Consider the following 225,947-nt stretch of genomic DNA (forward strand, 5'->3'; position numbering starts at 1 on the left):
TTCTGGCCAAGGAGAAAAAGTTGCATTTAAGTCTCCAAATGCACTCTCAAGAAAGGTAATCTTCATGGCTTAACTCTTTTATGAAAGTGATCTAATAGTATGGGAATAAACAATCATGTAAATAAATACATAATTACGTCTAACATGAATACTCCTACTCTACTCTTCCTTCAGGATACCTCAAGAACCATGTGAGATGCATGACCTTCTGACATATAGACTGAGCAAGTGAGTCAGGGCACCAGTGAAAATCCATCCATTATTTAATTTATAATATAAATATAATTTTAACACTTTGGCCCCTCGTTGTGATGGATCATCTTGTGCTATCCCACCTTAGAGACCATTGGCTAAAAGATGTGTGATCCATTCTTTTGTGTTTATGTTCTAAGCATTAACTGTGTAGCAAATCAGATTACTAAAATACTGCTTACTGAACTGCATTATTCTTTCTGTCTCCTAATCCCACTTTCAGAAGTAAGTGCATTTAAGTACATGCCCTCAAATTTTATCCACGAATTCTTGCAACAGATATTTGAATATCTACTATGCACCAAGCCCTGTTCTAAACCTCAGGTGATTTAACAAGAAAAAAATCCCTGCCTTCACGGGGCTTTTAGTGGGGAAGTTAGAAAGGAGTAAAAAAAAAATAGAAGATACAGCATGACAGATAGTGAAGAGTGCTGAAGGGACAAATAAAAAAAGCAGGGAAGGGAGATACAAAATGTCTTATGTGATGTGTGGGGAATGTTTGCAGTATTCAGTAGGAAGGCAAGGGAAAGCCACACCTAGGAGAAGAGTACTTGGGCTGAGGAAGTAGCAATTGCAAGAGTCTTGAAGTAAAAGTGTGCTTGGAATATTTCTGTAATAGCAAAACACCAGTGTAGCTATGTAGTGTGAAAGGGAAGTGTAATAGGTAAGGCCAAAAGAGAAAAGTGATAGAGATAAGTGGGGTGTGGGGATGAAACTAGATCCTGGAGGGCCTCCTGAGGCTTGGCTTTTATTCTCAGTGAGATGGGGGCAATAGGAGGGTTTTGAGCAAGGAATTGACATGATCTGACCTCTGTTTTAATGGAGGAAATAGACCAAAGTGATAGTGTGGAGACCAGCTAGCCCATTGCAATACCCCTGGAAAAAAATGATGGTAGCAGTGGGGCTGGTTTGAAAAGTGGCCAGAATCTGGATATATTTTGAAGACAGAGCTGACAATATTTGTTGGCAGATCAAATATGGGTTGTAAAAGAAGAGGAGTCAATGACTCAGCTCAGTTAACCTGAGCAACTAGAAGAATAGAATTACTATTTGAAGTGGAGATTATGGAAATAAAAGTTTGGGGGGAAGGTGTGTTGCTTGTGGAATCAGGAACTTGGCCTTGGACATTAGATCAAGACTCCCTATTAGACAAGATATTTGCCAAAGGTAAACTGTCTCTGCTTTTTTTAGGCTTCTGTCAAAGTTCTTAACCATCATGATCAATGTTCTCCATATACACTGTACTACCTTAAAAACAAAAAGTATTTCCCCTGTTTAATGGCAAACTTCCTTTCACTGAAATAGAAAGGTGGGACACCCTTCATGTTTCTCTCTGTTTCGGCTGCCCTCTAAGGAAATGAAGTTCTGTTTTCAAATACAGTAACTACTTTTAGCCAATGTATTCTGATGTAATTTTTCTCCCTTCTCATTCATGTACATCTTTTTCCTTAGGTCTTTAAAGGAAAAAAAAAAAGTCTTCTTTTATTGAATCTTAATATTTTGCTGCTTCAAATTCTTTCTGGCCATGGTAAAGCACAAGTTGTGTTTTGTTTTTTAAAATCTTTTTATATTCAGGTGTTTATGGAAAACAAAAAACTCTTGACCTTCTAAGTCCAGCTTCAAAATCCCGCTTCCCTTAAAGAAATATGCCTGTATTTGATAATACTCTCAGCAGAAAATGGAGTAGGTAAGATTAGAATTTTCCTAGTAAGTGTTATAAAGCATCACGTCCAAATCCAGACGTTCCTTAGATGATATGCTGGGAATGCTGGCTTGTTTAGGCTGACATTAGATGTAAATTCAGCTATGTATGTTAAAGTAAAACCACGGCATAAAATAAATTCCTCACAGCTAACATTTGAGTATTATGTGTAAAGCTCTGTTCTAAATGCATAATTTTAATCATATTAATTAAAGCTCAAAACAGCCCTATGAGGTAGGAACTCTTGTCTCTGTTTCACAACAAAAACGAGGTACAGCATTATCTAGTAACTTGCCCAAGTTTCACATGCTCATGAATACAAGAGTTAGAATCTGAACCTTGGAAGTCTTGCTCCATACCTATATATGCAGCGACCATATTTGCTGCTTCCAACTTTTTCACTGAATAGGTTTCGAAGTCTATTTCTTGCACAGTTTTTAAAAAATGACTTAAGGTAGCTAACCAAAACTATAACCAAGAAGCTTAAACATCAGTAGCAAAATTTTTTAAAAGAGTAACAATAACAACAACAACAAAAGGTTTGTTATTATAACAAAATAAGACAGAACCAGAGTGACATGAATGGATTTAATGAAGACCTGTAAACTTGCTAAATGTGAGCCAGAAATCAATTTAGCACAAAGGTGTTTAGCAGGGTAAACATGTTTAGTTATAAGATCAGCTGCTACCTGGAAGGTAGCCACAAACTCTCTGATGCAGAAACTCATGGTCATTGCTAGTCTTGGAACCAGAGAAATTCACATCCAGGCTGTAGTAGCATTACTTCGTATAGGTGGATCTATGTAGTATTTGTCTTTCTGTGATGGGCTTATTCCACTTAATGTCCTCAAGGTTCATCCATACTGATACCTATTGCAAAATTTACTTTTTTAAGACTGAATTGTATTCCAGAGTATGTATGCACTGCTTTTTCTTTATCAATTCATCTGTTGGGCATTTGGCTTGTTTCCATGCCTCGGTTCTAGTGAATAGTGCCACAGTGAACACGAGAGTGCTAATTATCTCTTTAAAACCCTGATTTCAATTCTATTGGGTAAATCCCAGAAATGAATGGGATGGCTGGATCATATGGTAGTTATGTTTTTAATTTCTTGACGAATTAAAAAATTTTTTTGTTTTCCAAAGAGGCTGCACCGTTTTGCATTCCCACCAGTATTGTGCAAGGGTTCCAACTTCTCTACATCCTTGCCAAATTTTGTTGTCTTTTGTATTTTGAAAATAGTCAACCTGACAGATGTGAAATGACATCTCATTGTGGTTTTGACTTGCATTTCCCTGATGATTAGTGACATTGAGCATTTTTCATATACTTGTTGGCCATTTGTAGATCTTCAGAGAACTAGCTATTCAGGTCCTTAGCCCATTTTTTTAATTGAGTAATTAGGGGTTTTTACTATTGAGTTATAAGAGTTTCTTACATACTTTAGAAATGAAGTCCTTATCAGATATATTTTTTTTTAATGTTTATTTTTGAGAGAGAAAGAGAAAGGATGAGCAGGGGAGACGCAGAGAGAGAGAAACACACAGAATCCAAAGCAGGCTCCAGGCTCTGAGCTATCAGCACAGCCCGATGCAGGGCTCGAACTCATGATCTGCGAGTTCACGACCTGAACTGAAGTTGGACACTTAACCGACTGAGCTACCCAGGTGCTCCCTAGATATGGTTTGCAAATAAATTCTCCTATTCTACAGGTTATCTTTCCGTTCTGTTGTTCACTTTGCTGTGCAAAAGCTTTTGAGTCCCTCTTGTTTATTTTTGCTTTTGTTGCCTGTGCTTTTGCTGTCCTATCTGCTGGTTCCCTGCTTTAACACACTGAAGGAATTCTTTCCCAAGTGGATGAGCTATGATGGTACCCAGCACATGATAGATGCTCAAAAACTATTTCTTAGATAATTGTAGGAAACTGTTAGAACTTTGAACCATTAAGCTACCAAAACACTACTTAAGTAGGAACATTAACAAAAGCAGTGAAAAGAATGAAGATTGCAGAAGCTATTTGACCAGAAAATATGTCGTTAAAGATAAAAATGGAAAATATGGAGACACTATAAAAAGTGACAATAAGTAGGTGACTAGGCAACAAGAAGAAGCCCATGGATGGTGCCAGAAGAGAACATAAAGATTCTCCTGGAAAAAAGAGAAGGAATATCAACTATAGCCCCAAAGCGTGTCATCCAGATTTGAAAGCCTATCATTGGTCCAAAAGGCACAAAAAGCAATCCAAGATTGAAAGGGAAAATTAAGGTCTCTCTGCCTTGGAATTTCCTGAAGTTCTACTGTATCTTATTACTGTGTAACTATTAATAAAAATACAGAATTTGAAACTAGAAGGAATGTTGGCAATCAAGGTACAGCTGAGAAACCAAAGCCAAGTCAGGCAAAGTGGCTACCAACTGATAAATCTGGTACTAGAACTTTTCTGTTTTCTATGTCCGTCCTAACACAGGAACTTGAGTCACCAAAATTCAGTTAAATTCCCAAGTTTTGTTTGTTGAAGCAGAGATGACTATGTTGCGCTGTAATCATTTTTATTTTTAAAGGTGCCAATAGAGTCAAAGCATCAACTCTCGTTGCAGTATAGACAGTGATTCCCAATTGTACAGGATAGTCTGTTTCAGAAATCTTTAAAAGGCTGCCTAGTTTGGAAATGAAACCTGAGAACAGGACGTGAAAATCAAAACCTTGTGCTGTAGTTTCACTAATAGCCCTTTGGTACATGAATCATTCAGCCAACATGAGTGTTCACTCAAATGGCAAGGCTCCTATTTTACTTTTTCAGTTTATTATGAGGCTGGCGCAATTGTTTTGCATACCACCTCTGCAAGACACATTCAGATACTCCTTACTTTCAATTGGCTTCTTTGTCAAATGACAACGAAAAGGAGTTATTTGAAATGGCGATTGTAATGTTTCATTAAAATCTTAAAATTACTATATTGCCAGGCAACTCAAGATCTTTTTTTTTTTTTTAATCCATGATATAATTGAATAACAATAGCAACTGAAACCCTACGTGCCCCCATAAAGTTGTCCAAAGCCTGACTCAGGCGACCCAGATCCTAGACGGAGAGGCAGTAGTTGAATTGGGCTAGCTGTACAAGGACAAAAGAAGGACTTCCCACAAAATGGCTATCCAAGACCAATAGCAGGTATGAGCTCCCAAAGCTGGGCTGGGCTCAGGTGCAGGTGAGGAGGTATTATGGGAGGAATTTCCCTCTGTGGGTCTTGGTAACATGTTAGGATCCCTAAAGTAATTATTTACAAAGTTGGGTGTAAACAGGGATTGGGGGTAGGATAGGAAATGTCAGGAGCGCCTGGGTGCTCCAGTCAGTTAAACATCCAGCTCTTGGTCTCAGCTTAGGTCATGATTTTAGTTTGTAGGATCAAGCCCCACATAGGACTCTGCACTGTTAGCACAGAGCCCGCTTGGGATTCTCTGTCTCTGCCCCTACCCCACTTATTCTCCCAAAAAAGGGGGGGATAGGGGTTGACAGAATTCGTCGTGCCACCCCCAAAACCATAATAATTATTCACACGTCCAAGTGTGGAAATTAGGAAAGAATCATAACATCGAGAGATTGGCAGTTTCTTGGAGCTCTCTGTCCCTCTGCCTCATACACACACACACACACACACACACACACACACACAACACACTCCGAACAGCCACTTCCAAGTTTGGAATAAGTGTAGCTTCTCAGGAGACTTTTTGAAAGAACCAGTGTTCACTTGAGTGTGTAAATTCTAATATATTTGTTAGTATAATTTCTATATTAGTCACACTGCATGAAGGCAAATGTTAATTATATTTTTGATTGATTTTACTCTGAACTCAGCGACAGCAGGAATCCATGAATGAGGTGTACTATGCAAAGTTGGTATCTAGTCACAGAGGTAACAATTAGACCTATGAAGTGATGCCCGTGATGTGATGCTATGAAAGTCAAAGATACTGCCCTTGAGATGTGGCCTTCTGCAGAGAAGCACTAAAAAAACGTTTGCCACTTGGGCATATGCTATAGGAGTTTAATGGTTTGAAAGTTTACAACCCAGAGTTTGTTTAAAAGCACTTTTGCGGTTTCCTTATTACTACTGACTTCAAATATGGCCATATTTATTTACTAAAGTGTTTTAATTCCTTTGTAAATACAAAGGGGCCCTTGAAAATACCTGGGTGGAATTTCACAGACACAAGGAATTCTTCAGACAAGGCATGAGTCCAAGCCTTAATCCAGTCTGGCTTTAGATACCAGTCCTTAGATGTTCTTTTATCAGAGCAGGTAACAATGAGCAGCTATTCTCTGTAAATAAACTAGAGACTGAGTGAGGGGAGTTGGAAAATACTGAGATAAGCAGTCACCCTTTGGAGAGGATCCAGTTATACTGAAGCCAGCATTTCCTGTAATTTTGTAACATGCTTTTATGTTTAACTCCTTGGATCTATTGCAGTTAGGAATTGCATTACCTGCTACCCCATGGGAATAAGATAATCCAACTCTTTGACATCAGTGAATTAATACTCATTCTACCTCATCTTAGTTCTGTAGGACTTTGGTGCTGGTCCTTTGTGTGAAATTAGATTTGTCAGAGCAAATGGCCCCAGATTAGTAGATGTATGGCCTCTTCAGTTGGAGAGCTCAGAAGCCTCTTAGAATATAACAAAACCAAAGAATCTTAAAGAAGTTATAAAATTATTTTCAGTTTAAGTATTTTTTAATCATTCAATGGCTGATGAAAAGGATATTCTGAATTATTCATAGCTGAAACGCTGCTGAAAGGGTCTTGTTTGAGGGGCAGAGTTCAGGGCACTGATGCAATTTGAGAAATCCCCTAACAGGTTCCAAGAAGCCACCCTTATGAGCCTGGATCAGAATTTAGTTCTATGTTGATCTGTGACAACAGTGTGAACATGTTTTCAGTCTGCATGGGTTTATTGTGCTGGGAATTTGAATAGTCAATCTTAACCTTTTTATGTATTTCTTCATTATGACAGATTAAACCTGCTTACTCGTGAAATATACTACAAAATGGGAGAGACATGAATGAAAGAATTGATACAACATGTAGTAGTTTGAATTTTTATTCTGGGACTGTTACATTAACTTTATGATGATAATATGCCATTATCATTGCTCATAACAGCTGACACTTTGAGCTACCAAATAACCTTCTGGATTCCAGAATACCCTTGGTCTGATTCGCAAGTGTACCTGTAACCACAAGACCCAACATTCACTAGAGAAGATTTACATGCCAACAAGTGAGAATATTTCCAGGAAATCTAGTTTGTGACTTGGCTTTTTTACAGTTTCTCTTTATGCAGAAAGGTGATAGAAGTCTTTATTTGGAGAACTAGGTATGATGAAACAAAATGGAACCTTATGCACTGACATCAACTTCCTGGCTGGCAAAAACACAGTGACTTTTTAAGACCCTCCTTCATTTGCTTCTGTTTGCATGGTTTATTTCCAGCTAACACAGCATTTCTAAAATGCCAGCATTTACTTTTTGTTTTCTGGTGTGGTGTCTAAGCAAACTCAACTTATCTGGATGCCAAAGAGGTAATGAGTGCCATGTTTTGTGGAATTCCAGGCGATCAGTTCTCTACGTGAAGTTGGAGATAGCGGATTTGATTTACTAATAATTCTAAAATTTGATCCCCTCTCTGGAGCAAATATCTTCTCGTGGAGAAAAATTATTTTATGACCAGCAAACATGTATCAGGGGCTAATATATACATACAGATCTTCCCTTGACTTACAGTGGAGTTGCGTTCCAATAAACCCATCTTAGGTTGAAAATGCATTTAATACACCTAGACTGCTGAACATCATATATTAGTCTAGATTACCTTAAATGTGCTCAGAACACTTACATTAGCCTACAATTGGGCAGAATCATCTAACAAAGCCTATTTTAGAATAAAGTATCCAATATCTCATGTAATTTATTGAATACTGTACGGAAAGTGAAAAACAGATGGCTGTATGGGTACAGAGTGACTGTAAGTGTATCAGTGGTTTGTCCTACTGATCGTGTAGCTGGCTAGGAGCTGTGGCTTGATGCCACTACCCTGCATCACAAGAGAGGCTCGAACTGCCTATCACTAGCCCGGGAAAAGATCCAAACTTTAAAATTCAAAGTAGTTTCTACTGAATGTGTATTGCTTTCGAACTATCATAAAATCAAAAAATTGTTAAGTCAACCATTATAAGTCAGGGGCCGTCTGGAATAACTGAATCAGAGTATAAGTATTGCAATGCATCATGATCAATATGATTAGAAAAACAGCCCAGAGTGAAATTCTTTTTAGTGTCTTCAGTCTTTTTTTTTTTTTTTTTTACAAATAGTTTATTGTCAAATTAGTTTCCACATAACACCCAGTGCTCATCCCCACAAGTGTCCTCCTCCATGCCCATCCCCCCCTCCCCCCCACATCCATCAGTCCTCAGTTTTTGTCAGCATTCAAGAGTCTCTCATGGTTTGCCTCTCTCCCTTTCCCCCACCATTTCCGCCCTTCTTCTCCCCCTTGTTCCTCCGTCAAGTTCCTCCTAATCCTCCTATATGTGCAAACATATGATATTTGTCCTTCTCTGCCTGACTTATTTCACTCAGCATAACACCCTCAAGGTCCATCCATGTTGCTACACATGGCCAGATTTCATTGTTTCTCATTGCCATGTAGTATTCCATCGTATAGATAAACCACATCTTCTTGATCCATTCATCTGTTGATGGATAGTGTCTTCAGTCTTAATGTGATTTGGACTGAGACCAAAACTATCTCTCTGACTTCATTGTGCTTCTTGAAGGCTAGAGGGCCTTTGGTAATAGAATAAGGGGCCCCCTCTTGAAGGGGGAACAAAAGTTTGATCCCTAATAAAACCTGAGATTGTGACAAATAAGAGGATGTCTTGCATATAGGCAGCAGTTAAATATTCATTGAATATTTGAACAGAAGTGGACCCTTCATCCTTCATGAATGATGAAGAGCTATTTTTAATTTTCCAGCAAACTTGAGATCACAAGATAGGAGAGAGGAACTCCACTCCTGAGCAGAATAGGAAAGTAATAAGGGTCTTTGCTGACAGTTATGATACACCTTTTCTCTCTCCTCATCCTGTGGGACTCTTGGGGAAGCCTCAGAGAAGGAAGCCTGTTGACAGCTTAATTGGAAAGCAAGAGCAGATTTTAATTTGATCTTTTTCTGTGCATGAGCATCACAATTTACAGAGCTTTGTTAAACTTTAGTGATTAAGAAAAAAAGCATTAAATAATGTCTGAAAAGAGAGATTCTTTTCAGTCACCATGAAAGTAGTTTCATTGAATATCTCTTAATTGCCTGACTAGTCAGATGTGTTTAGCCACTGGGAAAGGGAAACATGTATTGAATACCAAATGCCTACTTTGGGTTCATTTTTCACTAAAAATATATTGAGCATCTAGTAAGTGAGAAACACTGGGGATTCAAAGATAAGTAAAATAGACATGGTCCTTACCCTCAGAATGCTAAAAATCTAGTAAAAGGAAGTGGGTAAAGAAGCAGTTACAATATGATGTGTAAGTTCTATGGCAGAAATAAAGATGTCAGTCTTTGTGATTGGCAGAGAGCACATGGGGGGGGGGGGGCACTGAACCAAACTTGGGAGATCAAAGAAGGCTCTCTAGATGAAAGGGATATTAATCAGGGACCTGAAAGGAGGGAAAGGTAGTTAAGGATGAGGGAGGGTAGCAGGTGAGGGCAGCAGGAATAGGATTCCCAGCAGAGGGAACAGCTCAATACCAGTACAGAGTAGCAGATGTTTTAAGGAGCTGAAGTTGAATGTGACTGAGTGGAGAATAAAAGGAGGGGAACAGCCAAGAGAAGAGGCCAAAGACACAGGCTGGAGACATATCAGACAGCTTTTGTAAGAAAAAACCAAGTTGTTGAACTTTATCCTAATAGCCATAGGGAAACAGGGAATGCCAAGATCAGATCTGCACTTTTGAAAGCTCACTCAGCTGTACCGTGGAGAATGGGTATGCAAGACTGGGGGCAGAGTGAAAGTTTTAGAATAGCTGATGTGAGAGATGATGGGGACCTGTGTGAGGGAAGTAGCAGTGAGAATGGAGAGAAGTGGATGGATCTGAAACCCATTTAATTTATGTAAGAGTAAACTTGGCAAGACTTTATGATTATTTAAAGAGGACCCATGAATCCTGGGCAACTAGATGGATGGCTGTTTATTTACCGTATTGGAATAACAGAAGAGTAGGTTTAGGGATGGGGGATGAATGTAGTTTGAGATCCCTATAAGATATCTATGATGCTGTCTTGTTGGTTGTTGAAAGTAGGACTCTGAAGTCCCAAAATGACATCTATCTTGGAGATAGTAATGAAGATTTGGGGATCACCAGCCTGAGTCCTGTAAGTGAATGAAACTTCCAGGAAGCCATGACCTGGACAGAAAAATGAACCTTTAAGGGGTAGGGTAAAAGTAAAGAAGCCCATAACAAAGACTGAAAAAGAAAGGTCAGAGGGGGAAAAAAAAAAAAAGAAAAGAAGAAGAAAAACAAGAAATGAATGATATGGAAGGCAAGAGAAGAGGCATCTACAGAGGGCTGTATACAGAGTCACATTATTAAGGAGCAAAGTAAGTAAGGGACTGTCTCCCCATTATAGGCTGAGGTACATCAAGCTGAGTTCTCTTCTTCACTAAAGATACAAACTTTACTAATGTAGCACTTTTGAAATGTATGCAGTAAAAATCAGATACACTAACAAAACAAAACACTTTATCATCCATAACGACTTCTTGGGGAAAAGCCCCCATTCCTGGTGTAGGTGGAAAGCGCTTGATGTTGCCAGTTAAAGATAATCTGTTTCTTTATGTTTAAAACAGTCCCCCCTGGAAAGCCACTCAGTCTTTCCGGGTTTGTGCTTCATCTGAGGGCTCTCATCTCCCCTTCCCAGGTAGAAGGGAAGCTGCAGGAAAGGTGCAGGGAGTCTATCTGCTAGCATCCAGGCCTTCTGGCTTCCTTCGGTGAGGAAAGTTTTCTCTCCGGGTTTTAGGCCTACACTGATTCCAGCTACTGACAGCCACAGTCCCCACCACAGGCCTCGGGTAAAGACATTGTACCTTCTTGGTTCCAAGCCAGGCCTCCTCCAGCCCATTCATACAATTAGCCTTCGTCATTCTTTCCTACAAAAAAACGTAACAGACCCCTAGGTCCTGGAAGCATTCTTTCAAGGCCTCTTGTTGCCTAACTGTAGCATTTCTACCTCTATGTAGTTGGCCAGGTTCCAAATGGAAAGGAGGGTATATATGTCTTCTGCTCGAGGACCCCCTGACCGCTCACCTGGGCAATACTATGCTTATACCCTCTGAATCATCCAACTTCCTGCCTGCTGCTGAAGCTTGATTTTTCTTTCTTCTCATGGGAAAATATCTCTGACGTCATATCCTGTGTTCTTCCTAGCACTATCTATGATCTGTTCAGAGGCAGTCCTCCAAGCTCTCATTGGTTATACAGTTGTATGTTTTCTTCTTTCAACACAGTCTGGATTGAAATCAACACTTGATTTCAAACTATTGTCTGGCTACGCATTTTTTTAAAATCCTACTTTGATACTCAAAGCTAAATGATGACTTATCCATTCTTGGCTGGGTTTTTTTTTTTTCTCCTGGTGACTCAATGCATGCCATTGACTCAATGGGTGGGGGAGCCACAGGGACAAGGGTTTATTGGGAAGCCAACATACATTGGTTGGATATCTCACAAATGCCGTTTCCATTACATCAGCACAAGGTTTCCAGTGCTAGTCAAAGGGAAGCCAACATCAATGTGGTAAATGCTACTAAGTTTGCATTTCATGAAATGGGTACACCCGCTTCATGGTCCTCCAAGTAAACATGACCGACACTGAACTACTGATTCCACCACTGTCCACCCAGTTTTGCAGGTGCAAACCTGAGTCATTTGGATTCCTCTCTCCTCTGCACCTCACCTTTAGCCCACCTGATATTCAGGGCCACTGAAGGGGAGGGGAGACTTTCTAATTTCCCCAAAAACACTGTACGGGCCTGTCCTCTTTGGTGAAACCCTAGGCCAACCCACCAACATTTGCCATTGTCTCCTCCCTGCCATTGTCTCCCCACTTCTATGTTTGACCTCCTACAATCCATACTACACAAAGCAGCAGACTTATCTTTTTAAAATATAAATTAGCTTATATCATGTCCCACCTTCCTTGCTTTAAATCCTCCAGTAGTTTCCCATCACTCTTTGACCTGGCTGTGCCTCCCTCTTCAGCCTCGTCTCTTCATACTCTTCCAAGCTGTCCCTCTTACTCTGCTCCAGCCATACTCCCCATTTTTCTGCCCTCAAACACACCAGGTTCATTTCTACACCAGATCCTTTGCACTTACTTTTTCTTTGCTAGCAGATCTTCTCCCTAGATGGCCACACTGCTGCCCCCTTCTCAGCCTTCAGGTATCAACTCAGATGTCACCACGTAACTACATCACACCTCAGTTCCCATCTGCAATATTACCCTATTTTATCTTCTTCACAGCACTTAGTGCCAGAAATTATATTTGTTTTTTACATGTTTATTACCTATCTCCCCCTCATTTGGGATGCAACCACCATGGACAGGGACTTGGTTTGCCTTCTTCAGCACTGCTGTTTTGTTCAGTATATAGTGCTTGGCACCTAGTAAACACTCAGTAAATATTTGTGAACTGAAACCAACTAATTTCAGTCAGAAGGGGAAAGAAGGAAGGCAATACATTTTAACTCCACAAGCACTAGTGGATTCCGTTTATTAGTTTACCACTTAGAAGAAATCATCCGGGGGCACCTGGGGCGCTCAGTCGGTTAAGTGTCCGACTTCAGCTCAGGTCATGATCTCACCGTTCAGAGGTTCAAGCCCCAGATCAGGCTCTGCACTATCAGTGCTTGGGATTTTCTCTCTCCCTCTCTCTCTGCCCCTGTCCTGCTCTGTCTATCTCTGTCTCTCAAAACAAATGAACTTAAAAGAAAAACAAAACTAGAAGAAATCATCCAATTCTACTAGTTTCTTTGCAAGGGAATCATAAGATTAATGTGGCTTTCTAGTGAGAAACTTGGCTGCAAGACAGAACTGGCATCTATATTTATGCCGTAGGAAAGCAGCTTTTTGAAATACTCAAGTCAGATCAAAGTATAAATTGTCAGCCTTATTTGCCAGGTACAAAATTTGAATGATTGCATGTGTGTTAGTGTGTGCTTAACCTGCTGTGGGCCACCTGCTATTTTTGGGTCCCCTGATTGCTAAAAGTTGTTTACTTGATTTCTCTCATTTTAAGTATGGCTGAAGAGGCAGGGCTGATCAGAGGCAAGATGTAGAAATAGAGGCTACATGAATGATTTTTCAGGCACACTATGAAACAATTATCAACAATCTTTAGGTATTTCTTGTACTTTCAGAACTGAAAACTAGGCTCTCCTTGATACATGCTGTGAATTTTGAAAAACTAATATACTGGAAAGTCTTGAACAGCTTCACAGAACCTAAAGCAGGGACTTTAAAATTCTGTTCTAGAACTAGAATTTTCCCACCCCAATGTTACAGAGTCTGAAATTTCTACCTATAGAGCTTCTGTTTTTATCCTGGACTTCTCTTTCAAAATGCATATATTCCTGGAAATATAGTAGACTGATTCATGAAGTTATTGACACTAATTAATTAGATCCATGTTCCATCCCCTGGGAAAGATTACCAGTAAGAGAGTCTGAAAAAGAAAGGAAGACAACCATTGGAGGAGACTTGAAACACCAAATATGGTTATTCTGAACATGGAAACATAGAATGGGCCCAATGCAGTACAGTAGTTGTTAAACTCCTCTGGATGATAATATTGTGGGGCAAATGATTTAAGAGTGAGTTTTATAATGTGAGTCAATCTGAGAAAATGTGTTTTTTAGACTTTAAGTGTTGCTATGCAATATGAATTTTGATGGATTTTTTCCAGTTAAGGTCCCAACAGGAAACAGATGGCACATTTAAATTAGGATAATTTGACAAGAGTTTCTTTTCAAAGAGACTATTTACATAGGGCTGCTGAAGTATAATGGAAATCTAAGGGATAGTCTAGGAAGTAGAAGTTAGAAGCCTCAGAGTGATTGACACCCATTGGCCCTAAGGGAGTGATTTTCAGAACTTGGAAAGGGAGAGTTATTTGGAACAGACCACAGTAAGAGGAACAATGACCTTGATGTAGCCAGCCAGAGGTAAACCCATTGGGAAAAAGCCACTGGATGAACACTTTGACCTTCCTCTCCTCCCTTCCTCTGGTCTTCAGTCAGGGCTCCTCATTGGCCAAACCCAACTGGAAGCTAAGGGGAAAAGGAACACATTCATAAAGGGCCAGCCTCCCTGGGCAGAGGGGAAGGTAGACAGTGGGTCTTGGGAGCAAATGGAAGATCTTCAGCATTATGATGCTTCCATTCATTTTTTTTTTTTTTACAAATAGATTATTGTCAAATTGGTTTCCATATAACACCCAGTGCTCATCCCCACAAGTGCCCCTCTCCGTGCCCATCCCCCCCTCCCCCCCACATCCATCAGTCCTCAGTTCGTTTCTCAGCATTCAAGAGTCTCTCAGGGTTTTCCTCTCTCCCTTTCCCCCCAACATTTCCCCCCTTCTTCTCCCCCATGGTCCTCCGTTAAGTTCCTCCTAATCCTCCTATACGTGCAAACATATGATATTTGTCCTTCTCTGCCTGACTTATTTCGCTCAGCATAACACCCTCAAGGTCCATCCATGTTGCTACACATGGCCAGATTTCATTGTTTCTCATTGCCATGTAGTATTCCATGGTATAGATAAACCACATCTTCTTGATCCATTCGTCCGTTGATGGACACTTAGGCTCTTTCCATGTTTTAGCTATTGTTGAGAGTGCTGCTATGAACATTGGGGTACATGTGCTCCTATGCATCATTGCTTCCATTCATTTGACAAGAAGTTCTGAAAAAGAACCATCCAACATCCCTCCCCTTTCCCACTGCAAGCTTTCAGAGTGAAGCTGCCATGTGCTGGAGGAGAGAAAAGGATGTGTCCTTAAAGTCAGTTTTGATTAATATCTTAGACTTAATCTAATTTATGCATGGAGACTATGTGTATAACTGAAGTTGACAGTCCATGACATCAGAGTGGCCAGAAAATCTAAGAGCCTACCAGAATTTTCATCCCAGAACAGTGAAAGATGACCTCACGCTACCTTTCAACAACAACCTGACTTGATATACATGTAAAGTAACAATGGGAACAAAAATAAATAAGGTTGCATTTTGGTTAGGTCAGAGATTTGTGCTTATTCAACATAGCATTCACATAATCTTTACCAACTTTTTCACTGTATAGGTCATGAAACTGCATTCCGGAGAGCTTGATTCCTGAAATGCCCCATTTCAGGAAGCCATTTCACACCAAAATTCAAACTAGACATATGACTTGAGACATCCAAACGATATGCAGCTATAGGTTTACACGGGCAGTTAGCACTGGGGCAAATTTCAAGCAAGGTAAAAAATGTTGATTAGCTATCTTTGCTATCTTTTGGCTGCAAGTAGGGACGTCTCACTGGCTAGGCCAGGCTTCCTTGTTACAGTGATTTGTACCTCTGCTCTTAAGTTTAGACCTTAGTTTTGTGATTCAGAAACTCGGGTTCATCTGTTCACCTAAGAATAATCTGATCCTGAATAACTGATGCATTTGCCAACCTCGCAACAGATTCAAATCAAAATGTCTATTGAATTACCCTAAGAAATATTATTGTCAGAAACACAAGACTGGTGTCAGCTGGTCAATATTCCATGGCTGAATTGTTCGGAGAAAGAATATAGACAAATCAGACACTCACTTTCATTCTGAAGAAAAGAACTCAAAGTGTAAATCTCACTGTGGGACAAAAGCATAAATCCACAGGGAAACGACAATGTATCATATTAATAAATTGCTTTACTGATGATACGCCCTGCATTTTTTACAAATTCCTGAATGCTTTTGATATGTATATACTTCCATGTAGTAAAACCCTGGTGTCATAAGACTTGGATTAGCTAGAATTTAATTAAAACCCTTAATCTAAAAGAACTTCTTTTGGGGGCACCTGGATGGCTCAGTTGATATAGTGTGCAACTCTTGATCTTGAGGTCATGAGTTTGAGCCCATGTCATGAGTTGTGGGGTAGAGATTACTTAATAAACAAAACATTTTTAAAATAGAATTTCTTTTGATACATGTTCTAGTTAACCATTTCTTCTTGGCTCCAAATCCATCTTTCTCTGCCCTACTCTGTGATGCTGCGGCAGAACCCTGTAAACATTTCTCCTTTGTAGCTGGCATAATACCGTGTCAGTAAAGAGCATGGAAGGGGAAAGTGCTTTTCTTCCTTGTGTTCTGGCATGGTTTTCCTTCCCCTGTGGTTCATGGCAGCCATGGATGCCAGAGTTCCAGCTGCATCCAGCCCCCCATCTCACAGGCACCCCAGTAGGTGATTTCTTGCTTCCCCATCCAACTTCCAACACCTAGGTGACCCTCTCTACCATCCAGTGGGTGAGGACTATACCTTCTCCAGTGAGGTCAGTGTCCCAGGCTGGTGGGAGAAAGGGTTCTGCCAAATGTGTTCCTCCCTTAGGTGTGCAGCCTTAACCCTGGAGCAGGCATCCTCTGTGGGAGGGGCATGAAAAGTGGCTCTGGGGGGTTGGTGTGAAATATTGTCTGGTATTATAATGGTGTGTGTGACCCTCCTAAGGACCACAGAACATAAGCAGATATACAGTGCATCTGCAGAGGTGAAATTTAATGGAAGGGAAGCACAAAGGGAAAAATGCTCTAAAAAGTCTCCTCAGGGGAGCAATAATGAAAAAAAAAAAAGTAACACTGCCATAGAAGTAGCAGCAGCTCCCCATTCCCACTATTCCTATATTTTTTAGAGTCTTCTTTACTCTATAGTAGTTAATCCCATTTTTACTTGATATAAGTTATATTAAACTGTCCCTGTTCAAATTATTGTATGATTTCTGTCATCTAACAGGACTGTGATACAGTACACTTGACTTCTATGAAAAAAGGGTGAATAATAACTGAAGATATGCTAAAATCAGAGTTAAAAATTTTTGAAGACATTTTCAAGAACCTGTAGAGATTAATCTGCAGCTGCTCATATCTTGTACGGTAGGAATATATGTTCAGGGCGATGATCTTGGGACAATATTAGATGCTAAATGACCAAAGAGAGGCTGTTAGTCTAAACTTAGTGAAGCAAAAGATTGGTAAAAACCAGGGCTGAAGCTAAATGTACTAGCATTTAACTAGTACAACATATACTATCGGTACTGAACACGTTTCTCACTTGTAACTATTTTATAAAGTGTCACACTCTGTGATGAAGATGAAGATGATGATGATGATGACGATAGCCAACATTCACTGGGTACTTACTACGTGACAACACTGTTCTAAGCTCTGCCATTGTGACAAGAGGTTTGAGAATGGGTAGGGAGAAGTCCAGAGAACAAGCAAGGAGGCCAGTTAGGAGGCTACTACAGAAGTCCAGGCATGAGGTGATGGTGGCTGGGACAAGGAAGACAGAGGGCATGTGGCTGACTCACTGATGTCAAGAGCAGAAAGGACTCCCTAGCCAGTTCAGCCACCAAACAGCCTGCACCAGAGCAATCAATCAGTTAACCACCAGAGAAGCAGGACTTGAGATGGAAAAAGAATCTTTCTTTCTTTCTTTGTTAAGCTCCTACTATGTGGCCAGCTCTGTGTTACCCAGTAGTAGGGTTACTCTATAATAATAACAAATTCTTCAGTACTTTGTGGCCCCATAGAAAACTGTAAAATGATAATGCTAATAGAAGAATATGCAGAACATACTTGAGACTTAGGGTTGGAGAAGGACTTTGTAAATCAGACCAAAAAAAAAAAAAAAGCACAAGCCATAACACAAAAGTTTGGCTGATTTGACCACACCAAAATTAAGGCTATTAGAGACAAACTTGGGCAGAGAGCAGTGGAAAGAAAATATTTAGAAGATATTTCAAACCAATAAAAAATTAAAACCTAGCATATATATGATATCACTCATACATAGAATTTAAGAAAACAAATGAGCAAAGGGGGGAGAGAGAGAGAGAGGCAAACTAAAAAATAGACTCTTATCTATAGAGAACAAATGGATGGTTAGCTCTAGAGGGTAGGTTGGTAGGGATAAATAAGTGATGAGGATTAAGGAGCACACTTATTATGATGAGCACAGGGTGATGATGTATGGAAGTGTTGAATCACTATATTGTACGGCTGAAGCTAATATAACCCTGCATGTTAACCAACTGGAATTTAAATGAAAACTAGCATCTATAAGGAGCTCCAGGAAATCAAATAAAGCACCCACTAGAAACTATTAAAGAGGTGCCTGGGTGGTTCAGTTGGTTGAGTTTCAGACTCTTGGTTTCGGCTCAGGTCATGATCTCACGGTTCATGGGTTCATGCCTCATGTCGGGCTCTGTGCTGACAGTATGGAGCTTGCCTGGGATTCTCTCTCTCTCTCTGTCTCTCTCTGCCCCTCCTCTGTCCATGCACTCTCTCTCTCAAAATAAATAAACTTTCAGATAAAAAAAGAAACTTAAAGAAAAAAAATATTCAGTGACACTTGTTAAAGAAGGTAAGGCAGACTTTAATTCAGAACCACCACAGTGGGGTTTTACAGTAGTGGGAATTGGGCTCAACTCAGAATACAGCATGGGCAAGTGGGAATTTATAGCAAGGGGTAGGGGTAGGGGTAGGGGAGCCAGTGAATGGAAAATTACTACAAGGAAGCATCAGGGCTAAGAGGGCATTTGGCTAAACCCACCTCACAGGATCCTTACTGAAGGCAGGCCAGGATGACCAGACATCACCTAGGGGCAGAGGAGGATGGGGAACCAGATCAGATATCAAGGATGACCAGATATTGAAGGTGGAGTATTCTTGCTAAAACTGGATTTTACAAGGAAGTGTACATATGGCCCTAGGAGAAGGTTCAGGAGATGGAGTACTTTAGTCAAGCAAAGAATTTTGTCAAAACATCAACAGAGCATACAAATAGCTAATTCTCAGAAGTGGAAAGCCAAATGACTAAGAAAGGTTGATGAGAAGTTCAATGTCACAAGTAAATAGAGAAATGTATATTAAGACTAATTACTGGGGCCTCCTGAGTGGTTCAGTCAGCTAAGCATCTGACTCTTGGTTTCGGCTCAGGTCATGATCTCATGGTTCAAGGGTTCATGCCTCTGTTGGGCTCTGTGCTGACAGCATAAAGTCTGCTTGGGATTCTCTCTCCCTTTCCCTCTGCTCTGCTTGCATGCTCTTTCTCTCTTTAAAAAAGAAAAAGACAAATTACTCACACCTGATAGATTGGTAAAATTAAAAGGTGGGCAATGAATTGGCAGTCTTGGCAAAGATGTGGGGAAGCAAGAATCCTCATAATTAGATATGAGGATTCTGTGTGTATGTGCACTCTCATACATGTACACATGCAATAGATGACTCAGGAATCCTTTACATGGGTTTGTAAGGAGACATATATGAAGGTGGCTATCACAGGTTGTTTGTGGTACTGGAGGTAGTCTGGGAATCTATCACTAGAGGAATGGATATGGTAAAAGTATTGGACACATACTATGGAACCTTAGGCAGCAAGTTCAAAGAAATTAGCTAGATGTGCATAAATGAACATGGAAAGAACTTAAAAACAGCATTGTGTGAAAAAGCAATAAATAGTAAGAGCCATTAAACATACAGATTGAAAACACATCCATTCATAAAGCATTATAAAATACAACCCAGGGATACATGCGTGTCCAGGCACATGTTAAATACATTAGCGAGGCTGCTGATGCTGGAGATGAAGTGGGGAAATAAAAAAATAAAATAAGAAAGGGGTGCCTGGGTGGCTCAGTCGGGTAAGCATTCGACTCTTGATTTTGGCTCAGGTCATGATTTCACGGTTCTTGGATTCAAGCCCCACATCAAGCTCTGCACTGACAGTGCAGACCTGCTTGGGATTCTCTCTCTCTGCCCCTCCCTCTCTCTCTCTCTCTCTCTAAAAATAAATGAATAAACTTTAAAAACTAAATAAAATAAAATAATAAAATAAAACAAGAAAAGGCCTCACGTGGATGGCTGTGTACCATGAGCTGCAAAGGGCGATCAACTCACAATTTTGCAGTCAAAGTCCAAAAGGAAAGTAAAGAAAGAAATCCTACATTTCTTGAAGTTTTTTCACTCACAAATGGGATGTGATGTTTCCTTTTTAGGTAATTCATGTAAAGAGCTATGTAAATAGCTCGTCCATTTATCCAGTCCTTCCAAGTCTCAGCGGACATTTGAGCAAAGCACACATCCATGAAAAACCAGTGGGTGAGACTAGTGTAGAGGATACACCTGTAAACTGAATTCTATAAACCAAAGCCTAAATGCAGCTTTATTTATGAAACTAAAGATGCAGTGTGAGGCCCATAAGAAACATGTTGTAGTATCAGATCAGTGACCCTATCTTGGTTATTTCCATTTGGCAAATTGAAAAATTATTTGAGATATTATTTAACTTTGAAAAACAGAATAGGGGAGACGAGTAGCTTCGAGATATCTGCAAAGACAATTCAGTTGGCAAAGGTAGATTATTTGGTGCCAGCAGGCACTATAAAACGCATATACAGACATGTATGTGTGTGTATATAAAAATGTTTTGAGTGAATTGGTCTCAGGATTCTGTTTGCCTCAAAATGCCTTCAGTCAAACAGGAAACACGAAGGAGCCTGGTTTGATTCCAGGGCTCTTCCTTTTTAAGCTGCCAGATCTGTCCTGAAGGGAATGAGAGTGAACAAGCAGAGTATTTCCTTGTTTCTGAGCAGGACTGCATACACCACCTGCAGAATGAATCTGTTGCCCTTTTGCAGTTTATTCTTTCTCATTTTCAACTGCTTGCCTTGACAGCGGATTGCTGGGAACTCATATGCCTTTTGGTTTTTGCTAGCTTTAAAACTGTAGCCACCTGTCTTTTTTCATTTGTTTATTTTTTCCTCATTCATTTCGGAGAGAGAGAGAGAGGCAGTGGCAGCAGGGGAGGGTCAGAGAGAGGGAGACACAGACTCTGAAACAGGTTCTAGGCTCTGAGCTGTCAGTACAAAGCCCAACGTGGGGCTCAAACCCACGAACCATGAGATCATGACCTGAGCCGAAGCCGGGCGCTCAACCGACTGAGCCACCCAGGTGCCTCTGTAGCCAGCTGTCTTAAATTACACTCTAAAGTTAGCTGGATCTGCTTGTTAACGGAGGCCTGAGAGGTGGGGAAGTGAGGGAAAGAGGGGTGAATTCTTTTTTTTTTTTTTTACATGTATTTATTTTTGAGAGGTAGAGAAAGACAGAGCACAAGTGGGGGATGGTTAGAGAGAGAGAGAGGCACAGAATCCGAAGCAGGCTTCAGGCTCTGAGCTGTCAGCACAGAGCTGTCTCACAAACTATGAGATCATGACCTGAGCTGAAGTCAGACACTTAACTGACCCAGCCACCCAGGCGCCCCAAGAGGGATGGATTCTTGATTCTTTGGTGCTACACTATCACTTTATCCTGCCTCTGAGTTATCATTTGTACTTTAAAATCCCTTTATTTGCCATTAGAGGGAATAGTTCTATAAAATATATTCAACCAGGACACATAGACACTTGAAAACATTTTTGCCTCCCATTTCATTTGGCTTTCATTACACAGAGGACTCACCTGCAGAGTATACCAAGATAGGCTTTAGCAGCACACTAAGTGTAATTAAAGAAAACTAACTTTAAAATGTATATACATGTGAAAGAATATAACTTTTTAAAAGAATATAACTTTTTAGTAGTATATAAAGATATACTACTAAAGTGAAACTATCACAGACAGAACTTTATAGGAGAAAAGAACCTTAGCAACTAAAGAACACTTCTCAGCCTCTTTAATTTTTTATTTCCTGCCTCCATTGCGACATACTCAGTAACAAAGGTTTGATGGAAGGAGTCTCACCTGGGAAGGACAAACATCTATACCATAGCTTAAAAAGATCCCCTTTCTCATTCTTTCTTCACACCAAGCGTATTCATTTTTAAAGACCATTTAGTACTAATGGATGATTAAAATGAGTGTAATTTATGGACTTCGTTTTGTTGTTTTAAGTGATTTGTTTCATTTTAGACAGAGAGAGCAAAGGAGAGGGATAGAGGGAAAGAGAAAATCTTAACCAGGCTCCACATTCAGTGTGGACCCCAGTGCAGGGCTTGATCCCACGACACTGGGATGGTGACCTGAGCTGAAATCAAGAATCAGACGTTCAACTGACTGAGCTGCCCAGAGGCCCCAAGACTTTTCTTGTTTTCTTGACCAGACTGCTGCTTCATCTTGATCTGAATGACATAAGGCAGCCGTCTACAGAGCCATGGAATACAAAACGATGTGTCCCCATCTGCAGAGAAGTTGTGAGTACCTGTACATTGTTTAGTATCCTTTTCAATCCTATAATTAAATCCCACACTTCCTCTATTATTATTTAGCATTCAATTAAAAGGTTTTTATTGGCTACTAGTATTAAAGTATTTGCGATATTATCGCAATAGACAGGGGCACCTGGCTAGCTCAGTCAGTAGAGCATGTGACACTTGATCTCGGGATTTTAATTAGAGCCCTACACTGAATGGAGAGATTACTTTTTTAAAAATCCTAAAATACTGTTAATCAATTAACAATTTTTACAATACTGTATCTGACTTTGATTTTTCAAAAGCTACAATTTGGGCTTTTGGATTTTTAATTTCTTTAAAAAAATTTTAATGTTTATTTATTTTTGAGAGAGAGAGAGAGAGCAGGGGAGGGGCAGAGAGAGGGAGACACAGAATCTGAAGCAAACTCCATGCTCTGAGCTGTCAGCACAGAGCCCAACATGGGGCTCAAACTCATGAACGGTGAGATCATGACCTGAGCTGATGTCAGGCACTTAACCTACTGAGCCACCCAAGCACCCTGTAATTTTTTGTGTGTTTATTTATTTATTTTGAGAAAGAAAGAGAGAGAGAGAGAGATCAAGCAGGGGAGGGGCAGAGAGAGAGAGAGAAGGAGACAGAGAATCCTAAGCAGGCTCTACACTCAGTTTGGAGCCCAACGAGGGGCTCAACATGGGGCTCAAACTCACAAACGGTAAGATCATGACCTGAGCTGAAATCAAGAGTTGTATACTTAACCAACTGAGCCACCCAGGTGCCCCTCTTTTTTGTTTGTTTTTTATCACACATATTCATGTAGAAAAGTTACAAAATACAGCTGAACAAAAAGACACAACAATTTTTCATAATCTTATCACCTATAGAAAATAGCATTTTCCCATATATACTTCTTGTATTCGTTTGTGTCTTAAACAAAAATATTTTAGTTTAAAATTTTTACCCAAATAGCCTTGTTTCTACAAAGGTGAGCTTCTGAGAAACCAACTTCCTTTGTGCAGACAGCAGATTCTGCTCTTAGAGGGAAGGAAGTGGCTCATATCCTGGCTAACAGGGGATCATTGTTTCTCTATCAGAACTGGCATAAAGCCTTCTTTAGCCAGAAAGGCAATTATGTGACAGAATCCAAGAGTTAGGCCTGCCTTAGGAGAAAATGGTTTAAAGGCAAATTTTACTCACATATGTAGTGTGTTTGGCACTTTCCATGCCTTCGCTCTAATTATTAAAACCCAGAAAAACTTGAGTTTAAATCCCAGCTATTCCTACAAGCCAGGTAATGGTAGATAAGTTACGAAGACCATTTGCCACAGTTTCTTCGTCTGTTAAATTGGGACAATAATAGTACCAACCTCACTGGGTTCTTATAAAGACCAATGAGCTTACAGAGGCCTTAGTGCCTGGCCTGCTGTAAGGTTTTAACAAATGTGGACAGCATTATTGTTGTGGTTGTAGATTGCCATGAGGATTATATGAAATACTGAAACTAATGCCACACTTAGGAATTATTATTACAATCCTTAGTATTGCAGGGAGGACTTGTTTTTAACCGCCCACATTTCCTTTGGCAGCACTCTAGTTTTTTACTACACTCTGGTGCTATTTGGTAGAACTTTCTGTGATCATAGAAATGCTCCCTCCATAATCTGTGCTGTCCAGTATCATAGCTATTAGCCAGACTAGCTCTTGGAAAGTGGCTAGTGCAGCTGAGGGGTTGAATTTTTAGTTTTAATTTTATTTAACTTGAATGTAAATAGTCACCCTAGTCTCATGATTTCTCTCTGTTTCCACTATTGTCTAATCACTTCAGCTGAAGCAAATTCATCTGTAGGGACTCTAGTGAATATCTCCTCAGTCACATTAAATTTTGAATAATGTCATTTTCTACATACTGCATTCTTGATAAATGATAAATTACACTCCCACCGTTAATAATGTAAAAACAAACTGGATATGTTCCCAATGTCAAGCTTCTCCACCAAGTCTGGCTTTCCACAGCATTTTGTAAACTTGCATGCGAAGAACTTAATAATCTTTTCAAAAACCATTTGGCAGCTTAGTTTAAAAGGCTGCTTTATCAAGCCCCATGTTGAGCATAGAGCTTACTTTAAAATGAATGAATGAATGAATGAATAAATGAATGAATGAATAGCTGCTTTACAGATCTGGAATGAAAAGGGGGTACTTCTCCCTCACAGTGCACAACCGGGTAATTCTTGATCTGCTCTGATTCTGTGTTGTGTCAATTCTGTACTTTCCTGTGGACTCTTGCTCATAGTTGCCTCTGAGCCTCAGGCTGACGCCCTTCACCCACCACACCTGTTGGTGTTGAGTCAAAACTTGACTAGACTCCCTGAGGGCAGCCACTGAGTAACTCAGAGCCAATGGCTCACCCAGAGGTGGGCCCATAACTCCTTTTCCAGGTTTCAGGGTCCCTGCTTCTCTTCCCTATTATAAAGCCAACCTTAACTTCAGGTTCTCGGTAAATCACCTGACTCTTTTATCAAAGGAAAGCTATAAAACCAAAACCAGTTCTGGTTAGGTAAGCCTGGCTCTTCCCTCTCCTGGGGAAAGGCTGCCACCTGCTGTAATACATCAGCATTGGGCTTTTCCAAGGTCACCAAACAACTACTTCCTCTATTCAAATGAATATATGCACAACCACACCTGCCTTCCGCTGGGGTGTGTCAAGAATGCAAAGAGGAGGGCAAACCATTAGGCATTCCAAAACTGAAGGGCAACAAAGCAAACTCATCCATATGAATGGGGCCCAGAAGGAATTGGCATCTCTCTCTGAATATGAGAGCATTCATTCTTCACCACTCAGCAACACTATTTTTTCAAGTTAGCTCATAGCAAACTTCATAAAGTCTCTGTTGTTAAGAGGCTTATTATTTCCTCAATCCTTCCAGTTCTATGTATCTTTATTCTTCACAGCCCTCGAAAGTCTTTGGTAGGAGAAAGGATGAGAAGAAAATAAAAATGGGTAGTTTATAGAGCAGCATCCCTGAGAGCAGCATCTTTCTTCAAAAACCCTAAAGCTCAACAAAATAGTCTGTAGTCATGAGAACTGCTACTGTTATACAGACATGGTTGAATTTTAGAAGCATAGTTTTGAGGGAAGTAAGCCAGATACCAAACAATATAGTATATACTTATTATATTTATATTATATATATATTTGTTTATATATGTATAAAGCTTGTAATATAATTTTTATGTATATAAAGTTGAAAAACAGGCAAAATTAAGTGAAGCTGATAGTGGCTAACTTTGGGGGTGGGGTAGTGGTGGGGTTTAGGATACCCCAAAGTGTGGCATCTTGGCATAATGAATATTTTAAGCTGAAAGAATTTGAGAAAAGCCAGAACAGGAAGGTCATTCTGACCTCCCCCTCATCACTCCCCCTTCTCCTCTGAAACAGATCATAAACCTCATGTGAGAGGTGCCCTCCCTATACCTGGAGGAAAGATTCATCCTTATCTGGGAAGACAAGGAGACACCAAGAAGAATTCTAACAAACAGGCCTTGCTAAGTTCCCCCCAGTTCACTGTAATTACCTCACACTTCTTAACCTATCACATTCCTCCATAACTGTCCACTCTTGAGCAAACCCAAAATAAAAATACACACCTGTTGCTTTGGGTTTTCACTTCCTTATGAAGGCTCCGATGTCATGTAAAACTTATATTAAATAAATGTGTATGTTTTTCTCCTGTTAATCTGTCTTTGTAAGTTAAAAATTTTTTAATGTTTATTCATTTTGAGAGACAGAATGTGAGCAAGAGAGGGGCAGAGAGAGAGGAAGACAGAATCTGAAGAAGGCTCCATGCCCTGAGCTGTCAGCACAGAACCCGACATGGGGCTCTAACTCACAAACCACAAGATCATGACCAGAGCCGAAGTCAGATGCTTGGCTGACAGCCACTCAGGTGCCCCGTCTTTGTTAAGTTTAATTTTCAGACCCAGTCAGGTACCCTAAAAGGGTAGAGGAAAACCTTTTCCTCACCTTCAGCAGTAACCTGGAAAGGACAAAAAGGGGCTTCTGGAGTATGGGTAATGTTCTATTTCTTGACACAAGATATAGTTATGTGTTTTCATTTTGTGAAAATTAGTTGAGCAATGAATTTCAAGGTATACAAGATACACATCAATAAAAAATCCTTACTTGTTAAAGAAACTAAAGTATTCATGACTAAAATAATATGATACCTGAGATTTTTTTCTTTGCAGAACTTCAGAAAAATAAGTGGGTATGGAATAGATGAAACTAAAATATAGAATTTAATAATTTGTTAGGCTGTAGGATAGATACGTGAAAATACATTATTCTATTTTCTCTACTTTAGTGTATTTGAATTTTTTATAACAAAAAGTTTTTAAAAATCATGGTTGAAATTTTAACCTTACCGTAGAGAACAACATAAAACCCAAAACTCATAAATGGAAAAAACAATGAGGCTTCCACATCCGTTCCAGCCCCTTCCTTCCATTGTAAAGACTGTAAAGTGTTGGCTTTGCTAGCCCCCTGGCACTGAGCCCCTACGTGACCTAAGGCTAGTACCTGAGGTGCAGGCAGAAATCATACATTATAGCTACATAAATAAATAACATAAATCAAAATAACAGTGAGGTATCTATTTTTCACCTATTGGATTGATAAAGATCAAAGAGATTGTTAATATAAAATGTTGACAGTTTGAGGACACAGTAGCTATTTTTCTCTATTGGTGGAAATCTAAGTTTATATAAAATATTATGAAAGGGGAATTTGGAAATATCTATCAAAATTCTCTTGAAAGCAAAAGCAACACTTAAGTGGTAAGAGTGGGCCCAGATTTGTCATGATGAGAACCGGGTGATATATGGAAGTGTTGAATCATATTGTACACCTGAAATTAAACTAACTGTATTTAACTAACTGGAATTAAAAACTGAAAATTAAAAAAAAATTTTATGTGGGCACAGAGGAGTGTGTGGGTGGCTCAGTTGGTTAAGCTTCTGACCTTTGATTTCAGCTCAGGTCAAGATCTCAAAGTTCAAGCTCCATGTTGTACTGATAGCATGAAGCCTGCTTGGGATTCTCTCTCTCTCTCTCTCTCTCTCTCTCTCTCTCTCTCTCTTTCTCTCTCTCTCTCTTTCTCTCTCTCTCTCTTTCTCTCTCTCTGTCTCTCTCTCAAAATAAATAAATAAACTTAAAAGGAGTAGACATGAAAAGGAAGCAACAGTTGTAAGAGTCCATGTAGAGTCAAAGTTGATTAATTATATAACTGACTAACTATAGACAAAAGGCTCCAAAATTACAAGGGACATTAACAGAAATAGGGAGTCAGGAGGAGACATTTGTTTGGTGGAGCAGATAGACTTTCTTTTTCTCCTACCCAACTGACAAAAAAATTTTTTTTTAATTTTTATGCTTATTTTTGAGAGAGAGAGAGAGAGAGAGCTTGGGGGGGGGGGGGAGACAAAGTGTTAGTGGGGGAGAGGCAGAGAGAGAGGGAGACACAGAATCCAAAGCAGGCTCCAGGCTCTGAGCTGTCAGCCCAGAGCCTAACATGGGGCTCGAACTCACAAACTGTGAGATCCTGACCTGAGCCAAAGTCGGATGCTTAACCAACTGAGCCACCCAGGTGCCCCCAAGATTTTTTTTAAATAACTTAGTTTGGAAAAGATGTAGAGAAATGGATACTTGTCATATATACTGTTGTCCATATAAGTGATTATGACTTTTGGAAGATAATTTTACAATATATAGCAAAAACTTGAAAAATGTTAGGCTTATTAAGCCATCAATTCCAATTCTACCTGAAGAATGTATGTAAACATTTTGTATTTAATTTTTTCCCATCAAAGCCCTATATGGACATGGTACCAAAAAACTTAACTATTCTAAAAGACATACAAGGATGCAGTGGGACCTCTGCTTCATCTCTTACCCATGCTGCTCTTGAGAGGCTACCACCTTCAACCTCTAGCTACTTTATCTATTATTTACCTCTTTGTGTTTAAATAATTTGTTAGTTCAGCTACTTATTCCTTCCTTCCTTCCTTTTTTTTGGGGGGGGGGGATAATTGCTGTACAATGTGATCCAACAAGTTTATGCATTATGCTATGCTCACCACAAGTGTAGCTACTATCTGTCACCATACAACACTATTACAGTATCATTGACTCTATTCCTTATGCCGTGCCTTTTATTCCCCTTACTTGTTCATTCCATACCTGGAACCCTGTATCTCCCACTCTCCTTCACCCATTTTGTCTGACCCCGTCCATCTCTCCCCTCTGGTAATCATCATTTGTTCTCTGTATTTATAGGCTTGATTCTGCTTTGTTAATGCATTTGTTTGGTTGTTTTAGGTTCCTCTTATGAGTGAAATCACATGGTATTTGCTTTTCTCATATGACCTATTTCACTTAACATAAAACCCTCTAGGTCCATCCATGTTATCTCAAATGGCACAATCTCATCCTTTTTTTAAGACTACATAATGTTCCATTGTGTGTGTGTGTGTGTGTGTGTGTGTGTGTGTATTTATCTCTTCTCCCTTATCTATTCATCTTTCCAATGGACACTTAGGTTGCTTCCATATCTTGGCTATTGTAAATACTGCTATAATAAATATTGTGGTCAATATATCTTCTTAAGTTAGTGTTTTTATTTCCTTTGGGTAAATGCCCAATCGTGGAATTATTGGATCAAATGGTATTTCTATTTTTAATATTTTGAGGAACCTTTATACTGTTTTCCACAGAGGCTGTACCAATTTGCATTCCTACCAATAGTACCTGAGGATTCCTTTTTCTCCACATTCTCACCAACACTTGTTGTTTCTTGTGTTTTCTATTTTAGCCATTCAAACAGGTGTGAGGTGATCTCTCATTGTGGTTTTGATTTGCATTTCCCTAATGACTAGTGATGTTGAACATCTTTTCATGTGTCTGTTGGTCATCTGTATATCTTCTTTGGAAAAATGTCTGTTCAAGACCTCCACCCACTTTTTAATTGGATTGCTTGTTTTTTGTTTTGTTTTCATTTTTGTTTTTGGTGTTGAGTTTATAAGTTCTTTATATATTTTGGATACTAATCCCTTACTGGATATATCCCTTGCCAATATCTTCTCCCATTCAGAAGTTTACCTTTTTGTTTTGTTGATGGTTTCCTTTGCTGTGCAAAAGCTTTTTATTTTGATGTAGTACCAATAGTTTATTTTTGCTTTTGTTTCCCTTGTGTTGGGAGACATGTCTTGTAAAATGTTGCTATGGCCAATGTCAGAGAAATTACTGCCACTGTTTTCTCCTATGATTTTTATGGTTTCATATCTCTCATTTAGGTCTTTGCTGTTCAGCTACTTTTTTGATTTATCAACTGAAAACATAGTCTATTGACATCCTGTTATGATAGTTGAGGATTTAGCTCTTCCCCACCTCCTCCCACTATGGTTTTATCATAATCTTTAAATGTCACATAGCAAGACTTTTTGGCAAAACCATCAAAAGGCAAAAATGTTTTGATTAATTCAGTAGTCAATATTTACATAATTATGAATATAAAGGGTTTCAAATGTCAAATGGCTAGCAATATATTTTTTCAAACCTACAAACACAAAACCAGGAAATCATTTATCAGTTCAATTTTTTTGTCTCAAAACAATACCTGTCCTCTTTTTCTTTCAATTGAAATATAGTTGATGCACAGTGTTACATCAGGTGTATAGCATAATGATTTGACAAGTCTGTATGTTATGCTATTCTCACCACAAGTGTAGCCACCATCTGTCCCTCTCTCCCCTTGATCAAATCAGTATTGGCTGTGTCCTTGGCTTTGAAGAATGGTTTTAGCTCCAGGACCTCCTCCTTACCCTCTAGCTCAGCTCTCCTATTTCCTGGACTCTTTGTCTTCTTTCTCAGCTGACTCTTATATCTCTGAATTAATAATTTCCTCAGAAAGGGTACATAAGATACACATTTTTAAGTCCTTGAATCTCTGAAAATGTCTTTATTCCTCCAGTCTGTATTAGTGGTTGGATATAAAATTCTTAGCAAAACACAATTCCACTTCAGAATGTTGTAGATAATATTCCATTGTGTTCTAGAACGGAATGATGCTATCAACAAGCCTAAAGTTATTGTTTCCCCTTCTTTTTTTTTTTTTTTTTTTTGTTTCCCCTTTATTTTGATGTGATCATTTCCCCCATCTTTGGAAGCTTTAACTATCCTTATTTTCAGTGCTCTGATATTTCATCATCATGTCCTTGTAATAGGCCTTTTAATTCTTTGGGCTAGATATTTCAACCTAGAGATTCATGTTCTTCAGATCAAATAAGTTTTCTTGGAATTTATCTATAATTTTTTCTCCTTCATTTCTGTTCTATACTCTCTGGAGCTCTAGATGGAAAATGGAATTTCTGTTTGATGTTTGTTAAGTTTCCTAACCTTTTTTCTCTTATTTTCCATCTCTTTGCCTTCTTGTTTGACTTTCTGAGAGGTATCTTCAGTGTTCTCCTAAACTTCTTTTGGCTTTTTTATTTCAGTGATCATATTTTTAATTTTCTTTTCTTCCTTTCTTTTCTTATTCTTTTTTTCTTTTTTTAGGTAATCTTTATGCCCAACACAGGGCTTGAACTCACAACCCTGAGATCAAGAGTCACACACTCTACCCACTGAGCTAGCCAGGTGCCCTTATATTTTTAATTTTCCTTTTTTAAATTTTTTAATGTTTTTATTTATTTTTAGGAGAGAGAGAGAGCGTGAGCAGGGGAGGGTCAGAGAGAGAGGGAGTCACAGACTCTGAAACAGCCTCCAGGCTCTGAGCTGGCAGTCAGCACAGAGCCTGACGCGGTGCTCGAACCCACGAACCGTGAGATCATGACCTAAGCGAAAGTCAGACGCTTAACCGACTAAGCCACCCAGGAGCCCCGCTTATATTTTTAATTTTCAAATGCTTTCTTTAAAAGGGTTTTTTCTTCTGCATCTCACATCATGTTTGTTTCCTCTGAATTCTTTTTTTGTTTGTTATTGTGAAGTTTTCTTAATTGTCTGGTGATTCTTGGGTCTCTATTCTTTTCATACATGAGAAAAATCAACTAAGAAAGTAAATTGAAAGCTCTTGCCAGGATGAGGGGGACAGGTCAATGGTGGGATTCTCTTGGGTGATCATCTGGTACACTAGCCTTTTTATTGGCTGATTACCAAATGCCAGTGTGTGAAAATGTTTTTTTCTGAGGGTATTTAGTTTCTCCATTAAAGAATTCTCCATTTTCCTGTCTCTTTTAAAAAGTTTTTTAGTGTTTTACTTATTTTTTTGTGAGAGAGAGAGACAGCATGAGTAGGGGAGGGTCAAATAGAGAGGGAGACACAGAATCTGAAGACAGGCTCCAGGCTCTGAGCTAGTTGTTAGCACAGAACCTGATGCGGAGCTCGAACCCATGAACTCTGAGATCATGACCTGAGCCAAAGCTGGACACTCAACAGACTGAGCCACCCAGGCGCCCCATCTATTCTCCTGTCTTAAACATCTTGTGGGAAGGGTATAGAAATAGACTTGAGTAACATTGGAGTTATTACTACATACTGAATTTGTATATTTAGGTGTTGCAACTAAGGAAATTCAGGTTACATGTGTGTAACATGTATACCCACATTTTTAAAAAATCATCTGGAAATACATATACCAAACTTTTGAAATCATTACCTCTTAGTGTGGATTCATGGGTGATTTTCACTTTCTTCTTTCTATAAAATTAATAGGTAATTTTTAAGATTATTTAAGTTAAAGCAAATCATAAGAAACAAATCAATTTTTTAAATGGACAAAAAATTTCAACAGATATTTTACCAAAGAAGATATATAGATAGCAAATAAGTACATGCAAAGATGCACAATATCTTTAGTTATTAGGGAAATACAAATTAAAAGTACAGTGAAATAATACTACACTCTCACTAGAATGGCTTTTGAAAACTAAGCTTATAGTAGGGGCACCTCGCTGGCTCAGTCAGTAGAGTAGGTAACTCTTGATCTCAGGGTCATGAGTTTGAGCCCCATGTTGGGTATCGAGTTTATTTAAAAAATAAATAGGGGTTCCTGAGTGGTTCAGTTGGTTAAGTAACCAACTTCTGATTTTGGCTCAGGTCATGATTTCACAGTTCATGAGTTCAAGCCCTACAGTGGGCTCTGTGCTGACAGTGTGGAGACTAGTTGGGATTCTCTCTCTCTCTCTCTCTCTCTGTCTCTCTCTCTGCCATTCCCTGACTCATGCTTTCTTTCTCCATCACTCTCAAAATAAATAAATAAACATAAATAAAAATAAAAACAAAGCTTATATCACCTAGTGCTGGTTAGGTTACTGGTTAGAGCATTCTTTTTTTTTTTTTTTTAATTTTTTAATGTTTATTTTTGAGAGAAAAAGAGACAGAGTATTAGTGGGGAGGGGCAGGGAGAGAGGGAGACACAGAATCTGAAGCAGGCTTCAGGCTCTGAGCTGTCAGCACAGAGACTGACACGGTGGTTGAACCCACGAACTGTGAGATCATGACCGGAGCCAAAGTCAGATGCTTAACCGATTGAGACACCCAGGTGCCCCTAGAGCAATTCTTATATATTATAAATGGGGATGCAAATGCAGCAACTTTGGAATATAGTTTGGCAGTTTTTATGAAGTTATACACTTACCATATGACCATGTAATCCCACTCCTAGATATTTATCCAAGATAAATGAAAGTATATGTTCACACAAAAATCTGTACATGAGTATTTATAACAGCTTTATTCATAATAGCCCCAACATGGAAACAACCCAAATCTCCTTCTATGGTATAATACTTCTATACCATGGAATACAACTCAGCGATCAAAAGAAGTGAACTATTGATACATCAATAGTTGTAATAATGAATCTCAAATGCATTATGGTAAGAGAAAGATGCCAGACTCAAAAGGCTTTATATTTTCTGATTCCAGTTATATGACATTCTGGAAAAGGCAAAATTATAGGAACAGAGAACAGAGTGGTGTTGCCAAGGATTTGGGGCGAGGGGATGGGATAACAAAGGGACAGGATGAGGGAATTTTCTTTTTTTTTTTACAAATAGTTTATTGTCAAATTAGTTTCCACATAACACCCAGTGCTCATCCCCACAAGTGCCCTCCTCCATGCCCATCCCCCCCTCCCCCCCACATCCATCAGTCCTCAGTTTTTGTCAGCATTCAAGAGTCTCTCATGGTTTGCCTCTCTCCCTTTCCCCCACCATTTCCGCCCTTCTTCTCCCCCTTGTTCCTCCGTCAAGTTCCTCCTAATCCTCCTATACGTGCAAACATATGATATTTGTCCTTCTCTGCCTGACTTATTTCGCTCAGCATAACACCCTCAAGGTCCATCCATGTTGCTACACATGGCCAGATTTCATTGTTTCTCATTGCCATGTAGTATTCCATGGTATAGATAAACCACATCTTCTTGATCCATTCATCTGTTGATGGACACTTAGGCTCTTTCCATGTTTTAGCTATTGTGGAGAGTGCTGCTATGAACATTGGGGTACATGTGCTCCTATGCCTCAGCATTTCTGTATCCCTTGGGTAAATTCCTAGCAGCGCTATTGCTGGGTCATAGGGGAGTTCTGTTGTTAGTTTCCTGAGGAACCTCCACACTGTTTTCCAGAGGGGCTGTAAGGATGAGGGAATTTTCTGAATGATGGTACTGCTCTGTCTCTTGATTATGTGACTCTATGCATTTGTCAAAATTTATAATGCTATGCATCAAGAGTGACTTTTATTGTGTGTAAATAAATATTTTTAAAATATTAAGCTACTCCTTTGTGTTAAAACCAAAACCAAATACTTAAATAAGGAGGAGCTAAGCATTTCAAAAGGAACCTATGCATGCTTCCTCTAAATAGCAAGACTCCTTTGGCATTAAAATATAATTAAAAGTATAGGGTCACCTAGGGGCTCGGTTGATTAAGTATCCAACTTTGGCTTAGGTCATGATCTGGCGAGTTGTGAGTTCAAGCCCCACATCTGGCTTGCTTCTTTCAGCTTGGAGCCCACTTCAGATCCTTTGCCCCTTCTGCCTGTCTCCTGCTCTAAATGCATACATACATATATACATACATTAAATATTAAATATAATTAAACTTATAAAATTAATTCATATGAAGATTTTGAAACATATCTCTAGTATGCTGTCTGAATACTGGCAATTCTTAGCCCATGAAGCCATAAGAATTGCATCTTTTGCCTTTGAAAAGTAAGAGATTGGTCAAAAAGAATCTGGATAAGACAAAGTTACCTCAGTGCAACTCTATCTGTAGAGATTATTCATTAAACACATGTTTATATGGCGCACCTGGGTGGCTCAGTCAGTTAAGTATTCTGGTTCAGCTCAGGTCATGATCTCACAGTTGATGAGCTCAAGGCCTGCGTCGTGTTCTGTACTTAGAGCTCAGAGTCTGGAGCCTGCTTTAGATTCTGTGTCTCCCTCCCTCTCTGCCCCTCCCCCACTCATGCTCTGTCTCTGTCTCTCTCTCTCTCTCTCTCTCAAAACTAAATAAACATTAAAAAATTAAAAACACATGTTTATAACTTTTTACAAATATTTGTTGATTGCTTCCTACATATAAGAAAGAAATGATAATGTGGAAAATACAGAAACAAATCATGACCCTTACTTAGCTTAAGGCCTAGTAGGGGAACAAACCACATAATGTATACCTATATTACAAAGCAGAAAATGACTAGTGTGACATAAGGTGTGGAAGAGGGAAAAAGAGTAGAGGCTTGTTTTTTCTTAGTAGTGAGGTCAGAGTTCACTTCTGGAGTTTGAATATGTAGAGCTGGGAGTAGGGAGTGTTGGAAAGGGCCCAGGGAAGGTACATCAAGAAACGGAGAAAAACAAAACAAAATAAAAAGAAACTCAGAGATTTTTTTTACAAGTATGAGAAATAGCTGTGAACACACCAGCTATCATCCTCATCATTGTCATCATCATCTAAACAGATTTGTCATATTGACCGTTTTGCTCACACACTAATTTGCTGCCACCCTTACTTATTGTAATAGCTATTATTGTGTTCTTCCAGCAGAATTTTCAGTGTCAGCTGTAAGTTCCTGTGTTTATCACTGGAAACTTAATTTTTGTTGAGTTTGTCATTAAACGCTAGTATGTGTGATTACTCAGTTTAAAATAATACATCTTATTTCAGCCTTTTTCTCCATGCCTGCCTTTGCCATTGCAAATGGTACCTCTTAAAAAATGCCACATGAAATCATTTATTTCTCTGGTATTTCCATTATTATTAAACTTCATTTTAAATTATCTTGTTCCTGTATCTTTCAAGCAGATTAAAAGGAGGAGATCAATTTTCACATGCCCTCTGTAATTGGAATTTTTAGTACTTCAATCATGCCCCTTTATATTCTTTTCACTTTTGCCGGCTAAGTAATCACATTGTGTCAGTTGCTGCAGTGAAACTTGAAACCTGATGGGTGAAGAAGCTTGCAATTTAACAGAAAACGTCGCACACCAGAACCTTCTGCTCCAGTGTACTTTGAGGATTTTGGTCTCTTTTTAAAAATGCCCTGACATTCCTAGTTAGTTTAGTTGTTACAATTCTTGCCCTAAACAAGTTTGTAAAGTTGTTGTTTTTTAAGGAATATTCTACTTAACAACTCCTAGGCAACTCACTATAGTCGTATAACACTGCTTAGCCATATATAATATGTGGAAAATGACACGTGCTGGGTAAATGACTTTTCTGGTTAAGCCCTTTTATCTTTCTCTTTGGATGTTTGAGAATTTTGAGTTGCTTCATTTCTGGAAATGATGCCTTTGTTGAGAGGAAGACACATGCTGCTAGTTGCTGTTTTTAACACACCCTTGACAACATTTTGGTATTGTTGTCATTTGTCTCTTTCCACTAAGGACAAATAAGGACAAATCCACGCCTCTCCCCCCCCCACCCCCGGGTGTGTGTGTGTGTGTGTGTGACTGGAAATAACAGTTAATTCCAGTTAAGAGGGTCTGGTTAATTTGAGGGTTTTTTTTTTTTTAATGTTTTATTTATTTCTAGGAGAGAGAGAGAGAGAGACAGCGTGAGCAGGGGAGGGTCAGAGAGAGAGGGAGTCACAGACTCTGAAACAGCCTCCAGGCTCTGAGCTGGCAGTCAGCACAGAGCCCGACGTGGGGCTCGAACCCACAAATCGCGAGATCATGACCTAAGCGAAAGTCGGACGCTTAACCGACTAAGCCACCCAGGCGCCCCTAATTTCAGGTTTAACTGTTAGCAGACCGTATTACCTCAGTCTAGAAACACCCAAAATTAATTCCCTTATTTTTCTTCTCATAGTCACTAGTCCTTGTAAACTAAATATTATTCACAAAGCTATATCTTTAAACTATTTGTGAAATTCATGTTGTTAACAGCTGTCAAAAGCCTCTTGTATACTTCAGTTTGCCAACATAATAGCTGGTGGTTATTAATGCATAAGGTCCCTTTGAGAATGAAGAGAGAACACAGGCTATGGGATATGAGGAGGATATAGGATATGAGGGCACATTTAATGGTGATTTGCACAGTCATAAGCCCTAGACAGCAAGGAAAATGGGTGGCATACCAAAAAGGCACCACTATCAGCATTAATTTCTCAAAACTCTTTTAAGTTTACCATGTGCAAGTCACTGTACTAGGGGCCACGGAGAAGACAAGCCTTCGTGTAGTAGTCTACTATGGTAACTAAGAGGTCCACTAATCAGGAGCCTGGCTGGCTCAGTCGGAAGAGCTGTGACTCCTGATCTTGGGGTCACGGGTTCAAGCCTCATGTTGAATGTAGAGATTACCTAAAAAACATTAAAAAAAAAAAAACAGGAAAGGCCCACTAATATTTCGAACAGGAGCTATTATGTCATAAATACCATGTTCATGGTTTAGGAAATAAACCATATGACAGTTGAGAGGAAGAGGAAGATGTCATTCTGACTAAAAGATAAGGGAACATTTCATAAAAGAGATGACATCTGAGCTGATTCTTGAAGAAGAATAAGATTTGAGTAGATGGAGGAAAACCCAAGTCTGTTGAGGGGTGGTAAGCAAAGATGCATGAGGTGAATAATGGCACAAAGGCTTTGACAGGCAGGTAGGATCAAATTGGGGGAAACTTTTGCAAGCTACCATTTGAACGTCATTCCAAATAAATGAGCATTTTCAACCAAGTCATTGGCCAAGAGCCCAGACTTTGGATTAGACAGATTGAAGCCCAAATCCTGATTCCACTTACTTTGTGTGATCTTGAGCAAGTCACTTACCCTACCTCTCCAAGCAGCAGGTTAATAATCTCTATCTCACAAGGCTGTTAACAGGATTAAGTGCAAATGAAATATGAAACAATCATTCATTCAGAAAACATTTATTGACCCTCCACCATGTGTGTCCCAGGCGATGAGCTTTGTACTCGTGATACAGAGATAATGGCCAAAGCCCTGTCCTGAAGGAACTCATGAGGCAATGGAAAAGACAGGTAAATAAACAGAAAATTACAATTCAGTGTAAATGAGCAAAATCAGAGGAACTAAGCAATTCAGATCAGAGAAGAGGATGGTAAAGAAAGCTTACAGGGGAAGCAGTCCATAAGGCGCCTGAAAGGAGGCTCTTAGAGGTGGATTGAAATACAACTCATTTTGCAAGGTCTGATTATTTTTTATTAATCTTAATATTACATTGTAGATGTAATCTACAGATTACAGATCAGAAACAAAACTCTAAATGGATTTTTGTTGTAATTTTTTTGTTTAGTTGATTGTTTTGGGCTTATTTCTTTTCTTCTTTTCATTATTTTATTTTAATCCCAGTATAATTAACATACAGTGTTATATTAATTTCACGTGTACAATATAGTGATTCAACAGTTCCATACATCACCCAGTGCTCATCACAAGTGTACTCCTTAATCCCCATCACCTATTCGATCCAGCCCCTCTTCACCTCCCCTTTGGTGACCATCAGTTTGTTCTCTATAGTTAAGGGTCTGTTTCTTGGTTTGTCTCCCTCCCTTTCTTTCCTTTGCTCATTTTGTTCGTTTCTTAAATTCCACATATGAGTAAAATCACATGGTATTTGTCTTTCTCTGACTGACTTATTTCACTTAACATTATACTCGGTGGTTCCATCCATGTTGTTGGAAATGGCAAGATTTCACTCTCTTTAATGGCTGAATAATAGTCCATTGTGTGTATATATATATATCTCCTTTATCCATTTATCTATTGGTGGATACTTGGGCTGCTTCTATAATTTGATTTTTGTAAATAATGTTGCTAATAACATAGGATATTTACCCCCCCAAAAATAAAACCAGTGATTTAAGGGATATTTGGGGGGCTTATTACCACAGAGATGTGGTAAGGGAGAGTGCCCTATTTCTCAGCAAACAAAAGGGAAGAACAGAGTCCTTTTGCAGTCACATTAGCAGTGCAAGAAACAATCCTGAAGTGTGTGTGGTAAAATTAAAGAGGTTAAAGGGAAGTTGACCTAACACAAAGTAGCAAATCTGGGTTTTCACTTTTAGGAGACCCACTGTGGAAATTTGCTGGGTTTTCAGCCTACATTTATTTCCTCTTCTGAAATGGTGCCCCAGTTTTGTTTTGTTTCTTTTTCTGAGGAACCACGTCTTTCCTCATTCTTATTTTATGTTTTCTGGTTAAATGGACTGCATTTCATTCTGGCTTCAGGATTGGCTATCATTCAGGTCCAGCCAATTAGAGCCTCACACTGGTCACAGTGATTGAATAGATGCATCATTACCCAATCAGAGCCAGAGAGAGGCTACCTGGGACTTTTGCTGAGCTAGTCAATATGCCTTGTCTTCTCCTGGTTTGAACGCGGGAAGCTGCAGACTAGGAGCTGCTGGGAGCCATCTTCCTTTCACTGCTCACCACCCAAAGCCTGAGACTGAAGCCAAACAACATAGAGGAGAGCAGGGATCCTCGCAGTAGAATATAAAGTCCACAGAGGGCAGGAAGCTTGGCTTTATTTTTAAATCTTTTTCATTGATACATCTCTCACATGGGGTCGGGGAGAAACAAAACAAATGTTTGAGTAAAAAATTATTGTCAAGTGGATACACATATTTATTCCTCCCAATCACTACCCCCTCTCTCTTCTTGACTATTAGCACCATAGATTTGAGTTTTTGAATTTTATATACAAATTGAGTGTGTCTGGCTTCTGTCACTCAACATTATTGTAAATGTCTTTGATGAACATATATATACACAAGGGTTGTTTTTTTTTTAACACTTGTATTTCTATTGGATATATTTCTAGGAGTAAAATTGTTGGTTAGAGTACACATATGTTTCACTTTAGAAGATATTGCCAAACTATGTTGCAAGGTAATTGCACCAGTTTACTCTTGTACCCTTACATGTACCTGTTGCTCAATGTCCTAGGCAAAGTTTGGTATTTTCAGTCTTTTAAATGTGAATGCGTAGTATATCATATTGCATTTTTCTAACTAATGAAGTAAGATATATTTTCTTATGGCTATTTGGATATCCTTTTCTGTGAAATGTCTGTTCATCTGGCTATTTTTCTATTGAGTTTAATGTCTTTTCTTTTTTAATTTGTAGGAAGTTAAATTTTTTTTATATTTAGTTACTACACCGATACCATATCATATTATACTGTAGTCTTATAATAAAACCTGGTAGCTGGTAGAGTATGTGCTCCTACCATGTTTTTTATAACAATGTTTGGCTATTTTTGGTCTTTTGCATTTCCATATATATTTAAACATTTAAAAATGTTTTTAACTTTTTTTAATGTTTATTTGTTTTTTGAGAAACAGAGAGAGAGAGAGAGAGAGAGAGCATGAGTGGAGGAGGGGCAGAGAGAGGGAGAGACAGAATCCAAAGCAGGCTCCAGGCTCTGAGCTGTCAGTGCAGTGCGTGATGAGGGGCTGGAACTCATAAACCGGAAGATCATGACCCGACCTGAAGTCAGACGCTTAACCATCTGAGCCACCCAGGAGTCCCTCCGTATACATTTTAGAATCAGTTTACTATTTTCTGCAAATACATTATTGAGATTTTCATTGGTATTGCATTTAATCTATAGGTTGATTTGGAGAGATTGACATATTTTACAACATTGAAGCTTCTAATCCATGAGTAATGTACATATTTCTATTTATTTATCTTCGATTTCTCTCAATAAAGTTCTCTACTTTTCTGTGTAGGGGTGGGTCTTGCATTTTTTCACTGGATTTTTCTTCCGTATTTGATATTTTTGGGCAATTGTAGGTGGTAATATTTCTTTTTTAATTTTCTGTTTGTTACTTATATATAGAAAAACTATTGAATTTTTGTATAATGACTATATATACATTGGTTTTCTATGGCTGCATAAGAAAGTATCATAAATTTCAAAGCATCTTAGAAAACAAATGTATTCTCTTACAGTTTCCATGAAGCAGTAGTCTAAATACTAGTTAGTTAGATCTTCTTCTCAGAATCTCATTAGGCTAAAATCAAGGTATCTGCAGGGCCTATGATCTCGTTTGAGGCTGAGGGTCCTCTTCCAAGCTCCCTGATTATTGTTGTGAGGTTCCTCTTTCATTCTCAATGTCATCTAACAGCCACTCTCACTCCGAGAGGCCACTGCAATTTCCTGTCATGAAGCCCTCTCTCTGAAAAAATGGCATTTTTGTTTCTTTAAAGCAGGAGACCATTTGTTTTGCTTCAAGTATCTCTGAATTATGACATCTTTGACCTCTAAACTCTTTTTAAAGTACTTACCTGATTATGTAGGGCCATTAGGATGATTTCCCTTTTAAAGAACTCAGGTTCTACTGATCTTAATTACATCTGCAAAATTCCTTCACCTTTGCCGTATGCCATAATGCAATCATGCAAGTGAAATCTCATCATATTCACAAGTCCACCTCCACTTAAAGGGAGGGGATTACATAGGGCATGTACATAGGGGGGCTGGAATCCTGGGGGACACTTTAGAATTCTACCTACCACATTTTGTATCCAGCAGGCTTACTGGTTAATTAATTCTACTAATTTATATCTGTTAGTACACATTTAAAAACAGTTTTATTTCTTCTCAATTTTTATATTTTAAAAATTTATTCTTAACTTATTATACTAGCTAGAACCTCCAGCACAATGCTAAAAAGTAGTCAAAGTGGGCTTGCTCATATGTTGTAGCATTATATTTCCAGTGCTGAAAATAGAGTATGAGGCATAGTAGCTTTTCAATAAATATTTTTTAAATGAATAAATGGATGACAGTAAAGGTGGTTTGTGGGATGGGGGGAGAATTGATTCTTGCTTGATCATTTGACCCTCTACATCTCATTATGTCCCAAGTCATCCTTAACCATAGATTTCTTAATGACATGATGGCAATAAATGGCAACGGATTACTCCTTACTCTTTTTAATTGTTGCCCACACCATATTTTTTGGTCAAGTTGGACCAAAATTTTAATTTATATTAGATCTCTTGGGGCGCCTGGGTGGCTCAGTTGGTTAAACGTCTGACTTCAGCTCAGGTCATGATATCAAGGTTTGTGAGTTTGAGCCCCACATTGAGCTCTGTGCTGACAGCTCAGAGCCTGGAGCCTGCTTCAGATTCTGTGTCTTCCTCTCTCTCTGCTCCTTCCCCATTTGTGCTCTGTCTCTCAAAAAGGAATAAACAGTAAAAAAATATTGTTTTATATTAGATCTCTTGATTCACAGAACAACATGAGCAAACAAATATTTGGGAGAAAAACAATGATCATGCTTGGAGGAGTTATTATTACTATTATTATTATTATTATTTTTGAAGAGCACTTATGGGAAGTCAAACATGTTTATGTATCTACCATGTTAAGAAAGTCCTCATGGGGGTCTGGGTGGCTTAGTCAGTTGAGCATCTGACTCTTGATTTTGGCTCAAGTCATGGGATCAAGCCCCATGTTGGGCTCCATGCTGAGCATGGAACCTGCTTGAGATTCTCTCTTTCTTTCTCTCTCTCTTTCTCTCTCTCTCTCCCCCTCCCCCACTCATGCTCTCTCTCTCTCTCTCTCTCTAAAACAAAATAAAAATTAGAAAATCCTTCCTCATATCCACTTCTACCTACCATTTCATCTCCCCCCCCCCTTTTTTTAGACAACTAAGCTTCTAGCAATGGTTTATTCATCTTTTATTTTTCTCCATATAACAGTCCTCAGCTCATCACAATCTGCTTCTAATTCTACCATCTACCACATTTGTCTTGCTAGGATCAGCAGTGACCTTCATGCTGCTAAATCTAATGGACAGCACACATCTTGTGTGCCATAGTTGACCACTCCTAGCTTTAAAAAAATACTTCTTTTCTTTTCTGTGACCCTATAGTCTCCTGGCTTTCTTCTTATTTCTCTGGCTCCTTTTTCTAGTTTCCCCTTTTCCTCCTCTCAGAATTGAATCTGTTAACCAGAGAAATATGATGACCACCTGGAATCAAAGCAGCACTCACTGACACACATTAGTGAGCTAGTTTAATTATAAAGACAAAGCCATTTACAGAAACACTCTGTTTGCTCACTGATTTGATATATGCTGATATATGCTTGTTGTATGGATTTGTGGCCAGTTGCAGGTCCATTTTCTTTCCCTTCTCTTCCCTTCCTTTCCTTTCTCTTTTCTTCTTTTCTCTCTATACTTTCAGGAATGTCATTTACGTCCATCCTTTCAATTATTAACTACATGTTGACAGCTTCTGAATTTATATCCTCAGGCCTCCTTTCTGAGGTCCCAGACACATCTATATGTCTCCTTGATATTTCCAGGTAGCTATTACATAGACATCCTAAGTTGGTCATGTCAATTACTGAGCCTATGGTGCCAAGTCTTTTTATCCTCCAGTGTTTCCTAACTCATTAAATGGTTCCACCATCCTCCCAGTTGCTAATGTCAGGAGCCAAGAATCATCCCTAACATCTACCTATTTCTTAGACCCTCTGTCCAACCAATCAGCAAGTATTTTCAATTATGTTTCCTGGGATATCTCTCAAATCTGCCTACTGTTCTTTGTCTTTAGCACTACCACCTTTGCCTACCTGGACCTGTTGGACACAGTCTTAGTCAGCTCAGCCTGCTATAACACAATCCATAGACTGGGTAGCTCAAAAAACAGACATTTATCTTGCAGTTATGGAATCTGAGAAGTCCAAGATAGAGCTGCCAGCAGATTTCATTCCTAATGAGTACCTTCTTCCTGATTTACAGACAGCTGTCTTCTTGCTGTGTCCTCACATGGTAGAGAAAGAGGGACCTCTTTCTTCCTCTTCTTATAAGAACACAAATCTCATCATGAGGGCTTCACCATCATGATCTCACCCAAACCTAATTACTGCCTAAAGGTTCCACCACCAAATGCCATCACACTTGGGATTAAGGCTTTAACATATGAATTAGGGGCAGAGGAGTACAAACATTCAGTCCATTAGAGATACATTCTAGCTGCTCATGCCACCTTCTCTTGGTTACCTCCAGAAACTCATCTCCACAGAATGATCAAACTGACCTTTTAAAACTATACTTGTGGCATCTCCTTTCTCAAAGCCCTATCATAGCTTGCAATAAAATTCAAACTCCAACATGACCTATACCTCCCTCTATGATCTGACTTTGTTCTACTTCTGTCTCATTGCATACCAGCCATATTGGCCTTTTCTCTGTTACCTAGCTCCTTCATGCTTACTTGCTGCTGGGCATTTCAACTACCTGGGACTCTTTATGACCACTATTCCTTTTCTCTGGCTAGTTCTTATTCATTTTTCAGTTTAAATCCTGATTCCTTGGGAAAGGATTCGCTGTTCACCTAATATTAAATTATACTCACCTTTACAAAGCTTTCATAGCTTCTTTTACCTTTCCATGACACATACTCCAACTCTTGTTGAACAAGTCCTATAATTATTTTCTTAATGTCTCTCTTCTGTACTCCCTCTCCACCCCAACCCAATTGCCAGTGCTATGAGAACATGAACTGAATCAGTTGTACTTAAGGCTAGCATTTAGGATCTGGAAACATCCTTGTATTCATTGAATGTGAATGGATGTCTGGATGTCTACTTGAGAATGAGGATGAGTGCCTAGGTTTAGGTAGCATTGGTGTAGGAACATTTTTCCTACCTTTTCATTATAATAAAAATTTTATTTTAAAAATTGTATTTTGAGGGGGAACGGAGGAAGGGGGTGGGAGCAGGGCAGGAGAGAGAGAATCTCAGGCAGGCTCCATGTTCAGCGTGAGGCTGGATCCACAACACTAGGATCATTATCTGAGCTGAAATCAAGAGTAGGACACTCAACAGACTGAGCCACCCAGGCACCCCTATAATAAGAAATTGAGAGTCAGAATCAGAATATTGGGTCCACCATTAAAAGAAATTATGATTTTGACAAAAATTAACCTCATTTTGGGGGCAAGTAATGAGTAACTGAGGTAGCCTGTAACTTACTGGGGCAAAACACAGGCAGCACAGACAGGCAGTAAGGAATCAACCAGAGAGGAGAGAATTTCTCTCTGGATGCCATTAACCAGAGAGATATGCTGACCACCTGGAATCAAACCAGCACTCACTGGCATGCATCGGTAAGCCAGTTTAATCATAAAGACAAAGACACTTATACCAGCTTTTTGTTTGCTCACTGATTTGATATATGCTTGTTGTAGGGTTCTGTGGAAAAAAAAAACTATCAGTAGTCTGACTTTCAATTTGTAATAGACACAAAAATACTTACGTTTTGTAAATGTGTCTTTTATGCTCACTTTACCATTTCTTTTGCTGTGTATACTGAACTGCAAAGTAAATATAAACTTAGAAGAATGGAAATAGGTGTTTGCATATTTATAAGGGAAGAAGACACAAAAATAAGCTACACATTGTCTAAAATACTGCATTCTTGCAAGTAAATATGAGAACTGTCTCCTGGAGTTAGGAACTAGTAATGAATACTTAAAATAATAAGTTAATCTACATCGATTACTTCCTAAGTTATTAAATACATATTACCAAGCAAAATATTTTATACAGGATGGGTTTTTTTTTTTTCTTACAAGTAATAAAATCCTTAACATTCCATCCTTCAGAGAAAAACTTAACTTTTCTTTGGAGGAGAGAGGGAATCTAATATGTTTTGGATTCAAATAATAAGTAATCCCACTTAACATAAATCTTCACTTTTATGGTAATTTGTTGCTGTGCCATTCCCATGAAACAGTGTGGGACAAAGAGTATGAGACTGGAAGTCTCTAAACCTGGCTTCTGATTAGAAATCAGTTGCTAGTACTATGCCATTATCTCTTTTAGTCCTTTGGATCTCCATTTCCTTGTCTGTCAAGTGAGAGGACTTTTCTATTCCAAAAATCTTTTATTTCACCTATATTTTCTTTCTTTGAATGTATAGAGTTTATTTTAAGTTTTATTTATTTTGAGAGAGAGAGTGGGCGTGTGTGTGCACGAGCCTGTGAGTGGATGAGGAGCAGAGAGAGAGAATCCCAAGCAGGCTCCTCACTGTCAGCGCTCAGAGCCAGATGTTGGGCTCAGACTGAGGAACCATGAGATCATGGCCTCAGCCGAAGTCAAACGCTTAACCACCTGAGCCACCCAGGTGCCCAAGGTTATTGCTTTTGTTTCTCTAGAAACTTAAAAGCATGGAAGGGAAAACTACTGTTCTAAGTTTAAAGTTAGATTTTTGGAAATCAGATTTCCAGATTGAAATCAGATTCTGATTGAGAACTTTTTATTAACATCCAGGAATTCATTGAAGAGAATAGGTGAGAAAACACATATATTTTATTTCCTGATAAAATGAAAACCAGAATGACCAGACAGTGTCATGGGAATGAAATGGCTATTCTAAGATATTGTGGTATTCAAGGAAGTCCATTATATAATTGCAATCCATTGTTATGTTAATCTTTTACTTTGGGATTTATTGTAAACCTGTCCTGGTTTCATGATACTCAGTCCCACCCCCCACCCCCCCACTCTTTTTATTTTGCTTGTAAAATATCTCCTCACTGTTTGTTTGTTCCCTTCTATTTAAAAATATTACACAGTGGTGTAATAATGGATATTGCTGTGGCTTAAGGGGTTCCTTCCGTGATGGCTGAAGTTGAGACACAAACCCACTTAATATAGAAGGTGGTTCTTGAGGAAACCCTTTGAGAGGCCAAGTATGGCTTCTGTTTCTCTGGAAATGTGTGGCTTTCTTTTTTAAATGTTTGTTTATCTTTGACAGAGAGGAAGAGTGTGAGTGGGGAAGGGGCAGAGAGAGAGACAGACAGAGGTTCCAAAGCAGGCTCCATGATGACAGTTGAGAGCCTGATGTGGGGTTCCAGCTCACAAACCATGAGATCATGACCTGAGCTCAAGTTGGACGCTTAACCTCCTGAGATATCCAGGCAACCCTGGAAATGTATAGCTTTTAAATGGCCCGTAATATTCCCAGAAAGTTTATGGATGGAATTTCTCCTTTTCCTACAGAAATTTTATTTATTTTTATTTTTTTTAAAGCCTGTGGGGATTTTTAAAAATGTTTTTTATTTACTTCTGAGAGAGAGAGAGAGAGAGAGAGAGACAGCATGAGCAGCGGAGGGTCAGAGAGAGAGAGGGAGACACAGAATCCGAAACAGCCTCCAGGCTCTGAGCTAGCTGTCAGCACAAAGGCGGACACGGGGCTCGAACCCACGAATGTGAGATTATGACCTGAGCTGAAGCCAGAGGCTTAACCAACTGAACCACCCACGCTCCCCTCCTACAGAAATTTTAAATAAATGTTTTTTCCCCTAATAAATGTTTAACCATCTGTCCTTATAGTTCTACTGCAGTATAGAATTGCATATTTTAAAAATAATTTCATATAGTAATTACTTAAAGTACTCCAATTATAAAATAAGCTAAGACTATTATCTTTATACATCTAACAAATTAATGTGGCTTATAAAAATCTTGAGTCCTATAACATATCAGTGGCAAGTTGTTTTCAAGACATCAGACTAATTGGTTACTGATTCTGCTTAGTGTATAGAAAAAGTGGTTTATGTGTATCAGTACTAGTCTGTCTTTATCTTTTATTCATTATGTCAACAAATGTTTATTGAGCTCTCAATTTGCACCAGGCACTGTACCAGGTGTTGGGGGGTAATGTGGTAAAAACAAAACAAAACAAAACAAAACAAGAAACAGACAAAACTCTCTGCCCTCATGGAGCTTACATTCCTGTGGAGGGAAGACAGACAATAAGTAAATAAAATGTGTGTGTGTTGGGGGGAGGGGGTGTTAGATGATAATAAAGACTAAGGAGAAGAATAAGGCAGAAAAGTATATTGGGTGTAGTGTTGCAGTGAGAAATATGGGTGTCATGGAATGTCTCCTTGAGAAGGTAAAATCTGAATAAAGACCTGAAGGAGGTGAGAGAGTTAGTTATTTGGACATTTGGGGGAGGAAAGCATTTCAGGCAGAGGAAAGAGCAAGTGCAAATGCTCTGAGGCAGGAGCATGCCTGGCATGTGCCAGAAGGAGCCCAATGTGATTAGAGGAGAATAAGAAATAGGGAGAGCAGGAGGAGATAAAATCAGAGAGGGAAGTCTGGGATAACATAATCTACGACCTTGTAAGGACTTTATCTTTTACTATGAATGAGAAAGAACCACTGGAGAGTTTTAAGCAGAAGAATGATATGATCTGACTTATGTTTTAGCAGGATCAAGCTGACTATTTTGTTGAGAATAGATTGGTAGGAGACAAAGGCTAGGAGACTTGGGGAATAATCCAGGCAGGTAGGATCATTGCACCAAACACTACAGAACTCTAAGAAACATCATTCACCCTGCAGTCTCTGAATGGTGCTTCCTGTAATAAGTGGTGTATAGTGTAGTTAGGGGCCCTGTACACAACATGGCTTGGACCAGGGTAGATGCAATGTGAGTGGAAAGAAATGTTCAGTCGAGATATATTTTGAAGGTAGCACTAATAGGATTTGCTGACATAGTAGATATGGGATATGAAAGACTCATGTATGATTTCAAGGTCATCCATTAATTTCATGAATTATTCATATTCATTATACCAAATACCATTTACTAAGGGACCCATTTCTTTTTTAATTCAAAAAGCATTTGTTGAAAGTCTACTATGTAGTGTATCATCCTAGAATCTGCAGAGATATTTTTTAAGGTACAAAAGCAGCAACAACAGAAAATCTTGCTCTGGAAATATTGTAACTTAGTTTGTTAGACAAGGCCTCTATAGTTAAAAGAACCAAACAAAACAATGGAGGAACAAATATTGTATACAGCAACATAAGGAAAAATATGACCATGGGAGTAATAAAATGGTATGTGTGTGTGTATCTATATATCTACATATAACTATATGTAACTACATATAACTGTAACTATGACTATAGCTATCTATCAATATATGCATATATATATATATATATATATATATATATATATACATATATACAATTCTCCTCTAGGAAAATAGTCCAACTTGAAAATAATTTTACATTTGCCAGGATATGCCCATATTTCTGACTGCTATACTCCTCCAATCTATTCAACAACTTACTCACTGTTTTCTGATAATATGACTCATGTGTTTCCTATTCAAAATGCTGGACTAGGTATGCTGTGTGATTGACTCCTGTTAGAGAAGAAAGTATATAAAAGACTTCATCTGTGAGATAGGAATCACCTGTTTCATGTGCTCTTCTCTTGCTGATGTCCAAAATTGCATTGCTCACAGTTGGATTGAAAATTCACAATCTTACCTTGGCCCCTGGTTTCTGTTTGTCCAATTTCTAACTTGCAAATTTTCATACCTTCTCACCACTCATCTTATATGTGGCCCTTCGGCTTATGAGGATTTTTGAGATCTTGTGGCTTCTTGTGCCTCACCTCCTCCACCTCATTCAAAGCCATGTCTTGCCATGTTTCCTGCTCTGTGGTTTTCATTAACACAATGTTCCTAAAAATAATGAGATAGTGAAAATTATAACAATGAGTATGATAGTTAACATCTTTAAGTATTGATTATGAGCTATGCACTAAGCTATACTATTCAAGCACTCTTTAAATATAATCCTTACAGCACATCTATAATGTGGGTACTATCATTATCCCCATAAGGAACTGAGCTTTAGAAAGCTTAACATGCCTAAGGTTACTCAGCCGGAAGTGGCAGAGCTAGGGTGCAAACCCAGAACCTATGAATACTACTGTGCTACAACATGTCCTTTTGTACCATAAGCATATTAAACATACAGAAGGAGAAAAAAGCTGATCCCAACAAAATTCTCTAAACTCTCAAAGACTCTATGTCTAATAATTATCTTTCTGATGTTATGGGTTTATCATTTAAAAATTTTGCCCAGTTCAAGTTAGAGAAAACATTTGCTATATAGTCCTATTTTTAAAGGCATTGATACTAGAGTTGGTTTTTCACGGCCCTAGACACAGGTATACATACACACACACACGCGCGCGTGTGAAGACACTGGACACAAGCCAAAAAAGTAGCAGTTGAAAGCAGAAATGCCAATAGGACTTCAAGTAGACCAGGTTCAAAATAAAAAAGAGAGGAGGGAAAAGGAAGAAAAGTAACAGTGCTTATTGAGCATTTCGTGTTATCAGTTATTGCATTAAAATGCTTATTTAATCCTTACAACGACTCTGCTATTATCCTCATTTTACATGGGAGAAAAACAAAATATGAAGAAGTTATTCCTCCTGTTTGGCAGATGAAGAAATAAAGGGCTAAAAACTGAGATCAAAATCATGTAGCTAAAGTGTCAAAGCTGAGCTTAAAACCCAGGATTAGCTAAAGTCCAAAGCCTATGGAATTCATCACTGTAGGTAGAAGATAGATTCTAGGGTAACCATCATGTTTTCCACCTCCTGGTGCTTACATCTTTGTGTAATCCCCTCTCCTTGAGTATGCGTAAACCTTGTGATTTGCTTCTAAACAATAGAATGTGGCAAAGATGATAGAATATCAATCTTTCTTGTTAGTGAACTCACTTTAGAGAGTATAGAGACTCTCTTCACTGCTTTGATGAAGTAAGCAGCTATATTGTGAAAATCTACATGACAATGAAATGCAGATGGAGCTGAAGGCAGCAACCAGCCAGCAAGATACTAGGGATCTCAGTCCTACAAATGCAAGAAAAGGAATTCTGCTAACAACCTGAAAGACCCTGGAGGCAGATTGTTCCCCAGTCAAGCTTCCAGATGAGAACACAGCCTGTCTCACGCTTTAAGTGAAGACTTATGAGACCCTGAGCAGACCAAGCTAAGCTGTACTCAAACTCCTGACTCAGAAAATGTAACATAAAAAATACGTGTTATGTTAAACTGCTAAGTTTTGCTAATTTTTACACAGCAATAGAAAAATAATATACTACACTACCTTGGTTTTTATTGTGCATGCAGCACAGTGAATTCTTAGTAAACGGTAGTTACTGTTATTATGATAATCAGAATGGAAATTTGGAGTATCAGAGTCAAAGATAAATGTAACAGGGAAATTTATCAAAGTTAAATAATTGTTTCAAGTGTAATTGTGCAACTGATTTAGGAGGTATAAATGATGGTATGTCAAAAACTTGTATATTAGTCCCAACAATTATTGAATGTATTCTTATCACGTGAAATATAAAATTTCTAGTGGTGCTTATATCCACATATAGTTTTAATGTCTTACAGCATACTTAAATTGGGAAGTTTCCTACATTTTGTCCTACATAGGTATGAAGACACAGTAAAATGTAGTTTCAGATTCTAGTAATATTGTTATAAATTGTTATAAATTTTTAAAATTTTATTCAGTTTTGAGAGAGAGAAGGAGCATAAGTGGGGAAGGGGCAGAGAGAGACACACACACAGAATGTGAAGCAGGCTCCAGTCTCTGAGCTGTACACAGGGCTCAAAACCACAAACTGTGAGATCATGACGTGAGCCAAAGTCAGTCTCTTAACCAACTGAGCCACCCAGATGCCCCTAAACATTGGAACATTTTAAAATAATTTAAATATGATATATAAAATAATTCAGGGCATTGGATCAAAAAACTAAACCATCATGAAACAAATCATCAGGAAAATACTTTCAGTTCATGAGTGCATGTGGATTTTGCTTACCAAGGATAATATATACTAAACAAATGACATACTTATACATATTTAATGATAGAGTATGTTAGAGGACTTGAATGGGTTTCTATTTGACAGATTTAAGGTTTGCCATTGTGAGTAAAGAGAGGCTAGTGCTCACATCTAACTAAAACGCAAAATGATTTTTCCTGATTGTTTCTTCTACCAATACCCTCTTTCCCTTCTGTATTTATATTGGCATGTAAATATAAAGTTTCTGTCAAACATGTCATTAAAAATGATGTTCACAGAGGGCGCCTGGGTGGCTTAGTTGGTTAAGCGTCCGACTTTCGCTTAGGTCATGATCTTGTGGTTCGTGGGTTCGAGCGCTGCGTCAGGCTCTGTGCTGACTGCCAGCTCAGAGCCTGGGGCCTATTTCAGAGTCTGTATCTCCCTCTCTCTCTGACCCTCCCCTGCTCACGCTCTCTCTCTCCTAGAAATAAATTTTAAAAAAATATTTAAAAATAAATGATGTTCAGATTGAATAGACATGTTAACCTCACTGCTGCTACACACACAAATATGCACTGAATATATAGTTAACATAAACATAGGCCTTTTATAGGTGTTTCAGCATTAGAAAAATTTCTCTTTCTCCCCCTAATGAGAATATATGACCATAATGAACATAATAAATTCACAATTCTTTTTAAGAAAATTTTTTAAAAGTTAAAATTTTATTTTAGAGAGAGAGAAAACTTGCAAGTGGGGGAGAGGGCAGAGGGAGAGAGGCAAAGGGAGAAAGAGAAAATCTTAAGCAGGCTCCACACTGAGTCTCCAATGTGGGACTCAATCCTGCAATCCTGGGATCATGACCTGAGCGGAAATGGAGAGTCTGCTCCTCAGCAGAATGAGCTACACAGGAGCTCCCATAACTCTTAATAGGTTTAATAAAGACTATGCTGAACATAGTCTTAATAATATGGTAGCAAAATATTTTCTTCATCTTTTGAGGGCAATCATGCCATTTCTATCAGTTATTCTTAGTTTTCTATCATCTGTGTTTTCTGGAAACGAACACTAATAATATATCTATACACATTTATTTGGTTTTTTAAAATTTTTTTAATGTTTATTTTTCTTGAGAGAGAGAGAGAGAGAGAGCGAGCGAGCATGTGCACGGGAGGGGCAGAGAGAGGGAGACACAGACTCCAAAGCAGGCTCCAGGTTTGGAGCTGTCAGCACAGAACCAGACATGGGGCTCAGACTCAAGGAACATGAGATCATAATCTTAGCTGAAGTCGATGCTTAACCGACTGAGCCACCCAGGAGCCCCTATACACATTTATTGGTGATTTGGCTTTTTAATAATTGATTCAATGAAATCAATATTTTTCTAATGAATTGCTTCAACAGACAAATGAATATATTAATTTGAAATTTATCTAACTTTAAATTACCAGTCCAGTTAACGGGGTTTTTTTCTTTTTGTTTTGTTTTTGGCAAAGTTTATCATCAGCATTTACTTTTCTGTTTACATTCATGATTATGAATTGTTCTGTGGCAAAGTAAAAGTAAACGTCTTGTTAGATCCCTAAAAGAACTGAAGCACAATACTGAATGTGTATTTTCTTCCTATGGCATGTTATCTACACATGGATAATGAGGAAAGCAAACCAGTCTGTCTTGTTCTAGTGTCTGGGAGATAACTCACAATTATTATTTAATCCAAGTGCCATCTTGAGCAGTTTGGAATCTTTTTGGAACAAAGTGGGGTATAATCCCAAATATTTTTTAAAAGGCCAAACTGCCAGGTTTAAGGCAGCTCTTGAACTATCATTAACTTCGTGAAACAGGTTGAAAATATGGGAAATTGCTAAGTCCATTTCTTAGTACAATCTATGAATCGACTCTAGATTTAAACTGAAATTATTTTCCTCTCCGGCCTTGGATGAAATTTGGTGAAGCTTTCCTTAATATTTTCATAATAAAAACTCATCTGGTTTTATAGGAGATTGGGGATTTAGAAGAATTTATTACTTTATAGTTAAACTTATTTCACATTGGGGATTGATATTCTCTCTTTACAAAATTGCAGAGAAATGAATTAAAAAAACATAAGGTAAGAATTTCCTCTTAATTATTTTTGTTGCATCCTTCTCTTTTTTCCTCTCTTCCCCCCAACTTTAGCTCTTTAGTGGGTTAAATATTTCACAAAGTTAGTTTTGCAGTTTTCACAGTGACTTCTTGGAAATGAAACTTGCATCGACTTTTTTTCAATTCCCAACTGTAAGAGCTACATTTTCACTTTTCATTTGTTAAAACAGACTGTCTTATAAATGCCTGAAACTTTGGTAGATATTTTTAAGCAAGCAATAGTTTCAAACTGGAAAGGAATCCTTCTAAAACTAAGACATAAACACAAATGATTGAGGGCCCTTTTTTCTCTTTTCAAAACTATTCTAAGGCATTTCTTTTCTCGCAAATCTTTTTTTGGGGATTAAAATTGCAAGCCCTCAGATACCAGGCTGAGTTGCATTACAGTTAAGAATCACAGTGAGAAGGTATTAATACACACGCACTTTAGGTATCTCAAAGAGCAGAAATAACCGGTTTCCGTGCCAGAATACTGTGATAGGTGTCTGGTAGGAAGGCCAGGAACCAGGGGAAAATTTAAGAGAAGGACTCGGTGGGGTTAGGCATCAATGGAGAGACGATGCGCTGTTTCCAGAGTCCAGTGTGTTGTGGCGGAGAGGCTAACCTTTAACCTTTACAGGACATTTATTTGGGAAACTAAACAGCGTTCACTTCGAGGGGGCGAAAGGAGAGGTGGAATGTTGTGGCGGTATCTACTTTAGTAGGTCCAGGGTGGTTTAGGGACGTTTGGAGTCGGTTGGTCTGGGGAGTCGGCGAGGGCCATGTTGGTGGAACGCGGGCCAGTCCCAGGGAAGGCAGAAGACCGCACCTGGATGCTCCGGGGAACAACTCGGGTGGGGGAAGGGTCGTGGAGAAAAGTAGAGTTCAGCGTGGGTTTCTGTCTTTGCGTGTAGGCCTATCCGAAGAGGCGCAGAGGGGCCGCGCGGGGTATTTCCCGCTCCGGGGGAACGCCGGCAGCGCCCGCGGCGCCCGCGACGTGGCCCGTCTCCCGAGGCGGCGAGCGCTCCCCCCGGCCCGGGCCGCGGCCCTCCCGCCCCGGCGGAGGCGCGCGGTGGATTGTGGGCTGGGGGCTGCGGCGGCCTCGCGGCGGCCTCCGGCGCTGTCTCCCGGACCTAGCCCGGCCGAGCCGGGCCGGCGGGGTGAGGGGAAGCAGTGGAGCAGGGAGCAGAAGCGCTAGGGGTAGTGGTCGCGGCGTGGCGGCGGCGGCGGCTCCTCTGGAGGCCGGGGATGTGGGAGAGGCGGTGGCAGCAGCGGCGGAGGCGGCGCTGCGGACCCGGGGGAAACTGCTGGCTGACAGGACACCCGGGAGAGACGTGAGGGAGCCGCCGCTGCCGCCTCTCACCCGCGAGCGGAGCTGGGCTCGGGAAGGCGGCCCTGTACTCCCCCGGCCGACTGGCCTGCCGGCGCGGGGCGGGGGCGGGAAGCCGGGCTCGGGCCCGGCGGGGCTCCGGGCGGCGGCGGCCGCGGAGCAGCCTCGGCGCGACGTGGAGGGCTGGAGGCGGCGGCGATGCACTAGGCCTCGCTCTGGGGCGGCTGCCCGGGACCCGCAGGTAGGTGTCGGGCCGGCCCCACTCGGCACCCCCCTGCGCTTCGCGGCCCACCCTCACCCCGACCTCCTGTGGAGAGAGGGCCCGAGACCCCACCCCCTGTGTCTCCTCCCCGGCCTGAAGCGGACAGAGTTTCGGTCACAACTGACGGGCGCTGAAGCTTCCATTCTCTTCTGGGCCACTGCCTCCTCTTCCTTTCCGCTCTCGCTCAGGGATCCGGGCGATAGCTGCTCTCCCCAAGTCCAGTCGGCGGCCGCAAACGCCGCTGCCCCCCTTCCAGCCCCTCTCTGGGATCCTGGCTTGGGAACTTCCATCATCCTCCTTAGATGCCTCCCCTAAACTTTCCCTTTCTTTTCCCGGCCGGGCCCTTTAGCCTCCTTTTGAGCCTACGGGAATAATTTAAATATTAAAAAATCGTTTTTCTTCCGGGGGAAGGCTCCCCTCCCCCCCATTAATCGGTGTTTTGCAGTTTGGCGACTTCGCTTGCGCTAATTTGTTCAGCAATTAATTTTCTTCAATTCTGCTTAACATCTGTGCATTGATTTAAAAAAGCAGGCCTCCCTTGCCCTCCCATCGTTGACCAGGGAACTTTTGGCTCTACATTATAATGAACCACTTGGTCTGTCCATGTGTTGTGAGTTCAGGATGATATTTTTAGAATTTTAACCGACCCGGCCTTGCAAGTTTTGTTTTAACTCGCCTTTAACCAGCTTGATTTATTTATTTATTTATTTATTTATTTATTTATTTATTTATTTATTTATTTAGAGTGAGGCCCTCCTTACTTTCGAAGAATTAAATTGGACTGTTTTGTTTTTTGTTTTTAATTGGTTCTGTTTCTAATTTGTCAACCCCCGGGGCAGTCTTAATAGTAAATGATTACAAGGCAAATGATATCATGATATAGTGTGCTGAGAAATGCATTATTGTGGTTAATTTAAACTGCAGATTTTGATGGACATTAGAGTTGACTTTTATAAATCTGATAGTTCTAATTGGAAAAGTACTTTGAGAGCCTTGATGATTTAAAAAAAATTTTTTTGTTTTTTATTTATTACTGAGACAGAAACAGAGCATGAGTGGGGGAGGGGTAGAGAGCGAGGGAGACACAGAATCCGAAACCTGCTCCAGGCTCAGAGCTGTGAGTACAGAGCCCAATGCGGGGCACGAACCCACTTTCCGCGATATCATGACCTGAGCTGATGTCGGACGCTTAACCGACTGAGCCACTCAGGCGCCCTAGAGAGCCTTGATGATTTCTAAGCAGTTTTGACGGAACAGATGGAATGACTGAGATTCGACTATATTTGTATTGCAGTCAGAGTCCGATTTACTAGATAGGTTTTGTTTGATGGTTCATAGTGGTCATCATTGCTCATGATAGGTTTTGGTAAAAATGATCAATATGTGCAGGTTTTGGGTGGTTGATAGTTGTGGTTTGGGGGATTAAATGTTTGCAGTTTCATTGTGATTTGGCTATTTTAAAATTATAGTCTGGTAATTTCAGAATTATTACACTACGAGGACAGGCATTAACGTTGGAGGATTATTTTTAAAAGAAGTGAAAAATGTAATGGTTTTCATTGTAAAGAATGCATCACAGAACTACTTCACATTTTGTTGATGATATTTATATATTTTGGTTTTGTAGAGGTATTGCTACTCTCGCATCTGGTTTTCTGAAATTTTTTTCGTTGTTTTTAAATTATCCAAAGTTTACTAGAAAAAGATTACATTTTCATGTTTTTTTCAGTTAAAATTTATTTCTGGATAGGTTTTAAGTTTTTATGTCAGAATTAAAAATCAAATCTTACGTAACTCATGAAATGGCAAACTTTGCAGAATTTGTTCTTAATCACATTTATTTACTATCCATAAAAGTTGGATTAAAATTCTTTTTTCCTGCTTTTAGCCTTTTGCAACTTTGAGTAACACACACACATTTAAAGGATGAAATTAAATGATTTATAGTTTATTTACAGAGTTGTGAAGCCATCATCATAATACATTTTAGAACATTTTCATCACCCCAGAAAGAAACTTGCTCATTAACAGTACTCCCCATTCTCACTACTCCACCCCCAGACCTAGGCAACCACTAATCTACTTTCCATCTCAATATTTGCCTATTGTGATTCATTCATATAAGTAGTACTAACTCATAGCTTTTTGAAGTTTTTCTTTGAAAATTAACTTACATGTTTAAAATATTTTATTTGAGTCTGAGAGTAAGCAGCTGATCACTGGTGTTAATAATCAATGTTCTAAACAACTGACTATTTGGTTGTATTCAGCATAAGTTAAAGTATGGAGAAGAAAAAGCATAAATGGTTTCAGTGATCTCAATAGATGGTCTGGTCAGCTGGGAGTTCAGTAGAAGTTAAAGGAGTGTTTTTGCCATTGAGTATTAGGATATCATAGGATGTCAGAGTTAGAAAAAAAACTTAAATGTCATCAGCGTACTTCCTACTTGTTTCACAAATAGATGGCAGGAACCATATGAGGAAATCTGAAGAGTGGAAGTTTGAATCTCTAGGATTGTGGCTAAAGAACCACAGTGTGGCCATGTAAGGCAAGAAATGGGGATTTGCTAGTTAGAATTGTTTAGGCTCTTTTATGTATGTATGTATATGACATTTTACTAGCAAAGTTGATAAAGAACTGTACATTTACCCATTTGAAGGTGGAGGGTTGTCAGGAGACTAATGTATTCACAGAGATGAAGACCCTCTTAACAAAATCTTCTAAAAATGCTCTAACCTAAAGGAGGATGGCATATGCTATAAGGTATCTTCTTGTACTTTTACCATCTTATTTTTAAAAATTCAGTTTTAAAAACAAAATTAATTAAAAATAAATTAAGATTGGGACGCCTGGGTGGCTCAGTAAGTTGAGCATCTGACTCTTTCCACTTGGGTCTTGATCCCAGGATTGTGGGATCGAGCCCCGCTCCCTCTCAGTTGGGGATTCTCTCCCTCTGCCTCGTTCCTCTGCTCACTCTTTTCTTGCTCATGTGAGCGTGCTCTCTGTCTCTCAAAAACAAATTAAGATTAACAAGCCTGGTTGGAGGTCTTCTTTTTCAAAGACCCAGGGCCCTAACATCTAAACTAGTGGTTCTCATACAAGGGTAAATTTACCCTCCAAGGGACATTTGGCAGTGTCTGAAAATGTTTTTCCCAGTTTTTCAGTGTCACAACTGAAGGTGTGGTGCCATTGGCATATAGCCAGGAGTGTTGCCAAACGGATAAATGCACAGGATACATCCTATATTAGCCTGCTCTGCTCAACAAGAAATAAAGACTATCCACCCAGATGTCAGTAATATTGTTCTAAACCTGGGGTTTGTATTACTCTGGCTAGCGTTCTCAACTCCTGCCAGGTGAGAAAATAACTCATTGGGTAAATTAGATTAGCCCTTTAGTTCCTCTAGCAACTCTCTGTTTGCAGTTGGAGGCAGATGAGAGAAAAATAAAAGGAAATCTAATTATGACACAGTGCAGATATTCTTTTGTCTGTTTAGGTGTCTTCAGATCTGAAGAAAAAAGTTTTTTACTGAAAATGGCAGATTTGTCTTACTGAAGATTTGAACTATTATGTTTTGAATTGTTTGTTACTGGTACATAGAATTTTGAGGGGTAGATTGGGCCCAGGTTGTGGAGTTTTTGTACTTGATAGACTTGATATATATATATATATATATATATATATATATATATATATATATATACATACACCACTATCAAAGAATATATAAGGAGAGTGACCTCATCATCATTTTAGATGATTCTAAAATTGAGTGAGGTTAGGACCAAAGAAGCTTTTGCTAAGAGATTTTCATAGCAGTCTAATCTGCAAATAAAACCCTGAACTAAATGACTGGCAGTTAGAATGGAGAGCAAGGGATGGATGTGTGATGAATTTTGGAGGTAGAATCTATAGGACAGTTCACACTGGTATAGAAATTAAAGAATTTAGAGAGGTCAGGGAGTCAGGTTACCTATAGGGTTTCTAGCTTAGGAAACTAATAGATAATTGTGCCACTGACTGAGCTAAAGAAGGAATAAACTTTTGGCAGGTGGTGGCAATAAAGATGTTATAAATAATAAATTTAAGTTTTGGCTGTACTGAAATTTAGGTATCTTTGAGACTTGTAGGTGAAGATGCCCAGGAGGCAGTTATAAATGTGGGTGTGGAACACTGAAAAGAGCTTATAACTCGAGGAAGATCTGAAATCTGTCTAGTTTTCTCTATCACTACTACCGTTATCTGAGTTCAGGCTATGGTCATCTCTTAGTGAGATTATGCAAGTTTCCTATCTGAACTCTTTTAGTCTTAGTCTTCTCCATTGCATTCTCTGTGCTATAATAAGTGATTTTTCCTGAAGGGAAAATCTGATTATATCATTTCTCATCATAAATTATTTCTGTGACTTTATTTTATCCTCATTATAAAATCCATATTCCTTATTCTTTTAATAGATTTATAATTTCATTTAAGTTCTTTTCCCAACTTACCTCTCTAGCCTTGTGACTCTCCCCAATTCTTTCCTCTCCTTGAATATATATTTTTCTCAGACATGTTGAATTACTTCTGGTTTCTGGCAGAAAGCTCCTTTTCCTGCCCAAGCGTTCACAACATACTATTCTTTATTCCTGGAGTATTCTCATACTTCCTCCCCTCCATTTATTTGGCTCATTTCTACTTATTTTCATTTCTTTGTAAACTTTCATTGATTCCTTATACTTATTATTATTGAAAACTTTTAAGCCTGCAGAAAAGTAAAAAAAAAAAAAAATAGTGGAGTGAACACCTACACACAAATACATAAACTCTTCCCTTCCTCTCCCCCCCGTTTCCCTTTTGCCAAGTCTGAAAGTAGGCTGTAGATTTCATGACATTTCACACCTAAATTCTTAGGCATGCATTTCCCAATTACAGGGACATTCTCTTATACGATCACAATGCTATTAGGTTACCTAAAAATATCAGTAATTACTCAACAACCTTATAAACATATAGTCCATACCTAAATTTCTCCATTTGTCCCAAAGATTTTTTAGCTTTTTTTTCCCCCCTCTACACTAATGCAAGATTCAGTTAAGGTTCATGCATTGCATTTGGCTGGTAGGTCTCTTTAGTCTCTCCCAATCCAGCAATCCAGACTAGGCCTAGTGCCTCCCTTTTCTTCTTTAGTTTATCCTTTGAAAAATAGAGAGGTTCATGCTTGAGTTTATTCCATATTCTCAATTGCTCTTTTTCTTCATGGTTAGTTTCTGGTCAGATATTTCTGGCAAGAATACCACACAGATAATATATATTACTACCACTTTATCATATTCAGGAGACACATAATGGTAGGCTGTCCCCCTGTTGGTGATTCTAGCTTTGATCACTTGGCAAAGGTGGGAACTGACAGATCTCTCTATTATTTTTTAAATAAATATCTGATAAAGTGATATTTCATGGCCATGTAAATATCTTTCTTAACATCCTTTTAAACCAATGGTTTTATCATTCATTAATGATCCTTGCTTGAATCCATTGTATTTGAGGATTACAAATGGTGATTTTCTATATGTTATTCTGTCTGCATTTATTACTTTTATTGGCTTTTGAGGGCAGTGAGGTCAGATGAGATGACTGAATATAAGCAATTGGATTTAGAAATCAGGTCATTCCTCACCTTTTCCAGAGCAAAGTGAGGGGTGAAGATGGAAGATTGTTCAGGAGGTAGACCAAAGAGAGAATAGAGGTTTACCAGTGAAGGAGAGACAAGAAGTAGCTCAAGGAGATAGAGCCAAGGGGAAGAAACAGCACTTGAACCCTTTTTTTTGTTGGGCTGATGAGACTGAAGATAGGAACGTCAGGGACTAATTAAACAGGGCTTGGATGACGTGGGAAGAGATCAAGAACAGTTGTTTGGGGGCAAAGGAAACAACCCACAAAACTAATAGGCAACCAACAGAATGGGAAAAGATAGTTGCAAATGACATATCAGATAAAGGGTTAATATCCAGAATCTATAAGGAACTCACCAAACTCCACACCCGAAAAACAACCACCCAGTGAAGAAATGGGCAGAAGATATGAACAGACACTTCTCCAAAGAGGACATCCGGATGGTCAACAGACACATGAAACGATGCTCAACATCCCTCCTCATCAGGGAAATACAAATCAAAACCACACTGAGATACCACCTCACGCCAGTCAGAGCGGCTAAAATGAGCAAATCAGAGAACTCTAGATGCTGGCGAGGATGTGGAGAAACGGGTACCCTCCTGCACTGTTGGTGGGAATGTAAACTGGTACAGCCCCTCTGGAAAACAGTGTGGAGGTTCCTCAGGAAACTAACACTAGAACTCCCCTATGACCCAGCAATAGCACTGCTGGGAATTTACCCAAGGGATACAGAAATGCTGAGGCATAGGAGCACATGTACCCCAAGGTTCATAGCAGCACTCTCCACAATAGCTAAAACATGGAGAGAGCCTAAGTGTCCATCATCGGACGAATGGATCAAGAAGATGTGGTTTATCTATACATTGGAATACTACATGGCAATGAGAAACAATGAAATCTGGCCGTGTGTAGCAACATGGATGGACCTTGAGGGTGTTATGCTGAGCGAAATAAGTCAGGCAGAGAAGGACAGATATCATATGTTTGCACGTATAGGAGGATTAGGAGGAACTTAACTGAGGAACAGGGGGAGAAGAAGGGAAATGGTGGGGGAAAGGGAGAGAGGCAAACCATGAGAGAGTCTTGAATGCTGACAAAAACTGAGGACGGATGGATGTGGGGGGCAGGGGAGATGGGCATGGAGGAGGGCACTTGTGGGGATGAGCACTGGGTGTTATGTGGAAACTAATTTGACAATAAACTATTTGTTAAAAAAAAAAAAAGAACACCCCTACGACCCAACAATAGCACTGCTAGGAATCTAGGAATTTACCCAAGGGATACAGAAATGCTGATGCATAGGAGCACATGTACCCCAATGTTCATAGCAGCACTCTCCACAATAGCTAAAACATGGAGAGAGCCTAAGTGTCCATCAACAGACGAATGGATCAAGACGATGTGGTTTATCTATACGATGGAATACATGGCAATGAGAAACAATGAAATTTGGCCATGTGTAGCAACATGGATGGACCTTGAGGGTGTTATGCTGAGCGAAATAAATCAGGCAGAGAAGGACAAATATCATATGTTTGCACGTATAGAAGGTTTAGGAGGAACTTAACGAAGGACCATGGGGGATAAGAAGGGGGAAATAGTGGGGGAGAGCGAGAGAGGCAAACCATGAGAGACTCTTGAATACTGAGAACAAACTGAGGACTGATGGGTATGGGAGAGGTGGAGGGGGGAGATGGGCATGGAGGGGGGCACTTGTGGGGATGAGCACTGGGTGTTATATGGAAACCAACTTGACAATAAACTATTTGTAAAAAAAAAAAAAAAAAAGAACAGTTTGGGGAATTAACTCTGGATAAGAGTACAAACTATATTGTATCTCAGAAGTTAGGAGTTGTGAGACTTAGGTACATTTGAATATGGAGGGTAGAAATCCTATCTGAGGCCTTTTTTTTTTTTTTTTTTTTGTATGAAGTAAAAAGACTTTTTAAGCATGAGATAGATGCAGGTGAACTAGGGGATATGAAGAGAGTGATGAAAGTTATAAACACTCAGGAGATTGGGAAAGCAGTGTTTCATGATAAATAAGTGAAAGGACTCCTGAGCAGGGCCTTACCTGAGATTGGAATTTACACATTTATAATCTGCATGTTTTATCTACATTTTCTCCAGTGTTTTGCAGCCAGGAACAAAGCAAAGATGGATTGAAGATGGATGAGGGAGGAGAGAATTAAACCTGCAAGGGACACTGTTGAAGTAATTGACAGGGGATAAATCCAAGTGTCATTTGTGGTCCTCTTAGAAATATATAAATATATAATTTCTTCCAGCAGATATTTTTAAGGTAGGGTAAATTATACAGATTTTATGTTAAATTTACTCTTGTGTAGGCATTTTAATATGTCTAATGGTTTACATATTTAAGATATATGCATTACCCAGTAACTTTGAATGAGTGATTTTAGGGCTTATTTGCTAACCTTTGGCTGAGACACCAAGAACAGAAATACCAACATTTTAATCTGATTCACTTTGACAAAAATTTCACTAGTAGTATAGTCATATCAATGGCCCAAAGAAGTAAAATAGAGCGTCCAAGTTATATTTGGGTCCCATTTAATTTTTTACATGCTAGAGGCAGATTTTGTCACAGTGTGGTTTTATCATTCAGTTCCAGGCCTGTGATTCTTAGTTAGTTTCAGTGGCTGCCCTACTATGTTTTTTGGTGAATTAAGTTTCTGATAAGTGCTAGGGGAAAAAGACACTGCTTTCATTTTGAATAAAAATCTAGACGTAAAAAAAAATATATATATAGTTTTTTGAGGATATTTATGATTTTTATTCCAGATAAGGATATCACACATGAAATATCATTTTTTAAAAAATATTTAAATTTAATAGGGGTGCCTGGGTGGCTCAGTCGGTTAAGCATTCGACTTCGGCTCAGGTCATGATCTCACGGTTCATGGGTTCGAACCCCGCGTCGGGCTCTGTGCTGACGGCTAGCTCAGAGCCTGGAGCCTGTTTCAGATTCTGTATCTCCTTCTCTCTGACCCTCCCCTGCTCATGCTGTCTCTCTCTCTCTCTCTCTCTCAGAACTAAATAAAACATTTTAAAAATATTTAAATTTAATATTATAATTATAGTTTTTATTGGTGTAACCAAGATTATCTCTTATTGTTCCTTCTTGTCACTTGATTGAGAGTAAATGAGGATTATCAGGAAGCACGTGTGTTCAGTTTCCTCTGAGACACAGGGCCTTATAAGTGTCAAATGAGAATATAAGGAAAAAGCAGAGTAGTACAACTTTATTCTTAATATTTTCTGGGTTAACTTTAGCTTTTTCCATGCTCCTTTAATACCCAAAATGAGTAGACAAGTACTTATTTATGTGGCAACCTTAATTTGTTAGTTATTTCTTGAAAGCCCAGATCTTTATGTTTAAATTTTAGCTTTATTATTGAGAATGTTGTGGCAAAAAATTTTTTAAGTACTTTAAAAAATCATGGTTAAACCAGATTTGGTCAGGTGATGAATCGTATACTTAAATAGTATAGAAGTATATTGTCATTTGTGTCTAGGTTATATGAAAAAAGCTTCTCCATAACATTTACCAAAAATTGGCTCTTAAAATTCCAAAAGCATTGTGGGAAATACTTCTTAAAATGTGAGATATTTGAGATATTTAAAATTACTATGATGTAAAAAATAGTCTGTCCTGATTTCTGTCATTGATTTTGGTAGGAAATTACAATAATTTTTTTTCCTTGTATATGTCAGTACCTCTAAATTTGGGGAAATCAAGTTTGCTATTTTTTTTGTTTGCTTTTAGAAAAAATAGGATTGAGTATTGATTTTTTTCTTTTTTACTAAACTCAATCCCAAAATTATATTACAAAATATTACCTCTATCCAGCTCCAGTGGAAAAAAAAACTTCCTACTATATTTTCTCAAATTACAAATAGACATTTTATAAAAGTTCATTAATAAGTTCACTTATTAGAATTCAGAACACATTTCCTGTCGAAAGTGTTCAAATAATGGCCTATAGTAGCTTACTTATCCCAAGTTCCAGCTCCAGAGTTATCCTTTTGCTAAGAAAAATGTAGTGAATTATACTGCTGAAAATGTATCTTTTTCTTTAAGGAATTGTTTTCTAGTAGTCCCAGTCTTATAAAGTTCTTCAGTCTTATAAAGTCCTAAAACTGCTGTGAAAAGTCAAGCCTTTAAAAAGTTTATCACAGGAGCGCCTGGGTGGCTTAGTCGGTTAAGCGTCCGACTTTCGCTTAGGTCAGGATCTCGAGGTTCGTGGGTTCGAGCCCCGCGTCTGGCTCTGTGCTGACTGCCAGCTCAGAGCCTGGACCCTGCTTCAGATTCTGTGTCTCCCTCTCTCTCTGACCCTCCCCTGCTCGCGCTGTCTCTCTCTCTCCTAGAAATAAATAAAACATTTAAAAAAAATTAAAAAAAAATAAATAAAAGTTTATCACAATCTGATGTTAATTATTGCTATCATTTTTAATATAAGATGGACATAAATGTCAGTGTAAATAATTTTTATTGGATCGGTATTGATAGATCTGATAAGGAGAAAAAGAAAACAGAAGAAAGCGCTGAGTGCCTGAAATAGATGAGAGGGAGTGGTGAAAGAATTTAGGTTTTGTTTGTTTTGTTTTGTTTTGTTTTTGGAGAGGCAGTATGGTTTAGAGATAGAGGCATGGAATTTAGAATCAGATCTGACTGGAAATCCCATATTCACAATTAACTAGCTAAATGGACTGAAACTGAATTACTCTTGAACCTGTTTCTTCATCCACATAATGGGGATCATTGATTTATTCATTCATTCACAGATTTATTCAGACATGTTTTTCTAGATTATTGAACCAACAAAAATACTATGAATGAAAGCAAGCAATTATGAGTTATATCGTGTCTAATCAAATATTAGTGATAATATAATTCTTACTTTCTTTCCATTTCTTCCATCTCTCTTACCATCCTTCCTTCTTTCATTGATAACTAGTGCTGGGAGTGAGGCAGTCAGGTTTGCCCAAGTCCTAGCTGATTCCACTCCCTCTACCTCTGCTTAAGGGCTTTAGGCAAAGGAGTAGGATGCAGTGTAATTTTTCTGGATCAGTTTGCTCATTTTCTCACCGTTGCCTGACAAAGCCCTGTCTTTCTCAAGGTAGTGTAAAGTGTCTCATACATAGTCCCTGGGTGTGATTTTTCTCTCTGCTTTCACCGCCACATCCCAAATCCTCATGTATATCTAACTCTTCTTTCTCCCTCCAACTTCTTTTTCTAGTACCTTTTCTTGTTCCATTTTAATCTCACCCTTCATTTGGTTTGTTGCTGTTTGCCTTAAGATATGCTCAGGTCTTCATGACCTAAAAAATTCTTGCTCAACATTTAGTCTGTTTTCTTTCACCACCAAAGAGATGTTGATCTTGTTGCCTTTATTACTTCATTACTTACTTAACCTTTTGTGGTATGACATCTGCCCCAACCACTGACCTAATACTGTTCTAATTCAGTATCCTTTATTTTTAAAATTGTTTTAAATGTTTATTTATTTTTGAGAGAGAGTGTGCATGCATGCGCACACCCACAAACTTAAGCAGGGGAGGAGCAGAGAGAGAGAGAGAGAGACAGAATCTGAAGCAGGCTCCAAGCTCTGAGATGTCAGCACAGAGCTGATGTGGGGCTCAAACCCACGAACTGTGAGAGCATGACCTGAGCTGAAGTCAGTTGCTCAGGCTCAACCAACTGAGCCATCCAGGCACTCCTAATTCAGTATCCTGTCTGAAGTTAGTAACCTTGACCTCTCTGTCTGCATCATGTTGACACCACTGTTCTCACTTGACTATTGGACACTTCTCCCTTGTTTCTGTAAGGATGGTATTTCTGATTGTTTCTGCCTTTCCTTATAAATGTATTTGCTCTACCTCTTTCGCTGAGCTCTCATTAGACGTCTTTTATGATTTTCTTTTGCACTTTCTCTTTGTGATATTACTTTCCTATGACTAGAGGTATTTTCTCTTATTCCTGTAATGTAATTGAACTGGGAACAGCAATGAAAAATTCAGGGAGGCAGGGTTCTATACACTACATGAAATAATTTTTTCCCTAAATCAATTATAGTTATTTTATAGTAATAATCTGCTTTTGAAGTAGTCACTTCACTATTGAAGGTTTTCAAGTGAAGGCAACAAGATCTTTTGTAGAAGAGATTCCTGTATTAGGTAGAAAGTTGAGCCAGATAATCTTTTAAAGTCCTTTCCAACTCAGAGATTGTATTTTTTATCTCATCTACTCTACTCCCATTCATTCAACTTTGACCTTTATTCAGATGTCTTCTGAATCATTATTTCTAGCCTCTCTGCCTTCTCTCCTTCATCTTCCTCTCTTGCACAGTATTTGTCATCAGACTTGTTGCTTCTTTTCTAGGCCATACCTTTTCTAGTTTCAACATCATTTTCCAATATTTTTTCTTTCCTTTTACTAGCATAGCTTTGAGGATCACTGTTCTATTCTTTAGTTAATTTTCTGATAGTAAATTATATCTGCTCATATTATTTTGCTGCCTCCTCTCCCCCAAACTAGGGACACTCAAGTAATGGACACCAATAGGGGAGGCTTAGGGTCCTAAAGTTTAAATTGATTATAAAACTTTGTATGGCACAGTCCAAATATTAATACTTAAGATGTTTATAATAATAAATAGTAGTAGTTACAGTTGTTTATTGAATGTCTACTGTGTGCCATGAGTTTATATAGGTTATGTAAATTATATTCCATTTAAATTTTACAACATTCCTATGTGGAAGATACTGTTGCTGTTCTCATTTTATAAATGAGGAAACTGAGACTTAGGAAGATAAGAAAGTTGTCAAAGGTCACACAACTAATAAGTGACAGATATCTAACTTTGTAGCCAGTTTTCTTAAGTATATTATATATACTATGTTTCAAGAATATAGAGAATCTAGAATAAAATTTTAGAAAGTCAGGTAATGTTATGCAAACAAGAGAATGTATTTTTGACTTTGTATCCTTTTAGATTGTTGAAATGTATATGAACTTATATGAGACATTGTTAGTGGCTTATTTGTGCTTATTCTTTATCCTTGATACTCTCTTGTTCATTCATTCATTGAATATCAATGCATTTTACTGATTGCCTAGACTCTCCTGAGTGTGGCGTAGGAAAGTGAATGAAACAAATATGTTTTCAGTATAGTGGGAGAGACATAAAATTAGCAGGTAAATAATCAGAATTGGAGCAAGTACTAAAAAAAAAAATCATACTATAATGCTAGTGATGGAGAATAACGGTGTGTGTGTGTGTGTGTGTGTGTGTGTGTGTGTGTGTGTGTTGGATGGTGGAAGGAAGGGAAGGGAGAGGATGTGCTTAGATACAGTGGTCAGGAAAAGCTTGTTAATGCTACCAAGCAGATAGTAACCACTGTTCATGTTTTTTGTATGCCTTTTTATACATTATGTGTATGTAGAGAGAGCTATATAAAGTTTTTATATCAAATGGGATTATGCTGTTTTGTAGTCTCATAATTGAATCTCTTGAAACAATAGCCATTGTTTTTTAATTTCCCCACCTGTTCCACTCCAGCTTCTTCAGTCTGGCTTCTATGCCCATTGTTGGACTTGACATTGTTTCTTTTTCTTTTCTTTTTTTTTTTATTGTTTTTATTTATTTTTGAGAGAGAGAGAGAGCCAGTGAGCGAGCACGAACAGAGGAGGATCAGAGAGAGAGGGAGACACAGAATCCGAAGCAGGCTCCAGGCTCTGAGCTAGCTGTCAGCATAGAGCCCGATGTGGGGCTCGAACCCATGAACTGTGAGATCGTGACCTGAGCCGAGGTCAGACGCTTAACCGACTGATCCACCCAGGTGCCCCTGGACTTGACATTGTTTCTGATGTAACTGGTCATTGCCTAATTGCCAAATCTAAATGTTGGGGATTTTTTCCCCTTATTTATTTGTGAATTCTGAATTGATCTTTTCCCCACCTTCTTGGATGTTCCTTATCACAGGCTTTCCTTTATAGCTTTCATTTCTTTCTTCAGAAATGTTCAAGTCCTCTTAGGTTCTGTACTTGGCCCTCCTTACTGATAATCTTCTAGAGTGATGGATTCAACACCAGTGTCTTAAAGTCTATAATGACTCACTAGTCTTGTGGATCAAGTCTAAAGTCCTTTGTAAGGTTTCTCCAGCTTAAGGATTCTTCTTTTTTTAATAGAACAACAAAAAAAAATGAACCTTTATTAATACTATTGTAAGAATTTATATTAGTACCTTCAGTCAGTTCATTTATCATATGATCATCTTTATTTTAATTCAGTGGTTATCACCTGGGGTGATTTTGTTTTCTCCCCTCTTTTCCCCCACCTCAGAATAGTTGGCTTTGCCTACACACAGTTTTGGTTGTCATAACTGTCTATGTGGCAGGGGAAGGTGCTATTGACATCAAGTGGATAGAGGCCAGGAATACATCTAAAGGTCCTAAAATGCATAGAGGGAGAACACCTAATAACAGAATTATTAAGCTCAAAATGTCAATAGTGCCATGGTCGAAAAAAACCTGCTTTAACTGGATTTTATGTATTTCCTTTAATTATGAGTGTAGATAATCCTTCATAGGGATATTAACACTGCCTGTAACTTTGTCACCAGTAGAAATTTCAAATATTTTCATGTCGCATTAATTTGTTGCGGGTACCTTGAAATATTTAAGCTCATTTATTGCCTAGAAATTAAGGTAGGTTTGCATTCATTGAGAAGCAAAAATTTACTGCATTTAAAAAAGTTTATTTCAGTATAGTTATCCACTGTAATCTAATATATTTTGTGCATTATAAACATTATTCTGAGAAGGAGCCTGTAGAATTTACCAGACTGCTAAGGAATCCATAAGAAAGAAAAGTTTTAACTCCTGGTTCAGAGGGTTATATATTTTTGGTGCGAATGCTTCAGAGGTGATGGTGTTTATTTTATATTGTCATTTCATGAATCACATAATATTAAGTTGTCATACTATTGTCAGTGATGCCAAGTTTGATGACTTAGTTAAGGTAGTGACAACCAGATTTTAAAGATATGTTTTCTCCTTTGCATTGCTAAGTAATCTGTGGGTTTATACTTTGCCACTAGGTGAGTTTCTGATTTTGAACAACCTTTCTTCTTCTTGTGAAGAAGAGATTTCCCTGGGGCGCCTGGGTGGCTCAGTTGGTTAAGCGTTCAACTTCTGCTCAGGTCCTGATCTCACGGTTTGTGGGTTCGAGCCCTGCTTCGGCCTCTGTGCTGATGGCTAGCTCAGAGCCTGGAGCCTGCTTCAGATTCTGTGTCTCCCTCTCTCTCTCTAACCCTCCCCTGCTCACGCTCTCACGCTCTCTCTCTCTCTCTCTCGCTCTCTCTCTCTCTCTCCCTTTCTCCCAGAAATAAATAAAACATTAAAAAAATTTAGAAGAAAGCTTTCCTTTCCCTATCCCACTCCACCCACTTTTCCTCATGTCTTTTTCTTCCCTTAAGTATCACTATCACTATATAGTCATTAATTTTTATTTAGCCAATAGGTTATGGCAAGTAAGTTTCTTTTCCTTTGTTTTTTTTTAAGTGCTCAAATTGTCCCACAGGTGACCTTCGAGTGCCCTTTTAACTTGGCCCTTTGTCCTTTTGACAGATCCTTCTAGTCTTTGAGCATTCACTTGCTTTCTGACACAGGAGTTCTCAGAATCAACTTGTTTTTTTCTGTGCTCTGGGTCTGAACTCAGATATTTCTTCAGTGAACCATGATTTCTTTGTGGGGATGGTATAGTTTTCACTTGTTCCCTGAAAGTAGAGCATACCTATGAAGTCTTTTGTAAAGCTGAAGTAGTGTAAAGCAGAGAAATAGTTACCATTAATTTATATGGAAAAATTAATTTATATGGAAGGTTCCCAGACCCCAAAAATGAACTGTCTTAGACTTTTCCTATTTCTAAAGACACATATTACCACTGGTTGCATAGAGTAAATTGAGATAAAGCACAGATACTCAGGGACATAGTTCAAAGCTATGGTGGCCTGTTGCTGAAGTGCTTGAGTGTAATTCCAGGGAGGGAGTTTGGACATGCTACTTTTGCTGCTTAAGGTGTATCCTGCCTCTGTAATGGCTTTCTGCAAACACTGAATGCAATTTTTACTTCTAACCTTTTTAAAGAAAAGCAAAAATCCTCTTTGGATTTCTTTTGGTTAGTGGAAACGGGTGCTAATATAGGTCTTTAGTAAAGTAAAATGGCATAATGCAAACTTTCAAAAAGCAGGGTGTACCTACATTTAGAAACCGGGTGATGTTGTTTTAGGAACTTTTAATAGAAGCCTTTAACCTAACTTATAACATAAAAAGATACTTTGAGGTACAAAAAAGACAATCACATGTTTCTGATCTTACTTATGCTTACAAATTCTTTTGGAATGAATGAGACTTTCTTTCCTTATCAATTCATACTCATGCTCTTATCTGTTCACATAAGGATTGTCAGTAGCTGTCTCACTAACATCTCTCTTCTGATCTGTTCTACATACTAACCATTTCATACATCTCTAAAGTATTTATTATATACTATCTGTATCCCAGGGATTGTATTAGGCGCATAGAATACTCAGGAAAATGGAAATATCAAGAAGTTCACGGTCTAATAGAGAAGACTTATATAAAGACCAAAATTTCAGTATAGTTGTTACAAAAGTAGAAATACATAAAAGGTGAAGTGTGAGAAACCAAAGAAGGCTTCAAGAGAAGATAATAGTTGAGTATGGTATTGATATAATTATGAAAAGATGATTGTATGAAGATGGTAGAGTGATTTATAAATTCTCATTGTACATGACCACTGATTGATTAAATGCCAAGTTTGTTTCTAGATATAGTTACAAGTGGAAAGATTAGAAATCAGAGGTTACCTGCATTTAGTGCTTAGAGCTTTCCTTTTGCCTGTACTGTGTGTTTTTTGTAATTATTTTTGCTAATTTTTTTTTCTAGATAGACAAACTATTTTTAGTTTACACTGAAACTTTCTTACTAGGATGCCTCATCATTTCTATTCTTTAGCTTTTCAATGAAAGATTATTTTTTTGAAGTTGTTTGATTTAGAGGCCATGGGGATTTGCTGTATTTATGCATCCATGCCTTATGAATAAATCCATAATGTTTTATTACCAGTGATTGCACATACTAAGTATCTGCATCATACTCATGTGGTCATTAATACAATGTTTGGTTCTTACTGTGAGGAAATCCTAATAAACTCAGGATGGCTGAAAGAAATGGAGAGTCAAGTGGTTTGAAACTGGGACTCCTTTTTGTAGACAGTCCCCTAATTTTACATACTCTTTTTATAGTTAGAAAGGTTCCCCCTTTTATAAGAAGAATTAGAAGTGTAGGAAAACAAACAAAACCTGCCTGTGTTTCCCAATTCAGAATCTTTAAAGACTAAATAAGGTACCCCTCCCCCCCCACCTCAGACACTGAAATAACTTATAGGAGTCTAGAAATTTTTTCTACAAGTCTCCATCTCTTCAGGTATTTCTGGCTTCCTGAGATGGTGCTTAGGATTTCTTTTTGCTGTTAAAACAACATGATGGTAAATAGTATAAATTGAAATAGTAGTGTATTAACAATCAGTGTTGATTTATCCGACATCAAGCAATGGGCGTTCAGTATAAATACATTTTTCATATATTTGTAGCTTACCTCTTTAAAAAGTCAAAATGTCTTTAATTTAGCAATTTTATTGATGAAATTAATAAAGCTAAATAGACTTAAGTTAAATTTAGAATTATCCTTACTAAATACTTAATATACAGGATTATGTATTAAACACTTTCCTATCCTTTAGATATCTCTTCTCTCTCAAATATATGATGATTTTTTACAAAAATAACCATACACTTCATGTGTATGGGTATAAATGCAACAGGTCAGTGATCCTTTTCAAACCAAGACCCTGATTAATTCATTTGGCCATATTTTCTGTGTGTGTCTGTGTGTATTTAGTGTGATGTTTTTTTTCAGTACTTCCCAGTGCAAGCATTTTACTCTAGCTGTGTCAGTTTCCACATAGTCTTATGTTTATTCTGTGTCCTTTAACCTTTGTTCATGTTATTGTTTGTTTTCTGTTCAGGGACCTTAAGGAAGTTATTTATCTTTGTGCATTTTCTTAACAGCTTGCTTCTTAAAGTCTTAGTGGTATAATTGGATGTGTTTCTTTTTACATTAGGAGGACTGTGACAGATATTCAAAGAAGTCTGGGAAAAGTAAGTTTTAGCATTTCACTAAACTGGAGAGGAGTTAGAGTAGATGAACTTTTTATCACCATTCTTAGCCTTATGTCTCTGCTCTTTATTTCTTACCCTTATTATATTCACCAGATTTCCTAAGTAGGCTTTTTTTTTTTAATTTGTTAAAACACATGTGTCTTTGTAAGCCACCTAGTCTTTCTGAGTCTTGCTATACTTATCTCTAGTATTAGGGAACTTAGACTAGATGATCTCTAAGTTCCCTTTCAGCTGTAAACTTCTGTTTATGTTCATTTATTTATTCCTTCATATAAAAAAATGCTTATTTTATATTGCAGACTATATGTATCAAATGTATAAGATTATACAATATAAGATTATCTACCCTTCAGTAAAAAATAATACATGTTCTTCAGGATCCAGGTTATGTACTACTTCATTTGTAAAGTTTTACCTGAACTGTAGCCTACAGTATGTTGTCTTGCCCCACAAATTCTTTTAGGATTTACTGAACAATGTGGACATAGGTTAACCTGTTCTGATTGTTGTCATTACTGAATGTAATTGCAGACATCTTGGAGAGTAATACTTCCTTTTATAGTTAATAGTGATTGTCACTTAGTAATTGTATCATGATGATAACTAACATTTATAAACACTAACTTTGAGACAAGCATTGTTTTAAATGCTTTATATATATCCATTCCTTTTACTCTTACAAAATGTTTTTGAAATGGGATCTCTTTTCATTTCCATTTTTACAGATGAGGTAAGGCACACAAAGGTTAAGTAAATTTCCTTAAGGTTATACTGCTGGTAAGTGAAGAACCCCCAGTAGTCAGACTTCAGAAACCCATTCGCTAATCCATTTTGCTATTATGCATAATTATGTATGCTTGCTGAATGAACTGATGTTTTCATCTTCAATTAGTTACAACGTTGTTACCTATTTTACACTTTGGATAAAAGACTAAAGATATTTCACTTCCGGGAGAATACTTTTGAAACAAGGACAAATAACTTTCTTAGTAACTAATTATGAGTGACCTGGATAATGTATCTTTTTCAAAGAAAGCTTGAGACATGCATAATACTTATAGATGAATTTTGATTTGTGTTAAGTATCTTGATTTTTACTTGTTACTTATTTTCAGTTGAGTGGTGATTTTATGCAATGGCTTCAAGCCACAGTTCTTCACCAGTGCCTCAAGGAAGCAGCAGAGATGTTTTCTTTAAAAAAGAGGTAGATCCAACAAAACACATTCGACCTGTGCAGTCACTGCCAGATGTATGTCCCAAGGAACCCACAGGTAATGCCTTTTTCTGTTTTTTTGTTTGAGGATTTTTACCGAGGATTTGTATTATCTTTAAATGAGTTAGATTCTGTATACAGTTGACCCTTGAACAGCATGGGGTTTAAACTTCATGAATCCACCTATATGCAGCTTCTTTTTTTTTTTTTTTTTTTTTGATAAATACAGTACTATAAAGGTATTTTCTCCTCACGGATTTCTTAGTAACATTTTCTTTCCTCTAACTTACTTTATGATAAGAATATAGTATAAATACAGTATGTAGTATGTATATAACACACAGAATATGTTAATTTACTGTTTATGTTATCTGTAGTGCTTCCAGTCAACAGTAGGATATTAGTAAAGTTTTGGGAGAGTTGAAGTTAGATGTGGATTTCTGACTACATGGGGAGGGGAGTGGTCTGTGACCCTAATCCTTCTATGTTTAAAAGTCAGCTACACTTAAAAGAGTAAATTTTATAGTGTTAAAACTAAAGAGATAAATAATTTGGAAGTAAGTTGATTGGAAAATTAGGATATAGTTCTTTTCCTGCATTTCCACAGAAGAAATTATTTGCATAAACTGAACAAAAAATTTGAAAATGAAACTACAGATTTAAAACTTTTTAGTTAAACTTAGTATAGTCAATTCTCATTATTTGTAGATTCTATGTTTGCAAACTTGCCTACTCCCTGAAACTTATTTGTAACCCTAAAATCAATACTTGTGTTACTTTTGCGGTTATTTGCAGCCATTTGCAGCAGAATAAAAAATGTGAATGACCTGATGCCCATGTACCTAGCTAAGGCTGAACAAGACAACACTTTGCCTTCTTGTCTTAGCTCTCAGGCTATAAACAAGTGTCTGTTCTGTGGTTTGTTTAGTGCCACATTTTTTTTTGCATTTTTGAGCTTTTTAATGGTGCTTTTGCTGTATAAAAATGGTTACCAGATGTAGTGCTGCAGTGCTTTCTAGTGTTGCTAGGCACAAAAAGATTGTAATGTGTGTGCCTTATAAAGAAAATTCATTCAGGTATGAATTACAGTGGTGTGCGCCATAAGTTCAGTATTAACGAATGAACAATATCAAACAAGGTGTCTTTAAACAAACACACAGAGAATAAGATTATTTATTGATCAGTTGATGAAAATTTTGTGACCAGAGGCTTACAGGTACCTACCTCTGTATTTCCCCTAGGAGCAGTGGTTCAGTATTTGCTAATTGTTACCGTGACTTTATAGAACAAAATTACCATGAATAACAAGAATTGACTATATATTTTTCTTTCCCCTGTGGTTAATGCCACAGTAGCATTTGTGTCATCTAATTATAAGCCAAACAAAGGGTATTAGATCCAGGTGTGTCTGCCGTAGTACAGAGGAAAGAGTATACCTGTGAAAACTCTGGAGGATTAAAGGATAGAAGATATATAATAAGAAGGTAGAAGAGTTTTGATGTTGAAAAAAGAGAAATTGTACATTAAGGAAAGGAATTAATGAAAGACTTTCTTTATGATCCACCCCACAATACAACTGCAACCCTCAAATTTTGCACATTTATTTTTTACATGCTTTTTCTTCCCTTAGCAAATGATGCTGAAAGCTGAAGCTTATTTAATCAGAATGATTTTCATTAAAATGTTGGTTATAAAAGAATTAGATGGCTTGGCATACATAGAGTAGAAACTAAGCAATTTTTATTGTTCTAGGATGTACTTTGAAATGTAGAACTTAGTTTACAGAGTTTTCTTGTTTACTTTTTGCAGGTGATTCAAATAGTTTATGTGTTGCCCCATCTCTAGTTACAGATCAACATAGATGGACTATATATCATTCCAAAGTAAACCTCCCAGCAGCATTAAATGATCCTAGATTAGCAAAAAGAGAATCTGACTTCTTCACAAAAACATGGGGATTGGACTTTGTGGACACTGAAGTCATACCTTCATTCTACCTCCCACAGATCAGCAAAGAACATTTTACAGTGTACCAACAGGAAATCTCTCAGGTAATATCTAATCTTGAAGTCAGGTCAAAAGGAATAGAAAGATCTTTAGTTTGATTTATTGTAGATTTTTGACCAACAATCTTTGATGAGCCTATAGCATTCTTTTTGGTCTATATTCATTCTACTGTCCTGGGTTGTATTTAATTCTTTGCTTAGCTATATGTAAATATATTTCTCCTACTGTAGTGATTTTTCACATTTATACTTTTCTAATAGTGCTGAGATTCAATATGAAACCCAGCCTGCTTACCAAGAGAAGATTTTTTTGTTAGGCCAGTAAAACCCAGATGATTTGTGAAGTTTAAGAAATGAGCAGAGTAGAACTGTTTCTCTGTCTCTCATTTACCACAAAAAATTTAATAGACCATGCTAGTTCTGGCACATAGTCTTAATGTCTTTAGACCTAATATATTGCTCTAAACTTAGTTCTGAGTGAGAATTGAATGTAGTCCATAGTTTTAGATGGCTTGTTATTCACTTTTAGAGAATATTATCAATATAATTTTGGTTACTGTTTTAGTCTTATAAGAAACTCACTTTTAAAGTGATACAGGGGATATTAAAATTTGTTTCTTTACTGAAATGTGATTGCCACATAACATTCTAATAGTTTCAAATGTACAACATAATTTGAAATTTATATATATTGCAAAATGGTCACCATAAGTCTAGTTAACATTTGTCACCATACATAGTTACAAAAAAGTTTTTCATGATGAGGATTTAAAAAATCTATTCCTAGGAACTTCAGATATACAATACAGTATTGTTAACTATAGTGACCATGTTTTATTATTACATCTAGAAGTCTGTATAGGGGATATTTATATTTTTATAATATCCCTTTTTATACTTTATTCATTAGCAAGCCTAATTTGCATTTAGCTGACTTAATTTCGCTTCATTACCTTGTTCCTTTCATGATTTGGAAATAGACTAAATGTGATTATATTATTGGCATTTGTACTATACATTATTTGGTTCATTTTTAGTACTACCTACTGTTTTTGTACAGCACCTGTAAATAGTATTTACTTTTATGTAATGTATATTGCCATATGCTGTCTAGAATTTTTGTATTCTTTTTTTTTTTTAAGTAGGCTCCACGCCTAGTGTGGAGCACAACATGGGGCTTGAACTCACGACCCTGAGATCAAGATCTGGGCTGAGATCAAGAGTCTGATGCTTAACCAACTGACCACTCAGGCACCCCAAGTTTTTGTGTTGTTTTCCACAATCACATCTGTCTGGATGTTGTTAAGTGGATGAGCTTTAATATGCCTTCTTTTTGATGGTTTATAGTTTGATGCCTCATAACCTGCCATTTGGTTTTTCTATTTATTTATTGATCAAATATTTATTGAATGCCTTCCATGTGCCAGGCACTGTTCTAAACACTAAGGATACAACAGGGACCAAAACTCACCATTTCTCTCCATCATAAAGCTTACATTTCTAACAAGAGTTATGAACAATAAACCCGAAAGTACCCACTAAAATAACAAAACAAAGTGTGTTAGCTAATTAACCAATAGAAGAGATAACATGAAATTTAAAAAATTCTCAGCCCAAACAAAGACAGATAAAGGGTAAAAAAGGAGCAAAGAATGGATGAGACAAAAAGAAAAACATCAAGATGATAGACTTAAATCTAACCCTGTCAGCAATCATATAAAATGTAGATGTTTAAGCACCCTGATTACAAGGCAGAGGTTGTGAGATTGGATGAAAAAGCAAGACTCAACTGTATGCTGGCTCTAAGAAGTGCACTTAAAATACAGAGATACAGAACATTTGAAAAGTAAAAGGATAGAAAAAGATATACCATGCTAACACCAGTTATAAGAAAGCTGGAATGGCTGTATTAATATCAACCACAGCAGATTTCCAAGCAAAGAATATTCTAGGGATAGAGATTATTTTTATAATGATGAAAGTGTTAATCAAGAGGATATAATATTTGAAAACATTTTTGTCAAAACAGAGCTTCAAAATACATGAAGCAAAACATAGGAACTTTATGGGGGAAATAGATGAATTCACAATTACGGTTGGAGATTTTAATACTTTTCTCTCAATAACAAGTGCTCAATGACTACACTGTCAGTCAACCTGACTTGTAAGAACACATTGAAACAACATTCCACCCAATATATAGAATACATTTTCTTCTGAAGTGTTCCTGGAACATTTATCAAGATACACTATAATCTGAGCCATGAAACAAGTCTTGATACGTTTAAAAATCTTCAAGTCATACAAAGTATGTTCTTTGACCACAGTAGAATTAAATTAGAAATTATTGACAGAAGAGTGTATGGAAAATCCACAAATACTTGGAAACCAAAACTAATGCTTCTAAATAAAAATGTGGGTCAAAAGGGAAAAGGAAATTAGAACCATTGACCCTTGAACAACTTGGTTTGAACATGCAGATCCACTTCTATGTAGTTTTTTGATAACTACAGTCACAGTACTGTAAATATTTTCTCCTTATGATTTTTCTTTTTTTTAATTTATTTTTTAATGTTTATTTTTGAGAGAGAGAGAGAGAGAGAAGCACAGCATGAGCAGGAGAGGGACAAAGAGAGTGGGACACACAGAATCTGAAGCAGGCTCCAGGCTCTGAGCTGCCAGCACAGAGCCTGAAGCGAGGCTCAAACTCACAACCTGCAGGATCGTGACCTGAGCCAAAGTCGGATGCCCAACTGATTGAGCCACCCAGGCGCCCCTTCCTTATGATTTTTTAAAAATTATTTATTTATTTTTTGAGAGAGAGAGAGAGAGAGATTGAGAGAGAGAGCAAGCTAGGGAGGGGCACAGAGAGAGACACAGAATCCAAAGCAGGTTCCAGGCTCTGAGCTGTCAGCCCAGAGCCCGATGTAAGCTTGAACCCATGAACCGTGAGATCATGACCCGAGCTGAAGTTAGATGCCCAATCAACTGAGCCACCCAGGCACCCTCCCTTATGATTTTCTTAATAACATTTTCTCTAGCTTACTTTAAGAAATAGTATGTAATATGTAATATACAAAATATGTGTTAATTGACTATTAAGGCTTCTCGTCCACAGTAGGCTATTAGTAGTTAAGTGTTTGGAGAGTTAAAAGTTCTGCTTGGGGTTTTGATTGTTGGACGTTGGTGTTCCTAACCCCTACGTTGTTAAAAAGGCAGCTGTTGTTTGGACTGAATGGAAATGAAAACACAACATATCAGGATTTGTGGCATGCTGCTTCTGCAATATTTAGCGAACAGTTTATAGCAGTAGATGCATGTATTAGAAAAGAATAGTCTGAAATCAGTGACCTCAACTTCCAGCTTAAAAAGCTACCACAAGAACAAATTCAAACCAAAATAAGCAGAAGAAAGAAAGAAACATCGAAGACAGAATCAATAAAATAGAAGGTAGAGAAATAGTAGAGAAAAATCAGTGAAACCCTAACCTAATTCTTTGAGAAGGTCAATAAAATTGTCAAACCTGTAGTAATGCTGATCCAGGAAGAAAAAAGACATAATCACCAATAACAAAAATGAGAGTGATGACATCACTACAGATTCTACAGTGATTACAAGACTAATTTGAACAACTTTATGCCAATAAATTCTACAGGTTAGATGAACTGACACATTCCTTCAAAGACACAAATGACCAAATCTCTCTCAAGAAGAAATAGATAACCTGAATAGCCTTATAGTTATTAAAGAAATTGATATTAAATACCTTTCTAAGAAGAAAACTCAAGTCCGCATGGCTTCACTGTTGATTTCTACCAAATAATTAAGGAAAAAACAATACCATGTCTACACATATTCTTTCATATTTTGGTGAAGATATGAAGGACAGGGCCAGTATTAGGATGAGGCAGGCAAGGTGCCTGAGGTGTAAAATATGAAGGGCCATGAGAATCTAAGAGTAAGTAGATACCTGTTTAAATACTGTACCCTAGGCTCCTTGCTTGCCTCACCCTATTGCCAGCCCTGGTGGAGTAACTAGAACTCTCATATATTGTTGGTGGGAATTTAGAGTGGTACAAACCCTTTGGGAAAACAATTTAGCCATTTCCTAAAAAGTTAAAAATACTTCTGGTTCAGCTTATAAGGAATTTGGAGGCTTCTACCCCTCTTCTCACAAGAAATATTTGAACTAAATGAAAATCAACAACTTAGAAGCTTTTTGAAGGTAACAGCCCAGGGGCACAAACTCAGTAAAAGACAAAGACCTAATGACAGAACTCTGGAATGCTTCCTTTCCTCCCACATCTTCCCTCCATATCAATAGGGCACCTGTATAATAAGGGAATACAACTGAAAGAATTGCATGTCTCAGACTTCATTTAAGAAATCTGTAAAGACAGCAAGGGAGAGGCACCTGGGTGGCTCAGTTCGTTAAGTGTCCAACTCTTGATTTTGGCTCAGGTCATGGTTTCATGGTTTGTAAGTTCAAGCCCTGTATCGAGTTCTGTGATGACAGCGCAGAGGCTGCTTGGGATTCACTCTCTGTTCCTCCCCCACTTGCTCTCTCTCTGTCTCAGAGTAAATAAACATTTAAAAAAATTTTAAAAAGACAGCAAGGGAGACAAAAATGACACCAGAGGAAATTTTAGCCTCTAACACCTACAGCTACAGCAAACCGTTAATACAGCCTCATTCCTAGCCAAATAAACATAAACTTCACACTAAATGCCTGTTTATGTAAGTTCCTTTTATCCAGTACATCATATCTGGCATTCGACAGAGAATTATAATATATACTAAAGATGAGAAGAAGAAAAACCCACAGTTTAAAGAGCAAGTACTGGAATGAGACTCAGGTGGCAACAATGTTGGAATTATCAGACTGGGAATTTAAAACAGCTGTGGTTAATATATTAAGGCCTTAATGGAAAAGGTAGATAACATGTAAGAATAGATGGGTGATCTATGCCGAGAGATGGGATCTATAAGTATCAAAAGGAAATGCTAGAAATAAAAAACATTAGCAGAAATGAAGAATGCCTTCAATGGATTCATCAGTAGACTAGAAATTTCAGAGAAAAGAATCAGTGAGTTTAAGGAAATGTTAATAGAAACATTAAAATGTGTGGGTTATTGAAAGCATTGCTTAAGGGAAATTTAATAGCTTTAAATGCATATATTAGTAAAGAAAAAAATCTAAAATTAATCTAAGTTTTCACCACAGGAGACAAGAAGAAGAACAAATGATATTCAAAGTTAGCAGAAGGTGAATCACTGTGTTTGTACCTGAAACTAATGATATCGTGTGTCAAGTATACTACGATAAAACGAAACAACAGAAGAAATAATAAAAATTAGACCAGAAATCAGTGAAATTGAAAAAAGGAAATCAATAATCAATAAAACTGAAAGCTGTTTCTTTAAGAAGATCAATAAAATTGATAACTGTTTAGCCAAGTTAATTTAAAAAAATTATAAATTATTAATATTAGAAATGAAAGAGGGCATATCATTAATGTTCTCATGGTCATTAAAGGATAACAAAATATTATGAACAAACTGTATGCCCACAAATTGTATCTGAATAAATCTATACTTTTTAAAGAAATTGAATCAATAATAACTTTTCAAAATAGAAAACACCAGGGCCACATGGGTACACTGGTGAATTGTGCCACATGTAAGCAGAAGTCATACCAGTTTTTTATGATCTATTCCAGGAAATGGAAGCAAAGAGGATACTTTCTAACTTATTTATGTGGCATTAACCTAATACTGAAATTAGACAAAAACGTTATGAAAAAGGAAAACTACAGACCACTGTCTCTCATGAACATGGTTGCAAAAGTCCTTAACAAAATATTGGAAAATCAAACCCAACAATATAAAAAAGAATTCTATACCATAACTAAGTGGGATTTATTCCAGATATGTAAGGCTGATCCAATATTCAGAAAGCAATTAGTGTAATCCATACCTTAATGGGCTGAAGAAGAAAAATCTATATTCGTATCAGATATAGAGAAAACATTTGATAAAACTCAGTACCCATTCATGATTAAAAACACAGCAAACTAGGAATATAGGGGAACTTTTTTCAATTTTTTTAATGTGTATTTTTGAGAGAGAGAGAGATAGAAAGCGGGTGCAGGGAGAGAGGGAGACAACAGAATCTAAAGCAGGCTCCAGGCTCTGAGGTGTCAGCACAGAGCCTGATGTGGGGTTCAGACTCATGAACTGTGAGATCATGGCCTGAACCGAATCAGACACTTAACCGACTGAGCCACCCAGATGCCCCAATGGGAACTAATTCAACTTGATAAAGAATATCTACAAAAACCCTACAACTAATTGTGAGAAACTAGGTGCTTTCCCTCTGAGATGAGGAACAAGGTAAGGATGTCTGTTCTCACCACTCGTTTTGAACATCGCACAGGAAATTCTACATAATGAGACAGGAAAAGGAAATAAAAGGTATATACACTGGGACAGAGGAAGTAAAACTGTCTTTATTCATAGGTATCATGATTGTCTATTTAGAAAATCCCAAAGAATCAGTAAAGATTCTTGAAGCAAAGAAATCAGTAAAGAAATTCCTGGGAACTAATAAGCAATTATACCAAGGTTGCAGGGTTTATTAATATTACAAAAGGTTAATATTACAGAAGTAAATTGCTTTCTTATATGCTAGTGATGTACAATTTGTATTTGAAATTAACACAGCACCATTTACATTAGCATTTCAAAGGAAATGAAATACTTAGGTATAAATCTTACAGAATATGTGCAAGATCTATATGAGGATAACTACAAAACTGATGAAAGAAATCAGTGAAGATCTAAATAAACAGAGAGAGATTCCATGTACATGGATAGGAAGACTCAGTATTGTCAAATGTTCTTTCCAACTTCGTCTACAGATTCAATGCAGTCCCAGTTAAGATTTCAGCAATTTGTTTTTGGATACCAAGAAACTAATTCCAAAGTTTATAAAGAAAGGGAAAAGAATAGCTAACAAAGTATTGAAGAACCAAGTTAGAAAATTGACACTAATTGACTTCAAGACTTACTGTGAAGAGAGTAATATAAACAGTATGGTATTGGTAAAAGAATAGACATAGATCAAAGGAACAGAAGAGAGCTCAGAACTAACACAAATATAGTCAACTGATTTTTGATAGAAGCGCAAATAGTGCAAAAGTCTTTTTTTTCATGTTTTATTTATTTTTGAGAGACAGACAGTGTGAGAAGGGGAGGGTCAGAGAGAGTGGGAGACACAGAATCTGAAGACAGGCTCCAGGCTCTGAGCTAGCTGTCAGCACAGAGCCTGACACAGGGCTCGAACCCACGAACCCATGAGATCATGACCTGAGCCAAAGTCAGACGCTCAGCTGACTGAGCCACCCAGGCACCCAATAGTCTTTTGAATAAATGGTGCTGGAACAACTAGATGGCCACATGCAAAAAACAAAACAAAACAAAAATATATATATATATATATGTACACACACACACACATATATATATAAAGAATCTAGACACAGACTATACACCCTTTCACAGCAGTTAGCGCAAAATGGATCGTAGACCTAAGTGTAAAATGCAAAACTGTAAAACTAGAAGATTACACAGTATAAAATACATGACTTTGGGTTTGGTGATGACTTTAGATAATGGCATCAGATAAAGCACAATTCATGAAAGAAAAAAATTGGTTGGACTTAGTTAAAATTAAAACCTCTACTCTGTGAAAGGCCATTAAAAGAAAGAATACAAGCTAAACACTGGGAGAAAATATTTGGAAAACACATATATGATAAAGGATCAGTATCAGTAAATATACAAATAACTCTTAAAATTCAGCAATAAGAACCAAGCCAACTGAAAAATGGGAAAAGGACTTGAATGAACATTTCTCCAAAGAAGATGTACAAATGACCGATAAGCATGTGAAAAGTCAATATCACTAATAGTTTTAAGTGATAAGTTTTATGTTATGTATATTTTGTCACAATAAAAAAAAGTGGGCAAAATATCTGAACAGGCATTTCACAAAAGAATACATACAGATGGCAAATAAGCATATGAAAAGATGCTCATTATATGTCATTAGGGAATTGCAAATTAAAACATCAGTGAGATGCCACTATACAGATGTCAGAATTGCAGAAATTGAAACACTGATAGCACCAAATGCTGGTAAGAATGTAGACTAATAGGAACTCTTATTCATTGTGGATAGGACTGCAAAATGGTATAGCCATGTTGGAAGATAGTCCTATAGTTTCTGCCACAGTTGCTATCAGAGCTCTGAACACTACTAGCCCAGTGTTTTTTCCATACCATACTCCACTTTCCCGTGTGTTCAGGTGTCTCTGAAAAGATAGAATTGTTAGTGATCATATAATCTGAAATCAGAGTGAGGTTCTTTTTTCTTTTACTTTGAGTCAAAAAGGGTTAACTAATGCCTATCTTTCTATCTTAGGTGTATAGGTTTTCACATTTTCTTCCTAGTTTTAAAAAGTTATCCTCAATCAATTTGTTATGTAAGTAAGGATCTTTCATTTGTATCCCCATTTCATTCCAAATTTATGAAGATTCTACTATAATTATATCAAATGGGATGAGTATAAATAAGCATATAGGTGTTCCTAGAGTTCATACGTGGTTTATTAAGCACACTTGTGTTTAAGCTCAAGAGGTTAGTGATTTCATATTAAAATTTGTAGAACTAATTTGGTATATTCTATTGTGAAACATTTTGATGCTTTGAGTATTCATATTGCTATATAGCATTTATTTTGATATTTGTCTTTTTATAGAAAGAGAAGACTCATGAGAGATGCAAGAATATTTGTCCTCCTAAAGATACTTTTGACAGGACTCTCTTACATACTCATGGTATGAATATGTGCTATTTGTAGACAGTAAATAGATGAATATGTGGTATTTGTAGCATAGCATAAATATCAACAAACAAAACCCTAATTTGGGGACCTTTTATTTCTAGTGAAATTTTTATAGCCTGTGATCCTAATCTTTCAAAAGCTTTTACAAGAAAGATCATGGGTCTCATGGTAGTGTTATCCTTTTTTTATTATTATTATTTTTTTTTATTTTTGAGAAACAGAGAGACAGAGTGTCAGCGGGGGAAGAGCAGAGAGAGAGGGAGACACAGAATCTGATGCAGGCTCCAGGCTGAGCTGTCAGCACAGAGCCTGACGCAGGGCTCCAACTCCCAAAGCTTGAGATCATGACCTGAGTTGCAGTCAGACACTTGACTGACTGAGCCACCCAGGCGCCCCTGTTATCCTTTACTTCAGCAAATATTTATTTAACATCTGGATGCTCGGTACTTTGCCTGTTGATTAAAAATAGTTGAATAAAAAGAGGACTTGTCCTCAAGAAGCTGAAAGTCTCTTGAGTCAGGCTGCAGTGTTGTATATCAAATAATAAGTTCAATGTGGTAAGATTGTATAGAGCTCCTAATTTGTTAAGCCTTAGAAAACTTCCTAGAGTTGATGATTGCCTGTGTTTTAAACTAGCTGTTGAGAAAGATTTATGTGGAGAAAGGCCTTCTGGGAAGAGGGAACAGTTTAAGCAAAAACAGTGGAGTCAAGAGAGAACAGAGCATCTTCAAGTTCGGTATATTGGCTCTCCTGGGAGCAAGATATGAGACTGAAGAAGTAGGCAGGGGAGTCAGATCATGAAGAGCCTTATATGCCATGCTAAGGAATTTTTCTTTTCTAAAAGCAGTACAGAGCTACAAAATATTTTTAACCAGACATGATCAGATTTATGATTATACATTTGACTGTGAAAACAGTTGTAAAAAATAAACTTAAGGAAGATGATAAAATTGGAGGCAAAGAGATAGTAAAAGGCTACTGAAGTAATACAAGTGAGACATCATGTGACCCCCCCCAAAAGCAGTTATAATGAAGATAGAAAGGAATTTAGGCATTTGAGAGATACATTAGAGATCAAACAAAGCACAGGTTTTGGTCATCAGTTAGTTGTTAGTATTGGTGAGGATAGATCAGTTTGCACACTGAGAAGTTTCTGTGGATTTCACAATTTAGGAGATCTTAAGGAGGACATTCAGACTTGAAGTGATAGTTACAGAAACACAATACTATGTGTGAGTACAAAAGAAAGAAATGGAGACTACCAGTGTGGATATGACTTTAGGATTTGAGATATAAGATACTGGTTAGATAGAACACAGAGGAAGAATATTTTTGCATGGTCAACACCAGGTGAGACAGGAGAGGCATTTACATAACCCTGAGAATGAGTGCTTCCTTAAATTTTGTACTGGAGGTCCTCCCTTGCCTCAGCCTACTTTAGGCCCTGGGTTTTAGCTTTATCTTTGTTTGTTTGTTTGTTTTAATGCGAGAGAACTGAGCATGTTAGTATGAAGAGAGTAAGAGCTATTAGAAGGCAACAGTTGAGGATATGGAAAGAGGCAGGGTAATTGAGGATGAAGCAAGCTCACAAAAGAGGCAGAAGGGCATGGAGTCCAACCCAGGAAGGTTAGTTTTGGAAAGAAGGGTACCTCCTCTGATATCTAGTTGGTGAGATGAAAGTAAAGTAGGTTCATTTGCAGGTTTGTTGATGATACAAACTAAATGTCTAAGAAGAAAATTAATATCGTGTTAAAATCTTTGATCATAAGAAATTCTGGATGGGATGGCGGGTATTTTGAACAATAAAAAAGTATTCCTATATTAGAATTGAATTCATTTTTTTAAAACCAGATGCCAAACAATTTCACCAAAACTTAATAAGATCGCAGCCAGCTTTCTGTGTCCATTTAAAGAGCACTTGAAATGTATTTAGTTGTTTTATTGCCACCATGCAATTGATTAAAATTATTTGAAACCTAGGATTTATTCAGTGCTTTGTCTACTACTAGGCATACAGGAGGTGCCTGATAGATGTTTGTTGAGGGAATTTACGTGGTTATATAGTGGCATAGTATAGAATCTAGTCAAATGTATTTTATGGAATAAAATGAAAACAAGATTAAAAAAAATCATATTTTCACTTTTCCCTTTTTCATAGATAAATCCAGGACAGATCTGGAGCAAGTACCTAAGGTAACAAAGCTTTAATAAATGAGAATACTGCTATTTAATAACTTTAACTTTTTATAATCTTAAATATCTTTAATTTTGCCTTGTAAGAAGCTTTCGACTTTCTCACACTTTAACCACTTAGCCTCTTTTGGGACTTTGTGCAGCACTTTTCTTCTCTCTTTCACATCATCAGTTTCTTCTTCATTACTGAAACCTACAAATATATTTAAGTCTCTCTATTCTAAAAAAGAATTTTATTGATCTTACTACTCCTTCACATTATTAAGAGATCTTTCTTTTGTGTGAGGAATTTTGTAGAGATATAATGTAATAGATTGTAATAGATGTCCTGCCGCTCCCCTGGGGAAAAGAGTCCATTGCGTTAATCAGATTCTCCAAGAGGTCAGTGATAACTGCTCTCTAGGGTGAGAAGACACAGAAAGTCAACAGACAGAAGCAGAAAGAAGAGGGCATTCATTTCTAAAGTGGTTTGATTCTTACAAAATAAAATTCAAACTCTGTCATTTAAGGCCCTTAATTATTCATTTCCTTCATAATCACTCTCTTAACTTTTGCTTACTCATCTTTACACATTCTTTATTTCAGCCAAAGTTTTTTTTTGCTGTCTCTGTGCTTTATTTGCACTGTTCCTTTAGTCTGGAAGACTTCTCCCTCATTTCCTCATATCCAATCCTTTCTTTACATTCTCTTGGTGAAATGGCAACCTTACTTGAATACATTACTTTCCAACTGAAGATAATTGGCCCCCTTGCTGAATTTCCATAGCATTTTATGTAGACCTGTGCCTTCCTTTTTAAGGCATTTGCCACTCTTTTTATAAAAGATATTTATGTGTGTATTTTATCACATCTAGTGGATTAAAGATCCTTGAGATTAAGACCTGTGTAATAATTAATCTTTGTTTCCCCCTTAGTGCCTAGCATAAGAGTTAGATTATAAGTATTTATTGAATTAATCAGTACTTTTAAATATATTAAAGCAGGGACTAGAAAATACATGCATGTCTCTGGTTAGATTTTCCCTATCACTTTATACTAATTTTTGGATATAGGTAAAATTGATCAGTAAAAATAAAATATAGCATAGAAATTAATTAGGTAATCAAGTTAAACTGTGTTTCAGGCCTTATGCTAGGTAGTACAGATACAAAGATTAATGAGCTATAAATCCAGTCTTGTTGGAACATATGGTCTTCAGGGGGTTATACACATATCAAATAAATAATTTTTGTGAAGTATGAGATACATAAATATGTGTGGCATATGTACTTGTGTTCAAAGATGGGGTAATTTATGTGTTCAGAGATCGAGTACAGATAATCATACAGAGATAAGTTTGCCCTTTGACTGGGTTGTATTCTCTAGGAAAATAGGAAAGAGCATTCTAGGCTGAAAGCATATACAAAGATAATTAAGCATAAGAGGGTATGGAAGATAGTTGAGCATTGCTACAGTGTAACTCGTAAATAGTGGGAGTGGCAAGATACAAATCAGTGAGGGGTTCAAAAAAAAATGAAAGGCTTTTGATGCTCTTTTAAAAAGATTGGTCCTTAGGTCATGGGACTCTATTGAAAGATTTAAGCAGAGAAATTAATTCAGTTATACTTGCATTTTAAAAGTATATCTAACAGGGCACCTGGCTGGCTTAGTTGGTTAAGCGTCTGACCTTGGCTCAGGTCATGGTCTGGTGGTTTGCAGGTTTTGAGCTCCACATCAGGCTCTATGCTGACAGTGCAGAGCCTGCTTCAGATCCTCCCCACCCCCCCCCAATACATAAACATTTAAAATATATATCTAATAGTAGTATAGGGGATAGATTGAGGAAGCACATCAGTAAATAGCCATGTCTGTAATCCAGAGATAATGAGGGGCTGCACTAATGAAATGCTGTAGACATAGATGAGAGAGAGGATTCAAGTATTATTAAGAAAATATAATGGGTAGGACTTGGTGTCCAGATGGATGTGTATGTAAAGGAAAAAGAGTAGTCCTTTCATAAAATTGAATTTGTTTTGGTTTTAAAATTTAGTATATATCTAATCTATAAAACTAATTTTGAAAGCATTTTAAGCAGGAGAAAATAGAAATATAAATATAGAGAAATTGATATTTGGGGTTTTTAAAAACACTATCAATGGGGGAAATAATAAAGAAATTTTCGGATAAAGAGGATATCTCCCTTTGGTATATGCTTAGTGGGACTACATTAGTGAATTTGATTGCATAGTAATGGAATGATTATCTCCATTGGTAAAGAAAAAACATTTTTCTGTCTCTTATGAGTATTTTTAGCTTGATGAAACTATACATTTTTATACAGATTCTTGTGTAAATTAGCATATCGCTTGCTTTTCTGTTTATGTTTAAGATCCAAGTTAATAATTATTAATGGTCTTACAATGCTTGAAGGATAATCGATGTAAAAAACGTTTATCTAATTGAGGAAAATACATTTTTTAATAGATTTTTATGAAACCAGATTTTGCCTTGGACGATTCCTTAACTTTTAATTCAGTTTTACCATGGTCTCATTTTAATACTGCTGGTGGAAAAGGAAATCGTGATGCAGCTTCCTCAAAGTTGCTACAAGAAAAGGTAATTTCTTTTCTACTTTTTCCATGTAAAAAAACTGTATTCTAGTTAAGTAGTATCTTTTGTGTGGGTTCAGATTTAGTTATTTAGTAAAGGCTAGTTTAATTTCATTATTGTTACTGCCTTCAAATTTTAACTGATAAAGTAAAAACATTTTTATTCAATGGAAAACAAGTTGTACTGGTGAAAAAGGAAAAGCTAATTGTGTGAGTGCTTCTTATCCAAAATAACAGTTCACAGAATTTAGGTTGGAAGGATATATTAGATAACATGATTAATTGCTTTTCACTTATACCCAAAAAATATATTGGCAAATTTTATATTCTTTATGATTTAAGACATAGAAAATCAACTTTTGCAAAGGTACTATTTTTCCTTATACATAGTAAGGATGATTACTTTGAAACAAAAATACCACAGTTAAAAAATACGTATTATAGGGGCACCTGGGTGGCTCAGTCGGTTAAGTGTACAACTTCGGCTCAGGTCATGATCTCACAGTTCATGGGTTCGAGCCCCACATCGGGCTCTGTGCTGACAGCTAGCTCAGAGCCTGTAGTCTGTCTTCAGATTCTGTGTCTCCCACTCTCTCTGACCCTCCCCTGCTCATGCTGTCTCTCTCTCTCTCTCAGAAATAAAACATTTAAAAAAATACATATTATATTTTTAGCTTTGCAAAGCCTAATCTTTTACATATTAGTAGTCAGCAGTTTTTAAAAAATTTTACAATGTTCTCTAAGTAGAAGTCAGCAGCTTGAAGGTCATTTAAAGTGTAGAATTTTAAACATATCTTAACTCACATATCGAGAATCTTTTAAAACTTGAATAGGAAGTAAAGGCTTTTGATTTCCTCTCTTTCTCAGCACTCAGTTTAGAGCTTTTCTAAAACTGATTCTCAAACTGAGAAGAAAGCATTTGTTTCAGGTCAGTGACATCTCTTGGCAGTCTGGAAACTTGTCTCAGGAATACTATTCAGTAAATGAGGTCCAGTAACCCAAGAGGAAACTAGTTTGGGGAGAAGAGAAGACATGTAGGCAAAAAATCATGAGTATTCTTTTTCTCACAGTTGAAAATAAAAATGAAGTAATTTTTCCTTTGGCAACATTTTCACATATAAAGGTTTCCCTTGAGTAAGAACAAATTCATAAATCTGATGAAAATGATGGGTTTATGGACACAGACTCATTCCCAAACTGCTTTTTTTCACATTCCAATATATGCGCTATTCGACTAATACCTTAAAAGAGAAAAACAATTAAAGCCAATGAAAATCTTCTCCTAAATACTAATACTTCCTAAACACTTTTAGGAATACTAAAAATTGTTCCCTTTATAGAATTTTAATAGGAAATGAATTATGAAAATATTATGCTATTGAAAAAAATGATCAATGGAATATTGATAACTTGCAGAAATCTTTGAAATTCAAATGAAAGAATTTTCTCATGGTAAATATATAAAGTGACTGAAGTAATGGAATTTTATTTTTTGTTAAGTTCCAGAATCAAGCTTATTATATTTACATTCTGGCTCCATCTTCCTCTATTCTTGTCTTAGAAAAGGAATAGAAGAAAGGATCCCAAGAGAATAGTCAAACTCCCTTTATGATTGACAAACAGCTGTTTATATCTTGCTAGGTTTAAAGAGAGGGGATGCTACAACCAGGATTAAAGAATTTGTATTTTCTTGTAGTGCTACCCAAAGTGCTGGTCTGTGATGAAATAAGGGAGTTTGCACTAGAATGAAAATCATTGCAGTGCTTCCTTTATAAGAAAGTCTTTTCATGAAAAAAACAGTTCAGTGGGCTTAATGATGTAGTTGATTTACTTTCCAGCAAAGTTCCTTATTTTATCATGGACCTCTTAAATAGTTCACAGACTGGCAGCAGCATATAAACTGCATTCTGAGTAGCACTTTCCTAAAGGAATTACTCATTTTCCATTTACTCTTCTGAAAATTGAGTCTACTTTAGCTTGCAGTGTACCCAAGTACCTTTGTCTCCATATTGCTTTTTAGGTAAGTAAGTGCACAGCCTTGTTGAAGATGAAAAGAACAACAACAAAAGGGTATAAACTCAAGAGATTTAAAGTATGGAAAATTTTCTCATTTGTAACCTGTTGTATATTATGATAGATTACTGAAGGAGCCTTGTTGACGATATATGTGATCTTGCATGGTTTTAAGGAAACAGTCTTGGAGACCAAATAATCTCTTCTAATTTTATAAGTCCTACATGTTGAAAGCCCATTAGCCCTTTAACACTGTGGATTCTCCTGAGATGTTGAGAGATAATGCCTAAATTTTGAGCTATTGGTTGAAAACTCTAAAAGTTAGAAATTGGAGAGAAATAGATAATGTAGCCAAAAAAGACATATGCAATTAGAAAGGAAGAAAAGACAACTCAAGTTTTGGAAGTCCATATTTGAAATTAGAAAGTATTTTTAAATATCTCTGTTACCTCTAGGAATTAATCTTGGTTGTGTTACAAATAAAATATATGTGAACTCATTTAAGGCATATTTTAAAATATATCGGAAATAAACTGAGTTTTACAAATTGATAATAATTTTTGGAAGGTAAAATAAGCAGCCTTGAAGAAAATGTCCCAGCGAATTCTACTACTTTTTATCATTTGTGACTGGATCATGAATTTTTTAGTATTTTGAGGAAGTGTGCTATAATAGAGCTTCAGTTTTTGAGTCAGACCTGGATTCAGATTTTAGTTTTGCCACTTACTAACCACATGACTTTATTCAAATTATTTAATGTCTCTGAGCCTCAGTTCCCTCATCTGTAAAATAAGAATACAAATAATACTTGTATTCTAGGATTGTTAAAACTTGAAAGTTATGTATATAAAATACCAGTGCCTGGTACATAGAAGGAGGAGGTCAATAAACAGTAACTATAATAAGCTCTTAGATAAGTGATGTGTGATGGTGTGGAGGTTAAGGAGATCATTCTGTTCAGATCTTAGAACTTCTGAAACTAGATAATAATCTCAGATGACTCTTCCTTTCTAGAAAGTAGTTGATATTTGGAGGGCAGTAATAGGAGCAGAAGAAGGTAAATCAGTTTCTTCTACTCTTCTGTCTTACATTTATTAATCTTGGGGCTGTTACCTTTTATCTCCCTTCCATTTTGCTATGCTCAATATCAAGAAATCCATAATCAAGTAGTTCACACAATGGGATTTAAAATACATATAGAAATCTTATATCATTTTCAGAAAGTATTTGGATAGTCAAAGAAGGTATACTTACAATACTCTGTGATTTTTTTTTTCTTCCCTTTTAAGCTGAGCCATTATCTGGATATTGTGGAAGTAAATATTGCTCACCAGATCTCTCTACGTTCAGAAGCATTTTTTCATGCAATGACCTCTCAACATGAATTGCAGGACTACCTCAAGAAAACTTCCCAGGCTGTAAAAATGCTTCGAGATAAAATTGCACAGATTGATAAAGTAATGTGTGAAGGATCACTACACATTTTAAGACTGGCACTTACCAGAAATAATTGTGTTAAAGTGTACAATAAACTCAAGTTAATGGCCACTGTACACCAAACTCAGCCTACAGTACAGGTGTTGTTATCCACTTCTGAATTTGTTGGAGCATTGGACTTAATAGCAACAACACAAGAGGTTCTACAGCAGGAACTTCAGGGCATTCACAGCTTCCGGTATGTCCTTTAAGTAAGCTATTAGAAATAATGTTAGGAATTTTTAAAGGATAAATTTTACTATGTAATGTTAGCTGAAGAAGTGTGTATTTCAAGTTACATGAGTAGTTTTTTTTCTAGATTGATATGTTTAGTAATGTTATCATTGTGCTAGTTTAGTCTTAGCAAATCTTAAGGATCAATATTTACAGAAACATTTGGATGGAGAAACTAAATTTTCTGGTAGATGATGCTAGTCAATGAAAGGCCAGTCACAGCTTTGAAAATAACATTTTGAAAATGCTGAAATAGTTTTATGTCAAGGTAGTAGATCAAGGTGCAGAAGGAATACCAGTATATCTAAGATTAAGTTCATTTAGGTCCCTGGCTGGCTCATTTGGTGGATCATGTGGCTCTTGATCTGGGGTTTGAGCCCCACATTATGTATAGAAATTACTTAAAAATAAAATCTCTGATATGGTCCTGGGTGTTTGTGAGTTGAGATGATGGAGTAGTGGAGGGACCCTATGCTTGCCTTGTCCCTCAAGCACAGCTAGATAGATGCCAAATTATTCTGAACACTCAAGAAATTGATCTGAAGACTGAGAGAAGAAACTGCACATCTGGAGAGAGAGAAACGGCCACATTCTGGAAGGTAGGAGCTGCGGAGAGTTACTTGGGGGATAAAAGAATTGCAGGTATTGTGGAGGGGAAGGAGCCCTGATAATGCAGACAAAGAGAGAAGGCAGTGTGCAGGGGATTGCACAAGAAAAAGTCCTCCCCAAAACCATTGACTGGGAAAAGGAGAGGGGCTGAGTATTGTAAGTTTACAAGCAGTGAAGCTCAAATCAAAAGTTTTAGAAGTCTGCACCATTATTTGGGTCATGCCTGGCAGACTTAGGGGGTGCTCCTTTGGGAAAGGAGGACAGAGGTCAGGAAGTGGACAGAATGGTCTGAGGATCTCCTGGGTTGCACCAGGAGAAACCATTCTCCTTCTTGGAGTGTATTTGTGAGAGGTGGTACTGCCTCCTCTCAGGGGACAAAAGAGATGGTAGATACCGTTGAGCCATCTCATTAATTAGCACAGCAGCAGAGGCTCCTGCTGAAGTCCGCTAACCAAGAAACTAGCTTTTGACTGTGTTTTACCATGAATTCCGAGCCCCCGCATGGTCATGTGACTGCTTTTCTGGAACAAACCAGCACCAACTATAGCATGCTAAGACACCCTCTTCCAGAGGATCAGCATAGGTTTGTGCTGCACTGGGTCCCTAAAGTTTGGAGTTTTTGAAACCCAGCTGCATGCCTGAGATAAAACACAGGAGGTCTGTGCCACCAGGCAGACAGATGGCTTAGGCACAAGATGAAAGCAGGGTTCCGACAGAAACCTGGGACACAAGAGAGGAGATTATTTGCTCATTTCTGAAGCCTTCCTGGACAGCATCGATGTGAACTCCCCTGTCTGGGAAGGCGAGAGTGGAGTGACCCATTTTCCCCTGCCCATCAACACAGAGAAACTTCAGTAAGCAACACACTCCCCCCAGTGGAGGCTGGAGCTGCTTACACCAAGCCCCACCTCATTGTGCCATGTAGGTGCGTTTTTACTAGAGCAGATTGGCCTGAGAACCAGCATAGTAGGCTCCTTCCCCAAAAGACCAGCACAAATCCCCCACATGTACTAAGTCCCACACACACAGAGTGTGGCAAAGTTTCAGCTCTAGTGGAAATAGGATCAGGCTTATTTTAACAAGCAGACCAAAGCACACCTAGTTAAAACACCACACACTGGACAAGGCCCTAACACTCCCCACTGCAGGCAAGGAGAAATTCTGCAAAGGACTGACCTGAGGGAAAGAGTAGCCAAAACACAGCTACAGTGTGCACACTCTGCAATACTTTCTGATGTGCCGGGGCCTGAACAGTATAGGACCTCTTCTTAATACAGCCATTAAACTCAGGAGCAGGACATATAAGTCTTCCCTAACAGACACATGAAAACAGTGACCTAGAAAAAATGACAAGATGGAGGAATTTGCCCCAAAAGAAAGAACAAGAAGTCATGGCCAGGGATTTAATCAAAACAGATAGAAGTAATATGCCTGAATTAGAGTTTAAAAGAACAATTATAAGGATACTAGCTGAGCTTAAGAAAAGCATAGAAGACACTAGAGAAGCCCTTACTGCAGAGATAAAAGAGCTAAAAACTAGACAGGCTGAAATGAAAAGTGCTGTAACGAAGGTACAGAACTGACTGGATGTAATGACAATGAGGATGGATGAAGCAGAGGAATGAATCTGATATAGATGATATGGGAAATAATGAAGCTGAAAAGAAGAAAGAAAACTATTGGATCATGAATGTAGACTTAAGGAACTCAGCAACTCCATAAAGTGTAATAACATTTGTATTAGAAGAAGAAGAGAGGGGAAAAGGGGAAGTTGGTTTATTTGAGCAAATCACAGCTGAGAACTTCCCTAATCTGGGAAAGGAACCAGACATCCAAATCCAGGAGGTACAGTTAACTCCCATCAAATTCAACAAAAGCCAGCCAATACCAAGACATCATAGTGAAAATTTTTAAAAACTAGAATAACTATGAAAGAAATTGAAGAGAACACAAAGAAATGGAAAAACATTCCATGCTCATGTATTAGAAGAACAAATATTGTTAGAATGTCCTTATTACCCAAAGCAATCTACACAAATAATACAGTCCCTGTCAAAATACCACCAGTAGTTTTCATGGACATAGAGAACAAATAGTCCTAAAATTTGGAACCAGAAAAGAGCCCGAAGAGCCAAAGCAATTTTAAAAAAGAAAAGCAAAGCTGAGGTATCACAATTCTGAACTTCAAGTTATATTACAAAGCTGTCATGATCAAGACAGTATAATAGTGGCACAAAAACAGACACATAGATTAATAGAACAGAATAAAAAACTCAGTAATGGACCGACAACTATATGGTCAACTAATCTTTGACAAAGCAGGAAAGAATGGCCAGTGGAAAAAAAAGAGAGCCTCTTCAACAAATGGTGTTGGAGAAACTGGACCAATTTCTTTAATCATACACAAAAAGAAATTCAAAATGGACAAAGGACCTAAATGTGAGACAGGAAACCATCAAAATCCTAGAACACAGGCAGTACCGTCTCTGACTTCAGTCATAGCAACTTCTTACTGGAATTGTGTTTCTGAGGCAAAAGAAACAAAAGCAAAAATAAATAATTGGGACTTCATCAAAATAAAAGTCTTCTGCACAGTGCAGGAAGCAATCAACAAAACTAAAAGGCAACTTTTGGAATGGGAGAAGATATTTGTAAATGACATATGTGATAAAACTTTTGTATCTAAAATATATAAAGAATTATCAAACTCAACATCCCCAAACAGACACATGAAAAAGATGTTCAATATTGCTCATCATCAGGGAAATACAAATCAAAACTGCATTGAGATACCACTTCATCCCGTTCAGAGTGGCTAAAATGAACAACTCAGGAAGCAACAGATGTTTGCAAGAATGTGGAGAAAGGGAAACCCTCTTGCACTGATGGTGGGAATGCAGACTGGTGCAGCCACTCTGCGAAACAGTATGGAGGTTCCAAATAGAACTACCCTATCATTCAGCATCTCATGGGTTACTTATAATGATATTCTGATTCTGAAGAATATTTCTGTAAAGTGATATTTCTCCATAACAATTATTTGGTAAAACTGAAGGATAGTTCTTACATGGAGAGGCAGGATAAATTCTAGATTCTTTTTTTTTTTATTTAGCTATTTTAAAAATAAATTGAAAAATCTCCTATCTTTAAAAGTTAACTATGATTTAAAAACATTTTTATAAGCATGTGGACTTATATATATATTTGATTTAAATTTTTGCTGCCTTTATTTCTGTCAGTGTTCATAATGTTCTGTCTTTTGTAGAGACCTCAAGTTCATTCTTGAGGCCTTTTACATAATTCCATGAGGTTTTGATTGATAGTTTTCTAACTTTTGTTATGATTTGATGTTCATATTGTACACTTTTTGTTCCAGACTTAGATTCCGCCATTAAAAAAAAATTTTTTTTTAATGTTTTATTTATTTTTGAGAGAGAGAGAGACAGCATGAGTAGGGGAGAGTCAGAGAGAGAGGGAGACACAGAATCCGAAGACAGGCTCCAGGATCTGAGCTAGCTGTCAGCACAGAGCCTGATGCAGGGCTCGAACCCACGAACTGTGAGATCATGACCTGAGGTGAAGCCGGACACTCAGCCAACTGAGCCACCCAGACGCCCCTAATCCGCCATGTTTTAAGGAACACTACTTTCTTTCAGTAGGAAATGGTATTTAGAAAATATGCTCTGGGTACCAGAGGTATTTTTTGCTCCTGGATAGGCCTTTGTAGTGGACAGAGCTAAAAAATAGATTTTTCTTTTTAAAGAAAAAGTAGGAGTTCATATTGCTAGTCCTAATTTAAATTCATGACCATAAAGATTTTACTTCTTTAATCTTAAGTAAAGGACTTAATCATAAGCTGAAGTTGAAAACTGTAGCTCTTAATGACACCAACACAATTACTCATTTATTTTATCCCACAATATACATAGAATGCTCTCAGAACTAATGGTATTATTACTACAAACATGGAGGATTTCTTTTTCTTTAAGCTATATCCTGGTGGGATGAATGGATAAATTACGTTTTAAAGTCACTTGAAATAATTTCTCTTTGTATACATTTGCTGCTAACTTGATGTGCAGTTAAGTTCATTTGTTTTATTGCTTTTGATATTTAAGGATTGAATTATTTTTAGTATTTATTCATTTATTTATTTATATTTTATTTTTGAGACAGAGGCAGAGGGCAAGCAGGGGAGAGTCAGAGAGAGAGAGGGAGACAGAATTACAAGCAGGCTCCAGGCTCTGAGCTGTCAGCACAAAGCCTGACATGGGGCTCGAACCCACAAACCACGAGGTCATAGCCTGAGCAGAAGTTGGACGCTTAACTGACTGAGCTACCCAGGCGCCACAAGAGTGTATCTTTGAGACAGATAATCGAAAAGTGAGATTCCCAGGTCAAAGATTAATTGCCGATGTAATTTTGCTAGGCACTGCCAAACTTCCCTTATGGCAGGCAGTGTTTTAGTTTGTACTAGTGAATATGTTCTAAATTAGCTTATTGTAAGATATTGGTGTCATTTATGAGATCTTATTATCTTCTAATTAGCCCTGAGAAATACAGTTTTCATATTACAAAATACAAATGTATATGTTATTTCATTCACTATTGGATTTTTTTCAGAATTATCACTACACTGCTTACCATATGTTGTTTAGGTAAGAAAAATGAATCTAAAAGCTCACATAATTTATTTTATTTATTAAAAAATATTTTTAAATTTATTTTTGAGAGAGAAAGAGCACATATGGGAGAGGGGCAGAGAGAGAGGGAGACACAGAATCCAAAGCAGGCTCCAGGCTCCAAGTTGTCAGCACAGAGCCCTATGTGGAGCTTGAACTCACTATGAGATCATGACCTGAGCCAAAGTTGGACACTTAACCAGCAGACCCACCCCAGGCACCCCAAAGGTCATATAGCTTAAACTAGTTTTTAAAAAATGTGCTGTATCTGGTCTTAGTAAAGACAGTTGCTAACGTTAGTTTTTCAAGTAAATGGAGTTTATGCATTTTTATTTATTTAAAAAAAATTTTTTTTAATGTTTTATTTATTTCTAGGAGAGAGAGAGAGAGTGTGTGAGCAGGGAAGGGTCAGAGAGAGAGGGAGTCACAGACGGCAACAGGCTCCAGGCTCCGAGCTGGCAGTCAGCACAGAGCCCGACGCAGGGCTCGAACCCACGAACCGCGAGATCATGACCTAAGCGAAAGTCGGACGCTTAACCGACTAAGCCACTCAGGCGCCCCAAGTTTATGCATTTTTAAATGTTTTTTATTCAATAACAGATGTCTAAATTTAAGGTAAAATTTAAATTTAGATATTTAAATATACATGTTTAGAATTTGCACCAAAAATAGCACTTAGATTTTTTTTACATAATATGTAAACAGATTTTTCATTGGCCCATTTCACTTAAATTTTGAAATACTTTGGACCAACCAGATCACCTGTGTTTCATTAATCAGTTGTTCTTCTGAAGCTTTTAGATTGTATGGTAACAATCCCTTTGTATGTGAAGGTAGAGATCCTTAGTGCCCTGCTGACCAGACTGCATGCATCATTCTTGTCTTTTGGATATTGCATGCCTTCTTCAGGGAAATGGTTCCAAACACCGTTTGCAATTTTTGCCTTTACCATCCCGACAGCTCTGCTCATCTGATTAGGGTCCTTCTCTCATCCTATGTAGGATCTATAAATATTAGAGGTAGATTAAAAAGGAACATTATATTTTATGAAAAAAAGTTCCATGGATACACTGTTGTTTAGTAGTTTTGTATTTTCAGTTTTGTGTTTTAATGACTTTAAGTATAATGACCTGGGGGAAATTGTACAGTAACTCAGACTGTTCATAGCAGAGATTGAATTGAACCTGTCTGTCCTTGTGATCCTTTTGATATTTATATCTCCCTCATAGGGCCAGAGTAGGCACTTGTATTTATGGAATAAATGAATGGCTGGGGAGCTAATGGCATTGCTATGCAGTAAATAGTTAATTAGGGAAGGACTTAGAATAGCTGATATTTTGTCTGTGAAAAGCAGACCAAAAAAAGCAAGTCAAGGGGCACCTGGGTGACTCAGTCAGTTGAGTGTCCGACTTCGGCTCAGGTCATGATCTCATGGTTCGTGGGTTCGAGCCCTGCATTGGCTCTGTGCTGACAGCCAGCTGAGAGCCTGGAGCCTGTTTCAGATTCTGTGTCTCCCTCTCTCTCTGACCCTCCCCTGTTCACGCTGTCTCTCTATCTCTCAGAGAAAAGAAAAAAAAAAAAAGGTCATGAAATTTCTAGAACCATGTTTCCTAGAACACATTGAAATGTTTGGAGGTTAAACATGTAAAGAGAAAAAGAATATGGACGATGACATGAAACTGCTGCAGTTATTTTTGTTAAAGGACTTCATTTTACTCAAGCATTACATTGTTACACAAATACTGTTGACTAGAAAAGTTTTACCTACTAATTTCCTTGATTGTGGAGTGAATTTGGGTTTTTAAAGAATTTTTGTCACATTTTCCTCTTCCTTTGTAGGCATTTGGGATCACAACTTTGTGAATTAGAAAAACTAATAGATAAAATGATGATTGCAGAATTTTCTACTTATTCTCATAGTGACTTAAACAGACCACTGGATGATGACTGTCAAATTTTAGAAGAGGTATGTGTTTTGAATTGCAGAACGAAATTGATGTCATTGCTTAGTGTTAATTCCTAACAGTGTTAGTTTAGAAAACATTCTTCTCTGATTATAAGGAGCAAGAAAATTTCAAGCTCAGTCAGACTTCTGTGAAGCCCTTCCCTATGTGACTTGAGCAAGCACGCTAATTGTTCATTATCCTATGAAGTTAGAAAATAAAGTAATTTTATAGCTTAATTAGAAATTGAATTTAAAATGAGGTCTTATGTATAGCTTTTAAACCAAGTTTAAAATATAGATAGAGGATGAATTAACATACATTCACGTGTATGCGTGTACTGGAGTATGTCTTTTATAAAAGTGATCATTATTGTAACTTATCAGTCATTAACAGTCAGCCCCTGTTATGAATATGTTTTATGCATCTACTTATACATCATGTCCAGGCTTCACTTATCTGCTAACTTTTCAATGCTGATTACCACCAAGAACTAGGAAAGGATCCAGAAGCCCTGATAGCAGCCTAAGTAAAGGGATTTTTGTATGTGTTAGCAGTTAATCCCCCAGAAATAGTCCAGGTCATCATTTTAGTTTTCTTGACCACTAATTAAAAAAGCACAGGACTTGTGCAGTATTTGTAGGTCATCAGGGTTTGAGAAGGATACTTTCTACCTACTTGTTGAAATAAGGCTAAACTGTACTCATAGTGTTTTGTCCCCAAGACAGCTTCATTTGATCCACTGTAATGCATTAGGATTTACCTGTTTTTAAAACTGTGACTCCAAGAATCTGATGACAGGATTGCTGTAGAAGAGGATTTTGGGGACTTCTAGAAAATACCATGTGCAGGATAGAGATCTGAGGATCAAATAATAAAATCCTTGATGTTGATTATTTCTACTTCCGAGTGAGATAATTCTATATTTAAATTATGAAATTTCATACTTTTATTTTAATAGGAAAGACTTGTATCTCTTGTATTTGGACTTTTAAAACAAAGAAAACTTAATTTTTTAGAAATCTATAGTGAAGAAATGATTATTACAGCAAAGAATATCATTAAGCAGGTAATTGTACATTTTTATTTGATATATTTTGGTTTAGAATCTATTTTTTAAAATTTTTAATGTTTATTTTTTGAGAGTGAGAGAACGTGAATTGGGGGAGGAGCAGAGAGAAAGGGACACAGAGAATCTGAAGCAGGCTCCACAGTTAGCGCAGAGCCCGATGTGGGGCTTGAACTCATGAATTGCAAGACCATGAAATCAAGAGTCTGATCCTTAACTGACTGAACCACCCAGGCGCCCCTAGAATCTTTTTATCAAATTTATTTTTACATGATCCTAGTGATAATATATATGCATTATAATAGTAACATTTTCTCATTTATTTAAAAACTTAAAATACAGAAAAATAGAAGACAAAATAGACCTACTAGCCAAAAGATTATCCCTTTAAGAATATTTCTCAGTGTAGGGGTATGTGGGTGGCTTAATTGGTTGAGCGTCTGACTTGATTTCGGCTCAGGTCGTGTAATCCCAGTACAATGGGATCGAGCCCCAGGACCATTGGATCAAACCCCACATGTGATCCGTGCCAAGGATGGAACCTGCTGAAGATTTTCTCTCTCTCCCTCTGCTCCTTCCCCCAGCTTGTTGTGTGCATGCCCTTGCTCCCTCTCCCTCTCATTCTTAAAAAAAAAAAAAAGTATTTGTAAGTGTAATTCTAAGTGTAAATTGTTACTGCTGTTTTTCATTGTTGCTATCATACTGTATATATGTTTGTGAATTGTACGTGTATTTCAGAGTCATAAGCATTTTCTCTTATAAGCCTTTTTTTTTTTTGATGGTTGTATAAAATCCCATTAACATTTTATTAGTTATGCCTTTCCTCTGTGTTGAATATTTACATTTTTTCAGTTTGGTACTATAGAACACTGTGACACATGTATTTGGTATAAAGTTTTGTTGGGCTTTTCAATAGTTAAGACTATTTTTCTTATAGCTAATTCCTAGACATGGAATTATTGGTCAGAGAGTGAAAAGTATTTTTAAAACTATTTGATAGAGTTGAATTGCTTTCTAAAAAGATTTTGCCAAATACACTCTCACCTGCAGTAGTAAATTTTTATTTCCTCTTATCCTTGTCTTTAAGAAATTATGATTGTATTTTTTAGTCTTTGTTTTGCTGTTTTACTCTGATAAATATCATTAAACATTAAACTTCAGTTTTTCTAAATGTGAAAAAGAATTTTCTAAGTATGAAAAAGAACAATTTAAATATACTTATTAGGCTTAATGATCATCATTACCAGGTTGAATGTACATTTCTGAGTTTATTTAATGTTTAACTAAAACAAGATTATAATCACATCACTTTTTACTTCTTTTAAACACTGACTAAAACATATTTTAAAATTATTAAAACCACCTTAAAAAATTGTTGGCAGTAGCTACTATTGTAACTCAGCAGTACACATACAAACAATATACATATACACATATATTGTAACTCAGCAATTCTACTCCCAGTATTTAACCAACAGAAATGCATACATAAATTTACCACAGACAGCACAAAATTTCATGGCAGCACTATTTGTAATAAAAACTGGGAAAACCCAAATTCTTCTTTTTTGTTTTTTTTCTTTGACAAACCCAAATTCTGTCATCAGTAAAAAAAAGAGTTGTGGTGTATTTGTATGAATATGGTACAGCTATGAGAATGAATAAATCACATGAAACAAATGGATGAATATCACATCTGTAATGTGGAGTCAAATAAACCAGACACAAAGGAGTATACACTGTACGATTACACTTTTGTAATTAACCTATGATACTAGAATTAATCTATGATATTAGAAATCAAGATAGTAGTATCTTCTGGGAGAAAGTAGTGACTAGGAGGGGTACAAGAGAGGTGTTTACTGGCAGTGTTCAGTTTCATGATCTGAGTTTTCATTACACAAGTGTATTTTTTGTAAAAATTATTGACCTTTGAACATAATTTGTACAATTTCATGTGTGTGATACTTCTAAAAAAGTTTATAAAACACTACTATATTGTAATTCCAAGGATTCTCCTGAAGTCTAAGCATTTTTTTAACTTTTGCATATATTGCAAGAAAACATAACCTCTAAAATGAATTTTTTTGGGAATTTTAATATCGGGCTCATACCTTGTTCCTAAGAATTATGGTTCTGGGTATTGTTTTATTTATTTGGTGTGTGGTTTTGAATAGTTTTAAATAGTAGGGGATTTTAGTCAATATTTAACGGTTCAAACATATCATGGAATAATTATTTAATAGGGTAAATATAAATTACAGTGTTTTATACACCTTGGGGTATGTATAAGGGACACAAGAGACCTCTGGTAAAATGATCATAGTCATTGAGGTAGTTTTTTTCATGGAAGCCATTTTTAATATACGAAGCCATTTTTAATATACAAATGAACCATGAAGTACTTAGAATTCTAAATATATTAATCAAAAATTTTTTTCTTAAAATTTGCAGTGTGTGATTAATAAAGTTTCACAAATAGAAGAAATTGACACAGATGTTGTTGCGAAGTAAGTATAAATATTAGGTTGGGACTTATCAGTCAGGGAAAAGATGACACATTAGGATATTCTGAGGAGGTTTTAATTAAGGAATTATTTACTAAGGTATGGGCAGAGTGTAGGAAAATCACAAGTGACAGTGCAGTATCTTTAAGGGACAAAGGATGAGAACAGTAGAATTCAGAAGGAGAAGGACACTTAGTATTTGAAAGAAAGACCTGTAGTAGTTGAAGTGATCTTCAGTGCTGGAGGCAGTTATCCTGAGACAACCTCTCAGGGAGGGAGGTGGAGCTATCTGTACTTGTCTTCCTTCCAGCCTTTTATTAGGGCTCCCCCTTGGCCAAACCCAGCAGGTCAGCCTCCCAGGGCAGAGAGAGGGTGGAGAGGGTACAACATAGGTATGGAGGAGAGAATTTGAAGATACTCCGTTTCAGAGGATTGCAGTATTAAGTTTAAATTATTTAGATATGTGATTAAAACCCAGCTTCTAATTGACTTTGAGAAATGTGAGTACATAATTTTGAATTGCCTCATGCCTATAATTTTTTTCTTTTCACCCTTAAAATTCCTCTTCTTTCATTTTGAGATTAGTAATAAATAGAACTGTGAATCTAGTTCCTATAGGTACCTGAACTCTAGTGGCCCAAGCTATGAACAGCAATATGGATCACTGTGAAACTTTTCTGGGCCAAACTCATAGAATGAGGATTGAGGGGTTTTAATTTCTACACTATTACCTAGTGAAAACTGTTTCAGAATTAATTGAAGCAACTGTAATAATGCAGGAATCACTAGTAGTTGGAAAAAGTAAGTTAATGGGATTTTGTTAAAAGCCCTATGGACCTGGAGAGTCAGTTATTTTAAATTTAATTTTAAATTTTATTCCATAGGAATTTCTCAAATAGGGTTTCTCTATTTGAGATAGAGATGGGGTTTTGTCTCTATTTGAGATAGAGAAACCCTATTTGAGAAATTCCTATATCTCAAATATAGAAGTATCTTTTGAGAATAAACTCCTAACTGCGCAAAGACAATCATTATTTTTGTTTGAAAAAAAATTTTTTTCTAGGCTTGCAGATCAGATGAGAATGTTGAATTTTCCGCAGTGGTTTGATCTGCTAAAGGACATTTTCTCTAAGTTTACAGTTTTCCTACAAAGAGTTAAGGTAAGCTTATGTGGTTATTAGTTTGTCCAGAATATCCCTAAAATTAGGTCCACTTTCTAGATGTATAATATACATATAGAATCAGATTAGAAAAACAAACACAATTTCTCTGTTTTTATGGTTTTTTAATGTTTATTTCTGTATTTTGATGGGGGGAAGAGAGGCAGCGAGAGGGAATCCCAGTCAGGTTCCATGCTGTCAGCACAGAGCCTGATGCGGAGCTTAGTCTCACGAACTATGAGATCATGACCTGAGCCAAAATCAAGAATGAAACATTGAACTGACTGAGCCACCCAGGTGCCCCTGTTTTTGTAATTTCTCTAAAGAGATGTGGTTTCAAATAAGATTTGGAGTGCTTCAGAGTATTTTGATACTCTATAATGTAGGATAATCTGTTTTATATTAAAGTATAGTGCTTACAGTATTTCCTCTTGTGATTTTGTGATTTTTGAATCTCTCTAGATTATCTAGAGGCACAATATTGTGAAACACTCAAAAATCTGTCCTAAACCACCACAGTTTTCTAAAAATATTTAATCTTGATATAATGGTATTTTTTAACATGTAATTCATATTTAAATTGCTCTAGTCATGTCCTTTATTGCAAACTTTTATTTCACTTTTTAATCTGGCGTCAAGTCAGGGATTATGTATCACTTTTAATTATTCTGTCACTTTAGTATAATCACTTAATTTTAAACCACTCAGTATGAGAAAAAGAATACAGCATTTTTCAATAGAAAAGATGTCACAGACTAATGCATTGTGGTTAGAATCACCAACATGTTATAGCTGTGTTTTAATAAGACAGTGCTTAGGAATTACTGAATATAACAGATTGTTTGTGAAATTTGATATTCTTTGAATTATTGTGTTACATGTGCTAGTTAACATCTCTGGCATCTCCTGCATATTCTGTTAAATGGTCTGGGGGACTTTGGTACTTAATCTGTGACATGACTTTATCAACATTGGAGTGATGCTAAGTCATGTGTATAACCTTTCTAAGTGGGAAAATTTTTTTTAAATGTGATTCACTGTACTTTAGGCACCTACCAAAATGTTGATCCCGTTTATTGGTAGTGATAGATAGCAAACCTATAGATGTGGATTGCTTAAATAACTAGGCCATGTTTTCGCTTTTTCTTATATTCCCACCATGACTTCATCACATATATTTCTATTATATGGTTTGATGTATATTGCAGATTGTATAATCAACCAACTTTTCGGCAGTATCCTTTTTTATTTAAGTATAATTAATATACTGTGTTCTAGGGGTGCCTGGGTGGCTCAGTCAGTTAAGTGTCTGACTTCAGCTCAGGTCATGATCTTGCAGTTGGTGAGATCGAGCCCTTCATCAGTCTCTGTGTTGACAGCTCAGAGCTTAGAGCCTGCTTTGGATTCTGTGTCTCCCTGTCTTCCTGCCCCTTCCCTACTAGTTCTCTCTCTCTCTCTCTCTCACAAATAAAGAAACATTAAATTTTTTTAAAAAATACAGTGTTCTGTTAGTTTCAGGTGTATAATATAATGAATCAGCAGTTCTATAAATTACTCAGTCCTCATTACAGTAAGTGTACCCTTAATCCTTTTCACCAATTTCACCCTTCTCCCCACCTGTCTCCTCTTTGGCAACTACCAGTTCTCTATATGTATGAGTCTGGGTTTTTGTCTCTTTTTTTTCTTTGTTCATTTGTTTTGTTCTTTTATATTCGAAATATGAATGAAATTATATGGTATTTATCTTTCTTTGACTTACTTCATTTAGCATTATACCCTCTAGATTCATCCATGTTGTTGCAGATGGCAAGATTTCATTCTTTTTTATGGTTGAGTAATGTTCTTTTGTATACATATACCACATTTTATCCATTCATCTATGGGTGAACACATTTGCCAGTAATTTTTTTATAGCCATTTCACCATTAGGTTCTATATCAGTTAAACTAAGTCAAATCTTTATTTGATACATGTACAATATGGGAATAGTGATTTGTCATAGTTGTAGTTTCTCATTGTCCCATTTAGACCCCTTAAGCTAATACTTCTGTAAAACATTTTTGAAGATGATACATAACCTATAAATACGGTATTTTTTCTTTGAAAAGAGTTTGTGATTTTGTAAGGGTATGATTTCACTGAAAAATAATGTTAATTACAAGCTGTTCACTTTTAATTGAGAATTTTTAAATAACTACAAATTGGAAAGAACCCAGATGTCTAACAGTAGAGGAAGGGTAAAGTAAATTATGCCTGGTATTCATTACCATGGAATATCATGCAACTGAATTTTAATGTTGAAGAAAATGCATACATAATAACATTAAGTGAAGAGACAATATAGACCTATTTATATGGTATGTTCTCAGCTATGTTAAAAAGATTTATTATCTCTTCATCTTCATAGAATAAAGAGACAGTTTGGTTTTTGGTAGTTATCTTTTGGCAGTATAATTGAAATTTATTATTCATTTGGTTTTTTTCCCCTAAATTTTCTATAAAGAGAGGTATATTACTTTTATAATCAGAAAATGTTGTTTTGGTTTTTACTAGTGTTTACTACATTATAGGAATAAACTGTTTGAAGTTCATATTTAATTTACCAGTACACCAGGGTTCCAGTTTCTTTATACTAACACTTGTTTGTTTTGTTTTTGTTTTTTTTTGCTAGTAGCCATCCTACTGGATGTGAGGTGGTATCTCGTTTGGTTTTGATTTGTATTTTTTTAATGATTAGTGATGTTGAGCATCCTTTCATGTGCTTATTGGCCATTTGTATGTCTTCTTTGGAGAAATGTTTTCTTTCCCATTTTTTAATCAGAATTTTTTGTTGAGTTATAAGAGTTCTTTATATATTGTGGCTTTTTAACCCCTTATCAGACATATGATAGGCAAGTTATGTTTAGTGTAACCTATTTAAGATACTTAATATATATGCAATATATTTTAGGGAGGTTTCTACTTAAAAAATCAATTAAAATATAGAACTCCATTCTTAAGCTTTGGGGAACCCATTTCTCTTGAGTAGTTCTTTTTCACAGGTCACCTTTATGGTGATAAAAGATTGGTAGAAATTCTGATATTAATGACCTTGACACTCATTTATAAGATTTTAAGAAGTACATATGCAGAATTCACTTTTGGGAACTTTAGATACATGTTATTTTAAATCCTTTAAAAATATATCTTGTTTTCTTATAGGCAACGTTAAATATCATTCACAGTGTTGTTCTCTCAGTTATTGACAAAAACCGAAGGACCAGGGAATTGGAAGAGATTTCACAACAGAAGAGTGCTGCAAAAGACAATTCAGTGGACACAGAGGTGGCTTATTTAATCCATGAAGGCATGTTTATAAGTGATGCATTCAGTGAGAGTGAATTAACACCTATAGCAGTCGACACTACCTCTCAAAGAAATGCATCTCCAAATAGCGAGCCCTACAGCAGTGATTCAGTATCCGAACCAGAATGTACTACTGATTCTTCATCCAGCAAAGAGCAGACATCATCATCTGTTACTCCAGGAGGTGTGGATATCATGTGAGTATGCTGACTACTGCCAATTTTACAGGATTTTGAGTAAGACTGATTTTTCAACTTTTTGAAAAACGATATGAACTTTGGTCTTGGAATTTAACAAAAATAAATAAATTTTACAAAACACATATCTTTTGGAAAATGTGTAGGATGTAAGGAGGTAAGCATTGGAAGTAATCAAAAATTGCAGGATTTTAAGGCTGGAAAGGGACCGTTTAATTAAATGCCCTTATTTCAGAGTGTTTAGTTAACTTTTTTAAAGTTACTAGTGGCAGAACTTGTCCTAGAAATCAGGTCAGCATTACCTTATTTTTCTCTTTTCCTATAATTCCTTTATATTTTGCATATAGTGAAGATCTGTTTGATTTACAGGTTTTTTCCAAAGGCATGAATTTCCAAGTGGATCACACCATCTTTTCAACCATGACTTTTTAAAACTTCTTATTTTGAAATAATTTCAAATTTACTGAAAAGTTGCCCAAATTATACAAAAAAGTCATACATTGCATTCAGAGTTCACCAATTGTCCTAACAATCTCTTGTGTAGAAAGAACAAAACAGAGCAAAGCCAATAAAATTTTTCAGATCCAAGAATAAAGTATGGATTTAATTATTGTTAAGAATAATAACTCAGTATGTACTTTTGTTTATTTTTGCAGAAGTCAGCTTATGGCCAAGGAGCTTATATAGGTTGCAGTTATAGCATAAAGTCCACTGTAATACCTCTCTCCTCACCAAAAAGAAAACCCTGAACTACATATTAATAAAAATATTTTTTCTCTGTTTGGGCTAACCTTTCATACTTACTGTTTAGCGTGCAGTCTAAAGCTTATAAGACGTGTACAAATCCTATAGCTTAAACAGTATAGAATTTTGTTTCTGTCATGTAACACTTCAGAGGTGGGAGGTTCCCAGCCGAGAAGGCAGCTCTGCTGTCCTTATTTTGTAGCTTCCATCTGTGTCTAAAGAGGCTGTTTGAGCTTTTATCATCAAATCTGCATTCTTAGCAGCAGGATGGAGAAGTACCCACCTTAACTTTTTGTTTTGTTTTAACTTTTTACTTGGAGTATAATGCACATATAGGCCAATACAACAATTGTATATGTTGCTCAGTTAAAAAATAGAACATTACCAGCTGTCTAGAAGGCTTTATTGCAACCATGTTTTTACTCTTTACCAAGGGAAACCATGAAAACTGTTGGTTTGTCTGGTTTTTAAACTTTATATAATAGAAACATAAATGGAATCATGTTCTTTTGGCTTAGATTTCTTTCCTTCAACATTATGTTTGTGCTGTTATCCTAAGTTGTTGCATGTAGCAGGAATTTCTTTTTATTTGTGTATAATATTTAACTTTCTGCCTATACTATAATGTATTCTACTGTAAATGAAATTTGTGTTACTTCCATTTTGATTGTTGTCAACGTTCTTCTAGGTATCTTTGGTATACATGTTCTAAGCATTTCTGTCAAATATATACCTAAGAATGAATGCGGTATGTGAATGATTAGTTTAGCTAATAAAAGTTTCTCAGAATGATTATACTCTTTTACAATCCCATCAGCAATGGGAAAGAGTTCCTGTCTTTCTACATCTTCATTCAGTCTTGGTGTTATCAGTCTTTTACATGTTAGCCATTCTGGTAGGTATGTTATAGGTATATTAGTTTTAATTTTTATTTCCCTGATCATTGGTAAGAGATCAATTTTCATGTATTCATTGACTTTGGGTATTCTTTTTTGAGAAGTGCCTATTCAAGTCCTTTTTCCACTTCTCTACTAAGTTGTCTTTATTTCTTACTCATTTATGAGAGCTCTTTATGTAGTCTCAGCACAAGCCTTTTGTTAGTTGTCTAGATTATAAACATCTCCTACTCTTATTCAGGTCTTTGGTGAGTAAAATTTCTTAATTTTAATATAATCCCATGATTCATTCTTTTCCTTTATGGTTTGTATTTTTTTTCTTTGTCATATTTAAGAAATTTTTCCCTGCCCTAAGGCTCGATGATATTGTGTTATGTTATCTTCTAGAAGCATTGTTACTACTCCCATCATGTTTAGATCTACAATCCATCTGAAACTGATTTTCGTGTATAGTATGTTTTCTGTTTTCCTATATGATTATCTTTCTGACCTCACACCATTTGTTGAAAAGACTGTCCTGCTCTGTAGTGTCACTCTTTTCTCAAGTCAAATGTTCTTATATGTATGGGTCTGTGTCTAGACTCGATTTTGTTCATTTGTCTATCTTTGTACCAATACCATTAAGTAAAATTGTCTTAGTTACTATAGCTTTTTAATTAGTCTTAAAATCTAAAAGAGTAATTTCTCCAACAGTTTATTCTTCCAGGATTGTCTTGACTATTATTGGTCTCTTGCAAACCCATATACTAATTTTAGATTTCTTAGTTCTCTGTTCCTTTTACATAGATTTGTTTATATCTTATCCTTTCTTTTTAAGAGCACAATCCAGAATTTGTACTTAATATTTCCACCCGCATCCTAGTGACCAGAATATTATCGCATGACTATATCTACCCATAAGGGAGGCTTGAGAAATAGAGCCTTTAGCTTGTTGGTTATTTGCTAGCTAATAGTTATGTGACAGAAGAGAGAAAAGATCTTAAGAGATAGATAGTAGTCCTGCCATAGCATTTGAGATTACTTCAAATCAGATACAGTCTCATAGTTTTTATCCCTTCCTTCCCACCTTTGTTGTGGCTCGTTTTACACTTTGAAGCTTCTCTGGCGTTCCTCAATGACATGCTTCCACAGCATGAAAGCATAGTTTCTATAGATGGTTCCTTCTGTGTTCAATAGGCACATACATGTCTGAAAACTACCCAGCCCAAAGGGGCAGTGGATTGAGTATATTTATACATGTGACCCTAACTAGTTCTTTCTTACAAGGGCTCTGGCTATTCCTGTATCGAGTGTTTTTGCCAAATACAATTGTGTCATGGATACAATACATGCAAAACTGATGTCTGATATTTTATCTTTTTTAGTGGTAGATTTTCATTATTTTCTTATATTGTCAAAATAACCTACAATTTTGTAAGCTAACTGCAATGCAGATATGAGCACAAAAGAGTAAATAATTTACCAGGCAGGAAATGGGAAAGGAAAAATAATGAAAAGAATTAGAAAGTTTTGTTTTGTTTTTTAAACATTTATTTTAAATTGTAGTTAAAAACACATGACAAAATTTACCGTCGTAACCATTTCTAAGTGCCCATTCCAGTAGTAGTGAGTATATTTATGTTGTTGTGCAGCCTATCTTTGGGGCCTTTTTCATCTTGCAAAACTAAAACTCTCTTCCCAATTAGCAACAATGACCCATTTCTTCCTCCACCTGTCCCCTGGAAGCCACCTTTCTACTTGTGGTCTTTGTGAGTTCAACTACTTTAAGTGCTTCATTTAAGTGGAATTATACAGTATTTGTCCTTTTGTTATTGGTTTAATTCATTTAGCATAATGTCTTCAAAGTTCATCCATGTTGTAGCATGTGTCATAATTTCCTTCTGTTTTAAGGCTGAATAATATTCCATTGTATGTATACATCACATGTTTTTATTCATTCGTCTGTCATTGTACTTTTGGATTGCTTCCATCTTTTGGCTTCTATGAACGTGGGTATGCAAATCTCTTTGAGATTCTGCTTTCAGTTATTTTCTATATATACCCAGAAGCAGAAATGCTGCATCCTCTTTATGAAGTTGTTTTTGGTTGTTTTTGTTTTTCTCCTGTGAATGTGAAAGAGATCCAATTAAACTTAAAATATTAAAATTCTTTTTAGTGGCACCTGGGTGGCTCAGTCAGTTAAGTGTCTGACTCTTGATTTTGGGTCAGGTCACCATCTCACGGTTGGTGAGTTTGAGCCCTGTGTTGGGCTCTGCTTTGATAGGGAGCCTGCTTGGAATTCTCTCTCTCCCCCTCTTTCTGCCCTTCCCCCGCGTGCTCTCTCTCTCAACATAAATAAATAAAATTCTTTGTAAAAAGCAAAATTACAAATAACTAAATTAAGTGATTTTTCTAAAATACCAAGCTTCCTACCTTTTTGGATTGTCACCCTCTTAAAGACTTGACAGTTGTTTTTATCTGCTATTTTCTGGGTTTTTTTTTATCTTTGTGAATTGCTAGCATATTGCCAAGAGTTTCATATTCTTAATCATTCTATTACATGGAAACAAATTTTAAACATGCTTTACAAAATACAATTTTCTTTCAGTAGTAAATTTGAACTTTTATTATTAAAAAACTTTTTTTTTAATGTTTAATTATTTTTGAGCAGGAGACAGAGTATGAATGGGGAGGAGCAGAGAGAGAGGAAGACACAGAATCTGATGGAGGCTTCAGGCTCTTGAGTTGTCAGCACAGAGCCTCACGTGCGGCTTGAACCCACAAACTGCAAGATCATGACTTGAGCCAAAGTCGGACATTCAATCGACTGAGCCACCCAGGCTCCCCATAAATTTGAACTTTAAAATTTAAGCAAACAGTTTTGTGGGAGTTGGCATCGAAATAGCATTGGACTATTTATATAGAAGTAAATTTTGGAGTAGAAGAAGCTTAGCAGATTAGAAATGGAATTAGACTGATTCTAGGTTCTAGTCTTACCCTTTAACCTTGTGACCTTGGGTAGGTCATTTAAATTTTGAATCAGTGTCCTCATCTGTAAAGTAGATATTATCTACCTGTCTTGGGCGTGTGAGAACCAAACAAGTTGCTTTTTCTGAGAGTAAGAATATTAATCCCTTATTTTATTTATTTATTTATTTTATTTTATTTTATTTTTTAATTTAATTTTTTATTTATTGCAAGAGAGAGTAAGTATGAGTAGGGGAGGGGTGGAGGGAGATGGGAAGAGAGAATCCCAAGTAGGTTCTGCTGTTGTCAGCATGGAGCCCAACATATGCTTCGATCCCATGAACCATGAGATCATGACCAGAGCTGAACTCAAGAGTCAGATGTTAACTGAGTGAGCGAGCCAGGCATTCTTCCCTCTATTATTTTAAAGCATTGGTAAATAAATTTAATGATACTATAATTTTAAAAGATAGCAGGCAATAACTTCCCTTAATACCTTAACCCAGTTAGCGTAGTGGTTTGCCTCAACTAACATGCATCAGATTCTCTTTGTAAGATCTTTGAAAGTTATTTTAATTCAATTGAAAGGGAGAGAAATGATGCTAAGGCATTTAAACTTGGTTCATAGTAGCACTGCATTGAATTGTTGGTATGGAATCAGTGATCTTTATACATGCCCCAAGGAAAAAAAATGTTTAAACACAGAAAGTCTCCTCAAAACTGGAAAAAAAATACATTTCATCTTATAAATACTTCTGTTTGATTGTCAGTTCCTTGAGGACAGCAACCTGTTGTGTCCCTTCTTGTGCAATGCTCAGGAGATATTAGTTCAGTTGAACTGAATATTAGCTGTCATAAGTACAAAAAGATGCCTATTTGTCATGAAATAATCTTCTTTCTTCCTTCTTCCAGTGTGTCATTCTAAGCACCCTGTGTAAAAACTGCCAAAGGTACCACCTTGTACCTAACTAGAATTTTTTATTTTTGCTGTAAGTTTTGTAGAATTTCCAATCAGTCTGAAATACCTATGGAAAATGCTACAGCAGAGAAAGTTATTTTTATATAAGATTAGAGTAAAATATTTGTATTATCCAAACTTATTTAAGTGATGCTTCACTACACAAACCAAAAGTATTTGATACGTTACAGAATTTTTCCTCAAATGCAAATTTTACAGCTTTTTGTTTTTTATTAATATGCTACCTGTGAAGACAATATACTCACAGTTTCCCTGACTTAATCTCATTTTATCATTTTCAGGGTCAATGAAGACATGAAATTAACTGATTTAGAGCTAGAAAAACTGGCAAATAATATCCAGGAGTTATTGTATAGTGCCTCAGATATATGCCATGATCGAGCCGTCAAGTTTCTCATGTCAAGAGCAAAGGTTAATTGTTTGATAAAGCTTTAGATATTTTCAATGTAGTATAATTATTTTGAAGATCTAGAATCATATTTTTGCTTGTGTCCCTGTGTTCCCCATGTGTATTTTATATATATATATATATATGTATGTATATATATATTTTTTTTTTTGAGAGAGAGTGAGCAAGCCTGAGTAGGGGAGGGGGAGATGGAGAGGGAGAGGGAGAGGGAATCTTAAGCAGGCTCCATGCCCAGTGCAGAGCCTGACAGTGGGGCTCAGTTTCATGACTGTTAGATCATGACCTGAGCCAAAATCAAGATCATTAACTGAGCCCCATAGGGTGCCCCCATCGTATTATATTTTTAAAACTTAATAAAGTTAACAGTACTGGTGTGGCCTAATTGAGAGATGTTGAAATGTAAAATAATCTAAATGAAAGAAATAGGAAAATTTATTATTCTTTGAAAAAAATTATTAAAAGACTAATTTTGAAATATACCTTTAATAATTTGAAGTTAATATGCTGTTTTATATATGTATATACCATATATGTGTGTATAAACTAAGTTGGTTTTATAACTTGTTCATATTTAATTTTATTCCTAACTCTCTGTCATGATTTTTGTGTTATATTTAAAATTTAGGATGGTTTTCTTGAGAAGCTAAATTCCATGGAATTCATAACACTTTCTAGATTAATGGAAACATTCATTTTAGATACTGAACAGATCTGTGGAAGAAAAAGCATGTCATTACTTGGAGCACTTCAGAGCCAAGCTAATAAGTTTGTAAACAGGTTTCATGAAGAGAGAAAAACTAAGCTGAGGTATCATTACCATGTTCATTCGGTTTTTCAGTTTTTTCCCTTTTCTTTATAAAACATGATTATATTTAATTGATTGGCTAACCAAAATCCCCCAAAAACTTAGTTTTCACTAAAGGCAGACAGTGGAATTAAAATCCTATTTCTTGGCATTCCAAAATGGAATTAGAATGTTTATTTACTTATCAGAAAGATCCTCAGTAGATTGGCTTTTTTTCCCCCCATTCATTGGTGAAGTTAATTATGTTTCACTACTCTTCTTGGTTAGTTTATTAAAGTATACATTTATTTAAAAATTCTTAGTACTAACAACAGCTAGTGGTCATTACTGTTTAAAAAGTCAGTGCCTTGTTCTTTAACCAAAGAAGATGGTGTTGAAATACTGTATTTTTTTAATGTTTGTTTATTTTGAGATGGGGGAGGGACAGAGAGAGAGAGCGAGGGAGAGAGAATCCCAAGCAGGCTCCATGCTATCAGCACAGAGCCCTACATGGACGGGGCTCAATCTCACAAAATGTGAGGTCATAACCTGAGCCAAAATCAAGAGTTGGATGCTCAGTCAGCTGAGCCAACCAAGTGCCTTGGTGTTGAAATACTGTTAAAGTTTATTTTCCTTTTTTCCCCCTTTTGAATAGCCTCCTCTTAGACAATGAGCGCTGGAAACAAGCTGATGTTCCTGCAGAATTTCAGGATCTTGTTGATTCTATATCAAATGGAAAGATTGCTTTACCTGAAAAAAAGTCAGGGGGTATGTGTATTCTTTCACATGCTGTCTTCCAATTTTACACTGTTTATTCATTTTATAGGAACGCTTAACATTTCTATAACTGACACTGTCTCTGGAGCTAATAGTGCCAGCTTTGTAAGTAATTGACTGGAAAAGTTATGTATGATAATTTGTAATAATAATTTCAGATATTTATTGAGTGTTAACCATATGCCAGACACTGGGCCAGGTGCTTTTATATGCATTATTCCAGTTTATCCCCATAACAACATTTGCTGAAGATGCTATTGATACCTTGTTTAACAGCAAGGAGGTATAAGGCTTCCAGAGGTTAAGGAATTTTATACAGATGATGAACTGATACTTGAAACCAGTTTCATAATAATTTCATAGCTATATTCTTAACCACCATACCATATTGTTTAAAGACATGTATTCATTCATTGAATACCAGTAAGCTTCTACTATGTGTTAGATATTGAGACAGAGATAACAGTTATAATTCTACTTTAAAAGGGCTAAGTCTAGGGGCACTTAGGTGACCCAGTCTGTTAAGTGCCTGACTCTTGATCTCAGCCCAGGTCTTGGTCTTGGGGTCATGAGTTCAAGCCCCATGTTGGGCTCCATGCTAGGCATGAAACCTACTTAAAAAATAAAAATAAAAGGGATAAGTCTAATTTTTAAAAAATGTGGATTAGCAATCACAAGTAATGCAGTAGTGACATAACAGAGAAAACCAAAATGTAAAAAACTGTAGGAAAAGAAAACTATGAAGGAGACTCAGAAGGAAAGGCCAGAGAGGCAGGAAGAAATCCAGAACATAGAAGTAAAAAAATTAGAGTTTCAAGAAGGGAATTCTTGAATGCCATTTGGGTTTCATCTAGAAGAAATACAGTGGCTGGAAGATACTTTTGTATACCAGTTAAAGTAGACCTGTCATGTGATAATAATGTAAACTTAAGTACAACTTATCGTGTAATATCATATTTGAAATTATAAGACTATCAAATATTTTTTCTAATTTTTTAAAAATTTTGAGTAGATTCCATATCCAAATGGGGGTTGAAATTTACTACCCTGAGATCAAGAGTTACATGCTCTACTGACTGAGCCAGCCAGGCTCCTCAGTTGTTGAATATTTTTAATGTTTATTTATTTTTTGAGAGAGGGAGAGACAGCATAAGCAGAGGAGGGGCAGAGAGAAAGAGAGACACAGAATCCAAAGGAGGCTCCATGCTCTGAGCTGTCAGGACAGAGCCCAACGTGGGGCTTGAACCCATGAACTGTGAGATCACGAACTGAGCTGAAGTTGGAAGCTTAACTGACTGAACCTCCCAGGTTCCCCCTAGTTGTTGAATATATTTAATGGAGGAGGCAGATCGATTTTCAAATTTTATACATTTAATGAAAGTTTAATATTTTTACCTAGAAATATTTTTAAATTGTGTATTTCGCATTTTCACAAAATGTGACTACACTACAAAAGAAAGACTGAGTAAAATACAGATAGTGACCACTAGTTTGACATGTAGGAGATTATTTGCAATTTTAGTAATTCAGTAGAGTGACAAAATCAGATTGTACTTCAGTACTAGGTAATTTGAAGGGTGAGGACCTGTAAACAAATGTAGTCTCCTTTTTCGACAGGTTTGGTTGTGAAGGCAAGTGAATGATGAAGTAGCACTAGAGACCTAGGAGAGTAATTAGATTATTACTTTAATCCACTCAGGGAGTTGAAAGAATAGTTTTAAGGTAGGAGAAGCTGAATTATATTTTTATGCTTAACAGAAAGAGGAAGAATGTTAAAGATAAGAGTGTAAGAGTGACAGAGAGATTTTAAGGCAGGGCCTCTGGAATGAAATCCAGAGTTGAGGAGAAAGCTATCTCTTCTAACACTGTGACAGGAGAGAGGGGTTAAGGACAGGTGTAAAATAGCGTAGTTCATATAGGATGGAGAGAAGAATTGAATGAATTAACTAGATTTCTGTTGCCTAGTGACCATTTTTTAGGTAACAGTGTTGGGTGATGGTCATAATCTTAATTGATTTTAAGATATTAGCAAAGTGAAAGTATTCAGGTAGCAAAGATTGAAAGAAAAACACCTATTACTCTAAATCACAATTTAAAATTATAAAATTTATCTCTCATTTATTCTTTCAAGCTAAATTTGATGGCTTACCACTTTGTGAGGTGCCATGCTAGATGACAATGACATGTTTTTTTGTCCTAAACAGCTCAGAGTCTTAAAATCCATTGTCATGAGAACATAACAATTTTTTAGTTAAAATATAGAGTGATTGACTTAACCATGTGTCTTTTTTTTTTTCAAAGTGAACTATTTATTTTCACTTTCTCTTTGGAGAATACTGACAATAAGAGGCTTCTTTTATACACCCCACTTCTGTCCCAGTCTTTTATTTTTTCCTCTGAGTGAGAAAGTACATGCTATTAGAAGTCCATCAACATTTTACTTGTTCTTACCAAGTTAAGGATCGTTGGTTATTATTCATTCAGTGACCACCATCCATTAATGAGTTACTAGCTACTTGTCTGGGTATTGGGGAAATGAAGGTTAATGGATAACAGTTAATATTAATTGAATGCTTACCTAAGGCTAGACAGTTTGTTCTAAGCACATTACATTGTTATCTCATTTATAGGCCCATGAACTAGATACTGTTAGTATTCCCATTAAACAAATATGGAAAATAAGGTGCAAAGTGATTTAGGCAATTTGCCTAAGGTTACAGAGCTAGGGAAGTGGTAGAGCTGAGTTCCACATACAGGCCAACTGACTTTCGGGCCCTTTTCACTATTGCGCTCTGCCGCTTCTCTGTAACGTAGAGAATTGGTTAAGACACATCCCTGTCTTCAAAAATTTGATCTGATATACAAATTAGAAAATAGAAATTGTATCACACTGAAATTTCTTCCTTAAAAGAAATGAGGAAGTATATATTTAATGTCAGATCAAAGGGACTTGAGGCTTAGGGAAGCATGATGATAGACCTGTGATAATCTAATAAATCTGGCTGATTCAGGACAATAATCCAGTGTACTTTCTTTTCACTTCAACATGCTGAATTTTGCTTTATAATGATAAAAAATACCACATGCTGAAAATAAAGTACTTATTGGACTAAAGTCTTGAAAATTATATAATCTCCCTATTGAATATAGAAATTAGTTTATATTCTAAGAATAATAGTATGGACAGTCAGTTGAAATTCTAGTTTTGCCTTTCCAAACTAATGTATTATTTTTTCTACTTGCTGATCATCTACCAGAGGCCAGACCTAGAATAAGCAGTTTGTAGTCATGATGTCTGTTGTTAACAACAACACTGAATGATAGATTCCGTTATCCATGTTTAATGGATATAGATGTTGACACTCAAAGAAGTTAACTAATTGACACAACTTCATGTATACCGTGATTGGCAGTACTGGAGCTCAAATCTAAATTTCTCTGACTTCAAACCCGATATACTTTATTCTGTGCCAAACTGCTTCCTAAGAAGTAGACATTTGTGTTCAGAAATAAGATAGTTTCTGGCCCGACCAGCCCTAAATTAGAACTGTCTTCTCATTTTGTCCTAGGTTTAAATTTTTTTTTCGTGATTTGTTTAGTCTTGTTCCTGTGTCTCTCTTGATTATTTGCTTTACTCTCTAGTTACAGAAGAAAGAAAACCAGCTGAAGTTCTCATTGTAGAGGGACAACAGTATGCTGTCGTTGGGTGAGTGACACATTTTTCTTTATTAGTTGAGTCAGTCATTTAAAACACAGGTCTTCTAGTTACCCCTTGATGTGAATTGGAAATTTTAGATTAACAATTTTATTTATTTTTTAACATGTTTACTTTTTACTTATTTATTCTGAGATAGAAAATGTGTGCAAGTGGGGAAGGAACAGAGAGAGGGAGAGACAGAATCCCTAGCAGGCTCTGTGCTCTCAGTGCAGAGCCCGACCTGAGGCTTGAATCCAGAAACTGTGAGATCATGACCTGAGCCAGAATCAGGAGTTAGATGCTCAACTAACTGAGCCACCCATGTGCCTCACAGATTAACAATTTTAAATCTTAAAAATAATTTAAAGCAAATTTTTATGGATTCCTATTTTCTATATTTTATAGTATCCTATATCTATTAGGAACTATACTACTAGTTTTACCAAAAAAAGGGTTGATAAATTTTTTCATGTAACAAGAAATCTAGACGGTATACAACCCAAGGGTAGAATATTGGCTCTGTGATGTTATTAATATTTCAAGCTCTTTCTGAAATATTTTTTGAAATATTTCAAAATATTATTTTGAAAATCTTTTTCTGAAGTCTTTTTAATGTTACAGCATATAATTGAAGTTGTGGGCTTTGGAGTCACACAGCTAAGGTTTGAATCTCAGAAACTCTCTTACTCTTTGTGACATTGAGCAGGTTACTCTGTGTGGCTCAGCTCTCTTAACAACACATGAAAATAGTACTAAAAATTATTACAGAATTAAACATATAACTCATATGAGGCATTTTGCATAGTTCTAGCACCTAATAAGTTGAGAGTTGTCACTTATTTCTGATATCTAATTTGTCATTAGGTCTTTTACTTTTTTACCAATAACAGTATTTCAAATCCAAGTTAGATAAGGAAAATATAAATTCTAGTTTTGTCTAGTACTATATGCCATTTTTTAAATGGGTAGTTAAAATAATATCTTAATATTCTTTAACAGCACTTCATAATTAAGTGTTCTCATAGCCACAATCTCATTTAATTCCTACAACCACATTGTGAAATAACACTTCAGGGATTATTATTCCCTTTCTACAGTTATGAGAATTGATGCTTAGAAGTTTAAGTGGTTGATATAAAATGACCCAGATGGAGTAGAATTAGAGTCAAGGTCTAATTCCCAAGATCAAGACCAAGATTCTTTTTCACTTTTGTTTCTTGTCACTGTATAAATCTTTTCTGAAATACACACCCCCTCCAGGAAGAATTGATTGATCCTTTCCTTGAGACTCCATGTGCATCTATAATAGCACTTTCTTTAGTATATTAGAATTATTTATGTATATATATATGTGTGTGTGTATATATATATATATATATCTCCCTGGTTAGTCTTGAGTTCCTTAAAGATGGTTATCATGTCTTATCATTTTTATCTTACTTTGTACCCAATAAATAAACAAAAAGTATATATAGAATTGATGCATTTTCTCCATCTATATTATCCAGAAATCTGACAGTATACCCTTCGTGAATGAAAGCTTCCCTTTTTTTTCCCCCTCTGGAGTTCGTTCTTTTTTTTTTTTCCCCCCAGCATGAAAATGATTTTATTTTGAGGGATTCTTTTATTTATTTATTTGTTTGTTTTTAATATAATTTATTGTCAAATTGTTTCCATCCAACACTGAGTGCTCATCCCAACAAGTGCCTTCCTCGTTTCCCATCACCCACTTTCCCCTCTCCCCCACCCCCTATCTACCCTCAGTTTATTCTCAGTATTCAAGAGTCTCTTATGGTTTGCCTCCCTCTTATGGTTTTCCACATATGAGTGAAAACATATGGTATCGGTCTTTCTCTGTCTGACTTATTTCACTTATCATAATACCCTCCACTTCCATCCACGTTGCTGCAAATGGCCAGATTTCATTCTTCCTCATTTCCAAGTAGATGCATATATATATATTCCATCGTATATATAAACCACATCTTCTTTATCCATTTATCAGTTGATGGACATTTAAGCTCTTTCCATAATTTGGCTATTGTTGAAAGTGCTGCTATAAACATTGGGGTATATGTGCCCCTATGCATCAACACTTGTGGAGTTCTTTTCTAATTCTAGTAGGGCAAAGCCTTTTTCAACCTTGTAATCTTATCCCTTCAATCTAATTATGATTTCTCTCCTTAGTTACCCATTATCTTATTATTCTTGCTTGATGGCAGTGGTCACCTCCGGCTATCTGGCTTTCTGGCTCAGTAGGCAAAGAAACCATTCCCCAAAATTTAACTCCCTGGCTAAGGGGAGAATTTGTTATCTTCTGAGGGAAGACTACAAAAGATAAACAGTGAACCCCTGCCTAGTAAAGCAAATACTAGAAATATGCATGGAGAGTAATATATAGTCTGACATTAAGCTGTTTTAAGAACTAGGTTCCTTGAATCACTACTTCCTGATTTCCTTCAGACTTTCATAAAACATTATTTTACATGGATCACTCATTTCTAAGCCTCTCATTGAACTTAAATGTCTTATAATCAATGGCCCTATTCACCTTAAATCTCATTCTTAAGCTCCCAGTAGTGTCTCTTTTTAATTTTTGATATGTCCAGCTAATGAGCTGGTAACTTTCTCATCTTTGGAAAACCTTTTGTGGCTTACCAATAAACTTCTTAGGACACACCATTTTTCTTAGAAGCCACAGTTTCTCTTTCATCTCACTAAGAAAGTCATGATTAGGTTCCTATCATTAATTCAACAGTTATGATTGAGCACCTACTATTATTCAAATTATTCAGTAACCCTGGGTAGGCTTTTTGTCAGTGTTTCTGAATTTGCCAAGGAATCAGATATCTGCCTTATTGAAGAGATTTAATAGGAATGTGACACAAGAGAGTGATGTGCCAAAGCACAAAACTTAAGGAACTACTCATTCTCAGTGTCATGCAAGAGCTGATGCTGCAATTGTGTGACCCTGAAAATAAGTGCCTACTTCATTTTGCACCCTAGAAATCTATGTTCCGTTACCTTAGTCCCTTTCTGCTGCACTTACAGGTAAAACACATAATTTCAGTTACTGAGATAAGTATTGATTTTTATGTGCTGAATTATTTTAGCTCTCTTGTTTTGACTGCCTGTTGAGTCATCTTTCTTTTCTTATAGAACTGTATTGCTGTTGATAAGAATTATTCTTGAATATTGCCAGTGTGTGGATAATATCCCATCAGTTACTACTGACATGCTTACTCGTCTGTCAGATTTATTAAAGGTGTGTATGATTTCACTGTGATGGAAGAATAGTTAGAAGTAATTCATTAGAGTATGACTAATCTTCAAATTCTAAGACATTTCAAGGTTAAGTTTTCTTTAAGACATTAATTTTGTACATTTGATTGTGGTTGAATCACAACATGTTACTGGAAGAAGGCCACCTGCTTCCTTCTCACTTCGCATTTAGTGATTCCTCATTATACCCATAGAGTTGTTAATGACCTTGGAGACAGGAGATGATTTGTTCGTTAGGTGCTGAACATGACTGAGGCCACTTAGGTCAAAAAACCTGGACTGGTTTCAAATGTGCATGGAAGGAATTCACTGAACTTTACAAAATTCATCTCACTAAGGTTAGAGATTTTTCTTAAATCATTCTTTCAGAACCATTGATGTAAAATGAAAATGTGGTGATAATCTTATTCAGCCATTTCATTTTAAGAATTTTTTTTAACTGCTAGCATAAAGAAAAGTCTTCTTTTCAAATGTCTAATCAGTTAATTCTGCCCCCAAATTGAGTTGTCATATTTTAGTCCAGAAAGATTTTGTTACCCTTTTGAAAATAGGATTCTCCAATAAGAATGACTGAAACTGAGCAAGTTTTTTCCATTGAAATATAATTAGCATATACTGTTAGTTTCAGTGAAACTGAGCTAGTTTTATGATTGCAAATTAAAGATTAGTTCCCGAACGATTTTTAGAATTTTACTTTTTTTCCTACCAGACATTAAATATTATCATTTAGGAACACCCCTCACTTCTTTTTTGTCATTACATAAATAGATCCTAATTGCTCCTACTAGAAAATTCATTTGGTCCTTGAATGGGAGGAAAGAGGAATGTACTTTTAGAACTGTAAACACATTGCCAGAACATATAGAACAGTTTTTAATAAATTGTTGGGCTTTTTCTTTCTCCTTCCTTTGTTAGTACTTCAATTCAAGAAGTTGCCAGTTAGTTCTTGGAGCTGGTGCACTGCAAGTTGTTGGATTAAAAACAATAACTACAAAAAATTTGGGTATGGATTCTTGCTTTTAATTCACATGCTGAGATTTTATTATGATGTTGCTATACTCATTGTGTTTTTATTATACCTCATGTTTTTATGACTCTAAAGGCTCTAAAAGTAGCAAATGTTACTTCACTGTCTGATGTATCACCGCAATTGAAAAATTAACTTTCGGGGGAAATGTTATGAGGAACTTCCAAGTATTCTAACAAGTATAAGTTATTTGGAGGTTGCACCACCATAGAAAATGTTAAGATGTAATATGTATGAGGTGCTTTGAGGCGAAAGGTATCTGAATGTCAGAAGAGAATCCGTTGTCCCATTAGCATCCTCCTGTCAGTAATACTAACCACTTGAGTTCATTGGGAAAAGCAGCATGTTTACTACATTATTCAGTACCAAATCATGTAAGTGAAATAATGTTGCATTCTGCCACTGTGTTCTTCATTTATGAAGTAAACTGGGGTCTGGATGAAATTAACATTTTAAAATTTAATTTGATATATAATTAAAGTAAACCAATAACTTTTTTTGTTTCTCCATGATGTATCCACTGTCTGGATCTTCAGCTCTTTCTTCACGTTGTTTGCAGTTAATTGTGCACTACATTCCTGTGATCCGGGCTCATTTTGAAGCTCGACTGCAGCCTAAGCAGTATAGCATGCTTAGGCATTTTGATCATATTACTAAGGTACTTTTTTATTTTCTGCTAAAGTTTCACTAATTCCTTAATTGTTAAATATTTTTTAGACATGTTCCAGGGACTTTTAAATATAATGTTCTCTCTCATTACAGGACTACCATGACCACATCGCTGAAATATCAGCTAAGCTTGTAGCGATCATGGATAGCTTATTTGACAAGCTGTTATCCAAGGTAATGATTTATGGGAATTATTAGGCACTGTTTAAAGGCACTGTGCCTTTTCACAGTTGTCTAGCCAATCAAGTTCCTCAGGGTTTAGAAGAACTCAATAAATTGTTCAGATTGCCCAATAGTGGATAATCATCTCCTAGGGGCCCAGGAGGGGGCAGGAGGGAGATTATTTTAAGAATGATAGAAACCCTCTACAGAAGTAATTTTCTGTTAGCTGCATTGACAGATAATGTACCTTCTTCAAACTGGATTTTAGTCTGAAAGCCTTCCAGAGATAGGAGTGAGTGAACAAAGATCAAAATAGAGAAAAAGTAAATACATTATTTGTAGGAAGGTATATTCTTTATTTTCCAGACTGAAATGGCAGAGTCTGAGGTGCTGTATTGTTTCCCTCATAATCTATTTCAATATCTGTTTCTTGTTTGCTTCCCATTCCCAATAGGTCATTAAAAGAAGCATTGGTTTCCAGTGAATCCTATATTATACTGGAGAGTATTTCTAGAAAAATGTCACTTGGTCAGCCCCAGTCACTTTTGCCCTATCCTTCACTGTTTTCTTTCCCGAAGTTCCTTAACACTGTCTTAGTGGTGAAGCAGAAATTTCATAACTTGAAATTTTGAAGGTTTATTTAGTTTATATGTTTTACTCAAGAGTATGTTTAGTGTAGTTGTCAAACAAGGCACTTTGGTATGCTTTTCTGCCATTTGCATTCTTCAGGATTCTGAGATGGTAGGAGCAGCAGGCACAAGTGCGAGATAAAACGGCACCCATTTGTGGATACAGACGTGCTTGCACCTTTGAAAGTGACAGTGGGGAGGGGCGCCTGGGTGACTCAGTTTAAACCTCCGACTTCGGCTCAGGTCATGATCTCACAGTTCATGGGTTCGAGCCCCGCGTCAGGCTCTGTGCTGACAACTAGCTCAGAGCCTGGAGCCTGCTTCATATCCTGTCTCCCTCTCTCTGACCTTCCCCTGCTCACGCTCTCTCTCTCTCTCTCTCTCTCTCTCTCTCTCTCTCTCAGAAATAAATAAAACCTTAAAAACAAAAATTAAAAAAAAAAAGTGACAGTGGGGAAAGAATGCTTGGAAAATAAGATTGCGTTTGTTTAATAGTTCTCAAATGTTTTGGTCCTAGGACCTCTTTACACTCTTAAAAATAATCAACAGTCTCAAAGAGCTTTTATTATGCAAATTGTACCAATGAGTAAGTACTATATTAGACATTAAAACTAAGAAAAATTTAAAACTCAAGAATACACAAATACACATTTCCATTGGTGGCTGTCAGAATGATGACATTGTTACAAAAAAATCTCCACTCTGCAAACATGAGAGAATTGAGAGTGAAAAAGTTAGTAACATTTTAGTATTATTATGAAAATGGTTTTTAGTTCACAGATTCCCAGAAAGAGTATCTGACTCCCAGGTGTCCCCAGACCGTACTTTGAGAATGTCTGGGGTAGTTGATAGATAACATAGATGTTTTATGCTTTTAAGAAGCTTAAAGAATTTATAGCCATGTGTGAATGTACCTGTATTATGTTCTACCTGTTAAATTAGTTTCTAGTTTTGTACGGAGAATACTGTTAAGGAATTCTCTAATTTTCTTTATGGTTACCAAGTAGTAACTAAAATCAAAAGCAGTTCTGTTTTACCAGTTTTCCTTTTTGATACATGGCATTTTTCTGTTTACTAACAGTGAATAAATAACATAATGTGACTGCCCTTAAGAAGTTTACCATCTATTACCAGAAAGGAGGTGGGCAGGGGATGGATTAAATAGGTGATAGGTATTAAGGAGGGCATTAGTTGGAATGAGCCCTAAGTGCTGTATGTAAGTAATGAATCACTAAATTCTACACCAGAAACTAGTATTACACTATATGTTAACTAAATGGAATTTAAATAAAAATTTGGAGGAAAAATAGTTTAAAAAATTTCTATTAATGTTTGTTTATTTTTGAGAGAGAGAGAGACAGAGTGTGAGCAGAGAAGGGGCAGAGAGAGAGAGACACACAGAATCTGAAAGCAGGCTCCAGGCTTTGAGCTGTCAGCACAGACCCTGATGCAGGGCTTGAACTCACAAGCTATGAGATCATGACCTGAGCCAAAGTCCACCACGCAATGAACACGTGCCCCTGGAGGAAAAATAATTTTTAACAAAACTTTACCATCTAACAAGGCAGAGGACTGCAAACACTTAACAATGATAAATAGTGGAACTAGCACCAGTCAGAATGGCTAAAATGACAACTCAGGAAACTACAGATGCTGGCAAGGATGTGGAGAAATGGGAACCCTCTTGCACTGTTGGTGGGGACGCAAACTGGAGCAGCCGCCCTGGAAAACAGTGTGGAGGTTCCTCAAAAAATTAAAAATAGAACTACCCTATGACCCAGTAATAGCCCTGCTAGGAATTTACCCAAGGAATACAGGAGTGCTGATGCATAGGGGCACGCGTACCCCAGTGTTTATAATAGCACTTTTAATACGCAAATTATGGAAAGAGCCTAATGTCCATCAACTGATGAATGGATAATGAAGATGTGGTTTATGTATACAATGGAATACTACTTTGCGATGAATAATAATGAAATCATGCCATTTGCAGCAATGTCGATAGAACTGAAGGGTATTATGTTAAGTGAAATAAGTGAATCAGAAAAGGACAGGTATATGTTTTCACTCAGGTAGATCTTGAGAAACTTAACAGAAGATCGTGGGGGATGGGAAGGGGAGAAAATAGTTACAAACAGAGAGGGAGAGAGGCAAACCATAAGAGATTTGAATACAGAGAACAAACTGAGGATTTATAGGGGGTGGAGGAGAAGGGAAAGTGAGGAATGGGCATTGAGGAGGGCACTTGTTGGGATGAGCACTGGGTGTTGTATGTAAGCCAATTTGACAATAAATTGTATTTAAAAAAGAGTGAAACTAGGAACAAGCTGAGGAATATAATGAAGCAAAACCAAAAAAGTGCCAGTATTCTTAAAACCTTGACTTTATTCTGTCATTTTGGCCATGCAGAGGTTTTTTGTTGTTGTTGTTGTTTTTAATGTTTTTTATTTATTTCTGAGAGAGAGAGAGACCGCATGAGCAGGGGAGGGTCAGAGAGAGAGGGAGATACAGAATCCAAAGCAGCCTCCAGGCTCTGAGCTAGCTGTCAGCACAGAGCCCGACGTGGGGCTCGAACCCACAAACCGCAGGATCATGACCTGAGCCGAAGTCAGACACTTAACTGACTGAGCCACCCAGGCGCCCCTTGTTTTTGTTTTGTTTTTTAACCAAGATTTGGGACTGTGGCTAGACTTTGTCCTGTGGCAATTTATTTTATTCATTTTTTAAATTTATTAATATTTTTGATAAGAAAAAACTAATGAGCCTCTCAAATATTTATCATCTATATTTAAGTCATATTTTGCTTTTATTGCTAGGATAAATATGAGGCATTATGATTCTTCACCCCTACATAGTATGTATTTCTAAAAACTAAGGACATTTTGTTATATATTTATGCTACCATATCCTACCTAACAAAATTAGCAATAACTAATATCATCTAATTATCCTTTTTTTGACCTATTTATAATTTTTTAAATTTACATCCAAGTTAGTTAGCATATCGTGTAACAGTGATTTCAGGTGTTGATTCCTTAATGACCCTTACCCATTTTAGCCCTTCTCCCTTCCCAAAATCCCTCCAGTAACCTTAAGAGTCTCTTATATTTCATTCCCCTCCCTGTTTCTTAATATTATTTTTGCTTATCTTATGTTCATCTGTTTTTTTATATTAAAGTCCTCATATGAGTGGAGTCATATGATATTTGTCTCTCTCTGAACATGTGCTTGTTCATATTTGGCCTTTGGGAATTTGTTAAAATGTTAGTTGTTTTCTTTCTATTTGCTTCTGTGGTAGTTACCTCTTCTTCCTATGATCTGCCTAAGTGACACATTTCCAGTGTCCTATCTCCTCAGAAGCCTTGTGACTCTTTGGAATTAGTTCTTTGGGTTCTTGGGAACTTTGTTCTCTAATGGGTTTAAGAAAAGTTGTGATTTTGTAAATTATTACGTTTTTTCTTGTGGTTAGGGTAGTAGAACATTCTCTTACAGCTTTCTAAATTTAAAACAGAAGTAGAACCCCCCGACTTTTTAAATTCACAAATCACCCGATTAGAATTACACTTCAGAAGGACTTATCACATGGTATGTAGAGTGGATTCGAAGTGATATGGAATGTCCACTATTTGGAGTACTTTCACTTAATATTTTTCATTTGAAACGCATCAGCCCAGGTGTGCTGCACAGGAAGCCATCTCAACTATTGCCTAAATGTCCTTGGTCCGTGTTCCTTTAGCATGCAGTGTCCACTTTCTGGAACACCAACCAGCTTTTAGGCCGTCAGCTCCCCAAAGCTCCCTGTCTCTGATTCATCTTTGTACATTCCATAGGAATATACATCTTTGTATATTCCTGTCATAGTATCTGACACATTCATTCTGGCATACATATTCTCATATGTAGGTCCATATTCTCATACACATACATACATACATCTATATATACACATACTTATATGTACATATACATACACATCTAAGAAAATACGTATCCAGAAGTTACTGTGTATCAGGCAGCTTTATTAAATGTTTATTGGCCTTATAATTAGACTCATAAAAATGCTAGTATATTTTTTCAGGTGAGAAGTATTGAAGACCTCACCTAGGGCACTGTTTCTCAACTGATACAGTTTTGTTCTCAGAGGATATTCAGAAGTGTTGGGACATTTTTGGTTGTCACAATTTGGGAAGTGGGCTGATATTGCTACTGAACATCCTATAATGCACAGGACAGCCCTCACAACAAAGAATGATATAGCCCAAAATGTCAGTAGTGTAGAGGTTGAGAAACTCTGACCTAGAGTACTAATGTGCAAAACAGTCTGAAAGTACATTTGATGGCAGTTAGTCACCAATTCAATATGAGGAACCATGGAGAAGGAGGAATAAAAACTGAGTTGGAGATTGCCAGGCTGTGTGAGCAGGAGAACTCTAATAACAGCAATAGGAATTGGAACAGGAAAGAGAGCATGTTTGGGAAAGCTTTTGGTAAACTCAGTTATTGTATGGAACATTTAGGAAATGTGTGACTTAGTAAAGTGGTTCAGGACTAGAGGTAAATTAAAAGTTGTTAGATTGAATGAGATTGACAGGAGAGAAAGAAGGGAAAATGAGGGGGGTTAACACTGAAGACGCTTTGCACTTAGGACAGGAGACAGAAGAGGAAGGTCAGGAGAGGAGAGGAACCAGAAAAGCTTTGTGTCACACAAGGACTGTGTTTCAAGTGTGAAGGTGTATGAATACTGAAGGGCAATAAGGGAGAAGTAGAAAAGTTACTAAATTTGGAAGCTCAGATATCTAGTGATTTTTGCAGAAGGAAATTTTAGAAGATTGTTAATAGTGGAGGAAGGTGGTTTTGGTGGTGGCAAGAACCAGATTTTAAGGATTGAGAATAAAGAAATATGGTATCAAGTTTCAGTGACTGAAGAAATATGATGATGAAGGTTAAATGGAAAGAATAGTATCTTTAGGGAAAGCAGGGGTGAAGGAAGGTTTTGGGGGTGTACTAGGTTCCTAGAGCTACCAAAACAGATTACCATAGACCAAGTGTCTTAAAACAACAGAAATTTATTCTCTCATAATTTTAGAAGCTAGAAGTCCTATATCAAAGTGTTGGCAGCCATGCTTCCTCTGAAGGCTCTAGCAAAGAGTCTTTCCCTGCCTCTTTCTAGCTTCTGGTGCCTGCTGTCATTCTCCCTTGGCATTCTTTGGCTTGTAGATACACCATTCCAATCTCTGCCTCTGTCTTCATGTGGCCATTTTCCTTCTGTGTGTCTTTATTTCTAAATTTCCTTCTCCTTGTTTTTAAAAAAAAATTTTTCAATATTTATTTTGAGAGAGAAAGAGACAGAGACAGAAAGAGAGACAGAGACAGAAAGAGAGACAGAGAGAACGTAAGCAGGTGAGGAGCAGAGAGAGAGGGAGACAAGAATCTGAAGCAGGCTCCAGGCTCTGAACTGTCAGCATAGAGCCCTGTGTGGGATTCCACAAACCGTGAGATCATGACCTGAGCTGAAGTAGGACTCTTAACTGACTGAGCCACCCAGGCGCCTCTCCTTTCTTATATAAAGACATCAGTCAGTGGATTTAGGACCCACTCTAATCCAGTATGACCTTATAATGTTTGGAGTAAACATAATTTGGGCAGATACTATTCACTTCAGTACACGGTGGTAGTTAAGATAAGGGGATGTTACCTTAATGAGATAATTACTTCATACCCACTAGGATGCCTAAATAAAAAGGACAGTAACAAGTGTTGGTGAGGGTATGGAGAAATTGGAACCCTAATACACTGCTGAGTAGGACTTTGAAAAAATTTTGACATTTTCTCTAAAGATTAAATATAAAGTTACCATATGACCCCGTAATTCCACTTGTAGATATATACCCAAAACAATTGAAAACATTTGTCCACACAGAAACCTGTACATGACTGTTCATAGCATCATGATTAATGATAGTCAAAAAGTAGAAACCAAATGTCCATCAATAGATGATTGGATAAACTGTGATACATTCATACAGTAGAATATCGTGCAGCCATTTAAAAGATGAAGTACTGATGAAGTACTGATGCATGTTAACAACATGGATGAATCTTGAAAGCATTATGCTAAGCGAAAAAAAGCCAGTCACAAAAAGCCATATATTGTATGATTACATTTATAGAGCTTAGTGGTTGTCAGGAGCAATCCCAGGGAGTGGGGAGGGGAGTGACTGTGAAAGGTTATGGGTTTCTTTTGGGGTGATGAGAATGTTTGGAAGTTAGTGGTAATGTTTGTATAACTGTAAGTTTACTAAAAACCAGTTAATTGTACACTTGAAAAGGGTGAATTTATATCTTAAAGCTATTATTAATAAAAAAGGTAAGGGTATTTTATATTTCCAGGCTAAAGAAATGTAAACTGTTAGGTGGTCCCAACTTTGCTGATCTTGGTCCAGTCACATGGTGACTTCTGTACGGTTCTTCTAAGAGCAGTATATTGGAACTCATCATTGTAATTAATATATAAGATTAGTACTTTAGATTATTTAGCCCAGATTTGTCTTGTAAATAAAAATCGTATATAATTTAAGCTGTGAATTCTGAGATTGAAGCCAAAGATGGTTATCTGAGTAATACCTGTATATTGTTCCAAATGTAAAAATAGTAAAATGAATTTACCTAAGTTTAAGTTTTCAGTATAGATCATTGCTGAAAAAGTTGTCCTTTACCATCCTTAGGGTAAATATGATTACTATATTGGCCTACCTGTAAAAGAAAAAGAAAACTTCGATACCAGAGTCATATTGGTTTCAGATGTGATCATGTTGATACATTCTGAAAATCATTTTTTGAAAGGAAATCTATTAATTTGGAAGGCCTACTTTAAATGTTCATCATCGTATATTGAGTCAGATTGGTAGCTAACATTTTTTGGGCACGCACTTTGTATCAAGCACGGTTTTGTGTTCTAATGAGTCCTCTTTTTAAGTCTGCACAGCAAGCCCTTGGAGAGAGAGAGAAACGAAGTAACTTGCCCAGTGTTAGCTAAGAATCTGAAGAGCTAGGATTTGAACCCAAGCAGTCCTATCTTAAGGGAAGCAGCCTGTGTTCTTAGCCACTAAATTATGCTGGATTTTTCAGAGTAAATTAGGAGAGTTAATGAAAAGTTCTTGTGATCTCCATGAGTAGCACAGATCATGGTTGAAGTGTAAGCTTCAACTATATTCGAGTTAGATATGTAAGGGCCAAAAACGTATGTCTTAGGAAACAGTGGGGACAGTAAACAATCCAGAGGACATGGACATAATTCTCATTATTTTTCCCTGCCAGTATGAGGTGAAAGCTCCCGTTCCTTCTGCCTGTTTCAGGAATATTTGTAAGCAAATGGCAAAAATGCATGAAGCTATATTTGATCTTCTTCCAGAAGAACAAACACAAGTGAGTAGTAATTCCTAAAAGTTTTTTATATATATAACATATGCATGCAGAATTGGAGTTTGTTAATATAATTTTGGTACTGTTAAACCTAGTTCATATCCCAGTATGATTATTTTTTTTGCTGTTATATTGACGTGTGAAATGTGGATAAAAATCTCTGATTTCAAAGTGCCCCTAGCTCCAACAGGCCAGAGCGATAATTGCCCTGCTATATGGTCTGCAGTTATAAAAAGCAGCTATTTTATTTGTCCATTGAGTATCAGAGATCCCAGATTCTACTTAACATCATTCATTACAGTATCAGTTTGAAAATCAGAGTTGGCATTTATCAGTAGTAAAATATGTTGCTGTTATTATAATCCATATGGGATAGTGGTGGAATTAGTGATGGAATTAATAATGAGATGACACGTGAAGTAACTCAGTCAGTGTACCTTATTAGTATTAGGTAAGCATGAGTGATCTGTATTAGGCGTAAACCAGGAAAATAGTAAAATTTGACACCTCTCACCTATGAAGTATCCACTCCTTGTCCCTTTTGTCTTCCTCTACAAAGCGTTATCAGAGTTCACTCCACTGTTCACCTACACTCCTGCCCCATCCCTTCTACTTGCTTTGTTTCCTTCTCCTGGTACTTAAAAGATTCCAGTATTTTTTTCCCAAATTTTTTTTTAATGTGTATTTACTTTTGAGAAGGAGCGAGAGCATGTGAGTGAGCGGGGAAGGGGCAGAGAGAGAGGAGGGAATAGAGGATCCCAAGCAGGGTCTGCACTGACAGCAGTGAGCCTGTTGCAGGCCTTGAACCCACAAACTGTGAGATCATGACCTGAGCTGAAGTCAGATGCTTAACCCACTGAGCCACCGAGGTGCCCCTCCAATCTTCTTTACCCACCTTAGCTTGTTCCCCCTATAGCAGCGTATCTCATTCAACCCTAGTTGTAGAATGATACAGTGTTAGAATACAAGCTTAGTTGTATGACCAACGAGCTTAACTTTCACTGGGACTTTTGCTCTTCAGATAAGTTTCTTATTTGAGTTTGCCTCTAATTGGTTGAGTCCATGGAAATGGTATCTGGGAGCAAATTTGGTGTCTACTCTTTCTCCTGGTAGTCTCCTTTCCCTTACCACCTCAGACTTCCATCTGACAGTGCCTGTTTTCTGCATCCTTCCCTAGATTTTCATTAATCACTCCAAACCCATGAATAAATATCATCCAACTCCTTTGAGGCCCACTGAGGATTGAGGAGGAACCGTAAGATAAGGAGAACCCACTTGGATCTCTCTTCTTCCTCATTTCTTCCTAGCCAAGCCATCCTTCTCATTCCAAGTATAAGATCTCACCTCTGACATTCTCACTTTCTGGATTTGTCATCTGAGTTCTAATTATGGCCCGTTCATGGAGCTGGGCGTATAGGTATTTAATTTGTTTTTTATTTGCATCATAATTTAAAGGGAACTCTTGTCAAAGCTGGGCAAGAATTAGATTTTATGTCAGTATTGTCACATGAATACCAGTAATTCCATAAAATAGCATAGATGATTTTATATATATTTTCCCCCATAGAAAATATGTTATTCCACAGAATCATTTCCAAAGATTAGCTCAGGTCAAGTATTTCAGGTCAGGTATTTCCCACAGAAGTATTGGGACATTGCATCAAAAATCTGCATGCAAGAGCAATAAAATACCTTCAAGTAATTTTACCAATTTGGAAGGATGGAAGTATCTTTGCCTCTGCCATTGTGACTTTTTTTGTTTTGTCTTGAAGTTCCTATTTAATATGTTGCAGAATTCATTTCTTTTTACCTGTCATGATTGATCCCAGTTATATATATGCCAGAGGACTTCTAAGGGGCAGAAAGGCACTGATATGTCCTATCACTAAAAGAAGTACTGCTGATAAGGAGAAAAAGAACTTTTCTCAAACTATGGAGAAAAACTATACTAAAATAGCAACTAAATACCTTCAGAGTAGCATCTTAAAAGAATATGCCAAAGCAAAGATTTTTAAAAAGTATTTTCTCCTGGGTGGCTCAGTCGGTTAAGTTTCCAGCTCTTACTTTCGGCTCGGATTATGATATCGAGGTTCATAAGTTTGAGCCTCATGTCAGACTCTGCACTGGTAGTACCGAGCTTCCTTGGGATTCTCTCTCTCCCTCTCTGCCCCTCCCCTGCTCATGCTCTCTCAAATTAAACAAATTAAAAAAATATATATTTTCTCCAAATAATGATTTGATACTGATAACTCAAATAGATGCTTATGTCTTCTATTTCAAAAGAGCTTTAAGAAACCGTATTATTTCTTTTCCAGATGTTATTTTTAAGAATTAATGCAAGTTATAAACTCCACTTGAAAAAACAGTTATCTCATTTAAATGTGATAAATGATGGAGGACCTCAAAATGGGTATGTTTTCAACATATTTTTACTACGTGCTCCAGTGTTGGATTGCCTGATTGGTTTTTATTCATTATGCTATCCTTTTCCACTAGAATCGCTCTAGATCCGCACCATGGTAAAATCAGCAACTTTTTGCCTTTTTTCCCCTATGGAGAGGATATCTATTATCTACCTGTCTGTCTGTCTGTATGAAAGTGTTTTATAAATGGTCAATTACTCATATGTCCATTTTGAGGCAGTGTGGGTCGGTAGCACCTCCTTATGTTACCCAGTAGTCTCCCCCTATCCAGACAGGACTCAAAGTGCTACTATGTAGCTGTGTGACCATGAGATGGTCCACTTAACTTCTGCCTTATTTATAAAATGAGAAGGATAAAATCTGCTATAACTTTCATAGGGTTACAAAAAATGTGTATGTGTACATTATTTTTATTGTAAGCTTCTGAACAAATTTTTTGTATCATCGGTGAAATAGTTAAAGAAAACAATTTAGAATCAGAAAACTTGGGTTAAGTTCTGCCAGTCACTAGTTGTGTGATGTTAGGTAAATCTGTTACTCTCTCTGCACTTTTATTTTCTTAGATTTGAAAATAGGGATGATTAACAAAAGTACTGTCACAAGATTTTTGTGTACAACAACAAAGATTAGATAAAGATATGGAGGAAAGATTATATAAAATACAAAAGCACTGATCATGAAGGTACACCCTAATATGATTTCCTCAGTGTGCTATCTGTTCTGTGGATTTAGGAATAAAACATTTTATTCCTTGTTAAGTTTCAGGCTTAAATTTCAAACTTATAGGAACAAATGAAAAAATCCATTTTGGAGGCAGAAACTGGCCCTGTCCAACAAAACAAGTACACTGAACTGATTTTGCAAAAAATATTTGGAAGCTTCATAATACTGAATATGTTGTCTATGCTGAATTGAGGAGTTTTATACAACAATCTGATTCTCTCCCTTAATTATTACCTGGTTCTTTTTCTTTTTATTTAAGAATTGTTACTTTCAAAAATTTCAAAGCCACAGAAAAGTTCAAGGACAGTTTAATGAACATCAAATACCTCTCCAAGACTATTTTTAAAAAACTAGTATTTTTAAGCCCCACTCAACTCATAACCTACTTTTATTCCCATAGATAAATTTGGGTTGGTTGGTTGGTTTTTCTGACCAATAGTTCTGAAGCATCGAAGCTAACTCATTACCTGTTACTTTCTCTGTTAATATAGTTACTTGGGGGTCATACCAACTTAGAGATCTTCACTGTCATATACTTTTAAAGACCCTAATTCTGTGTCACTCAATTCATGTCTTGTGAGTCATTCCTTGAAAGATGGAATTCCCTGAAAATTAACCTCTAGACTCTAGCAAAAGACATAATAAACTACCTGCATATAAGTAATTTTTGTTCATGGAATGGCTTTAAAAAGGTACCATTTTTTTTCAAGATGAAATTCACATAACATAAAATTAACCATTTTATAGTTAACTCAGTAGCAGTGCATTCACAAGTTGCGTTCTAGTTCTTGTTGTCTACTTGTATAGTCACATAATAAGATCAGTGCTTAAAAAAATGAAGAGGAAACCCTGTATCCATTAAGCAGTTACTACTCCTTCTCCCAGCCCTGTTTTTTTAATGAAATTTTCTTTTTATTTAAGACATTTTAAAAATACAGACATAAAGAATATTTGTATTGCTGCTACTTAGAATTAATCATTAACATTTGTCATTTTGCTTGAAAAAATGTTTATAAAGTTACAAAAATGGCATTCCAAATGAAATTGAAGTATCCCTGGATTCAATCTTTAGTCCCATTCTTTTTCCCCAAACCTTAGTCAATATTTCTAATAAATTTGGTCTATATTCTTAAGTCTTTCTCCTTATCTCTAGATCTTAAAAAAAACTATGTAGCAATGTTTTTGTAAACTTATATGGTATATTGTACATATGCTGCTTACTTTATTCTACTCAGCATTGTTACTCTTTTATCTATTTGGTAGTAATTGTCCATTTTTTGATGGTTCTCCCATGTGACTCAACTATATTTAATGTAGCCATTTCCCCAAAACAGACTCCTAGGTTATTACTTTTTTCCATTACAGCTATGCCACAGTGAAGATCTATGTATATGCATGTCTAATGGTGTGACCATTTCTTTAGGGTATATCCACAAGTTAGTACAAGTGTATGTACATTTCCACGCTACTAGGTTTTGCCAGAATATTTTCCAAAGTGGCTGCACCTTGTTGCCAACAATTGCTGTTAGATTTTTTTCTTTAATTATTGCAGGTGGTATCTTGTTTTAATTTGCATTTCCTAATGTTTGTCATCTTTTCATATATTCATTAGTTATTCACGTATTCTCATTTCACTTTTCCTGTTCATTTTCTTTGTCCATTTTTCTTTTGGGTATTCTTTTTCTTGTCGATTTTAGATTTTTGCATATGCTCTCTAATCTTTTGTTGGTTATATATGTTTGCCAATATCACCTTTTATTTAAACAATTTTCAATTTTGATATAATGGAAATATTTTTAAACGGAGATTTGTGTTAATTCTGTTTAGTTTTGAATATGGTGACGTTGCCTTAAAAAGGCTTTGTTCTCTTTTGAGCTGTTGTTTTTAGTTTCAGTCTACTTATTATATTATCAGAAGTGTAATTTCAAATCTTTTTAAAGTATCTGAATTAAATGAGTTTTAAATGAAAAAATGGTCCTATTGAAATTCTGCCATGTGATGAAAGGTCAAACATTAAGTAGATAAGTCCAAAAGCATTTATAAATTAGACTGTAGTAGAAACATTAAGGGTGCTTCTAATACCTCTGCCCCCATGTAGTCCAGCAATCCAGAACTTATGTGTTCATTAAAATACTGAAGCTGGATTTTTTCTTCTCTTTTACAAACTACTAAATTAAGGTCTCCTTTTTGTTCCTCCAAGGGCCATATCTGTCAAAATAAACATCTAAACTCACACCAGTCCCTGTTTTATATGCATGGAGCTTGGATATTTATCTCAGTGTTCTTTCCTGGAAATGTTCTTTCAAGTATACACATTAATGTGACAGCTCAGTGCTCAAAACTGTAAGGCCTTTTCTCATCCAGTGTTGCTATATAGCAGTATCTAGTTTTTTTTTTTTTTTTTTTTAATGTTTTATTTATTTTTAGGAGAGAGAGAGAGAGACAGCGTGAGCAGGGGAGGGTCAGAGAGAGAGGGAGTCACAGGCTGAAACAGGCTCCAGGCTCCGAGCTGTCTGTCAGCACAGAGCCCGACGCGGGGCTTGAACCCACAAACGCGAGATCATGACCCAAGCGAAAGTCGGACGCTTAACCGACTAAGCCACCCAGGCGCCCCTAGCAGTATCTAGTTTTATATGTAGTAATATATGTGTATGAATCCCAGCCTTCATTTAGCTTCTTTGGATGTTACTCAGGAAACCTTGTCATTCACTTGATTTCATCTGTCATATACATGTACAGTTGATCCTTGAACAATGCACAGGTTAGGGGCACCAAACCCCTCACAAGTAGAGAATCTGCATGTAACTTTTGACTCCCCAGAAACTGAACTACCAGTACCCACTGTTGACTTGAAGCCTTGTTGTTAACCTCAACAGCTGATTGACAGTATTTTATATGTAATATACTGTATTCTTGTAATAAAGCGAGCTGGAGAAAATGTTTTGAAAATCCTAAGAGAAAGTACATTTAGTATTGTACTGTATCTATCAAAAAAATCTAATTAGACCCATGCAGTTCAAAGCTTTGTTGTTCAAGGGTCAACCATATAGTCTAGTGACAACTGATTACAAAAAAACATCTTAACCTGTTATTTCATGCTTTTTAAAGCTAAGTTTTTTTTTGGGGGGGGGCAGAATTATGAAACCAAGTTCAACCTGCACTGGTTTATTCCTTTTCAAGATATTTATTATTGAAATAGAGCACTCTGTCTGTATGATGGCAGGAATCTTGCTAAGAGAAGTATATTGACATTTGGTCCCTAGGAAATCTGAATTTTAAATAGGAATAAGACTGACTCTGTGAGAATTGCTACTTTATCCAGTAGAAAGTGTGAGATTAAAAATAGTTTTCTCTCCAATATTTAGGTTGGTCACAGCAGATGTAGCTTTTTACACTGGAAATCTTCAAGCCTTAAAAGGCCTTAAAGATTTGGACCTAAATATGTCCGAGATCTGGGAACAGAAGAGGTGATGACATACTGGAAAACTGGGTAGCTCATCTGACCATGCGATGTGTATGTTTATGAAGAAAATATGGATGCCTGTGATTCAAGAACTGAACCTGGAACCCAAAGTGAACTGGATAGGGGAGGGGGGAAAGGAAAGTATCAGTGTTGGGAAACTGGGATTCACTGGGATCTACAAGGAATGCTAGTTTTATGCTTCCTTCAGAAGTGAGGAGTAACTGATCAGGTGTCTATAACATTTTTCATTCTCTCTGGAAACAGACTCAGGTTTCTTTGGACCAAATCCAAAAGAACACATAGCTGTAACACAGCTGTAGTTGACTAGAATGCTCTGTATACTTTATATTAAAAAATGCTTTGCATTTCTTCCAGTGCAATGAAATTCATATGGTGTCCCACCTTATTTAATGATGGTACAATTTAAAATATTAAAATCTTAGTCAACCTCTGTAGAAAGTTTTCTCTATGAAAGTAAAGCTGTTTGAAAAATTATTTTTTTACAGATCTTTCTATAAAAAATAAACATCTTTTGATTGCTTGGATTTAGGAATTCACTTTTTGTTTTAGTGACCAATGTCAAGTTTCAGGCCTTGTGTGTCACATATTTAATCTTTCTATCACCACTGTATGTCATCTGAGTAAAGCCTTCCAGAATAGTCTAAATACTTGAAAGTCTGATCATAGTAATAAAGAAAAAGATACTGGCATTTATTTATGCAATTACTAATTTAAATACTTTTCAGAAGGGGTATGTAAAAGGCTGCAGTTTAATAGCTGTATTTTTATACAAGTATCTATGAAGGGTTGGTTTGTGGGGGTTTTTTGCCTTTTTATTTCTAGCAAATGGTTAGAATACATTTTCATATATTCCGCGTATTTATGAGTCCTCATTTTAACATTTAGATAACAGATGAAGTATGGCCTCCTTCAGTTTTGTTTTTAAGTTAACTTCGACGTGTATATGAACAAAGACCAGGGAGAAATGGAACTTTTAAAATACAGGCTGCTGTTTTGGGGCCAGAAGTATATAAGGTGATGAGTAAGTTATTTAAAGATTTTATAATACCTACCTTCAAAATTAGAATCAGCAGCACTCCACAAATCAAAGTGCCTGTGCCTCACCTCACACCGGGAGTCTTGCCTAACCCCGTCAGAGTGCCTAACCTTGTCGTGATTATGTACAATGAAATAATAGTCTTATTTTGTGCTCTTCCATTTCCTAAAAGGAAAGCCTGTTTTCTTTATCATTACTAAGGTATGTCATTGGTTCTTAAACTGTCTAAAATAAAGCTGTAAATAATTACCAGACTTTATAAGGCAACTTTTTTTTTAATAGTGTACCAGTAAATTTTAAATTACAAGCAGCCTACTCAAAAACAAGTGTGGAAGAATTAGAAAATATAATTAATCCTTACAGATTCAACTACCAGCAGAGCTGATTTGAAAGGTTATTCAATGAATATTTTCACTGACAACAAGAAAGCTTCAAGAAAAGGGAACTTGTTATAAAGTTCTACCTCCACCCCACCATACTGAGAACAAGTATGTGAGTGAAAAACCCTACCTCTACCCACCCCATCCCTTCAGCGGGGAAAAGAAACATTAATTTGTTTTCATAAATGGAGAGTCTGTGGAAAGCAGGGCAGGCATCCCAGCTTTAGAACTAACTACATGAAAGGTACTGAATACCTTCAGGTTTAATTCCTATGGAAAGAATGATGCGGTTAAGATTCTTAGAAATGCAAAAACTAGATGTGTCAGGTAGTTGGCCAGTGAGTAGTTAAATATTTCAAGAGCAAATCTTCCAACTGAAATAGTAACTGTTTCGCAAGAGTAAACCGTTTCTCTTCACCATTTCATAAAGTTAGCATTGAAAGTATACATGTACACATGGATTCCCTCACAGCTTTATTTTTGAAATCACAAGCAATTCAAAGTGACCATCATTGAGGCCTCTGTTCGAAGATGTTCCAGCAGAGCTGCCCCAGTTTTAAGATTAAACAGTATTGCACTTTAAGATGAACTAACTTTTAGGATCCTCTTCAAAGAGAAGTATTGCTTCCATCTGTGCTTTTCTTGGACTAAAAGCATATTGCAAAGTCTACTTTAAAAATTAATACTGCAGGGTACAGTAACACAGTAAAGTACCTGCCAATTTTAGAATCCTAAAGAACATTTCATTGTAAGAAACTGTTTAGCCCATAATTAGTATGAAGTGTACACAGTATTTTTTTTTCATTTCAGTGGTCCAAGATCCGAAGGTTCCCAGATACAATCTTGTTCTCTAATACTGCTCCAGGAGGGATGTCAATTCGGTCACCATGATTTGCAATGATGATAACTGTTCCCTATGTGACAGGGACAACAAAACAGAAGAGAGTGTACTTGAAACTGCAGCTGAAATGCAACTGATTTCCTTACCATCACCAAATTTATGCAGAATTCCATTTATAATGGAAGAGTTGTATTTATAAGCAGTATTAACCGTGAAAAATAACATGTTAAGGAAAATTGTATAATGTGTTCCTCTAACAATCCCAGCAGTAGTTCCAGATGCCCTGCCTCTATATCAGAGGTGGTACAGGAGTGAGACGCAAACCCAGTGCCACACGGTAACTGGCCCTTTCAAAGAACCACCTGCAAGGTAACCAGCATTATCTACCTATACTGAGGTGCTTGGTTTATATTTACGTATAGGTTTGGGTTTGTTTTGTTTTTAAAAACAGTTTACTGATCTATTTTTCATGTCTTAAGGGACACTGTTTAGATGAGGCAGTCTCAGCAATAAAGTTTCATGTACATATATATATGTGCATGTGTGTGTACACACACATGCACACATTCAATATCAACAGTAAAGCTCCATGTACATATATACATATGTATATATACACGTATGTATAAGCCTATACAGTTGACCCTAGAACATGTGTTTGAACTGTGCAAGCCCATTTACATGCATTTTTTCATACAGTACTATAAATGTTCCTTATGATTTCCTTAACATTTTTCCTCTAGCTTGCTTTGTTGTAAGAAAACGGTATATAGTAAAAATACCTAAAATATAAAATATAAAAGCTACTAAAATATATGTTAATCAACTTATCAGTAAGGCTTCCAGTCAGTAATAGGCTATTAATAGCTTTGGGGGAGTCAAAAGGTAAATGGGGATTTTTGCCTGCACGGGGCTCAGCACCCCAAACCCCCCATCTTGTTCAAGGGTCAACTGTATATACATCTACACACACTCCTATTTATATATATATATATATTTATACACATATATATATATATGTGTGTGTGTGTGTGTGTGTATACATACACACACACACACACACACATATATCCTTATGTTTTTTCACGATCTTCAAGTAATTTTACCAAGAAGAACACATGTAAATCTAGGTATAGAATTTTTTTTAAAAAATTAGGAAAAAAGCTGTTGTATCTTTGGGTCCAAGCTTTAATATTTATACCCATAGTCCTTCCTATTTCTTAAGCTAGAATGATACTCAAAGTACTCAAGTACTATGGTGTATGAATGAGTATCTTTATACTGATGGCAAGAGATTACCTTAACAGGAATAGATTGTATTCAGTATAAATGAAGTAGTCATTTTTTCTTTCATTAAGATTCAGATTTGGTGAGCTAATGCTAATATAACAGTGATTCTATTTTAAAGATGGTCATTTCAGTAAAATAGTACCAGTTAAATTAGTTCATGGTGTTTGCTTTCCATTTGAATGCTATATTCCACAAAGTTCCTCTATATGCAACAATTATGATTGTATTTTAACTATGTTGTATATCTATGGAAGACAGTATTAATACTAAATATTGTGGTAAGCTATTTATTTTTAAAATGTATTTATGTCTTATAAACAAACATCTGGTATAGAATAAGTATTCCTTAAAATAAAGGTAAATTTAGGACTAGAAAATGAAACTTATTTTGTAAAGCCAGAAGAACTAAAATTTTCATCCTAACAACACACCTTTAGTGAAACATTCTTGCCAAATGTCACATCTCCTGAAACTGTGAGGTGATCCAATTCAAGCATATCTGGTATACTTTCAAATCTCCTTAGATAATCCTGAACCTGAAAGAAAAAAAATTGTTTCAAAAATGGGTTAACAGAAAAAGGGGTTAAATTTACAAGATAGTTTAACTGAACTACAGAAAACATTCTGTTCATGGCCAAGCTCTGTTCTTCCCTCAATGGGAAGAACCAATTTATTAAGCACTTCCTATATGCTAAATCCTGTCTAGGAGAGACCAGGAGAGATGAAGACTGTCACTACAATCAAGCAATTTATAACACCAATGAGCAGATCAGACATTAATAAGTAAAAAGATAGGGGCGCCTGGGTGGCTCAGTTGGTTGAGCACCTGACTCTTGATTTTGACTCAGGTCATGAAGTCATGGTTCTTGAGTTCAAGCCCCCCATTCGGTGTCTCCCTCTCTTTCTGCTCCTCCCCCACTTGTGCTCTCTCAAAAATGAATGAATGAATTAGTCAAAAAATAACCAACATGCTAAGAATCCAGTGAGTAGTTCAGATTATCTGTAGTTTAGCTGGAAAGAGATCACACTGTTTGAAGCAAGCAGCCTGGAGCTGGGCTTTATGGGATGGGTAGGATTCAGGAGAGATGGAATATTTCATGAACAGCAGCACAAATTATCATAAATGATCATTATATTTCCCTCTTGTTTCCATAGATTTATAGGCAAGAGAAATGTTCTTACATGGCCTCATTTCCTATTTTGCTAAGAAAAATTAGAAGCAACCTGAAAAGTTTCACGGGCTTCTACTACCACCCAATAGCTCACTAGCCCATTACTCTGTCCCTCCTTGTACTGGGGTGAGACTGTTTACTTCAGCTTAAGGCCCATCCTTGTTATGGCCTAATTCAAGGATATAATCCAGTGATTCTTTGTCCTTCTTCAGTGTTTTCTCCCTCTGACTTCATCAATTCTGATCAATGTATAAACGTGCCATAAATTCTCCCATCTTTAAAAGGCAAAAAAATTTCTCAAATCCTTCCTTGAATCAGCAGCAGCACTTGACACAGGGTGATCATTCCTTCTGTCTTGAGACATTTTTCTAATTTGGTTTTCAGGACACACACATTCATGGTTTTCTATGCAGTTCCTCATCTGTAACTCCTCAGTCACCTTTGTGGCTCCCTCCACTTCATCCTCATTCTCTAAGCCTTGGACTAGCACCTTAGGGCTCAGTTGTTGGACACTTCCTCCCTAGGTGATCCCAATCTCATGGCTTTAAATACCAGCTGTACATGAAGGACATGTACCTAGCTCTTCTAGATCTCTCCTCTGATCTAGAAAGAGACTAATAAACTTGAAAGTATAAGAAATACAGTATCTCCAAAATTGAACTCCCCATCCTGTTCTCCCTAAACCTACTTCTCCCATTTTCGTAAATGGCAGGCAATTCCTGCTTCCAGTTGCACGAGCTAAAAACGCTGGCATCATTCCTAATCTTTTCTCTCTCATACTCCCCATCTAATCCAACAGCAAATCCTATAGGTACAACTTTCAAAATATCTCAGCATGTCAACCTTTTTTCACTATTCACACTGTCATCACCCAGTCAAATCCACCATTTCCTCTTGCTAGGATTCCTGCAATAGCCTGTTCCCTGGTTTCCCTGATTGTATACTTGCTCACAAGAACAGTCACTTCACAACCCTCAGCTCAACTCCCTGATAGTTTCTCATCACTGGGGGGGGGGGGGGGGGGGGGGAGCCACCTATATTCCTAATATTCAATTACAAGGTTCCACACATTGGGCTTGTTCCCTCTCTGACCAACTACTCCCCCCATCTCTCACTTGTTCGGCCTCAGCCAGGCTGTATGCTGTAATGTCCCTAAAACATATTCATCCTCTGAGCAACTAGCCATTAACCACTCAGCCCCTATTCTCAAATTAGAGCAGCTCAAGTTCGTATCTCCTGCAGGGTATGCAAGAGGCTAGGAAGAATGCGGAAAAGTGAAAGCAGGGTGAAGCTAGGTGGAAAAAGGGTTGGCAATACCCTCTCAGGATGAGGGGGAAATGGTGGGTACTTTTACCACCAGGAGTTTCCCAGCTCAACCAGGCTGATGAGAGGCACCCAAAACAGGGACTGATGCTATCCTGGAAAATGCAGCAAAGCCGCCGGACCCGGAATCGACACAATCAATATATGAGGCAGTACATATCTCCACACCAGGTGGCACTTAAACCACAACCAGGACTAGAATAGACCTGGAGAGTATGGCAGGTCTCCAGGCCAGCCACAAAGGCTCATGCTGTCAACTTCAGTAACCTCACAATATTTTATGTGATGGAATTTTTAAAAAATACTTATTTATGAGAGAGGACGAGCAAGAGCAGGAGAAGCAGAGAGGGGTAGAGAATCCCAAGCAGGCTCCGCACTGTCAGTGCAGAGCTTGATGTGGGGCTCGATCCCACGAACCATGATATCACAACCCAAGCTGAAACCAAGAGTCAGACACTTAACTGAATGAGCGACCCAGGAACCTCCATGATGAAATTTTTTGAATTCCAATTATCATGTTAGGATAGGGTTTTACTATACTTGATATTCCCCCTGCCCAGAATGCTTTTCACCCCAGATACTTGCGTGATACACATCATTTCTCAGTGACACCATCTCTCTAGGCACCCAGTATAAATTATACCACCACCACCACCACCACCCCCGGCCCACACATTCCCTATTCCTGCTTTTTCTCCATAGTATTTTCCATCACTTGACGTACTTTACATTTATTTGCTTATTATCATTCTTACCTCACCAGAATATTCACGAAGGCAAGGATTTTAGTCCATTTTATTTGCTGCTAAATACCCAGCACTTAGAACACTGCCTGGCACATGGTAGGGGCTCAATATTTTTTAAACAATTAACATTCTCCCACTGATGAAAACAGTAAATGGTTTTACAAGAGACATACAGTAAAATGTCCCATAAAGTAAAAAGTTTTTGTACTCTCTAGCCATCAGATTTCAAAATTGAGTTACATGTTTATCTTCAACAGCTGATTCCCTTTAAAAGACATCAAAGAGGACTGTAATAGGTCAGCAGATGGTATTTAGACCCCAATTCATTTGTGTATCATTTTCATACTTAAACATTTAAGAAATACAAATGTCCATGTATATCATATCTATAATTACATACCTTTGTAAAAGAACTGCCTAATTTAACCAAGGGCACTGTAGGAAATTCTCGCTTTTCACTCATTGTCAAAGATCCTGCATTAAGGCTATAGAGGTTTGACATCACAAGCAAGAGATCTGATGTGGTTTTGACAGGTAGGAAACGGCTCCTAGGAACATTAATACCTAGAGAGTTCTCAAAACTTTTAATGGCAGCCCCTACTGCAGTTTCTAACTGAATGACATTCAGGCCTCCATCCAAAGTCTGTAAGAAAGAAAAGGGGTCAGGGGAAGAGGAGAAACAGGTTTTAGCAACTTTGTTCCGTGGAGGCTATTAATATTTGGGGAGTGGTTTCAGACACCCATTGAAGGAAACAGAATTTTGAGAACTGATACTTAGCAAGCACATACCCTATGCCAGGTGCTTATACATACATGGTCTTTTTTTGGTATCATAACTCATCTCTTTATTAAAATTTCCATCTTATGATAAGGAACCAAAGGTTCACAGAAAGCTCATGCAAGGTGCCTGTCTGTGGCCAAAGGCCTTTAAGTGTCAGAGCAACAAGTAAAATCGAGGTCTGTTCTCTACCTTAGGGCCCTTGTCCTTTTGTCGCTACCACAGCCCAGGTCAAGTGACTGTCCCAGGGCTTGGCACACTAAAGAGGTGGGTGTAGACTCGGAAAGACAGGATCAGAAACTGGAGAGACTGACTAGGCAAAAAGGAGGGACCAGTGAATAGATGGACCAGAGGGAGTGGGGGCAGCGGGTCTATGTGCAGCCCACCTTCTATGATCTTAGGAACCAGGGAGACAGGGCTGCACCTCTGGCTTACCTTCGGATTCACAATGATTTCCATATCAATAGCATTTTGCTCTTGCAGTCTTTTAACTGCTGCGAGAGAGATCCATAGATTGTTTGTGTTAAATATTTTGAATTTTGATACAGACTTGAACTCATCAACATGTGCTTTTGGCACTTGCGCGATTTCCACCAGTCTCAGTTTGCCTTCATACTGAGTGAGGGTCCCACCCTAGGAAGGCAGAGAGGAGTGTGTGAGTGCCTCCACATCTCTCCCAGCCACAGCCATACCACACTATTTCTAGTCTGTCCAAGGACATCGATGATAAAATCCCCCAGAAATAAAATGCTTTCACACTGATTCAATCTGTGATATGCAGCAACATACATATCATAGTAGCAGAACCAAAGAAAATATTCAGGTTATGCATCTATTTATCCTGTGGACCCACCCTCTTGTCCATAATAAAAGCCATGGGGGTATAGCAGAGTCTTCCTCACTTTTCAGAGGTCTGCTACCAGAACAGCCATTCCTCCTACTCCCAAACCACGGCCCATCACTAAACTAATCCTACCTCCTCAGACCCTGCTCTGACTAGCTATAGGATCAGAGGAGAAGAGGGAAGACAGAGGCCCAAGTAGACGAGAAGTGACCCCAAGTGGCCCCACTTAGAGATGTTCTTAAAGTCATGAGGCCACAGCGGTATAGGAAGAGGGGAATGTTCACTCACATACCAGAGGGCATTTGCAAGAGGCACAGATAGAATCCAGCCCAGGGACTGACCATTTTAGTATTTACACATTGCCCACTTCTCTTATTATCGCTAAGTAGTAAAATCCTGTATACCATTTCATCAAATGCCAAGTGTCATAACCACTATACATTAAAAGTTATAAAACAAGTTTTTGCTTTGTGCCAAACTACATTTTTTTTCAACTACAGAGACATTACAGTGATAAAAAAATATATTTAAGTGCATAGGTAAGAACAAATAGTAAATTTTCAGTAAAGAAAGAATGAAATACGCACTTAGGCACCAAACTAGAAGAATATTAAAAGGTATGAAAAGACATTGAAACTGTTTTCACTTAGGATTCAGATTTATACTATGTACATGTGAAATTGTTTTCAGTTAAAATCATCCATATAGATTACTCAACAATACTGTTAAATCTTGATTTATATCCATACAGTTATGTCAGGTGGAACTTAGAGTGCTCTACAGAATACTATCTCACTCTGCCTTACAATGATGTTATCAAGTGGATGCATGTATTTTGCTTCACAAAGAAAACTGCAAGTAGAAATAGTTTGAACTACATAACCTATTAAATGTGAAGATACGAATCCCCAAACTGCTTCCTCAGTATTTACCTTTACATCTGCTCGTGTTTTATTTGTGACTTCCATGACAAATTCACAGGGTTTCCCATTGGGTGGGTTCATTAGATGATTAAGAATGTAAAGATCCACAGTGGCACCCAGATTATCTATGTTAGACACAAAAATATACTCTTTGCCTTCTCCTATAAGGGTGTCAAGCAAACCAGAGTTGTAGAAACTGGCGTAAATATCACCATGACCCGGAGGGTACCAAGCTTCTGTATTTTCCCCTGAGTATGAGACATCCTTTGCTACAGGCAGTAAAGATTCTTTATTAATCCTCGGGTACCTTTAAAGAAGACAGAAAGGTCTTTTTCAATATCAATTCTCAGATATTCCAGACCTTCAAGTAAAACGAAGTTAAATAAAACTGGGGTGCCTAAGTGGCTCAGTTAGTTAAGCATCCAACTTGATTTTGCCTCAAGTCATTATCTCAAGGTTTGTGAGTTTCAGCCATGCTTTGGGCTCCACACTGATGCTTTGAGTTATCTCTTTCTCCCTCTCTCTCTATTCCTCCCCCCAACCCTATGTGTGCACGTGTGCGCATGTTCTCTCAAAAATAAATTAAAAAAAAAAAAAAACCCACAAAGTTAAATAAAACTTTCCTCCTTTTCAGTCTATTGAACAGTAAGTAATCAGAGGGAAATCCATTTAAGAAAATGTTTTTTTAAAAAAATCTATTTGCCTTGTCCAGTAATCTGTTTTCTTGACCATAATATTTGCTACAAAAGAAATTTCCATCATCATACAAATGGGAGGACACCTCATTTTTAAGATAGTAATATATTTTATAACTCTTCAAGAGCGTCAGATTACTCTAATTTACTAAATTCACATTATGTAAATTTCTCAAACTTACTTGGTTTTGGGACTGTTCCTTTCCCTGCAAATCTGAGAAAATCTGTCCATTCTTATAAAGAGATATATGCAGGGGTGGTGCGGTTTCTTTCCCAGAAAAATCAACAGAAGATTAGTGCTCAGGGGCATGTGTGTCCTACCACTAGTGAGAACATGTCTCGGGGCTGGCAGTGGGGGGAAGGGGAACAGAGGAGCTGGCACTCTAACAGACCAAGGACCAACCAGAAAATATTTGGGGCAGAGGACCTGCAACTAGAAAGTATCCATGAAAAAACAGATTAAAAGAAAAAAAAAAAAACCTAAGGGTACAACTTTAGAAATATCCATTCTGTACAAGCTCATATAGCCCCACATCCATCCTTAAAAGGAAGACTTCTTTTCCCAGTTGCCTGGGCTTTGTCAAAATCCATCATCTGAATTCCTTTCTACAGGCATATCTCAGACATGGTGCAGTTTCTGCTCCACACCACAGCAGTAAAGCCAAGTACAGCAATAAAGCGAGTCCAGTAATTTTTTTTTTTTTTTTGCTTCCCAATGCATATAAAAATTGTTTACACTAGCATTTGGTCTTAAAGATATACATACCATAATTAAAAAGACACTATTGCTAAAAAATGATAACCATCAATGTGGGCTTTCAGCAAGTCATAATCACTGATCACAGGTGACCATAACAAATATAATAATAAAACATCTGAAATATTGTGAAAATACCAAAATGTGACACAGACACAAAGTGAGCAAACAATGTTGGAAAAGTGGCACCAATACCAACAGACTTACTTGTTCCATGCAAGGTCACCACAAACCTTCAGTTTGTGAACAACTACAGTATCTGCAAAGCGCAATAAAGTAGAGTGCAATCTAACAAGGTGTGACTGTGCTTCCCCTCCCCAAAGATGATTTTTTTCCAAAAGTTAGTCAATTCCCCTCAAGCCTATTCAGGATGTTGAATAAACTTCTTCTCATATGAAAGAAAGGTATCAATACTGTAGAATATGTAAAGATTTTCCTTGACCCATGTGGATCCCAAGTATGCCCTTAGAAAGCCAAGACCTAAACAAGCTTCAAATATTCTGAACATGGAACAAGCAGATTTTCTCTTCAGAATGGAGGTTATAGAATCAGAGTGACTAATAATCACCTATCTATGAACAAGTGTTCAGCCTCTGAAGGCACTAAGCACTTGCAAACATGGGTTTCTGGCACATGCGCATCTTACGCTGCTCTGTTTCAACAAGAGAAAAGGTATTTCCCAGGAATAACATCCCCCAAACGTATTTTTTTTTTTTACTTATCATACCTGCTTTGATTAAAAGTGTAGATTTTCACACGACAGTGATTGTACTTCTGTAGTATTTTTTTTGTATCCTCATCCGTGTTAAAAGAATTCATTAGAACAAGAGGAACATCTGTGTTGTAGGTTTTGTTTAAATGCTAGGGAGGAAAATAACATTACTCAGACTTACTTTTCTCTCACTTAAAAGTGTAAAAGTCTTAATGGTTAATCACAAAGTATCCAAAACATTACCTATATGCAGCCAAATATAAATATTTAGCATAAGCCAGACATTTTGCTAAATAGTTCACCAGGTACTTGCTCATTAAGTCACAATCCTATGAGACAGAAAGAAACACTTGTCTGCATTATATGGATGCTCAACTGATTCCCAGAGAGGCACAGTCCAAGTCCAGAGTTGTGTGCTCAGCCAGTGCCCTGTGGCCTTACTGGATAGGCAAATGCTGACTACGCATTTACTCTGTCCAGAGCACAGTGGGGATGAAAGTACTCTCGGAATTCACGTCAAGAACCGAAGCACTCCCCAACTGAAACCTTTCCAATCTTTAGGAAGAATTAAGGGGCAACACAGAATGGGAGAAAGCAAGTTCTCAGAAGTCAGACTACTGTCTTGGGCAAGTACACCAACCTCTCTGTGCCTTGGTTTCCTCACCTGTAATATGGGGATGATAATAAAGAGTACTAGCTGTTGAGTCAATCCATGCAGAGAGCTCAGAGTAACACTTAGCATACAGTACACACTAGATAAATGTGAGCTGCTGCTACTGCTAGTGTTGTAGTTGTCAGGGTCGTAGTGATAAAGAGATTTTTTTTTTTTCCAAAAGGCCACTGCCCCTGAAGAATTTAAGGTCTGTGATTAACAACTTTATCGTAAGAGAGAGAGTTCTTAGCATCCATGACACCCAGCCAGATCTGGAAATTCTCCCTGGCCTCCCCAAAGAGGTTAATAAAGCCAGGTCATCCCAGCTGTGAGGAAGGCTGCCGCTAGAAAGAAATTTGGGAGAGGAGTAGGGAGATCAAAGGAAAATCCAAAAAGATCCAGAATTTTCAACCACCATAAATGCTATTTAAAGATCAAAAGCTTTTACATCACCCCAAGGATTTGCCCTTGGGAACACCAAACCTTTTTATATACTAATAAAAAAACTAAAGATAGCAAGCTCCTTAACCAACTCAAATCCACATCTGTTATTTCATAAGATAACACGTATAATAACCTAAAATTGACTTTAGTAGTTTATGAGAAAGGCTGAATGTTACTCACTTCAATTTGCTGAACGGTCAAATCCAAAAAGGTATTCTCATTCCTCACACCAATCAGACTTTTTGGACCTTTGCAGCCCATGCTGGTTCCCAAACCACCGTTGAGTTTCACCACCACCAGCTTATTTAGTACAGAAGATATATTATCAGGTAAGCCCCTGGCCTTTATCTTTTCATAGGGTTGAATCTGAAATTTAAAAAACAGAATTCAATAGTTTTGGTTTGGTTTTTTTTAATGTTTATTCATTTTTGAGCTAGAGAGACAGAGCATAAGCAGGAGACGGGCAGAGAGAGAGGGAGACACAGAATCTGAAGCAAGCTCCAGGCTCTGCACTGTCAGTACAGAGCCCAACGCAGGGCTCAAACTCACAAACTGCAAGATCATGACCTGACCTAAAGTCAGATGCTTAACTGAGCCACCCAGGTGCCCCTAGATTTCAAGTAGTTTTATGAGAGGTTAAATCCAGTCAATCTAAGGGTTATTTCCATGTGTCCTTTGAGTTTTGCTTTCTCCACAGAAAGTTTCAACTGCATTTGCTTTAAAGTCACAAGTCCTTCTGGTACAAAATCAAGTACTTACTGGCAACTTCTCTTGCACAAAGTAGTAGTTCAGTGGTTCATTTACATTCCAATGGAGTACAAGAAGGGGAAAAAGTTACAGTATACAAATACTTGCCTGGCTGATGAGAACATCTAAGTCTCCTGGACTGACTTCAGAAACTCAGAATTCCTAATTTGTTTCCATACAGTAAATGGGATACATAAAACTCATCAAATCTGTAAATATTTCTGGCACAGTATGGATCTACTTCAATTCTGGAAAAGTACATATATTACCACATATTATTCCTTCTACGAAAGGAGGCAAAAACAAAAACCAAAATATTCCTTGCAATTTTCCAACAGTAAGTCTCCCCTGAAGAGGAAGGTGGCGTAGGGATTTTGTCATACTTCTAAGTTAGAATTTAACTGTCAGACATCATTGTGTAGAGCTCGTATTAGAAAACTGAGTGTGTTCTCACTGCTCCAATACTCTGATGGGGCGAGAAAGGCAAGAGTTGGGGCTGGAGAGAATCTCCTTGTTTGTTTCCAGGAGCGCAGAGCATTACTCCTCAACTTCTCCCTCCTAGGACAGGAACAACCACACAGTGGGAGACCAAATTCTTTTGTTCAAAGCAGAAGCACAAGCAAGTCTAAGTATCTTCTAGTAAAAATAGAGCTTGTGCAAAGGTCACAAATCTAACCATTTGCAGGACTTTATTATCCTTCTTTATTGGAATACATCATCAAATGTACACATCGGTTATAACATCATGGTGTGGGACAATTAACACTTGAGGGGACTGAAGAAATAAAACCATATAGTAAGTGCTCACTTACTATGAGCTGAGCTCTTTTTGTTTTGCTACCTGTAGAGGTGTGTGGGTGGATGGTGGATGAAGTCTATAATTGGGAAAGGAGTTCATGGGCTCACACTCCAGTGATTAGGTTGTGGAGGCAAAAATCCCTTTATACTTGGTCAAACATACATATGTGTCCTATGTCGATTCCTGACCACACAATTTCTGCTATTAACAGCTCTTTCCACACAAAGTAGTCTGAGACTCTTATTACCTCTACCCTTCATGACACCTTGTTAACTGCCAACTGCAGACAAATGCACTTTTTGCTTGGTGCAAACAGTGAGAAAGAAGAAGCACTCTTCTCCAAGACTCTCTACTGGTTACCATTCCAATTATCACTAGTGCCACTAGGTAGTCTTTAGCAGTCATTAATATTTAAAAGGGCTGGTGACACAGAAAGACCAGGAAGACAGGCTTGTGGGCATCATGGCCTTCAATGGAAGCTACCTCAATACTTGGATGCTAACCACCAAGGAGAAGAAAGATAAGGACGCAGGAAAGAACATGGACCATACTGGTTGCTTCCCGTGCAATACTTGGTCCAGTTGAGGACAACATATGGTTGAAAACAACTTGGATACCCAACACACACACACACACACACACACACACACACACACACACACACACACACACACACACACACACTACCCAGGGCGCAGGTGACTGACATTCCCTGGAGGATGTTTCGACTCCACTGCCATGAACATTGTTTCTTCAGCATGTCAGAGAAACTGATAATATTGTTTGGGGAAAAAAAGTCCAATTTAAGTGCTATACTACTAGAAAAGTAAGAGGAGATGACAGAGCTGGAACTTGTCACCCTAATAAAACATGGCAGTTTATAATCCTTTCCACAGCCCAGCTGATGAAATCAACCAGTGAAAGGAATGCAACTGTGATATAATGGCTTCAAATAGTCTTATTATTAGGTTAGGAGAATTTCTTGGGCACATTACATTTACTCAAAGAGTTAGCAAATGGAACCAAGCCAATTATTTTCCAATTATCTTTTAAAAGCCAAGAATTTCCATTTAGCAGTTACTTTTGACTTCCCAAAAAAGACTGTTATCACGGAGGTCTCAAAACGGTGTAAAAATCAATTTAACTGAAATTCCCTAGTTCATGCATTCATTTTAGGTAAAATTATCAGTTCAGAAATATTTTTACCTATTTAATGCTTCCTTTAATATATTTTTTAAAAATAAATAAAAACATTTTTTCTACATATGAGACAGGCCTACATTTTCCAATTTCACCTAAAAAATTTTTCATTATGAAATGGCATACATACAAATTCATAAAATATATACAGCTTTAAGTCAAATAACCTAAATAAATAAGAATAGTGCCACAACTTAGAAGTCTCCTGGAGTTTGTCCCTGATCATATTCCTCTTTCACCCTTAGTGGTAACCACCATCTTGACTTTTTCTCTATTTTTACCATATGTATCTATAATGATAATATTTTACTTAATTTCATCTCTAAACTTTTGACTTGCTTCTTTAATCCACACTTATATTTAAGAATAATTCACATCAATGCCTGAAGCTATAGTATATTCACTTTTCACCATCTAGTATTCAATTTATATATCCACTAAATGAAATAAAACTGTCACTATTCACTGATGATATAACTTTATACAGAGAAAGTCCAAAGACCCTACAAATAAGTTATTAGAATAAGGAGAGCATAGCAACATTGAAGATACATAATCAAAGTTTTAAAAAAATAACAACTGCTTTTAGAGCCCTTGTACCCTGCTGGTAAGAATGTAAAAAGGTGTCCAGCTATTAAGAAAAAAAAGTATTGTGGTTCCTAAAAAAATTTTAAATAGAATACCATATGATCTACCAAGTCCACTTCTGGATATACACCCCAAAGAACTGAAAGCAAGTTCTCAAAGAGATGTTTGCACACTCACCTTCATTATTCACGATAGCCAAAAAGTGGAAGCAACTCAAATGTCTATCAAGAGATGAATGGATAAAACATGCAATATACCATCCATATACATGCAGTGGAAGATCATTTGGCTTCAACAAGGGAAAAACATTCTGACATACTACAATATGAATGAAGTATGTTAAAGTGAAATAAGCCAGTCATAAAAAGGCAATACCTGTATGATTCAGCTTATATGGGGCACCTAGAGTAGTCAGATCCTATAGACAGAAAGTAGAAGGGTGGTTACCAAGGATTGGGGTAGGGAGGAATGGGGGAGTTGTTTAATGGGAACAGTTTTAGTTTTGCAAGACCAAAGATTCTGGGGGTTGGTTGCATAGCAATGTGAATGTACTAATGAAGTGTATGTTTAGAAATGTTTAAAGATGATTTAAAGAAGATTAAGTGTCTATATATATGAAGAATTAGAAAACAGAATTGATTAAAAATTGCAAACGGCAAATATTTAGGAATAAACCTAACAAAAGATATCCAAGACTTCTATACTCAACACTATAGAACATTTCTGAGAAAAATGAAAAGACTTAAATAAATTCAAGGATGTATTTATCATGTTTATAAACTTGAAGACTTACAAATGTAAAGATGCCAATTCTTCCCAAACTGACCACTGCAATCCTACCGAAAGCACAACAGTTTTTTTGTGTGGAAACTGACAAGCCAATTTAAAAGTGTATGAAAATGCAAAGGGCAATGAATAGACAAGACACTCGCAAAGAAAACCATCAAGTTGGGAGAACCAACTTCGTAACGGTCTTTTCTAATTGTAGTAGCATAAAATTTGCCATCCTAGCCATTTTTAAGTGTATGATTCAATAGTGTTAAGTATATTCACGCTGTTGGGCAACCAATCTCCTTAATTATTTTTGTCTTGCAAAACTGGAACTATACTCATTAAAACACATGTCCCCACTTCCTCCTCCACCCAGTTCCGGGCAACCACCCTTGTATCTTCTGCCTCTCGGAGTCTGACTACGCTAGGAACCTCGTACAAGTGGAATGAAAGTGTTTGTTTGTGCTGGACTTACTTCATTTTGCCTAACATCCTCAAGATTCATTTAGCATTCTTTCTTAACAGTGGCTTGTATGTTTGAGGATATTCTAAATTAATGCGGATTTTTCCAGAAGTCTATATTTAAAGTTTCTTTGTGTGTATGAAAAATATATGAGAAAAGGGAGGCTGGTATGAAGGACTAGAATACAGGTACAGCTTGACAAATTTATGGCAAATTGAATATTAGAAAACTTATGTAAAAGTTATAAAATTCAATAATTGCAGATATTAAAAATGGAATAGGATACAAGTTCTGAAGTCTCAGTTTAATAATCAAAAAATGGATTCTTAAGAGTTTATCGATATACCCTAACTTTGAATTTTAAAAAATTAAAGGATGAAAAGAAAATTACAAGCATAACCACAGTTCTAAAAGTAGGAACTGAAGAAAATGCTGTTCTTCAGATACACGTGAGAACAATGAAGAATGGCAGGATGTGGGTTTCAAACATCATTCAATACCTGTGTTCTCAATTGCCTCATATCTCTAAGGGATAGGCAGCCTGTCATTTCAAGGGAAAAGCTACAGAAATATAAACAGTATAAAAACATTTCTTCAATATTTAAGTATATTATAATCAAAACATTAACAGGATGTCAGTTTTTTCACTGTCACTCTCTAGACATAGTGCTGTCCACTAGAACTTTCTGTAATTATGGAAATGTCTTATTTGTAATGGCCACATGTGGCTGTTGAGCATTTGAAATGTGGCTAATGCAACTAAGGAACTGTAGTTTTCATTTTATTTAATATTAATGTAAAATCCACACACAGGGCTAATGGCATGTACAGTTCTAGAGAGTCTATTTAAAAAATCAACCAAGGAATCAGAATTCTGTTTTCCATTTTCATATAACTGCTCAGATCTTTTTTTGTTCAGTGTAATCTTTTTCCACTTCAATACCACTAACATCATGACAAGACATTCAACTGAACACATAAAGAGATGAGCTAAAACCTAATTCTTCCACGTCTTCAGTAATCAACATTCCATTTCTACAACAATGCACAATATTGAGCTTTTTACTAACTATACACTGATGTTCAATGTCAGTTTCAGAATTTGACCAAAGTATCTATATTGAGTCTCAGCTTAATCCTCTCGAAGGCTGAATGCCAACCTCCACCACTACACACCAATTCAGGAGTCCTGGAACGTCTGATGGGGTAGGTACTATCCTATCTTACCATTACTGCAACCTCACCAATTTAAATAAGCTGTACCATTAGGACTAGTTGTCAATATCTGACTAATCTGCTTCAAACTGAGGTAAACTTTCTAGATGTAACTTGGGATGAGAAATTTCATGTAACATGAATGTTCTAACCGATAATATAAATGATTACTACCAAAGCTATTTGTTTTATATACAATGTTTGCAAATATTTCAGTTAAATTTAAATTGGGAAACTGACAATAAACTTAAATGTTGAGTATATAGGGTATCTTTAGGAAGAATATAATTTCCATTTTGAACTGATAAATGTTTGTACAGATATACAAAGTAATATCAAGTGAATAATGTAAACTTGATCATATCTTAATTTTAACCTTTAAAGAAATGCTTGGTATACTAACATGCATACCATTAAAGTAAGCTTTAGGAACCATGTTTAATTTTTAGCTGTGTAATTTCCTTTAGGTCATGGGTCTTTAGGAAAAAACACGAACAGGAATTTTTTACTTCCTGTTAAGATGAATTAAAAAGCAAAATGTCAACCTCATGCCTAAAGTTTCACTGAGAAAAAACCATCCAAAACAATATATATTCAAGATAAATCATTTCTGATCCACGCACCACAAAGTCCATGAAAAATATTTGGAGAAAAAGTACGTTTTGTTCACACAAATCAAACTTTAAAATATGGAGTTAGGACATTTGGCTTTCAGCCAAAAGATATATCAAGTATACTTTCAGTTTTAATTCAAATCTCCTCAAGATTGGTATCTTAAGAACTTGAGTTTAATTTTTAATTTTTTTTAATGTTTATTTTTGAGAGAGAGAGAGCGTGCAAGGAAGGGAGGGGCAGAAAGAGAGGGAGACACAGAATCTGAAGCAGGCTTCAGGCTCTGAGCTGTCAGCACAGAGCCAGATGCAGGGTTTGAACTCATTAACAGTGAGATCATGACCTGAGCCTAAATTGGACTCTCAACTGACTGAGCCACCCAGGCACCCCTAAATTTTTTTTTAGGATTTATTTTGAGAGAGGACAAGGGGCGGGGGGCGGGGGGGGGTGGAGAATTCCAAGCAGGCTCTGCCCTATCAGCACAGAGCCTGACACAGGGCTCAATTTTATGAACCGTCAGATCATGACCTGAGTCAAAATTAAGAGTTGGATGTCTAACCAACTGAACCACCAAGGTGCCGCAAGAACTTAGAGTTTAACTTTTAAATGTAATTCTGAATTAGCTTTCAAATATTTGGGTTGAAATAAAATGAGCTCATTCAAGCATAACATTAAAGTCCAAAACTGAATTAATAAAGACTTTTGGTTACAAGCCCAGGCAACTCACAGTTGAGTGGCCAGAACTCCGTGAAGTGCCATATTTAGAACCCTCCACCCCAAGATGAGTGGACATGGAGTCACCGTATCTCTGTAAATGTCAAGGAACCAGCGTTTTTTACAAGGTGCTTTCAAAAATACCCACTCATCTTGCTGTATCTAATCTTTAAAGCAGCTAATTAAAAAAAAAAAAAAAGGGCCTCACTGAGGAACTTGACTGTTAACAAGAAAAGGACTGACCAGAACTATGGAGGGAAAGGGAAGAAGAGCCACAAGGTACTGGTGTCCAGCTGTGAACAGGAGAGACATGTCCAGAATGGGCAGGTTGGTGCTGCTGCTGGAAGCCTTCACTAGACTCTTCTCACTTATGTTTCATGACTTATAAGCACCCCTCCCCCAAAGAAACAGATACAGACATACACATGTGCAAAGAAAGGTAGCAATCATTTGATTCCAGGAAGCCAGGACACTTTCTGTCCAAAGTTTATTACAGGTTAAATTAGGCAGTAAGCACAACTTTCCATCACATAAGCCACCTTATATGCGAACACAAGTTCTCTCTGTTGCTGATACTGTCCACACCCTTACCAAGGACCTCACCAAGCAATCCCACAGAGCTCAGTTCAGTTCCACAAACCAAGGGGATCTGTGTTAGAAAGTTGTTTGGCAACAGCTGAAGTTAAACCAGACACACCTAAGTCACAGAGACATTTTACACCTGCCCTTCACTTTCCTCTTCTCAGCTGCCCCAGGAGAATGCACAAAGCCATCTACTCATGTAAAGATGGATGGGGTTTGGAGACAACAGGGAGTACCATGCACTGCCGGACACCGCCTCGATGTTACTCTCAGTCACTTTAGTGCGATCTTTATGCTCTCAATCCTGCTCATCCCGTTTCGCTCTCTCCAAGACATGAAGAGAATTCAGTGTTGTAAGAAGACCTCTACCACAAATAAATACACAATAGGGCAACCACTACATGTTAAGTGGGGCAAACCACATGAAGCTCCCTGCAAGATACGCGCAGAAGGCTAGGCCACTCCTGTTACCTCCTCCTGGGAGAAAAGAAATGGTCAAAACCCAACTTCTTCTGACAATAAACAAAACAAAGTAGTTAGCAATGTACTAAAGAACATAATTTAAACAGGATTCTGCCCCATAGGGTTTCAATCTAGCTTTTCTGCAGAAACTGATTTTTTAAAAGATCTTTTAAAAGCTGTCTACCATGATCTGTACCTTGCCAAGTCTGTTCACAACTTAGTTTCCGGTTAGAAGAAAAGCTGAATTCATCACACAGTCATGGACACACTGTTCCCATTAGCAATAGTATAACCCAGTTCTTGGTAGCATATTTGTGCTATTCCTGGAGACTGTGCCAAATACCCAAAACAAGCCAACAGTACCTGCCCTGTTATGGTTCACAAGGGTATGATTATTGCAATCTGAAAGATCTTTTCTTCAACAAAAGCCAGTTCGCCTGAAAAAAAAAAAAACTATGTAAACAGTAAAACAAGTTTGGAATGATGCTCCATATGTCCAGAAAGTATTCTAAGAACTTAAGTTTATTCAGAAAACCCTTACTGCATGGTGTCTGTGTGCCAAGTTCAGTGCCAGGCACTTTCACATACTGTGTCTCCATTTCACATTTCTAAAGGTAATGACTAAGCTTGGGGTCATTTGAAAGCTCCTACACATTAATGACATACCTAGACCACAGATTTTTTTTTTTTCATTAAGCCCTTCAGCCACCAAGATGAGCTCAACCCCTATTTCAAGGGGAAATAAAAACCATCATTTATGGGAACACCCTCAACTTTCTGCCACCAGATGCTCAGAACCTTCCTGCATATCTGTCTTCGTTTCTTTTCCCCTTCCTTCTGGTCACAGGAGGAGCTGTCCTCCACCCTAAGGCAATCTCTCCACACAGTGCCCATCTCAAAACTCCATTTCATCAAGCATCCAGTCTCATTGGTAGCCTCCCCTCTCCATTCCTTTCCACTGAAATATTGAACATATTCAACATTTGCCATCTAAAAAAGAAAATAGGAGTGCATATACTTGCTTATCCTTTTCAACACCTACATCCCTCTTCTTAGAGGCACAGCTTCTGGAAAAGTTTGCTGCACTCACCTCTGCTTCCTCACCTTCCATTCACTCACTCATTCACTGCCATTTGGTCTTTTCTATGGGTCAGCAAACTGCTCTTAACAACATCATCCATATACTCCTAATTGTGAAATCCTACCAGTGAGGTCAATTCTTCTCTTGCACGCTCGGCTACATTCAATATAACAACATTCATTATATCCCGAAATGCTCTATTGTCCTTGACTTCTGAAGCCCCACATTTTATTTTCCTCCCCTTTCTGCCTGTTTCTATTTATACCCATTTTAGGTAGATGTCCTCTTCCCAGGCAATCTGCTCCAATCCATAACTTTGTTCATTCACTCTGGTCTCTATAGCACCAAGACAAATCCAGCTGCTCAGCCAGAAGACTGTTCCCTTCTGATCAATGACTTGTGAGTCTCAAGGAATTATCCCTCCTTCCAGTCAGCATCCTGCTCACCTCTCACCTGTGTTACTGCAATGGTCCCTATGTTCTCCTATCTGCCTCCAATCCACCATCACCTCACGGGTGGCAATCTTTCAGAAAAGAAGATTTGAACATGTTTTTCTCATTACATCATTCACAAAATAATGCACTGACATGCATGGGAGAGATTATTAGCTGCCTCCCTCAACATCATATTTTCCCTTCCACCCTAGAACTCTGATGTTCAGCTGGGCATACCACCATCCCAAATAAGATTACATTTCCCTGCCTCCCTTGCAATTATTTGTGCCAAAGTTGTGATTAAGTGGAAGGGAAAGATTTCGAGGAAGTCTCTGTGAAAGGGTAGGGGCCTTGCCCGTCTTCCTCCTTCCTGCTGTGTGGAATGGAGACATGATGACTGGATTTGATTTGAGCAGCCATCTGGGACCCTGAAGAGAGATGCTAAGGATGGCTGAGTGGCAGACAGAGAAGCCCAGGTTCCTGATGACCACCAGGCTGCCATACGAGCTCTGTATTATCTCTCTCCAGATTTGTTATTCTGAACGTCACTATTAAATGTAGCTGAATCTAATCTTAACTGGAAGACATGGTTTGCAAGGTGTTTGATTATTTGGCCCTTTTTGCCTTGCAGTTTCTCCTCTCCTATTCTCCCTAGCACACTACTACAGGAACATGGAGCAGGGGGCTTCTCTAAAGTGCCCTAGGTCTGGCTTTTAGGCCCCTGAACTTTCCCCCTCCTGCAACTTCACTTTACCAATTGCCTTTTCTTCATCCTCCACATCTCAGTTCAGACCAGCAACTCTCAGGCTTTATGAGCTATCAGGCATGGACTCCCTTTCAGAAAAAAATGCAAATGCTAGGCCCTGGAAAAATAAAATTATGCATATAATTTACTATATTACTGTGTAAATTTCATTCACTGAATATAATCTTTATAGGAGATGCTATTTCCTATGAAAGTTATCATGCACATAAAGCAAAAAATAAACCCTCTCTCCAAACTGAATTTCAATGAGAAGGCTTCTGTTTGGCTTGAAGAAGTTGATACTGTGATAAAGTTTGAGAAGGTTACATGCATCCCTCTTTAACTGCCATTCTGACTTTTCTTTTTTATGACCCGAAGTACTGAAAACCTCAACTCTCTCCACGGAAGGTTCTCACAGCCTGCTGTCTGTTGAATGTAAGCTTGTGATAGGAACTCCTGAATTCTCCAAGGCAGAAAGCTCAGGGGCTCATATATTTCCTTTGTCTTCGAAATTTAAGTTCATTGTGGTGAAGACTGAATCATCCATGCAGCATCACGCCATCTTCAATACAAAGCTCAGAGATGCAGAAGAGGGTGAGTGACAGTGAAATGGGGTGCTCACTCTCCTGTATAGCAGCAAGACGAGAAGTGCTCTTTGGCATCACAGATATTATCTGTGCACAGAGCACCAAGACTTCTCTTCCAGCACAAGTTTTGCTTGGTTTCTTGGAAATCTTATCATTTTAAAAACATTTTAGGATTTGTACTAATTCCTGTCTGAGGGCACCAGCAGACACATAATGTATGAAAACCAGTAGATGGCTGTCCTGAGAAATATCTGAAATTGCAAGGATATGATGTAGCTGCTGTTTCCTCCATGACCTGATTCAAATCCTTGTAATAAACTACACAATTCCAGCGTGACTGGAACCATCTGACAAAAAAACTGCAGCAGAACTGAATGAGGCAGAAGAGTACAGTAGCTGAGGGCACAAGCGTTAATGCCAGGATGCCTGGGTCTGAATCTTAGACTCCACTGTTTATTATGGCAAGTAGTTTAGCTCCTCTCGATTTTTTTTCATCTCCTTCATTGATTTGTTATGAGGATAAATGAGATAATGCATGTAAAGTGCTGAGCAGAGTGCACAGCCCACAGTAAGAACACAAATGTTGGCTGGTATGATCACTGCACGTGGATTCAGACACGCACTGTACTCCAACTCCACATTTTAACATTTCTGACACAAGGATGCAGCATATAATTGATGGATCTTACAATCGACTGGTTGCACTATTTTTCTTTCTTAATGGTACACAGAAAGTACAACTTACACACAATGGCACAAATTTGATAAAATATGGTATTGAATTTCTCTTTCTGCTCCAAATCACAAACCAGCTTAATGACCTCCCAAGTACAGGTTTCACCCGAAGTCTCTCTCCAGTGATGTGTGATTTAAGCATAGTTTAAGACAGGCATCAAAAACTACAGCCATTGAGACAATCAGGTCTGCCATTTGTTTTCATAAATTGTTACTGGAACACAGCCACTCTCATTAGTTTCCATATCTATCTACGGCTGCTTTCATTTAACCAGAGCTGAGATGAGTAATCACGACAGAGAATGCATAGCTGACAAAGCCTAAAACATTTACTATCTGGCCCTTTACAGAAAGGACCTGCTAAAACCTGGCTTAGGACAAGTCTTCTAAGGTGAAGAAAATACAGTTTTTGATAATATTTCTGCCTTGTTAAACTGTGCTTCCCCTAAAACGGTTCCATACTGCCTGACAACTCCTCAGGATGGCTAGAGAGAGCAGATGTCCTTTAGGCTCTCTCCCGTTGGCTCTGTGCTTCCACAGGCAAGAGCACCACTACAACAATCCCCCAGCTTTCGCATCTCCTAGTCCTGGAAAGCAAAAGCAAAAACACATCACTGGTAGAACTCAGGCAATTCTCAACACAGAAAGACTATCCAAGATTTTAAAAGTCTTTTACCACTTATATGAAGTAGTTAGAGTAGTTAAATTTGTAGACACAGGAAACATAACAGTGGTTGCCAAGAACTGGGGGAAGGAGAGAATGAGATATTGTTTAATTGGTAGAGTTTCAGTTTTACAAGATGAAAAAGTTGTGGAGATTGGTTGCCCTACAATGTGAATATATTTAACACTACTGAAGTGTACATATAGAGATGATCAAGATAAATGGTACATTTTATGTGTACTTTGTAATTAAAAGCATTAAAGAAAAACTTTAAGTGCTTTGTGTGGGTGTATATGTGCAGGCACACATGCATGCCTTATCAAGGTGTCTAAGGACCACATAGCAAAAATATCACTTCCTTTAGAAGCCTTTAATGACCTTCACATTCCTAGGAGTGGATCTAGCACAACCCCTACTTCTGGTTTCAGCTATTACCAACGTCTATCATAGCAATTATTACACTGTCTCCAAACTGTCTATTCGGTGCCTCGTATGTGTTCCGTGACTGTAAACTCCATGAGGAGAGAACTGCCATGTGGTCCTACCTTCACCATACCTGATGCCTTTAACTGTCAGGCTCGTTGGTGGCACTCATATATTTGTTGAATAAATAAGTGAGTAAATGAATGGAGCAAACAGATTAATATTGATAAATGAAGTTAACTTATTAATAAATAAAATCCATAAATAAATGACATCTGTTCTCTGGAATTTTTTGTCTTCTTAAACACAAAGTTTAAAACAAAACTGGTTTCATCATTAATTAGAAACCAGGTTACAAACACCTATTGCTTTAAATCAAGAAAAAAGTACTGGGATCAGCACATATTATGTAGAAGTTTGATGAAGAAAACCTAAGTCTAAGACTCTGTACAAAAAATGTTTGTAACCCAAAGTGTAAAACAATCCCTGTGATTAAGTAAGCCAATAGGATGAACAATCATATAATAAACATTATAAGCTGAGCCTGGAAAAGTACATTCTGTAAGAAAGTCCTATTGTCTTCTTCTGCTTATAAATTATAACAACACAAGGAAAACTATCAAGCCAAGGACACAATTTAATTTTGCTAGGTATTAGTAATATTAACTCCTATATCTATGGGGTTTTTAAAAATTATTTTCAATTATTCTAAAGTATTAATTAAAACCGTGGAAAAGAAAACACAAAGGCAATTTTTCCAGTGCTAGAGGATATCAGCTGTCCTATTTATACACTGAATCCTCATGTCCAGAGGCAAAAAATTTATGAGAGGGTATGCAAACAGGTCTTTTCAAAGATCAAGTCAGAAATCTTGGCACCAGCACTGTTCTCTAAACAATTATTCTCATCAGCATTGACCCAAAAGCTCATGTTCAGTATCCTTCAATATAATCTGCTACCTCGGTTACTAATGTCAGCCTCAGTAAAAACCTCAGCAAGAATTTTTATCTGGAGCCAGAATCATACAAGTCACTTATTTTCACCCTAAGTCTCATGTTGCCCAAACTTAAATACCATGCCCTTGTGTTATATAAAGGTGAGAATCAAAGCAAAGTCTAATAATAACCAATTACTATAAATAAAAGGATAGTTCTATATTAAATATTTCAAGCAACACTACAAATAGCCAATGGAAAAATTCAACCTAATAAATATTTATAGATATTTTTCATCTTAACCAGCAAATATATTTTACAGCAATAATACTCAATGTTTTAAGAACTGGCGAAACTGACAATAGATGCAGATCTTTAATGCTAATTCAAAGAGGCCTTTCCTATCTCTGCCTACCCTAGCTAAAATAATACTTCTAGTGCTCATCCTTTGTGCCCTTTCCCTTCTTTGTTTTTCTTCATGTCACTTATTACTACTGGAAATTACATTATATGTCTTTTATTGTCCTTTTCCCCACTAGACTGTCAACTAGAAACTAGATGAGGGTAGGGCTATGTCAGTATGGTCCTTTTATAAACAGTTTGCATTCAAAACATTGCTGTTGAACCAATAAATTAATATGATTGAGAGCAAACTGGTATACTCTTTCTGGAAAGCAATTTGAAACATGTAACATGAAACTCTTTTTTACCTTTTTGTAACAAGAAACTTTAAAAAGTTCATATCCTCTGAAAAAAACACCATTTCTCATTATTCTTAGAATAATTCAGAGATACATAGGTTTATATATAAATATATTCATCACAGGATTTTTATACTAGAGAAAGTTACCATCAGCCTACATGTCCAACTAAAGGAGAATCTCCAGAGATGACACAAACTGATATAACTGTATAAACTCCCAACCCTCACACTCCTGTCAACTGTTCCTACCAAAATACTTCCTTCAAGTGATGAGTTGGAGTCATTATTTCCATCAAAAAAATAAAAAAATAAGAAAAAATACTTGATTTCCAAAGTGGAAAGAGCCAAGCTCAAGTGACAGATGATCGAAGAACTAATCCTGTTAACAGTCATCAGCCATCCTTCCTACTATTTCACCTAAGCTTTGACAATCCAATTCCAGCAGCATTCTGCAAAGCTTCCCCAACTCACCAAACCTGACATAACACAATAAACACACACACCCCTTTGGGTACCTACAGTTTTACTCAGTATGAGAATGGCATCTGATTCTTTTAGTAACTCTGATGGTCCTCTGAGATAAAGCCAACCCATCACACATACCTTGAGTTTAGTAGATAAAAAGTCCATAAACATGGATAGAGCTGCTGGTTAAATAAATACAATTCCAGATAGGGGCGCCTGGGTGACTCAGTTGGTTAAGGGTCAGACTTCAGCTCAGGTCATGATCTTGTGGTTCAAGAGTTCAAGCCCCACCCCTGGGCTCTGTGCTGACGGCTCAGAGCCCAGAGACTGCTTTGGATTCTGTATCTTCCTCTCCCTGTCCCTTCCTTGCTCATATTCTTTCTCAAAAATAAACATAAAAAAAAATTTTAATACAATTCTACATATACCGTAGGGCTTTCACTATGTAGATCTTCAATAAAACTCAAACAGAATGGTACAGCTAATTATCTTCATTATGGAGGGCACTATATTGTTTATTCTCACTGGCTTGACGGACTACATACCTCCTCCAATCCTGAAAATTAAAGAAGTTATAGAATTTTAAAAAGGAATACTATCTATAATCTTATTACAATTCTGTTTTTTTAACTGTATTCAGGATAGCACCTGATATCTAGAAACTGTGGAGTCTGTGTTCTTGACTTCACTGACATTACTGCTAAACTGGAAAAAAAAAAAAAAAGTTAAATACACTGAAAGAGAGTAAGTTCAGAATACACATATAGTTGGGTTTGTAATGGTGGAACATATTATTGATTAACACTGAGCATGAGGTAACTGCTCAGATATTGGTTGACTTACCAAATGAATGAGAACATTATAGCCCAAGATCATGAGATTGGATATTTTAAACTTTAAGTTTGCTCAATTACATACCATCAATGTCTAGAAACTAAACTGCAAGTTAAAGGACAGCCACCCTTCACTTGCCTTCTAAAAATAGATTCCAACTAGCCTACTATAAGGCTAAGGACCTCCCACCTCCTGTATTTTCCATCATCTTGTTAGTTTGGCAAAAATTATTCCTCTTCACAATTCATTGAAAACATGGTTCCTATTTACCTTGCCTACCTTCCTCTCTCATTCTTCCATTCTTACTCTCCAGCAGTACTAAAAAAAAGAGTAGTTCTTAGAGCACCTTTCACTCTCTTGTGCCTTTGGGCTTTTGCACACTTAATTGTCTTAAACCTAAAATGTCCACCTGACTTTTGGGGCAAACTCTTACTAATACTTCAAATCTCAATTCTAATGTCACCTTTTCATCCCTAACTTGCTTAGGATTTCCCAACTGCTCCCCAGCTCCTTTTCCTGCTATACTTAGTACAAATACCTGAAATTAATTTATTTAAAACATTCTGGAGAGGTTTAAATTTTTTTTTTAATTTAAAAACTAAGTTCAATGGGGTGCCTGGATGGCTCAGTAGGTTGAGTGTCCAACTTTGGCTCAGGTCAAGATTTCGAGTTTGTGAGTCTCAGGTCAAGGTTTGTGAGTTCGAGCCCTGCATCAGGCTCTGTGCTGACGTCTCAGGGCCTGGAGCCTGCTCCAGATTCTGTGTCTCCCTCTCTCTCTGCCCCTCCCATGCCCTCTCTCTCTCTCTCTCTCTCAAGAATAAACATTAAAAAAATTTTTTAAATAAGTTCAAGCATAGAATCACGACAAAGTTTTAAATATGTAAACTATGTCAACTTTTTACAAAAAAATGTACACTCATTCACAAAGATATTTTCCTTAGTATGGTATGCATCTGTTGACCAGAACTATATCATCTTATGGAAACCACACTAAAAATATATCATCTATGATTTCCAGTTTCACTTCTTCAAAGTGCACCAAGAACTTAGTCATCATGAAACAATCTGCATGAAGAAGGATCATTCTAGATTTATGCAATTTTCTTAATCTTTCATACTTGTCTCACCCACACCCAATTTAACAATTGCTTTTCCCCCAAAGCATTCAATTCAATTTTCTTAAGTAACTACTTTACACCCCTTTCATTGGTTTACATAAAATGTAGTAACATTATGCCATTACAACAAATATAACTGGTACAAACAGGTTTCGGAATAAACACAATTAACTTTTAGTGAACAAGCTATTCCACTAGTGAGAAAAGAACTTATAATAAAGGGTAGACCCATGTATTCAAAGAAAATGGGAGAACCTCAGCTGTTAATCTCTCTAGGTGATTAGGTTGAAGCTGGTTACTGAAGTGTTTCCAGAACTAACAACAAAGCCATTATCCCATTGTACTATAAATATCTTTGTGCAAACATCTCCCCGCTAAACCAAAAAATCAAAACTAGTTTGCCTGTGCTGTTGATTCTCTTAGCCCTCAAGGCATCTGGGCATAGCCTGAGGCAGCAAAAATGGTCCCCTCCTTGCTAAAGGGAGTTAAAGAGCTATACAAAGTTGTCAGCTCTTTAAAAGAAGTGACTGTCTTTATTTTTTCATTCCTAATAGTTAAAATACTATGTGTTTGATAAATCTGTATAATAAAAGTAATGAATAAAGGAGACATTCACAGCCTCATGTAGGGGCTATCGGTAAACCAGACAAAAGACTTCACCCAGGGAGATGTGACTGCTAAGGGTAAGCCCAGGTCAGGAAAGCAGCAATGGGAAATTAGTCTTTATATGTACACATTCAGGTTTTCTCTATCCCATTAGAATGAAGTTCAATGAGCGTTAGGCTTGTCTATCTTGTTCACTTATATCCCAGTGCTTAGATAAATGCCCACTGCACAGTAGTTCTTCAAAAAGTATTTGTTAACTGTGCTTCTGCAAGAACCTCAAAAAGAAATGAAGGCATTTTAAGCTGCAAGGAAAGGAGTGTAGGCTACTCAATAGTTCTACTCAAGGAATGGTGATTGCTCTCTAACATATCATAGTAGTTAAGAGTCTGGGCTCAGCTAGACCTGGACGGAAATTCTGGTTCTGTCACTTAGTAGCTAAATAAAGTTGTGTGGACAACTCAATCTCTCTTACTCTCAGTCTTCCATTGTGAGACAAAGATAATAATGGGCTCCCAGAATTGTCTGAGAATCAAGTTAAGAGCTGAGAACAATGTTTGGCACATTAGTGCTTAAGTGTTTGCATTGTTGTTATTATCTCTCTTGTTGATAAGCACATAAAGTACTGCACACTCTGTGCTCTAAAGATAAAGACATTCTGTGCTCTAGAGAGTATGTACTTTTTTTAAGAACTCCATTACTGTTACTAAAGGATACTAAAGAACCAGGTTGTTGGCTACCTGGTTCATATCAGGGTTCTTCCTCTGAAGTTCTGTTTCCTCTTTTGTAAAATGAACAAAATAATAGTGGCCTGTCTTTCAGGTCCATTGTGAATACTAAAGAAGATTACAAAACAAAGGATTCATAGACGTTACTCATAAGCACCCCAACCCTGACAAATAAATATTAACTATGTACAGCTTCGCATATATGGGTTTTTATGATTTTTTTAAAAAATGAAAAATGCTGGGGCACCTGGGTGGCTCAGTCGGTTGGGTCTCCAACTTTGCCTCAGGTCATGATCTCACTGTTTGTGGGTCATCGGCTCTGTGCTCACAGCTCGGAGCCTGAGGCCTGCTTCAGATTCAGTGTCTCCCTCTCTCTCTCTGCCCCTCCCCTGCTCTCACTCTCTCAAAAATAAATAAACATTAAAAACAAATTTAGAAGTGAAAAATGCTTAAAGCTTTGATTCATTAAAAAACAAAAACCACTGAGTTGGTGTTTGTTTCATGCTCTTTTGAAATAGCAGAAAACTTTCCAATCTCCTGAAGGCTTTAGGACTATGTACAATGAAGACACTTATCTTAAGACCATCTATAAATAGAAATCTTTGTTTAATGGTTTACTTCCACCACTTTTCATATGTAGTCTAGTCATAGACTAGACTTCTGGCATCTCCATGTTTCTTCTCAGCTATCTTTTATTTGTTTTCCGTTTTAAACTTGGGATTAAAAATTCCATCAGCACTTTCAGCAATTATTTTGTGCTTCTTTTGACTCAGCAGGAAATTTTAAAATGAGATATAGGTAACAAAAACAAGCTTGGGTAGCTATATGTTTCTAGTTAAAAACCTCTTTCTTTCTAGGTTTTCTATAAATCAAACTGTTCTAAAATTAAGTTATTTAAAAACACATATTATAAATTACTTCTCACCAATTCAATTTGTATGTATTTATCTACTTGTAATATTGTTTTTTTACTTATGATGCTTTTGCCTCTTAAAGTCCCATACCTAATGACTTCCCATTAAAAACGGTAGCAACTTCCAAAACACTGTAAGAGATGTAAAGTTGTAATACTCTCATTAAAACTGTGTACTTTAAACCCAGTAATCTAGAGAAGAAATGACAATAAGAAACAAACAAAAATAGGGTAGTGACAGAAAGCAAGTGATCCCATGAAGTAGGAGGTAACTATGAAGAGAAAGTGCCAACTAAAACTTACTGTAATCTACAATTTTTTTATAAAAATTCTAAGAAGTTTTAAGACTTTTGTATATATTTTTTTAACTACAAAAGGCAAAAGTAATATATACAGGCAGGGGGAGCTAAGATGGTGGCAGAGCAGGAGGACCCTAGGCTTGCCTCATCCCTCAAACAAGCTAGATAACTACCCCATCATTCTAAACACCCAAGAAATCAACCTGAGGACTGATAGAACAAACTGCACAACTAAAGGGAAAGAAAGGATCACATCACGGAAAGCAGTAAGCATGGAGACGTGGTTTGTCGGGGGGGAATAGACTGTGGGTGCTACAGAGGGAATGGAACCCTGGTCTCAGAGAAAGGCGAGAGAGAGAAGAACACACAGGGAAATGCACAAGGAGAACACTACCCCAAAGCCACTGGCTGAGAAAATAAGAGGGGCTGATTCTTTTGAGTTTTGCAACCAGCAGGACTCAAACACTGGGGTTTTGGGGGTCCATGGGCTTGGCTAGAATAGAGGGACCTGAAGGCACTGTCCTACTCCTTCAAAAAAGGCAGGCAAGCAACTCAGGCATACTGCATGATCTGAGGATCACCTACCTCGCATGGGGGAACACTGTTCCTGTTCTTGGAATGCATCTATGAGAGGTGGCATTGCCTCTCTGGGTATAAAGGAAACAGCGGGTGCCATTTCCATCCCCCACCCCTCAGCATAGGCACAGAGACACCTGGCAAGGGTGGCTAACTCAGACACTGGCTGTTTAGCCTGCTTTGCTCCAAATCCCACGACCTTGTACTCTGGCATGGATGCCCACCTGGATCAAACCTGCATCAGTCCCAGCTTGGTGAAATCCTTTCCCAGAGGACTAAGGCAGGTTCCCGCCACACCAGGTCCCTAAAGTGTGGAGTTTTAAAGTCAACAGGCTTGGCCACAGTGGATCTCCAAATGCACAGTGCTGCTCTAGGCAGGTAAACAACCCAGAGACAGACATTGTGAAAACAGCAATCTGCAAAATGCCGAGGATGCATGAGGGGGATTTATTTAACTATTGGCTCTTCTGGGAGGGCTTCCCTGAAAGCAGCAAGCACGGACTCCCCTCTCCAGGGACAAAGGAGCAGGCTGGGCACCATTTCCTTTCCCTGTCCTCAGCATACACCAGCTTTAGTAATTAGCACAGCATCAACACTGGCAGCCTAATCGCTTATACTAGGTCCTTACCGCCGGGGCTCTGCTGGTACTGCTTTTCTCAGGCAGGTGTGCCTAAGGACCAGTACAGCAAGTCCCTTCCCCAGAAGACCAGCACAAACCCCCCACATGCACCACATCTACTGACCACAGAGTTTCACGAAGTTTCACTTCTAGTGGAAACAGCATCAGGTCTCATTTAACCAGCAGACCAGAGCACAGCTAGTTAAAACTTGCCACACTCTGGCCAAGGTCCCTTGCAGACAAGAAAAACCTCTGCAGACGACTGACCTGAGGGATAGAGGAGCCAAAACACAGCAGCAGAGTGCATACAACACACATCAAAGACACTTCCTGAGTCATGACACCCAGGACGTTGTATGATCTCTTCTTCATAAAAGTTATTACTCACAGAAGCAGCAAACATAACAAGATTTTCTACACAAAATGCCAAGATGGAGAAATTCATCCCAAAGAAAGAACAAGATAAGGTCACAGTCAGAGATCTAATTGAAATGGATATAAGTAACATGCCTGATGGAGAATTTAAAGCAACAATCATAAGGATGCTTGCTGGGCTTGAGAACAGCATGGAAGACATCAGGGAGATCCTTACCACAGAGACAAAGAGTCAAATAAAAAACAATCAGGGAAAAATGAAAAATGCAGTAACTGAGATTTCAAACTGACTGGATTTAATGACCACAAGGATGGAAGAAGCAGAAGAATGGATAATACAGAAGACAGAATCATAGAAAATAATGAAGCTGAAATAATGAATAGAAATAATGAAGAGAAAGAAAAATGATAATGAGAGTAGACTTAGGAAACTCAGTGACTTCATCAAATGCAGTAACATTCTTATCATAGGAGTCCCATAAGAAGAGAGAGAGAAGGGGGAAGAAGGTTTATTTGAGGAAGTAATAGGTAAACACTTCCCTTTTCTGGGGAAGAAAACAGACATCCAATTTTAGGAGGTACAGAGAACTCCCATCAAACACCAAGATAAACTGTAGTTAAACTTGTAAAATACAGTAAAAATTCTAACAGCAAGACAAAGCAAGTCCCTAACTTACAATACAAGACTCATAAAGTTAACAGCAGATCTTTCCACAGATACTTGACAAGCCACAGGGAATGGCATGATATATTCAATGTGCTGAATGGGAAAAATCTGCAACCAAGAATAGTCTATCCAGCAAGGCTGTCATTTAGAATAGAAGGAGAGTTTCCCAGACAAACAAAAACTAAAGGAGTTTGTGACCACCAAACCAGCCTTGCAAGAAATATTAAAGGAGACTCTCAGAGTGGCCAGGAAAGACCCAAAGTGGCAAAGATTAGAAAGGAACAGGAAAAATCTCTAGAAACAATAACAAGTAATAAAATGGCTATATATATAAATATATATTTATATAAATAATTTCCCTGAATGTAAATAAGCTAAATCCTCATAATCAAAAGATAGAGAATGTCAGGGGCGCCTGGGTGGCTTAGTCGGTTAAGCGTCCGACTTTCGCTTGGGTCATGATCTCACAGATCGTGGGTTCGAGCCCCGCGTCAGGCTCTGTGCTGACTGCCAGTTCAGAGCCTGGAGCCTGTTTCAGTCTGTGACTCCCTCTCTCTCTGACCCTCCCCTGCTCACGCTGTCTCTCTCTCTCTTTCCTAAAAATAAATAAAACATTAAAAAAAAAAAAAAAAAGATAGAGAATGTCAGAATGGATAAGAAAAAAACAAAACAAAACAAGACCCATGTATATGCTGCCTACAAGAAACTCATTTTAGACCTAAAGACACCTGCAGATTGAAAATGAGAGGACGGAGGGGCATCTGGGTGGCTCAGTTTGGTTGAGTTGGTTGAAAATCTGACTCTTGATTTCAGCTCACATCATGATCCCAGGGTAGTGGGATTGAGCCCTGTGTTGGGCTCCACACTGAGCATGGAGCCCATTTAAGATTCTCTCTCTCTCCCTTTGCCCCTCTCCCCTGCACATGTGCACTCTCTCGCTAAAATAAAAAATAAAGTAAGGGCGCCTGGGTGGCTCAGTCGGTTACACGTCTGACTTCAGCTCAGGTAATGAACCCGCAGTTCATGGGTTCGAGCCCCGCATTGGGCTCTGTGCTGACAGCTCAGAGCCTGGAGCCTGTTTCAGATTCTGCATCTCTCTCTCTCTCTCTGACCCTCCCCTGCTCATGCTCGTTCTCTCTCTCTCTTCTCTGTCCCTCAGAAATAAATAAAACATTAAAAAATTTTTTAAAAATAAAAATAAAGTAAATAAAGTGAGGGGATAGAGAAACATTTATCATGCAAATGGAGGTCAAATGAAAGCCAGAGTAGCCATACTTATATCAGACAAATTAGATTTTAAACCAAAGACTGTAACAATTGATAAAGAAGGCCATTATATCATAATAAAGGGAACTATCCAGCAAGAAGATCTAACAATTGTAAATACTTTATGCCCCCAAGTTAAGAGCACCCGAATAAATAACACAATTAGTACCAAATATAAAGGAACGCATTGATAATAATACAGTAACAGTAGGGGACTTTAACACCCCACATACATCAATGCACAGATGACCTAAAAAGAAAATCAACAAGAATCCAATAGTTTTTCTCCCAGTGTTTACTTATTTTTGAGAGACAGAGAGAGAGCATGCATTTGTGGGCAAGGGGCAGAGAAAGACACAAAGAAACCAAAGCAGAGAGAGAGAGAAAGAGAGAGAGAGAGAGAGAATTTGTGGGCAAGGGGCAGAGAGAGACACACACAGAAACTGAAGCAGACTATGGGCTCCGAGCTGTCAACACAGAGCCTAATGCAGGGCTTGAACCCATGAACCGTGAGCTGAAGTCAGACACTTAACTGACTGGGCCACCCAGGCACGTTGGTACCAAAGGCTTTGAATGACACACTGGACCAGATGGACTTAACAGATATATTCAGAACATTTCATACTAAAGCAGAATACACAATTAAAAGAATGTTTGAAAACAAGTACACAGGGGACATTCTGTAGGCTTTTTATATATGCCTTTTATGATGTTTAAGCATGTTATCAAAAATCTCCCAACAAATAAGAGTCCTGGACCAGACGGCTTCCCTGGGTAATCCTACCAAACATTTAAAACATAGTTAATGACTATTCTTCTCAAGCTGTTCCAAAAAATAGAAATGGAGGGAAAAACTTCCTGACTCATTCCATGAAGCCAGCATCACTTTGATCTCCAAACCAGAGACCCAGCATAAAAAAGAGAACTGCAGGTCAATATCCCTGATGAATAGGGATGCAAAAATTCTCAACAACATACTAGCAAATTGAATAAAACAGCATATAAAAAGAATTATCCACCATGATCAAATGGGATTCATTCCTGGGTTACAGGGCTAGTTCAATATTTGCAAATCAATCAATGTGATACATCACATTAACAAAAGAAAAGGTAAGAACCATAGGATCCTGTCAACACATGTAGAAAAAGCATCTGACAAAATACAGCATCCTTTCTTAATAAAAACCCTCAAGAAAGTCGGGATAGAAGGAACATGCTTGAACATCATAAAAGCCATATGTAAGAAGCCCACAGCTAATCTCATCTTCAGTGAGGAAAAACTGAGAACTTTCCCCTTGAGATCAAGAACACGACAGGGATGTCCACTCTCACCACTGTTGTTTAACATAGTGCTGGAAGTCCTAGCATCAGCAATCAGACAACAAAAGGAAATTAAAGGCATCAGAATTGGCAAAGAAGTCAAAATTTCACTTTCTGCTGACAACATGACACTCACATGGAAATCTCAAAAGACTCCACCAAAAGAGTACTAGAACTAATACATGAATTCAGCAAAACTGCAGGGTACAAAAATCAATGTACAAAAATCGAATGCATTTTTATACACCACTAATGAAGCAACAGAAAGAGGAATAAAGAAACTGATCCCATTCACAATTGCACTAAAAATCATAAAATACCCAGGAATAAACCTAACCGAAGATGTAAAAGATCTGTATGCTGAAAATTATAGAAAGCTTATGAAGGAAATTGAAGAAAACACAAAGAAATGGAAAAACATTCCATGCTCATGGATTGGAAAAATAAATACTGTTAAAATGTCAATACTACCCAAAGCAATCTACACATTCAACGCAACCCCAATCAGAATTGCACCAGCATTCTTCTCAAAGCTAGAACAAACAACCCTAAAATTTGTATGGAACCACAAAAGACCCCAAATAGCCAAAGTAATATTGAAGAAGAAAATCAAAATGGGAGGCATCACCATCCCAGACTTTAGCCTCTACTACAAAGCTGTAATCATCAAGACAGTATGGTATTAGCACAAAAACAGACACACAGACCAATGGAATAGAATAGAGAACCCAGAAATGGACCCACAAATGTATGGCCAACTAATCTTTGACAAAGAGGGTAGGAGTATCCAATGGAAAAGACAGTCTCTTTAGCAAATGGTGCTGGGAGAACCAGACAGCAACATGCAGAAAAATGAAACTAGACCATTTTCTTACAGCATAGACAAAAATAAATTCAAAATGGATGAAAGACCTGAACGTGAGACAGAAAACCATCAAAACCCTAGAGGAGAAATCAGGCAATAACTTCTTTGACCTCAGCCACAGCAATTTCTTACTCGACACATCTCCCAAGGCAAAGAAATTAAAAGCAAAAATGAACTACTGGGACCTTATCAAGATAAAAAGCTTCTGCACTGTAAAGGAAACAATCAACAAAACTAAAAGGCAACTGAAGGAAATGGTAACATATCGGATAAAAGGATAGTATCCAAAACTATCAAGAACTCACCAAACTCCACGTCCAAAAAACAAATAATCCAGTGAAGAAATGGGCAGAAGACATGAAATAGACACTTCTCAAAAGGAAACATCCAGATGGCCAACCGACACATGAAACATCACTCATCATCAGGGAAATACAAATCACAACCACACTGAGATACCACTTCACAATGGTCAGAGTGGCTAAAATGAACAAATCAGGAAACCATAGATGCTGGCAACGATGTGGAGAAATGGGAAACCTCTTGCACTGTTGGTGGGAATGCAAACTGGTGCAGCCCTTCTGGAAAACAGTGCGGAGGTTCCTCAAAAAATTAAAAATAGAACTACCCTATGACCCAGCAATAGCACTACTAGGAATTTATCCAAGGGATACAGGAGTGCTAATGCACAGGGGCACATGTACCCCAATGTTCACAGCAGCACTCTCAACAATAGCCAAATTATGGAAAGGGCCTAAATGTCCATCAACTGATGAATGGATAAAGAAGATGTGGTTTTTATATACAATGGAATACTACTTGGCAATGAGAAAGAATAAAATCATGCCATTTGCAGCAACATGGATCGAACTGGAGGGTATTATGCTGAGTGAAATTAGTCAGTCAGAGAAAGATATCATATGTTTTCACTCATATGTGGATCCTGAGAAACTTAACAGAAAACCATGGGGGAAGGGAAGGTGGAAAAAATAGTTACAAAGAGGGAGAGAGGCAAACCATAAGAGACTCTTGAATACAGAGAGCAAACAGAGTGGATGGGGTATGGGACAGAGGGGAAAGTGGGTGATGGGCATTGAGGAGGGCACTTGTTGGTATGAGCACTGGGTATTGCATGTAAGCCAATTTGACAATAAATTAAATTTTAAAATGGTAGTATACTATTCTAACTTATGCAAGACAGATTTGTTTTCTTATGGAAAGCCTAAATAGTTACACTTTATAGATACTTTTCTAATTCCTAAATGAATATTAAACTGACTTACTCATTTAATTAGTAATCTTTGGCTATAAATTATATCTAAGCAAGTGATTTATACAGAACAAAATAAGTCCTGGGTCAACAAGCATAAAAATAAATAAATAAAAGTAGAAAAGAAAACTACATGCCAATCTCCCTGATGAACATGGATGCAAAAACTCTGCACAAAATATTAGCAAATCAAATCCAACAGAAAGTTGAAAGAACAATTCACCACCATCAAGTGGGATTTATTCTTGGGCTGCAAGGGTATCAGTATCATAAATCAATGAACATGATACACCACATTAATAAAACAAAGGATAAAAACCATACGATCCTCTCAAGGATCCAGAAAAACATCTGATCCAGAAAAAACATCTGACAAAGTACAACAACCATTCATGGTAAAAACCCTAAACAAAGTAGGTTAGAGAGAACATACTTCAACATAATAAAGGCCATCTACAAAACACCTAGAACTAGTATCACTGTCAATAGGGAAAAACACAGCTTTTCCTCTACAGTCAGGAACAAGACAGGGAGGTCCACTATCACCACTGTTATTTAACAAAGTACTGGAAATCCTAGATTCAGCAATCAGACAACAAAAAGAAATTAAAAACATCCAAATCAGCAAGGAAGAAACCAAACTTTCATTATTTGCAGATGACCTGATACTCTATGCAGAAAACCCAAAACACTTCACCAAAAAAATTGCTAGAACTGATAACATGAATTCAGTAAAGTCTCAGGATACAAAATCAATGTATAGAAATCTGTCACATTTCTATATACCAATAATGAAGCAGCAGAAAGAGAAATCAGGGAATTGATCCCATTTACAAATGCACCAAACACCATAAAATACCTATGAATAAACCTAACCACGAGGTAAAAGACTTGTAATCTGAAAACTATAAAACACTGATGAAAGAAATTGAAAAGGACACAAAGAAGTGGAAAAACAGGGGCGCCTGGGTGGCTTAGCCAGTTAAGTGTACGACTTTGGCTCAGGTCATGATCTCACAGTTTGTGAGTTTGAGCCCCACATTGGGCTCTGTGCTGAAAGCTTAAAGCCTGGAGCCTGCTTCAGATTCTGTGTCTCCCTCTCTCTCTACCTCTCCCCAACTTGTACTCTGTGTGTTTAATCGGTCTCTCTGTCTCTCTCTCTCTCTTTCAAATAATAAAATAAAAACATTTAAAAAATCATTTTAAAGAAATGGAAAAACACTCCATGCTTATGGATTGGAAGAATATTGTTAAAGTGTCTATACTACCCAAAGCAATCTACACATTTAATGCAGTCCCTACCAAAATACCACCAACATTTTCTACAGAGCTAGAACAAACAATCCTAAAATTTGTATGGAACCATAAAAGATCCCAAATAGCCAAAGCAATCTTGAAAAAGAAAGGCAAAGCTGGAGGCGTCAGAATTCCAGACTTCAAGTTCTATTACAAAGCTGTCATGATCAAGACAGTATGTTAGTGGCACAGACACAACTATATGGTCAACTTTTCAGCAAAGCAGAAAAGAATAGCCAATGGAAAAAAGACAGTCTCTTCAACAAACAGTGTTGGGGAAACTGGACCGTAACATCCATAAGAATGAAACTGGGTCACTTTCTTATATCATACACAAAAATAAATTCAAAATGGATGAAAGACCTAAATGTGAGACAGGAAACCATCAAAATCATAGAGGAGACCACACAGGCAGTAACCTCTTTGACCTCGGTCAAAGCAACTTCTTACTGGAATTGTCTCCTGAGGCAAGGGAAACAAAAACAAAAGTAAACTATTAGGACATCATCAAGATAAAAATCTTCTGCACAGTGAAGGAAACAATCAACAAAATTAAAAGGCAATCTTTGGAATGGGAGAAGATATCTATAAATGACGTATGTGATAAAGGGTGAATATATAAAATATCTTAAGAATTTATTATACTCAACACCCCCAAAACAAATAATCCAGTTAAAAAATGGGCAGGAGACATGAATCGACATTATTTCAAAGAAGACATAAACATGGCTAACAGACACATGAAGAGATGCTCAACATCACTCATCATCAAAATTACAATGAGATACCACCTCACACTGGTCAGAATGGATAAAATTAACAACAAAGGAAACAACAGATGTTGGCGAGGGTGTGGAGAAAGGGGAACCCTTTTGCACTGCTCGTAGAAATGCAACCTGGTGCAGCCACTCTGGAAACCAGTATGGAGATTCCTCAAAAAGTTAAAAATAGAACTACCCTACAACCGAGTAATTGCATACTAGATATCTACCCAAAGGATACAAAAATACTGATTCTAAGGGATATGTGCACCCTGATGATCATGGCAGCATTATTCAACAATAGCCAAATTATGAAAGAGTCCAAATGCCCTTTGATGAATAAACAAGAGATGGTGTATATACTTAAAATGGAGTATTACTCAGCCATCAAAAAGAATGAAATCTTGCCATTTGCAACAATGCGCATGGAGCTAGAGAGTATGTAAGCAAAATCAGTCAGAGAAATACAAATACGATATGATTTCACTAAAATATGGAATTTAAGAAAAAACAAACAAACAGATGAATATGGGTTAAACCAAAAAACTGAGAGTTACTGGAGGGGAGGTAGGCGATGGGATAGGTTAAATGGGTGATGGGTATTAAGAAGGGCAATTCTGATGAGAATTGGGTATTGGATGTATGTGACGAATCACTAAACTTTACACCTGAAACTAATAGTACACTACAGGTTAACTAACTGGAACTTAAATAAAACCTTGGGGGGAAGAAAGTAATATATACGATAGTAAAAGAAAAATTCAAACACTACAAACAGGTATGTATTCATCACCCTTTTAGAGAAGTCAGTTGAAGTAATAAAAGCAGTAGTTAACCTTTTGGGTCATTTGGCCCATATCCTTATCAACTAAAGTGGTAGCTTTCAAAGAACTTTCCACTTCAGCAGCGATTAGAAAAGACACAGGTAGAGGACCTTTGTTGAAAAGGAGTTGGAAGAAAGCTGGAGTTGGAAAAAAGTTCTAATAGAAGAGATAACAGGTCCAAAAATCCAACCTAACCTGCTTATGTGACAAGACTGCTCATTACTAAAATCAAACTCGTATATTCCCTTTAAGCCAACCCTCCTATAGTATGTGAACAAAAATTCCTTCGAAATAACAATAATCCCAAATTGCCTAAAAAATGAAACTGAACCCTCTTGACATCATCCTATTTATACTGTGTACTAGCTTTAAACTCTGCAGTACTAAATAGCCAGTGACTAAAGAAGTAGAGTACACTTTGAGTTTCATTCTGTAATTCACACTGTTGGAACAGCCCTAGAAGAATGAAGGTGGGGCAGGGGGAAAAGGCCAGAGGCTATAAAAAGAAATCTTTATAGAAGATTAAAGGGCAGGTGTGAGTGGGTGGATAAAGGTTAAGAGAAAGGCCAGCTGAGGGGGGAGCTAGGCTGACTTCTTCCTTGGGAGAAGTCTGAATGAAGGAAAAGACAGAATTTTAGAAAGATACATATTTGCTCAGCTTATGTGTTTAAGGGAAATGGTAAAGTGGGAACTAGAGCCCTACAAGAGTTTAAGAAGAAACACATTTCATTTTTTTTTTAATGTTTTATTTTTGAGACAGAGATAGAGATAGCATGAGCAGGGGAGGGTCAGAGAGAGAGGGAGACACAGAACCCGAAGACAGGCTCCAGGCAACATTAGTTGCACAATAGACTATGGTTCATCTTCCATTAAAAAAAAAAACTGTGTTTTTACTCCACACACTTACAGTAAATTTCTCAGAATGCCTTACCATTTAAACATGCACATTTTAATGTTTTGTACTGATAGACTAAGAAAAACTCTCAATTATTTTATGGAGCAAAACAAAAAATCTGCTGAATTTATTCAACATTCTATGATATTCTTCATGCCAATTCTTTCCATTAAAAAAGAGAGAGAGAGAGATGACCCTATATAACTCCTCCCCATTCACAAATACATCCTCACCCTTTGGGAGACTTTAAAACAAGAACAATGACAATCAAGTCAAGATGCTGTGTTCTGATCTAATTGAAAAAGCCGTTTTTAGAGAACATTTTCTCATAAATGAGAATGTACCTTATTATCAACAGAGATCACTGTTGGCCAAGTGATAACAGGCTTTAAGTTAGAGCTCAAAATAACCTGTTAGCCACAGTACTATCTTCTTGAGCAGACTCTATTATCTCCTTATTTCTTTTTAGCTCCCATCCCTCTACATCCAATATATAAACTCAAATATTAAGTTTGTTCAGGAACAAGACACTAACAGCCTCTCTAGAAAAGAATGAAATGGTCAAATGAAGTTGCACATGTTGACTGGTCCTTCCTTGCTCTAATCCAAAACATGGACCTTAATACAGTTTTTTAAAAATTTCTTTTATTTATGTAGCTAAATATCAAGGTATATCTTGATTATAACATTTATGTACTTAACATTCACAAAATTGGAACAGAGAATTATCCATGCCATAACTCCTTAAATTGAGGGTTTTTTGTTTTAGCCAGAATTCAATAAAATATGGACTCAATCGGCTTTTCAAAAAACATATATGTGCAGAACAAACTAATGGTTACCAGAGGGGAGGGGGATGGCACATTAGGGGAAGGGGAATAGGAGATACAGGCTTCCAGTTATAGAATGAGTAAGTTACAAGAATAAAAGGTACAGCACAGGGAATATAGGCAATGGTACTGTAATAGTGCTATATGGGAACAGATGGTAACACTTGTAGTGAGCATAGCATAATGTATAAAATTGTCAAGAATCATTATATTGTACACCTGAAACTCACTTAACAGTATGTGTCAACTACACTTCCACAACATAAAATTTTTTTAAAAAAGTATATGCTTACTAACTAAACTGCTAAATGAAGTATTCAATAGAAGAGTATATTCATAAAACATAAAATTTCAATGCTATCTGTAAGTATATCCTTCAATCTAGTATTTATACAAATATTTTATTAAAAAGTAATCATCTGAATGAAAAAGGCATTTAAGTTCAGTTTTCTAAAGGCCAAAGAAGTAATCAAAAAGTATACTAAAATGGGTTCAGCAAAATTTTTCCCTAAAGGGCCAAGAAGGAATGTATTAGGTTGTATAGGACACAGGGTCTCAGTTCCAACTATTCGACTCTGCCATTGTCCTATGACAGCAGCTATCAGCTGTGTTCCAATAAAACTTTATTTATGAAACAAGGTAGCCAACTGGTAGTCTGCCAACTCCTATACAAAAACAGAGATATTCTACTATGGCAACATTTATGTGCACAGCTTTGACCCAAGGCTGACGTGAGAAATGTTACTCTAAATGACTATTCTCCCACAATAATTTCTTCTTGGTTAGGAGGCTAAAGTATCACCTGCATTTAAAAAACAAAAACCAGAGGCGCCTGGGTGGTTCAGTTGGATAAGCATCTCACTCTTGGTTTCAGCTCAGGCCATGATCTCAGTTTGTGGGATAGAGCCCCACATCAGGCTCCAGGCCAATGGCATGGATTGGGATTCTCTCTCTCCCTCTCTCCGCCCCTCCCCTACTCATTCCCTCTTTCCCTCCTTCTCTCTCAAAATAAATAAACTTTTTTAAAAAACTATTTAAAAAACAAAAACCTATGTGTAGTAAAAAAAAAAAAAAAAAAGTTATGCTTTGAGAGGAAAACTGACCTCTGCATAATCTCTATGACAAGAGACAGAAAATCTATAGGAAAGGGGGGAGGGAGGAAGGGAGCTGGAAGAATGTAGAGAAGCAAGGTGAACAACACTGTCCCATGATCTATATTCTTATAACTATTTGCAAAAGTTGTTAACATTCAGAGTGTAACATTTGTGGCCTCAAGAAGTTCAGGACATAAAAGAACAAACTTACCTTTTCCCTCTGTCCTCTGAAACCTTCAACATTAAGGGCATATGGGATTATAACTATATTTTTTAAAAGATGCTCAAAATCTATGCTTCAAAATTTTTAATGAAGACTTACACTTCTATAAACAGAGAAAAGACTTCACTAAATGAAACTACATCCAGAATTCTATTTTTTTATTCTTTTTCTGTATCAACTCTGCATTCCTATCAGTAACTAAAGCTTACTACGGGCACACACCCTCTTGAAAGTATTTGTCAGAACCTTGTTAGGGATGGTAGTACTGAACTGAAAAAATCCTTCCGTGGTTCTGATTCCTCCCTCCCTGCCTTCTCCACCCTGCAATCCTTATGCCAAGATTTGTTATAACACAGTATTTTTTCAAAATATACAAAGGCAGATGTCTCACTGACAAAGCAGTATCCTGAACCTGAAAATATACTAAAAGTAACAAATCTGTGTGCCTTCCTACACAGTAGGCTCTATCATCCAAAGATTAAGTTTGTGTAGGAAAAACAAGAGTCCATGTATGCAAGAATTAACTACACCTTTATGCCCAGATCCATCATTAATTAGAAGAATGAAGTTACTTCAATAAGGAATAAACTTCTAGGCAAAATCAGAGTTACTTAAATGTCTAAATTTTTTATTAAATTGAGAATAGGCTTATTCTCAACCTTTTTTAAAAATCTGAATTTAAAAACAAATCTGACTGAACTAACAAACAGTTCCTTTTTTAAAACTATAGAACTATCCAGAAGAATTCTCTTATTACTCTTTTTCAGGAGATAATATTATTAATTCTACACTTATAATCAGAAAAACAGATCATTAATTCATTCACCAAGGCCATAGTAGACTTCCACACATGCACGTATACACACACACACACACACACACACACACACACACACACACACAGAGTAATTGGCAAGCATTACAGACAAGAGGAATTTTAACTTCAACATCAAAAATGAGAAATTCCTCAAGGTGAACGGTTAAGTGAGATTTTTATTTTCTTTAAGTTGTTGTTTCTTTGTTTTTTTACAATGAGCATGTAATCAATAATTTTAATAAATTTAAGAACTGAAAAGCATTTTCCACACACTGGAAAGAAAAGTACTCCTAACCAGGAACTACATTTAAGATTTCTCAGGAAAAAATCCAAGGGACTCCATTAGCTTAAATCACCATAGATGGTATATAGATGATGTGTGCAATTACATTCCAATTAAACTTTACATACACAGTGGAACAGTCTTCAGGCAGAACTTTGCCAAACCTCTCCTCTAAACAGCCTTGTTTTAAAAACAGATAATTGAAGACTGTAGACATTTAAGAGCTAAACTATCTACATAAAATTGCTCCACTCTCTCGTCTCTTTCACCTGAAATGAAAAGTGCTACAAAAAAAAAAAAAAGAAAGAAAGAAAGAAAAGTGCTACAAACAGCCAGGTCAAAACTGCCGACAGGAAAGAGAAGAAAGGTCAATACGTTAACAAAACCTATTCCCTAGACAATCATCTGCATTTAGATCATTCATTCAACAAACATTTGCTTAGGACACATGGTTCCCCAGCCTCAAGGTCTCGTAGGAAGACAATACATGCATACAAACAACTACTACTCATGCCAGCTAAGTGCCACATGATGGCAGAAATAACCACTAGTATCTGAAAAAATGCTTCATGGTTTAACATGTTTCCACATATGCTTCTTAATGAAGCCTCATATCCCTGTAAAGTACATAAATCACTTGGTTTTATTCTCATTTTACATCAACCTCCTAAACAGTAAAACTAGACTTGTACCTCTGATACTACTGCACTACAATTCTTCAGAGTAGCTTTATGCTAGGGGTCGATGACAGAGGTGGAGGCATTTAGATTGAGCCTCAAAGAATGAGCAGGATTTTGATAGGTGAAAAGACCAAAGTATTCCAAAGAAATGATATACACAGAAGTCTAGAAGCAGAGAAATACAACATGTGAAAAACAGGCAAGGGAAATATGGCTACAAAGATGGGTTGAAAGCATGAGGTGAGCTTTAAGTAGGTGACTTAGCATCTGTACAAGACACTATAGGCTATCAGAAATCAAATGGTTTGGGGGAAAGAAGGAAGAAAAGAACATAAATGAAGCTCTTACTGTGTGTTTGGTACTTTGCAAAAGAACTGCCTCATATTCAGGGATTTTTTAATTATAAGGTAGTGTTATAGCGAGATTAGACTTTCCTAAGTCCTCTGCAGGACTGAAAAGTAGAAAGCAGTAGGTTGTAGTTTCGGCAAGAGGAAATGCAAAGTGATGGTTCTTACAGGTCCTCCACAGTATCTCACCCCCAAATTTAAGCCCAGGTCTTGAATCACCTTAAATTTTCCTACATTTTCCTAAATTTTCCTACATCTAAAACTTACCGAATCTTCTGGAGGCCTCTGGATTTTTCCCCAATCCACAGAAGGTCCTTTTTCTTGCAAAAATCTATGAAATAGCTTCCGAAATCCATCAAGGTCTTTTTTAGTGTGCTATGAAAATAGAAGTTCTTGTTACAATTAGCAGAATGTTTAATTTTAATATAGATATTATACATTTAAAATACCTTTCAATTAAATTCTTACACTATTAGAATACGGAGTACAGCAGAGAGTTTTTTATGTCCCCAGCTTAAAAGTAAAGAGGAACAAAAGTTAATAGGAACCACACTTAAAGTAATAGAAGCAAATAATACCCAAATCTCCCAGCAGTTGTCATGTAAACTCAACACCATTTGGTTCATGGGAACTTCAATTGGTTCTCTACATGTATTTGCCAATATCTTTTTCTACTTCTTTTAAGTGAAGATTAACCTTCACTTCAAGAAAAAGTAACAAAACACAGCTAACCTCAAAACATTAAGTACAAACTGAAATTTGAAAATTAAAAGGAGGATCTATTGATTTATAAGCAGAAAAGTAAAAATACCTGTCTATGCTGACAAAGTAGCATGGTTCTATTAGAACTGGCTCTCTGGAAAAAGGCATGCAGCAGGATATATGGTTGATAATTCTAACTGAATACTGGTATCCATTTTTCTACCCAATGATATTAGAACACAGAACAAATAATTTTTTGTTCTGATTCTTTTAGACTTTAGAAACTTCCTAGAATTAAAGAAGAAAGGACAATGGTTTAACAGTGGGCAAATGTTGAAAATCCTAATTGTTAAGCAATCGTAATTTTTTTAATGCTATTATATTTTGTGCTTATTACAGGCTAAATGATCAACAGAGGCAATAGCAACTCAGCATGGAGATGGATGGAAGAAGTGAGAGAATCACTGCAGAGTCCTTACCTCAAACTCATGTGATGGTGCTGTGGTAAGTATTTTTTCCAGTTCCTTCTTCACAGATAATTCTAGCTCTTGTCGAATGACTTCTTGGAACTGAGAAGCACCATCCTGAGACATGGCTTTGCTAAGATCTTAAAAATATAGAATCACCAACAGAAAAAAAATCAGACAGCCATTCAAATAGCTGGTAAGCTATAACTGATTTATTTCTAGTTTCTCAGCAAATGAAAGGGTTCAACCCTTTAGTCCTATTATCCCTCGAAGCATTTCAGTAGTGTCCACTAATTAGGACTATACAATCATATATGGCCTCAAATTTGTTACACCCATATGTATTACTAGTATATCTGAAACAGCAATAAACACTTTCAGAAAGATGGGGCAGGTGGGAATAAATGGATTAATCTTCATTTGGGCATTTAGTTCCATCTCTACTAATGTTTCCCTCTTAGCCATCAAAGCTAGAGAAAAATGAGAACAACTGGAATAATGTTAATAAAGGTACATTTTATGGAACATGCCCTTATGAAACTGTTGCCGGATAAGAGAACTGAAGGGGCTTAGCAATTTCGCAGAAGCAAAAAAATCCCTTCCCTTCCAGGCCAGATGAAAAAAAATTAAGGAATTCTTTCCATTTTAGAATGAAGCCCCTCCAGTTTCTCATTCCTTATTAAAGAAAAACCACTTGAGAGATACTGGCAATTCCCAGGTGCCTCTATGTGTCTGGCATCAACCTTTTCACCTAAAAGGAGAACACAGGGCTGCCTCACCACTTCTTGTCCCCAATTTCAGCCAAGACTTTTTAGTGTTTATCTCTGTCATACAAAACTATCAGGGCTTTTGGCATAGATGGGCATCTCTGTGACAGACGGATCTCACTAAAGGTAACTTCCTAAAGGTAACAGAAGTGCCTGATAGATGTAAACAAATAAAAATAGAAAAATATAGAAGAAAACATCCCAAGCCTAAACACCTTGGGAGAAATATGCCAACACATGTTGTTTTACATGCTTAGTTATCTAGATAGTAATTATTTTGTCGATTACTTACGAAATAAGGGACAATCAGACTACTGTAACCATCACCTTTTTTCTTCAATACATACCCAACTCAAACTTATTTTTATAAATGTAGTTTTTTTTTTAAATTTTTTAAAATGTTTTATTTATTTCTGAGAGATAGAGAGTGTGGTCAGAGGAGGGTCAGGGAGAGAGAGGGAGCTAGTAGAATCTGAAGCAAGCTCCAGGCTCTAGGCTCAAAGCAGGGCTCAAACCCATGAACTGTGAGGTCATGACCTGAGCCAAAGTCGGACGCTTAACCTACTGAGCCACCCAGGCGCCTCGATATAAATGTAGTTTTGAAGCTTAGGTTCAAACATTTTGTTTGATAACTAATTAGTTCTACAAATGCTGATTAATTGAGCAGAATCATTTCAGTAAAATGCACACATCATAAATTCTTTTACTTGTTATCTAGGCAGAAGAAAACATTTATACAGGCAGAATTAAAGCCAGAATAACCAATAAGATACCTATGAGAGCAGAAATTAGTAAACTATGGAACTCCTAAAGCAATTCATTTAATGCAGACAGCTTCTCCTTCCAAATACTACAAATGTTAACAAATGAGATATTTAATATCGTTCTTCAAAAGTCTTTTAAAATACATTTCCTGTAATATTAAAATCCGGGGGTGGGGAGGGGGAAGGGAACAAGGAAATTTGTCAAGAACACATAATCTAATCCTAAAATAGCTGTTTTCTTTTTCAAATTTTTTTTAACGTTTTATTTATTTCTGAGAGAGTAGGAGAGAGAGAGGCAGCATGAGCAGGGGAGGGTCAGAGAGAGAGGGAGATACAGAATCAGAAGCAGGCTCCAGGCTCTGAGCCGGCTGTCAGCACAAAGTCCAACGCCGGGCTCGAACCCACGAAGTGTGAGATCATGACCTGAGCCGAAGTCAGAGGCTTAACCGAATGAGCCACCCAGGAGCCCTAAAATAGCTGTTTTCTAACTGTGCTCTTAAGGATGTTTTTGTTGTTGTTTTGAGAGAGAGGGAGAATGAGCAGGGAGGGGCAGAGAGAGAGGGAGACAGAATTCCAAGCAGGCTCACTGCTGTCAGCATAGAGCCCTGATGCCCAGGAGATCCTGACCTGAGTCAAAATCAAGAAGTCAGACGCTTAACCAACTGAGCTACCCAGGGGCCCCTAACTGTGCTCTTTTTCTAGGCATAAACCACAACACAACTAAGTTTGTGGACTCCACAAAAATTAAGGACTCCAGTAAAACTCTAAAGTGACCTAAATTGTGGTTCATAAGTGACTTCTTTGTGAGGTAAGAAACACACACACAACCTTACTGTATGTTTCCACTAGTAGGTAAAGACTTGATAATCATCTGTTAACAACTCCTGACAATGGATGAGCACTTGCATAACTATGATAGGTATCTAAAAAAACTCCTGCAGAACATTTTAAACTAGAGTTAATATGACATCGACTATACACAATCACCCCTTGGCTGACTTAATTGCAATTTAAAACTTGTCACAGGTTAAGTATCCCCCCCACCCTGCTGCCCCAGCAGTTAAGTGAGTTATCCAAGGTTACAGAAGCAGCTAATGCTGGAGCTCAGAAGCTGTATACCTGGGATATCGCTCCCACAGTCTTTAAGCCAACTCCCATATTAATCTTTAAGAAATAATTTGGAAGAAAATTCTGCTAAAAACATAAGCATAAAAACCTCTAAATTAAGGACACATGAATTCTCTGATTCTGCGTCATTGATGGATTAAAATAGATCAAGAAATGTATAATGATTTTTAAAATAAGGTTCTTTTTTTTTGTTGGACTCAAAGACATCTAACAGACTTGCTGCTTTGTTACTGAAGTTAGATCCTGAAAACCAGCATTCAGTCACATTCTTAAAAATTAGTGATAGAAATATTTAACCTATATTCTAGGCAAATGCCAAAATCAGAGAACTATAAATGTAACTGCAAAGTTTAACAATAATTTTATTAATAGCTGTCTGAAATTTGTCTACATGAGAAAAGGAAAACAAAACGCCAAGCAAACAAAAAACCCCACCAAACTCTGTAGACTCCCTCTACAGAACAACAGCCTATCAATCTACAGGATTAAAGGCCAAAACACACAGAACCCATGTCACTGTCCTCCCTACCAAGCCAAGGCAAGCCCAGCCAGGTTGGCTGAAAGACATTTAATATTACATGTGATCTCTGCCAGGTGCAGCAGGTCCAAACTTAAGATACGGATTAAAAAAAACCCAGATTCAAACTCTAATTGTAACAAATGTCTGTAACATTTATTCCTCCCATCTCTTTGATATAGCATCAAACACAAAGAACAAGTTGTACTCCCTCAAGCCACTCTGTAGATATGAACACCTTATGCAACAAAAGAACATTATAAGGAGCCTATCACCTCTTCCACCCTATTCCACTGCTGTTTCCTATCCCTTCCTCTGGGCAGTGCTACTATTGAAGTTTTGTTTTTTAGTGACTAAAGAATAAAGAAGGACTTTTAAGAATTGAAGAATATGCAAGAATAAGGACGTATGCTTATTCAAGAAGAGTATCTATCTTAAACACATGAGACACAGGTCATGAGACACAGACCTAGAAGCCATTTCTCTTTGTGGTGACCTCCTTATCTACCCTGAATTTTTCAAGAAAAGTCTGCAATTTGGGGTAGGGAAAAAAAGTGCATACCTTAAAAGCTTTCTTGGACTTAACATTCTTGGGTTAGACTTCTAGCAATGGCAGTTGTGTTTCTAATTGAAGGTCAATTAAAGAATCCCATGAATAACGCAAGATTTCTAACCTCCCAAAACGTTTTATCCCTCCTTCCTAGCAATAGAGAACTGATCATTCTCAACATTAGACACAGTGGATTAGGAATCTAACATTACCTTGGTCATAACTCAAAACATTTTTAGAGAGGAATTTAGTTTACCCTCAACGTTTTACAGATGAGGAAACTGAGGCTGAAATCATTAAATGAGTAATCCAAGATTACAGAACCAGCTAATGCTGGAGCTCAGAAGCAAAGCCAATTTATTCTGAGCCCCATCCCACCACAATGAGGTAGAAATATCCTGCTCATTTGTTCCTCCTAGTCTGACTCTCTTTAATCTTGGCACAAAATCCATAAATACTCTCCTCCAAAAGCATTTCTATAAGAATGTCTTCTTATACCTAATGGAACAGACAGGAAACTCATCTCCACACAGGCTTACTAGAATGGTCCTCGTTGATTTAATAATTTAGTCCATTTGGGATAGAACAAGAAGTAACTATTTTTTTATAATAAGCTTTCCTGCCACCTCAATTTCCTAATTCTTCCTTGTTCACAAGAAATAAAATTTCAACATCATGGACTTTCCCCTATCTAACTGGAGCCAAGAAAAAAAAAAAAAAGGAAGAGGAAAGTAATAGAACCAAGAGGTAGGAGACATTCAATCTACCAATTGTTGTCATTTAATACAGGTATTTCATTTCATCCATTTCATCAACTAAGAGGTATACGTAATACCCTTCCCTAACATCCTGATACTGGCATGAACAAAACAACTTCACAGTCTAAAGAAGACAGCTAGCTTCACAATGCACAGGCCATGGAAAGGCTACAGAAAGAATACCAAAAGCAACCAAGAGGTTAGGAGCTCTCCCAGGCCACCTCCCACCCACCCACCACTCAGCTCTATCAGTCCCAACCTTCCTTGCAAACCCACATTGAGAGAAACCCAACAGTCAGAGAATCTGACTCACTTAAATCTTTAACCAGGAAATGACTTGTGATCCAAGTATTTAGTAGTTCCCCCTCATCTACAGAGGATGTGTTCCAACACTCCTACTGGATAACCTGAAACTAGGCCTCAGTTTCCCTAACTGGCTCTTTTTTCTCCTACTCCCAGGGTTTCCTTAAGATTCTGTCCCCAGACCACTTTTTCCTTCAATTATACCCTTACCAATATCCTTACTGATAACTCCCAAAAATGTGCCTTGTATCCTGATCTTTTTTCCTGAGCTCCAGACTCACCTTCCCTACAGCTTTCTAGACCTTTTCCACCTGGATACTAGGGATGGGTACTTCACACCGAACATGTACAAACTGTCTAAACTAAATCCACCTCCCTGCCCTCCATGATATGAACATCGGCTCACTCAGTCCTAGATGACCTAAAAACCTCAGTCACAGCAGACTCTTCCCTCCTTTCTTCTTACATTATGTCTAATCCAATACTATATAATATACTTCCAATACTATATAATATACCTCAACTGCCACAATTATCATTCATTGCTTTCCATTACCAATGCTGCTACCTTAATTTCTCCTCTCATTTCCACTCTCCTGGTCATGATGACAACAGTTTTCAAAGCATTCTGCCCATTTGTCATTCTAATCTGGTGGTACCAGGTAGAATGAATTGGTCTCCCTAAGCTGCAATCCCAATCATATCACTTCTCTTCTTCATTGATGAATTTGCGTTTGATGGGAAATAAATACAAATTCCTTAACCAGACATGTTTTAATAGCCAAGTTGAAGTAAATATTTGAGTAGACAAAGCTAATGAAAGTGCTAGAACAGAATGTCTAAAGGTTGTAATTTCTTAATTTGTCGTATCTCAGTAGAGCTTCTAAAATTTTAATGTATACACAAATTACCTGAAGGGCAAGCTGCTAGTATCCTGACTCTGGGAGTAGGTCTGATGTGGGGAGACTATGCATTTCTAATAAGTGAATGCTATCTGTATTGCTTTGAGTAGCTCTGATACATATCATACTCCACTTTTCTTAATACATTTGTAGCAGCCATACACATCATTCTTCTCCCCACACCCATGCTATTCTGTCACCTGTTGTCTGTCTCAAGGCCAGGGGCTTCAGAGACAGCACTGGGCCCAGACTGGTCTAAAGCCTTCCCAGAGATTTGTTGAAGCAGGAAACATAATACGATTCTGACCAGTGAGCCACAGAGTGTAGTTTGCCAGAAGACTTAAGAGAAACGTGCTCTTCACTGAAAAAAGAGACACATGTAAAGAAATAGAACCTTTTCCTCCCCTGTGTCCACTGCTTACCTCCAGTTTCTTCTACCATTTAGTGACCTTAAGGGAAGCTGACCCAAGAATGAGAAAGATAGGCTTAAGAAAGCAGAGGAGAGGGGCACCTGGGTGGCTGAATCTGTTAACCGTTCCACTCTCTGTTTCAGATCAGGTCATGATTTCACAGTTTCATGGGTTTGAGCCCTGTATCAGGATCTGCGCTGGTGGCACAAAGCCTGCTTGGGATTCTCTCTCTGCCCCTCCCCGACTTGCACGGTCTCTGTCTCTCTCAAATAAAATAAAAAAATAAAATGAAATAAAATAAAATAATAAAATTAAATTAAAAACTTAAAATATTAAGAAAAGAAGAAGAAGAAGAAGAAAGCAGAGAAAGAAAGGTTGATGCAATCTCTATACTCAATTAGCCAACTATGGAACATGCTACTTCAAGATTCGTGTCATAGAAGTCCCTCATTTTTTACGACAAATGTTGGTATTTTTCTGCTCCATGAAATTAAAACCATCCTAATTATTATAAGATTGTTCCAAAACATGCATCTCAAGTGTCATTCAACATATTTAGAGAAAGGTAGGCAGAAATGAGGAAGAAAAAATTGGAAATTAGTGGCCCAGCATGAATTCCCAAATCCTAAGAATCATCTTAACCTCCAAAAAACTTCCCTGATACTTGAGCCCCCCAAAGGCTCAAACTCTTCAATTTGAGTAGCTTCTGCTATTTTGGGGGTGGCATTCTGTGTTCTTAGTAGTAGCTTCTGAATATTCAAAAGGCCTTCCTTTCTACAAAACTTTAATGTGGAGGTTTTAATCACTCCTGGCTCTGTATTATATCAAACACTCCCTAAATTTTAATTCTTTGCTTAGATGCCTGTCTGCAACACTTTAAGGGCACTAGCTATATTATATTATTAAAAACATTATTTTCTCAACACCTGACTCAGCACCTGACACAGTGCAGGCACCTGATAACGTGTAAATAGAGATCAAGACTTATATTCTCGGGGCGCCTGGGTGGCTTAGTCGGTTAAGCGTCCGACTTTCGCTCAGGTCATGATCTCGTGGTTCGTGGGTTCGAGCCCCGCATCGGGCTCTGTGCTGACTGCCAGCTCAGAGCCTGGAGCCTGTTTCAGAGTCTGTGACTCCCTCTCTCTCTGACCCTCCCCTGCTCACGCTGTCTCTCTCTCTCTCTCTCCTAGAAATAAATAAAACATTAAAAAAAAAAAAGACTTATATTCTTGTATTTAGTGAACTTGAGCAGCCAATAATATATATCATTTGTCAAAGTTCAGTTTAAATGTAATCTCCTCCTAGAAATTTTTCTAAACTAAGCATGGTTGCCCACTACATGCTCAAACGGTAGATTCTTCTACCTTTCCTTTATAACATCATGCTTGTTAAAATTTACTCAATGTCTATCTTACCCAACAGGTTATAATCTGAGTAAAAATATATCATGTCTATTTTGTTCAGGCTGTATTCCATGCCATCAGTTCAGAGCCCAAGGCAGGGCTCGAATCATGAGGTCATGACCCAGGACGAAATCAAGAGTCTGACACTTAACCAACTGAGCCACCCAGGCTCCCCTTCACTATCTTTAGATATTAAATAAATTTGGGCAATTTATATATTTAGATTTACCTTAATTTAGGAAAAATATAATCCATGTCATTTAGTCATAAGAAAAATCAATTAGTTGATTTTATACGACCTTTTAGTATTAAAGTCAATGTTGATTATTTCTGATTGCAAACTAAAGCACTGTTTACATTTACACAGATTTTTTTAAATGACTCAGTTCTATATAAATATTATGCTTAATAAATGCTTTTTGATAAAAATAAAAGGTACCAGTCTTCTGAGAACTGTTCTAGCACTGAATATGCAGACATACTTGCTAATCAAGATTTTTGCTAATCATGTACTTCTTACTTAAAAAATTGTAACTATTAGAATTTACACATAAGCCAGATTTCTCATTAATAATTGAGATTAACTTTGTTCCCATACAAGAATAGCACTTTAAATCTTGGGAAAACAAAAGAAAATATCACTTCTGGAAAACAGAACTTTCAGAAAAGATGTGTCAACTACTTGAGTAATATTGCCTTACATTAAGTTGAACAGATACAAGAAAGCATGTCAAAGGGCCTAGAACACACTAATTTGTTGAGAGGAGGGAAAAGAGATTCAACATAAAATCCTCATCATCAAGCACAAAAAATGATTTGGCAGGCCAGTCCTGTAATTTGATATATGTGCATTTAGTTAAAACTTCTAAGCTTGTTAAAGCTTTAAGGTCAGTGAGTCCTAGTCCCTTATCTTTGAGATGAAACCAGGCCTCTGAGATGCTGAGTTGCCTAAGGACACAGTAAGCAGAGCCAAGCTGGAATTCAAACCCTGGAGCCTTGCTTCACCTTCCTGGAAGAAGGTCTCCCCTTTCTTGGTTACATTTCCCTAGTTTGTCACCTCCAGGCATATGCCTGAATTAAAACATGCAAAAATCCAACTAGGTCTATAAAATGAGGTTTTTAGGTGAGGTTAAAATTATTTAACAGAATAAGCATCCTTTTATGCTCTTCACCTTTTCCCTCTATACTGTTTGTTTTCTGCAATGAAAAAATATCGAAGTTTCTATGCACTCTGTAAATATTTTATTATGAGACTAAGCATTTTATCATTGGCATAAGTAAATCTAAAACAGTGCATACAACTATGTTGTTTCATTTTCCTGCACTCTTTGGAAGTTTTAAAATTCTAGGCAGGGTTTAAACATAAATGAAACATCATATCAGCCTTTGCCAGGACAGCAACCAGAGGAAAGCAAACTCTAAACACCTTGTCTGCAGGCTCCAAGGAGCAATGGAGCTCTTGTTAAAGGAAATATTCCCGAGAATAGTATTTTTTTCTTTGGTGACTAATCTTATTCAAAAGCGGATTAAGCATATGACTATTTTATGTACAAGAATAGATTGAATATTTTTTACAATATACAAGTGAACTCATGGAGAAACAGGGAACTCTCTTGATTTACATAGGAAAAATTAAGTATCTAGAAATATTTTGGAAAACAAAACTTTTTTTGTTTATGTAAGTTAACTAAGACAAAATAGCCAATTTCTCCATGGTTCTCAAAAACCTTAATTGTCAAAATGGTTTGGGGGCACAATCGATTTCTTTTGGCAATGACTGAGAGAAATAAACAATGGGACTGATGATGGCAGAGGCAGAAACTCAGCCCTAAACAATTACTCTGCAACAAACTAAAAGAGATGCCTGCATCACCAACAGAGAACTGGGAAACAGCTTTCAAATGGAGAATTATCCCCTTTGTCACACTTAAAGCCCAATCAAACACATAGCTTAATTTTCTTTTGATAACTGATCAAGCCAACTTTCAAAGAGTTTAGCAAGTTATTAATAGAAAGATGCATGCCTGGTAGAAGAATTTGAGATCTAAGACATATGGTTTCAATTAATTGTCACTGTGCCTGGAACAATTCATCAAATCATCCAAGATGAAGATGTCCAAAATTCAAACACCATTATACCAAGTTCAAAATATGATAGTTTACATTTTTTTTAATGTTTTATTCATTTCTAGGAGAGAGGGAGAGACAGCGTGAGCAGGGGAGGGTCAGAGAGAGAGGGAGTCACAGACTCTGAAACAGGCTCCAGGCTCTGAGGTGGCAGTCAGCACAGAGCCCGACGCAGGGCTCGAGCCCACGAACAGCGAGATCATGACCTAAGCGAAAATCGGTCGCTTAACCGACTAAGCCACCCAGGCGCCCCAAAATATGATAGTTTAGAATATACAGGCGGTATCAAAAGGATACCAGTCTTTAGAAAAAGTCAAGCTTCTAAAGAGATTCATAGCAATCAAAACGGTGGTAAGTGAATCATAATACTTCCTCATTCACTAAATCCCAAACCCTCAGAGGTTCTTTCCCCCAAATTTTATTCTAATAATGTTGAGATTTTCTCCGCTGGCATAAATTCTGGATATCAAGAAAAATCAGATTATGGAAAGTTAGTACAATCAACTCTTACTTATTTTTTATACATAATCCACAGTTTGACTTTGAAATATTTGTTTATATTAACTTTTCAAAAATGGATATATCTGACTTTCTGAGAACTAATAATATCTGCACTTATGCATAAAAGTACCAAATACAACTTGGTGGAAAATAAAAAAACTACAGTAGATTATTCTTTTACCTGGAGCATTTTCATTATTGGGCCAACTAGTGTTATTAAATATCCCATTATTTTATTTTTTTTTAAATATTTTTATTTATTTCTAGGAGAGAGAAAGAGAGACAGCATGAGCAGGGAACGGTCAGAGACAGAGGGAGACACAGACTCTGAAATAGGCTCCAGGCTCTGAGCTGGCTGTCAGCACAGAGCCCGATGCGGGGCTCGAACCCACGAACCGCGAGATCATGACCTGAGCGAAAGTCGTACGCTTAACCGACTAAGCCACCCAGGCGCCCCAGTATCCCATTATTTTAAAGTTACTACAATTCATAAAATTACTATTTTCTATTTTAAAAAATTCACATACGGAGAAGGGTCTCTGTGAAGTGGTATTACAAGAAAACACCTACTGTCCAAAATTTAACATTTTAGAGTAATTTCCTTTTAAAGTTATTTTTCAATTTATCTTCAGAATATTAAAATGGCACTTCTGAGAAGTTTACCAGTTAATATTTCTTATTTCTCTAACATTCCCTATCAATTTCTTTTTTCGGTACGCTTTCACAAATTAAAACCATCCATCTTACTGTAAGAAAGACACAGTTATCAAGAACAAAAGCAATTTAACCATAGAGATTACAAAGTTCATGGTAGAAAAACAAAGTTTTCATCAGCTCAACTCTTTATTCTGAGTTTCTTTTAATTTTCCATTTATAACTGTGATTCTGAATTTAACTAAGTCCCCCTCTCTGTAGCAACATAATGAATCCTAAGACTTATCTTTAAAAAAATGAGGAGTGGGTCTCAGTCATTGCTTTGTCCCCTCTACTACTGCCTTAGTAGATTCCATGTCACAATTCCCTTGGTCTAAAAACATCCTAGTCATCTAAATAATCAGCAATAAGCTAAATTTAGTTTCAGGATTTGAGAAGAAACAGCCAAGGCCCAACCTCCACAACCAGATCCCAGAATGCATCTCATCCATATATTCATCTGAGACCCCTCCAGTTAAAATTAGCTCAGCTAATCCTCCCTGGCTAGCGGCCATCTACCAAGCGGGAATCATAAAAATAAAGTCATAAAGAGAGAATTCCAACAAATGGGAAAGTCGATAGGCCTCAAATGTTTAAGTGACGCAGAGATACTCAAATGGCTTCCCCCGAAATATAAGAAAGTACCTCAAATTAAGAATATTAAAGGACATTTTTATATAATTTAGATAGATAATGGCCTATTAAAAACATTTCAAAAAAGTCCTCTAATATTACAGTATAAGCACATAACATGGCTTTAGCAGGCTAGATAACTGTAGTTCCTGCACCATTTATAAACTTCAAATCACATAGAGAGATTATCTGATAGCTCTCACAACTTCTAAAAAAGCAAATTCCCAAATGACACCCACTAACAAACCTGACAAAAAGTCACAGCTGCTGAGGACCCCTAGCACCTCCAACTGTTACACGGATTCCCTTCTAAACTCCGCTAGTACTCACATTTAGAGTAATTGGGGGCCCTGCAATAATCCCTGGAGTGGAGAAAACTAGCAAGTGGGAAGTAATTTCACAAGCAGGCAGAAGATGACCTGAGAGCAGAACAGCTAGGGAATTAGGTCTTCTCTTTAGGAAAGAAGAGTCTTCCTATAAGAAAGATACTTAAGTGCCTGAGGAACACTGACTTGAGAGATGGACAAAGAAAGGTGAAGCTTTTTTCGGCCAAGGAATGTATACTGAAAATGCTCTTGCCTATAAACACTAAGCATTTTCATTAACTGAACATTTCTACCTAATGACATATTGGTCAAAGTGCTTGAGATCGGAGATGCCCAGCCTTCCTACAAAGCACACTGCCTACACTTGGGAGAAGAAATTCAAGCCAAGTGTAGCAACCCCAAATCCTGCGAGGCATTCAAAAACACATGTAAACAGCACAAAGGTATAATACCTCGATGTTCTGAATTTCAAGTGCCTGCTATAAGGAATACACATGTAAATGCTCAAAATATTTTTACTGACTCCACTGAAACAAAAACTGTCACCAATTATCTATTAGTATCACAATTTAAGCTTCCTCTCTCCCACTCTTGCACTTTTTTTTTTTTTTTTTTAAATATGTCAACTCCCAAGTCCTGGGGACCTAAACACCAAACTTAGAATAGGAAAATAAAGAACAGTCATACCTGTTTTGTTTCTATTTATTTCTGTTGATGTCATATGGTTATGTTTATGGTGGCAACGCTATCTGAATGGCCACCACCACTTCAAGAAAGAAAAGGAAAACTCACTGGCCATCTATTATTTTATGTCTAGGACACTCAATTAATTCATCTCATTTCAGCTTCTCAATAACCCTGTGGCAAAGTACTGATACCCAATGTTTATATAAGTAGAAACTGAGATTCAGAAAAGTTATGTACTTAAGATCACCTGTCAGAATTCAAACCCAAATGTAAATCTTTCTTTCATAACATTTATGTAATCTAAGTGATGTTATTTAAAAAAAAAAAAAAACCTATAACTGAAAATAAAAAAAATGTAGGCTATCCTACTAAAAAGTAAATGGAAAATGCTAAGTTTCTCATTTGTCATCCATGACAAATTCTCCTAGAGCATCCTTCACTTCAAGGCACTATTTCCCGCAGGGATATAATATTATCTTTGCCCACAGGGAACTGACAGTCTAGTCAGAGAAACAAGCCATTTATATAGGTTTTTAATAAAAGAGGCAACAAAAGGTACTGGAAATGACAAGGGTTTTAGAAACATTTAAATAGGAATTTGAAAGCTTACTAGCTGTGAACTTTGGACAGCATACTTAAATTTCCTCAACTGTAAGGTCATAATTAAAAGCTACCTCTTAGGGGCTCTTGTGAAGTTTAAATGAGACAACAGGTGAAAACAATCAGGGGCCTAATTGTTCAATCTTTCGCCTATGGCACGAGCTAAGTGTCAATGAGTGGAACTATCAGAAAGTGATACAGGAAAGATCAATTTAACCTGGTACAAAAAAATTCAAAGACAAAAATCCCAACCCTTACATTTTAAAACATATCTGTGGAGACAGCTAAGTTAATAGCCAACTAGGTTTATCATTTGTAACAGCAGCAGTGTTAATTAAACATATAGAGGGTGTATAAAGTACAAAATTTAAACAATAATGAAGGGAACACAATCATGTTAAATTTGTTGGGGGGAGAGGTATCATCTTTTTGAGCAAAACTGCTAATTTAAAAGGAAAACTGCCATTTAAACCAAAAGTGGATGGCAACTAAATGCAATGTTGGGTTGAACATGGAACAGTAGCCTGGCTCTTCAGTTTATTTAACAGTAATGTACTAATGGTAATTCCTTAGTTTTGAGAAATGTGTTACTTTTCCATAAATCTAAAAGTATTCCATGATAAAAAGCAGATGACAAGGGAAAGGAATATGCACAGCAACTCTTAGGTATTGCCACATGATTCTGGATCACCTGAAGACGTTAGCCATTAACAGCAAAGGCTGCGAAATCGGTCAATACACATCACCTCCACAAGTTACTTTAAAGCATAACTATAAGTAATACCTGAAGTACAATATTTTTAACTTTTAAAGAAAAAAAGACTTGTCCACTTTTTCCTAGCATACTCTTGCAAAAAGCAGCTTTCTGGTAATTTTGCTATTGCTGTTACAAACCCAGCAAAGTTACCTCTGTTTTTCCATTCTTGACTAAGACATTTATTCAATCTGAACATAAACAGCCTCTCTCATCATATATAAGGTAGAACAAGAATTTGAAAGTCTAAATGACAAGTGACATTTCTGAGCTTAGTGCTAAAGGTAAGCATAACTGCCTCATTTGTTTCCATAAATAAGGCAGGCAAATACTCTTAATTTATTATACAAAACTCAAAGAAAAGTTAATAAAATGATATAAAACTTACTAAGGCATTTTTATTCCCAGGGTCAAATAATGGCCCTAAGTGACAATTTGTTTTTTAAAGTTCATCCTCAGAGTCACATTAAGTGGTAGTGAACTTTCACTACCTCTGTGTTCAGCAAGATAGCTGAAGCTTTTAAACTCTGGGATATGCAAGAAAAGGATTTACCTGCATACCAGAGTGCAAATCCTATGCTAAAAACTAGTGACAGGTTTAAGGGAGCACCAATTTCAATGTGTACAACCTACACACACACTCTCCAACATACAAGCAATGTTAACACTTAATTCAGAGGCATTCGCTAACCCCTTTAAAAAAACACATGTAGAATTTAAACGGCAATTCTCAAATTTCAAAGAAATCTTAATAATCTTTCCAAATTTCAAAGAATGAAAAAAAATAAACAGCAATGCAGCAAAGTCATTTCTCTTGCTGAAATGACCTCCAGCTTCTACGAGCTACTCCCGGTTTCGCAATAACTGAATCTGAGACTCAAACCACGTAACACACAAAACCGAGCAGAAGCACAGAACACTAAAGCTTCCCCAACAGTCCTGGAAAAACCCTCCTACGTTACCTCGGCCCTCACGGTTCCCCCGCCCTTGGGCGCACACATCTTTACCTTGACTTCCACCAGGAAAAGACAATGGGGGTTAATCAGGAGCCAAAATCCTGTTTTATCATCAGTTAACAGCCACTAACCTGGCAAGCCAGAGTGCTACTAACCTGATTTCAAGGAGGCAGAACTAAACTCAGCAGAGCACAGAGGTATAAATTATATGTATCCGAAATGCCAACCTAGCAGCTCAAAGCAGCTCAAATGTCAATTTAAGGAAAAGGGTTTCGCAAATAGCATCTCAAATGAACATTTCCACTTCCAAACCACCCACCAACCTCCCGACTGCCAGAACCCCAATTCGGCTGAAGCAACCGGAGAGACAAAAAGAAGGGTGTCTTACCTTGTACATATCTCGACATTTTAGGGATTTATTAAAATACTGATGTATATATATTAATATCTAGGAGTCACGCTATAGGGCACGTTTCTCTTCCTCCCCTGTTTTAACAACCGACGTGTTCTTTCTCCCCTTCCTCTGTTTAGCCACTTAAGAGAGTATTAAAAGCTATTAAAACTGCCTCAAAAAAAAAAAAAAAAACCACCCCAGGAAAACCTCCCCCACTTCCAAAAAGACAGAAGAAACTTAGTGCGACTGAGTCTGCCTCGAACTCCTGTCTACGCTGCGCTCCTGACACAAACCAGGGCCAGCTGGAGACTCCCAGAAAAGGTAAAATCACACGAACTTAAATTTCATCAATGAAAGAGGAGGATCTACAACGGCTATTTCACCGCCCCCCGCGTCCCCACGCCCTCCCGGGCTGGACGGCAGCAGACACTGGCCTGCCGCACCCCTCCCTCCCCCTCCCCCTCCCCCTCGCTGCCTTCCAGCCTCCGGCCGGTTCCCCGGGAAACCTCGGTCAACAGAGGCCCGCGCCCCAGCAGGGTCGAGGAAGCTGGTGAGGCCGGCAAAGAGGGGCAACGCAACCGTTTTTACCAGCCCATAAACACCCTGGGACTAGAAGTCTGTAAGAATTCCGCGCGCCCGCGGGCGGGCCGGGGCCTCCAGCTCGCCCCCTTCCAGCAGCGAGGCGAAACCCAGTCGTGGCTTTTTCTCGGGAGGGGCCGAAGGTCATATCATCCCCATCCCGCAGCAAACACTAAGGGGCCTTCCGCGAGGCGAGAACCCGCAGGCAGCCGCGAGCCCGAGGGACTGGAATGCAGGAGTGCCCCGAACCCGAAATTCGGCCTCCGGGGCCACACAGCGGGTGGGGCAGAGGAGCTCTGTATACACATCTCCTAGAGGGAAACACACCCGCCCAAGGGGTCTTGCGAAGCCCGTCCCCGTCTCTCTGCAAACCGCCACCGAGACCCACCTTCCTCCTCTTCCTTTATCAGCTGGGAAATTGGGGGCGTTTATGGCGCCCCGGGAAGAAGGCTCGCAGGCTGAGAGAATGTCACCTCTGAGACACCTTTCTCTCTCCCCCTCTTCCCTCACAAATGCACAACTTGAACTCCTCGCCAACGATCGCAGCCCAGCTGCTGACCCCCTGTGCCCACCTGGCTGCCGGCTTCTGACACCCCAAGCCCCCACTTTCTCCCAAACACCTCCCCTCCCCCTCCATTTGGAGCAGCCCCCCTCAATGCGGAAATGTCCCCGCCGCGCAGACAGGCAGGAACAACCGCCAGTCAGAAGCCGAGTCGGATGCAGGGCCTGGCCAATGAGATGCGTGTAGGTGGCAGGGGGCGGAGTGTCTGTGGCCCGGGGGAGCTCCGTGGAGGTGGGCGCTGAGCAGGACACTGAGATCCGCACGTAGAAGCCGCCGCTGCTGCGGCGGGTCAAGGGGTGTTTCACCATTAAAACTCCCAGCCTTGTACGGTTACTTCAGCAAGGGAGAGAATCTGAAGCACGAGTGGTTATTTTTGCGGTCCATAAAAATGTTTCGGTTTACCAGGGATTGAAGATAGATACCTAAACAGCAGATAGAGCCAGAACGCTCCAGCGCTACTACCTGAGAGAGCTCTTCTCAGTAGATACAAGCTTCTACACTACATCTGGTCTGGGGAGGGTGAAGGTGCGTTAAGGAGTAAGCAGTGGGAAGTGTGGGGCCCACCAACAGAAGGAGGGATTTAGGGCGTGGAAACAAGTGCTGTTGAAGGCTCTGCCGCCAGAACCACCAAGGCCAGTCCCTTTTCCTGCAGAGAGTTCTGCTGTGATAGGCATTTACTTTAATAATCAAAGTGGCAACGGCTCGTTACCCCTCAAAACGCTTACCTTTACTATCCACAAGGTAAGAGGATGTTGAAAAATAGAACGTTGGCAGTAGCGTGGGAACTGCGAAAGGGCCAGCCCAGCGCCCGCTAAATCACACCTGGTATTGCCAACACCTGTAAGACTCAATGGGTGTATCTCAGACTTCATGACTCAGACCACGTCAGGACAGATGAATTGTCAGCGCTCTCTTAGAGGCCTGCAATAAACCAAGTAATTCCAGAAGAGTTTGACGCTTTGGGCAATCCTAATCAACCAAGGTAAAGTGAGAATTTTTTAATGATTCACCTGTAAACGAACTTAAAGCTTTCCAGTCTCATATATTCGTATGGAAATGTTATTAGACAAGTAACAGAAAAAGCCAGTGATTAATTTGCTTTCATGCTAGAGAGCAACAATCGTTGGTGATATATTTATTATGTGAAATCCAAAAAGATTGACCTCTCAGCTGTAAAACTAATTTCCCCAAATAAAACCAAAGAGTATCTAAAACCCAGATATCTACATTTTAATAATGGCATTTGGAGACAGGATCTTAATCAGAATCTCTGCATCCTTTGTGTGAGGTAGAGAAATTATAGCAGCACTAAGTAGAGTATTTATCAATCAGTGTTAATACCAAAATAAGATGCCACCAAAACATTTGGACCCCATAGGTTTGCTTAGCCTGCAAAAGATAAAGGGCAATGAAGAGTCTTTAATTGTACCAGATTTATGGTAGGAAGGATGATCAGTTATTTTCTACCTAAAGGTAGAAAGAAGGTTAAGGGAGAGGAAGTGAGTTTTAATTGCAACAAGAGCATTTGGTAATACCTAAGAATAACATCTTGATTTATGAATGATTAAATATTGAGACATCATACCAAAGGATGTTGTACATTTGCCTCAAGAAATCTCTAGAGTAGGTGACTACCTGTCTTCAGCGGTTAAGCCCACAACCATCCAGAGGCTGGCTCTTAGAGAAGTAGCACTCTAATAGCTATATTCCCAAATATTATTTACAAATAGTGCTCTGTAAAATGGAATTCATTTATAGAGTGATTTAAATTTAAGTTTTGAGGCCCCAAGCATTTTGTAAAAGAGCCTCCCACTTCCTCAGAGCCACTAGAAACAATCTCTCTTGGCAGATCATGTGGGGATGAGGAGAAAGCTCATGACCATGGAGCAGTTTCAAGTCTGCTTAGAAGGCAATTGCCTATCTCTATATGTATTTATACATTTTAGTACCTGAAAAATCACTTTCTCTGGTGTGTGTGTCTGTGTGTTTAATCCTTTTTCTCATAATACACCACTTTGGAATTTCCCTTCAAGGTGCATGATGTTGATACATCTATCATTAGATATCTATAACGTGGATAGATAGATTTACAGATTAAACCTTTGCAGAAACTTGGGGGAGGGATCTAAAGGAAGATGAAGATGGGGCTTGGGAAGGAGTGTGTATGAGGAGTAAGTTGGAATGAGATGCGTTTTTAAGTTTAATGTTTGGCAGGTGTCTGGTACATATAGCAAGTACTAAGTAAGCATGTACTGAATGACCAGTTTAGTGCCACCAGTAAATAAGTTTTAAACTTTCATTTATATTTAGAGGTAAAGAATTTTTAATTTTTAGTTATTTCTACCTAGAATATGAACTTAGGCCAAAGTATAAGAAAAATAGCAGCAAATGCAAGGTCTTGATGACTTTACAGTAAGCTTTGCTAACTCCCAACATGAACATTATCCAATGAGAGGTGGTTTTGAAATTGCTAAAGTTTGAAGTAAGTGTACTTCAGCAATGTGTGTGGTCTCTTATTTTCTTCTTGTCTATCCTACTCCTATCCCCTATACACAAGACAATAAAGCAGAGCTGTTTTGGAGAACATGTCAGAGACATAAAAATTTCTGTGTCATGCCCAAAGTGTTTAGCCAAGAAACCAGGCAGCAATTATAAACTAGACTGTTGCCCACATTCGGTATTGGCTCCCATCTGTACCTATCTAAATTCTTGGCCACCCACATAAAAAAGGAAAAAAGGGGGTTGCTGTTAGCCAGAAATTGCCAGTTACTGACTAGATTTAACAATAGGACATTTCACTTGAGTCGAAAGGTTACTGAACAGGGTTAACTAGAAAAAGATATCAAATAATATCTGTGAGACAAACTACTAATAAATGAGTAGTCTAAAAAATGAATAGTGTTTCCAATTACTTGAGGAAGAGAAAGACTTCATTCTTTCCTGTTGCCAACACCCTGTTGTTAATGAATCAGGAAGTTTGCTGAAACAAGTTGTGAATTTAAATTATGACATATCCTTCCATTCATAGTATGATTTTCAAATTAAATTTACAGGTTATTTAACTTTATGTCCCCAAAGTAGCAATGATTTTAAATAACTAAGATGCTTTAAAAAAATGTTGTCTCACATTATAGGTAATTATCTAAGACTGATAAGAGTTGATAAATCTAAGTAGTTTTAAAAGTCATTAGGTTCAGAAGAATGTAGTTGAACTGCAACATGCATTATCTTGTTCACATTTATCAATAATTCCCCTCTAGATTCTCCTTTGAAAGTTGCATAGAGGGCAAGTCCTTAGTATGCTGTCTCCTGTTTCTCCTATTCTGCATGTTGCCCAAAGGAGAGTGTTTTTTTCACCATTTGCTGAGAAATGGTGATGCCGATGAAATTGTTGTATCTCACTCATGTGCCAAACTGGATCTCCAGATCCACCTTGGTGATAGAAGCAGAGGAGTCATTTCCTTTAATGAGTAGCCTAGGAATAACCATTAAAAAAAATCCTGTATTCTCTCAGGGTTTTTAATAATAAACACAGATCACTATGTAATCATAATTTGAAATTGCAAAAAGACTCACTAAGAAATAACACATCTCTTCTAAACGCAGAAGATAAAATAAACATTCTTGCTTTTCTGTGGTGATATATGTATAGATGATGAGACTACTTATTGACTTTGAAATCCTCATGGAGAAGAGCTGTGAAACAGAAAAGTATTCAGTTTAATCCTATTTTTTCTTCCTCTTTCAACCATATTAAAGATTCCCTGTTGTGCATTCCATCAAATGTCTTTTGATGATTTTCCAAACATCTCTGCCTCAGTGTAGCTTATTAAATTTCCTGCCAGTGCCACCACAGAGAAGGAAAGGATAAAGAACTTCTGTTCCCTAACAGTCTCAAGGAATCTATTTTAAGCATTTCACACCCACCACTCTAAGTATTAAAGAGAAGATCCTCAAGACTGTTCTTTGGATGAAGCCTAAATAATTTAGTAATTATATGTCATTAAATGGGTAATATGATTAGGGAATAAAAAGTGTTTTTCCGTCTCTACAGTGGGAAGGAGGAATATCATATTTAGAGAAAAGACCACAGAAAAAATGTGGTATATTCATGTCAAGTTCTGGTACCACTTTTCATTGAACCTTTAAATTTAAAGAATTCCAATAATGATATACATCTTTACAAAAAAAAAATCTAGTACCAAAATGTCCATAAAGAATAGCAAAAGATAGTTACCTCTCCTTACTCCAACATTGCACCCCAGAGGCAACCACTTTTTTTTCTGACAGTTATCTCAGTATAATACCTGATACTTATTTCTAAATATTTCTATCACTATTTGTTTTGGTTTCTAGATTTTAGGCATTATGTGTTTGACTTCCTGTGACAACAGATAGAAATTTTGTTCACTTAAAACCCTGGGCTGTTTTCTCCATTATATTAGTTTCCTAACTTTGTAGAGCTATATTTCCCAACCTTTTCTTCATCACAACACAGAGAAAATGATATTTATGTGGCATCATGGGATAACCTAGGAGTATGTGGGGATCTATATTGGATTGGTGATAAGTTAATTGCTTTTTAAATAATAAAAGCATGAAAATAACAAATGCAAAGTAATAGGGGAATTATTAGATACTGAGCTTGTATAAAACTCTGAGAGAAAATCTTTTCAAATTTTTGAAGGAGAAAATTGAACTTGCCTGCACAAACATGACCTTTTAAATCAGGTTTTATGCTTGAAAAAGCTACACATACTTCTGATCAAGACTTACAAATTATAATCTCCTCAAATTCTTGACAGTCACTGTGGTAGACTGAATAAAGGCCCTCAAAGATAGCCAGTTTTTAATTCCTGGGACCTGTGAATATAACCCTGTATGGTAATAGGGATTTCAAAAGTGTGACTGAATTAAGGATGTTCAGATCGAGAGATTATCCTGGATTATTTGGTTGGGCCCTAAATGTAATCACTAGTGCCCTTATAAAATGTAAGTAGAAGCGGGTGCCTGGCTGGACAGTCAGTAGAGCATGTGACTTGATCTCAGGGTCAAGCTCATGAGTTTGAGCTCCACATTAGGGGTAGAGATTACATTAAAAAAGAAAAGTATAATCTAAAAAAATAATAAGATGTAGCCAGAGGGAGATTTGAAGACAGAGAAGAAAAAAGTGATGTGAAGATGATGGAGGCAGGGGAAAAAAGGCAATGTGATTCAAGGCCATGAGCTAAGCAATGAAGACAGCCTGCAGAACCTGAGAAAAGCAAGGAAATTATTTCCCCCTAGAGCCTCCAGAAGTAGTTTGGCCTTGCTGACACTTTGATGTTAGCCCACAGAAACCCATTTCAGATTCCTAGCTTCCAGAACTATAAGAGAATAAGCATATATTGTTATAAACCATGGTTTATAAACCATGGTCGTGGTCACTTGTTTCAACAACCATAAGAAATGAATACAAGGCACCATTCGTAAGAAATGTTGCACAAATAGATTTAAAAAATTTTTACAAACCATTCTTTAGAAACCACTCAAAAATGTATAATGGTTGAAATTACATTCAAGGAATCAAGCAGCTCTTTTATTGACCAACACAATGATGAAATTTAATGTGATAAGGCAAATGAATTTTTAATTCAGCTAGACTTTTTTCTAGTATATATCGTTTAGGAATGACGAAGATTTAATTGGTAAAATACACATGTTGTTGGGTCAGTAAAACCAAAACTAGTTTGGATGCCATTAAAAGGGCATATAAGCTGCTAATAGTAGGAAGCATCTGATGTTTGTAGAGTCAGAGTTTCAGAGCCATCAAAGTTGCACCATCCGGGAGCTGACTGCGATGTGCTGAACACAGCCAGGGAGGTACTCTGCCATCTGGACACCTACTTCAGCAGCCAGCTGCCGAGCTGCTATTCACTTTGGGTATGTGGCCTGTGGAACTACTGAATGTTTTTCATCATTCTCTCCACCTGTAGAGACTCTGTTCCTCTTGGGCCCACCCACTGATAAAGACAGCTAGCAGCTGGAGGCAACCAGCCCTGGGGGTCCCAACTGCCTGCCCCAAGCCTTAAAGGCTCCATGTCATGCTTCACAGCTGTAAGGCATTCAAAGCATTGAATTAGGAAATTCTGGTCTATGTTACCCCTCCCACCACTGCTGGGCAGCACACCAAGAAAATGAGAATTTGGAGCACAGACCCATGCTGGGAGAGACAGGCCATTCTCAAATATCAGTGACTTTCAACCAGAGTTTTACAGAGAAAACATCAGAGGTTTGTAAACCCACTGAAGTCCTGGCTTTGCATGGATTTGTACAGTAACAAAAACTGAGATTATTGGAATAATAGAAATAAACTTATTGAAGAGTACTGTCTAGATTTGGAACATCACAGACAGATTCAGAAACTTTAAGCTGTTTGATACCTTTTTAACACAGACCAGCATGTGATGGAGATCAGATAAAGCTGCAAATGGAGTACCAGGATAATGAAAGAAAAGAAGGATCCGGGGGCACATGGTGGCTCAGTCAGTTAAGCACCTGACTTTGGCTGAGGTCATGATCTCAAAGTTCCTAAGCCTGAGCCCTGCGTCAGGCTCTGTGCTGACAGCTCAGGGTCTGGAGCTTGCTTGGGATTCTGTGTCTCCCCACCTCTTTGCCTCTGCCCTGCTCATGTTCTCTTTGTCTCTCTCTCAGAAATAAGGAAAACATTAAAATGAATAAATAAATAAGAATCCAGATAGAACAAAACTTTTTTAAAGCCATGTTAGCTTGAGAGTTTTACCAGTTTCCTAGTAAGAAGGAATAAAACAATGTTAAAGTCACACTGGTAAGTATCTGAAGTATGTGTGTGTGTGTTTGTGTGTGCGCATGTATATATATATAGTGTGTGTTTATTGGTATATATTACATATGTCTACATTTATTTGTAAAAACAGAAGTTGAGGCAAGATGTGTATGTTCCTGATTAAGTTCATTGCTTACTAAGCTGGGTATAGTATAGTTCATTCTATAGTGGTAAGTCAGTTTAGTCATTCTCATCTAAACTTTTTGTTGCTTTTAGATAGTCATCTTAAAGAACCCCTTCAGGTATTATTTTTGGAAAGGTTTTTTTCTCAACCTAGTACACCCAAATGATAACAGCCTGGGGTCCAAAAAGATTTAGAATATAAGCAGAATTGCTTGTTGTTTACATAGGTGTACTAGATTAAGTGTCTTTTACCTTAAATGATCAACCCTAAAACTGTACACACTGAAGTCCCTGCAGAAGAATCCATACCAAATATGTACCATCATTTAAGATTTTTGTTTATTTGTTTGCTTTGATTTATTGGCATTTTTTCTATCTCAGGTACTCATAACATATTGGTTTCTAGGGAGGCAGAAGAGTATATTGGAAAAAAACAGACTTTGGAAAGAGCCTGTTTTTTATCTTGAGTACGGCCACTTATAACCTGAAAACCTTAGATAAATTACTTGATTAGCTCTATGAGGCCTAGTTTCAAGAATAACAACTAATAACCAGTCTTACCTCTTATAGAGTTATAAAGATCATCTCACTCATTGTTGGCACAGAGTATGAGTGATGATAATGATTTCAGTTAATGATTTCCTGTATTGCCTTGATATAACATTAACCTGAAGTTACTATTACTCAATCATTATTACGTATTAAATACCTATATTCCCTCCATAGATCGTAAGCTCTTTGCGAGCAAGAAGCTTATCTGCTTGTATCTCTAGAGCATATTACAGTCCTTGGCACTCAAAAGAAATTTGTTGAACTAATTGTCAAGTGAAATATTTATGACTGAACTCCCATTATTTCCTCAGGAACCATGTTTTGGATTGCAAATGGTCAACTTATAAGTTTACTTTTAGAACACTAAAGGGGGGATTTCAAAACAAACTCTGTTGTGGAGTGCTTGAGTGGCTCAGTTATTTAGCGTCCAACTCTTGATTTCAGGTCAGGTCATGATCATGCATGGTTCCTGGGGTTGAGCCCTACATTGGGCTCTGTACTAACAGCATGGAGCCTGCTTGAGATCCTCTCTCTCCCTCTCTCTCCCCTCTCTCTGGCCTTCCCCCAGTCTCTTTCTCTCAAAATAAATTAAAAATAAACTTAAAAAAGAACAAATTTTGTTATGATAGGGTGTTTGCAAATATGGCCATCCTGTGCCCCACTCCTTTGCAATATGACTTTGTCATTCATCCCATTAAGACTTTCTTTTGGAGTCTTTTTCTCCCAACATGGCTTCAGCCCAGTGATTTGTTTTGACCAGTAGAATGAAGCTGAAGTGATATTGTGTGACATCCAAGCCTTAGCCTCAAGAAGCTTTTCAACTTTTAGTCTCCCCTTTGTAATGCTGTATGAAGAAGCCACTTCTAACCTACTGGAGAGTGGCAGGTCACATGAAGTAAAATTTTTCCATTTGAGGCCCCCTAGACCAAAGAACAGCCACTGCCAGTCAAACTGTTAATGAGACAAACTGGTCACTTAAGTGACTGAGATAGGACTATAGAAGAATCGGTAGCCTAGCTGAGCCAAATGCAATACTACATATTGTTACACAGTACAGATGACTGATAGACCCATTAATGTAGTGTCAAAGAAAAAATGAAACCATACTCATTTACTCTTTGTTTACCCCCAGAACTGTCCTTAATATTTGCACACTGGGACTTTATTTTTTAGCCCAATCATTTCTCACCTCTAAATTGTATTCTCCAAACCCTTCTGAGGAAGAGATTTCTTTTAATCACTTTCCTGGTTAAATCAATATCCCTAAATGTAGAGATTTGCTTTTCAAATGGAACTTTTGAGATTCTTTAAATTTTTTTCTTTCATCTTTAAAATTTATTTTAAGGAGAAAGAAAGCACAAGCGAGGAGAGATGGGCAGAAGGAGAGAGAAAAAGAAAAAAAATCTTAAGCAGGCTCTATGCTCAGCATGGACCCCAGTGTGGAGCTCAATCCTATGACCTTGGGATCATGACTTGAGCCAAAACCAAGAACCCGACATTCAACCAACTGAAACACACAGGCACCCTGGAGATTCTCTAAGTGGAATAAGATAGGTTTTGATTTTAAAATATATTTTAAACATAATGTAAAACGTATTGTTTTAAAGATACAGTAGATACTTCCAAGTTTCCAAGGATATTTCTTGCATTGCTTTAATAAAAAGAATGAAGATACAACTCAAATGTCACTAACAGGGGAATAAATTATAATAACTACATTTGGTAGTATATATATTGACGTGGAAAGATAGTCCTTATATTCTAAATGAGGAAAAACAATCAGGCTAAAAATATGTATGTTAGGCCAGTTTTTAACAAACTTTTATTAAAAAAAAGTTTGCTTGCCTGTTTGTTATCTAAGACCGGATAAAAATACACCAAAATGTTAATGGTTATGTCTGGGTGGTAAGATCATGGGTGAATTTTCTTTTCTTTTTTTTTAAAATGATTTTATTTACTATTCTATGAATAGGTAGTTGTACAATAAAAATAAGTCATGTTTAAAGCATAGATCTACCTAACAACAAAGAAACACCATATTCCAGCACCAGTATTCATCAACCTAGTCCCTCAGTCATGAATATGGAAAATCAAGAATTACCCAATATTTGAAGAAAACTAACTGCACCAAAGAGAAGGACAGTGATAAAACAGGAAACCTAAATATGAAGGACATGAAGATTGATTCAGAGAATTAAAAAAAAAAAACTATAATAAAAAAACAAGCTATAGAAAAGCGACAGAATATAAGAGATAATGCTTGGGAATTAAAAATGTGATTACTACAATTAAACCATTGGGTAGAATGAATGAAAGGTAAAGTTCAAGGAATACTTGGAACATAGGGCAAAGAGACAAAAAGAAAATATGAGAGAAAAACTATGATATGTGGTGTATCAATCTGGAAATTTCAGCATCCACCCATGTTCATTCTATTAAACTTGAAATTAGTGTCACAAATATAAAACTTTTTTTTTCTAAACACTTTCTTCAGGCATGACCTGTCAAATTGCCCTTTCCTGCCTCTTGACAATACTGCTTACTTTTAGCTTTCAAGTCTCTAGTAGTTAAGTTCCAATTTCATATCCCATTTAAATCTCATCCCCCCATTCCCCCAATCATTTTGGCTCAGGCTTTACTTGTGGCTCCGGAAATCTGTAGTTGAGAGGGAAGTATGTTTGCATTTTCATTCTTGCCACTCCTTAAAAAATACCCAACAGTTGACATTGATGTTGGTGTTCCCTTCTTTTGAGAAGTGATTTCCAGTCTTCATACCTCACTTGGTTTAGAAAGTAGGAAACACACTCCCCTGCTCCCCTTGGAAAAGATACTGCGCTCTTGCCTACAACAATGCTGACAATTTCTTTATCACTATCCCTCCTCAATCATCTAATCATAGACATGGGATAGATGGGGAAGGGTGGTTAGGGTTCTGGTTGGAAGTAACAAAGCTCTAATTGTTGAGCCTTTCTCTTTAAAATGAGAAATACTTAACACTTCTTGGTACTGAGCTTGACATATCACCAACTCTAGGGCAATGGGATAAATCCCACTCAAATTCTATGGTGTGTCAAAAAGAGTTTCCAGGGAACAGAGAACAGAAAAATTGAAAATTAAATAAATAGTAAAATGTGAAAAGAAACAAGTTTTTAGATGAAATGTGTTCATGAAAAACTAAACTGGATGGCCCACACCATTTTCTTTTTCACCTTCTTATGAAGTTTCAGAGCACAGTTTCATTCACTTACTCATTCAACAAATATTGAACACTGCCAAAAACCAGACTCTGGTGAGCCACAGGTTTATAATAATGAACTTAACAGAGAAATTTACTAAGTGGGGGTGATAGATTATAAACAAGTAAATAAAATAATAATTAGTTAAATAATTGCAGATTGAATTAAAAGTTATTAATGAAATTGAGAATAACAGGGAGCATCAGATTCACTCTTCTTACCTTCCTGTGAGCTGCCTTTTCCCCTTAGAAATCCCAAACTCCTTTTCCTTTCCTTTAGCTCAGGAAGATATATAAACTGCAATCAAGTTGCTGCCTTTCGATTCTCCTATCTCTGTGGGACTCCTAGATGTACATAAGTATATGTGCCCAAATAAAATTTTGTTTTTCTGCTGTGAAAAAAAAAAAAGAATAACAGAGAGCATCAGTACAGTAAGATGGTCAAGAAAAACCTCTCTGAGAGATAGCAGTTAAGACTATTAACTCGGGGGTAAATTACAAACCACGCTATTCCTTTTCCTAGATTACATAGAATCCAGGGCTTAACATGCAGGCCATGAGCATTTAAGCTAAAATCTGAAGGATAAAAAAAATCAGCCGCATAAAGACCTGTGGAGAATGTATGCCAGATAGCACAGCAAGTATGGAGACTCTGCAATAGAAGGAACATTGTGTATTCTAGGAGATGACAGGAGGCTGGAGTGAGGAAATAAGGAGTAGAAAATGGCAAGAGAGAAGGAATGATTTTGGAGAAGTAGGAAGGAATCAGTTGTGTAGAGCTGTCTGTATAGATTTTGGTTTTATCCTAAATGCAGTGGAAAGCAATTCACTCAAAGCAGGGAACTGACATGATCTAATTTACATTTTAAAAGAATATAGAGAGAGATTTTGAAGGTGAAAGTAACAGGAATTTGTGACGGATTCATTAAGGAGGGAGGAGTCATAAGGAGTAAATGAACAGGAAGGGTCAAGGAGCACAATTTATCGCAGGATCATTTATTGAGGTGGTAAAGGCTGAGGGAGATTAGATTTAGGGAGAGAATTTTTTTGGTCATGTTAAGTTTGAAATGCCTGGGAGATGTACAAGAGAGATGTTAGAATCTGGAGCTCAGAAAGGAAGACTAGCCTACTGATATAAATTTCGGAATTTTCAGCAGATAGTTTTTAAAGCCACGAGAATGGGTAAGATCATGTAGGAAGAAGGTGTAGAGAATAAAACAGAGAGTACAGGAACTCTGGCACTCAGAGGTTATATAAAAAGGAAAACATGTGAAGGGGAATGAGCAAGAGGAGTCAGTTATTTAAGCAAACCAGGATAGTGTGTGGCGTCGAGTCCAGAAATGAGAGTATCAGAAAAGGTCAGTAATAAGAGCTCCGTTAAACTGAGGACAGAAAAGAGAGTCAGCTGAGTAGGGAGTCAGTCACCTTTATAAGAGCAATAAAGTGATGGAGAGATTGAAGTAGACTGAAGTTTTTGCCATTTATCTCATCAGCAACAGCTGTTGTTGTTTATTATATATGGAGAGAGAGCACCAGCAGGGGAGGGGGCAGAGAGAGAGAGAGAGAGAGAGAGACTCCTAAGCAACATCATGCTCAGCATGAAGAGGCTTGACCTCACAACTCTGGGATCATGACCTAAGCCAAAATCAAGAGTTGGATGCTTAACCTACTTAAGCCACCTAGGCACCCCTAGCAACACTGATTTTTAAGACAGTAGAACAATACCTTCAAAATTCTGAAAGAAAATTATCCTGAACTTAGAATTGTATAAACAAAACATTCAAGGAAAAGGACAAATTAGGGACCTTTTCACTTTTTGGTAAGGGGTGGGGGAGGAACTCCTATGCATCTTCTCAGGGAAAAAAGAAATGCTGAAGGAAATGTTCCCACAAAATGAAAAGAGGACTCAAGACAGAAACACAGGAACTAAGTAAGAGAATATTTCAGAAGCACAAATAGTTGGGCTTCAGTGAAATCAATAATAGTAGAACACAAAGTTCTCTCAGAAGAATGTCTTTAAGAAAATAATAGAGGAACACCTGAGTGGCTCAGTCGGTTAAGCGTCCGACTTTGGCTCAGGTCATAATCTCAGTTTGTGAGTTCAGACCCCACTTCTGGGTCTATGCTGACAGATTGGAGCCTGCTTCGGATTCTGTGTCTCCCTCTCTCTCTGCCCCTTCCCCACTTGTGCTCTGTCTCTCTCTGTTTCTCAAAAATAAATCAGTGTAAAAAAAATTTTTTTAAAGAAAGAAAAAAAAGTAGATTAATTGTATAAAGTAGCATGATTAAAAACATTAATAATCTTAAAAATAGAGTGACATTTGCTTCTCCTGTTATCAACACCAAAGAAAGACCACTGGAATCTTTAGTAAAGATTTGTGTAAGCCATGGTCCCTAAAATGTGACTTTATTATGAGTACTCAGTGGACACATTAAAAAGAGAATTTGACATTAGCCCTATAACATTCTCCTTCAATAAGTGTAGATTTAGTAACATGGTTTATGATTCCCTTTTCACAAATTTATTCGTACTACTTGATTCAGCAGTGAATAAGATTTCAAAAATTGTAATACTGAAAAAGAAACTCTTCATTTTTCAAATTAACTTTAAGATAATATGTGAAAGACTTGATTATTCTAACAAAGTACATATAAATACTGAATGTGAAAGCAGTGATAGAGCTAATGAAAGTTGGTAAGTGGAGGAAAGTGAAAGGATGCAAAATATATTAATCTTATACAATAGAGGAAAGTTAAGAGACACGTTCTCAAATGGGTGGATCAAGAAATAGAGGTTTGAGTATATTCCTTAAAGCAATAAAGTAACAAAACTTAATAAAAATCCCCATGAGGAGACAAAGGAATAAAAATGAGGAGTAATATAATTGAGCTAAATTCTTATTGTTCCTTTTCAGTGTGTAATCAATGAAAAAAATGTCAGGAGTTAAACCAAAAAGCGACAGTGTATATGTATTGTTTTCAATTATGGAGACAGTTATCAAATACTAAAAACAATTTGATATAGCTACCTTTTGGGCACTGCTTTTCAAATTGTGGGAGTGAAATCAATTTAGTGGGTTACAACCTGCATTAGAAAAAGAAGAAAAAAGGAAATATAAAGTTGCATTACACTGGTAAAGATAAGTAAAATTGATGAAACTTTCCTCAGATTTGTGTGTGTATGTGTCTTTGTGTAAAATGTATTTGCTACTTGAGTCCTGGTCAGCCAAGTGCTCTAGGAAGTGAAACTAGGTTGTGGACAATGGTTGGTCTGCATTTTTATGTTTCATTTTTCTATTCATCTGAATTTTTTTGAACTCATGTATTATTTTTTTATAATAATTTAAAATAGGGTATCTTTGACTTTAGGTTTTTTCTTTGTTTTTTATACATAAAAAATATAAGCTCACAGGCTTCCAAAACATAAAGTGGTGTATTTCCTAACAAAAGCAAGTTATTAGGCAATTTTTTGAGAAGCAAAATGATAGGCAATTTTCCATTACTTAAGAAAGGAGAAGTTAACAGTACATTTTGAAGATTACTTAAGGCTCAAGGGAGAGAAGTATGGGACAAGGGCAAGAGTTCAAGGTGTTGGAAGTCGAGGCAATGGATTAAGTAAGAAGATAAAGCAAGAGACTTTGAGGCTCTGAGCTGTCAACATAGAGCCCAATGTGGGGCTTGAGCCCACGAACCGTGAGATCATGACCTGAGTCAAAGTTGGACACTTAACTGACTGAGCCACCCAGGTGCCCTTAAAATAGTGTCACAATATAAGCCAGAGCTAAAGATAATCTTAAATCAACTAATTATTTTATTGGTTCTATATAATAGTGTTTAATCTGACAGTGAACACTATAATTGTTTGCATTTCCATGGTGGCTTTCAATTTTCCTCAGTTTGCCCTTACAGCAAATATGAGACAATTTTTGAGTACCTGTTTACCCAGACCCTCACTTTTCTAAAAACTTCTGTTCCACTGGGGTGAGGCCTCTGTGGCCTTATGCACCTTGTGACCTGCCACCTAGCTGTATATACCTAATTGGGTCAAAGAGAGCCTACTGACCCAACCTGTACCAGATTTTATCTCCTAGGAATTTGGAATTAGATCTCAGAACTGATGATCATTTTGTGTTGGTTACTTGGGGGAATAAGAATATCATTCCGGAGCAGCCATATTTGGCTCATCTGCATAGATACATAGAAAAGAACTCATCTGCCTAAAAAAGGAAAGACTAAAGCATGGAGTAGAGGCTACTAATTTATTAAATCAACAAATACTAAGTATCTATTGTTCTGGGCACTCTTCTAGATACTCGGGATATAGCAGTGAATAAAACTGAGTCTCTGCCCTTGCTAGTATATGTTCTTGGGGGAAGGAAATATTTAATGATAAATATTGAATATATATTTAATAAAACATGAAGTAGTAGTAAATTCTCTGAAGAAAAACGAAGGAGGGGTGTATCTGGGTGGCTCAGTCCATTAAGCATCAGACTTCAGCTCAGATCACAGTTTTCTGGTTTGTGAGTTTGAGTCCCATATCAGGCTCTCTACTGTCAGCAAGGAGCGCACTTTGTATCCTCTGTCTTTCTCTCTCTCTGCCCTTCCCCTGATCTCTCTTTCTCTCTCTCTGAAAAATAAACATTAAAAAAAAAAAAAATGAAGGAGGAAAACAGAAAGTTTGAAGTTGGGATCAGGAAATGAGTTGATAAGAAACTTTAACCAATTTGGAGACAAGCCAAAAATATACCTGGAGGAATTGCTTTCTAAGCTGCAGTTCTAGAACATGCAAAAACTTTTAGTTGGGAACATTCTTAGGAAGTTCAGGAAACACAGTGGCAAGAAGAAAGAAGAAATAAATAAATTTGCACCTAAATAAAGATAAAGAGGAGACCTTAAAAACTTCCAGAGAGAAAAGATATATTACCTAATCGTTTTATAAGTGGGTTCAAGATGGTGCCTGTATATTGGCCCCTATGTGTTGTTTACTTATTCATAGCAGGCTAGGACCATTAGATCAAAGCCTGCCAGTGCCAACCCAAATTCTTATACATGGGCTTTAAGTGTAGCGGAAATAAGCAGATCTCTATTCACTTAGATCCTGCCTGCTAGGCAGACCCCATGAAACTGCACCCATCATCTTCTAGCCACAGATAACACAAACTTTGTAGCTATAAAAGAACTCAAACTTATATTGCCCTTCAGAGCTCTCTGACCCAGAGATTCCCCACTTTGCTACTGACTGATAAATCCTAGATACATAAGCCTCCTCTCTAATTCCCCTCTCCTTGGGAGTTCCATTGTACTTCTACCCTTCTGAGTGATAGCCCCACGCAGCAATCTCTGGATAGTCTCTTGCTGTGAATGATTTCCCCTTTCCTGCAGTCCCGTCCAAGTGCCACCCACTCAACTTCATTGTGCAGTATTGCCATCTCATGTTCTTGTCTTTTCCTTGATATGTCCTGAAATCCCTGAATTTACCACACCAGTAAACAAAATTAGATTGAAAGGGACTTCTCAATTGCAATAATATAAATCAAAAGACAATGCAATAATATATTCCAAGTACTAAGAGCAAACAATTGACAGCCTAAAACTTTATACCAAGCTAAACTATAAGTTGAGAGACAAATATTGAGAATATTACTTCTCATATATTGAGAACTAAAGGATATAATTCATAATTTAAAAATTATACCACAAGGAAGAAATGAGACACAAAAAAGAGAAAAAGAATAGCAACGGGAGCAGGTAATACATGGGAAAATCTTCAAAAGTATTAATTACTTTAAGAATGATAATAATAATGACTCATGAAGGAGTACAAAAACAAGATACAATTAAAATACTAATGGTAATAACACAAACAAAGGAGTAAGGTAATCATAAGGAAACTATGCTCTGTGCTAGTCTTTGTTTTATTTAAGATCAAGCAAGGTGGGTATATTTATCAACTTTAGACTTTATTGTTCATATTAAGGATATCACTAAGAATGTACTACTCCAAAATGCAATCCACAGAGGGAAAGACAACTAAAGAAAATATATTTAATGCAGTAAGCATAAGCAAAAAAAAAAAAAAAAAAGATATTTTTAGAGTGTTTAATGAATGAATGAATGAATTTTTAAATTTATATCCAAGTTAGTTAGCATATAGTACAACAGTGATTTCAGGAGATTCCTTAATGCCCCTTACCCGTTTAGCCCATCCCCCCCTCCAACAACCCCTCCAGCAACCCTTTGTTTGTTCTCTATATTTAAGAGTCTCTTATGATTTGTTCCCCTCCCTGTTCTTATATTATTTTTACTTCCCTTCCCTTATGTTCATCTGTCTTGTATCTTAAAGTCCTCATATGAGTGAAGTCATATGATATTTGTCTTTCTCTGACTGACTAATTTAGCTTAGCATAGTACCCTCCAGTTCCAACCACATAGTTGCAAATGGCAAGATTTCATTCTTTATGATTGCCAAGTAATACTCCATTGTATATATATATACCATATCTTTTTTTTTACAAATAGTTTGTCAAATTGGTTTCCATATAACACCCAGTGCTCATCCCCACAAATGTCCTCCTCCATGCCCATCCCCCCTCCCCCCCACATCCATCAGTCCTCAGTTTTTGTCAGCATTCAAGAGTCTCTCAGGGTTTGCCTCTCTCCCTTTCCCCCACCATTTGCCCCCTTCTTCTCCCCTATGGTCCTCAGTAAAGTTCCTCCTAATCCTCCTATACGTGCAAACATATGATATTTGTCCTTCTCTGCCTGACTTAGTTCGCTCAGCATAACACCCTCAAGGTCCATCCATGTTGCTACACATGGCCAGATTTCATTGTTTCTCATTGCCATGGAGTATTCCATGGTATAGATAAACCACATCTTCTTGATCCATTCATCTTTGATGGACACTTAGGCTCTTTCCATGTTTTAGCTATTGTGGACAGTGCTGCTATGAACATTGGGGTACACGTGCTCCTATGCATCAGCATTTCTGTATCCCTTGATACCACATCTTCTTTATCCATTCATCTGTCATTGGACATTTGGGCTCTTTCCATACTTTGGCTATTGTTGAAGCACTACTATAAACATTAGGGCGCACGTGCCCCTTCAAAACAGCACACCTGTATTCCTTGGATAAATACCTAGTAGTACAATTGTTGGGTTGTAGAGTAGTTCTTTTTTAATTAAAAAAAAATAGATTTTAAAATGTAAAACTAAAAGACATTTTTTTAACTTTAAAAGAGAAAATAAGTATGAAATAAGATGGTAGAAATAAATCCAAATGTATTAGTAAGCATAATAAACACCAAATTGGACTAAGCACACAAATTGAAAAATAGATTATTAGATTAAGGGAAACATACAAAATGCACCTGAATGAAACTTATAGGAAACACATCTAACGTGAAGACACAGAAATATTTCGGTAGGTAAAAGAAGAAGTTCTATAGTAGTCAACAGAAAAAAAAAAATAAAGGATTGGAAGGGAATAAATAAGACTACTATTATTTACAGATAATACGATTGTCTCCATAGAAAATTCCAAGATTCTACCAACAAATCATTAGACTTAATCAGATAATTTGCTAAAGTGTCTGATGTAAGATTAATATACAAAATTTGAATGCATTTTATATGCAACTAGGAAAAATATTTTAAGAGATTTTTTTTTGTAATAGCACACACACAAAGATAGAACATCCTTTGAATATTAGGCAAGACTTTATAGGGCAAATTATAAAACTTTAATGAAAAATACACTGAGAAATATAAGCACATTGTTGGATAGAAAGACTCGATATTATAAATAAGAGAAGTTTCCCAAAATTTATCTATTCAAATTAATTTCAGTTGAACTCTTAGCTGGATTTTTTAAATGACAAGTTTCATAGACTTTTATATAGAATATCAAAGGGGCATGAATAGGCAAGATATTCCTCAAGAAGAAGAGGGAAAGATTTGTTCTATTACATACAAGACCTCTTACTTATATTAAGTAAAATATATTGACAATGGTCCAGCAATAAAAACTTGACTAGTGAAACTAAAGAAACCTATCTATATCTATATAGATATAGATATAGATATAGATAGATATAGATACATAGATGTGTTTCTACATGTGTTTCTAGGTATGTTTCTAGATATATCTAGGTGTGTGTGTGTGTGTGTGTGTATCAGTTTCTATAGATCCAGATCTAGATATATATCAACTTGATTTATGCCAGACGGGTATTTTTTATTTTTTCACTTTTAATGTTTTTATTTATTTTTAAGAGAGAGCGCATGTACAAGCAGGGGAGGTGTAGAGAGAGAGGGAGACAGAATCCAAAGCAGGCTTCAAGCTCCGAGCTGTCAGCACAGAGACCAATGTGGGGCTCAAACTCATGCTCAGCTGACTTAACCACCCAGTGCCTCATATGCCAGATGAGTATTAAAAGTCACTGGAAAAGGAAAAACTTCAGTAAATGGCAGTAGCCTTTGAGTTGTCTACCTTTAATTTTCTTATTAAACAAGATCATAAATATCTATATTGTTTACTGTTCGACTTTTCTGTTAGTTGCAGCTCAAAGAATTCATAACTGATGTAGGTCCTAGCATTTCTTAGCCAAAGATATGTGATTAAAATGGTCTAATCAGAATGGGTCCTGGGACTTGTGAAGGAACAACACGGAAGAAACTATGACGCTTCTACTAAACTTGAATCTGAATGAATGTGTGCTGAGGTTTCTGGGGAGTACCACATGGCATCTGAGAGTGAAGCTAACACAGTGAAAGGCAGCAGAGTAGAGGATGGAGAGTTACTGAATGTGGATGATAGTTAATGCTTTAACTGAGATCTATCTTTTACTATCTACCCATGGACTTTTCAAATATGTAAGCCAATAAATTACTCTTTTATTTGTTTTAGCCGTTTACAGTTGAATTTTCTGTCTTATGGAACCAAAATGATCTCACTGGAAATGGTAAACTCCACTCACTTTCTCCAAGAGCTCATGATAGAAAACATGTTCAGACATCAAATTTTTAAATATGTTGATGGCTACAGAGACGGATATAACTAATAAAGTCAATGTGCACCATAGATGAGACACCAAAAGCAGTACACTGGTTTGGTTGAAACATTTGAGCCATACATTTGAAAGTCCTGAGAAAAATAAAAGAGTCATCATGTTTTGTTCAATTAAACCAAAGTTGAAGGGTTGAGAAGGACATGGTGATGTAAGGTCAGAAAGAGAGCTTATTATAAGTCAGGCAGAGAAGGACAAATATCACATGTTTGCACATATAGGAGGATTAGGAGGAACTTAACGGAGGACAATGGGGAAGAAGAAGGGGGGAAATAGTAGGGGAAAGGGGGAGAGGCAAACCATGAGAGACTCTTGAATGAGGACTGATGGATGCGGTTGGGGAAGGGGAGGATGGGCACGGAGAGGGGCACTTGTGGGGATGAGCACTGGGTGTTATATGGAAACCAACTGGACAATAAACTATTTGTAATAAAAAAAAAAAAGAGAGAGAGAGCTTATTTTGTTAGCCAAGTAAGAAACGTGCAAGTGATTGTAGAAAATAAACTCTTGCCTATCCTCTAGGTTTATGGAAGCAATTTTTTACAAATATGCAGTATAAACTGCTTTTAAAATTCTGGTATTTTGTTCACTGGGAGTCTTGCTAGGATGGCTTGCAGAGAAGAGAGATTTAAGAAAATCTGAAAAATCATAAGAGATTAAACTTGTGGTTTAGAAAATCATTCAAAATTAGACCTAAAACTCAAATAAGTACCAAATGGATTTCTGACAAGAAAATGGTGTACAGAAGTAGTTCTCAAACTTAATGTTAGCATTGGAACCTTTTTCTACATGAAATATTATAGAAAATTGCAATATATAAATCAGACAATGTATTTATTAGTATAGATTCACTTTTTAAAGTTGAATTGTATAACATTTACTTACTAGAGAGGAAGGATGCTAGTCTGATGAGCACACTAAAATTTTTTTTTTTTTTTTTTTTTTTACATTCAAGTTTGTGATAATTTATTATAGTAGCGCCCGGGAACTAACTTAGCCCCTCAAATCCATTCTCCACACAGAAGCCTATTTTTTTTTTTATTTTTTTTTATCATTATCCTTTTTTTTTTTTTTTTTTTTTTTTT

General features: G+C 37.3%; 2 protein-coding genes across 7 annotated transcripts; one reads left to right on the top strand and one right to left on the bottom strand.

Annotated features, from left to right (window-relative positions):
- Positions 1-55,276: 55,276 nt before the first annotated feature.
- VPS54 (VPS54 subunit of GARP complex) lies at positions 55,277-141,820 on the top strand. Of its 4 annotated transcripts, XM_039243166.1 has the most exons (24): positions 55,311-55,364; positions 73,277-73,313; positions 74,450-74,605; positions 76,357-76,598; positions 85,376-85,454; positions 87,621-87,655; positions 90,118-90,249; positions 93,545-93,930; positions 101,096-101,222; positions 102,161-102,268; positions 104,723-104,778; positions 105,839-105,935; positions 109,137-109,477; positions 115,324-115,453; positions 116,077-116,258; positions 116,891-117,003; positions 120,655-120,718; positions 123,869-123,974; positions 124,907-124,994; positions 125,555-125,676; positions 125,781-125,861; positions 133,796-133,903; positions 136,216-136,310; positions 140,412-141,820. In XM_039243166.1, the coding sequence occupies exons 3-24, from the start codon at positions 74,470-74,472 to the stop codon at positions 140,515-140,517; spliced, it is 2,934 nt and encodes a 977-aa protein (XP_039099097.1). In that variant the 5' UTR covers positions 55,311-55,364; positions 73,277-73,313; positions 74,450-74,469; the 3' UTR covers positions 140,518-141,820. The 4 variants fall into 4 exon arrangements, with proteins under 4 accessions (XP_039099096.1, XP_039099098.1, XP_039099097.1 ...); XM_039243165.1 differs by lacking the exon at positions 73,277-73,313 and having other exon boundaries at positions 55,277-55,364; XM_039243167.1 differs by lacking the exon at positions 73,277-73,313 and having other exon boundaries at positions 55,277-55,364; positions 76,393-76,598.
- Positions 141,821-142,399: 579 nt separating this feature from the next.
- On the bottom strand, positions 142,400-205,072 carry UGP2 (UDP-glucose pyrophosphorylase 2). 3 transcript variants are annotated; one of them, XM_039243171.1, is made up of 10 exons: positions 204,861-205,072; positions 188,733-188,860; positions 187,819-187,926; positions 153,304-153,489; positions 152,043-152,176; positions 149,873-150,170; positions 148,532-148,729; positions 147,719-147,961; positions 144,509-144,613; positions 142,400-142,860 (listed from the first exon to the last, which is right to left on the bottom strand). In XM_039243171.1, exons 2-10 carry the CDS (start codon positions 188,844-188,846, stop codon positions 142,753-142,755), a joined length of 1,494 nt encoding a protein of 497 aa, XP_039099102.1. In that variant the 5' UTR covers positions 188,847-188,860; positions 204,861-205,072; the 3' UTR covers positions 142,400-142,752. The 3 variants fall into 3 exon arrangements, with proteins under 3 accessions (XP_039099102.1, XP_039099101.1, XP_039099103.1); XM_039243170.1 differs by lacking the exon at positions 204,861-205,072 and adding an exon at positions 203,888-204,247; XM_039243172.1 differs by lacking the exon at positions 204,861-205,072 and adding an exon at positions 188,363-188,541 and having other exon boundaries at positions 188,733-188,811.
- Between the last annotated feature and the right edge of the window lie 20,875 nt (positions 205,073-225,947).

This window comes from Hyaena hyaena, unplaced genomic scaffold (assembly GCF_003009895.1).
Source record: "Hyaena hyaena isolate Hyena2069 unplaced genomic scaffold, ASM300989v1 scaffold_224, whole genome shotgun sequence".
NCBI classification, from domain to species: domain Eukaryota; kingdom Metazoa; phylum Chordata; class Mammalia; order Carnivora; family Hyaenidae; genus Hyaena; species Hyaena hyaena.

Coding starts and splice junctions, on each gene's coding strand:
- VPS54 (XM_039243165.1), top strand. CDS start 74,470: ATGGCTTCAAGCCACAGTTCTTCACCAGTGCCTCAAGGAAGCAGCAGA. Junction 74,606..76,356: donor ATGTCCCAAGGAACCCACAG/GTAATGCCTTTT, acceptor TACTTTTTGCAG/GTGATTCAAATAGTTTATGT. Junction 76,599..85,375: donor ACCAACAGGAAATCTCTCAG/GTAATATCTAAT, acceptor GTCTTTTTATAG/AAAGAGAAGACTCATGAGAG.
- UGP2 (XM_039243170.1), bottom strand. Junction 153,490..187,818: donor AGAGGCCTCCAGAAGATTCG/GTAAGTTTTAGA, acceptor TTTAAATTTCAG/ATTCAACCCTATGAAAAGAT. Junction 152,177..153,303: donor TGACCGTTCAGCAAATTGAA/GTGAGTAACATT, acceptor TTTCCTCCCTAG/CATTTAAACAAAACCTACAA.